This window comes from Necator americanus, chromosome I, assembly GCF_031761385.1.
Source record: "Necator americanus strain Aroian chromosome I, whole genome shotgun sequence".
Lineage (NCBI taxonomy): Eukaryota > Metazoa > Nematoda > Chromadorea > Rhabditida > Ancylostomatidae > Necator > Necator americanus.
This window is the reverse complement of record NC_087371.1, coordinates 17,159,788-17,428,445: the sequence shown is the minus strand read 5'-3', so window position 1 is coordinate 17,428,445 and position 268,658 is coordinate 17,159,788. Positions and strand designations below refer to the sequence as shown.

Sequence of the window (268,658 nt, the reverse complement as noted above, 5' to 3'; positions counted from 1 at the left end):
AAAGAAGTGGTAGAGGATGAAGGAATGATCGATGATCCCTCGCAGACAGCATGAAGGCCAAGAGATTCGTATGGTATCATGTTTGAAGAACACCAACCATCTATAAATAGAACATGCCGGTCATATGTACGTCTATCAATTGATCAACGTGAAAATAAGGAGGAGGAAAGATGAGAGGAAAGTCCCCATCGTTAATGAATAGCATGAATCAGTTGTGTGAAAATCTGAATAGAAATAGGTTAAGGAGAAAAAACCTTCCTTTCGTCTGTCGCGAAGCTTTAACTAGAATTTCGGGGAGGTTCAGTGAAAATTCGAGATTCGTGGAAATACAAGAAAAGAATAAAGAGGTCTCATTAGACCAGCTAAATGAAAAAAATAATATGGAACGAATAATACGAGCTCTATCAGTGATAAGAATTGAATGATAATTTAAAAGTGATAACTATGAGTGTCTCTGCAAATCAGTGAAAGAAAAGACAAATTTTTCTAATGGTTAAGAAAAATGTCAACAACGAAACGTCAGGAAAACAATTCCACTTTGTAAAGAAAAGTTGCAAGAAATACTGGGGACAATCAGATATTGTAGGTGTGCACAAAATCAGTTAGCGATCGTAACGGTGTCGTTCCAGGATGATGAAAAATATCAGCCCTCAAAGAAGAGTTTTGAATGAGTGAGAGTAATGAGACAAAGAAGACAGCGTAGAAGGATAGAGACAACGAGACTACCGTTTTATCGTTCACAAACGAATAGTCAGGATAAGATGTCTGAAATGTGATTGTGTTCGAAGATCAGCTCTGATGTGAGCGGGCCGCAGAGCAGCCAGCATCAACGCGTGGGTCTCTCCATGTATACAGAATCCAGTAGGGTTATTTGTGAACACATATATGTAGAATCAGTGGAATGACTACCTGTGAAGATATGTACAAGGAGAAAATAACAGGAAAAGGAAGCAGAACTTTCTGGAAATGAGAAAACCCAATGGAAAGAGTGTCGGAGAAATGAAGGAGGTTAAAATCTGATATTGAACTGAAATGTTGAGTCTGAGCATTTTCTACACTTTGGAGCTGACCTACAGTTCGAAAGAGTTGGCTTCAGAGATAGTTCCTAAATCGGCTAATTAGTCCTTCTGACATCGCACATATCATGGACGACCGGTGGACCTCCACACGGCAGCAGCTGTTAATTCTAACGTGCTCATATCTGGAAACTCTCAAGTTTGATGGGATTCGAAAATTCCTGAACAATTAAGTGAATACTATATTCATATATCAGGTCACTGCCAAGTGGAATTCTTCCAGCACCAGTAAAGAACAATGGAGGCCGTTTTAAAAACCATTCCAGCTGAGGTCTCTCTAATGCATGTGGTCGATGGGCAAATATAGGGTTTTTGAAAATTCAGTGCCTTGGATTTGATCGCAGCAGGCTCTTGACTTCCGCAAGAGATCCGGAAATCCCTGCGTATATCCCCAAGTAACATCATAAATACGTGGCGACCCTATGGAGAGTTTGTTTTGACGACATCCGATTCAGCGCCAGGCTGCAGTCGAATAAATGTCAGAGTCGAATAAAGGTCGCACAGTTTGGTTCCTCAACCTTAAATACGAATCCTTAAATACGTGAAACCCTTGGAAGAACTTAAAGGGCACCAAGGTTTCTAGAGCAGAGTGGGAGTTTACGAGAATGTGAACGTGCAGAATTTCGAAACTTCTTCGTCCCCAAACCGCAACCAAACCCGCGTACAAAACCACAAGGTAGAATCTTTGCTTGAGTACAGGGCACATAAGTCTCGTCGCTTCCATGCAAGCTCACCTTGGGTTATGGGCCCGGAACAGAGTCAATAGGTCGTTACGGAGTGCAGGATCGTTGCATAGCTGTATCGCCTGTGGGCTCAGTACCTACAGTAGAGCAAAACCCTGTTACTGTACAGGGTGCAACGGTCATTGAGGAGGAGGCGCTCAGTGTCGACACTAACGCTTTTTTATACGCATAGAAAAGATATACGAACATAATTCGTTGCGGACTACATATAGGCTATAAATGCACATAAGTGGACCCGTTAAGAGCTTGGGGAGTGCAGAGAGAAGAAAATAAAGCGATTTTCTGGAGCGTTCTGGTGCAGGGACCAACTGATAGCCGCTAAGAAGCGAAGACAACATGTTTATGAACTGGAAAGCGCAACAAAACCCGGATGACGGAGAACTGGGCCACATTCCTACAAGAAGTGACGTTATCATAGACCTTTAGCAACGTCAACAACATGCAACAGGATCTGAACAATGGCCGTACAATGAAAACGGGGTGTGGACAGGGGCGACTAGCCGAGGCCTGTGCGTGGGCGGGGCCAAATGTCAGAGAGACGGGCAGGTTAGCCGCCGCAACGCAGCGACGACGTCGGATCGAGCGCTGTGCGCACAGATAAAATCAAGCGGATAATGTTCTGATCGAAAATCGATAAAACCGAAGGGGAAACACTTGTAAGTGGAAGGAAAAGGGAACGATGCAAGGATACTGTAGCTGCACATCATATAATATCACAATTTCTTAGAGACACCGCTAATGACTTATTAATTTTTCCGAACCACCTGGCTACGAGACGCGCATAAATTAATGTTGCACGGAAATCCTTCAAATAAATTTCTAAATGCTAAACGTTAGATCTTTTCTGGAAATAAATCGAATTAAGACAAAAGAAGAAGTTACAGCTACACCGTTTCACGACATTTTAATTGTCGTTTAAATGCTTCTTTTGTTTATTTTTTTTTATATTTTATTTGCGACATTTTAATTGTCGTTTGTGTAGTGTAATATAGATCAGAACCTTCTTCACAAAGCAGCGCCTGCCAAACTACTGAACACAGTATTGAACTATTGAACAGCCATTTATTGTTTCTTAAAGGCAGCACTCCACGAATCTGAGGTGGTACGAATATCAGGTGGAGTATTCTTATAAAGGATAGTAGATCATACAGAAGAGGGTGATTCCGTCCATTTCTTCCTAATTGTCGTGAAAAACGGCCCGGAAGGTACGGCTTCAGGTGTTCTGGCGCACTATTTTCTATAACGAGTTTGATTGGAGCGCGCCAGCCTTGTAGACGCGCCTCATCTTCCGGGCCGCTTTTTACGTCAATTAGGAAGAATTAGACGGAATCACCCTCCTCTTCATAATCTATCATCCCTTATAAGAATACTCCACCTGAAATCTGCACCACCTCAGATTCGTGGGGTGATGCCTTTGAGAGTAAACTCCGACGTGGCTCATTGACTCTGCTTCCTCCGTCCCCTTCCTTTCTCAAGCTCTTTCGTAGACCTTTCTAAGGCTTCGAGCAGAATCGTTCTGTCTTATTGTTTTACTGTCATGGTAGATGCGATGGGCTTGACTGAAAACTGATTTGGACTCACTGTACCGCTACCGCCGCGCCTCTGTTTCATAATTATCAAGCCAGTACACAAATTCTCACAAGTGTGCCATAAACAACATCTTCAACTGAACGAGGCATCAATCTCCGGCAAACCATCCGTGTATTCGCCGAACCGTTCGCCGATATGTTCAACCAGATGATCGATCGTTTCTTATGAAACGAATTCGAATAAGGCGCGAAAAACTAGTTTCAAATCGTTCCGTCTATTGTCGTCTACATGCCCTTTAAGCCCTATCTTCTCCACAGGCGCATGGACGTTTCCAATGAGCCGTAAATTGTTGACGCATCAATTTGTGTGGACGTTCGCCGAGAAACGGTGGGATCCCGTGAACTGATCGACAGGGAAACGGGTTGAAAGTTGGAAGATTAATGGAGGAACAGTGCTTGTTGAGCAGCTTTTTGTGAAAGACATTTTTCGCGCAGCGACTTGTCGCTGGAAAGGTGCCATTGTCATGTTCCCCGTTTCTTTCGCTCCTCATCTCTAACCAGCTACATTTCTAGTCCTCTGCTGCGTCAGTGCAACCACCTCGTAGTCTCCTGTGGTTCCTTAAACTTCTTAGACATCACACTGCTAGTTCCCCAGCATGTCGTACTTACATTAAATTAGTCTGCAATTATACTTTCCGAAAGCTTCGATTTCTGTAGGAACCTACTCTGCCGAAGTGAATGGAAGAGAGCATGATGACCAGCGCAAAATATTACCTAGTATTAAATAATTATATACATTACAAAATATTGAATTAAGTCCCATGCTAAGGACACTAACAAAAGAGGAACGAAACTTGGAAATTCTTCCAAAAGATAAAGAATTCAATCATAAGTTGTTCTCAGCAGTTAAAAAATGGATTCAGTGGAAATTAATGACCGAAAAACCTTAGATTCTGTGCAAATTGTTAGGTCTGAAAGATCGCGAATAACTTCGTGATCAAGGGACCTGGGGAGATTTTTTTGTAGAGGAAGGTTAGCACTATCTTTTTGAAGTGATTCCAAGTTTCTAACTCTTTTGCAAGAATTTGACTCAGCGGGGTGTCGAACCTGCATCGTCCCATTTCACACTGCCGAAACACTGCCAATTGTTTCGTTTTTTTTTTCATTGTTCTTCTGTAATTCGACCAGCGCACCTGACTATTCTCTTTTCTTTGACGCATAACGTGCTTTAATCAGTACTGAAATATATCCATGTGGTTTAGAATAAAAATTAAAATACTTCATTACCAATATTTCAGCAATTTTTCAGAAAATTTACTTCTACTACTACTATGTGCTTCTTCTCCTCTGTCAGCTACTGAATTCCAAATTCGCCGTTAGTTCCTCGGCTAATTTTCGATTTTGGTTCTTCAAAACACACGTAATTTCCAGTGTATTGATTTGGCAGCTACGGAGAGCTGCTGCAGCAACATTGGAGAGAGAAGAAGAAGAAGGGGATTCGAGGGGGGTCGTATCCCATCACCACGCTTGATCCCGATTATTATCTGCAATTCTCTTTTTCTCTTATGATTTTTCTGCATGAAAGCAAAATTTTAGATCAATTTTCGTTGACGGATATTTTGCGTTATAAAAACTACTGATCAATTAAGGCTAAGTCCACCTGAAGAGGGAACCTAGAAGTCCAAAAAACCGCAATATTGTGCTCTCGAGTCTTGTCGAAATTCGAATTCCACAACACGCGATCGAGATGTGAAATCCTTCAAAATGTCCTTTGTGTAAAATAAGAGAGATAAATGCACGAAGAGAGCAGTGAGGGTGCTGTGAGAGAAACTAGTACACGTATCGTCCTAAGAAACGGTCTTTTGAGACAGATTTTCACGATATTGAACCCATTACGCTGAAGGTACAGGATGTTCCAAAATTTCAAATAGAAATGTAAGGAAGTGTCTAGAGAGAGGTAGCAACCATCCATTTGCTTCCTAGATGTAACTACTTTTTCAAGTTCCTTCCTTGACACCTGCAAAATATCGATGCATTTTCGAAGAAATTTTGGAATTGTGGATTCTCTTAGCAGGTTTAAAAATTACACAATGCTAAGAGGCTCCCACGATACAGACACGGTCGATGACTCAATACCGCTAAAAGTCAACCAATTCTTCTTGTGGCGTTGTTGAATTGAAACCTGGCTTTCTTGAGCGGATAAAAGCAAGAACTTCATGAATCGGCTGTGTCACTGTGTAGGTGCGCGTACGCGTTGTAGACCAGACCTCTATGACTCGGAATTGAAGTCGAACGTTCTGGCGCATCCAAAGAGGATTGTCCAATGCCGAACACTTCTTCGATCATCTGTTTTCTTCAGTAACGGTTCGACTTAGATTAAACCTGACATTCATTCATCTTGACATTCCAGTTCTACATACCGTACTACTCACCAAAAACACCAGAGGATGAAATAAAGAGAAGCTTTCAGAAAACCAAAAAAAAAGAGAAAGCAAAAGAAACGCGAATAATGAACGAGTATTCCTAACTTTACTGAGATGCGTGATAGCTTCTTTCCTGTGGAACCTTCTGTCTATCACTTCGTATGTAAATATAAAACACATATTCGACGTCATTACTATGTAATGCGCACTTATGTTTCCAAAAAAATAAACTGAAGGCCGATATATCTCATTATCAGCTCTTTTTCTGCCTTCTTCCAAACCCCATGGTCTCTCGGTTCCGCTTCAGAAATCGCTAATCCTTTAGAAAATTTTCGGAGAAAAATCAGAGGTATGTTGATGTGACGGCGTTGCGCCTGTCTCGGGCGCTTTTTCCGAGCGCCTTACTGGCTGCTTAGCCAGCGGCAAACGAGGCCCAAACTCAAACAGCGTTGCCCATAAAAAGTTGAAATTTGGAGCGAACCATCGTGCTGTTTAGGTCCCTCAGCGTCTCAGAGCTCGAAATTCCTAATTAGGTGCTAGATGCTTAGCAAGATTTTTGGAGAAATCAAATTTGTTCTCAGTACTGGTGATTTCTCACGGAATTCACTAGGTAGTGCAATTCAGTTCACATCAAACAAATAAGGTGGACTCTGAATGTTTTTGAAAGGAATACAGCGGCATAAATTCATAATACTCTGCAGTTCGATAGCAATGGCCAAATAATTTCCGTAAATACGGTACGGTCAACTAAAAGGCTCGAATACTAGCTAGGATTCATTAGAGAAGTGTGTAGAAAGGCAAAATAAAAACTTTCTCCAGAAATTCCGACAAAACTCCCATCGTAATAAGATGAATAAGAATGCAGCAGAATACGGTAAGCGGAAACAACCACTGTGAATGTGGCAACCAGGAATGATAACACCAGTCATTCTTTTCCCTCACGCGAACAAATTACGTTAATTACTTACGTTACACTGATTGATGCAACGTAATCCGTCGGTGCTTTTTGTTAAGCTAAAAACTAAAAACTGGAGTAAGTGAGTGTGACGTTTCATTCGCCTTTAAAGGCAGCATACCACGAATCTGGGGTGGTAGGGATTTCAGGTGGAGTATCCGTATACGGGGTCGTAGATTACGGAGACCGGGGTGGCTCCGCTCATCTCTCCCTGAATCACTGCGAGCAGCCGGCCCCTGAATGCTGTTTTGCGCGATACCTTCTATTGCAGCGTGCCACCCTTGCACGCGTAGCGTCCCTTACTGCCTATCAGGGCAGTTCGAATTGATTTTCGACGAATCGCAGGGCGGAGGCGGCGCAGGGGTGGAGCGTTGCAATAGATGGTGCCGTACAAAACAGCATTTTTGAGGCGGCTGTTTGCAGTAATGCAGGGAGAGATGAGCGGAACTACCCCGTCTCCATAACCTACGATCCCGTATGCGGATACTCCACCTGAAATCCACACCACCTCAGATTCGTGGTATGCTGCCTTTAAAGGTACGTCTCCTGCCTGTCAGAATTCCTTCATCTATCTGTCATTACAGAAAATCTCGGGGAATATTCAGCACTTGTGTACAACTTCTGAAGTTATGTTTACTTTCATGCTAACAATCAAACGAGAAAGTTATCTTTTTGCTGGAAATTTCAGCATGAAACTCACACAATTTGATTTACGTAAATACAAATATCGCAGTTACAAATATGAGTTAAGTTATAAGTTGTAGAAAAAATATGTTGAGACATCTACGAGTGTCATATGTCAGAGCATAATGACTACAAAAAAAAATATTAAATTCATACGCTACAAAAAAGTGGGAGTAAAACGATATAGCAATTTGCGTTAACCGATCGCTTTCGGTTGCGACGACGCGTTTGACTCCACTATGGAATCGTTAAGACCCAATAAAGTGGTGGCAAAACGGTTTTGCAGCTCATTTGAAGACAAAAAGAGGTGAGCAACTCAAACTTGTCTTGTACGTTTACCTAATCTCGGAAATGTTATGGGTTCGAGTGAATGTACTGTCTCGGAAAATACTACGAACGGTATTCCCATCGAATATGAATTATAAATATAAGGAAATCAAAAGTAAATGAGGCTAAAAATCCCAGAAGACCACTGAAGGATCTTGGAAGAATTAGAACCTTGGGTTTCACATCGAATTGTTCCAGTTTCTGTTTGCAATAGGATCGGTGGAAACGCCACTGGATTTGAAGTTAACACCTTGCGTCGTAATTAGTCGCCGATTTCTTGCAATGTCCGTAATTACACCAGACGAAAGATGCCGCATTTGTTTTTTCACACCCAAGGAACGCATATATTTCAGGCAAATTGCTGACGTTCGTTAAGTGCCGGCGATTTGCTGGTGGCCGATCGCTTGCAAGAAATCGACACGGTCACGCCGAGACGCGTTCGTTGGTCACGGTAAGCAAACGCGCTTAAGGACCACCGTCTACGCGCGTAACTTCCACTTTACAAGCGAAAAGTATGCACTTACGGACTAATTACGAGTAATTGAGACGACAGCCAGAATTGTACGAGAATCCCATGCGTTGAAGGGTTTATGGTAAGAAAAAGTGGGTGAGAAACTCACTGATACAGAATCTCCAACTAGTCCAAATTTTTCCAGAGGGAAAAGTGCATGCGATGGAAATTAGTTGACAATAGCTGATAGCTGTTTATACACACTAATTTTATACTGAAAAGACTTGTCGTTTACTCGAGTTGAACATTAGAAGAAAAATCTATGGAAATGAGATTTTGTTGCAAAACAAAAGTCATGTGTTAAGAAAAGTGTGGATTGCTTACGATCACAAGAAGTGAACTTTTCCCGAAGCCTCTTTGCAAAAGTTGTGCAGAAATGGAACTGAAGTAGAGCACTTCATACTCTTCATCAACCGTAAAAGACGGTAGTGGAATATTCTGGAAAATTTGTTTTTTTTTTGTTCTTTTTTTTGTGTTTAGTGACTGATGAACAGTGCATTAAATGAAGTGTCTAGGATTTTGGAAAACGTTTTAAGAAATTAAAAGATTTCAAGAAGGGAATCAACCTTGAGTGGATTCTATAAATTTCTCCCTGTCTGCGATCACTTCGACACCAACAGGAATGCGTGATTCGTACAGTAAAAACTAGCCATGAGAGGGATATTCTGGATTCGCAATGTAATTGAGCTGTATGAGTGTTGTGTATTGCGAACAGCAATCATGGAGAACGATCAGGATAATTCGAGAATGCAGACCAAAACAGCAAAAAATAACAAATTTTTCTTCGTACTCGAAGTACCAGTACACGAAAAATTCTCTCAAGCTCGAAGAAGAGCTCCAAAACCGAGAACACTGATAGCATCCTCAAAAAAACAAACAAACAAATAACGGCTATTGTAACAGGAAACAAACAGAATGAAACAAAAAATGTGTATCCTTCGACGGCATCTCGAAATGCTGGAGAATTTCTCGCATTCTCTGTAGCGCCGGATCCTAGACGGGAACAAATGAATGCGTTGAATGTGACGGTAGAAGATAAAGAACTCTGCCAAAAACTTTTTAGGATTTCTTTAGTGGCTGGATAGATTTTCTATGAAAGGTAACGTGAAACAACAACTAAATATCGGTTTTTTCTGGAAACATAGAAAAAAAAGGGAAAGCGATGAACGGTTGGAAAAAAAATTCTGCGAAAGATTCACTTGTACAAGGAATACAAGATTCACCGAAGAAAAATTTCTGTGACGATCTATTGCAGGAAATTCTAGGTTTTCTTTTTGGAAAAAGTGCCAAATGTGGTGTAAACTATTTTTGAACAGTCAAAAGACGGAAGAAAAACGGCTCAACCATGAGAAACTTCTAGAAGACTAGAAATTGTTAGAGAGAACAACCACTCCAAGAAATTCGCGAAGGAAACACTTAGATTCGCAAGAATGGATTAAATGTATTTCTGTCACAGCTATAGAACCCTGCGTTTGAAAACTCAGAAAGAAATTGAATTCTTGGGTAATCCCTTCGAAAAGCAGATGTGAGGGAAACAGAAGCGAAAAATTCCCAGAGCACAAGATCGCAGGCGCAAAATTGTGGGCATGCGCGGATTACCGTGACGTGACGATTCTCTATGTGCATTGAGCGACTCGCGCGGTCACTACTTTTCCTGGTGGACCTCAAGGCGAGCACCGCAGTCGTTGTGTAGGCACCCACCCCAGACGAACAAACATTCGCGCTCGCGTTCTCCTCTCATCGCACGCCTATTTGATCTAACTCGTTTACAAACAGCTCTATTTATGTTTTACGAAGAGCTTCTCAAAACGTGCAGCGGAGCGCCTCTGACCAGGCCTTTTCGAAGGAGGGGAACTGACGGACGCTTGCCAGACACAGAAATCCCCCAACAGGAACTCGCACAAAAATGTGGAACAATATATTGCACACATATTAGTAGGCAGAAGTGTGCCGGCGGATGAACGATGGGTGGATCACGTGAAAAACTTGTTCGCCACCAACTAAGCGATCACTCACAACTGGACTCGAGTACAAGGAAGGGAAGTTTCAAATGAAAACGTGAAGGAAATGCGGAACAGAAGAAAAGAACTAGTTTCCAGCATTCTCGAAGTTTTTCTCTCGTTGGAGAAATAGCGGTTAAAGGATGAAAGTCAAGCACTCACGGTCGCTGAAAATATTCCTAACTATGCACTTATTTTATGCATTTGAGATTCGGCCTGCAAAAGTTACTGAGTAACGCGGTCGAGAAGAAAATTTCCCTCTTCGCTTGGCGTATGTTAGTCTCAAAATACAAGATTAGTAGTTACATACAGGTCACTCTGAGGTACTCGGAAACAGAAATGTACAGATAATTTGGAGGTCTTAGAAAACATTTTGAAAGAAGAAAACTTGCTTGTTTGATATTGTATGGTTATTTTTTGCATTCTTGCAGTGTCACCTTATTCTTACTTACTTTAAGAATTCTCAGACACAGGATTAATAGGATTTATAGGAACTACTATGTATGCATGTAAAAATCTAACAGCTTGTAAAAAATCAAGAAGAAATCAAATCTTGTTGTGTTTCTATGTGGAGAGGTTCGTAATCGTTGCTTCTGCGTTGCGTTGGTTTTATTATTGTAAATACTGAGCTTCTGCGATCTGTGAAACTTGAAGAAGAGGAGGTGTTTTGGGACACATGCGTGTACGGTACTAGAAAAGTGGTGAGCGAGTTACAGCAACCCAGAAGAACAAAGTTGGAGAACGTGAAAGTGTACTGCACTTCTCCGAACGCCATCGCCAAATCTCACCGTTTTTTATCCTTTTCGTTAAACTTGAGTTTTCTTTCTGTTTTTTCTTTCATCTCTACCCAAGATTTTACCTTCTTCTACCACAAGTTGAGTATGAAACGACTTTTACTTTGAGAACAATAGCATCCCATTCGAGACTAATCAAATTTGGCATTCTTTGAATGGAAAACTGATCATGTACATGGTTTAGAAATACGATTGGTAGCAATAATGTTCGCGTTACATTTTTCTTGTTTTCCTTGTAAATCTGGATTGAAAATGGAAAAATGCTCTTTTCGTCTCGGGACCGCGACGCGCAATTCACCTGCTATACAGCGGCCGAAAGATTTGATTTCGTCTTTCAGGAAAGGGAGATACTTGTGTGAGTTGCGGCAGGCCTGGTTCGTCGATCCTTCGCGATAGTAGCTTGGCAATAAGCAGTGCCGTGCAAAAGTAACTACCCCAGTGCAGTTCCTCTTCTTCAAATGTCCGTATTCGATGAGTTCAGGTTATCCGTGCGGTGTCAGCAGAATCGCACTTGGCGCCGCATTGATGCGCATACGATTCCCTGCCCGAGTGGTTCGGAACTGTGCCACTTTCTACGCAGGTGCTCAATATGCAATATTACGCTACTACGCTAGATCTGGACTTCCACTTGGGTTCGTCACCGTGGTGCCGTTCTCGTGTTTGCACCGCTCAGCTGTGCATGAGATTGCACCCGACAGTGTCGAACCTCCACAAAAGATCTGCCTACCGACACGTAATGCGTCGAGCAAGAATATAGGGAAAATTGAGTGGCCGTTATACGACCGCAACCTGAAAACGCAAGCTTTAGCAACCCAAAGTGATTTTCTGAGATGAACTGCTGGATAACTGATTAGTGACTGCGACAGTAAGATGTTCAGAATGTTTGAATGGCTAACTGTAATGTTACAGGGAAGTATTTACAGTAATGGTCAGAACAATCTTACTGATATTATTATGTGACTGCGACAGTGAGATGTTCAGAATGTTTGAACGGGTAACCCTCCTATGCTTCCTACTCCCGTCCCTTACTGCCTATCGGGGCAGTGCGAATTGATTTCCGACGAATCGCAGGGCGTAGGCGGTGCAAGGGGTGGAGCGTTGCAAAAGATGGCGTCGTACAAAACAGTATTCTGGAGGCGGCTGTTTGCAGTGATTCAGGGAGAGATGAGCGGAACCACCCCCGTCTCCATAATCTACGACCCCGTATATGGATACTCCACTTGAAATCCGCACCATCTCAAATTCGTGGTATGCTGCCTTTAAAGAAGTTACAGTCGAGTCAAAGCGACAAGAAGTTTGGCGCAATTGCGTAGGCGGCTGTGCTCCAAGACTCGCACTGCAGCTAGCAGCTACGGTCGAGGTGGGGCCATCGCGAGCTGCGGCGATAAACGATGCTAGCAAGAGTCCACTCTCGGCCCGGCTCTGTCACAGTGCTTCGAGCGCTGCCGCTTAGAGTCCTTTTGCTCTGATTACAACTATGCGTATCCACTCACCACAGATTTTAGAGCTCGAAAACATAAAAGATACATCAAAAGACTAATTAATGTGAGTGAATCTATGTGCATTTCCCCAAACAGCAACCATTAGAAAAAAGCAAAATAGGTTATGGGAGAGGGAGTAGTAGTATTTTGCTGGTTATCTTACAAAAATTACCAGTAACCTTTATTTCCCGTTGACGTATCGACATCGTAGCTTCTTCAGACGCTGGATAAATCGAAGGAACGTGCATTAAATGAACTTTCTACAGCGTATCAAATAGCTTGAAAAGAGGAGGAAAATGAAGCACATGAACGCTTTCTTTGGCAGCTGTAAATGTACGTGTGATTAATACGTGATGTTACCGTACCCGCAGATGTTAGAGTCACGCTCGTCTTAGGAGTATCAGGCTCTGATATAAAATGCTTCCGATATTTTGCAGGCCGGAGCCGGTCGTTTTTCCATGGGAAAGTCGTGACAGCTATCTTGAATGGAGTCTAATCACGGAATTGAACTCAGTGAACACGTGTAGAGATGAGGAAAAGGAAGAAGGTGGTTTTACGAATATGTCTAGGCGCTCGTTCATCATGTTGGTAGGAGTTTTAAGATAAGGTTTGCTCGTGTACTCATTGCTACATAATTGCCAAATGATCGAATAAATAATCGCTGAAACCACACCCTCATGATCCCTTTCTTATGACTAGCGATGCACTCCATGTTTTACGAGGCCCACCACACGCGAAATTGTAGGAGTAACACTTCTAAGTTTACGAGTGGCACACCAACTATAGTAGGGTCAAGACGACATGAAGCATGGTGCAATTGCGTACGTGGCGTCTGTCGAGGCGGTGCGGAGCGTAGCGGTTAGGAGCGTACTGGAGTTCACGGTACCGGTATCAACTGCTGTCTCCACCGCGCCATTTCGAGCGCGTACGCAAATGCACCTTGCTTCATGTCATTTTGACCTGACTATATAAACTCTTACCGAGTCTCTCAGACCCACCTGTCGCAGGCTTGGTTGCACTGCCTTTCCACTATCATCCGAAACGAAAGAGAAACAGCAGCGAATCCTTGTGGAATCATCCAACCACATGACTTCAGCGCACTGCAGCACGGGCCTGTTTTATAAATGGTGAGTCCTTGTCGACATTGCTTATTGGATTGGGGGATATGTTTGGTCAGATCCAGAAGCATCAGATGATGCGCTGGAACGCGTAACCTCCGTGAGTCTGGCTATGATTCAAAAGATCGCAGGGAAACTCTAGCGGAAATATTTCCGCCTTTATGGTGTCTACCCAGAAAGTATCTCCTAAACCTTAAAATTTAACTGTTTAGCTGCCAAGAAGCAATACTTGACAATGAGAATCCTAATCTTAGGCGAAGGTTGAAGTGATTTCTTTGCTGCAGCTGCAAAAGGTCAACTTTCCCTCTGAAAATCAGTCATGCAACTCTCCTTCTATTCCAGTTTACCACGTTTGTGCGAACTGGAGATACCACTAATCGTATTTTTTCAGTCACTGCAAACATGATCTATCAATATTGCGAGAGATATGGTGAATTGACAAATCGAAGTATGCAGTTCCACAACCTATTGAATTCTAGTTCTTTGTGCATGAGTGTGCACTTCTGCTGATTTTCTCTAATTCTCTCTTGCCTAAGTGACTCGCAAAGTTCCCTCAAGGTTCCTGCAATTCTCATATTTTCAGTTTTTCAGTAGCATCGTATCTGATTCTACTGGAACTGAATCATGAAGTTTTATTAATTGTTGATTTGATATTTTTAGCCAAAAAGCTATTTTGACAATGAAAAAAAGGAATTACATGAACTAAATGGCCATCTCAAGGTGTTTAAGAGTTGGAGGTTAATTGCCCTGAAGTTTGAGGTGAAGGAAGGGGTCTCAGCACTACACCGCAGGAGATGAAGAGCTCTGAGGAAATTTTTTGACGCATTCTTGGCGGCTGCAAGGCTTATATGAGAGCAGAATACCGGAGTTAGAACCCGTAGTATGCATAATGCCATTTATATTACCGTCAACCATATCTTCTCGTCTCATTGCGCGTCACCTGCAGCAGGTCAAAAAGAGAAACGCAAGAGGAACAACTGAACACGGACGAGCTCATACTATTTTTACAGCGGGAACGTTGGAAGAGACGTGGGGATCCATGTTTTTGCTCGTTTTTGCTGTCGCTGCAACACTTTTCCAGTAGTAATATTCGTCAAAACCCCGATATTTCTTCCACGCAATGGCACACCTGTTTCGATATTGCCGCCATTTCGCAAGTGCACTCGGATTTAGTGCTACACGTATGGAACGTCTGCGTAATTATAGTATTGTTAATGGAGTGCAGAACCATCACCATCTGCGTTGTGTTGCACTTTTCTTAAACTTCCTTCCTCCTTTTCTTCAATGAATTTTGGGAGTGGCCCGCAATTAAACTCCCCTATAGAAAACTCCGTGTTGGATAACTTTGTTGGAGGAATGAGGTGAGAAGACGGGGTGCTGTTGAGCGATTCGAGCAGGATTTTGCAAATTGCGTGGGTTTCGAATGGTTTTCCTTGGATATTTGAGAAGAAACGAGCTAAGGGAGGTGAGATCAAAAGGCATGGGTATGAGTGAAATTAATGATGAGAGAGATTGCTAGCAATATTCCCGAATTTGTTCGTGTAACCTACGCTTGAAAACACAAAGAAATGAACTTCCAAAGGGAAATATAATGGTTACAGAAGCGTCAAGCCTATCCTTCAGCAGAATATCGGCCATGAGGATTTCCTGGATCTGTTTCCTGGTTTTAGCAGCAGACTCAAGAAGTCCAGAATGTAATGTTGAAGATATGAACAAAACCCACCAGATTATCGGACATTACTAAAACAATATTTTTTATCTTTACACAGATAAAATATAGCAATTTTGTAAAATTTTTGTGTATGTTATTGGTCCGAAAGGATTGTAAATTACGCCAGAATATTCGTAAGGAAATAAATTGAGTGAAAGAAAACACTAATGAATAGCTGAAGGTGAGAAGGAAATTTTTTGAAGAGTAATTGACTGTCCTTCAGCTGAAGACAGAAGAGGAAATAGATGAACGTACTATTTAAAACTGACGTATTTAAAGCACTCTGTATAGTATGACCTTACCGCAAATGTTTCACGACTCACGAAAGTGCTGCGAAAGCTTTCTATGAGGACCCATCTTTGCAGTTTTCCAGAACCACTCACTCAATTTGAGCCGAAGCTAAAACGTCCTAAGTAGGAAATGCTAGTGTTAGAAAAAACGATGAGTTTTTTGCCCACATTTCATCAATGGGAAAACGAGTTCGAAAGTGAGAGCAGAAGCAGCGGGTTTTCAGGACAATCAGTAAGATAGGTCGCACAACGAAGTATTCAGTGAGCTGTGAGCACATCTGTGAATGGATAGAACTCGGAAAAACGACGATTCCTCCGAAAATACGCAGCTAGCGACGTGAAAGAAGCTAAGCGATGCGGAACTCTGCGCCGCGCAGAAACGTGGGCGGCGCTTCCAAAGAACAACTGATCCCTACCTCTTCAGACGAGTAAACCAGTTCTGAAGAACTGAGTGCTCGATGGTGTTGAATTACTCTCAAGACAAATTGGATTTCTCCCACAAAGCCTACTCCGGAGAAAAAGAAAAAACAGAACGAGAAACTGTCACATTTCACCCCGCCACAAAATATGCCTGGACAAAGCAGGCGTTGAGAATTTATCTGTTGTTGCCAGTGGGTCTCGTGAGAAACTCACCAATGTATAATGTGAGCACAAGCAAAGAAAAATAAGAGAAAAAACAAAGAAAAAATGGGGAATGCGCAGCTCGCAACTACTTCATGATCAAGGTCGAGGAGCCCGCTGCGACCAAGCGCACGAGCATCTATTGACTCTGACATAGGTTACTAGTTTAGCTGGAAGATGTTTGCAAATCTTCGTTTGCTCTCTTTTGTCATCTGCGTTTTGTACTGTCAGCAAATCCGTGCTTCATCATGTCCGTGAGAGAATGAACAGCGAAATTTGGATTAGTGGAGTGGGAAGCAAGTTGGCTGGAAGGATTAGGTTAACGCAGGGTGGACCTGCTTGAGGGGTTTGCTCAAATATCAACTGGGTCCATCTCTGTTCATGACTTTTCGATTTTGCAACTCTGAAGCTCTGATCGCTGCGCGGAATCAGGTTCCCCCAATTATGTCGTAGAGCGTTTACGACGTTTTTATGCTTTGTTCCTCAAAAATTGGTACTATACCTACATTAATCTTTCTGTTGTTTGGTACATGTAACAAAACACTGAAAATGTTAACATTCACCGCCAGTTCTCTTTATCCAAGGACATTTTGAGGATGATAAAAGAGCACACTGAGCTATGGAAGCGGAATGATGAAACTGCTTTCCGTTCTTCGTTCCTACGAGATTACTTGACCTTGGCTTGACCCAGAAAAACTGCTGATCTGCTTCAAAGAATAGAGATATCTCTGTCGACTTTCCTATCCTATCGAATGGTACTTAAAAGTGTTACAAGAGAATTAATACCCAACGTGCTCAGTCTATCGCACCCATCCGAAATTTTGTACCACGAAATCCTAGTCCTACCACCGACAGATCCTGGACCAGCTCCATAGGAATATGAAAGGCTTTATGTTAACTTAATCATGCTTGATTAATTTTCTAGAAAGAAAAACTTCTCAGCCGGTGTTTTTTGTTGGGACCTTGAAAGAAACCACGAATTTCATCTGTGCTATATATGTTCTCTCCTTTTAGCATTCAAAAACCGGTTCATGGTAGCAACAGCAAATAGGAACAACCACGAAGGAGTGTAACGTTCTTGATCACCTAAAATTATTAAAACGTTACTGGATTTCTCTTTTTTGCCGCATATTATATTTTCTTGAAGAAATTTGGAGGCAGTTGAAGAACTTGTTTCAAATTTGTCAAAACTTGGTGAGAAAGAACTATGGAATGTTCCCTAACAAGGTGATGGTATTAATATGTACAAAAGTTTTCCTGATTAATTTGAGAAAGAATCAATAAATGCGCCTTTTTTCACAAACGAGGCCACCGCCAAAAGTGCACTTAATTTGCAGCAATTCAGGAGAAAAAAGTGCTTTGACCGTTATCGGGCGCATCTAGCTCTTCGCAGAATTTTTACAAACTAAGCCTAAAAATGTCCGAGATGTAACTAGAATTGAGAGAGACAAAAAATCGACAGCGATGATGTTACGCGGGTGCCGACGAGGCTGGCCGTGTGGAAGGGGGGAGGGGGATCGACGGCGCCTGACTGGCCGACTTTGCTGACCGCAGCCTTGAACCGAATCTCCCCTATCTGTCCCTCTCCCGCTTCCCTAACTTCATCTTCTGGATGACAAATGCTTCTCATTTGGAAGTCCGTATATGGAAGGGAATCGCTAAGCTTCTTAAAACATCACCATAACTGGCCCGCAGATAAGTCCTCTTCTCTCTCCGTCAATCTTGACCAGTAAAAAAAGGCTAATTAAGGTCGAAGTCATCATCGCCCCATTAATTAAGGTGTGATCGTCCCGAATAGCAATGAATGCATGTTTTTCACGTCTTCGACCTTCTTTCTCTACGTCGAAAGGGAAAACAAGAGAGCAAAACGGCATGTCTGGTGCCGCGCGGCATTGTAAACCACACAGCGATGAACGAATACTCGTGAAAAAATTATGGAACTGTGGAAGACAGCATTTAGTTGATAGAGGATACTGGGCAAACACGTATGACGTACAGAGTTTTAACGGATGGAAACGAAAAGAGAGAAAGATGATGGAAGAACAAGAGGGCAATGAGAAAACCGGTTCCAGAATCCTCGCCTTTTCATTGTTATACACGCTGTTTAATGTCATCTAAGCGGATGTTGACTGGTAGTTTTCTGATAAGATGAGAGAACACATGATTTGACATTCTTTTAGATGAAGACCACTCGTGAATCTCTTACTACACGAAAATTGAATTGGACAGACGGCAGTGCTGCGGAACCGTGAAATCCCAATCCTCTAAATTTCAATTTGTTTTGCGACTGAGATGTGCGAAATGCCTCGAAAAGAAGCTCTAAGCCTTAATAATGTTCACAGCTTGCAGGCACCATTTGGCCATCTTTTTTTTTTTTTTTTAGAAATCGGTGAATGAGATTCTAATCGTCTCTAATTGCAATCTCAACGACAATTGATTTGTGGTTAGTTCGAGGTATCTACTGTAGCGTTGTAGCGGATAAACATACAATTAGTCTCAAAATAACGCTAATAATATTATTTTATAGCTGCGACAGTCAGATGTTAAGGATGTTTGAGGAATTAACCGCGGCTAAGTATCTACCTATTTCTACTTAACCTCTTATCTATCTTTTACATTGGTTTTTCCACTCTATCCGCTGGCCTGAGACTTTTTCAGACGTTAACTTTTGGGTACGTAAGTGCAGTAGTTTCTATCAAGCACCTTTGCAGTGCGAGAAGATACGTCTGCATTGGATGCGAATGCATACATACATGCACCATCTTTGACGTTCGCAATAAGAACTACCTAAGATTGGTTGGCTACATTGGTTCAAAATGACTTCTTTGTGAAAAAGAAAACACTCGCATGATGAAGGTGAGAAAAGTGTGGAAGCATTTCCGAATACAACACCTGCAAGTTAAGGGGTGGAACAGCAGCAACCGACGTGAGAGAACCGATACAATGAAAATCAAGGGACGGTGATAGCCCAGTGGGAATGAGTGGGTTCTACGCTGATTTTACGGCCTTATATAGAAGAAGAATGTGTTTGAGAGCTGCAATCTGTATTCGGACTCACTTTCATTCGAATAGATGAGTCCTCTTGCATGTTCGAGAATTGCTATTTGAAACCAGTTGTAACAATTGCAATTAATCCCTGTTGATTCTGCACGTGACACTCATGTCTTTGCTGGGCAGGCACCAAAATGCTGTCTCACATATCTACTGAGCTGATTCATAGACTAACTTCTCCCGATTTGCAGCTTTTTTCGCTTTGCCATGAGCAGTATGAGGTAGTTAAATGAAAGCATGACCTTAAATGGAAGAATTGAGTGTATTTGTTTATTCGAAAACACTTGTAGTTGTTCCGTAAAGCGAAAACAAGAAAGAACAGAGCTCTCTGATTTCTCCTAAATTTTATACAGCAGAGCTGGCCTTTTTTTGCGCATTCCTCTGGTGGGCCGACAGATCATTCTCCTATTACAGAAGGTGAGAAATCCGCGCTCGAGATTCTTTTCACATGTCCAGAACACTGTAGTCGGACATGTTGCCAAGAGTAGGTAACATCCAGGAAACTTCCCCCCTCAATCGATGGCAAAACACTTCAGGATAAACGATCGGTTAGATCAGCTTATTTGTGCACACATCTTAAGATTCCCGCATGACTGTGTACGCATACGAACTAATTCAATCACGGCTATCAGGATCACTGAGATTTTGACGTAATCAAATGTTAGATGGATATGCAAACCCGCTCAAAGCTAATTAAATGTTGCGGAATCCAAACCAAAGGAACCTACCGTATCCCACTGTAAGAAGTAAGGTTAGCCGAGTGAGAGACTACGATGGCGAAAAAAGAGCTGTCGAAATGAATGATTCTCTGGGGTGAAAACAGCGTTTAGCTGTCTTCAGCGTACGAAAAGAAATACGTGAGACCAGGAACATTACGGATAATGAACTATTGCTGTATGTGTCGATAAAAAAAGGATGAATTATTGACACGCAGCATGCGAAGACGACATGATGCACTTTAGTCCACTTCATTAGGCGACGGGAGAAGGTGATGACTGATCCGGGGACTGGCATTTGACGGACGCATCATTCGAAAGGTAACGTCGAAAACTGCACATCTTCGTCGGGCTAAAGTTTAAAAGGGGAGAAGAGGAACAACGAGTAACTTCTCAGGTTCCGCATCAAATCAAGCGTGAAAGAGATGGTCCGCAGGGAGTGCAGTTAGTCGGGAAATGTCCAGCTGAGGGAAGACGCACAATTTGTTGGGAACTGTGAGATGTTATTGGTTCTTCAAGGGAATTTCCCACCAAACCTGAGGCAAAAGTAAGAAAAATTGCTGAATTGAAGGACATAAACGATAAGGTGAGCGGCGTTAATCAAACCGCTTGGGATGCGCCAGCGTGTTCGACTTTAGATCGGAAATGTTTATGTCTATGGACCCGTGTCTGTTCTACACCGGTGCGACTTCGAACCATCAACCATTCACAGCCGAACTTCTTAGCAACTGCGCTAGACCCACCCTATTGAATTGAGAAGGAAAGAGTAGTTTAATTTCACATCACTACTGAATAAAGTTGAACCAAAAAGACCAAGGTTGAGTAGCTTTTTCTTCAATCATGCAATTACGTAAGAGATAGTGTAATATCATCAGTTTTTTTTTTCTATTCCGCAATTGCACAACGTTTTGTGTTCTTCGATGAATTGCGCAAACAACAACATTAACACTCTACGGACGAAGTTTATTGGTTCTAAAAAGTGATGGTAGAAATAAAGTTAACAATATGGAACCTGTTCGTGGTAACAGCAGAACCACGTCAATCACGAATGGGTACAATCCTGTGGATGGTGTGATATTTCATCTACTTATTCACATATACTCAAAGATGCACCAAAAACCAGAAAATGTCTTTGAAGTCACGAAAAAAAAAACCATCAGCTGGATTGAAAGAGCAAGAGTAACGGCATCCAGTCAGTTCCGACGGTATTCGATCATTTCTTTCATCTACCACAGATGACAAGAACGTCTTTAAGTATTTTTCTCATAGCTTGAGCTGTTTGAGGGTCACCTGTACTGGGGATTGCCTGACAAATTGACTCCAATGAATGTATTCATCAGGGAGCCGTTACGAACTGAAGTAGAGGTCCTATGTAGGCTGAGAAACGGTTCACTAATTTTCATTATCCAGAATCTCTACTGCAATACACTATTTCTTTTGATTTTTCCATTGCAAAAGTGCTGGAAAATTTTCATATAATGACAGTGTCAGTTTTCTACAGCAGGAAGAGTGTATGTACGCTAAAAAGCAGCCGCCGGTAAAAAATGAAAACTATGTTACGTGCGGAAGTTACTCATCTATTTGAGAAGCACTATGCGCGAGAACGAGTACTTTGGTTTCGGCTAAATTGGAGCCGAAAATCAGGTGGAATAGATCTTTGCAACAAGTAATACCTAACTGTGGGACTTAGTTGCAGAGAAGTGATATTTTCTGCAGAGGAGTGCACCGAAAAAGCAACTTATGGAAAAATGGACGTTGAGTATAAGCAGCCTCATAAATCTGAAACTATGTTCGCATAAAGGTAATGTCTTAAAAATTCCAATAGGCAAGCTGTTTTGGAATAAAAATTCTCATGGATAGACATGAACATTAGCGGCGGGAAGGAAGAGGAAAGAGAGAGAAAGAGAAAAAGAGGGAGAAGACGGCTGTAATTAGTAACAATGATTTAACCTCGTAAGGAATCCACCGTGCAAACGCGAATCTCCTTCCATCCATCAGAACCAAAAGTAAGCACCAAATAACAAAAGCGGCGTGTTTTAATGGAGGACCATCCTCTATGACAAAACAGACCTTACAGTTTGGTTTAACTGTAGCCAGGATGTGTACTGATCCCTATTGACAGCTAACGTTCCAGCGTTATCGCATTCGTCAGAGTCGAAAAAAGTCGAAGTCATAAGTGATTCTCAGTCATAAGTCCTCTCAAACGCTCCACCATCTCACAAAAAACATCTAAACGGTTTGCGCACTTAGTGAACAAAATCTCAGCTAATGCTTAGCTCTTGTGATGAAACGGTAACGCTGCAGATAATCTCGTACACACCGCACCTACTGATCAGAAAGCCTCTGCAGGGAATCCTTGATTGATCAAAACTGTAGGCCTATTATCTTCTGAATGTCTTGTGCAAAATGACGAAGCATTCTAGACAATAGGTCCCTTTTTTTTTTGATTTCTTCAGGCTCTGACGAAGGCGATAACGTCGAAAAGTCAGCTGCTAACAAAGACTTCCGACAAATAGGATGAAAGAGTTCTGCCGATTTCGGTCCTCGTGGGATCAATATTAACCTTGGCTACAGCTCAAGAAAACCAATGAAAACTTTGTAAAAGATGCCTAGATTCAAAGACAATCAAGTATTGGTTCATCTGAAATATAGTTTCATATCATTCATTCGGTTACCTCGCTATATGTCGACAACTTCACCACGAATATGAGATGATAACTTAAGATACCTAACGTAAATCCGTTAGCGCTGTTCCGAGTTCTGTCGCGGGAGCAGACTGCTCTAGGCTGTTCTTCGCGCGAGCGTTTTCCTCAGTCTTCAACTGCGATTGCGGCGCACTACCGATATCAGGTTCTTTAGATAGCAGCGCTGATAGCGTACGTTAGTGCAGTGGCGTCCCGAGTCGTGTGTTCACTTCTCCTTTAGAAGCTAGACAAGAAGAAGAAACCAGCATACTTAGACTGCGATGTAAATGTTCATAGACCTACTTCTAGGAACACTAACTCATTACACAACAATAATGGTAAACGTTTAAAAACGGAGAACTGGGACAGTGCGACCGATCAGCCGCTTTGGAAAATACTGCGCGACGATGAATTCGGTCTGCGCCGGGTTAAGGCCATCGCCGCCAACACCGGCAGCAGTAGCATCAGCAAATTACATGCGTTCGCTTGGCCCTGACTTGCCGAAACTCTATTGATTAACACTTCTGTAAGGATGTAAAGGCGCTATCAGCACGCGAAAACATACGGACACACAATGGAACTGGTTGCCAACAGGCTGTCGAACGATCAGTGAGGCTACGGCATCGCGTTCGCGAGCAGTAGCGATGTCGAATTGGATTCAATTCTCGGGAAATGCATCATGAGATGTTTAACTTGAATAAAAGTGAAAATTCTTCTCCAATTTCAAAAGATTTGAGACTACTTGAAAGTGAATTCACCTGGAACAGTTAGTCTACGGCTAAGACACAGCTAGTGAATGAACCTAATGAATTAACATAGGAATTTTATAGATCAAATGATCGCACAAAGTGTACTGTAAGAGAGAAATTTTGGCCAATTTCAGCACTTAGAGGTGAGCGCAGTCTTCTGGTTACGCTAGGATACCGACTCCTACCGTGCAACGTATTTCCATCGCTGTAATATGTAGGAGCTAGCTCCACTCGATTCTTACAAAAAACGCCTGTATTTTCAAGGATTAATCCGTCGCGATAAAAAGCATTAAAGTAAGATAGCGTGAGGTAAATGAGGTTGTCCAGAATAGAATGCAAACCATCTCCTTGCGTTAGAAGTTGCACCGTTTCTGTAGATGAATGAAATGATTAAGAACAGGTCCTGTTTAGTCCTAGTGTATAGGGATTACAGTTTTAGGATTTCCGAAAGTTCGTTGATTAGGAAGGTACGACTCTGGCATTTATGCGCTTGCCGCACAACATCCGCTGTCCGCTTCTTTTTATGTGTTAGGAATGGAGACCACACCCAACTTTGGGCAGAGTGAAACAGAAAAAGAAATTCCAAAACATACGCAAGCGAAAGCCGTTCTGGAGGCTGGGACGAACAGAATTTCAGCTGCACTTTTTTACATTCTCGCGACATGTTACGCTTTGAATCTAGTAAATTACAGCTGCCCTTGTACGTGGCAATAGGACTCCAAAATGATAAAACCTTGTGGAGTTGCGGTAAAAATGACTGAATGGAAACGGTAGTTTTCTGGAAAAAGTGTACACTTTTCAAATTTTAGCAACTTTTTTCGCAGTTTCGAGAAAGACACTAATTTTTGTGGTCCGGATACCTCCATTCACACCTCTCATGTGTTGAACTATGCGCTTCAGTTCGCGTTTTTCTTTTTCGGCTGCCTTTTCCTTTAAAGCAAAAAAAAAAACTCTTTTTGTGTGTGTAGAAGGGGAACTCGTGAATGTTCTGTGGGAACACGTCCGCGATATCAGTTGCCTTTTGAATGTTCCACCACTCTTCTAATTTTTCGTTCCTTTAAAACGCATTTATTTCGATTTGTCAGATGTTCATGTTTGTTGTTTCCGTGCTGTATTCGACTGGCTATGCAGATAGTACTTTGCAGTGTTTTCATTTCTGATGATGTTCCAGTTTAACGACTAGCAATAAGTCATTTTAATTTTGCCGTACTCTGAGAGAAATTTCTATCGCTGCAACGCAAAAACCGCCATTTTTCTCTCCAGCGGAACTAAGCATGGCATAAAATGTACCCCATTAGGAAATGCAGAAATTCCCCCCCCCCCCCCGCCCCCTACGAAGCTGACAAAAAGTTCATAGCCGTTCGCTTTGTCAATACTCTTGATTGCGGACGGTGCAAAAATGTTATTAGTCATGGGAAACCAGTCGTCGGAAAAGGACAAACAGTAAAATGTTAAATGAGGGCTATCAGGCACATATTGGATAGGACCCTTCCACGGGGACGAGTTTGTAGGAAACCAAAAAGGAGGAGGACTGTCAACATTAGTTGCAGTGGTTTGCACTATCCAGACTTGAAGATAGAAGAGAAGCTCAGAATTCCAAAGTTAAGCAGAGACCTTCAATTGCTTTTTTTCTTTCAGTTGCACTCTTTCACGTCTTTTTCTTTATTTCCCTGCATTTTAGTTATTCATTTGGCACAAATTATTCCATTTATTAGGGCTAAACTAAGAAAGACTAATGATCGTGCGAACTTTAGATTGTGGAGGACTCAAGCCGCTTGAACGTAATCTGGGGTTATAAGGATTTGACATGATTAGTCTCTTGTGTTATGTGTGGAAAAAATCCGTAAAATTCACTGATGTCGCTTTCATCATCGTGCAGAGTATTCAATGAATCAGATTTAACATTGTTATGAGATCTGAAGCGGATTTCTGCTGTGGTTGTTTCACTTCGAAATAAAGCTCTTTTGTGTATGTAGGGGGAAAAGCTTTCAAATCTGCGAATTGTCGAAAATCTTGTTTCTGGAGCAAAAACCTAACGTAATTTCTTTTGCGAAGGAGGCGATGTTGGTGGTCAGCGACGAGCGACAAACTGCAGACATCACAGTCACATCCTCGCCTAGAATAAAGTCCACTAATATGCTGGAAGTTAACACATGTGTACTGTATATTGCACACAACAAGTTCACAATGTACCAAAATATCCCTAAATTCTCTGAATATCGTTCATAGCCGCTATATATGCGTCAGCACATCCATTTTCATTCTCATTGTGTTAGTGAATCTCGTTTAAGGAGTGAAGAATTGACAGCGCTAATGGATTTCAATGAGTTATGCGGAGTAGAACCAGATCCACGTAAATGTAGCCAGCTAATCCCGCTTTATCCATCACAGAGCACGAGACGTTGTGTCGCTCCTTCCCTATCTTTTTTTTCAATGAAATATAGATCTAAATAGAATTATATGTAAGGTCTATGCTTAGGTTATTCATTTCCTCATCATTTGCAACCTTGCTCATAAATTGAAAGTAAAGTTATTGGCGTATCAATCCAGTTCGGATGCGCCAACGCGTTTTACTGAAATTCGTAATCGTTGAGGTTTTGGAAGGCGTTTTGGTCTGCACAACGACTTGCCGGGCTAGCCGATGCATCAGGTCGGCGCTTTTATCCTTCCAGACCAGTCTAGTACCAATTTATCGATCCTTGAAGGGACGGAGGCTTGGTTGACACCAGAGCGATTTCAAACCACCGACAGTGTGGCTACGACGGACCTCTAACTGAATGCACCACTCCTCCACCACCTCCCCCACGTTCATAACTTACAATAGTAAAGTTCTCTTCAAAAAACCTGAAAATAAACAAAAACAGTCATACCTTAGTTTTGTTTTCTGAAGATATTTTCCAAATATACGCTCCATTTTTTTCAATCACATCACGTCAACATCATCTTGCGTCTGCATTCATTTTTGTGTATATTTATTATTTTGTGCATTTTTATTATTATTTTACGCATATTTATTATTATTTTTCCGTCTGTTCCAAGTATAGGCATAAAGGAAAATCCTGCAAAATGTCAGTTGGAACTTAAAAAATTCAGTTTTTCCAGCTTGGTAAGTCTTTCATAATACAATCAATTCAGATAATGAAAATGCATCGGGCAGCACTGGCAGTTTCGTTGACAGCAGCGCTGGTCATGCTAGGATCGCTAGCCTCTATAGCGTTTATACTAAACGACATCGACAAGTTCGCAATCAGCAGCAATGATACATTGAACGAAATTCAGGTGACGTCTACTTCCGGATTTCAATTCTTGATGTTAACTGGGTTTTTTTCCAGACTTTAGTTTTTTGCAAGAGCTGCTCGAAAAGATATGATGGTCGAGCGATTGTTTCGCTGGAAAACTGGAAAGGTGGGCAGGCTTATGTTTCTAGCCATTAAAGTAATTCTGCTATTTAACCATGTGTATTGCCTTCACCATTGCGACGCTCTTAAGAGTTTTCATTATTTTCGCCCTTTTTGCTAACTGAAGGTACTCAGCAGCATTATTTTTTAAGATTTATCTGAAGAAAATCAAAAGAAACACAACAACTAGGAGAAGAATAAAGATGGAGGCAGGCGCAAGAGCGCTCAAAACAGGTAAGTTTATAATATTCCCATGACCTCGGGAATTTATTGCGTTCTAGTAGAAGTACACTGAACGGTGTGGGTTGTTGGGCAAACAAGTAGGCGGCCAAATACTCGAAAAAAGTTGTAATAACAATGACAAGTGAAGTCGAAAAAATCTTCTACGACATAACAAACCGCTTCGAAAGCAGGAAACATGTGATTCGAGCGCAAAATTTTGTTGTGAGTTTTGCACAAGTAATCTGCTAAATTAGTAAGGTATTATTTTCTTATTACTCCATTCATTTGGCATTAGAATCATGAACGCATATTTTTAAGATAGTAAAATGTATTAGAGCTAAAGCAGTGGAAGTATTTTAGATGTTAAGTCGGATTTTACGGATCTACTAGATTTTAACCAATTTTAGCATAACTAATCTACCATTCACTCCTTTCATTGTTTCATAAGTATAATATTACACATAAAACTACTAAAGGATAAGGGATAGAGTCATTGGCCTATCAATCCACTTGGGATGCACCAACGTGTTTTACTGGAATTCGTAATCGCTGAGGTTTTGGAACGCGTGTTGACCTATACAATGACTTGCGGGGGACAGCCAATGATCAAGTCAGTGTTTCTAGCCTCCCAGATTAGTTTGGTACCAATTTGTCGACCCCGGAGGAATGAAAGGCTTGGTTTGCACTAGAGCGGTCTCGAACCCTCGACCGTGCAGCTACAGCGGACCCCTAACAGACTGCGCCACACCCGCCCCACATAAACTATTATTATCGACAATTAAACAGCTCGTTATGAAATCTGGAAAACATATAAAAGAAAACGCGTATTCCTATGCCTTTTTCCGTGACTACGACAGCCTCTGTGGAAGATCGCACAAGGATATACAGTCGGGTCAAAACGACACGAAGCACGGTGTAGTTGCGAAAGCGGTTCCGCTCGAGGCGACGAGGTGGAGATAGTATTTTTAATCGAAGTGAGACCATCGCGAACTGCAGCAATCAACGGTGGTAGAAGGGGTCCTCACAGTCCAAACCTCTTGCTGCCCCACCGCTTCAAGCGCAACTGCACCATGCTCCATGTCGTTTTGACTCTACTAAAAGATAGCATGACAAGAGCTAGTCGTAATTGATATAGGGACCGCTGAGGTTTCTTGCAATGCTTCCGTTGTAGGATATGACGACAACGTAGACGGCGAGTATTATCTAATGGCCGCAAGCATGAATGTGGAAGAATATAGCTTTTGTGGTAAGGCAATCCTCGAAAACAAAAGTCCCAAATCGCATTAAAAGTTGCTGCGCTCATGCAGAATCCGTTCAAACCTCGTGTTCTCGGCCACCTACGTGTCCAGCTGGAGCGCCAGGGCCTCCAGGAAAAGACGGGGTTCCCGGAGAAGATGGTCCACGAGGAGTAAACGGTAGGCGAGGAGAGGACTGGAGGTTGGAAGAGAATGATGTGGTCGTCGTGGTAAGTTCTTATAAGTTTGTTCTTCGAATATGTATAGACTCTAGAATATCCATCTTGGAAGAGTTAATTATAGTCGAGTCAAAACGACATGAAGCACGGTTCCTTGCGTATGCGCTCAGGCTGCCCGCAGAGTTCACAGCCGCGCGGGCAGCCTTACTCTCGAAGCGGCACGGTTGAGAAAGCGGTTGGAATCGAAGTGGGACCATTGCGTATCGGGCTGAGACCATATCATCTTCCCAAGCTCTACGCTCCAGCGCACCACTTCGAGCGCAGCCGCTTACGCAATTGCACCGCGTTTCATGTCGTTTTTACCCTACTGTATGTACTAATTGTAGCTTGGCTGTATCAAGTGTCCCATGGGTCCACCAGGAGCAGAGGGTGAACCTGGACCTGCTGGAAGCAAAGGTAAACAGCAAACTCATCCCATTAGTAGTCGTTCGTAGAGCCATACGGAGATAGACCAATTAGCAGGCGCCCCCGGTAAAGACGGTGAAGATGGACTGGATGGACTCCCTGGTTATCCCGGACCGCCTGGTCTCCCTGGACCTCCAGGATACGATGGTCGAGATGGAGATCCTGGCGTTCCAGGTGAATATGGGTCACCAGCCATAATGTAAGTAAGAATTCTTCTGACTGATTGAGTGAATGAACGATGGACCCGTAATTTAGAGAGATACATCCTCCAGGACCACCAGGCCCGCCGGGCAACAATGGCCCACAGGGATATCCTGGAGAAGATGGGGGTGTAGGTGCGCTAGGTTTTCCTGGAGTGCCAGGCAGCCCCGGAACAAATGGAAAGCATGGCGTGCCTGGGCCACCAGGTGAACCTGGGCTGGTTTGTTTATTACAAATCTTTGATGTCATTGAACTTGGTGCACTGCATGTAAGAGCCCACATTGCAAGTGTTTTTCCTAACAATTACCGCTGATTTGCAGCCAGGAGATCCTGGCGCTGATGGCCAGCTGTTTCCTAAAGGGTTTCATCGCTGTGAGTGTCTCGACCCGGAACGTCGTAAGACAGAGTATCAGCAGCAGCCACCAGAGTTAGTCAGTCGCCTTTCGTTGTGGTATTGAGTTATCTATTATCTTGAAAATAGCGTCACGAAATTGATGCAGTACAGAAATTCCGAGGAAAACGTGGTGTTCGGGGCATAGATCACGGCAACAAGCTTATCCCGCTCATCTTCCCCCAACGGTCGTGAAAAACGGCGGTGAAGAAGACGTCCTTTCCTTTGAAATCCGTTGCAACCCAGCACGCTTATGCGCACGCCGTGTTCACGATTCACGATCAGATGATCGAAGATCAAGGACTATTCAAGTAAAACCAATAAATTTACTGATCAGGGGACCGGAACGTGTAAAAGGGTGCATGTTCTAAGTATGTATCTCGTAAAGAACTAAAGCTCGGCTTCCACGGCGTTTTTTAGGACAACTAGGAGGAACTGAGCGGAGCCACTTTTCCGTAACCAACATACCAATCTCCACACTTCTGGGTTTCCATACCGCGCCAATTTCGTGAACGTTGCCTTTGAAGGCATCACCCCACGAATCTGAGGTGGTACGGATTTCAGGTGGAGTATTCGTATATGGGATCGTAGATTATGGAGAGAAGAGTGGTTCCGTAAATTTCTTCTTAATTGCCGTAAAAAACAAACTGTAAGAGGGTTTCGACGCGCTACTTTCTACAGCGAGTTCGATGGGAGCGCGCTAGTCTTGTGCACGCGGCGCATCTTCCGGGACGTTTTTTTACGGCAATTAGGAAGAAATAGACGGAATCGCCCACCCCCTTCCATAATCTACTATGCCGTATACGAATACTCCACCTAGAATCCGTACCATCTCAGATTCCTGAAGTGATGCCTTTAATCCAATCATTAAAGCACTACATCTTGGCCTTGGCATGGTCATGCATTGGGATTATTTTGCGTTCAGATCCCATCTAAACTTGAATAATAGAAATAATAGAATTTTTCAATGAATCTGAGAATCTTAGTGTAATTCTGTTCATTTCGCTCGACGTTTTTATTCATTTAATTTTTCGAAACCATTACGAAGTGTGTAGGGCAGCTTAAGTAATTTTTTGTTGTTTTCTGTACATGACCTGACTGCACTCTTTCATATACAGTAAGATTAAAAGAGAGCTTTTTTTTTGCCATTTTGCGACCCTGGTTTTTGGCACAGCCATTTTAAGACGTTTTATGTCGCAACCGTTTTCAGACATATTTTGACTCGCATTTTAAATTTTTTGCTATTATCTTATAGGAGAGTAAAAGAAACTAGAATCGCGTATTAGCCTCCTGTAAATTTCTCAGATTTTCACTTCCATAAGTACAGACACTACTTACGCCCGGCATCTGACCAGACAGGAGTACAACATCACCTTAGCAACGATGAAGGCGGCCAAACGATAGTCCCGCTCTCTCACGCAGACGCTCCTCCTTCCTACACGACTGAATCCGCTTCTTTTCAAAAGAAACTAGGTTCGCTATATGTAGTTTGATGAAGGGCGTCGCAATAACCGAATAGGTACCGCTTTAAGAAGTTTTAGATACTGTCCCATTCGATCATGAAAGGCCAAAATTCGAGAAGATACATCGCGATGTTTCAAGCAAGGGAGGATCTAAACAGGTGGTAAACGAGCAGAGCTTCGATAGTGATCAGTCAGCGCAGGATCCCCGTGAGGAGGAGGAATATGTCGATTTTGACTAGGCAGAATATTACTTTCGCCACTCTGAGAATCATTAGCTCATATTTTCTAACTTTTATTTATTCGTCCTGCCCAGTTCCAAAATAAATTCCATTAAACTGATACCAGTGTAGGGTTGGGTTATGGCCAATAAAGTTTTCTTGTGGTTTGGCTCCTTTGAATATGTCAATGTTTCTACTACTTAGTACTGTTCCGCTCCGAGTCCATGCTTCGTAACACGGTTTCGTAGTTCTTGTCCTTCCAAGTTGTGTTACTCACAGTCATCTGCCTACGCGGATAGACAGAAGAGATGTCTGGTGTTGGTCAGCCGTTGACATTTTCTTACTATGTAATTTAGCTTAGTTTTCCCGCGGCGCTACGGATGAATTGGAACTCATCAATAGAATTTTTCAAGACTTAGAAGAGTGGAGCTAGAATAGTGCTCTGATTACTGTCCCGACTTGAACGAAAAGATTGTATAGTACAGTAATTATATAGTGTATAATATTTGTGGATTCTCAGAATGCAGTCGGTAGCATTGGAGAGAATTAATATCGATTGAAAACGACGCATCGCCGTTAGATATCTTGATTGCATAGATCACTGACTGAATAACTAGCGATCTGCCCACTATGTGGTTATCAAGGCTTTTTCTTTGATTCGACTACGCAGGAGGACATCAGGTCTAGGGACTTTAGCAGTACAACACATAACAACACAAACAACCCAACAAGGCGAGTTTTTTTTTCAGCAAATAACCAGCGTGAAACTGGTCTATTAGGGTTGACTATTACCATGTAATCAAATATAAATTTCCTTCTCATCCTTTTTGTTTGTGTTTTTCTTTGTGTTCTTCCTTCTTTTTCCTTCTTTTTCTTCTGCAGATTTAAATGCATGATTTTTCGTGTCGTGTATGCTGTCTTTGGCATACAGTGGTACACAAAGTGTTGGTCTTCAAAGTAGAAATGCACCTAACCATTTTTGTAAGCTAGTTAGGAAACTGTGAGTGATCTACTCCTTACTTCTAATTTTTCTTTCTTTCTGGCTTCTCTTTATCACTTATGTTTGATTTTGAGGGTGAGATAAGAAGTGGATTTGAGACAAAACTAGCAAACAGTTTCTAGTTTCTCTTAAGTTGAAATTTTAACAAGGAACTCTTCCATATGTTTTGCTTGTTTTCTAAACGAGGAGATTTTTCTCCTTCTCATTTTCTCTTTTTTTGTGTCATCAGAAAGAGAGAGGGGTTGGCATCACAGACAAACACTAGAGGCCCTCAGTGGTTGAATACTGAGTACTTGTGTGTAAATACGTAAAGCATGTTTTTTGTTGTAATAATTGGTCTTTTAAAATGTCTTCCAGAGGTATGACCGGTTTTATTTCAGAAAAAGTGCACAACAGTATGCGGTGAGTGATGCTGGAGAAGAAACCACCATCAACATGGAGAGGGCAGGTAGGTAACTACACTTGAAATGGCTTCCAATTTCGCCTAGAATGAGAAATCTGAAAGAATGCGAAGCAGAGCAGATTTGAATAAATATGGCAGATTTATGAACGCGGTCTATAGAATGACCTCAGTGAGGTCAGTCGCCATAACTAGGTCTATTGCAATCCGTGTGTAATAAAACGAAACTCACAGAAATAACTCCTCTTTTACTCGTTTTCGGAAACGAAGATTGGCGTCGGTGTAATTCAAGTAGTACACGGAATCCTGATTTAGCGCAAAAAAAGCCAACCACCAACCAAATGTCGACATAGGAGCAGATATTAGGAAAGCCATGCACACTTGCGACGAAATGAAGAAGTCTTCCAACTCACTATAGCGTGACAGATGGGCAGCCCATAAATAATATTATAATCTAATAATATAGACAAATAAAAGCATCGATATTGAAGGCTATTGAAAAATTTTGACGATTGGCTTAATATTACGAATGAAAAATCAGAAAGTCGCACATCGTTGTTTACAACATAGGTGAAACACAATTGAAATCAACAATCACAATTTCTTCTTTAAACGATTTTCCCCGTTTTTTGCGTGTTCTAAGAAAAAAGCTGATACATATGGGTAACAAACGTTACCGTAACGGTGCAATACATTGTCGCGAAAGCGATGCCGTTCCCACGCATGCTGCTCCCAAAACTTGGACTCATTTTTGGCAGTGTTATAGCTCTACTATATATTTTGTCTACTACTTTGCTGCTTTCAGAAGTCATTACTCCAACTCAACATTCTGTATTTTAGCGATCGAAAAAAAAAATCAAATAAATGGACATTATTAGGTTAATGCGGCGAACGGGAAGGAGGTTTCAATTCTCCAGGACCCACAGCAGGTGTGCCCAGGACCAGCACCATAAATCGCTTCCACGAAATATGATCGCCTTATGCTGTAGAACCTCTCGTAGATCCATGCTCAGGTGCTGTGACGAAGTTAGAGTATTTCTGAAAGCCTTTTTCCACGCTTCAGGGCTAATGCATTAGTTTTTCGTCACGTCTTTGCAAGCATTTCAAGAATGCTCTGGAGGTCAGAGGTGTGCACTATTCCCATCCACCACTCAAGGATAACGCTCGAGCAGCTTGTGGATTCGCTACTCCCAGGAGTGGGAGAGCGAGGACTTCAAACACTCAATACTTCAAAGTAGTCCTAAAAAAACGGCGTGTGAAACGGAGTTCGTCCTTACAAAGTCAGAGCGCGTCCTTCTACATGGTCCGATTTTCTCAGCAACCTATTCATTGGTTTTACTTGGATAAGCTGCTGAGAAGACCTAACTGATTCGAGACTGCTCCTGGACGCGGTGCGCGCATGAGTATGTTGCGTTCTTATGTACCTCGTGGGAACAAACGCCATTTTTCAGGACGGTTGGGTAATTGATGATTCTCACACTAGCTATCTACACTCCGAACTCTATATTTGCCCACAGAGGAACCAACATCGTCAGTTTCGTGACACTCCGCCTTTAAGAAATCGTCTAGTGTGGAAACATGTGGGCGGGAACTTGAAGATGAACTGATGAAATGAATTGCTGACGCTTTCAGCTTAAATCCTACTCACTTTACCATCTTTACTGCTGTTGTTCCTATACAATTGCTCAGCCAATTTCTTCATGAATTTCTTGCTATCTCCAAAAATCACGTATTCCGTAAGATTCTGGAAAATAAACTCTCTCTCTTTGGAAAATTTAAAAAATCTTTGAAAGCGTCAAGAAAACAATGAATTGTTGTTCTTACATGATCCTTAGCGATTTGAAGAGTTGCTACAGAAGTATACATTAGGTTTGACTCAGCTCGAAATCGAAGAAAGTCTGTTCTTCGTGTGTGTACACACATGGCGCCATTGTTTCGTCTCAAAATGACTGTTTTACCTTTGCCAGCAATCCATAAAACAACTCAAATTGGCAGAAATCAAAAAATCTGCAAAACTTAACAACGTTTTGAGAGATTATGTATGCTTATGCCATTATGCTTCCCTTTTTTTGAAAACTGAACTAAGCAAGGTTAAAAGCACACAGTTTCACAAAATTGTCGATGTTAGGATCTCTCTACGAAAAGATAGTGAATGGAAGGAGTGTAGTTCGCGGGGCCCACCTAGATCTATTACTTGTGGCTGCGGGAGCGGTCGCGTCGCGGCGCCCTTGCTCGCTGCCAGCTCTGTCATATCTGCAGTTATTCGTAGGTGTGAGGGCCTGTATTGTTAGCAGGCAGTCGCGGCTATTTGACCTGATCCTAATGGATCCATTTGTTCCATTCCAGTTTCCGCCTGCCTACCCCACAGAAAAATCTGTTACGATGTCTATTCACTAGAGTCACCTTCTAATCGTCTACAAACACAGGTAAGTCATCACTACAATTGTATCCTATGTCATTGTGAGTGCTTTTCGCATTTGAATGATCTTCATTTCTCGACATATGCTAGCTAAATGTATTTGCGAGGAATTTAATTTTCATTCCTTGCTCAAGCAACGCACAGCAGGCACAGTCTACCAGAAAATGTATTTTTATACTCCTCTTCTCGTTTTTGCTAAGCTATATGTCACCTCGTATTTCTAGCACATCTCTTCTTCGTTTTTTCTTTTTCTTTCTTTTTTTCTTTCTGTTGCATTACTGATGATGAATATTCTTCTACTGACTATTCGCTGCACTCACTACATCGCCAATAATGAGTTTTCACTACTATTTGAGGTACTCTGCTACAACTGCAAATCCATTCTTCCCAATTCTTACAGAAGTACCTGCCATAACTATTCACTGTACGTCAATTTTTTCCTTTTTTGGAGATAGACAAGCTTCTGCCTGATTTTAACCCGCAACAGATAGTCACTGATGAGGCTCTGTGCTTCTACAACCGATTTCGAGCAGTCTTTCCGACGGATTAAGATGCACTACTGCAGACGACACATTGAACAAACACTCAAAGGGACCGTTACCAGATTAGTCGAGGTTAAAAAACCAAAGTCATTTCACCTAGCTTTGTGCTCATAAATTTTCAGGCTCGTATTCGCGGACAAGTAAAGAAAGATCTCGGCGAATTCATTCTTATTGCTAACCTTACTTGAGTCATGCTTTAAACAAGTACTTGCCTTTCTTGAAACAGGAGTCCAAACTGCAATGACTAATTATCTTAAGGAGAACTATTTAGGCAAGTATAGGACAGTTTTAGCTTTTTTCCGAAAAGCTTTGCAGGAAGGACAGCCCGTTGGACATCATTTGCAAACAATGGTGCTGTCATGGACACGACGACGATTAGTGAAGTGGCTGAATGGTGACATCTGCTCCTAAAAAAGAATTTCCTTCAGGGAAATGCCAACTCAAGAGTAGGCTTTCTTCAACTCGCAGTATCCTCTTTTCGTGTTCAGCAGCCCACTGAATGTCATAGTTGGGCGTTAAACCATTACGAGAGCAGGCCTTGGAAGGTGAAGCGAACGGCAGAAAAGAAATGGGATGTTCGGGGAAAGGATGTGACGGAAAATTACCAAATGGCATTTGGGTGGATGTGCTTGCAGTGTATCCTTGAGTGAAAACTTTCACTGCCCACTCTGCGGTGTCTGCCCCTCCTCTTCGCGCTGCAGCTTTTTGGACAATAGAGCCAAAATCAATTACCTTCATAGACATGCGGCAAAATTGTGTAGAGGACGCATTGTAGAAGAGCATCCATCTACTTCACAAGCCCATGAAGGAGGCGATACACAGCTAATCTAGACGCTGTATGAAGTCGAGCAGGTACCGTCCACTCTTGATTTGGTCACAGGAACTCAGGAGCGCAAGCAAGAAAAAAGACAAATAAGGAGTAACATTGAAGGTATAAATGCTCCATCGTCAATTGTCTCCAACCTTTCTAAGTTATCAAATATCAGATGTTAATTATCAAATTTCATAACCAATCAAATTTTCTCAAAAGTATGCAGTTTTGAGTGCAAATGTAAATATACTCGTAAGCACTGGCACAGAAGAAGTGACGGAAACGCTCAAGAAAATTTGTGATCTTGTTGATCAATCATGAAAATTGAAAGTCGGTCAGCCCTCTACAGAAGGGGTATGGCTGCTAGGCCAGAGCTCACGAAACCTGGAGCAAAAGCTCAGCTCGCTGAGGCTGAGCTTCGAACACCAAGTTTTCTATGTCATTTAGAACATACATGTTTGTAATTTCTAACGTAGCACTGCAGCGCTCTCAATATCGAAGTAAAAAGAAGAAAGAAAAGAGTAAAGAGGGCAATTAATGCAGAAAAAGGATGGCATAAAAGTCACAGCTATGCTTAATACATGTACAATACGTGTATACTAAGTACCTACGTGTTCCGTATATATGTACGAGTATTACGTACTATTTTTGCATATAAAATACAGAATACAACTACATAAACACAACACCTTATTCTTGTTTTATGATATGTAGGATGCAAAAAGAAATGAACAGACAACAGAACTAAAATTTCTAGTGGTAGATTGCACCAGCTGCTTCAGCAAGGCATCAAATTTGATTTCCTCACAAATACAACTACTAGGTAGCACATATCAAAAAGCAAAAACCAATTTAGAAAAGCAGTCACAGCATAGATTACGCATTTAGAAGTAACTTACGGGGAGCGCTCAGGTGGTACCCAGAGCACTTGGGTGCAGCCGATGTGCGTGGCTGCAGCAGAGATCGCTGGGACGCCTGCTAGGCGCACTGTCCATACTTTCGCTCCGCCACCTCTTCCGCCGAAGGCTCGCATGATGCTACTACTTTGATGAGAACATAAAGTGAACTCATAAGGAAATGAAATATCAAAACATGAACTCTATATTGAGAAACTCTGAAAAGAAAACTTTGTAAATAAAAATTGCTCGGGTAAAATGAGCGGGAAAGGTGTATACTTCTAAGAATGACAGGAAAATGGCAAGATAAAACAAAGCGGAAGCAAAGCCAACTAATTAATTGTGAAGGCGACGAAGTCCAATGTTTGCTATGGTTTCCGTTGACACTGTGAAAAGTTACACGCACTATATAACACTATATAATGTGAGATACTCACACTGCGGCTTTCAAAGTTCAAAGTGTCGCAAATAAAGTTAATAAAGGTGAGCATAAGCCGCAGGTGAATTTTAACGCACAAACAACTTGACGTATTTCAAAGTTTGCTTGTATAACCAGGCCGAGTGAGTATTCTTACAAAATTCGAAGATGTCTTTCAACGACTGCGTTCTCAGTTTGCAATGGGAACAATATAACAACAACAACAGCAGCCAACAACTTCGCAAGTAGGAATTCCTTTTCCAATTAAGTGTGAATTAAAATAAAATCGATGAATAAATTGAAACAAAATGAAATAAAATGGAATTGATTATAAAAAATGTGGGTTTTTCAAGTACCGATCTCCAGCTTCAACTCGAGATTCATACAACAAGCAGCTTTATCAACAGAACCTTCGATGTTCCGTGGCGAAAGATGAGTAAGTCAAAAAGGTGTAGATTCTGTACTTGTAAAGGACATTTCATAGTCGAGCAGAAGTTAATTCTTCCTATACCAGAAGAAGACAAGCCTCGAAGACATCTTCGTCTACAGGTGTTGTGTATGCAAGCACCAAAACAAAAAAGTCTACATTTGTACATATGTGTGATATCGTTAAAGTTACGGAAATTCATTTCGACTAAATAAATCATTGTAGGTGTCCGAAGAGTTCTTTCACAAGGATCCTTGCCGATTACAACATAGTTGCATACTGAATACTAGATCTGCATACTAGATCTAGATGGCGACAAGGTTAACCGCATAGCTCACAAGGTGAGCTGGTCATTCCGAGTTTCGTTCGTACACTGATTTTATCACATTTACGGAGATACCAAGCACTGCGAACGGACAAGATCGCCAGCAGAGTTATGCCTAACAAGCGCTTCGCCACTTTAACGGATTCGAATTTGGACTTAGATTGGGGAGGTATGTTTTGAAATGAATACTTACTGCTTTCTTGTAAAAATTACAATCATAAATTTATCCCATCGCACGAAGAAAGGCAGGAGGTGCTGCGTAAGTTCGTTGGCGAAGTGTACCACGTTGGAAGAATGTAATTTTTCAGATAGTCACCCATGCGAGTCATCGCTACATATTACCCTTTTTTCAGAGCTATACATGCAGAAAAGAGTTGGGTTGGACTACATTCCCGAGGGTCTCGTTCGTCTCCCGGGAGAAAAGAGCTTCATCAAAGTGGAAAGTCACGACTGACACGTATACTATCCACTAGAATTGATGGAGTTGTGTTATATATAGAATTGATGGAGGTGTTATATCTTGCTGTAATATTTGGCTACTAGTTACTTAATGCAATTCATTCAGATTTTGTGCTGCAATGGCCTGTACGCCATCATGGTGACGGTATTCACAAGCTGAATCCTTCCATGAACTGAGCTGAGCCATTCCTAATCGAATGGATAAGGGACAGTTTTACATCATCCAACAGCAGTTAGTGGAGGAATAGAGCTGTTCTTTGCTCCCAAAGTTCGTTGTAGCTCAATCTTCAGTACTTTCAGGTCCCTACTCTGTATGCGATTACGCGAAAAACTTGCAAACTTACAGGAGAACTTTTGAGCGCTACCACAGAATTAGGATAATTTTAGATTTTAAAAAGGTGATTATTCCTGATTCTCATGTAAATATCAATTTTTCTACACCAAACACCAATACTTTTTAGGCAGCCATCCGAGCAGCTAGGGAATCATTTTCGGACGCCGCGTCAAAGGATGCGCTTTTCACCTTCCACAAGCTTGGAATCGGATGGTAAAAGAATTAGGCTTGACTCGTTTCATTTTTCGGGAGGGAACCGATAATATTCATATTGTTGTATCAGTATCAATGTGATTACTAATTATTCGTTTAGTAAGTTGCGGAAACTGTTGTCTAGGCGCACAAACCCACTGTTTGAAGAATCACTGGAGTGCCTTAGGCAGCTGTACACCTGGCGCTAGGAACAATTATACGAGTGAAGGAGGTAAAGAAATTCATCACTATTATATCAAAAATCGTAAAGAGTTGCCATACTATTATATACAATTTTTGTGCTCCAGAATTCCGACAAAGGATTAATGAAACAATCGATTATTTCAAAGAAGAATTAAAATTTAGTAATTATTTCACTACCAGTGTGAATGTCTGGCTAAAGCCGGACTTCAGACTTTCGGTGATTTTAGCTTCGCTCTCCTTCACTGATCAATGAAAATTAATAGCAGTGGTGTTTTCTGTAAATTAGATGTGTTTTTTAAACAACGCTTTCCTTCTCTTCTTTATATTATAAATTAAGGCGAAAGTTTTCCTTCTAAACGCGTCAATTCTAAATTTGGAGAATATTCGACCATCAGCTGCAAACACTCCTTCGAAGCCAGAATAATATAGATACAATTTGAAAGCATTACTCGAAGTATGGGTATTCCTCCTGATTTCTCCCAATAGTTATCACAGAATGATGTTTTAACATTAAATGACGTGAAAGACATTATCCTACTGATAAAGATAACGTTCCACGTCAGATCACATAAACATCTTGCTAGTATTTAAGCAGCCATTTGCATGCATGTTTCCACTTTCTGAGAACGGCATCCTACAAACTTGAGGCGAAAGAAGAAGGAAATAGGCACGCAGAGGAGTCATAAAGGTGAAGAGCAAAGCGCCAAGTGGTTACGGCTATGAAACGGCTGCAACCATTTACCTTTTGCGTCATGCACACTAAGTTATTGCGCACCAATGACCGGGTCCACCGACGCCGGTGGATCCGTCGCACCCCATATTATAGCAATCTGGCGCCGTTACACCCGTCGCACCCTCTTCTATAGGTATCTGGCGCCGGTGGACCCGTCGCACCCCCTTCTATAGGTATCTGGCGCCGGTGTACCCGTCGCACCACCTTCTATAGGTATCTGGCGCCGGTGTACCCGTCGCACCACCTTCTACAGGTATCTGGCGCCGGCGCGCTAGTGTAACGCCGGTGGACCCGTCCCACCCCCTTCTATAGGTATCTCGTGCCGGTGGACCCGTCGCACCCCCTCCTATAGGTATCTGGCGCCGGTGTACCCGTCGCACCACCTTCTACAGGTATCTGGCGCCGGCGCACTAGTGTAACACCGGTGGACCCGTCCCACCCCCTTCTATAGGTATCTCGTGCCGGTGGACCCGTCGCACCCCCTCCTATAGGTATCTGGTGCCGATGGACCCGTCCCACCCCCTTCTATAGGTATCTGGTGCCGGTGGACCCGTCGCACCCCCTCCTATAGGTATCTGGTGCCGGTGGACCCGTCCCACCCCCTTCTATAGGTATCTGGCGCCAGCGCACCAATCTGGCGCCGGTGGACCTGTCACATCCCCTTCTACAGGTATCTGGCGCCGGCGCACCAATCCGACGCCGGTGGGCCCGTCGCAACCCCTTCTATAGGTATCTGGCGCCGGCGCGCTAGTGCAACGCCGGTGGACCCGTCCCACCCCCTCCTATATGTATCTGACGCCGGTGGACCCGTCGCACATCTTTCCATAGGTATCTGGCGCCGGCGCGCCAATCCGACACCGCGGGACCCGTCGCAACCAAGTTTATAGCTATCTGAACCCAGCGCACCAATCCGACGCCGGGTGGACCCGTCGCACCCCCATTTTCGAATTTCGTGTCACACAGACAAACACACATACACACACACACGGACTAAGGTCGTTATTATATATCATGAACGCTAAAGCCGACTTCAGACTTTCTGTGAAGTTTGCTTCCTCGCCTTACTGATGAACGAAAATTAATATTAGTGCCGTTTTTAGAAATTGGACTTGTGCATCTCCAACAATTTTTTCCTTTTTTATATTATAACTAAGGGCGAAACATTTCATAGAATCTTCTAAACGCGTCAGTTTACATTTTGAGAAATTCGAACTTCAGCTTAAACATCTTATCAATATATTATAGACAAAATTTAAAAGTATCACGCGAAATATGGATTTTTCTTGTTTATAAAGTTATAAAGAATGACGTTTGGGATAAAATTACGTGAAAGACATCATCCTACTGATAAAGATAAGTTCCACGTCAGATCACATAAACATCTTGCCACTATTTAAGACCCGTTTGATGCGGGTTTACTTTTGAGAGGGCATGCAAACTTGAGGCGAACGAAGAAGGAGATGGACACGGGAGAGTATATAGTGTAAAGAAAGCGATAAGACGCTATGAAATGGTGCAACCATCTATATTTTGCGTCATGACACGAAGTTATTGGCACTATTTCGACGCCAGGTGGACCTGTCGCACCCTTTATAGGGATCTGACACCGTGGACCCGTCGCACCCCTTTATAGAATTGCCGGGACCCGGACCCTATTGGTATTGGCGCCGGTGACCCGGCACCGCTTTATAGGTATGGCCTACCCGGATTTAGGTATTGACGCGTGGACCGTCGACTTTTTGGACATCTGGCGCCGGCGAGCAATCGACGCCGGTGGACCCGTCGCACCCTTCTATGGAATCTGCGCCGGTACCGTGCACCTTTATTATTGCGCCGGTGGACCCGTGCACCTGCTTTATAGGTATTGGCCGGTGGACCCGTGCACCCTTCTATAGGTATCTGACGCCGGTGGACCCGTCGCACTTTTTTGGACATCTGGCGCCGGCGCAGCAACGACGCCGGTGGACCCGTCGCACCCTTTTTGGACATCTGACGCCGGCGCAGAATTGACGCCGGGACCCGTGACCTTTATAGTATTGGCCGGTGGACCCGTGACCCCTTCTATAGGTATCTGACGCCGGTGACCCGTGCATTTTTGAATCTGGCCGGCGAGCATCGACGCCGGTGGACCCGTCGCACCCTTATAGATCTGCGCCGGTGGACCCGTGCACCCTTCTATATTGGGCCGTGGACCCGTGACCTGCTTTATAGGTATTGTGCCGGTGGACCCGTCGACCTTTATAGGTATCTGAGCCGGTGGACCCGTCGCACTCTTTTCTGACATCTGGCGCCGGCGCAGCAATCTGACGCCGGTGGACCCGTCGCACCCCCTTCTATAGGAATCTGCGCCGGTGGACCCGTCGCACCCTTATTGGTATCTGGCGCCGGGGACCCGTCGCACCTGCTTCTATAGGTATCTGCGCCGGTGGACCCGTCGCACCCTTTATAGTATGAGGTAGGATTTAATGAATAGCCGTGACCCGGCACTTTTTGACATCTGACGCCGCGATCGGGACCCTGATTTATAGTATTGTAGGATTTAGTATTAGCCGTACCGTGATTAAGAGAGACGCCGGTGGACCCGTGCACCTTCTATAGGAATCTGCGCCGGTGGACCCGTCGCACCCTTTATTGGTATCTGGCGCCGGTGGACCCGTCGCACCTTCTATAGTATCTGTCGCCGGTGGACCCGTCGCACCTTCTATAGGTATCTGACGCCGGTGGACCCGTCGCACCCTTTTTCTGACATCTGGCGCCGGCGCAGAATTGACGCCGGTGGACCCGTCGCACTCCTTTTCTGACATCTGACGCCGGCGGCAATCCGACGCCGGTGGACCCGTCGCCCTCCCCTTCTATACGTATCTGTCGCCGGTGGACCCGTCGCACCCACTTCTATAGGTATCCGGCGCCGGTGGACCCGTCGCACACCTTTTCTGGCATCTGGCGCCGGCGCAGAATCTGACGCCGGTGGACCCGTCGCACCCTTTTTCTGGACATCTGGCGCCGGCGATCTGACGCCGGTGGACCCGTCGCACCTTTTTCTACATCTACGCCGGGACTGCGCCGGTGGACCCGTCCTTCTTAGGTATCTGTCGCCGGTGGACCCGTCGCACCCCTTCTATAGGTATCTGGCGCCGGTGGACCCGTCGCACCCCTTTTCTGGACATCTGGCGCCGGCGCATATCTGACGCCGGTGGACCCGTCGCACCCCCTTTTAGGTATCTGACATTGGACCCGTCGCACCCCTTCTATAGGTATCTGACGCCGGTGGACCCGTCGCACCCCTTCTATAGGTATCTGCGCCGGTGGACCCGTCGCACCCCTTCTATAGGCTATCTGGCGCCGGTGGACCCGTCGCACCCCTTCTATGGTATCCGACGCCGTGGGACCCGTCGCACCCCTTCTATAGGTATCCGACGCCGGTGGACCCTCGCACTCATTTTATAGCTTCCGGCCGAGGCATTAACCGACGCCGGTGGACCCGTCGCACCCCCATTTTAATTTCGAAAAACACAAACACACACAAAAAAACAACACACACACACACACACACACACACACACACACCACAAGTCAATAAATGATACCACTATCAGCAGGTACTGCCGTGAACTATCCCGTTTTGTTTGACTTCAATTTTTATTCTGGTAAATCGGTCCATACATTTCCATGTTTAAGAAATTGATATGGTTAAAAACAGTGGTAAACCGAAGACAACACAGCATATCACTCGTAAGGTATGCCTACAAGGACATTGTGTACCTGCAAGACAGTTTTCGCACTTTTCAGGACGATTGATAACATCTACAATCAGTCGAACACCAATAAAACAATGTAACGCAAACAAAAACAAATAGACTAAAACAAACCATATTTAGAAGGGTGCGTGAATAGTATATATCACTAGAAAAATAAGTTGAATAAGAAAAGAAAAAAAACAAGAAACAACATCAAAAACAAAAAATCTAGCTCTAAGCTTCTCAAGTTCTGAATCCGATAAGAAGTATGCTAGTAGGAGCTTGAATTTTACACAACACTCTATGCCCATGTTCACAATCTACGTGAATTGCAATGGATGATGATCGCAATTTGGAGTTCTTAGCACACTGGTCCGCTGCCTAGACTATGCTCAGTAGATTGGTGAGGCATCATGCAAACAGAACGGTCTGCTGTCGCTACCGGCCGCATCGAAACGCAACTATCGACGCGCGCAACTGATTCTGACAGCCGTTTCGAAATAAAATAAAATAGTGTAAAATAGTAAAAAAAAAAGATTGTGACTCACCCTTTTATGGCGAGGCGAGGGTAGAAACTATCGCATAGATCCGCTGGGAGAAGGTCAAATAGCCGCGGGTGGCTGCTAGCAGTACAGGCTCTCACGCCTGCGAAGCGCTGCTGATGTGGCAGTGCTGGCAGCGAGCCAGCCCGCTGCAACGCAGCTGCCCGCGCAGTAGTCTAAGTAGATTTAGATAGCACCTATTTCACAAGTACGACCGTAATCACGCCTAATTCTTCTCAGTAATCAAAAAGGACGTTTATCGCCGCGTTGTGACTCACCAACTTATTACGGGATCAAACGCGTACAACTTCCTCATCGTCTTCTGCAATCCAATTGATCTATAACAAATAAACAGCAGAAGGTTCTCATCTTCCACAATCGCAGGTGCGGGTAGCTATCGTTCTGCTCGTCGCAGGAAGTTGCATTGTGGCAGAAATGGGATCAGATGAGGCTGCTTCACACGCCTTTTCCTGGATATCAAGGGGAGTTGGGAGTGATTACGCTCACTACTGTGAGCTATCTCAATCTATTCGTAGATGTCCCAACATCGTTCATTTTGCGATACGCAGCCTTTAATCTTGGAATGATGTCTTTAGCGATACGCAGCCTTTAATCTTGGAATGTAATCAAGATCATCGAACTTTTGAAGATAAATAACACTCAAGTGTTTTTTTAGCTCCAACATGAACGCCTATTGTGTAATGTAACGACAGCAGTAAACATAAAGCACTGTTTGTAACATTCACGTTTGTAACACGTTATCGTGAGAAAAATAAACAAAAGAAAACTCTTACATTCCCATATCTTTGACCTGTTTCATGCCAATCCTTGCCGCTTTTTCGCCAAAGGTGAACATTTCGTGTATATCCGACATAACATCCTCAAAATATCGTGGATTTTGCAGATGGGGCGTGTCCAGTATCAGATACTTTGCAGGATGTTTCGCATAGCTAAAAAATTTCGATTTGCGCTCTTATGAAAGATTTGTTAAAAATTACAGGCGAATTTATTAGAGGAACGTCGAAGTAAAATCGCAACCGTACAACAAATATATGCGTATACGATAAGAGGTTCAAATAAAATGAATTGTTAAAGTAATTAATTAAACAATTTGCTATCTTGCTGTGAAAAAAGTTGAGAATTTAGAAGAATATTTCGCTAGAAAGGGTTCTGGAAAACTCAAAAAAAAAACTGATCAAAGCGACAAGCATGATTCGGGTATCTGATTTACTAAAATCCGAAGAAAGTCGGATAATGCAACTTTCAAATTGGAATGTCCCTCTAGTCCCATAGAAGAGTCTTCTTTAATATTGAGAGACGAACTTGAGAGGATCTTCATAGGTGCAACATGTTTGTCTGTTAAGCTCGTCTTCTGCAAATGGTACCTTCGCAATTTCGGTTCTCTGTAAAATAAAATTAAAATAATTAAGGATTATTTGACTCAACCCTGAGTATTTAAAAAATATCAACAGAGGCTGAAAGATTTCTGAGCAAAAAAATTATTCATGAGAATTCTTCAACTTTCGTTCGCCAATATCACCTGCACACCCGTTGCTCCATGATTTGCTCGAGCAGGAACTAGAGATATAAATTTCTATTTTTTCCGAAACACGTGCCAGAGTTATCTTTTTCAAGGGGAACTGATGCCCCTTTTTTCTTTTTTGTAAAAAGACCGACCATTGAGGTTTTCCTGTTGTTGCGTTCTCAATCTTGTCGAAGCCAGCGGCTCTTGCACAACGATTGTACTTGGAATATAGAATATGGAATATGTTCCCTGTCTTTGTTATTGTTCTCTTGGCACGCGCAGATGCCGCGTCTCTGACTTCGGTCGCTAATGTCCGATGTTATAATGGATTCACCCTTCAGTTACACAAAATGGATCATCTCACACTGCCTCTTCGGTAGAACTTTTAATGGCGATGTCAGCATTTTCCTCCTGCTTGCGAATCGTCCATGTTTTTTAAATTGTAAATCAAAGCAGGAGGAAGGATCGCCTTGATCACCTTGACTCCCGTTGATCTTCGAACTGGTCGAGCGGGCGCCAGTAATTCTTCCATTTGTCCCGATCGAGTGCCAGAGTAGCCCAGTGGTTCCTCCTTTCGCGTGGGACACGAAGAGCATCATATTTTTGTCTGAAGGACTTCGTGAAGAAATCTGACCATCGGGTCGGCGGTCTTCCCGTAGTGCGCTTAATATCGCGGGGAACCCAGTCCTCACGGCTCTGGTCCAACGGTTGTCATTAAGGCGCATCACGTGTCCGGCCCACCTTATTTTACTTTCCTTGGCAAACGCGGCGGCGTCGATCGTTGACGTAGGAGAGAACTTCGAATCCTGTCCCTCACTTCCGTGAAACGGGATACTCCTAGCATCAGTCCCTCAATTGCGCGTTCAATGACGCTCACTGCGTTTTCTTCCTGCTTGCGAAATGCCCAGGTTTCCGAAGCATAGGTCAAAGCAGGAAGTACGGTGGTGTTGAAGAGGTGAGCACGGAGCCGGGTGTTCCTGCTCTTCTTCACTACATCCTCGATGTTCTTGTACGCTCTCCATGCCGCTCGTCTCCTCCTCCCCCCCTCGCGGGTGGTTTTCATGTTCAGTTCCCGACCCAGATAAACGTAGCTGGTGCATTTGGATATGTTCGTTCCGTTGAGCGTGAATGGGGCATCCGTCCCGACCCATCCGTCCCGCAGACCCATCCGTCCCGCATGAACATCGTCTTTTGTAGATTCAGCTGAAGACCGATGCATCCACATGTTTCGTCGAATTCGGTCCGCTTCCGCTTCCGTTTGGCTGATGCTAGGTGTTATCAGTACGATGTCATCAGCAAAGCGCAAATGGTGTAGCTGCCGACCATCAACCTTCACTCCCATGTCGTCCCATTCCAACTTTCGCATTCTCGAGGGTGGCTGCGAATATTTTGGGTGAAATCATATCGCCCTGTCAGACCCCCCCCCCCCCCTCCCTCTTCACGTCAATGATGATCTTCTTGTAGAATGGCGAAAATCCGGTCGTGAAGTTATTGTACAACTCTCAAAGTACCTTTATGTACTGAGTAGGAACGCCTTGGTTGTGCAAGGCTTCCACGACCGCTTCCGTCTCAACTGAGTCGAAGATCTTCTTTAAGTCAATGAAGGTGAGACAGAGCGGCATCTTGTACTCTCGTGATACCTCGATGAGTTTCGAAACAGTGTGAATGTGGTCAATCGTGCTGAATCCTTTTCGAAACCCTGCTTGCTCGCATGGCTGTCTTTCATCCAAGACTTTTTCAGTCCTATTAAGGATTACTCTTGTATGAAGCTTGTAGATGGCGGACAGTAAGCAGACTGTACTATAGTTGCCGATGTCATGTGGATCTCCCTTTTTGTACAACAACACGGTCTTGCTGGTCTTCCACTGTTTAGGAACCTTGCATTCCGACAGATAACGTGTAAAGAGCCTCGCCAGGGTGTTGATGAGTACTGGCGGAAGGCTCTTTAGGTGTTCTGGTCTTATTCTGTCGGGACCGTGTGCCGTACGATTTCTTACCGACATGATAGCATGTCGTATTTTGGATGGGAGAACCTCTGGAATGACTTGTCCATCTTCCCTCAGGTAGTGAGGAGGCAAGTGGACATGGCTGTCGAAGAGATCAGAGTAGAAGTCGTAAATGATTTTCTCCATCCCCCCTTCTCGATGCAATGGCTGTTCCCTTTGGGTTCCGGAGAGCAGTCATCTTCGTCTTGCGACTGGCGAAGTCTCGACGGGCATAGCGGACGCTTTTCCCCGCCTCTGTAGCTTCAGCCAGCACTTCTGCTCTTCTCTCTTTAAGGTCTACCTTTATCGCCTCTCTGCAAAGCCTTGCGAGTTCGGACGTGAGTGCTTGGTTCCCTGCGGCTCGTGCTGCTCCACGCTGGCGTAACAGTTCAAGAGTTCCAGAAGACAGGCGCCTATTGTTGGTTTTAAAACTCTCAGCCTTCTTCGCGCAGTCGTGAAGGTGTTCAACAAACCGGTCGTATTCCTCGTCGATGTTGTCCATTATGGAATCTTCCCAAAAGCCGACTCGTGGAGCGAAGAGATCCCAGTTGATGGTAGTCCTGGCATTTCTCTCTCTGAACTTGGCGGCTTTCTCTGCTCTCCTTGTGAAGGAAAATTTTCCTCGAAGAAGGCGATGGTCCGATCCCGTATAGAAATTTGGTACAACAGCGACGTCGTCAGGCAGAACCTTTTATTGACGATGATGTGGTCTATTTCATTACGGTACCCTCCACCGGGTGACTCCCAGGTTCAGCGTAGAGAGGAAGGCTTCTGGAATTGCGAGTTCCCATGGATGGTCTTAATCGTCATGATGAACTCGGAGAGCCTCTCCCCCTGGTCATTCCAATGTAGGCCGTGGGTTCCGATGTGAAGTTCCTCCGGCGTTCTTCTTGGAAGGTGATGGTAGATTTTAGGTCCATATAAGATTTTCTTCTCGGTAGTTGAACTCTCGTAAGTTGTTTGAAAGAGTATTTTTTCCTTTTCTTTTTGAGCACCAACACCTCTACTGTCGCATGTTCCTAAGAACAGTTCTTCTCCAGTCTCATATACGGCTTTGAGAGGGTGACGTCGTCTCGTCTCGGTCAGTCCGATGACGTCGTACTTGATCTTCTTCGCTTGCATCATCAGATCTTCGATGGCCGCTTCCGATGCAAGCGTACGTGCGTTATAAGTACAGATCGCCATCCTAGTCCTTTTCCATTTCGGTAGCCTACATGACTCCTGCAACCCCGTCCCACCTGGCGCTACGGTACCAAGCTTTCCTCCGGAATCAGGAGACTCTTTTCTATTACTGTGTTTTGCGTAAAATTTTAAAACCCATGGGCAGGTTGCAAGCCTCTAGTCCCATGAGTTTCTGGGAGAACTTCCGTTCTCCCGGAGTGGACATGTGGAGCTTATTTGTTGGAGGCGACCCCAAACCGCCTCCCTTGCCCCTCCCAGTCACTTGATTGCAGGCTTTTGGCCGGACCGATGTGAGGGATACAAAGATGTCATGAGTCAGTCCTGGCTCAGCAGAAACAGGGAGTCCATTCCCTGAATCCACCTGTGTCTCTGGGCAAGCACAAGGTCGCTTTTGGTCCGCGATTAGCCCCCTATCCACCACCCGGGGACACGCCACGTAGCCTCGCGACTAACCCTCTAGTGAGGGAGATCCGTGGAGGAGGAAAGATAATGGTATTAAGTAACTGGATCCTCTTCACATACGTCCTCGATACTGAATACACCCTTCGAGTCTTTCGCTTTCTCCTGCTAGGGTCGGAGGCGAGGTCATTCAATCATTCTATTCATTATTTGAGTCAGATCTAATTAATTTGAACTCTCGGATGTATTCGTTGCGCTACGCCTGAGTAAAGCTCTGGAATCGATTAATTTTTCATGAACATCATCGTTTCTATTCTAAACGCATATTTGTAATCCACACCCATTTTAACTAATCTTGCACACTACGTCGATTTTGTGATATGGAGCCTTTTAGCTGACGACTTCATTAAAATTGTAGTGATTTGTACGTTGAAAGAAAGGGTCTCTGGAGCTTTACTAGAAGAGTCACGGTGTTGCTAGCGGAGTGCCGTGCGGTAGAATTGTTCCACTAGTTTTTTCGTATTCCTTCAGGGGACGATAACAAAAATGGACATGGTCCATTTTCTCGAGAGAGATAACGGTAGATCTTGGTGAATGATCTTCTCCTTCCTATTTCTCGGCACTGAGTTTGGTAATGATGCTCTTCTTCACTTGAGATCCTTTTTTTTGTTCTTCTCTTAGGACTTTATTAAAACTTTTCAAAAAAAAAGTCTAAAAAGGACTTTATACTTCCTCAGATTTTTTAAAAATAAAATATCGTTAGGAAAGTAAAGAGAACATAAACAATATAAATGGTACCAACCGATTTTATCAACTTATATCCTTGTATTGTTCGTGGAAATGTGTATTCAATACGCTTCAAAATTTCATGCACCCCCTTTGAACCTCCATACTCTGCACTCAGATTGAAATACAGTGTTCTACCAAGCCGCTTTGCAATACCATATCCAGATGCAATCCGAAACATCTATCAATGATGGAGAAGAAAATGTTAGGAAATGAACAGGATGCTGTAATCTTCTGTTGAATTGCAAACCTGATTTCCAATTCTATATGGGTTGAAGCGGAATGTGACGAATCGTTGATGTTGTTCTGAGTAGCTTATTATTCTGTTGCAGTAGTACAAGAGTATAACGGTGGACATCACAGCAGCAGCAATGTAGGTCCTTAGAGTAGACATCGTTGCGTTAGTCCCAGTGTTGCATTGTACTTTATAACACTTCTGTAAACGAAAAAACCAAAACTGAATCAGGATCGGTGTTCTAAATCTTGTGACTTCAACACCAGAGGTTATCGTGGTTTTTGGTTTTGCTGCATTCTTTCCGGTAACCTAGTCAAAATACATAGGCGTGAACACTTATTCAATAACGATTAGCTTAGATATAATTTTGGCCAAAACATCCAACAGCGCGAGTGTAGCGCAGTCGGTAAGAAGTTAGGTTATTACACCACGGTGGGCAGTTTAAGACCACTCTAAGGCCCACCAGGCTCTTCATGTTCATCTTTTCTGGGTTGGTGTGTATGCTAAACACGCATTCATACTGCTGCAGTATACTTTTTGAAGACAGCGCGTCAGCATATGTTTATGTGTTCCGGAAAGCACAGCGAAAGTTCAGAGTTCGGGTTGTAGGTTATGGAAAAGGGTGTCGTTCTGCTCATCTTCCCCTAATCGTCGTAAAGCACGGCGTGGAAATCGCCGCCAGTCTGCTGATAGGACCCAAGCGTATACAAGGTTCTAACGTTCTTTGTAGGAATGGTTCCTACGCCATTTGTGGGAAGATTTTTTTTCAGCAGCTTCGTTTTCACAAAAGGTCTGAAAATGGTTCGAGGTCTTTGATGATATATATACATCTTTCATCAATCCTCTTCCCAGCCATGCTAAGTACACTACACAAGAACTCCAGAAGTAAACAAAATGCCCAGTCTTACGGACTAGCACGGTCGGTCATATTGCGAACAATTGCCTTCTTCACAACAAAAAGATGAGTATCAAGTGAGAGTTGATTGGTAATAGACACTACGATAGGCAATGTGTATCGGTGTGTTGCGTTGTTTGTTCATTCGGTAAAACTGGAGATCGCACGAGGGTTGGAGTAATCTACCAGATGGAATGTTGACATGCAATCCCATCTTTTTTGGAGAAACTGGAAGGATGCCAAGCATTCGTATCGATGAACATTTAGCTGGCAAAAGGACTGAAACACGATGACACCATTTGGACGCCAAAAGAATGAGAAACATGATGGAGATGGGTTTGAAGGAAAGTGCACGATATTAGCCCATGATAAAGAAATATCTGTCAGGAAGGCATTGTAAGCACTCTGGATTTCCGTCAAGAACTCATCGATGAATATAAGAAATGAGTGCTTATCAACCACTAATGACTTCATGCCGTTCGTAACACTCTGTGAACTGAAAGATCGTCCCACAAGTAGTTTGTTTATATCATTGTTTCTTTTTGGAGCGTAATATTCTCAGACAGACGTCAAAGCTTGGTGTGGAGAGGAGGAGCTTGATGAAATATGTATAGCATCAGAGATCTCGAACCATTTTCAGGCCTTGATAAAGATCAAGTTGTAGAAACGTCAGCGCAATAATAAAGTAAATAAATAATAAAGTTTCACCAAAACCTCGTTCTCATGACAGGAAAACATAAATGCAGTTCCTAGAGCCGAGGTTTCAAGAAGAGAAGACTTGGAGAATGTTGAACAACAATACATGTCCTTGTCCTACAGCGTGAAAGGTTAAGGAATAAGTCGAAAAAAAAGAACCGGGACAAGTGCTTACTTACTTGACTTATGGCGGGCTGATGTCGCGCTACGCAATTACCCGCATCTTCGCCGAGGTGCGCCGTCCTTGAACACAGCTCTGCCCAACCTTCTCGATCTTCTGCAAGGGTTTGCACAGAATCAATCCATTCGTCGCTATTCCATATTTTGCGAGACCTTACGTCTCGCCTGAACCGCTTATCCACGCCGAGTGTTCTCAGGCTCTCTTTCACCACCTCAGTCCAGAACTTCCGTTTTCGGCCAGGTGACTTCTTACAGTTTGAACCCCACCAACTCCTCAGATCTCGTTGAACAAAGCGATCTGCCGGTCTCCTTAATAAATGACCAAAGAAGCGGAGACGATTTACTTTAGCCACTTTCAATGGCTGTGCAAGATGTTGATATCTTCCACGTGTCATCCGTCGGTACAATTCACATCAATTTCTGCGTAAAGATCTTGATTGTGGCGTACCCTAGGCCAAAAGTGGCCAAGTAGCCTTCATATTAGCCCAGATTTCGTTCCGTGCAATCAAGCCACCACCGTAGATAGTGCTGCCTAAGTCTCTGATGCGTACATCATGATGGGACGAAGTGCGAATAGGTAGACTCGCAGCTTGAATTTGTTGGTGATGGCCGTCGACCACAGGCTTTTCGTTGAGGAGTTAAGTGCAGAAGTGGCCTTAGCATCTTTGCTTAATATCTTTCTCGTAGCTGCCTTGTTCTTCAGCGTACAGCCCAATTAACAGAACTCATCGACGAGCACTATCGGTTGTCTGTCCATCTTAATTCCCGTTCGAGGTCTCGAAGAGATCCACATCTGCTTGCATTTATCATGGCGTAGACGTAGTAAATAGGCTGCAGCCAGCTTCGAAACAAGATTGACGATGTTGAAATTTGCTTTGCTACTTTCCGCGAATATAGCAACATCGTCAGCATACTACAGATCGGTCAAGGAGCGTCTTGATGGTGCTAAAAAGATATCGGCAGGACACTGATCTACTGTACTTCGCATAATGTCGTCGATGGCAAAATTGAACAGGAAGAATCCTGATACCGCCCCTTGTCTTACTCTTACTTCAATCGATGTTGTACATCCGACCCGTGTTCGAAGTGGAACAGTTGTTCGTTGATTCATGTCATCCAGCAAGCAAACGAACTCTCCTGGTTTCACGTCTGAGCGGAGCGTTGAAAAGACGACCTCGGTGAGGAGAGTCGAAAACGGCTTCAAAGTCCAGAAACGCTAATTGTATTGGCTTCGAATTGCCAGATTTGGACCACTCCCCTCGCCGCGCGTTGTTTCTTCGCGATATTTAATGAGTGGATCCAGGATAATCCGCCCCAACACCTTATGCGTGACATGCAGCAAAGAGATTCCTCGTTAATTCCTAGGGTCCAAGACGGATAACTTCTTGTGGAGGAGAATTGTGATAGCGTGTCTCCACGAGTCAGGTATCCTTTCGTCTATCCATATTGAACAGATGATCCTTGTCATCTCACGATTCCCAGACGGAGGAAGATGTTTCACCATTTCTGCGCTAATCCAGTCGTCTCCACCACATTTTCCATTCATTTTTTGAATACAGACTAGAACCTCTGACTCGGTCGGTGGTTCCTCGTTAACCGCATATTTCGGCCTATGAACGTGCTGGAGTTTAGGAGCTCACAATGCTTGCCGGTTCAACAAGGTCTTGAAGCGATTCTTTCAAATTGGAAGGGTTGCTTCACCGACAACTGTTCCATTGGTGGCCAAGAGCAGGAGAACATCTTTTCATTTGGCCGCTGTTTTTTAGTAAAGCATAGGCTTTCCACGGGTTCTTGTCCTCCCACATCTTTTCAAACTACATCGCTCTTGACGTCCACTTGTTATCGCGGTCTTGTTGCAGTTCCCGACGCAACTTCCTTCTAAAACGTTTTCTTGGTTGAAGTCACTAGTGCTGCGCGCGACACATACAATTGTGTGTGTGTGTGTGTGTGTGTGTGTGTGTGTGTGTGTGTGTGTGTGTGTGTGTGTGTGTGTGTGTGTGTGTGTGTGTGTGTGTGTGTGTGTGTGTGTGTGTGCGAGCAGAAGATGAGGACTCTTACAATTGTACGTGGATTTTGTTTCCGCAGATGCAAAGGCGATATTCCGCGGCAATAGAACAGGGAGCGTTTCCCTTGCGGCATTCTGGATGCATTTTGTGGAGGAATCCGCATCGCTAAGCTTCTTCCTGGTCCGTACTCCAACATGAATAGACACACGTTGGCGGAATTTCGTTCTGCATTCTTTGTCTTTCAAGCCTGCCTTGCGGATTTTCTATTGAAGAGGAACTCATGGGTTTCTCTTCTAGAACCGTATCTTGAAGCTGATAAGAACTGGACAGTGGTCAGAGTTGAATGCGACGTCCCAAACAGCTCTAGATTTTCGGATATCTAACTGAGGAATGTTCTTCGCCAGAACGTATTCGAGCTGAAGTTTAAGAGTCCTCATCTTCCGTTCGCGCTGCTCTTTAGGCGTTAAAAGGGTCGACCCTGCCACGTTAGCTGATGGCGTCGATGAATCCTCTTAAACGTGGAAGCTATGATAAGGCCCGCCTGTTCGCATAAGTCAACGCATAAGTCTGTTGTCCGACGTGCGCTCCGCTGGATAATACCGTTTTCATAGCACTTCGGATTGCTGCTCGAGTCCCATCTTCGCATTTGCGTCGATTCCAACAATGATCACTTGCTGGCTTGGTATTTTAGACATCAACGCATTGAATTCATCACAGAAAGCGTCCTTACAGTTGTCCTCAGCGGTTTCCGTAAATGCGTGAGCACTTACGACCCAGAGTTTACGTCCTCTGCGATCCCGCAGTCATATCAAGGCGCATCTAGACGACATTGAGCCAAATTCCTCCACCAGGTTGCTGTAATCGTTCCTCACAGCTATCGCGCAGCCACCTACTGTGTTCTCATCAGCATCGCAGTATATGGTGTAATCTTCGATGCTGATGACGGGCCGATCTCTCATGCGTGTTTCCTGCAGTGCAGCAAAAGGCACATAGAGATATCGCAGAAGTCTGAATAGAGCGGCTTGTTGGAGTTCACTCGATAGTGTTCGGCAGTTCAGCGTGACGAAACGAATGGTTGTTGCCAAAGATTCCATGCTCCCTTCAGGCAGTTGACCTTTCAGGTTATGGGCTTTGGCGATGTGCTGGACGACAGCACCTTTTTGCAATGTATGGGAATCTTTTGCCATATATCAGCGCAGGTTATATAGCTCGTACGTTCCCAATGCGTACGCTCGAACGTTACGGTTACGTTTACTTAAAGCAGGGCCACCACATGCAAGTAGCAATCAGACTCGTATACGCGCCCCGAGATAGGTATTCACCATTTTGTACTGATTCTGTATCACCAAATTTTATTTCTTCTCGTAATCATTTTTATGTAAAAATAATCTCAATATATCAGAATTTGACCAAGAACTCATGGTATCCTTTCATGCTTCCGACGGAAAAGCGAAGATCCTACTATACATTCGTAGAGTGGGATCTTCGCTCAAAGTCGGACTTTTGCTCTCGACCTCTTCGCCTTTTCGTTGGGTGCTGACGTGACGAATACCGCTGGGTGCTATTAGTTCAGCAAACCGACTTATAGTAGGGTCAAAACAACATGAAACACGGTGCAGTTGCCTGATTAGCTGCACTCGAAGAAGCGGTGCGGCGGAGCGTAGCGGTATAGTTCTTGAGGAACCCTTTGTAGCGCCATTCATCGCTGCAATGGTCCCACATCGACTATCCAACCACCATCTCCACTGCACGGCTTCGAGCGCAGTCGCTTAAGCGACTGCGATGTCGTTTTGATCCCACTACAAATCGGCACGGTGAGTACTGGGCTGCGTCGTTGTCGAGAGACGCCAACAACGATTTTAAACAACGTGCATTTTAACTTTTTAGTATCTCGAATTTGCTTCCAAACAAGATTAGGAAGAGGAAACAAGATCTAGCAACGTCCTGTGATTCTCATCGTATGTCGTAATTGGCGCATTAAATGATGGTCAACGATGATTTTTGTCTTAATCGACGCTCTTAATTTATGTTTCCCTCTTTAACGCGCGTTTTTTGAGCACATTCAGGCATCAATTTTCACTGCTTCCGATATTTTTTCTTCTTTTGTGCAAACACATACACAAGAAATCGCATACCACCCAATCTTATATCGCGATGCCTTCAACTTCACGTTGTCATTGTAATTCATTCCGCAATAGACTATAGAAATATTCTTTACTGTTCTTTGAAAGCTCTTAATGCAATCTATCCATCCTGGTTTTTTCATCAAAAGATCCGCTATGCATTCTTCTCATGCTATTAATAAAGCAGTTGTAAATTTATGGTAGATGGCACAACCCAACAAAAATATTCTAATTCGTCTTTTTTTTTTGAACTTACAAAAATCCAAACGGATTGACTGTTATGAAACAAACGGATAGACAAACGCCGATAAAGTGGACTCAGATAACCGCGTATATTTAGAACCATAGGGGGTAAATCTAAAAACATGGTTAGTGGTTTTATTCTAACAATCACAGCATTCAAGAAAACCGACATCATCAATTTGAAAGGACTGAGCAGAGAAAAAAGGCAATGAAAAGACAAAAAGAAGCGCTAAGGTCTTCTAGAACAAAATACACAAATAGAAGTTCCCAGTGTTTAGTCAATCCTCTATGTTTCCAGCGTCCTGTACGGATTTTCATCGATAGGATTAAGTTAAGATTAAATCACGAGTATGACGCTACCACGCTCAAAATCCCCTAATTGTCGCATGTGCGTGCATGTATTTTGAAATTTTCGTTTAGATGGAGGAGAAAATCGATGGAAGAAGAGACTACCTTTAAAATTGAACATCTACACAGGAAACGGGGAATTTTGGATATAGTAGTGGCAGTACTGAGGACTTGAGAGACAAGTGTGAGCGGCATCCTTCAGTACACAGCTCTTTACTATATGGTCGGGTTCGACTGTGGGTCGTTTAAAGTGTGAAGTGCGACTGCTGCTAATTCCACCTCATTTTTTGATGCCTGTCCTTGTCCTCCCGTTATAGATGTGAAGTTGGTGTTACTCTGAAGGAACCCGGAAAGCGGCGAAGCACTTAACTGCAAGAAGCCTCAACTACAAGAAGCCCCCAACGATCGGCGAGGAAACGCGCAACCTCAATGAACCAAGCCGAAGAAACGTCCGCGTGTGAAGATTCGGTATGTAGAAGTTATGTGAAAGTTGAGCCGCTGAACAGCACTCACACTATCACTGTTTTTGTAGAATGAATTCAGCGATTACAGCAGATAGCGCTTCAACTCCTCAGCTGCCATTACTACACTTAAAGTTCCCCGTTTCCCTGAGCCGCCCTGCACTGATCAGCCACAACTCCGCTAACATTGAATGGATAACAAAAGGATGGAATTTTTGGGTATCAATCCACTTGCGATGCGATCGTAATCTTGTGGAACGCGAGTTGGCCTGCACAACTAATTGCGGGGGCCCGCTGATGATCAAGTCAGTGTTTTTGTCCTCCCAGACAAGTTCGCTACCAATTTACCTACTCTTGAGGGATGAAAGGCTTGGTTTGCACTAGGGCGGTTTAGAACCATCGAGCGAGTGGCTACAACCAACTTCTAACTGACTGCGCCACACTCGCCAGAACGTTTAATGAGAAACTAATATTACGAAATGGATGCGCTTGATTCCATGAATTTTGCTTACAACCACATTATTACTCTAATTACTTTCTCCTACTTTTTTGCCCGATCTCTAGTAGGATAACATATTCAAAGATTAGTTAAAATATTTTGCTGAATTCCGTTTGAATGAAGATACTCTCAGGAGGAGTGTGATTCTCATTCTCTTCATTTATTGCTTATTAGGGGTTTTGAGTTACTAGAAATTACGGTGAATTAAGAAGAGAAATTGGCAGAATCGGTAGCAGAAAGATAGACATAATCGAACTAAAGATCTGGGGGAGTCACTCAAAATTGTTTTCATATCGTTGCACCACATCTCGAAATTTCTATTTTATTTTCATCCCTTCCTTGTTCGCTCCAACACCTGATTCCGATAGGAATCCTATGTTCTTGACCTATTTGAAAAAACTTTACGAAAGATTGAGTTTGATTGAGATAATCTGGACAGTTTCTTTTGCAACTTGCTTCATCCTGAAAAGATACAAATATCACGTTCGCTACTTTACTTTAAATTGTGTGGTCTCTGCGATTTGGAATTACAACGTCCCTTTCGAATACCCACCCCCTCCCCCCCCCCCTTCTTCTTCTCTTCCAACGTTCCTGCGGCAGTTCTCGATTGCTGCTGATTCAATGTATCGGAAATTCCATGTGTTTAGAAAAATCAAAAATTAGCCGAGGAACAAATCGCTAATGTGAAAATCGGTAGGTGACAGAAGCGAAGAAACACCATTTACTAGAAGACACAAATTTGTTGGATGCTGTTGAAATACTAGTATTGAAATATTTTTATTTTTATCCGATTCCATTTCTACTCTAAAATCACAGTTAAGTCAAATCACAGAGGGACGAAGAAAAAAACGAGAGTGATCAACATTTTGTCCTTGCAATATGACAATGTGTCATCTCAGGTTTCACTCCAGGCTGAGGCGAATTTTTGCAGAAGAAATGGAAATTCCGAACAACTAAAAAATGAAGAATTCAATTTTACGCAGTTTATAACAGTTTAAAAGTAAATTTAACAAGATTTAAGGAGCAAAAATGCTCAGACTCTGTACACAATGTTAGGTCTGGGAGATCGCCAATAACTTCGAATTCACAACTGGCCACAGCACACTCCTCTACGACCCCCTTCCCTTGCAACCCCCTTCCTTTACGACCTCCGATAGGAAAATCCCATCACACACTTAACCCTACTGTTGCTAGAAGGAACTCGCTCTTGAGAGCTTGCGGTAAAGTTCAGTTCTCTGTGTGCTGCCTGTCTTTGCAATAGAAAGCAAATGTGCGGAGTTTTTTTTTGCGGAGGAATTATTGTCGTAATGAATACCTGCGAAGAATGCGCAACCATTTTCTGGGTAATATTCTCCCCTTTATAATATGCATAGGTAACTCACGTTTTTTAAAGGCACAGATGATGAAATTGATGACGTTGAGTTCTCACCAGAAAAGTTAAGGCTATCGCTGTGGATTGGAAGTATGAGCGTGACTGCGCTCAATTCCCCTCTGATTGTCCTGAGAAACGACGTGAGAAACGATCCTACCGAGCGTTCATTCCTACGAGGCACATTGGACCCTTGCACTGGCGCCGCATCTGCGGACGAGCGAGCTACAATTGATGGAGTTTCTCTGGCAGCTTATTCTAGTAAAATCATCGGCCACTGAATGAACAATCGTGTATACAGAAATGTGTAATAAGGTGCCTCACAGGGAATCTCGTACCTAAGGTCGTTTTCCACTCGGTCTTTTAGGACGATAAGAGGTAAGCGTACCCACGTTCATATTCGACGCAATCCACACTCGTGACCCTATTTCGCCGTGTGCAGATGCGAATACCGTCATTTTGGTGGCATCCTTTTCCTGTACTGTATTATAAAGTACCTTTCGTAAAACCGAAAGCATCTGTGGACTATCTCCTCGAATGATGTAAGACAAACCTGCACGTGGAGACAATACTCATCCTGTCTTCACACGGACTGTTAACAGTGCATTTAAATCTAATAAGTTTTTTCATTACAGTAAGGCTAGGGATAAGGCAATATTACTGCACTTCAATATGGTATTTCACTAAAAACTAGGGATTTTGCTCCAGAATAACTCACAATGATAATAAGAATAACGAAAGACAACAGATCATACGGTAAAGGCGGGAACTATAAAGAACAAAAATTCAGAACATGCGATTAAAGCATAAGATAAGTCCTTTCAGCAATCAGTGGATCTTGCTGGAGTCTTGCTCTTGTCTTGCTCTTGCTTGAGAGATTTGCTTCATTTCACTGGACACTTCAAAATCGACAGCAATGGTTCAAAATCACCACGAATCTGACGTGGTGAGGAAATCCGCTAGAAAAGTTAGAGATGGAATTGTAGATTGCGGGATTAGGAGTGATTCCGCTCATCTTTTCCTATTCGTAGTAAAAGAACGGTGTGAAAGACTCCGTTTTTTTTTACGACGATTTCAGTTGCAACGCCCCACTTTTGTACACTCGCCGCATCCAGTTGCGCAGCGGTCGAAAACCAGTGAGTACTCGACGCCTATTCAAAGGAAAAGTGGATCCCTTCACTACGTCAGATTCGGTCCTTTAATGGCGACTTTTTCAGCAATAAATGGTGGCGCTGATGCTGTAAGAATTGTAATTATTTCGCTATTTTGTTGGCAAGATACTGTTTGTTTAATAGAAAATGTATTTTATAGAAATAAGCAACGTTTTCTCCACTTTCCTTTGACTTACTTTGACCTAATCGGAGGCCTGGTATTATGGCCTGACGCTGTTGCCTTCTTCCACGCCGAAGCGTGTCGCCGTTGAACACAGCTCCGTTCAAAGGCATCACCCCACAAATCTGGAGTGGCACGGGTTCCAGGTGGGTTATGCCTATACGGGGTCGTAGATTGCGTGGAAGAGAGTGATTCCGTCCGTTTCTCCATGCATCAGTGGAAACGGACGATCCCGGAATGGTGTTTCTCATGACGGCTTATGTCGCAATGCGTAACGTTTGCGCTCCGTCCAACCCCGTCCCGTCTGCAATTCGTCGAAAACCCATTCAGACGAATTCCAGGGGGCGGCGCAAGGGTGGCGCGCTGCAATTGAGGACGTCATAAGAAACAGCGTTCCGGGTTTGTCCGTTTACACTGAGACAGGGAGAAATGGACGGAATCACCTCCCTCTCCATAATCCACGACTCCGTATACGAATACTCCACCTCAAATCCGTACCACCTCAGATTCATGGGGTGATGCCTTTAAACCTTCTGATCTACACCTTGCCACAGAATAAGTCCATCCATTCGCCATTGTTCCATGTTCTGCGCGACTTGGCGCCTCGCGTGAACTTCTTGTAGACGCCAAGTGACCCGAGTACCTGAGATCTGCAGTCTCCTGCTGTTATGTTGGACAACAGCAGGGGACTGCAGATCTCAGGTACTCTTTTGCAATTTTGTGTAACTTCCCCTTTATACTGTGCAAAGTAAATAACTCGCTTGTGTTCAGAGCGCTTGTGACTCAGATACCTGATTGCATTTAGAACAAGTAGGGCCACCGAAAAGTTAGCAGCCAGAGTCGGATACGAGGCCTCATTGTCGGCATTTCTTTCAAAAAGATTCACACCCAACAACTCAAATTCATTTTCAACTGTCAATCGATTTACTCTTATTATTAGTTGTCAAATTTTGTAAATAATTCTCCTTGGTGTGAATACCAACAAAACGTTATCCGCACCTAGGCAAGAACTGGAATTGTTGTGTCCATTCCATAGATTCATGTTCGAATTAGTTAATTAAATAATCACTTGATTTATTTATAAAAAAGAGCATGCTAAGGTTTCTTTCATTCTATGCGTACTGTTTGACATTCACTTCTGGTCCTGACGCGATCGACGGCTGCGAAGACCGAAGATCGGCGACTGCCTAAGCTGGGCGACACCGTCTGTTAGCAATATCTGCGCAAATTATATCTATATATAATTTGCGCAGATATCTAAGCAAGTTTTGTAGCTCGTGCCTGCCCAAAGCGAATACTCAAATGTCGTAGTATGCGCAGGGCCACAGCGAGCAGCTAGAATCAGACTCGTATACACGTATACGAATTTCCTTGTGCGGAACTGCAATTCGACTAAAATCTGCATACTTGGATTCCTAAGGAACCATTGGATTATTTGAAATGCTTTATGTATTGTTCAGTGCAAAAAAGACCTGATCAAAGGAATTCAGAGAATTCGTGATTTTGCTAAAAATCAGATCAGTATTCTCCCAATTTTACTTCATTTTTGGGACAATTTTACATTCGAAAAAAATATCTTCACTCAGGAACTTGTTATTAACTATTCAGAATGATTAGAAGTCGTCCGCATAGCTTTCTTTTAGGGCTTTTTCACATATGTTTGTTCGCGCTTTACTAAGTAACAACATATTAATTCCTTTATTCCCTTACCTAATACCTACAAACAATAGAGTTCACAAACAATTTGAGTTGTTGATCATACAATAATAGAAGGCTGGTAATTGATTTGATTGTAATAAAAAAATAGGTTCTACTACTATTCACAAAGGGTAACCTATTCATCTTGCGTAGTCTTAAGTGTAATTGGCCCTTGTGATCCCTTCTGGGTGACTTGTGGGGCATTCTTGGTGCCTTCTGTGAACTTTCCTTTCTCAAATATTTCGCTGTCAAGTTTTTCCAAGGAAGATGCCGTCAACTGTATGGGAAGAGTGCGCGCGATGCTACGCTGTAACCTACTCCCGTATTATTTCGGCTATTCTTCTCTGTAAAAGTCACTTTCACAAACGATTCTTACCGCCGCTCTCCCCTCATAGGGCGCAAAAAAAGACTTCATTGATTCACTGTAGTCCTCCAACCTATATGTTTTTGCCTGAAAATGAAGGAATTGCTCCTTGCTTTTTGCAGCGCATTTGCCATATAGAATTCGTATTTTTGATTTTTCGTATCTGCCTAAGCAGGTGTACTTTTTGTGGATCTCATAAGCTTGAATTGAAAATTATACCTTTATACTGAACTGAAGAAATGTAAATAATATTGCTTACAACGGATCGTGCACGGACAGGTTCCCCAGAACCTCGACCTTCTGTGGTTTTGCACGTTGTTTGAGGAGATCCATCGGGCGCATATTCAGTACTGCTCTGAAACATAGTCAGAAAATATAAAAATTAGAGTAAAAACTTGTTTAGGATGTTGAGGAAATCAAGGACTGTGTATATTACTCTATTGCTCTATGAAAAAAGGTTAGTATCAGTCTTCATTTTTCCAATGAGATGGAATTTGAGGAATTTTAATTCTCTATCACATCATATTTGAAATTCGGCCATTGCAATCCCCACAAGAAAAGTCAAAAGTACAGAAAGTCATAGCAAAAAGGTAATATTCTGGCTAATGTTCCTAAGTTTGTTGTTGTTCCTTTTCTCCTCACACAGAGCTCTTGTGGTATATTTCAAAAAGTACTAAAGGAATCGAGTAAATGGAAAAAAGTGAATGATGGAAACGTATGAAAGCTGTCAGTTAACTTAAGTTTTTTTAATGGTGGATTCAAGTGAATTTTTCAAGTTAAGCAATAAAGCACCAGCTAAATCTATTCATAATGCTATATCAAAGCGATACTTTGAATTAGACATCAGTAGAATGAATAGATTTATTTGAAATATTCCCCTCTCTTGATGTCGCTATTACCTCTTATATGCAAGGTTTATTTTCCATGTGTCATGTAAATACGTAGGAACTCCAGCCAACCTTAGGTCGCGTGTCTTCTTTGGATTTCCGACGACCATCTGTTTCATGAGATAACGACAGCACTTGTCGACCATCGGTTTCACGCGATAATGATTGTACTAGTTTTCTCTGTGTATAAGACAGTGATATCAGATATAGTTCTCTCTTCTACCTTGCCTACGGTATTTCCGCTTTTTTCTGAAGCTATACGAGACCATGCCTACTACGATTTACATTTTAAACCTACTTCATTTGCTTGCTGTTGTTTGCCGTTTGAATGCTCTCATTGCTCAACTCCCTTCGTTTTTTTTTCTTCTTACTGTTTACCTCTTCCCAAACAACATGCTTACATGAAATTATATCACAAACTCATAGATAATGGATTTCTCTCGAGTACTGGAGAGAAGAAGACGTTTGCAAGTATTGCGTAGAAAACGCAGATATCCCCTAGATGTCCAGAATCAAATAGGCCAGAACATATATATAGAACATAATATAGAACACTAGACTGGTCATCTTCTCCTTCCGAAGCAACTCTTTACACCCGCACGGATGATAAAATGAAAGCGCCTACAGTGGATTCCGTCATATTTACGTACGTATACGTACGTCATATCTAGAGGGTTATATCGACGAATAAACTGATCAATGTGGTGTTCTTGATCCATATGATTCTGGATTTGCAAAATATATGTATATCAAGTATATGTAAATCAAGGAACAAATAATCAAGGATAAACTATTGTATAAGTTAAAGAAGTTTCATCTGATTCATACTCAACAACATGGGTTTATCGCGGAGTCTCGACATCTACTAACCCTGTTGATACCGTTTTTGACTGTCCTCTTGCTCTAAACCAAGGTAACTCGACAAATATAATGCATGACGATTTGTCAAAAGCCTTCGATAAAGTAAATTGCTTTCAATTAGTTGCGGAATTTCTGTACCTTAGAATACGGGGCCATATTTTAAATTAGATGATTTCGTCTCTTAAGATAGGAAGTATGACAGCCAAGGTTGACCACAAACATTTAGCGAACTCCTCTTGGAAAAGTGGAGTTGCAGCAGGGAAATCCTGTCTCTTCTTTTATTTGTTATCTACGGCGTCTCACTGGGCTTCCAAATGGGATCTGCGTACTGACTACGACAAGTGACTGTGTATGTAGGTAGAAGGGATGTGGCGAATGATAGTATGAATGAAGTTACTCTTAAATTTTGTACATCCGCGAGAGGCTTAGGAATATTTTTCGATGATAATTTAACTTCTCTGGACATATTGATAATATTGTACGAAAAGCCTACTCATCCCTTTTTTGGCTATTCCGGATGGTTTGCCCACACCACTAACCCAACTATTCTCACTTGTTTATACAAATTGTTCCCCTTACCTCATCTTGAATATAGTTATCATGTTTTCCTTCCGGAATAAGCACACAACAAATCTTGAAAAGTGCAGGAGACTTTTATCCTTCTGTCATTCAAAAAAATGTCAGCAGAACTAACGGTGATTATCTACAATAACTTCAAAAAGGTAGGTATCTGCAGCTTGAGGAAGAGACGTATACACTCCGACTTGATCATTGGCTTTCGAGTTCTCAGAAACGAAACCAAGTCAACGCTCCAAGAATTGGTACTTCTAGACTATTAACGAAAGAACTGGTAGTTTCAACTTACATTACCATAAATCAACCTAGAAACGTTGCTCTGATGTTTTACCAATTCCTTCTATAGAACTATAGTTGGACTTCTAATATTTGGAGAACATGCAGAACGCTCACCGAACTCTATTTACTACTGGAAAGAATTCAACTTCGAAAATTTGAAAAAAAAAATTGCTTCGGTTTTTTTTGACGAAGACATGTTAAAAACGTAACTCGCACATTCGGATAAATACCTTATCTCATGCAGACATACTTTACCCTAGTTGTTTCGATACCAAGCCATGGTTGAACAAGATAACTGAATGAGAACAACTCTTACCTCTCTCTGTTCTCCACTGTTAGACGTCTTTTCGTCATGTTTGTACTTTTTCCGCTGAAATTTCTTTTTTATTTGTTTTTTAAGTTGAAAAAAAGGAAATAAAGACAGACAACTGTGTATAGTCTTGAAAACGCCAGTTTACTCAGTGGTGCTTTTACTAAATTTAGCATTGGTCTGCGATAATCCATTTCACAACTTTTGCATCTTTGAATAGTCGAATACACTTTGAATAACGGCTGTGTACACACTCATTTACCCGACTTGAGTTCACTATTCACATTTCAGGTAGATTTTCACCCATTTCATCCTACTTGTGTCCATCTGCATCTACCTAATGGATCATTAATGGAAAAACATTGAGCACTGAAGTGAAAAACCAGAACTCATAGGTCTGGAAATGAATTCGCTGTCAGTCACTTTGCCTAAAGGCAGGTTGAATTCTGACTATAATTTCTACGAAAAAGCAGAGCAATGGAAAATGTACGAGATGTAGAGATTCATCAAATCCATCGATGAACTCCATGGTGAGCAGAGTACGCTCTCGTTTTTATATATTTTATGTATTGTATCCCATACAATATATACAATATATAAATAATAACAATATATTCGGTTCTTTTTTGAAATAACCTGCAGCTGCCGCCGATTTAAGTAATTATGAGCAACTGCAAGCAACAATAAGGATAGCCGCTAGTACTGCCACATCCAAAGGAACAAAGAGACCCATATTTCCGAGAAGACAAGAGACCTGTATGAAATCCGACATCGACATTTACATCAACAGTGTGCCAAAATCAGCGGGAGATTTTCAATCGTCAGTGAAGCACTGCAACCCTCCTTGAAAACAGACATCGAACAGAAACATCTGATGCAATTACACCAAGCTAGGACCTCTAGAACTGTTAGCCTTTGAAGAACCTTACAAAATAACCAAATCTTTACGAAGAAAATTGACACAACTAAGGAGACAAGACCGCTCAATCGCTCGATCTGCTAACTTCGCGAAAGTAGTAGAAGAATTCTGTAACAGATTATTGTCTTCAGCAAAATTAGCTGCATCAATACCATCGTACCAAGTTGGCGATGGGCCACCAATCCTAGCTGATGCCAGAAGTAAGCCGTGCCGTAAAATAATGAAGCAAAGAAATGTGCCAGGTACAGATTCGATCTCTGTCGAAATGCTGATAACTGCATATGATGCGATCAAAGATCCTTTGACCAAACTTTTTAATGGTTGTCTTCAGAGAGAAGAGCTTCAGGCTACAATTTCCGATTCTTCAATACTGTTATTGTTCTAAAAGGGGAACAACTTGATATAAACAACTAAAGCCCTACTGCACTGTTGTTCGTCATATATAAGGCATTTATTTCCGTTCTACAAAGATTCCCTAGAAATCAACCAACCCTTTGAACAAGCTGGCTTTCGATGCAACTTTTCCACGCTAAATCACAAGCAACAAGTCTTTCTCACAACGATTCCTTACCTTTTTGACATTTTGTTCTGCAGCGATTCTCTTCATGATGCGTATTTTCTCTTTTCTTTTTGTTCTTTCTGTTTTCATACCGAAACATATGGCCAATAGTACGAGAAAAACGAAAATACATAATATCCCAACCAGAAAAAGAACGAAATAATCGTGAAACACAACAGAGCCCCTCACTGCTTCAGTTGATGTAGTTAATCTGAAAGGGGAAACTAGAAGGATGGATTCCATGCTTCGTATTCAAGTAGAAATGGTTAAACGAAATGTTACTCACTGGGAACTACTCCTTGTTTCATCTTCAGAGAAAAAGTGAAAGGAATCAGTCTGTGGAAACATGTCCACCATGAAGCAACCGCTACTTATGCATAACATTAATGCTATGATGCAACCTTCTCTTCCGATTACCACTTTTTTATAACGATACGGCTTTGTTGTTTGGTCTATTTTAAGTTATTTACCCTCCCTCCACATTTCCAAGGACAGTGTCCTTTAAAATAAGCTACACTTATACTAATGCTTTCAAGATATTTTCTTTATACCTATGTATGTTTTTTATATTTTTTGAAAACACAGAACATGATAGCTGAGTTGTGATTTTTTTCAAGAAAGAGATAAAGTTGCAGGAGTTTCGAAGAAAAAACAACTATATTAATCTTATTGTCATACATGCACCAAAATAATATTACTTCTTCAGTTTGTGCTTCTCCTTTATCTGCAATTCTTTTAGGAAGGAGTTGTTACTACTGTCTTGTTCCAATTTTTCAGAAGTGCTCGATGAACACCTTTTCTGATAACACGAAGAATTATTTTGACTATATACACAACACCGCTACTAACTTGTGTCCCAAAATCCGTCGCAAACCGTCGGAATTCTTGGAATTGGTCAAAATTAGATTTTGAAAGTACCATTCGAAAGTAAATGAGCTGCTGATTTCAAATATACTTCATGAATTTACTTTTGACAAATGTGTGGCCTAAAAACGGGCAAAGTTTCCTCAAGCTCCGTTAATTACTTTCACACCTCCGCAATCCTGCCATTGGTATATCCCGCAGATACATCTCCGTGGAAGAAAGGGGTGTTCATAGGATTTCCGCTTATTTTTCGAAATTGGACAAAATGTTCATCACATCCGTAATCGGGGTTATTTGAGCATTTTGGTACCCCATCATTGTTGGTCCGAAATTTCCATTCTCTTCAGAAATTCACGAAAGTGCTCCATCGAAGATTAATAAAACGCCATGCTTTTCAGCTGGGAAAATTCTCCTCGAAATTTATCAGCAAACAACGTGTACTTGACATAGTTCATATTGTAGCTTTAGCTTTGAAAATGTCTAGTTTTGCCAGTTTCAAACCTACAACATTACTCTATTTCGTTATTTGGTCCAATTTTTGAACGCTGTCAACAGCTTAGAATGAACGCTTAAGTCTCGCGATTCGGTACTTGTCTAGAACTCTCCTTCCTTTCGACAAGTGAATTAGGCGCACGCATCGGATGACAGCTGGTCATGGTTTTCGAGTAACCAAATTGGAGAAAATTTCGTCTGTTTTCACAAAACAGAAATTTTTGGCCTCTATGATTTTTTCAGTACCTGAAATACCCAGTTCTTCTCACAAAAAGACGCTCTTTCGAATGATGTAGAATTCGAATTTATTTACAAACTTCAAAATTTCAACACTGACTCCGCCCTCTTATAGGGCAGGCGATATTCTATAGCTGGAATGGTTATCGCGGCCCAGGCACGGTCTGCCAGGCATCTCACACCTTCGATAGGTGACTCCTCTGGCGATTCTTCGTCACAGAGAGACAGTAATGTTTGAACATAAATGAACGGTGACGAGAATTCTAAAGAGTTCTCATTTGTAAAAACAGCAGTGATAATTTGAAACGGCTAGGAAGGAAAATGACTGACGAAATTAAACCAAGAAACAAAAAGAAAAGGAGAGGGAAGAAAAGGAAGAAGTGAATATTATTCGAATTGAACTGCAGTACACGAAAAATTCAAAAATCTAAAAAGTTTCGATTTTTTCCTCCATAAAACGTCTCAATTTGTTACATGTCTGCCTTTTTCAGGGGGTTTGTTTCGTTTGTTTGTATTTCTTTCCGAAAGCTTGTGAAATTGAAGCTGTATAGTTCTGATGACTGAGAACTCTTTAGAATTCTCGTCACCGTTCATTTATGCTCAAACATTACTGTCTCTCTGTGACGAAGAATCGCCAGAGGAGTCACCTATCGAAGGTGTGAGATGCCTGGCAGACCGTGCCTGGGCCGCGATAACCATTCCAGCTATAGAATATCGCCTGCTCTATAAGAGGGCGGAGTCAGTGTTGAAATTTTGAAGTTTGTAAATAAATTCGAATTCTACATCATTCGAAAGAGCGTCTTTTTGTGAGAAGAACTGGGTATTTCAGGTACTGAAAAAATTCATAGAGGCTGCAAAAATTTCTGTTTTGTGAAAACAGACGAAATTTTCTCCAATTTGGTTACTCGAAAACCATGACCAGCTGTCATCCGATGTGTGCGCCTAATTCACTTGTCGTAAAGGAAGGAGAGTTCTAGACAAGTACCGAATCGCGAGACTTAAGCGTTCATTCTAAGCTGTTGACAGCTGTTCAAAAATTGGACCAAATAACGAAATAGAGTAATGTTGTAGGTTTGAAACTGGCAAAACTAGACATTTTCAAAGCTAGAAGCTTACAATATGAACTATTGTCAAGTACACGTTGTTTGCTGATAAATTTCCGAGGAGAATTTTCCCAGCTTGAAAAGCATGGCGTTTTATTAATCTTCGATGGAGCACTTTCGTGAATTTCTGAAGAGAATGGAAATTTCGGACCAACATATGATGTGGGGTACCAAAATGCTCTAAATAACCTCCTGATTACGGATGTGATGAACATTTTGTCCAATTTCGAAAAATAAGCGGAAATCCTATGAACACCCCTTTCTTCCATGGAGATGTATCTGCGGGATATACCAATGGCAGGATTGCGGAGGTGTGAAATTAATTAACGGAGCTTGAGGAAACTTTGCCCGTTTTCAGGCCACACATTTGTCAAAAGTAAATTCATGAAGTATATTTGAAATCAGCAGCTCATTTACTTTCGAATGGTACTTTCAAAATCTAATTTTGACCACTTCCAAGAATTCCGACGGTTTGCGACGGATTAATCCGTCGGCGACGGATTTTGGGACACAAGTTAGTAGCGGTGTTGTATGTACCGGCACATCTCTCTGTTTCATGGGACTTAGTAAGAAAAAGCTGCCAATACTTCTGAGGCTTGTAGAGTAAGGTTATATTTTAAACCACCACAGATCCACTGGGGTAGATCCATCGATTGATACTTCATGACCAGAAATGGCGGGCTTACCGGCATATCAATTAACCTCTTCAACAACCATTCTAGCTAATCAAAATTGGAAATTTCCTTTTTCTAGCTGATTAAAAGAGCGAATTAGTAGTTAATAAAAAATCTGGTCGAGATGTTGGCGAAAGCGCTAGAGTGAAAGAAGCTTAGAAAGCGATCTGTCTTGGGAGCTGGTTCAACTGATCATTTGTGACCAAAAAATAGGGCTTCATTACGCATTGGCACCACCGGCAGGTTAAGCAGTCGTGTTAATTGTTGTTAATAAAACTGGGTGGAAGACCTTTCTTTTCCGGTTTTCTTCCGCTGTTACCATTTTTGCTTTCCCTTCCAATTTGATTGTGCGCATTGTGATCCAGTAACTAATAGGTTATATTTCTTCGATCCCTCAATTTTTTTAACGATTAACGATTAATTAATTTTAACGATTGGGATGATCTAAAATATGAACGAAATATTTAACGAACACATCGCTCACATATGTGAGGATTTCCTTACTCTGTTTCTGTTTTTATTTTCCTTTTGAAAGTTCCGACCGCGAAACGTGATGGTGCCCTTTTAGTTGCTGGTGCTTTAAAGGGCAAAAACGTATTTGATCGGCATAAATCAGTCAGTTATTATTATCATATTAGTATTATTTCAGCTTGCTCTCGATCGTCTCGACTTACTTCAAGAGTCACAAGCGAAAATCACTTGTGGAAGCGCCTCATCTTCCATCCCAGCATATTCCAGTAAGTTTCATCCTTTTTCTTTTAGCACATTAGCTGAGGAGAAGGACCGCGGTACTATAAGAAGTAAATTTTCTCGTGGATTGCGATCATTTGCTCTCGATAGCAAACCTGAGCACACTCTCTTCATAAACATCCAAACATGTATCGTACCATTCGCAAATCCTGTTTGCAAAGCAGGTGCAATCGATAGGCACCAAAATCCTTCTGATCGCAATGTTTGTTTCCTTGACTTAAAGGCAGGGTATTACGATTTCTTGGCGGAATCCACGGCGAAAGTGTAGAGTTCGCATAGTAGACTGCAGATGCCGCTGCCATGATGCTGTAGTTCTGCTCATCTTTGTTAATCGTTGTAATCTTTTTACGACAATTAGGAAAGCTGCGCGACATCCAAGTGCGAGCGGTCGAAGATCAATTATGTCTTCTCAGCAGCCTATTCAAGTGAAACCAATAAATAGACTGCTGAGGGGACGTGTATACAGAGGGGCGTTCTATTTATACACGTCGTCTATGTACATATGTACTTCCTAGGGACTAAAGCGGTTTCCACGCCGTTCTTCACGGCGATTAGGGAAAACTGAGCGGAATCTACAATCTACAACCCAAACTCTTTCGCAGTAGGTTCCACACTACGTCAATATCATGACGCGCTGCTTTTAAGACGGACACGAAGTTTTTATCTCTTATTCCATGCCAGTGTTTCGGCGAGTTCGCCTTCTTGTCTGAAAGGGTGAAGTCGAAAGTGATTTGTCTGGTCCTCTCCCAAACGAAGAAAATCCTCAGTATGCTTCTGGATCTCATAGCTATGTACGAATGCAAATGAAAATCTACCTATTGATCTATGCAGTGTTCTGTTGATCTGCTTGTCAGTGAACCGCGGTTTTGACAAATTTTGAGACCGTCACCGTATCCTCGCGGTAACCTTTCTATTGACAACGCGGTTACTGTGTGTCCAACAAATTCATTCCCCTATTTCTGAAGTCCACGGATCTCCCTCACTAGAGGGATCACAGCCGGTTAGTCGCGAGGCTACGTGGCGCGTCCCCGGGTGGCGAATAGGGGGCTAATCGCGGACCAAAAGAGACCTTGTGCTTGCCCAGAGACGCAGGTGGATTCAGGGGATGGATTCCCTGTTTCTGCTGAGCCAGGACTGACTCATGACATCTTTGTATCCTTCACGTCGGTCCAGCCAAAACCCTGCAATCAAGTGACTGGGAGGTGCAAGGGAGGCGGTTTGGAGTCGCCTCCAACAAATAAGCTCCACATGTCCACTCCGGGAGAACGGAAGTTCTCCCAGAAACTCATGGGACTAGAGGCTTGCAATCTGCCCATGGGTTTTAAAATTTTACGCAAAACACAGTAATAGAAAAGAGTCTCCTGATTCCGGAGGAAAGCCTGGTACCGTAGCGCCAGGTGGGACGGGGTTACAGGAGTCATGTAGGCTACCGAAATGGAAAAGGACTAGGATGGCGATCTGTACTTATAACGCACGTACGCTTGCATAGGAAGCGGTCATCGAAGATCTGATGATGCAAGCCAAGAAGATCAAGTACGACGTCATCGGACTGACCGAGACCAGACGACGTCACCCTCTCAACGCCGTATATGAGACTGGAGAAGAACTGTTCTTAGGAACATGCGACAGTAGAGGTGTTGGTGGAGTTGGCGTCCTCGTCAACACGAGAACGGCAAAGAACATCGACTCTTTCGAACAACTTACGACCCAAATCGGACGTCTGTGGAAGAGAAGATGGGGTCCAACACCAGCTTTGACTATCTTCGTCGCTTACGCTCCAACATCAAGCTACGAAGAAGAAGAAGTCGAAGCTTTCTATATGGACCTAGAGAAGTTCTACCGAGAAGATCATGCCTTCCAAGAAGAACGCCGGAGGAACTTCACATCGGGACCCACGGCCTACATTGGAATGACCAGAGGGAGAGGCTCTTCGAGTTCATCATGACGACTAAGACCATCCATGGGAACTCGCAATTCCAGAAGCCTTCCTCTCTACGCTGGACCTGGGGGTCACCCGGTGGAGGGTACCGTAATGAAATAGACCACATCATCGTCAATAAAAGGTTCTGCCTGACAGACGTCGCTGTTGTACCAAAGTTCTATACGGGACCGGACCATCGACTTCTCCGAGGAAAATTTTCCTTCACAAGGAGAGCAGAGAAAGCCGCCAAGTTCAGAGAGAGAAATCCCAGTACTACCATCAACTCAATCTCTTCGCTCCACTAGCCGGTTTTTGGGAAGATTCCACAATGGACAACATCGACGAGGAATATGACCGGCTTGTTGAACACCTTCACGACTGCGCGAAGAAGGCTGAGAGTTTTAAAACCACCAAGAGGCGCCTGTATCTTGGAACTCTTGTACTGATACGCCAGCGTGGAGCAACACGAGCTGCAGGGAACCAAGAACTCACGTCCGAGCTCGCAAGGCTTTGCAGAGAGGCGATAAAGGTAGACCTTAAAGAGAGAAAAGCAGAAGTGCTGGCTGAAGCTGCAGAGGCGAGGAAAAGCGTCCGCTATGCCCGTCGAGACTTCGCCAGTCACAAGACGAGGATGACTGCTCTCCGGAACCCAAAGGGAACAGCCATTGCATCGAGAAGGGGGATGGAGAAAATCATCTACGACTTCGACTCTGATCTCTTCGACAGCCATGTCCACTTGCCTCCTCACCACCTAAGGGAAGATGGACAAGTCATTCCAGAGGTTCTCCCGTCCGAAATACGACATGCTATCATGTCGGTAAGAAATCGTACCGCACTCGGTCCCGACAGAATAAGACCAGAACACCTGAAGAGCCTTCCGCCAGTACTCATCAACACCCTGGCGAGGCTCTTTACACGTTATCTGTCGGAATGCAAGGTTCCTAAACAGTGGAAGACCAGCAAGACCGTGTTGTTGTATAAAAAGGGAGATCCACATGACATCGGCAACTATAGTACAGTCTGCTTACTGTTCGCCATCTACAAGCTTCTTACAGGAGTAATCCTTAATAGGATTGAAAAAGTCTTGGATGAAGGACAGCCATGCGAGCAAGCAGGGTTTCGAAAAGGATTCACCACGGTTGATCACGTTCACACTGTTTCGAAACTCATCGAGGTATCACGAGAGTACAAGATGCCGCTCTGTCTCACCTTTATTGACTTAAAGAAGGCCTTCGACTCAGTTGAGACGGAAGCGGTCGTGGAAGCCTTGCACAACCAAGGCGTTCCTACTCAGTACATAAAGGTACTTTGAGAGTTGTACAATAACTTCACGACCGGAATTTCGCCATTCTACAAGAAAATCATCATTGACATGAAGAGGGGGGCTCCGACAGGGCGATACGATTTCACCCAAAATATTCGCAGCCACCCTCGAGAATGCGAAAGTTGGAATGGGACGACATGGGAGTGAAAGTTGATGGTCGGCAGCTACACCATTTGCGCTTTGCTGATGACATCGTACTGATAACACCTAGTATCAGCCAAGCGGAAGCGGAAGCGGACCGAATTCGACGAAACATGTGGATGCATCGGTCTTCAGCTGAATCTACAAAAGACGATGTTCATGCGGAACGGATGGGTCTCGGATGCCCCATTCACGCTCAACGGAACGAATATATCCGAATGCAGCAGCTACGTTTATTTGGGTCGGGAACTGAACATGATGAACGACCTGACCCGCGAGCTGGGCAGGAGGAGACGAGCGGCTTGGGGAGCGTACAAGAGCATCGAGGATGTAGTGAAGAAGAGCAAGAACACCCGGCTCCGTGCTCACCTCTTCAACACCACCGTACTTCCTGCTTTGACCTATGCTTCGGAAACCTGGACATTTCGCAAGCAGGAAGAAAACGCAGTGAGCGTCATTGAACGCGCAATTGAGGGACTGATGCTAGGAGTATCCCGTTTCACGGAAGTGAGGGACAGGATTCAAAGTTCTCTCCTACGCCAACGATCGACGCCGCCGCGTTTGCCAAGGAAAGTAAAATAAGGTGGGCCGGACACGTGATGCGCTTTAATGACAACCGTTGGACCAGAGCCGTGAGCGACTGGGTTCCCTGCGATATTAAGCGCACTACAAGAGGACCGCCGACCCGATGGTCAGATTTCTTCACGAAGTCCTTCAAAGAAAAATATGATGCTCTTCGTGTCTCACGCGAAAGGATTAACCACTGGACTACTCTGGCACGCGATCGGGACAAATGGAAGAATTACTGGCGCCCGCTCGACCAGTTCGAAGATCAACGGGAGTCAAGGTGATCAAGGTGATTTCTGAAGTAATTACAATGAAAATTTGATTACTGGAATTTTATTTGGTACGATAGTGCTCAATTATCATCCATTATCCAAGGTTCACTTCTACATGCTTCTGTAAATCGTCAGATTCAACTAATCAGTTTTTTTCAGGATGTTTTAGCAACAAAAGGAACTGTCTGGAGATATCCTGCTTGTAACGTGTAACATTTATGAGCTCTCAAATGTTCAGGTGTTCATAAGCCCCAAGCTAATGGTGAACATGAACATCCTATAACGTTGCGCTTGCAGCCAGCAGTTTGCTCGGTGGAGTTCACAGTCTCAGAAGATTTCGCCCCTGAACAAGGTTCGCTCGCTATTCTTGAAGGGCCTTCGAGCTTGCCAAGGTGAGCACCCACCCATCACTATTGCAGTTATTTTCACTCTATGAATCCTTATTGACGAGAGCATATTCATGCACTAGGTGAGATAAGGTGGATAAAGAGATTAAAGCAGGGAGTTGATCAATTTGTTTGGGATGCAAAAACGCATTGACTTCAATTCATGATAGTATTTTGAGTGCAACAAGCAAACTTCAAGGGAAATACTGTGACGCGTTTTTTCCGTTTCCTTTCACAAAACAGAATTATCATTGTGGGGTTGTTGGGACTAATGGTCGATTTAATAGGTGCATAGCTAGGACGTGCAAAGCGGGAACAAACAAAACGTTTGCAATTGATGGCGCTAAACACCGTCAGGAAGAGACTATCCACTAGACTAGGTCAAGGCTTTTTTATTTTCTATTTTCTACTTTCACTCTTGCACTCTAGACAATCTCGTAACAAACTGAAAAAATGTGGTATTGAGGATTTTCAATTGTTCGGTATCGTATTTTAGAAAAGCAATTTTAGAAAAAAAGGCATTTCTGGGCTCATAATTGCGCAAAAGTGAAATCTCTCCAAACCTTGAAGTCCCAATGGCATTAACTCGAAATCTGCTACAGTGTCCCAGTAGTTGATAAACGTGGAAATTACCAAGCAGCATATATGCAACTCGAATTGTTCGTCAGAACTTCAGTAAGTCTCTAAACAGTGAATTCAGGTTTATGAGGATGTTACTGCAGTCGTTTTACGTCGTTAGTAGTTAAATGGAGACCTCTACATCTTACTTAAGATACCGAAAGATGGCAAATGGAAGAATTCACCCACGGTAAGCGGTGCGTTTTAATTCAATTATTTCTGCTCATTGAGTGGAATGGGAGAAAACCTGAGGTTAGGAAACTTAGAAAGAAAAAAGGTAAGAGTGAGGGAGAGGGAAACTCAGTCTTGTTCTCATGATCTTTCCCACTCTCATTCACTCTCTCTTTTTCACTCCACAGCAAACAGCAACGAGAGTGTCAGTGTTTCCTCTCCAAGCACTTTGAGTTCATTAGATTGTTCAGGAATTAATGCCGTTTTAACAAAAAAATTGCTATGGAAACAAAATTATGGCAACTTAAATTGTCTGGTTCTCTTAATTTTCCACCCTGATCTTTCCGCCGCAGAGATCGAATGCCTTCCTTGAAAAACTCTGCTCGTAGCGTCTCTAAGAAGTTGCCTACTTGAATTACCAGCGCTTCAAGATCCTCGTGTTTTTCCAAGGTCATTGACCAGTAAACAACATTGGGTAGTGGAATCGCGGATAAAATAAAATATGAGTAACACAACTGATTATAAATTATTCATAAGGATACATGGAAGATACTACGTGGGAAATTGTTTGATTTTTGCAACATGACGAGGTATTTGAGTTCGACGGGTCACTATCGGCAACTGGTGGTGCGTGGTCATTCCTCCTTGCAAAATTCACCACTCGACTCCTCAGAATCAACTCGACAACTGCTGTTTATTTCTGTACAGTCACGTTCACTACGAGCAGTTAAGATCTCTCGAATGCGTCTTGTCCGAAGATCTTTCTGTGCTCCGCACAGCACGCATTATATTATATTTGACATCTAAACACTGGTGGTTACAGTGAGACAAGATGACAAAGTGCCCTCAATTTCGTCTCCTGTTTCTGCGCAGGTCTAGCTCGTCTATCGGAGTGTCGACTACAGGTTCTTCATCTGCTACCTTCCCAGGTATGATTTGTTGAGAACCAGAAGTTGCCTTTACCATGATTTGCCGAAAGAAAAACGAGGAAGTCCTCGAAGCCATTCCCTTTTTCGGAATCAAAAAATGAGGAATTAAACGGTGTCTCGTCCAGTCCTACAAGTGAAATGACGTGCTAAATTCTTTCTCTGAACTTTTTCGAGGACAGCACTTGTATACGTCTCTATTCGGAACTATAGGAGGTCAAGTTTAGCTGACCCTTAAAGGAGAAAATACCAAAACCAAATTTGTGGCGCTAAAAAACTAATGGAAGTGATTCGTGTGTGCACAGCAAAGAAGATCCTAACTACGCTTCCGACTCTCATGACTATATACGAGTGAAAGTGTATGTTTATTTATTCGTAAGTTCGGATCTGCCCTAGTATCGACCAAGCCTTTCGAATCACTGAGAGGATAAAAACACTGACTTGCCTCATCGACTAGCCCTTGCAAGTGACAGTATGGGTTAGTCACACATTGGTTAACCTCAAGCGATCCTGATTTGAAGTGAACGTAGTGGCGCATAACAAGCGTTATTGATTAACGTCAGGTAATTTAACTTTATCCTTTATGACAAAGAAAACTGATCATGCTGAAGGAGAGCATCTCGTAGAACGGTGGAATAAAAGTGTTTACCAGTGTTAGTTGCATTCAGGATGTCCATACAAAAAAGGTCGGGCACGCCAGTATATAGTATGCAGTCTTTTACCGTACCTTCAGTAAAAGGGTTTAACCATCTTTAGTGTTACCTATTACTGCGTATTGAAAAACTACACTGCTAGTTTTCACTTCCTCCAGTTTTCGTGGATAGAGCAATGAGGACAAGATATTGTGGCTTGCTGCTAAAATATTTTTCCTTCTCGGATTTTGTTTGGTACCATCCCGTAAGCAGTGCGGTATTCCATACTCTATATGCTATATACTTTTTTCTAAATACTATTTACTTTTTCAAAATAAAGATAGCAGAAATTCACGTGACATTGTTGACAGCACCAGGCGATGGTGCGATTGTTTTTTTTTTATTTCACGAACGCCTTGAATTGGTCTGTACGAGGTACGAAGGTAGAAATATGAATGTTCGGAATACTCACAGATGACAATCGCGCGGCAACATGGTTGGCTATAACGTAGCACTGGCTACTGGTTCCGGAGAGCACCGCTGCTTATTGATGCAAGCGTGGATCAATCCTCTAGGGGAGTGTCATCATTTTCAAGAGTGGTTAAGAACAGTACCGAGCAGTGGACGCATGTGTGGCCCACGAAGCTAGTGTTTTTATTCTCTAATCAGACAAATCAGGCACCAGTTTATCGTGTTTATCGACCACGGAGAGGTGGAAAGTTTGGAATACGTTGTGAGGAAACGAAATTTGACCAATCTCCTATTCACGACAACTTGCGGTGTTTTATGTTCTGATTCGGTAGTCACCATCAATCTGTATCAAATCATCAAATCACAATCGGCAGCGATGCAAGGTGGGTCCGCCTACATCCAAATTTGATGGGGCAATATCTATAATACGTGTAATCTGTGATCCGTTTGCCGTAACTTGCGTAGCTTTTCTGCATGAACTTTCATCTACCATTGATTTTGGTTCTTGTATCGTACACCTCAAGCATGTAACACGGTCGCCTCTTAAGAATGCTGCAGTCCCTGCCACTGTGGTTTCTTCTGCTGTCTCTCAATTGTCAATGTGTTCTCGCAACAAATTCCACACATTTCCATTGATTCCATGGATCAAATTGTGTACGAGGTATCACAAGGCGCCAGACCATGCATCATGAGCCCTTCCTCTTTCGTGCACTTCGTATACTATCAGAAATGGACCCGCACGCCATCTCATGTGGGAACATTTGTTCTGAATGGTCATTCTTTTTTGTTTTGTGCTTTTTGTTTTGTTCTCGCGAGTCCTTACTCCTGTTTCGTCACGATCTGCAATGCTGCCGGGAGAGCGCTTTGTTTCCTTTGTGACAACTGCGAAATCCGCATTTCTGTTTCGCGATTCTGCGTTCGACAATGCTATTAAATTCAAGTACAGTTCAATTAAGACAACTCAAATATATGCCGTCACTTGCTGTTAAGCGACGAGAATTACAAACTTCGACAAAAATGTTTGCAGTAAGCTGTAGTTTGTATATTTAAAGAAAGTTTGAAGAGTATTTAAAGAGAGTGTTTCCAAATATGCATAATAGGACACCCTGAACCCAACTACACTGAGGAACTCTGCAATAAGGGGTTTATACTCCTTTGTCCAAAAAAACCCCTGCTATATTTTTGTCATAACAGTCGGTCAAATTTCCAGAAGCAGGTTCTCTTTTTGGTGAGTTTACACATCTAGGAATAGCTCCGTAGCAACTCGTACTCTCACTAATAAAAATTCTTGTAATGTAATGAGCGCTGCATTTTAGTTCCACTGATGATTAGATGAGACTCTAACACCTTTTAATTCTACTTTTACGAAGTTGAAACCAGAAAGGATGTTGCTATGAGGAACCTCCAATTTTTTTTCTGGCTAGGTCTTGGTGAAGCATTATATATTTCCATGCGATGAAGTAATTCAATACATTGATTTTTGCATTGATAATGTGGTACAATGCTTGCAAACGAGATGTAACTGCGAGAAAAGTAAAGGAAGTAGTAGGTAGCCTCTTGAAGGCGGTTCGCTTTCTCTCATATGCAAGATGAACCCGTTTTCTTTCCTAGATTTGAATCACGATGAAAAATACTACACTACTGTAACAAGGCTCACACGGAACTTTTCGAAAAATTGATTAGGTATTAATAAAACAGAAAAATATGCCATTCATAATTATGGACACTATTTATTATTTATTTATTTATGGAGTGGACAGTAAACAACAAAATGATAAATTACAGGTTTTTCACCAGAAGAGAATAAAAGGAAAACACAACATGGAACAACTGAAACGAGAGTTGACACTCTTTCTAACTGTGGAGGGAGAGAGGAGAGAGAGGAACGGATTTGGGAGAGAATGCGAGAGAGGGAAAGCGGCGACATGTGAGTAGCAGCTAAACGCACCACTCTTTTCACTTTTGCCTCTATTTGAACTCATCCTCTTCTCCTCACATCTCTCTCATACTCTTTCTGACTCTCCCTTTTCCTCTACACCTCTCGCACCCGATTCCCCTTCTTCCTCACATGTTTTCTTCTCCTTTCATTTCAATCTTCTCTTACTCACACACCTCCATTTATCCTTTTACTTCTCCTCTTTCTCCCTCACTCTCTCCTTCTTCTTTACTTCCCACACTCACCCATTCCCCACACCTCACTTTCCCTCCCTTCTTTCTCCCCCTCTCTGACAGTTTTTCTACTCCACTCCACCCTTCTCTCTCTCACACTCTTTCATTCCTCTCCCGTTTTTTTTTTCTCACGTGCTCTCCGTCTACCTCTCCTGCTGCCCACCTTCCCACTTTTTTATTTCCGGTAAAATTAACCAACATTTAACTTCATCTCCCTTAGATCTACCTGAATACTATCCGAGTGTCGGCCATAAAATAATCGAAATTCAATCAACGAGATCAACAGCTGAGCGGATAACTGATCGAATCACTTGCACTTCACTTGCAACACGTACATCGTGATCGTTGCTGAAGTAATCGAATAATAAACTATTCAAACAAGTTAGATAACCAGTTGCTAAGAAAAAAGAAATCCGTGAATATCTGTTTCATCTTTGTAAATCCGTTTACTACGAATTAAACAGTAAAATCTCTACATACTGCTAAAATTAAAGGAATAGTTCTGGAAGAAGCAAACATAACCAGTTGTTCTCATAATCAAACTATTTCTGAAGTACGACAACGGTCACGTTATTCCAGTTGTACATTCAGAGAATATGTGAAGGAATGTCCATGCTTCTTGGGAAATACTGAGGATAGAATTTGTGTTTTATCAGAAAATCTGGATATTCAAATCAATGGAATATTAAAAATAGAAAGCGGGACCTTTAACCACTTAAAATGTTCGAGATTAAATCTCCAGCTAAGCAAACCTCACGATTACAATCACTAGAGGTAAGTGAATCACTGCACTACTTTGTCTGAGGAAAACCAAGATAGTTATTCACCTTTATTCTGGCTAACGTTTCGATGTCATCGCCTTCTTCAGAGCCTGGAAAATCAAAGACATGTAATTTGTCCCCTCAAACGCTTTGTCTCACCACAACTTCGACTTAGCAGAAGACAACGTTAGAGATACAGACCACAGTAGCGCTCATCTTGAAGCCGTGAAGCCGTGAAGCCGTGATATTAACGGACCACTGGCTGTTTGAGTCGCGGTGCGAAAAGTAACTATAATAATAACGAAGCTCTTTGCATCTGACCCCGTAGGTCAAAACTCGCATATGTCTTAATACGACGTCATCTCGTTGGTCACAGCGATGCATTCTTCTTTACGATTCATGGCTAGACTTTTCGCTGCCATGTAGAACGCTTCCAATACTTTCCGCTCCAGAACGTCGAATTCGCGTGCCAAGAACGTGACTGCTATGTTGAAATGGGTGTTTTCATGGCCCCGTCTGTGATGGGCACCTAAAGGGGTCGACGATCTTGATTTTATGAGCCCATCTAGGTGATCTTTGACCCAAGTACATAGTGCTCTTCCTGTTCCGCCAATGTACTCAGCCCCCCATAGTTGACAGGTGATCGCAGTACACTTGCCATCCCGATACCACGCAGTCTCTTTGCCTTCCATTCGGACATACGACGCAGCTCGGCATCTCGCAAAGTCCGTCATAGGCATGGTTGCAGACTAGCTGCCTCTTCAAGTTCACAGGTGGTATGTCCATTACTCAGACCGAGTCTTGTAGACCCACCTGTCGTAAGCTCGCTCGCACTGCGTCACTAGATTGAATCACTAGAGGGTTAAATTACGGTGAAATTTCACCATCTCACATTCCGAGAAAAACGTGTTAGTTGGAGAAACGGATTTTGTCGAAGCACGAGGACCAAAGTGAAGCTGTTGGTGGCGACTCTGTAGGAGCACTGTTAACGGAAACTGGAATTCATTCGACGAATGATAGTGCCCAATTTACTTCCATCTTGCAACAACTGAAATCTCATAATTAGTTCCTTGTATATCCGGTTCATCTCTGATTATTTGTAAATGCTTAGGATTTCTCCATTCGGAGTGGTTAATCTGCGTCCTCATTTCTGCAACATTTTTCTTGTTAAAAAAAGATCTTACTCCATGTGATGTCTTCACCCGAAGCTGTTTTATCGTCATCTGCTCGAAAAATCCTTTTCAATGGTTCTATGCACTCAAGTATCCATAAAAGCAGAATTTATGAGACGTAGATACGAGTGGTCGCAACGGAGATAGCTTTTTATGTCACGTAGTGCAGAGAAAACAACCGACAAAAAAGGTTTTTTTGGCATGGGTATTAGTTTTCACTGCAGAGGAGAAGGAAGCATGGCGTATCAATCGGAACTCTTTTCGCAACGATGAACTATTCCAGCATACCGTGTAAATTCATGTAATTGTCCATCATGCGTAGCGCCTAGTCGAACGGCTATTCCATATTCTGCGAAACTTTACGCCTCGCCTGAGCTGCCTATCCACACCGAGTCACCTCAAGTCCTCTTTCACCACCTCAATCCAGAACTTCCGTTTTCGGCCAGGTGGCTTCTTCCAGCTCGAACCCGACGAACTCCTCAGAACTCGTTGAACAAGGCGATCCGCCGGTCTCCTTAATATATGACCAAAGAAGCGATGACGATTTACTTTAGCCACTTTCGATGGTGGTGCAAGATGTTGATGTCTTCCACTTGTCATCCGCCGGTATACCACATCAATTTCTGTGTAAAGATCTTTATTGTGGCATACCCTAGACCAAAAGTAGCCAAGTAGCCGTCTAAACAGCTTTCGATCCGCGCAGTCAAACCTCTCCATAACCGTTGATGGTGCTGCCCAAGTCTCCGATCCGTACATCATGATGGGGCAAATTGCTGATAGGTAGACTCTCAGCTTGACTTCGTTGGTGATGGGGGTCGACCACAATCATTTCGTTAAAGACTTAAATGCAGAAGTGGCCTTAGCGGTTCTTTGCTGAACATCTCTCTCGTAGCTGCCGTGGTTCTTTAGCGTACAGCCCAAGTAACAGAACTCATCGACGAGTCCTATCGGTTGTCCGTCCACCCTGATTCTCGTTCTCGAGATCTCGAAGAGATCCACATCTGCTTGCATTTATCAGGACGTAGACGTAGTCCATAGGCTGCAACCAGCTTTGATACAAGGTTGACAACATGTTGAAGTTTCGTACTGCTTTCCGCGAATATAACAACATCGTCGGCGTTCTCGAGGTCAGTCAAGGGGCATCCTGGTGGTGCTAAGACAATGTCGGTAGGACACTGGTCGACTGTTCTTCGCATAATGTCGTCGATGGCGAAATTGAACAGTAAGGGTCCTGCCACAGCCCCTTGTCTTACTCCAGTTACCACTTCAAACGGTGTTGTACATCCGGCTGGTGTTCGAACTGCAGCAGTTGTTCGTTGATTCATGTCATCAAGCAAGCGAACAAACTTTCCTGGTACTCCATCGGCACGAGTGGGGTTAAGTCGCGTAATTGTATTGTTGAAGACGGGATTTATCTCTCCGACGATGAACACCTGGTCAATCATAGATCGGAAAAAAATTTAAAAAAGCAGCAAAGAGATTCCTCGATAATTCCTTGGGTTTGTGACGGATAACTTCTTGTGGAGGGGAATTATGATAGCGTATCTCCACGAATCAGGTATTCTTTCGCCTATCCATATTGATCGGATGATCTTTGTCATCTCACGAATCCCAGACGGGGGAAGATATTTTAGCATTTCTGCGCTAATCCCGTCGTCTCCACCAGATTTTCCATTCTTCATTTTCTGAATACAAACTAGAACCTCCGCCTCGGTTGGTGGTTCCTCGTTAACCGCGTATGTCGGCCTATGGACGTGCTTGAGTTCAGGAGCTGACGGTGTTAGCCGGTTCAGCAAGGTCTTGAAGTGTTTCCGCAAAATGGGAAGCGTTGCTTCATCGACATTTACTTCATTGGCAGTGTTGAGGACAGGAGAACATCTTTTCATTTTGCCGCTATACTGTTTTAGTAGAGCATAGGCTTTCCGTGGGTTTCTGTCCTCCCACACCTTCTCAGACTCCATTGCTCTTGACGTCCCCTCGTTATCGCGGTTTTGTTGCAGTTGCTGACTCAACTTCCTTCTAAGAAGTTTTTCTTGGTTGAAGTCACCAGCGCTGTGCGCGACGCACACACAGAATTGTACGTGGATTTTGTTTCCGCAGATGAAAAGGCAAACTTCTTCCGCAGCAATAGAACCGGGAGCGTTTCCCTTGCAGCGTCCTGGATGCACTTTGTGAAGGAATCCGCATCGCTAAGCTTCTTCCTGGTCCGTACTCCAACATGAATAGACACACGTTGGCGGAATTTCGTTCTGCATTCATCGTCTTTCAGACGTGCCATGTCGATTTTCGGTTGGAGAGGAACTCCTCGGTTTCTCTTGTGGAACCGTATTTTGAATCTGAGAAGAACTGGACGGTAGTTAGAGTCGTACGCGACGTTCCAAACAGCTCCAGATTTTCGGATATCTGACTGAGGAATGTTCCTCGCCAGAACGTAGTCGAGCTGAAGCTTAAGTCCTCATCTTCCGCTTGCGCTGCTCTTCAGGCGTTAAAAGGAACCCCTGCCGTGTGAACTGATGGCGTCGATGATTCCTCTTAAACGTGGAAGCGATGATGAAGCCCGTCTGCTCGCACAAGTCGACCAGACGGTCACCGTTGTCCGACGTGCGCTCCGCTGGATTATACCATTTTTCTAGCACATCTCATTGCTGTTCGAGTCCCATCTTCGCATTTCCGTCAATTTCGACAATGATCACCTGCTAGCTTAGTATTTTAGACATCAACGCATTGAGTTAGTTCATCATAGAAGGCATCCTTATTGTTATCCTCAGCGGTTTCCGTAGGTGCGTGAGCACTAACGATCCAGAGTTTACGTCCTCTGCGATCCCGCAGTCGTAAAAAGGCGCATCTAGACGACGTTGAGCCAAATTCTTCTACCAGGTTCTTGTAATCGTTCCTCACAGCTATCGCGCAGACAGCTACTTTGTTCTCATCAGCATCGCCGCAATATATGGTGTAATTTTCGATGCTGATGACGGGCTGATCTCTCATGCGTGTTTCCTGCAGTGCAGCAAAAGGCACGCAAAGATATCGCAGAAGTCTGGATAGAGAGGCTTGTTGGAGTTCACTCGATAGTGTTCGGTAGTTCAGCGTGACGAAACGAATGGTTTTTGCCAAAGATTCCATGCTCCCTTCAGGCAGTTGACCTTTCAGGTTAACTGCCTGAAGGGAGCATGGAATCTTTGGCGGTGTGCTGGACGACAGCACCTTTTTGCAATGTATGGGAAGCTTTCGCCATATAACAGTGCAGGTTATATAGCTCGTACGTTCCCAATGCGTACACTCGAACGCCTGATTGCGTTTAGTTAAAGCAGGGCCACCACGTGCAGGTACCAATCAGACTCGTATACGTGGCCCCAGTACCGTCAATATTTAGATAACGAAAGTTGTGAAAGAAAGAAATGAAATTAGAACTAATGAGGTAGCAGGGATGTTCGATCACTCGATAGTGTTCGGCAGTTCAGCGTGACGAAACGAATGGTTGTTGCCAAAGATTCCATGCTCCCTTCATACAGTTGACCTTTCAGGTTGTTGTGGCGAGATTCCACAAGAAGAGAAATATGCCATTTTCGCGCTATTGTTTTCCATTCACCAGTGGATTTCACGGACATGTTCGCGATTTTTGTAACTCAGTGTTCAGTACATAGAAGCATATTTTTCTCATGCGTTGATATAAATTCGTAGAATATTTTGTTTCGTTGAGTCTTTCGCGAGTGTGAGCAGTCAATTCAATGCCCGAGCAGTGGACTAGTAGCAAAGTATTTTCGCAAATACACAAGATTTTGGCTACAACTCATAACGTCCAAAAAATTAAAGGTTCCCTGGGACAGGAATTTGAGAGCGAATCTATCACTCCCCTATTCTTCTCTTTTCTCAAACGACTCCTAATCTTGTCTTAAACGAGAATTGTTTCAGGAATTTAAAAATTTGGAGAGAAGAGGATTTCGTAGGAATCTCACAAAAGAGTGAAGTTTATACTCTTTTTTTTCTTCGGAATAATATAAAGATGAAGAAACGGCCACTCAAAACTGCTCCCTGCTTCATCTTCAAAGGAAAACTGAGGAGGATCAGTGCGCGAAAGCGCGTTCTTCACGAACCAGCTGCTTTCTATGCATAGCTTTAACGCTATGATCCAGTTTTGTTTGCTACACTAACTTTGTTTTTCCACTGATAACAATTTCTCATTTTGTGTATTTGAGGCCATTTACTCTTCCGGATGTCATAGGAGCCAGTTCTCTCGAGTAAGCTAAGCTTATTCCTGTTGCTTCTACGAGATATTATCTCTGAAATTAGGTTGAAAAAATATCTATCGATGCCAATTCCTAAGCTAAAGACTAAGCTCATCATCAGTGACGTTAATACAACTCAGAAAGGTATGATCTGGACAAATCTCCTTGTCGTCCGTCTTTCTATTACTTTGTTTATTTGTTGAAAAAAAAACGAAGTTTAATTATTGCTGCAATTCTTTCATATTTCTAAATTTGTAGAAAGTTGTTCGCGCTTTCACTAGTATTCTTGGAAACAACAACTATATCTATGAAAAGAAGTCAACATCAAAAATTCCCCAAACGCATTGTCATTCATTTTGAGAATGGCATTGAAAATAGAAAATGGGAGAGATGAAGTATCTTGACTATCTTGGCATTCTAAAATCTTCAAAAGGCATCTGTTTACAAACTAACATTTTAGAGTACGACTCAATCCAACACCTTATTTTTTTAAGTGACCTCTAAAAAATTATTCGGATTCGTCTGTTTGGGTGAGTAATGTTGAGAGCCAATCTTCATCTTTGCGATCTACACCTCACTCCTCAAACGAATGATTAAATAACTCCTCCGCGTTTATCAAAACAACAGATAACTGAAGAAAAAAGAGAGTTAAACAGATGACGCCTCTAACAGTTCTGTCTTCTTTTTCCTGTCAGGTGTCTGGGATGCGACTTCAGAAGCAGTGTTAGGCGTCACTGATCCAGAAATAGAAGAAGACAGGTAATTTCCCTCATATCCTGCTATATCACCGTCCAAACGTTGCTAGTTCTCAAAATGAGTGTCTGACAAGGGGTGGGCCGAGAATTGTTGGACTTGTGACCGAAAAGAAACAAAATAGTTTCTTTACCCTTATATGGATTCAAAAAAAAATAACCAGATGAGTGGAGAAAGGTAGTACAGAAAAATAAATCCGACATAAAAGAATGTGCGGTCATCTTTCGATCGGGGCCATTAGCCTTAAGAAAGCATCAGTCAGTTTATTTTTTGAAGCTAGAGGGACACCAGACGTCCATCTTCGATCCGCTAAAGTTTGGAATTATTACTGATACTCTCAATCGTCTCCTAGTTCAAGTTGTTTTATTCTTTATGAGATTCCAAAGGGGACTTCTAGTGTAAAGAGCTAAAGTTCTAAAGAGGTAGCGTCAGTCCAAGAACTATCAGTTCAAATTTATGTCGTATCGATTTCGATAAGCTGCACAGGAGGTTGTTAAATAAGTTTATTGGCTAACGTTTCGGCAATATCGCCTTCTTCAAAGCCTGAAATGGCGATTCAGTCTACAATTTAAACGACCAATCTCTCCACAACTAAACTGATACACTCCATGCCTACTTTTCAATCACCAACTTAACGACTACACAGGATGCTTACCTTAGATCGGAGACACCTGGCATGGACCGCTGACTAATCGATCTTGAGGGCGAATGGTTCGAATGTCTCATTCGGATCGGAAGAACCACTCGAGATATGGCGCGAGTTCCCGCGTTATCGACAGACAATCGCCCTTACGGTTCACCTTAGGGTTTTTGGCTTGGATCTAAAATGCCTCCAGCGATTCTCGAGCCAACGTTTTAGATTGGTGCGCTAAGATTTGGACCGTAATTTCAAAATCGGTTTCGTCATGTTTTTGTGTTCTATGGGCACCTAAAGAATAGGTTACGGGAATGGACACCAAGGTGTCCATTCTTGTAACCTATTCTTGCCTTTTGTACTCTGCCTTTTGTACTCTGCCTGTACTCTGCCTGCCTTGTAACCTATTCTTGCCTTTTGTACTCGGTCCTGCCGTTTCACCAACATACTCGTCGCCACAGTTCGCGCAAGAAATCAGGTAGATTAGTCCGGATCTCAAGCAGTCTCCTGGTCTACCTGTGGGACAAATAATACAGTTCGGTGTTGTACAGATGGTATCGTACAAACGATTCCGAACTAGCTGACGTTTCAAACAAAGTGTTCGGTGGTATTTCAACGACCGAAACGGAGCTATCCAAGTCTGCTCTCCTCAGACACCGCCTAATGGCAATGCTCATTTCATCGGAGATATAAGAAAAGCAGAGAGGTATCTTATCTGTGGTGAGGTTTCCAATTGCCGTGCTCGTTCACTTCCGTATCGTCTCGTTTGAGACGTTCGGATTTCATAACCATTACAAACAGATATTTCGTGAGCCAAAGTTAACGATTCCTTTCCCTCCTCAGGTCCACTACAAACGGTTCTTGCCGTGCGGAACATGTTGTTGATCACAGCTTTCTTCAGTTCAATTTTACTCCGTTGAAATATCCAGGCTCATCTACAAGTTGGGGTGAAAATTCCTGGTTTGAAAAATAGCTAGCTTTCAAATTTCGAATACTGCTAAACAATCTAAGAATGATCTAATCAACGTAGTAGCTCGTTGGTAGATTTTTAAAGTTCAATCCTAATGAATGTTTCAGGGAGTCTAATTCACGAAAAACACTCAATTCTACTTCAATAATTATATTCGTCTGCTTTGGACTGCTTCTAGCGCTAATCATCATTGGTGTCGTATCGGTTTTAATAGTGCAAAAAAGACAGTATAAAAGGAAATTAGAGTTAGCAGAGGAGATGCGAAAAGAGGAAGAAGAAGAAAGGAAAAGGAAAAAAAAGAAAAGAAGACGTCACAAGAAGGTAGACGTTATGATTTTATATTGAGACGAATCCAGCTGATTTCTCACATATTTCAGCGAAAAAAACGCAGAAAAGAACGAGAAAAACTTTCGAAGAAACAGGAGGATGCGAAACAGTGTTTTGATGTTGGTGTTTGGTTCGACTGTTTCCAAATAATTCCTCAGTTTTTCTCCACATGCAGTTCCGAGGAAATTTTGCAAATCACACCTAATCCTGCTGACTAATCTTACCGCAACTACTTCAGGTGAAAACAGCACTAGTGGATTACCTTGAGAATCAGACGTATAGCCGAATAACACCATTAGATGAACAGCAAAGCGCAAAAAGGGAAGGATCCGGGCTGCTAGAAGATCAACCAAATAAAAATGATGAGCAGATTGTGCAGACTCCCAAGGATGACCTTTCACCTAAAAACGAAGGACCAGAGTTGGGAGAGGAAAACAAAGATGGTTTACCAAACTTGAATAAAACGCAAGAAAACGAAGGGGGAACAGATGAGGTACTTCGGAAGTCGAACGAATTCAATCTCCAACTTCAGAATGTGAAAAACGACAACGATTCAGATAGAGACAAGAAAAAGTCCGCATATGAGCTCTAAAGATAATTAATCGAAAAATACCGTACTCTTTATCGCATTTAAAGAAGTTTTCCGTTCGTGTTAAACTGATACAGCTGCTACATAAACATTTTCCGTTGTTTTTTCTTTGTTAAGGAATTCAACAAATTTGCTTCTTTCGTTTCGTTTTAGAGCGGTTCTTCTACTTCGAGTCCACTGTTTTTATTCGTTTTCAAAAATGGAAACTACGAATAACCGTTCTTTACAGGTCGTTAGGTGTTGCTTTCAATTCACGTCCCCTCAGGCATTGAATGTTCAAGTGTCCACACAAAGAATTTATTTTCGAAGACAAGAGAACATGCGAAGGCCGCTTTTAAATGTTCGATTTGTCCAGAAGTCTAAATGGTGGATGTAATAATGTAAATAATTGACAAAGCAAAATTACTTGCAGTTATTTTGAGAAGAAAAATTAGAGATTGTGTGGAAGAGTTCACCATTACTCGTTCTTGGGTACCACATAAATAATGTGAATTTGAACTATGAAACAATCTGAATGTTTCGTGAAGTGGTAGCAACACAGAGTCCTATGCTGTGAAAATTACCTGAAGCCTAGTGAAAATGCGTAGGTGGTTGCGCTCAAAGTAATGCGGTGAGACCTGCTACCTATCTCTGAAGTTCGACTGGGTCGAAATCGAGGTGCAGCAGGTTGGTGTTCGAAGTATCTTAGCGTAAATAGGAATTGATACCACCAAGCAACTTTAAAAAGCATTAGTTAGCGTGCTACTACTCGAGATAGGTCGTATACTTGGCAAAAGTCTACGTGGCGCAGTGAATACACCACAAAGGTTTGTCCGTTGCCTATTTTCCATTGTAGACTGAAAAATCTTCTGATGAAAATTCCACTATTAACCTCCGCTGCGTCTACAAATGGCAAAGAAAAGTCCGGAAAATCCGTGTATTGTTCTCACGTTTATTTTTTGAAGCGGAGAAGTCTTTACTTTACACAAAGAATTTGATCATGATTTTCAAGATTTGGAAGAAGACAGTTTTTTTTCGTTATTTATTATCAACCGCTAGCTAAGATTACAAACCACATGTGTTGGAATGGAACGGGACAAATCATGAAATTTGTAGCAGAAAGGCAGAAGCAATGTCATGCAGAATTCAAGAGCTGCTTCCTGAAATTTCTTGTTTTCCCTGCGAATCTGTCTAATGCACAGTTTTCTTTCTCCCAAACCTTACAATCATGAAATGTTGAAAAGTTCGACCTTCAATGAACCTCGGCATAGTTGGATGTCGTATCGATAACCATTCGTCCTCGTGATCGACCAGTCAGCGCTCCATACTAGGCGTCTACGATCTAAGGTGAGCATTCAATGTAGTCGCTAAACTGGTGATTGAAAAGTTGACGTGGAGTTTCTCAGTTTAGTTGTTGAAGAGGTTGGTCGTTCGAATTGTGGGTTGAATCGCCGATGTCAGGCTCTGAAGAAGGCGATATTGCCGAAACGTCGGCCAATAAATTTATTTAACAACCTCGTGTACAGCTTATAAAAATCGATACGACAATCATGAAATGGTTCAAGAAGAAAATGACCGATTGCTTATTTGAAATCCGAATTTGGGGATTATCCGAATCTTGAGCTAATGGGTAGCGCAATCTCATACCAGTCTTGCCTGAAAGGGTAAAACACTGACCTGATATGCTGGCTAGCCCCTTCCAGTCATTGTCTAGGTACGCATGCGTTCATAATTCTCAAACGATTATGAATTGAAGTCGAACGCACATTCGCATCCCACAAGAATTGATCAACGCCGCGCACTCTTCTTTATCTTTCTTCAGTATTCCGGGAACGCGTGACGCATTCGCTGCAACGCACACTTCTCTGCTTCAAGCACAAACTTGCTGCCTTCTTTTTGCCCTGCTACAGTCGCAGACAAACACCGCCTGCCACTTGAACATTTTAGATGCAAACTATGTTTAAAAGTTTTTTATCTTTGCTATCCTGAGTTTAAACATTTTCCGATTCCTCTAGTTACCATTGAATAGACGTTCGGACCGAAGCATACGAAAAACCGCTTCTTTTTTTTCGTTTATTATTAGGCGGCTTAGTTCAGACGCCCCATAAATGCCCTACTATTTCTAGTTTCGTTTCACAGTTCTCTACGGTCTTTAACCGAATTACCTAGGCAACTTTGCAATGCTATGCTTTAGGAGTTTTTTCTCTTCATTTTCAGCTACATAAATGACAACACCTCCATCAACGAGGTTGGTGAACACTAATTACGTGATGAGTAGCTCATTTTCTAAATCTCTCCTATCAACTTCGACCGTACGATCAGGAGTTAGTGGAGGAAAAATTGTAGCGAACATAACGTATCATTTTTCCAACTTTTCACAACAATTCTTTCATTAGCCAAATCTTATAGGGAAACAAAAACGACGGATACCGGATCAAACGTAATGAAACCGCTGATTTACGGTACGGCGGCCGCTGCTGTACTTTTCATAGGAGTTGTCATAGTTATGTGGATGATAAAAGAGCGTAGAAAACGTATTAAAAAGTTAGAACTTTTGGAATCATTAGAAAAAGAAAAGACAGGGAAAAAACGAAAACGAAAGAGGAGACATAGAGTTAGTGTTGAGATTTGATTTATTAATCATATTAGTATTGACTTTTCTACATTAAGAGAACAAGAGGACCGAAGCCAGTAATAAAAGTTAAGCAAAGCGAAAAGGTGAGATTTCTACTATGTATGTGATTAAATATGCACTCTCATGGGATGATCGGATAGGTGTATATTCTACGAGTTGGTTAGAGACTGAGGAGCATGCCGTAATCGAAGACGAAACGACTTCTTTGCTTTGAATTAGCTAGCAGTGGTGAATAATATAGAAATTAATTCCCCAGAATTTTGATTACAGAACAAAACTATACTGGCTGATTGCTCTCAAATCTACAATTCTGCTTCAATTCTGCTACAATTTTGATGCAATTTTTCTCTCTCAACTAGCAAATAAACGAGTCCCGCTCTTCTGAGAGACTCGAACCTATCTTTTACGACGAGACACACCAGACACACCTAGACATGCGCAAGCTGCTCACTACTCTTCTTATCCCAGAAATTTTGCAAATATTTGTAAGCATTTGTGGTGCTTCAAGTTAATTTCTTGCATCGACGAAAAAAAACTTCTGAAGTTTTCCAACCTTCATGTAGTTACGAAATTACTGTAATTACAGAACAGTTAAAAGCATCACCCAACGAATCTGGGGTTGTATGGGTTTCAAGCGGGTAATGCCTATACTGGGTCGTAGATCGGGGAATGGGAATGGATGGACGATTCTGTTCATCTCTCCCTGTAACAGTGGAGACGGACGACCTCGGAACGCTGTTTCTCACGACGGCTTCTGTTGCAACGCGCAACCGTTGCGCCCCGCCCCTCCTGCGATTCGTCCGAATGGGTTTTCGACGAATGGCAAGCTGGAGGACGCAGGGTTGCGCTGCGATAGAGGGCGTCGTAAAGCGTTCCGCGGTCGTGCGTTTACACTGATACACGGAGAGATGAACGGAATCACCCTCTTCCCCACAATCTACCACCTTGTATAGGCATTAGCCGCCTGAAACCCGTACCACCACAGATTCGTGCGGTGATGCCTTTAAGCCTAGTTAACATCCGAACCTAGTTAACAACAACCTAGTCCGAATCAACATCATTACGCGAATATCAATGTAAGACCGTGTAGTGCAGCCGATACGAGCTTCGGTTGTGTGTGTACGATCGATAATTTGAATCACCCCAGTCTGACTACCTTTTTTGATCTCTTTTTTATTTACAAATATGTAACGATAATGTAATTGTAGTCGCAAAATTAATTATTCACGTTAACAGCTGACTGTAAGGATGTTTTGACAGGATTGGTTCATTGGTTCCGCTGTCTCCTATTTCCAGCTGAAAAAGGCACTCGCCGATTACCTCGAAATGCACACGCAGACTATTGGATCGGTAAGGGAAGAAGAAAATGGATCAAAGAATAGCGTCAATAGAAATGAAAACAGAGAAGGAGCTGGTGGTAGTGATCCCTGTTCAATCGATAGTCAGACACAAGAAGATCACCGAAGAACCAAAAGCAATAGTGAAAAGGATTCAATGTAGCAAAATCTCATGATTTTCTCGCAATACGATCCAGTGTTGATTTGTAATTTTAAGTTTCAAATGACAAATTAATTCTTCTTTCACAGTTTAGAGAGACCTTTTGTACTTACATTTCTTCGAAAATAAACAAGTCAACTGACGAGTTTTTCTTGATTTCTTCTTAAATGGATTCGCTGCAGATACTCGGTCTGACAGCAGCAAAACATCAAAACTAATCCCCAGATATTCTGGCCAGGTTTCCCATCACTAGGACGAAATTGTACAATTTGGGCAATTGCCAGGAACCACAGAAACCCTCAGACCTGATGAAGTAACGTATTTGGCAGCAAGTGTAATTCTATTGCGGTATCCTTCCCACGAAGAGAAGTTATGCATTTATTTGTCAAAATAATACGCAATGTATACGATGAGATAACAATGGCTAGAAAAAGGCTTACAACTTCAAAAAAGTATAAGTAGTTTCTTGTCTAAAAAAAAAGGACCGAAAAGAAGAAAAAAGAAAAAAAACCACTGGAGAAGTGGGAGTTAAAACGTAATGACAGAAAAGAACAAATATAACAAGTGGTTTCAAGCAATCTGGTTATGCATTGCTTCTTCGTTTTCCTTTTTTTTCATGTTCGGATCAATTCGACGTGAAGCACTTTTTGAACGATATAATCGCAATTCTGATTAAAATTTTATTATTTCGTCTATTCATTGCCATTACTACAATTAGAATTAGAAAAAAGTACTATCACTTTTGAAAAATTCAAGAGTCATAAGGAGCCTACAGCCGATACACTGATGTTCTCGGTAGGTTCGTTGTCTTGAGTGATTACACTTGCAACAGTTTCCAATTCCGTCTAAAAGAAGAATCGTTCAGAAAATTATTAGCAGACTCCAACCAGGTCACAAAGTCTCAGAAAATTTGAATTTTCATCCACTATCAAACGAAAAATAAATTTTCAAGTTCGAGAAGATGACTAGTAGTTCACTAAGCTTCCCTAACGAGATAGGATACAATCTAGAACTGAAGGGATCCGATTCCAGAAATAATGAATCCTGTAACTACAAACAATTCAAAACATCCATTATTCGAGAAAGCTATGAGAAAAACCCCAAACTTTGCGAAAATGCGTTCGCTTTGTTATGCAAAAAATTTTCAACGAAATTGTCAAATACTTTCTTTAAAGTGGTCAAATGCTTGCAAAATAAACACTATTCACAACGAAAACACTTACAAGAACAACTCTTTGGTGATTCGTTTGCGGAAAAGTATATGAGCGTTGGTGTCGTTCATATAATATACGGAATCCTGATTTGGCGCAAAAAACGCCAACCACCAACCAAATGTCGAGACAGGAGCGGAAATTAGGAAAGCTTTGCATACTTGTGAAGAAATGAAGAAGTCTTCCAGTTCACTGTGCCGCGATATGTGGACGATCTGCGTCAAGAAGTATTTTCTTTTTTAAATTGCTTCATTTCAAACATAGTAGGAAATGTACTGACATAAATGCGATCTTATTTCGGTTTTACCAAAAAAAATCAGTTCTTTGAGAAAAAGCACATTTTATCGTATCTCATTTGAAATGTTACTAATCGAAAAAAACTTATGCTGTCACTGTACTAATTAATAGTTAAGGTCAAGCGTGCGTTGAGAATTTCTCAACAGGGGTCGTAAGAGGGGTGTCAGAGCAGGTGGGAGTCGTAAGGCTTGACAGAAGAGGAGAAAAAATGGAGAGAGCAAGGAGAAAAAGACGATGGGATAGAAGTCGATTTTAAATACACATATATTAAGGGATGCGAAATGTTTTAAAAATGGATGGCGTGAAGTATTTTTTAAAGATTTCGCTGGTATAATTTCACACCTCATGGTCCGGGCCCAAAATACTAAACAAAGAAGGACATTGAAATTAGGATAAATACGAGGGATATTGGGTGCGAAGACAAGAAAAAGAGTGTAAATTATACAATGCGTTCTTAAGAAACCCTTGTGATCTTGCTTTGAAGTGAGTTGGTCGAGAAAATTTCGCCAAAAAATGAAAAATATTGAGTATGAGAAGGGGAATCAAAACGAGTGATTGTCTGATTTACACAGTCAGTTGTCAATTTGAGGACAAACCATCGAATAAAAAAAAATTAAATATAAAGCGCATTATAAATAATATAATAGAAGTTGTGAAAGTAATTAAATAGAAAGCAAAGTGTTTTAATTGCACGTGGCTAAATAAAAATGTCAAGAATTTAACATGGTGTCATTACTATCAGATCTAAGCCTTACAAATTAATGTGTTATTATTTTATTTTCAAGAAATAGAACTAGCCAACGGTAACCTTGTACTGGATGCTAAGAGGCAGTAGGAGACAAACTTCATTTCTTGCACTGCTCGATTATTGTTTCGAAACTCCATTACAACCAATAAAATGTACTACGTACTCCACGGAAAAGCAAGATTCAGCATCAGTATTTGAAGGCGCAGTGTGATGTGCAAATGCTTCTGCTTTTGCAGCGGTCAGAGATCGATCCCCGACAAAAGTGGGAATTTTGCATTTAGTGTACGAGAGCTAAAAGAGTACATTTCTCATCCGACAGTGACGAATTTCTTACTTTCAGTCGAGAAAGCAATTGGGATGTTGTGACTGAGCAAAAAAAGACATCTATAGATAGGCGCAATCAGGGTTAAAATTAGAAAAGATAAAAAGAGAAAAGAAAAAATTAAAAGTGAATTTCATGCAATAATGCTGGCTGTGATCTGTAGAGAGAGATTTCTTCTATATTTCTACAAAGTGTGATGCCTCTAGCTTTCCTAGTCTTTTTGAAACTAAGTTGAGAAAAATCATAAATTTTGCCTCAAATTTTCGAGTTTTTCTCAAGGGGAAAAAATCTCGGATTTTCGGCAACGCATCAAAATCTGTATGACCAAACAAATTCTCATAATTCAGCTCATAGTTTATGTAAACGAATTTGGCTCAAAGTATTTTGTAGAGAAAGATTTTTGCTATCACATGCTGCTTTCACTTTTTTACAGGTAGTTTTCATCTTTAAAAAAGCTAGTTGGGAAAAAGTTGAGAAAAATGCTAAATTTCTCAAAGTTTTCTCAACTAGGTTTCAAAAAAACCAGAGGGTCCCTGGAAAAGATTTCCCAACCGTTTTATAGCGCAAATCTTCCTCTATAGAACGCAGCCACCTTTATCTTCCTCGGTCTCTTCTGTAGTCCGTTATTCATATTTATTTCAAACTACTAAAACCGACCAGCGCAGCAGTAATTTCCAATCAGGGGCTAGTTCTAATCGCTAAAATGACCTCTAAATAACACCTATATGTGGTGAACAATGCTTTAAACACAATTTCAAGAAAATTGCTGGTGAAATATTCTTCTCAGTAATTTTTTTTTGGTTCTGCAAAAATCAAGATTTCTGCGGGTATCGAACTGTTCATTGTCTGTAATCACTGTTAATGAGTAAAACTGTGTGTAGGAAGTAGAAAATAGTGGAAAAATGCTTTAAGAATGCTGCCTCTGTGTTAATTGCTTTCCATTTTGAAAAAATGGAAAAATCCCGGCGGTTCGAACTCTCAACCGTTCTTTCTCATTGTCGATGAGTAAAATTGTGAGGAGATAGTAGGAAATGGTGTGAAAATGATTTTACAATGTTTTATCTGTTGCCCTCACTCTCTCGCAGTACTTTATATTAATATCCATTATAGTAGTATTTAATAGTATTTACTATATTATATTATTTTTTATTCATTATTAAGCGCCCAATCCGCTTCTTTAATTCTGTTTATTTCAACTAACTTTTTTCATTGCTATGAGCGGCTATACTAAAAAGAACGAGATAAGGGGGTCGCTTTCTGGAGAGTCTTATATTGGGGGGGATCGTTTTCAGGACGGTTTTTCCTAACTACACGCTTGACCCTGCTTATAGTTGCGGCGATGAAGAGCAAAAGGAGAAGTGACTATTAAACTAGAAAAGTTTATTAATACTACTATTATTAATACTTTATTGACCGAATAGATCTTATATCCAAGCTTCTGTAAGAGAAGAACAACCTGTTTACGCGAAAAATACTTTGCCAACGCCAAAAACTAGGGCGGGTTTATTGACTCGGACAAAACATAGTTTCCTTTCATGGTCTGACGCGATTGCTCGCATCTTCGCCTAGGGGTGTCCTCCTCGAACACAGTTCTGCCCAACCGTCTCAACAGCGAGAGTTCGCAGAGAATCCGTCCATTCGTCAGTATCCTGCCTGAACTGCTATCGGCACCGAGAACCTCAGGTCGACAATGACCAGCAGTTCAGCGCAACTAAACAAAGGTTTGTCCCCAAAGATTCTACGCTTAATCCAAGTATTTGACCTATTTAGATTGGGGTGTGCTGGACAACCTTTTCACAATGTCTGGATGACCTCCGCCATATGTATGTAGATGTGCAAGTTATATGGCTAGTACGTGCCCAGAGTGGGCACTCAAATGCCTGGTTGCATTTGCTACGACCAGGATCACTGCAAGCAGATAGCGATCAGACTCGTAGACACAGCCCCATACGGTGTATGTGAACAAATAAGTAGATAAATAAACACTTATGCGTTGTTTCTAGGAAATTCACTGGCTGGGATTTTTAAGGAGGACCAAGTGGGTTTTGAAGTACTTTTTTTAGATCAGTAAAGACGATTTATAGGAAAAAGTTTGCGTGAAATTTAAGCTGACCTAGTGCTTTATTTTTACCTCGAAGATAACGCACCTCATCATTTGTGCTTCCATTTTTCCGTAGTTCCTTAGCTAATTTTCCCATGAAATCCTGGTCGTCTCCGAAGATCACGTATTCTGTTAGATTCTGCAAAATCTGCAACTATGTAGTAAAAATATACTCTAAAGGTAACTAATTAAAGTAGTGGTAAAACAATAAAAATTCGATCATAAAAGTGTTTACCGCATACATTTTAAGGTAGGTAGTATAAAACTTAAAAATGCAGTTAAGAGACATCCTCACATTTTCTTTTGCAATTCGTTGAGTTGCAGAAAGAGTAAGCACCAGGTCCGAAGCAGCTCCAAACCGCTTGAAATCCGTTCTTCGTGTATGCACGCAAATCGCATAATTGTTCCTCCTCAAAGTAAGTATTTTACTTCCATAGGTTTTCTGCCAATTATTAGAAGCAAATAATTACTAGTCGTTATTATAAAGCAGAACTCAGGAGAAAATTGTTGGCTTGGCTTATTCTTGACGAGAGGCACTTCTATGGCACCACACTTCGTTTTGCATTTGAAGGCTACGTATAACGCGTCCCACGCAGTCGAATTAGAGCGCCGAGGTGAAGTAGTGTCGCGGAATAATAATTGGGTTTATCAAAAAGTGAACGAGACGTTGCGAACCTTTCTATGGTCGTGACAACTGCATGTTGCGTTTCACCCCTGTGTGCTCCCTCGCATCTCTATTCCTCTGCAATTTGCCTCATTAGGTTGGTCAAAACTTACCTTCAGAAATTGGAAACGCGCATGGGAGCGACTGCTTAAATTGTAGGCTGCTAACAATTTACGTGATCTGGCGTAGAATCGTAATATATGCATATACTGCTAAAGGGGGAAAAATTCAAAGAACTCACATTTTCATTTTCCGAACTTTCTTCATCCCGGCTTCTATTGCACATTCACCGAAGTTGAACATTTCACGTATATCTGGCATAACGTCTTGAAAATATAGTGGATTTTGCACTAATGCGGTATTCAATTCCAGAAACTTCGCGGAGTTATTAATGTATCTGAGAAAAAAGTACCGTTTAGAAGAACGAGAAGATGGCAGCTTGAGCAATATGAGAAGTAGTAAAACGTATGAAGTACAAAATATTAGATTGGCGTTGTATTTTGTTCTCTTGTAGGATAGCCGTGTACGCATTTCTTGATAGAGTAGAACCAGTTTCGAGTCATTTTTTGAACCCACAAACTCCTTTCCTACGGATTTTTGTTCACCACATATTAAGTTATTTTTCAGCAAATTTTACTATTCTCTTAGCCAATCATGGTTGAGGACATCGAAAAGAAAAGTGTCCAGAGGTGTTCGAGTTTATTTCTCTTCTTTCAGCAAAACATTCAGCAGAGATCGGTAACAAAAAATCACAAATTATTTTCTTGCCATAATAATTCTTCCTTTCCATTTGATCGTTGACATCGTTTTCCACCGTAACATCAATGAATCATAGGAATATAGCACGTTTTCTTGAAGTATTATACCACTCTGTTCCATGATAATTTTTCTTGCTATTAGCCTTTTTCCTGCATACCTTTCTTAATACAAGGGCAATTTGGCAAAAAATCTCTACAGAATCGTTCAAATTCTTGAGCAGGGTAGCGGGTCAAACAGCTGACTGATATTGAATTTCTCCGAAGAATTCCGGATTGTGAGATAGTCTCACGATCTTTACAATTAATGTATATATTTTTTCCAAAAACTTACCTAAGAGGATCTTCATACTTGCAACATGTTTCTCTTCCCTGTTCATCATCAGCAAATGGTACCGTTTCAAAAATTACTTCCTATAACAAACAGGCTATTTTGTTGAGAAGTGCTAATATCCGAAAGCTTCTCATAAAAATAAAACGTTTTTCTTACTGAACGCACAGCGAAAAATAATCGCTAACGAATAACGAGAAATTCAGAATAAATAGAAAACTTGAAAGGTTTCTCGAAAGCGTCTATCAGAGAAAAACTAAGATTTACAAAATATGAAGTGAAAAAGGAAACTAACCGATTTTATCAACTTGAACGCTTCGATCGATCGTGGGAATATGTCCTGGATATGTTCCAACATTTTATGTACCTTTCCTGATTGCTCGTATTTTGCACTTGTATTGAAGTATAAGGTTCTGCCGAGTCGTTTTGCAATACCATATCCGGATGCAATGCGAAACATCTATTAGAAAAATAAGTAGGAGTAATTATATCAAAAAAAGAAAGTTAGCCCAAAGAACTCGGTGAATTCGACGGCTTCTGCTGCCCCTACTACACACCTGGTTCCCAATTCTATATGGAACGAAGTGAAGTGTAACATGTCGCCGATTCTGTGCCAACGAGCCACCTATTTTTCCAGTGTAAGTATATAAAAGCATCCTAATCGATATAGATATGACGAAAATGAAGTTGCATGGAATATTCACGGATGTAACACTCCGCATTTCTCTCCACGCTCCAAGATTTACTTCTGTTGTTGAAACATTCAATCTACTACGTTAATTAATTAACGTTTCAAATCCAACGGCGATAAAAAAAAATCCAACAGGCTTATAAACGGCGAATAATAAACTTGATAGTATCGATACCATGAATATAATTATTTAACGCTCATATCACAATGAGTCATTACTCGTCTTTTCATAATATGGAACTTTCAGGAAGACCACTATTTTCAGAGCATTTTCAAATGTTTCTTCTCCATGTCTTCGATATCAAATTACTCTTCGCCTCTCCTCCATAAAGACGTGTGATGCCCTTAGAGTAACCACGTTGAAGGCTAAATTGTAATCTGCTCCTTTTTGGCGTGTTACGAAAAATTCTACTCAATTCATCTGCTGAATTACTTGTGAATATAAACGAGCGAAATCGAGAGAAAAGAGGAGCATTAGAGGAAGAAGAATACGAGAAGAATAATGGATACTTACAGAACTATTTTACTCTGCATATTAATTACAATTTTATGGGGGAAAATTTCCGACGTTGAAATTGAAATAACCCTAGAACGTTTGTCCTTGAACGCCCGTGCTCTCAACAACCCTTCTAGCGTGGAACCAACTGAGACAAGAGAAGACGAACTTCTTCGAGTAAGAACTAACATGTCATTCCACAGCCAGAAACTCACAACCACGTTTATACTGAACTTTTTAGGACGTCTGGACAGGAGAAGTCCAGAGTCTGCAGGGTAACCCAAAAAGGAAGGCATCAACAGAAAAGAGAATGATGACATAACACAAATCTCCCAAAAGATCAGTTCCGTTGTTGAGACAATGATCAAAATTTGACTTCGGCCTGATTTTTCAACCTACATTCGTTGCTTGAATTCTTCTCAGATTTCTTTTTTTATTTAAAATACGCTAGATCCAATCACCAGCGTTCCAACCTATGTTAAGGATATCTTTATCCAATTGTTCTACGGTAGATGATTTATTACTTCGTTGACTGACACAGTTCACGCCTGAGGGATCCAAGAAAAGATATTCTCGTTCCTTTCTTTGCTTCTTTTTATATTAATTTTTTTTAAAAAAAAGAAGTAACATCATGCAAGAATAACGATAACATCGACAATTAGATCGCCCGTTCTAATTCAATGAAGATTTTTTTTAAAGAAATGAGCTTAAAAAGAGAGAAAAACATGATACAACTCAAATCTTCGAAAAGATGTTACGTTAGCTGTTGAGGGGATTGAAATTTTAGTTTGATTCCGAACTCGTCATCACGCGTGCAAATTACTCACATTCATTTGCAGTTGTATCAACAATTTTTTCAGATACACATAATAGCAGTACATATTGTTACAGGACTTCAATGCATCTGTGCCATAATTCTGCCAACCATTATCCATTACAATAATGTGGTATCGAACTTATGTATTCAAGAAGAAGTATCTGACTCTGTAGTTGAAAAAATCTTCTGAACGCGTGCAATGCTGCGAATATCATAATAACACAGTGGACGAGTTTTCCTCACGGCGGAAATGCTTTCCACGAGCGCCTGGAAGACAGAAGCACTAAGATACGGAAATCATACGGATGATTTTTTTTCTCCCTTTTAGTGACTCCTTTTGAGTAACACACTCTGAGCTACCTAGAATCGGCGCCGAAAGTGTTCGTACGAATTGACGCAGCGCGTTGCAGTTGACGCGCAGCGTCCATCCGGTTGAACACATTCGAGGGACCGACTATGCTAAAAACTACCTCGAAATGACAGTTCTAACACTATTCTTTTGAATTTATTGTCGAACATATATGTTAGATAATCTTTTTACAAATGATATTCTCACAGGAAAGTTTCATCTGTAGCTTTTTTGCTCATAAGCGGTCGAGTGTCGTTGATGTAGTATACTGCTTCCTGGTTCGATGTAAAAAATGCCAACCACCATCCGAATGTCGATGTGGGAGCAGTGATAATGAACGCAGCGCATGCACGGGACGCTACGTAGAATTCGTCAAATTCATCGTAATCCGATATTTGTGCTATCTGAATTGAACCATTCCACGGCTGCCTCGATATCTATTATCCATATCAGCTAAAGTATCTTATAGCGCCTACATTGCTGTTTCCTTCTTAAATGCAGCATACCACGAAATTGACGATATTCGTATCTCTCCAGGAAAAGAGAGTTAGGGGTGCAGAATCCGAAGAATGAGCGATATGACCATCTGATCGTCCTGAGATTAGCATGTGCTGCCCTGTACGAATTTTCTTATGAGACACCTCACAACATACCACCTGCGAGCGAGCGAACCATAATCAAAAGGGTTTCTCCAGCGGATTATTCAAGTAAATCCGAACGATAGGCTGCTGAGGGCACCGACACGTATACAAAGATGGCATTACAAGGTGCCTTGAAGGAAGATTCGTACAGGGCGTTCCCCACGCCATTTTTCAGGACGCTGAGAGGGAAATGAGCGCGAATCCACTCATACTCGCAATCTACACCCCGAACTGCACAATCTCCTATACACCGAAACTACATATCTTATGAACACGAAAGAAAGTTTGAGCTAGTACAATACTTTCCTTCTTCTTACTTTTTAGAAAGCTTTTTCTTCTTTTGTCTACGTGCGGAGACCGATTGACATGTAACTTTACTATCACTTCAAAATTTCCATTGGAACCACTTACGACTTCGTCACCACCGTTGTCATACTTCATCAGATTTCCGGCCAAATCGTTCATAAAAACTTTGTCGTCACCAAACAAGAGATATCGGTTAATTCTCTGCAGAATGCCTTCAAATTTATCATAACCACGTATAAATTTATCTATCTACAACATAAAACAATATAGAAGAACCTTTCTTACGTACATGCTCACTTCCAATTTGAAGCGCTGCTTCTAGAGTTTTGTTAAAATCCGAGGATGCATTGAATAACAAGAAATCGGTCCTACGAATATGTATACATATAGCCCCACTAACATTTCTGAAAGCAACAAATTGCACAGCTCTTACTACCCTCTACATCACCATCTCAAACCCATACTTACATATGTAAGAAATATCTAGCAGATTTATTGCTATACCATCAGTTCGAAAATTATAGAAAGTAATCGGAAATCAATTTTAATCCCACATAGTTATAGAGTTAGACGAAAATTGAATTTAAAAAAACACTGCTGAAGAAGAGAGACGGTTGAGCCAACAAAGTGGGTTGGAGATCATGATCTTGACAAACAATGGCCAACAAAGATAGTAAAGCCCTACGATGGTAAACTTCAATTTCTTACCAAAACAAATTATCGTAGTGGAACCGACACTATGATGATTTGCTTGCGCTGCAGAAAAGAAAAATTTCAGCTTAAAGGCATCACCCCACGAATCTGAGGTGGTAGGGGTTTCAGGCAGATAATGCCTATACGGAGTCGTAGATTGTGGGGAAGAGGGTGATTCCGTTCATCTCTTCCTGTTTCAGTGTAAACGGACGACCGGAACGCTGTTTCCTACGACGGCTTCTGTTGCAACGTGCAACCTTTGCGCCCCGCCCTCGCTTGCGATTCGTCCGAATTGGTTTTCGACGAATAACGGCGAGAATCCATCGCATGGAACAGCGTTCCGTTGTCGTCGGTTTATACTAATACAGAGGGAGATGAACGAAATCACCCTCTTCCCCATAATCTACGACCCAGTATAGGCATTACTGAAACGCGCAGTTTGGCGGCTCTGCAGTTTCGGTGGTTATTGAGCGCACTGTTTTGAATAGTCAATAACCACCAAAACCGCAGAGCCGCCAAACCGCGCGCCCGCGCGGCTCTGAACTCTGCGGGCAGTCTAACATTTGCTCAAAACGGACGTCGGGACAAATCCATTAGAGAATCATTTGAACGGTCGCGCAAAGACGTTCCAAAAACGCTGTACAAAGTTTCTTCAAAAGCAGCATACCACGAATCTGAAGTGATGAGAGAATCCGCGGGAAAAGCTAAAGATGGGACGTTAGATTGCGAGATCCGGGATGGTTCTCTTCCTAATGGTGGTAAAAATGGCGTGAGAACCGCTTTACTTCCTGCGAGATACATTAGAACGCTCTTCTTTGTACAAGCTCCGGTCTCTCTGTAGAATCTACATGTACAAGGGTGGAGCCGTGCAACAGAAATCGCAGTAAAAATGGCGTCTTAAACGCCGGTTTTTATTAAAGGAATTAAGGAGGGCAGAGCGGAACCAACCCGGATCCCAAAATCTAGAACCTTAACTCTAGCTTTTCCGCGGATTTCGTCAAGTAGTCAGATTCGTGCAGTGACCTTTTTGACGTAATCGGCGAGCTGATGTCATCTCCCGACGCGATGTCTCACCCGCATCTTCGCCGAGGTCTGCCGTCCCTAACACAGCTCTCTCCAGACTTCGCGATCCTCTGCGAGAGCTTGCACGGAATCCATTCGTCGTAAGGATCTTCATGGTGGCATACCCTAGTGCAAAAGTAGCCAAGCAGCCGTCTAAGCAGCTTCCTTTCCGTGCAGTCAAGAATCTCCATTATCGTAGACGGTGCTGCCCAAGTCTCCGATCCATAAATCATGATGTGGCGAACTGCGGATAGGTAGATTCCAAGCTTGACTTCGTTGGTGATGGGTCTACAACCATTTTATTAAGTAGTTAAATGCAGAAATGGCCTTAGCGCATCTTTGCTAAATATCATTTTCGTAGCTGCCGTTGTTTTCTGCATACAACCCAGGTAACAGAACTCATCGACGAGTTCAATTAGTTGTCATCAAGAGTCCTGCCACTGCCATTTGTCTTACTCCAGTTACTACTTCAAACGGTGTTGTACATCCGGCCCGTGTTCGAACTGCAGAAGTTGATTCGTGTCATCAAGCAAGCGAACAAACTTTCCTGGTACTCCATCACTGCGTTGAAAAAATTAGTTGGAAAGGCGCCCTCAATGAGAAGAGCCGAAAATGGCTTCAAAGTCCAGAGAGGCTAATTGCATTGGCTTCGAGTAATGCTGCAATGTTTTCCAGTGCTTAATAAGTCGGTACAGGATAATCCGCTCCAATACCTTGTGCATAACACGCAGCAAAAGGATTCTTCGCTAGTTGCTAGGCTCCGTGACGTATAACTTCTTTGTCATCTCACGAATTCCAGACGGAGGAAGATATTTCAGCATTTCTGCGCTAATCCCGTCCTCTCCACCACATTTTCCACTCTTCATTTTTTGATTACAGACTAGAACGCCCGCCTCGGTTGGTGGCTCCTCGTTAACCGCATATGTCGGCCTATGAACGTGCTTGAGTTCAGGAGCTGACGGTGCTGGCCGGTTCAGCAAGGTCTTGAAGTGTTCCCCGAAAATGAGAAGGGTTGCTTCATCGACAGCTATTTCATTGGCAGTGTTGAGGACAGGAGAACATCTCTTCATTTTGCCTGAACTGTTTTAGTAAAGCATAGGCTTTCCGGGGGTTCTTGCCTTCCCACGACTTTTCAAGCTCCATCGCTCTTGAAGTCCACTCGTTATCGCGGTCTTGCTGCAGTTGACGACGCAACTTCCTACTCAGACGCCTTTTCTAGTTGAAATCACCAGTACTGAAATCACCGCGTACAATTCTGCATGCGGGCGACGCATACAGAATTGTACGCGGATCTTATCTCCGCAGATGCAAAACTAAACTTTTTCGGCGGGATTTGAACTGGAAGGATTTTCCTTGCAGCGCCCTGGATGCATCTGAAGAAATGTGGGTCGCAAAGCTTCTTTCTTGTCCGTACTCCAACATGAATAGACACACGTTTAACACAGAAATTTGTCCTACATTCTTCGTTTTTCAGATTTTTTTTCGGTTTTTTTTTCATGTCGACTTTCGGTTGAGAAGGAACTCCACCTATAAAACCGTACACGTTCCAGAATCGTACGGAATTGTATCTTGATGCTGAGAGGAACTGGACGATGGTCAGAGTCGAATGCAACGTCACAAACAGCTCTGGATTTTCGGATATCTGACTCAGGGATGTTCCTCGTCAGAACGTAGACGAGCTGAGATTTGAGAGTCCTCATCTTCCGTTTGTGCTGCTCTTCAGGCGTTAAAAGTGTTGACCCCTATCACGTGAGCTTATTGCTTCAATGATTCCTCCTGAACGTGGAAGCGATGATGAGGCTCGTCTGTCCGCAGAAGCCGACCAAATGGTCACCGTTGTTCGACGTGCGCTCCGTTGAATAATACCATTTTCCTGCCACATATGTAGGATTGTTGTTCGAGTCCCATATTTCAATTCGGACAACAACCACTTGCTGGCTAGGTATTTTAGACATCAACGCAATGAGTTCATCATAGACCTTACTGTTGTCCTTAGCGATTTCCGTAGGTGCTTGGGCTTACGACCGCTGCTCGTTTACTTACGATTACTGCGGGATCGCAGAGGGCGTCTCATGAGTGCTTCCTTAACCGCAGCAAAGGACACACAGAGATATCGCAGAAGCATAGAAAGGGCGGTTTGTTGGAGTTCACTCGACAGTTTTCTGCAGAATAAAACGAAACGAACGGTTGTTGCCAAAAGTTCAATGCTCCCCTCAGGCAGTTGACCTTTCAGGTTGTGGGCTTTGGCGATGTGCTGGAAGACAGCAAATTTTTGCAATGTATGGGAAATCTTTCATCATATAACAGTGCAGGTTATACAGCTCGTACGTTCCCAATGCGTACACTCGAACGCCTGTTTGAGTTTAGTTAAAGCAGCGCCACCACGAGCAGACAGCAATCAGACTTTTAAACGCGGCCTCAGGTTCGTGGTATGCTCCCTCCAAAGTGTTCCTGGTGTTTTTTTTATCCTCACGTTCGAGTTTCCATAATAAATTTCGTGGATTTTCCTTCTGCTTTCGTTTTTGAGCACTGCGCTTAACTCCGGGTCTTTTTTTTCCTCACTGTAAATAGTGGGAAATTAAATGAATACGGCAAAAATTCCACTCAAAGATAATATAAGAACATAAAACCGGCTGTAACCCACTAAAATTTACTATATCGAAGATATGAACGCTCGGCCATACTCATTTCTGAATCAAGGGCGAAAATAAGCCACTTTCTTGGATCTACTCAGAACTTTCACTGTGCAACTAAATTTGTTTGAAACATAAAACAAAAATCTTACATTTTCATGCAGTTAACAATGTTGTCTCCTCTCTCTTTAGCCTCGTCACCGAACGTGAACATTTCGCGTATTTCCGACAAGTTCTCTTCAAAATACCTGACATTTTGTCCGTATTCCGTGTCCAATACGAGAAATTTTGAATTATAGCTACTATATCTGAAAACAAAATGCTTCCAGAAAATGCGTTTCAAAGTCGTTCTCATGAGGATGATTCATTCCAAAACACAAGGAAGCGTTGGTCGAACTGCACAACTCGCTAAGCCAATCGATTAGATCGATTAACAAAATGCGAAAATAAAGACAGCCGGAAAGGTAGTTGTGGGAGGGAGAGGGATTGAACGCTAAAGACTGCTCTAGTCGAACTGATAAAGAGCGCTAAGCTTGTTCTTCACCGTGAAATCGCATTTCGGAGAAGCCATCTCTCAGCCCACTTTCCGCTTCAGTAGAAGCAAGAATTAAATGATAAACTTCGCTATTCACTTCCAGCAAGCCTCCTTGGAGGTTTTTTTGTAAAGTTAGAGCATCAGTTAGGCTAGTTAGTTAGTTAGACTTTAGCTCTATCCTTCTCTTTTCGAACAAAAAACGCAAAAGCAAAAAGGCGAATAAACGTCTGAGCGAGAACAACGTTGCGAGTACTTGTGTGTAGTGGAAACTCATCAAGAAGCACCTCATCCCTACTATCAGAAAACTGATGTGTTGCATCGAGAAAGGGTCTGATTATCGAAAATCTGGCCACGTCATTGGACACTTCAGGACTTTTATGGTACAGAAACGATCTTTGCACTCTAAGTGCAGTTGAATCAGAGCAGTCCTAAGCGGAACTTACCCCTCCATTCCCCCTCAACTACCTTGCCGATAATTAAGTAGATAACAGCAGGAGAAGAAGCAAGATAGCAGGCGCAGATATAGTCTTATCAAAACGACTTGAAATTTGGTGCGGTTGGAAGCGGTGTAATGGTGAAAGGAGCAGAGCGAGCGCTTGGGATTGAGATGGGACCCTCACTAGCTTCACTCATCGCTGCAGCCCGAGTGAAGCCAACGATGGTCCGCCACTTCGATGAAAACCGCTCGCTCCACCGCGCCGCTTCGAAGACAGCCAATTATGCAACCGCACCGGCTTTCAGCTCGCTTTCACCCGACTATATGTGGAAAAGAGTGCCGCTTTTATACTTATTCGCTGAAGTTTTCGTGCGAGATCGAAAACTAGTGATCTCTGTGCTGCATTTCTTCTTTTGTTAGGAGCCGATCTACAGCAGAAATATGCGCAGCGAGGCAGTTATTTAACACCGTCCTGGGGCTCAATTAATTGAGAGCCTGGCGTCTGGAGGAATCACGGAGTCATTCTCGACACCTTTTGAAAAGTTGGTTGAGAATATAGGCGGGTCAAAAGGACATGAAGCACGGACAGTTGCGTAAGCGACTGTGCTCGAAGCGGTGTGGTGGAGAAATCGAGATGGGACCATGGCGAAGTGCAGTTCCCTCAACTATATATATATAGTTACATCCTTTTTTTTCAACTGGAAATGTTTTGATATATTATATATAAATATATAATATATCAAAACATTTCCAGTATTAGTTGCAAAAAAAGGATGTAACATTCGCCCTTCTGTCGATTATTATTGGTATAACGTAATGATACTGGAGAGAGAATGAAAATATAGGAGTCACCTCATTGGATCAGCAAAGACGCAACATGTTCGTCTTCCCACAGAATCATAAACAAACGGTACCACTGTCGACTCAATGCATGGCTGTAACGAAAGTTTGCTGGAAATTTCCAACGCACTTTATGAACAATCAACTTCTACCTTGTTGAGAAAGTGTCTTTCTTTAAAGAAAACAATGCCTCTTTTTTGCAATGTTCATTACATTGCTGAAAACTCGAATTTCTCAGTTTTCCCGAATTTAAACATATGCTTTCACTTCGAGTTTCAAACTTCTATCATCTAGCTTTTTGAGACATGACATATGTCATCATTAGGGGGCAGCTGATAGCTGAGGCAAAAATCAATCCTAGATTGTGTTCGAAATAGTATTTGGATAGCTCAACATTCGCCGAAATATGAATTAACGAAGTATAAGCTTACTCTAAGAGAACAAAATTGTGCAAACTAATCATCCAAAACAGCAAAAAAAACCCAAGAATTTACAATACATGTTCTACTGCTAATGATCAAAACACAAAGAAAACAATAGCAGTCGAGATTATTAAAGGCATCACCCCGCGAATCTGAGGTGGCACGGATTTCAGGTGGAGTATTCGTATACGGGATCGTAGACTATAAAGAGAAGGGTGATTCCATCCATTTTTCCTAATTGCCGTAAAAAACGGCTCGGAAGATACGGCTTCGGGCGTCCTGGCACACTATTTTCTACAAGGAGTTCGATTAGAGCGCGCCAGCCTTGTGCGCAGGCCGTATCTTCCGGGCCGTCTTCTACGGCAATTAGGAAGAAATGGACGGAATCATCCACCTCTCCACAATCTACGGTCCCGTATACGAATGCTCCACCTGAAATCCGTACCACCTCAGATTCGTGGGGTGATGCCTTTAAACATCAAAATCTTCCCTTTTTATAGAAGTCAATGCTTACAGAGAACAGAGTGTAGGCTTGAAAAGTCCGTGGAAATGTCGCCGTTATCCGCGCCAATATCACTCGCACCCTAGCTTGATCACCGCCACCGTTCAACGAAAAAAATAATTTCCGTCCCAGATGCTTCGCAATGCTGTATCCAGAAATTAGCCGGAACATCTGCAAAAGATCACGTGCTCCTGGAAAAAAGACAGGGTTACGGGTAAAAAAACGTTTAGGAACAGTGAAGGGAAACGAAAATCAAACGCAAAAAAAGAAAATTTGAAGAGGGAGACTAGGCGGAAACTACCTGATTTCCAATTCGTCCACCGTTGAATAGGAAAGAAAGATATTTTCCATCATATTTTTCACGACGATTAATTTTAATTCCTCTCGTACACAAAAATGTTAGTAATAGTACAACAATACTAACGAAAATTATTGTCCGCAATCTAAGAACCGTCGAAGAGAAATAGCTGATTTTATCCATTAAAAATAAAAGTGAAAATTACTGCCAAGATGAGTAGGTCAATAATGAATACAACCCACTCTTCACAACACTGTAAAAAAGAAAATTAAATGTAAGTTCAAAAAAAGCATAGACGATCTGCTTCATGAAAAATGGAAAAAATTTCTTGATGAAGAATTTCGTTTGAATTCAAATTTGAGAATTAAGGGTTTTCCAACTTGTTAGATTTGTGGTCTTGAGTTCACAAGGGAAATGCAAGTCCGAATCGGAATCTCACTCGCAAATCTCTAATAAGATAAATCTAGAAGCTCTGGAATTTGCGAAGGATCCGAAACTGAAAAGAAACCAACTAAGGATTCTTCTAAAATGTTCGTCTCAAAACGAGTAGTCTAGCGATGCAACGAAACGCAGTCTCTTCCAGAAAATCGAGAAGGACACTAGGAGATCTTCCCTGCATAGTGTATTTCTATATGCACTCACTTCATTTTGAAAACAAGCTCACTTTTGTGCACTTTCTTGGTAAGCAGATGTGCTTCCCAGATTTTCACATACGTCTATTTTCACATATGATGTTCCCTTTTTGTTTACCACTTCGAAAATAACGCGCATTTTCATTCTTCAGCTCACGTGGAACCGGCGCAGTTTTACCGGAAACAGTGGACCTTCCAGAACCAATTGATATATCTTCTCGTTCATGTATCGTACCATATAATACAGACAAGCAAGTAAAAAAGGCGATTTTTTTAGAGAGTTTTGAGAAAAGGTGAAAAAAAAAACTGATTTCTAGTCCGAGCGGTGCTTGACGTCTTTTCGATCGATATTAAGTCATCCTAACCTGTTGTGAACGTTCATTTTAACCTTTCTTTCAAATGCATTAGGTCTACGCGTTTTGTCTCTTGAGAATTCCAAACTATCGAATCTTAATTTTCTGACTTGACTGCATCTCAAGAGATCAAAGGCAGCGTCATCACGATTTTAACGTGGTGCGGAAACCACAGCGAAAACCTAGCGTTTGGGGTACAGACTACGGAAACCAACGCGGTCCGCTCAACTCTTCTTAGTCGTCACAAAAAAAACGGCGTGGGAAAGCTTTAGTTCCTACAACGTGCTACCTTGTACACGGTTCCGGTCCTCTCAGCAGCCTATTCATCGGTTTTACTTGGTTAGGCTAGTAAGGAAAAAATGAGAAAAAAAGGAAGGATGAGCACAACCACACTGTTTTCCGCGAGCTACAAACCAAACTCTAGGACTTCGTTGTGAATCGTGATGTGCTCTCCTTAGTGGAAAGAATGTTGACCCCATAGATTCTAGTTTAAAAAATTTTAAAAACAGAAAACAAAAGCTCGATGGGTCATGCAGTCAGCAATGTGCATATGCTCGACTGTATTACCCGGTCTATACTTTCGAAGTCCTAGATTTGGATTACCAAAGGAATGATGTTTTAGAAATCCTTGCTTTGATTCTCTTTTTTTATAATGGTGACACAAAAATGGGTAGAATACCAAGTAGTAATGTGAGTGCTGGTGGAAACTAACAGGAATAAATCAGCAATTTCATGATATTTGCTACTGGATGTTGTCGACTACTACTGAAGTCCTTTCGAGAAATTTATGGTGCACGTGAATCTTGGAAAGTTGGAGAAATGACGAAAAGTAGTTGGACAGCGGGAAAGTTGGAATAAAAGCAGAAAAGAAAGTGATGATTTCAAGAAATCACCCACAGAAAATGTAGAGAAGAAGAAGTATACGGAGAAAAGGGCCAGCAAAAAAAGCTCACTTCATCTCCGCAGATCTAGCGATTAAAAAAGGAAAAGGTCATCTTAGGCGATTGAACAAACCAAGCAAAAAAGTACACGAAAAAAACCGAACTGATAACTAATGGGTTGGTAGGAACTGAGATCAGATCCCGGATCAATGGAAAAACGAATGCAGTTTTCTAAGCAACATGATAGTCACTGTTGTGATTTATGGATTTGTTCATGATCTTAGGTCATAAGTAACGTCCAGAAAGTTATCTTCTGTGCAATTGCTATTGCTATTCGCAAGCGATTCCATCACTCCTTTCTTCTTTTTTTCATCCGGATCTTACATGTCACCTTCAGATGAGAATAATTTTACTTTCGAAAATTTGAAAATTTCAAGCGAAAAAGTTCTCACAAGAGGGGAAGAATAATTATATAAAAGTAAGAAATTCATGAAAGAAAATATGTCCTTTCCACAAGAGATCAAATCCAGAAAAAAAAACCTTTGACTGACCTCAGAACTTAAAACAAACCAAACGAAACTATCCAATATATGATTTGACAAGTTTTGATTTTTTTTTTTGTATTCCTTTTAACCAAAGATCCCCGTTGAACGATAACCGATCTAGAAAGACCTTTAAAAATCCACGAAAAACGGTAGTGAGCAGCACGATGGCGAGACAAGAAATATGTACTCTTAGGCGGTCTACCGAGTCGCTACTAATAAGAAAAACGTGGCAGATTAAGATAGAACTCTTGAAATTGCGTGCTCTAGCGAAAGGTACGTAGCATACGTAAGATAATAAGATACGTAAATATATGTAGCAGAAACGCTAGTTACTGACAAGAATTGGATGGTGAACTACTAGGTAAAAAGCAAGGCAGGTCACATTTCGCAAAGCTCTATCAATTGCGAAAAAGCAGAACAAAATTATTGGCAGTGTTTACTAACAGTGTGAGTCTAACATCCAAAAGAAACAATCCATCATTCCATCAATCACGAGGGAACGGAGGAATTAAAATGACTGAAACGGCCGTACTGAACTAAAAGCGTGAAAATCGTTGTAGTAGCTAGGAAAACGCCACCAGCAACCTGAAATTTTATCGGTTTACTCTCATGAGCTTCTAACCAAAATTAGTTATGGAGACAACAGTACGGTGAAAAGTCTGAAGAAAATAGTGGCTGACTGAAGGAGTAAATATGACATGGGAGAGGGAAGTAAGGAGAAAACGAAATTATACATATATCAAATGAAACAAGAGTCGGAAAAATCTCGGGACATGAGGAAAATGCGAAAAATAATGCTTAAGGTGGAATACTGATCATTATTATTGTGTTTATTGCAAATAAAACGGTTTTGGGGAAAGCTTGCATTTTTCTAAGGTTGACCATCTATTTTACATTCTACCCATGTTTCACAGAAACGAGTGATTACCGATTGGCATAAAGCACAGCAATTATGGGGGCCGCTCAAGCCGATAAAAATTAGTATAAATAGTACTGATTATAAGTAATGCGAGATTATAATTAAATAATAAAAATATAGCAGCATATTCGGAGAGGAATTTTTCGGCTGGGTCACCCGTTTGAAGAAATTCCCCGCACCCTTTGAATGTTCCGAATCGAAGACGCAGCGCTGTCAACTGGTTGAAAATACTCGGCACCGACCACGTTCGTTCAGCGCACACAAGTTTGAGCCTCCAGTATTCTTTTCCGATTTTATTGAAACTATGGCATTTTCATAGGGTACGCAAAAATGGCCACCGATAACGGGTTTGTTTTCCGGAAAAGGAGCTTCTATGCTTGATGAAGTTCTCCTCTAATTCATGTAAATTACAACGTTTCCACCCAGCCGCACATCATTGATCCACACATGATTCCCCAGAGAAGCGTGTAAACCGTCCCTATTATACGCTGTTGTATGTTCAGCACAGCGAAATTCACCTTGTTTCGAACGTCGATTATATCGATTTCAGCTCGCCGTTACGATCATTGCATCTGTGAAGGATCCAGTCGTTCCATCGGTTGATCCCGTAAACGATGTCGACTGACTTTATCGATCAGCCTAGTGATCAACTATCGGTTACGTCGTCTGTCATGGTCTTCAGTGATGTGTACACAGAAAATGAGCTTTTAGACATACATACACTGCACGTGTGGGCAGTTCCTGTTCTGCTACCGATTTTCGATTGATTTCACATTTTTATGCCATAATGCTCTTTCGATGGATTACATTCTTATTATGTGACGTAAATATGGGGTTGTCCCAGAAGTTTCCCACCACAGTGATCAGTTTTCTCAACTCAAAGCCGCACAAGTTCTCCGCAAAGTAAGCAACAATCTACTCGATCGATAAATGAAGGTCGTAGAACACTCGGGTGACGCCATAGTTAGTAGAAATATAATTGTTCTTCAGTAGAAAGTAAAAATGTCAAAACGATAGAAGGGAATTGAAGGGACAATCCAATAAATAGTTTGCTGTACTTTTATCGTCTTTTACCGCCTTCCTTTTGGCAGCTTGCTGCGCAACTCTCAAAATAACGCTATCACTTTGCCATAGAACAGACTTTGGTGGTTTTACTGTAATTCCAATTTCCGGAGGACATAAAGATACATGTACTCGTCACCTCATTGCCAAAGTAAAATAATTGCGCTGTGCTTCTTCCAAGAATTTTTCAATGAAATTCATCTGCAGCTATTGAATATATTTTTCCTCTCCAGTGTCCGCAACTTAAAAGATATCTCATTGGAAGGTGTGTATGAAAAAAGACTTAGAAAGCCATAAAAACCAAAGCCGTATCTAAGCACAACTCTCTGCGAACAACAAAGGCTTTTCCCGTGTTCAACAAGAGTGTCGCCTTCAAATTCGTGGGTATAATTCCCCTTTTTGCTACTGTTTGCGGCAAACAACGACTCGTCATAGACACCTGTTTTTCTTTGTTTTCTCAATCGGCTATCGTACCGGTGTATGTTTATACAGCACCTGATCAACATTATCGCAGCAGCATGAGTTATCAAGATCCCTCAGAGGAAAAACTTCTAGATTTACCACACAGCCGTCACATTTTTTTACTCATCTTTAGGTGTAAAAATCAAATTTTTGTGGCGTGGTTTTTGAGTGCCATTTCCCAAAAATTTAGGTGTCAAACGAGCAAGTCCACCGATACAGAGTGAATCAGCAAAACGAAGAGAATCTCACTATGCTAAGCATCCTGTCATAGAATCCATTTCTGCACTCTTTTGAACGCTTGAAAATTGTATGAAAATTTTTCGAACAGGTGTCGAAAATTTTTCATTAGTTTTCGTTTGGGATCGAAGCTTCAAATTCGCTTCCTATTGCTATACTTCTGGTTCCTAACAATTTTTTTTCTGCTGAGCCGTTTTTATGGGATTGGTCCATTCTTGTGCAACGCAGTCTGTTTGCTGTATAGAACCGGTTTCAATCCTTGGCTAGTAAAAACAAAAGGAGAGAGACACTTGAAATAAAATAGAAATGCTGAGCGATGGTTCTTCCTTAAGGTAGATTTAGACAAAGCTGCGACCTCCGCTTTTCGGTAGAAAACTCCTTTATTTTGAAAGACACTCTCTATTTTCATCGCTTTGTCAATATTGCCACTACTTTTAACGAGGTTCCAAAAAATGCATCTAATTACCAGGGTTTTCCACTATTTTTCGTGAATGTTTCTTAACTTTTCCATTTTCTCGATCAACATCTCAATCAATTCCATATTCTTTGAATAAAAGCGGAAAAATCAAAATATACTGACGACAAGATGGTTATCTCTTTTCTTCTGAACTTCTATATTATCGCTTCTGTGTATTTGTGTTCTTTATTGTGCATATTCCAATTATTTGACATTTCAAGCCTTCCTCGTGTTTTTCTGAAATAGATGTTTACTCACGTTCCAATGAGTTCATACTCTACCACGCAAAACATTATTATTCAATCAGATACCATACGAGAGGTCAGCTCACTGTTCGCCTCAGTCGAAAGCGTCGGTTTTTTTGTTTTCCATTCTTGGAAATTAAGACATGTGACTCATAATCTTCCTTCTTCTATTTTGTTGTCCATAGAACTGGGCCTCCTCAATCTTCTGCGCTCTAAAGAATCCTATCCCAACGTTGTTGTCCTCATCCGTTGGTCTTTATCTCTTGTTGTCATCACCATCACCAATCCATCCTTTCATGGTCAGCTCATTGATCCGCGTCAGACCAGATACAGTGACCACTACGTAAAATTTGTACTTGCATTAGCAAATCCCTCTGCAGAGTTTATTTTCTATCGTTACTAAAATGAAGTTTCTTTTTGAATGATAGTAGTAATTTATCAAGTTGAGTTTTCCTCGCTAGGATTCCTCCAATTTTGTATCCCCCCTCAAAAAAAGATGCTCACATGTACTTCTTCTCAAACCTTTTTTCTCTGCAATTCTTCACGTTCATTTACTGCATCAGGAAAAGTCATTGCAGAGTCCTAAGGAAAAAATCACTGCTGTTCAATTTTTGAGCGCCCATATATGTAAATGAAGTGTGTGACTCATATTGAGCTTACGATTATTTCAAATTCGGCGAACGATATGACTATCTGTTTTCATGCGTGTTTTTGCAGAAAAGCCTTATTCATACAGAAAATATACAGGAAAAAACTTTCCAAAACACCGCCTAATTTCCGCACGTTTTCGCTTCTTCTCTTCATAATTTGATTTACTTATCAGTTTGAGACATTCTTCTTACGTCATATATCTTTGTGTTATGTTTCGTTTGTCGTTCGCTTGGTTTTGCTTGTTTGCTTTTATGTTTTGTTCCTTTTTCTTCCTTTTATTTTTGTTTCTTATGTCTCTCTGCCCAGTATCTCATAATTCAATTCTTGGGTAAAAAAGGATTTGTTATTATCTTCCTTCTATCCTTATCTCCATCTCTCTAATCTTCTTTCATCTCTCTATTTCAATATATGTCCAGCTTTACACTATTTGGACTTGCTTGTCGAATATGTTTTACGTGATGAAGCAGCTTTTTTGTTACCATTTCACTTGTCATTTCTTTCATTCTGTTGATTTCTTAAATTATTTTGCCATTTAATCTTATTTTCTTACTTATTTGCTAGCCTTCCTTGTCTCGGTGCGATTTGAAACTGATACTGAATTGTTCTCTGTCACTGCAGAAATTGCGATCACTGGTCTTCTTGTTTCGCTTTAATTATATGCTTTCCATTTGTAACCTAAATGGGAAGTTCTTTTGATAAATGTTTTCTATATTGGCGTTGCCAATCTTCCTCTATATGGAAAACTTAACAATTATTTTCATCTTCTCCATCACGGAGCAACTCTCTCTGGAAGAATTCTCTTTTTTGCGTTGGGAATTGTTCAAAGGTGAGTTTTACGTTGTTCGTTTACATTTTTCGTTCCTGTTGTCGTTCTACAACACCGTTACTAACTTGTGTCCCAAAGTTCGTTGCAAACCGTCGGAATTCTTGGAAGTGGGCAAAATTAAATTTTGAAAATACCATTCGAAAGTAAATGAGCTGCTGATTTCAAATATACTTCGAGAATTTACTTTTGACAAATGCGTGGCCTGAAAACGGGCAAAGTTTCCTCAAGCCCCGTTAATTACTTTCACACCTCCGCAATCCTGCCATTGGCATATACATCTCCATGGAATACATCCCGTGGATACATCTCCATGGAAGGAAGGGGTGCTCATAGGATTTCTGCTTATTTCTCGAAATTGGACAAAATGCTAATTGCATCCGTGATCAGGAGGTTATTTAGAGCATTTTGGTACCCCACATCATATGTTGTTCCGAAATTTCCATTCTCTGCAGAAATTCACGAAAGTGCTCCATCGAAGATTAATAAAAAGCCATACTTTCCAAGCTGTGAAAAATCTCCTCGGAAGTTTTTCAGCAAACAACTTGTACTTATCTCTGCTGTTTTAACAAATAAGAACTCTCTAGAATTCTCGTCACCGTTCATTTATGTTCAAACATTATTGTCTCTCTGTGACGCCGAATCGCCAGAGGAGTCACCTATCGAAGGCGTGAGCTGCCTGGCAGACAATGCCTGGGCCGCGATAACCATTCCAGCTATAGGATATCGCCTGCTCTATAAGCGGGCGGAGTCAGTGTTGAAATTTTGAAGTTTGTAAATAAAAGTGTATTTAACATCGTTCGAAAGAGCGTCTTTTTGTGAGAAGAACTGGCTATTTGAGGTACTGAAAAAATTCATAGAGGCTGCAAAAATTTCTGTTTTGTGAAAACAGACGAAATTTTCTCCAATTTGGTCACTCGAAAACCATGACCAGCTGTCATCCGATGCGTGTGCCTAATTCACTTGTCGTAAAGGAAGGAGAGTTCTAGACAAGTACCGAATCGCGAGACTTAAGCGTTCATTCTAAGCTGTTGACAGCTGTTCAAAAATTGGACCAAATAACGAAATAGAGTAATGTTGTAGGTTTGACACTGGAAAAACTAGACATTTTCAAAGCTAGAAACTTACTGATATAAACTATTGTCGAGTACAAGTTGTTAACTGAAAATTTTCCAAGGAGATTTCTCGCAGCTTGGAAAGTATGGCTTTTTATTAATCTTCGATGGAGCACTTTCGTCAATTTCTGAAGAGAATGGAAATTTCGAACCAACATATGGTGTGGGGTACCAAAATGCTCTAAATAACCTCGTGATTACGGATGTAATTAACATTTTGTCCAATTTCGAGAAATAAGCAGAAATCCTATGAACACCCCTTCCTTCCATGGAGATGTATCCGCGGGATATGTCAATGGCGGGATTGCAGAGGTGTGAAAGCAATTAACGGGGCTTGAGGAAACTACGCCCTTTTTCAGGTCACATACTTGTCAACAGTAAATTCTCGAAATATATTTGAAATCATCAGCTCATTTACTTTCGAACGTTATTTTCAAAATTTAATTTTGCCCACTTCCAAGAATTCCAAGGTTTGCAACGGACTTTGGGACACAAGTTAGTAACGGTGTTGTAGGAGTTCTAAAACTCGCTTCTCCACCTCTTCTCGGTTAGAGTATCTCAATATCGCATACAGATAGCTTGGAAACTCCAAATGGCAGGTTTGGAATCACATCTTATTGAATTGTTCCTCGTAAAATATGTACCTCTACATTGTACTGCTAGTCACATAGAAGTCAGGGCTCAGCCATATCGATCCTAAACAACTGGCCAAAAATTTTATTGAGCGCAATCTTTTCGCTTGTATCAGCTGAAGTACTAGTTGCACGCCGGTTCCACTGCTCTTATTCGGTAGATCAAATCCAGTTAGAAGCGCACAGGCTGTCCCATTTGACCCACACTCGTCGATCGACGGGTGACCACGCGTATGCTAGTCACATGATCACCTGACGATTGATGCAATTTTATATTTCATGTTTTCTGAGCATATCCCCTCGATTTAGCTGCATTTTCACTTACTATTTACTGGAATACGCCGTAAAGTACACAAATTCCTCACATTTTATGACTCTTGAGTGATTTTAGACACGAGAAACACCAAAACAATTAGTCAACAATGTGTCGTTTTGCTGTCTAACCAAAATAATCATCCCATGACTGTTTATTATCCATAGAAATTCCTGCACGTTCCTGAGGATTTTTCCCATGTTTATTTGAATTGCTGTTCGCTTAAATTGAGAATTGCTTTATATTTACTGCATTCATCACGTGACAAAAGCTTTGAGTCACTGTTCACGTTGTCGTGAAGCGTTCGCTTCAGCATGGCACTGCAGTTGTCGCAGAATTACTTTGGAAAAGGACTATCACTACTTGTACCCCTTAAAAACTATAAGTCTTCTGTATTTTTTGCCTCATTTTGTTTCAGTTATTATTTCATTAGAAATCGTCTGTTTGTTCTCCGCAACGTCTATTCTCCCGCAGATCTTCGCTTCGCTGTCGCTGCAACGCGGCTATGCTCACTTTTTACCATTTGTTTTCTTTGCGCTGACTCCAACTTTGCGCGACACCAGTGACTATGAACCTCCTGTTGAGTTTTATATATATACCATCCTGTTCATTCTTTGTTCATATTTTAGCTCGACATTGTCAGCACACTGCTAACAGTTTGGTTGAGTGCATTATGTGGTATTTCCCCTACATTTGCATTGGAAGCTGCAATGATTTTATTTTTTCCCTTTTTTCTCTCCTGCAGCTTGTACAACAGGAGAAAGAACTGTCAGACCTGCTTACACAGAGGTTATCGTTCAACAGTTTCTCGCGTCACGACCACTGCAACGCGATGGCACTGGTTGATGCGAGCACATCACAGCGACAAAGCGCATGAATAGAGCAGAGCGCTAGCGCAACTGCGTGCTTATGTCCCAGTGCAGTAATCAGCGCGACGAAAGTAGTGGCATACGACTCCTAACTCTCCAGCATAATTATTTCTGCATTTTCTTTCAATTTCCACTTTCCTTTCATCTAAAGCTAGCTATTTAAAGTAGATATTTGAGATGAATAACATTCACCATGAAGTTGTCATCTTTTTCAGCTACGTCCACGCTATTATGTAGGTGTCTGTAAGCCATCATAATCCGGAACAATCCCCTTTACTATTGTAGGTGATTGTTTCGAAGTTGTCCCAGCGTTGCAGTCCTTCCATGAAAAAAGCTGGCAAGACAAGGATGAAAATTTCTGCAGGCGATTTCTACTAGCATCAAAAATGAGCACTTGCATATGCATTTTTAAGAAATAAAAAAGGAAAACTGAATGATGGCTCTCTCACCACTTCAAGTTAGGGAGCATTCAACAAATATGACTTTTACTAAAAGGAGTTTGTGTAGCACTATTTCAAGTTTCGAAGAAAATACGTTTGAATTCAAAACATTCAGAAATTCTAGATGGAATTCATTTGTTATACAGTAAGATCATAAATTTTCTTCAAGTAGATGCATGATGTATGTACACCATGCATCATGCATGCATGTATTAGAAGGGGCAGGGCGAAGAAAATGTGCAGTTTTCAGGGGAAAGAACCAATTTCTATAATGAGAAGCACTTCTAAATAAATGTCAATCAATATAATAAGATATTGAGGATACAGTCGAGTTGAGTATTTAAGATGTTTGGTGCTCTGAAGTCAACAGGGTCGACTCGGCCTCTGCAAGCATAGGAAAGAATTTATTGTCGAATTAAAAAAAAAGAAGACATGGTCTCTCCACCAGAAATTATGATTATTATTATTTATTTTTCACGAAAACACTTTATAAGGTCAACGCTGTTTTGGGATTTGTGTGCATTAAGATATAGTGTTGCTGAAGAAAATCACTAAGCGAAGAATTTCATTTTTACAAAGAAAAAAGAAAAAAGCGAGGAAGACGTGTGTGTTTCAGTGGTAGGGTGAAGTATAGAATTCACTACCGCTAGAAATTTCATGAACTGTGCTCTGTTCTTGCTGTTATCTAGAATCTACGCTGTTTAATGAGGAAATGATGAGTTGTCTCAGTTTTCAGCGTTACCACTAGTTTTGAAAATGTTCAGAGAAAAAAATCCACCTAGAGCAATTTTAGATGAGTAGTTACAAAACCGTGCAATCCGAATTTTCCTCAGGACACAATCGGTATTAATTCCCCAATCTTTCCCCGGAAAACCGAGCTTTTGATAAAAATTCATTGCATAAATTGCGCAAACCGTCACGAAGGCCAAGTACTCCTGCAGCACCTATGTACTTGCGATTTAAACGAAAGGTTAAAATCCGATTTTGAATTTCCTCCTCAGCCATCTTTTTGTGTGGAACTTTTGGGTAGAACGGACAACCAATCAAGATTCTGACGCTGTCCTTCACGCTCGCTGGCAGACAGCCTGTCTGCACTCGTATACGTGTAACGTTCTCAGGTCCCTCGTAGGAAGAGTCGATCGACAGAGCCGTTCCCACATCGCTTTTCATGGCGATTAGAGGGAATTGAATATGGTCGCGCTCATGCTCGTGCTACTTCCCTAACCCTTTTCGTGGACATCCAAACTTAGTCTGTTTCGTGATCTGCTGCTTTCAAAAACATGCACAAGAACAACGGAAATGATGCCATTTCGGGCAACTATGGAAAGTCTTAATGTTTGCTTTTGTCATACACAATATCTGATTGATTAGTCAAAATATTGGCTGGTGTCGGAAAAAAGAAGAAAACATTTGAGAAATTTCTGCAAGAAAAACCTCACAAAATCAGTTCACTTCTCCAATGAGACCGTTCTTTCCAAACGGTTTTGTTGCACTGTTATTACTCGCAAACTTCAGGTCTTCCTTTTAGCATGCATTGATGCTGGAGTTCCTTCCTTCATTCTTCATCTAATGGTATAGCATTTCCTTAAATTCCTCGTTTTGCAAACATTTCACTAAATGGAAATTGCCTTCTTACAGACGGAAACACCCATTAATGCTTATCAAACATTCGACTGGTCCTCGATGTGAGCGAATATGTCTTCGAAAGTACACATTTAGATTGCACCGGACGTTACACCCATTTCGAATGGGCTGATTGCTGTTTTTAATTCCCATAAACGTTTGTTTTGTTCACCTTTCACTGATATTGCCCAAATAGGAGATAACCTTTTCAAAACTGTTCATTGTGTTCATTGTAGTTGTCCAGTTTCTCACGTGGGTCGTTATTACTGTCCTCAAATCAGGCAAGCTATTTCTGCTTCCAATTTCTACCCTCCCCTCTCACTTCCTTCTAGAAATTTATCAGCCACTTTCACAAATTTTGTAAAATATTGCTATTTTGGAGACAAGAAAGTAGTCCATTCCTTATCTCTTTCGCAAGTCCTTGTCGTAATAACCTCTATACTCTACTAGTACAACTAGTATACTTCTAGACTTGACTCTATCTTCAGACTTGTTACGAAGATTTTTTTTTGGATAACTATGGCTCCTTTCAGTGCCCCTAGCAGTAATTTCCCCTCTCCTTTAAAGGCATCACCCCACGAATCTGAGATGGTGCAGATTTCAGGTGGAGTATTCGTATACGGGATGGGAGACTACGGAGAGGGAGGTGATTCCGTCCATTTCTTCCTAATTGCCGTAAAAACGGCCCAGAAGATGCGGCGCCGCACAAAGCTGGCGCGCTCCAGTCGAACTTCCTGTAGAAAATAGTGCGCCACAACGCCTGAAGCCGTACCTTCCGGGCCGTTTTTTACGGCAATTAGGAAGAAATGGACGGAATCACCCCCCTCTCCATAGTCTCCCATCCCATATACGAATACTCCACCTGAAATACGTACCACCTCAGATTCGTGGAGTGATGCCTTTAACTTCCCTGATAACATGGATACATATGTGAATAACTAATCTTACTTTGCACCTACATATCACTGCGCTTCTTCATGTCTCAGGGTTTGTAATTGACTATACTTGAAGAAGCATGACATCTGCATTGAATATTTAAATTTCTTGCCGTTCCTGCACTTAATGGCTTTTATTTAATAGCAACCCACTCTATAACTGAAATGTAGTTTTAATAAAAGAAGGACTTAAGCGTTGCACGTAAGTAAAGTACCTATGTATTACTTACTTAGATGTAGTACTGGCTGAAGTGACTTCGCTCACGCCATCTCTCAAATCAACTTTGGCGCAATTTGCGCACTGATTCACTTCTAACGGTTACATTACCTTGCGGTCCACTGAAAGAGGAGTATGGAGTACTGTCGTTGATTTTTATTAATTTTTCGGAGTACGTATGGGTTTACCACCATTTTTTTCGCATAATACCACACAAAATCTCCTCACTTTGGGCAAACTTATTTGACACATTGAGAACGGCGCAGTTTCTAAATTATCTATGGGTCTTAAGCTCAATCTTTTGCATATGTTCAGCTGTGGGTTGTACTGACTCCAGTGGTGTTATTTCTGTACCAGCTCTTTTATCCCTGTTTTTGCTAGTTTTTCATCCTCTGCTCCGTACAGTACTGCATGGATAGGATTATACACGTAATTATGCACTGTCCTAAACACAGAAATGAACACGACCCACTTCTGAATCGTATTGTCGCCAACAGGTTAAAGACAGCATACCACGAATCTGAGGTGGTGCGGATTTCAGGTGGAGTATTCGTATACGGGATAGTAGACTATGGAGAGGGGTGTGGTTCCGTCCATTTCTTCCTAATTGCCGTAAAAAACGCCGGAAGGCCCGGAAGATGCGGCGCCGCACAGGGCTGGCGCGCTCCACTCGAACTCCTTGTAGAAAATGGTGCGCCGGAACGCTCGAAGCCGTATCTTCCGGCCCGTTTTCTACGGCAATTAGGAAGAACTGAACGGAATCACCCTCCTCCCCATAATCTACGACCCCGTATACGAATACTCCACCGGAAATCCGTACCACTCTAGATTCGTGAGGTGATGCCTTTAACAAATACATGTCTTGCTAACTCATTTTACAAGTTTGCACCGTTGCTCAGGTGAAATGCCACGTGTAGGAGCATTCCCTGAAAACCAAACTGTGGTCCGGTCAAAAATTCGACGTGTCGTGTCATTTTGTACTTTAAGCGGACCTACCGAAGATGTCCGCGCTGTTGGACCGTCTTCTCCATTCAGACTGAAACCCAGTCACTAGCTGCGCTGCAATAATATGCTCGCACCTATCTGCATAACTGTGTTTTTACTATGAAATCAGTTGCAAGTGAAACTAATGAGTAGGCTTCTCAGGGGACCGAAGCGTGTACGAGGGTGCGCTTTCTAGCGTATTTCGAAGGAAGTAGAGCGGCTGCCCCGCCGTTTGTAGGACCACTACGAGGAAGTGAGAAGGGGTCAAGCTTGTTTCCGTAATCTACAATCCGTACTGTACGTTTTTCATGTTTTCGTACTACGTCAGTTTGGTGGTATGCTGCCTTTAATCTAATTTCGAATTCACAGGAACCTGAAGTGTTTTTTACTGTGGATTGTTTAAAACAGCATACCACGAATCTGACGCGGTGAGGGAGTCCCAGCGAAAAGCTAGAGATGCGGTTGTAGATTGCGAGATCCGAGATGGTTCCACTCATCTCTCCTTAATCGCCGTAAAAAAAGGCGTGGAACATTCTTTCAGTTCCAACGATTTCAGTTCCAACGCGCCACACTTGCACACGCGCCGCATCCATGTGGTCGCAGTGGCGGTCGGTCGCAGCGGTCGCAAAGCAGTGATGTCGTCTCAACAGCCTATTCAAGTGAAACCAATGAATAGGCTGCTGAGGGGACCGACCAGATAATTATATAGAGACGCGCTCTAATGCACCTCGCAGGTACTAAAGAGGTTCCCATGCCGTTTTTTTACGACGATTAGGGAGCGTTGAGCGGAACCACCCCGGGTCCTGGAATTTACATCCCGTCTCTAGCTTTTACCGGAGATTTCTTCACAACGTGAGATTCGTGGTATGTTGCCTTTAAGCGGTAATCTTCGCAAAATAGGAACGCGTCAGTAAACAGGCCCAATACTACTGTCTTTTTTATGGCAATCTGTTTTCGTCGACGCATAGATTACCGCAGTACCAATATGATCAGACACCACGGACCACATATTGATTCAGTCCGTGGTGTAGTTTTTCTATCAATATTTTTGCTTCGACCAAACGCATCTCTGTTTTCTAACCTATTAATCATTCAATCCACGCAGATATCGACCCACTAATGAGTTTGATCGAGATATTTTAAAGTTCTATTACTTTCTTTTACTTGGCAAATCCGGGTTTCTTCAAAGGCAATATTCCTAAAGAGGACTGTGCTCCAAAAAATGTTCTTGTAACTGACGTTGTCTCTAGAAAAAGTCAAATTTGACTTGAACCTGAAAACTGAAAACAACAGTGAAATTGACCTCTAGTAAAAAAAATTCTGGTTTCTTCAGAACCAAGTTAAAACAGCTTTTCTTTTTTGTTACCTTCTATGTGTTAAAGCATCATTTTACTGTACTAGTGTGCAAAAACACCAACTTAGTTTCCGCTTATGTGGGCCACATTATTGAAATTGAGGCACAGAGTGTTCATTGTTGCCCACTTTCAAGTTGCTTCATGCTATTACAAACAAACAGACAATGAGAGGTCTTCGACGATTATTTCGACCAATTTGAAAATAAATTTCGTCCTCACCCTAATTCTGAATGATATGTGCATAATCACGATTGAAAAGGCAACAGAAGGAAAATGCATAGGGATCTCAATCTTCGCTGCGCTTTCTCACTTTCTACATATTAGAAAAAAAATCCAACTATTATCAACTCAGGAAGATCTTCTTCCAAGAGCAAAGCAATGGAAAGCAAATCCGACCTTATTTTTTGTGCTTTCGTGGTACATGGGCCTGCATATTTCTATTATCTATATGTATATTTTCGGAGAGGTTGCAATTATGCATGTTCCTCTTTAGTGTTCCTCTTGACACATTTTCCAATATTTCTACTTTATAGAAAATCTACGTTTCCTGTGCAGTTAAAGATGTTGTGTTGATGTTCTATTAAATTACAACTATTTATCTCCATATCTCCATCATCAACTGCTGCATGTTTCTTTTTCTGGAGGGCAAACTTTAACCGCAGTGACCACATTTCACTGCATACATAGCAAGAGAGTAAATCTTGATTCGACGAATACCAAAAATATCAGCAGCTCTTCGCATGAATTATTGTTCAATAGTTTTTTGGGACATTTTTTAAACACATGTCATATGACTTGAAAATTACGAGGTCACACCACTGGAAGTTCCTCTCATTCAGAACTCTCCACCCAGATCACCTCTCTCGCACAGTTATTCTAATACGAGCAAAAACTTCGCTATAGCTGCCAATATAAATACCCTAATAAAGTCCGAAAGGCCATAAATTCTTCTCTATTCTATTAATTGGAAAGTGAATTCTGAGTGCAGTTTTCTGTATGAAAACGCTTACCCACGATTAATTAGCTACGACAGGTGCTGGTTATGGAATTTTTGTGATATAAAGATGTAAAAATCTTGATGAAATCCTTAATCTTCTTCGGATTGTTGACCACGTAGGAGATAGCTACATCTCCAAGACAACGTCTATACACTTTTTATTGTAAGAATTTGTTTTGTCTGGTTTCTAAGTAGATCAATCATGCAAAGCACAGTCTTCCAACCAGTTTAGTCAGTTTACCTACTCTCGGACTTTTATTGAACAATTTATAAGATCCATAGAACTGTAGGTTCCCAGAGCTTTGTAAGATTAAGTGAACTTACAGCGCTTGTCTGTCTTTCTCTGCGCATATAAGTCGATTTCATGACAATGCTAGCTGATGCGCTTTTTCCCTGCTCACTGTTGCTGTCGCTGTCTCTCATTACTTCCCATTTTTTTGTCCTCTTATCTACCTTACCATTATAACTCTTCCTTTTTCTTTTGGCTCTCTTCTGTTGAAATACGCCTTGTACTGTTGATAGTATTTTTTCCACCTACTTCTTTCATTGGTTTCATCTTTTGGAATGCTTTCTTCACTCTTCCTTCACCTTCTCTTTCTCTCTTTCCTTCTTTCTACGTTCATTTGCCTGTTTCAGTTTCCCGTGTCGTCTCTTTCTTATCTGCTTAATTCATTTCATTCATTGCTGTCCTAGATGCTTCTCTTCTAATTCAGTTTCTTGCACTCTGCCTTTGTTTTTCTGTTGTACATGTGCATTCATTCATTCCATTAATTCATTCGTTTATTCACTCATTCACTCAACCATTTGTCCATTCCTTCATTCACTCATTCATTCTCTCTTTCGTTCATTCACCAGTCCAAGTATTTGGTAATACCTCACCCTTTTCATCTCTTTCTCTGCCTCACCACTTTTTACTTTTCAAACATGTGGAAATTGAAATAAATAATAATTTCGAGTTCGAACTTTGCTTTAATAGAATTAACGTTTAGGTTAGACGCACGGCGCTGCTGTTATGTAGTGAAATTTATGAAAAAAGTCGCCTTTAAATACTACTTTCCAGAGACAGCTTTAGTCGGGTCTAAACGACATGAAGCTTGGTGCAGCTACGTAAGCGGTTGCGCTTGAAACGACGCGATGGCGATAGCGGTTAGAATCGCGGTTGAACAATCGCGAATTATAGCAACGAGCGGTGATAGAAGGGTCCCTCACTCGATCCTAACAGCCGCGCTCAAACGCAGCGCTTTGAGCGCAATCGCTTACGCAACTGCACCGTGCTTCATGTCGTTTTGACTCTAGTATACGTCTTTCTTGTGCAAGATTACAAAATTAAAAGACGTGTTTTTTTGTTACTATCAATCCGTGTTTTTATTCGTCAATAAAATCTGTTCAATGTTGCTGAGCTTTCCTCTTACCTCGGTGTTGTTGATCTTTCGAAATTTCTTGTAAGAAGACAACGAGTACCTAGCACATTAGAACCGTATTTGTGTCACACAGTTTGTCCTCATTCTATCCGCAGTTCCCTCTATTTTTGTGCAATTGCAGAACCTACCGACTCATGACAGTACTTCGCCGAGTCACTCGATGGGTGACATCACGCGTCGTACTCCTTATGCTCATCAAGCAAGCGATAGCTGTTAACTCGACTACCGAATCGACTACCGTAATCACTACCAGAGAACTAGCTGCTGACCACGTCTTAGAGCAATCTGTACAACTCAAACATGTGGAAGCGTCCGGCAGCGATGACGTCATCACAGGTGACATCACGTCGTTGGCCGTCCTTTCGCATATGGAACCACTAAAGACTAACATAAGGAAGAGAGCTGCTGATTACGTAAGTAGGTCATACGGTACTAGCCAGCAAGTAATTAATTAAAGAGGTTCTTCCAGTATAATGGTGTCGTTGGAGCGCAGTTCTATGCACCGTTCAATATTAGTAGCCCAAGATTTCCACCGGGTGCTGTGATCGGTTTAAGTCGTCCTCTTCAACGTGGAAATAGTCCACCTCATGTGGAATTTGTAGCGCAGTGGTAGGTTTTTCCCTTGTTGCAATGCTACCTATAATCATTGAAAGAGAATGTTCGACATGAGAGACACAAGGATGTTATCTGCCTCTCTCATAATATCATTTGTTATATTTCCCTTTTTTATTTTCCCATAGTTGCGTGTGTTCTACTGCATAGAAGATATGTGGAATTTCTATGAAGGGGAATTTCATTTAATTTCATCCTTCTTCCCTTTAATATCGTTACTTTTCTATGTTCCCAAAAGGTGGAGGACAACCTCACTGGGGAAGCGTCTACTTCGACCAACATGTCCAGGTTGAAGGCAGCTTTATCCAGGTTGTGTTTTGTTGTGTGTACCAATTTTTTTCTTGACCTCTGATAAATTTCCACATGCGCATGTTTGACATTTACAAAAATTTTATACTTGATTTTTCAACAATCTCTCTTGTACTCCTAAAGTAGGCACAACAGCTCGCTAATATGTATGTAAGCAATTTTTTTAGTCTGCTCGCTTATGTTAATCCGTTTACTAAATCATTGTTTGTTCACCTTTTCACTATCTCTTTTTGCCTCATTCACTTTTTTTCGTCTTTCAAATGATTCACTTTTATCTTCAGAATGGTAGGATTATGAATCTAACGCAACAGTCCATGCTCCACGAACGAATACGGTTGCTTCAATACGTGGGGACACCAGAAAGTAATAATTTCAAGTACGTTTCGCCTAATTACACTGCGAAACGTGAAGAAAACAAGATGCAAATGCAACGACCACGGCAGGATTCGAACCTGTAATCTTCTGCTCCGTAGGCAGACGCGTTATCCATTGCGCCACGCCGCCGGCTTGAACAGACCTCCTTGGGGATAACAGAAGCGCGCCCACGGGTCGCAAACGTTGTGCCTTGATCTTTCAGATTTGTATGGGTGATCGCCAAAAATCTCGACGTTTCTACAGCAATTTCTATAAGAGAACAGGGGAATCTGTGTAGTCCACGGTTAGCTCCAGCCGTTTTTCAGGTACGTTTATAAGGACTTTGACTCTGAATCCTCCTTGCAACCATTGTACTTGTACGTTTCGGACGAATTACAGGACGAGGGCTACGAATTCCTCGGTGAAGCGGACATCGATAATCGGACAATGCAATACGTGTTTCAAGGACATGTTCACGTCGTAGACAAGGTATGTCCTGGTTTGATTCCTTTGTTGGTTATCAGATCAAACTGACAGGAGACAGAGTTATGTACAAACCATACGTAGCAAATTGTCTGCAGTTACAACGATAATTCTGGCACCTCGATGGACAACGCCGAACATGAAGAGTACCCTCAATAAAATAAACATGGATCAACATGAGACTCAAAGCTAGCTAGTTAGGTCAAGTTAAAAAGTCCTAGAACTCTTAGTCTCGAAGAAAGTTTCTTTTGCAAATGATAAAAAGCAGTCGTGCGAAAGTGGATTTGAAAGCTAACTTTCGGTTCTTCTGTTTCTTGAGGTCCTTCAGGCTCAAGTGGAGGGAGCAATCAATCCCATGGAAACAATATGTTCACAATTCTCTGTTCCATTCTAATGATGCACAACAACTCTCATCCACTTAGTTGCGCCGCCTCGAATCTTATGATATACAATTATCAAACATCTGCCGTCGCGCAATTTTCATTATTAAATACATTATTGTGGAGGAGTAATTCTGGTGCTATGAAATGGATTCTACAAATCTAATTCAAATCTGCTACCCTCTCTTATTTTGTTGAGGTTATTCTCATTTTTGCATCTGCAAACCAGCAATTATATCATATATATATATATATATATATATATATATATATATATATATATATATATATATATGCATTTCCCATACCTGTATTTTTATATCCGGATCCTGCATATTGTATGGGCGGGTGTAGTGTAACGGTTAGAGATTCCGCTTCCTGCACGATCGATCGGAGATTCGAATCCGCCCTGGTGCTCACCAAGCTGTTCATCCCTCCGGGGTTGATAAATTGGTACCGGACTTGTCTGGGAGGATAAAAACACTGACTTGACACATCGCTAGCCACCGCAAGTCATTGTATGGGCCAGTTACACGTTCGTAAACCTCAAACGATCCTGAATTGAAGCAAACGTGGGGACGCATCCCAAGCGGATTGATTAGCGCCAGAAACTTTAAGCTTTAACTTTATCGTGCATATTATGTAAAATTGTGGGGACAATTATGCACGGCGTGTCCATTTGTCACCCGTGTCCTTATCAGCAGGTGATCACAGTTGTGGTCGCTTGCTAAGAAACAGTAAGAAGGATATTCTTGGTGGAGCTAGACTGATATTTTCGAGCTATTTTACATGGCCGGCACTGAAAAATACGCACAGAATTTCAAAAATGCATGCAGTTCGTAACAACTCTCGTATAAAAACGCCCATCATTATTGTGGCTTTTTTTGTGCTAAACCAAGTCAAGGTTTCTGGCTTCTTTTCTTGGCTCTCCGAATTATATTTCTGATTTCTCAATATTTCACTGATTATTTTCATACACAGCATTGTAATGACGATAATTTTCTGTCAAGAATACTCGGAAATCTGCACCATAGTCAATCTGTGTTCTCCATGAAGACTTGAATTTTTTCAGAGCCAGTTTCTCGCAAAAGTCTTCGTGCTAACCAAACAACGATGTAGTTGTTCGTGCGCAGGTGCTAACGTACAAAGCTAACCCCGTCTTCGTCTCCGATGACGCCATTGACGTTTTCAGAGGGTACAATAGCGGCTACTCAAATGCCCATCGTAGGATCAGTTTCTTCGTCTCTTACCACTATTCTCCTCGTTTTCATACAGTTGCTCTGCTGTATTTTCTATCAAAGTACCAAAGCTCTTGTACACTTTTCCATATTAACGGGTTCTATTTGTTTAGGTCGCCTTCTTCTACGGTAGCTATCTAGTATCTTTTTTTTCAAGCAGCTCATCGTTCCACTCTAAGATTAATATAGATCATTTTAACGCTATTCTTATGATTGAGTAGTACTGTGTGTTATACTCCCGCCGTTAACATGTCTTGTCAGCACCTAGTGTCTTTGTGCTCTTAACCTGTTTTTGACTTCACTTCTTAATCAAACACTCGACGACGATTCACATTCCCGACGGCTTTATGTGGACTTTCGGACGAAGCCTTAATGATATTTAAGTATTTCTTAGCGATAGGATCTTATTAGGGAGTTTATTAGAACAATGTTCTAGAGATTTCTTTCTAGACTATGTGAATAATTCGCTGTTACAGTTGTGATAACTTTCATACTTGTGATTACTTTCATCTTCACTTCACTGTGATCCCTGTGTTACCTTTTTTACTACGTGTATATAGAATAAAATTATTATAAACGATACAAGTGTAACTATTAGGGGACAGGTAACATAAATAAACGTTTGCGTCCATTTATGTTGTGAACATAGATTATAAAGAATGAAATGTCAAACATTTAATAATCTCTCGTTGAATCTCCGTACACCGCCCAAATAACCAAGAGTTGCAGGAGAGTAGTCTACAAAAAGAAATGGTATCATTTTAAACTCCTGCGTACTCCGAAACATTAGGAATTACGAAATGCTCCTGCCTCTAGAAATAGAATGCATCGTTGTAAAATGTATATCCAAAATGTACACATTTCAGCAACTAACAAGTCATTTTTTTTGTTACGCACATTCAACAGATTTTAAGTGAATGCTGAAACCAAGTTTAGTTTACCTTCGAAAATGGAAACTTACCACGAAGTGCACCTAGTAATATGAAATGTAATGTGAACGAAGCGAAACTACAAAAAGAAAGGAAGGAAATACTCGCCGAACTAACTTGGAGGCTAGAACTACAACTTAAGCTACAAGTCCTGCTATAACTAAAGATGTAAAGGCGACTTTTATGGCAAAAGCATCCATAAAAAGCTTTGGAATTCGACGCACGCTAAGAAGTCTTACAGCAGAAGATATGACAATCAAAGCTACCAAAGTTCAAGAGAATCTTTCAGAAAAGAATAATGTTCATCAAGATTCGATATGCGAAGGGAATTTTTGGCATCAGTATGTCCTCTATCAGTTGAGTGATTAGTTCAAATCTATGTCAAACCTCACGTGCCGTAAAGATATAGAGCACCGGTACAAACTTGGTTTGGTTCGGAGAGATGAGCGTTTCCTTTCCGTATGCTTTTTTTGCACATGTTGCCTAAACATAAGCGAATAATTGTTCTTATCCTTGGACTCACAGTGGATATTTCACGTCTAATTACAATGCCTACTCCCACTTATTTTTCCTATCAAACCATATTGGGCAGCTGTTATCAGCACTTCATGAATATTCATCAAAATGAAAACTAATGAAACACTCACCAAATGCTCGCATCTCCAAGAGCTTGGGTTTCGACGTACGGATGAACTTGACCAACGACGCACATTTCAAGGTCAGATCTCGAAGATTCTCAACTTCTACAAAAAAATGAATCAACTCACGAACCCCATATCTCATAGACGAATAATACTCCCTTGTGTTCTATTTCCTACCTTTTATTCACGTGCCAGATATTGAGAGTCCAACTACAAATAAGAGATCGCCTTCAGCGAAGCATACAATTGATTGATCCGCAAATGGAGACATCCGGTTACGTAGCGTGCCCTGATGAGAACATAACCATAACAACTAGCACTGTACTAATAGATAATGTAGACTTCTTGTAATCCGCTGAAGTAAACACAGTAAGACACGAAATTTACACTACATCCCCGCAAAACCGTGGTAAATTAAAGAGCAGTCGCCGATTGGCAACAATTTGATATTGGCAATAAAAGCAAAAGCACAAAGTGATGCAAAAAAATAGAAAATACAAACTCAAAAAATGGAAGTTAAAAAAATACAGTATTGATTTTTAACTAGCTGTAAACGAGGTTATTAAACGATTTTATGGGCTAATGTTTCGGCAAAACCGCCTTCTTCAGAGCCTGAAACAGCCGGTTCAATTCACAATTTAAGCGACCAAATCTCTTCACAACTAAACTGATAAACTCCATGCCTACTTTTTCAACCACCAAGCAACTACAATGAATGCTCACCTTGGATCGGAGACGCCTATCATGAACTGTGGACTGCTTGATCACGAGAGCGGATGTTCCGAGTTTCTCATTCAGATCAGAAGAGTCATTCCAAATATATAAATATCGAGAGACTTTCCCCTTTGCGGTTCATGTTAGGGTGTTTGGCTTGAATCCAAAATGCCTCCACCGATTTTAGACCAAACGTTTTAGATTCGTGCGCTAAGATTTGGACCCTGATTTCAAAATCGGTTGGTCGTGGTTTTCTGCTAAGTGGGCATCTAGAGGTGTCCATTATCGTAGCCTATTCTTTCCATTCACGTGTTCTATGCACATATCGGTTGCGCGGTCTCACCAACATATTCGTTGCCACAGCTCCTTCAGGAAATCAGGTAGGCTACACAACATCTCAAGAAGTTTCCTAGTCTACCTGGGGAAAAAACACAATTTGGTGGTATACAAATGGTATCGTACAAGCGATTCGGAACCACCTGACGTTTTAAATTGTTCGGTGCTATTCCCACAACCGAAACGGAGCTATCTAAGTCTGATCTCCTCTGACACCGCCTAATGGCACTGCTTATTTTATCGGGTATGTAGGGAGAGCAGAAAGGAATCTTATCTGTGGTGGGAGTTTCCAACTGCCGTGCCCGTAAACAACGTCTTGTTTCAGACGTTAAGTTGTTATAATCATTAGAAACAGCAATTTCGCCACCCAAGGTTAACGATTCCTTTCTCTTCTCCACTAAAAACTGTTTTTACTGGTCGGAACAAGTTGTTTATCACAGCTCTCTTCATTTGAAATAGTTGAGCAGAGAGAAAATGAACCTAGATTTTCTTGTTACTAGGCTTACGAATATTTCACATTGAATCCTCATTTCGATTACATCTACAATTATCTCACATCTAAGAACAATTCATTTATTCATGAACTCATTTAGCTGTCTACCATGTATGAACCCCATTCTTTCAGAATATCCAATTTACAGATAAAACTTTTACTTTAAACTTTATGTTTCTACCAATTTGAAAACCCTACAGATAATTTACGACATAAACACGCATTTAATAATAATCATATTTTAATTAAGATCCCACATTACACTACTAGACTTGACAACCATAATTTATCCAAAATGCTTCATAATAAATCCATCATTAACATAATTCGATATAATAGTAACAAAGAGATCCTCCCAATTAGATTAATATACGAATATCACGAATCTATATCCACTAAGATATACAATTACAATAAGTTTCTCAAAAATATTCAAGGTTAAGATATAACGACTATCCCTTGTGCTTGTAGTAACTTTAAAAACTTTATTGAACTCACCATAAACACGTTATAACAGGAGATGTTATTATATTTAAAAATTACAAAATTTCCAACATACCAAACAAAGGTACAAAATTCAGACCACCTACGAATTTTACGAATATACATATTCAAATATATATATATATATATATTATAATGGAATTGAAATTGAATTAAGGGATAATGTCATAAAAACTGTAACATCCAAAATTTAAAACGGATATAATTTAACTGACTGCCATACTCATACCATTTCCAACTTCTATAGGAACTATCTATTCATTATGTACTTACCGTTCTATTCTTTACAGCAGTACTAAAAACATTGAGTTGTCCACATATGTACTACACAGGACTATGTCAGATACAAGAATACTTGATTATATTCCCTTTATATAAAGTTAGTTCTAATTACGGCATTGTCTACATAAAGTATTACCTTGTTTCTATCCTTAAAGAGATGGGTTTACTTTACAATTCCTCCAACATTTACTATAAAATAATACAAGATAATCCTTTAGATATAGCTGATGAGCTGAGACACACCCGATATATAATAAGTCAAGGCCTCACCAGTATTAACGATCCTACTCTTCCAATCATTTATGCTATCCCAAAATTACATAAAACACCTATTAACTTCAGATTCATCACTCGTGCCTATAATAGCAGTGTCAAACCTGTATCATTAGAATTAATGAATATTCTCTCCTTCTTCGAAACACATTTTCGTAATTACACCAGAACTGTCTATAACAACAAAAACTGCTTAAACACGTATTGGTCCGTTGATAATATAAATATAACTCATGATATATATATATATATATATATATATATATATATATATATATATATATATATATATAATCCATAAGAGGACATGGGCTTAAATTATTCTCTGCAGATTTTACCAACATGTTTACTAACATTTCTCATACAGTCATTATCAGAAACATAATAGAAATTATCAAAATATGTTTTAAAACTGCTCGTAAATCGTTTGTTACAATTTACAAACACAAAATATTCTACTCCGATGTATCTTTAAATAAACCTAACTATAGAAATTATAACATATGTGACCTTATAACTTTACTCGAATATATTCTAGACAATAGTTTTAGAGAATAGTTCAATAGGACAAATGTAGGAAACAGATTATTTAAACAAATCTTAGGGGTCCCACAAAGTAGCAATACCAGTCCAGTTTTTGCAGTTCTCGCGCACTTTACCCTCTCGCATTATGAGTACGTTTACGCCTCTAATATTTATAAACCCAAATTTAATTTTTAACCATTTATATGTATGGATGACCTACTAATCATACACAATACTGAAGAAGAAATTCTTACAAATATTCAAGAATTAACTTACCATGTTTTGACGCTGGAAAGAAAATAGTACAAATTACGAATGTTATTTTTATACCTACACATTTGTTGTTCTAACGACCATTTCTACACTAAACAATATAAAAAAACAGACTTTGTCGATAAAATCGACCCAAAAATGGAACGATATTTTAGTGATCTATTTTGATCCGATGTGCTTTATGTATTGTACTTTGATCGTTTCTTGAGCACAGAAATGTGAGAAATGTGATTTACTGATTTCTACAGTTATTCGCTTGTTATCTCTCGCGTACATCTGTGGAAATGTTATCTGTCAAAGGCATATAAGAGAACACGCGTCTAGCTCATGCATCGCGTTGTTTTCTCTCATTTTCGCTTTGAATCATTTTTTTCTCACTTAGTTTATTTCATTGAATTAGTTCACTCATTTCATTTAATCTCGCGTTATTTATCGTTAATATATGGAAAAAATATAAAGGTTTAATTACCCAAGTTTGAGGTAACACCCACGTGGCGCTAGAAAGTGCTAGTCGAGGGCGAGCTACCCACTCGAGTTCAAACCCCGACATCGCGTTATGGTGCACCCAGCCATCGACGGATTCAGGTCAATTCCGTGAGCATTTTTTCGAGTATTGAAGATTTGCGTGCTTTGAGATTTGCTGTGCTCTCTATTGTGTTCCTCAGCGACCGACATTTTGAGTTCCACATCAAAAATTCACTCCAAGGTCGCGTTCTCCTCACTTCATCAGTCACATCTTCTTGATCGCTGATATTTTCGAGTTCGTGCTTGGAAACTTACTTCATAATGTCCGCACAACTTTCTTCACATAAACGCTTACTGACTCATTTCACGAGAAAACTTGAGACAGTTCTTACGCGTTTTAAAGAGGAAAATCTTGAATCTCTGACCGCTAGCGAAGATGCTCATCGCTCGCGTACAATAAAGACTGCCGCAGACGTCTAGAAGAAGCGATAGGCGCGATCGAAGCCTGCACTTCTAGAATTACGCAACTTTTGAGAGAATACGCTTCCATGCTAGATTCTCTAAAGAACCCGTCCAAAAAAGACTATGACGATTATAACGAGTATGCTACAAGAGTAGAAGAGGTTCTTTCATCTGCACTTGATTATCTCGTTCTAATAGAAGCTCGTTCGCGTTCCTTTTTGTCCTGTAGTATTGGAAACGCACGCAGGCCCGCAAATAGTTCATTCGAGTCCGCGTCAGACGCCGAGTTAAGGACAAGAAAGCTCGAGCTCCCCACTTTACCAGTACCCACGTTCAGCGGTAACATATGGGAGTGGGATAATTTTTGGTCTCTCTTCGATGCCAACATTCATTCTCAGCCTCTGCTTGAGTTGTTCAAGTTCAACTACTTGTTAAATGCGCTTAAAGGGGATGCGCACGCTGCAGTTAACAAGTTTCAAGTAAGCCCAGAAAACTATGAAAAGGCGCTCAAATTTTTAAAAGCCAAATGTGGAAATTCTGAAGAGCTTGTCAACCGACTTATCGACAGAATCGATCGAATAAGTTTGCGTTCGACTTCGCTTAGAGATCAGAGATCCCTTTTCGAGGAATTGCAAGTGATTGTATACCAGTTGCGTCAAAAAGGTGAAATGTCGACAGTCAGTGGCTCCAGAAGCAAGTACTGTCAAAGTTCCCAGAGCAACTTCAACGCAAAGTTTTGGAGAAAAAACATCTCCAGATGCTTCCTTCTCAATGGACACACTTCTGAAATTTTTGGAAGTGAGTCATTTCGAGTGAGGAAATGGTAGCACTTTACACGCGTAAAAAAGAGGAGCAAAGCCAAACATCTCCACGAGTAGAGAAAAAGCAAAAGTTGCAATTCTTCAGTGGGTGCATGTACTGCAACGAATCTCATAAGTCATCCGCGTGCACGAAGTATAAGACTCCGCAGCAACGTTCCCAACATCTCCGAGAACATAAGCTTTGCCTTATCTGTGACAGTGTTCACAGCTGAACGTGACGAAACGGAGAGTTGTATTGAACATCCATGCTCCTTCTGTGGATTTGGCCATCCAGTATTTTGGTATCTTCCGCCATATGACCGTGCCAGTCGTACTGTTAATAAGTACACATTGAACATGCTCATGCGTCTGATTGCGTTTGGCACGAAAACGATCTCGAGCTGGTACAAAGCACGCGCAGTGTAAAAATAGTTTTCAGCTGTGGATGTAGCCTCAAACTTGGACTAAACGACTAGAGGATGAAAGAGAACAGTCGCACAATAAGCGCACATGGCTTTGTAAACGGCTTTATAAAAGTGAGATTCTCTCTTCTTGTGCATTTTTTATGTCTACGGAAGGGAATATCGCATTCACTTTAAATAAATTAATGCGCCTCACATAAAGAAGATATCAGCTGCTATTAAAAATGTGCATAAATTTCTCTGCCATGCGTGGCCTGGAATCACTTCAGCTGCTCGATGCTGCCTTCGAATTGAAAATTGTTGAAACTGTAAAAAAAAGACCTCTTTTCTCATCATCTTGCAAGAACAACAGGAAATCGTGGAATTGGGATCACGTATATCAATTTTGGATAGCCAAGATAAGATCAATAGAGTAATTTGTTCATTGTGAGCGCATTTATGTCGTAGCTCGTCCATAAAGGGTGTCGCTACCTGATCAGCTCGTGATTCTACTCGAAACTTCCAGACCCAAAAGCTGTTTCCATAGATACTAAGATGCGTAACAGAAGATCACTGTACTACCAGTGTGCGTTTTAAAAATCGGCCTAACATCGGCGAAAGAAAGGGATTGTGACAGCCAGCAAAAAATACTGGACACTTTTTTTTCAAAAGTTGTCGTCTGTACGCAGTTGCACTGAAGCCTTCTGCGAGTAAAAGTATTTTTCCTGTGAAATAATGATTTGTCTTTGTCTCAGCGCTCAACATTGTATGTTTCCCTATCATCGTCCAGAACAAAATTTTGAACTTTGAAGATTTCCTATGGCAGGTTTCGATCTAAGTCTTCGTCAACTTCTTTATTCATCTAAAGTGAACGTGCTATCCAGAGCCTTATCCTGGTTTAAAAAACAATCTAAAAAACACCTTCTTTTTTAGCATTTTTGACTATCGCACGTCTTTACGCCTTTACGCTTACGATTTTGATTTTTTCTTGAACTCGGAAACTTTTGCATCTCCGTATAGCAATTCTGCGAATAAAATTAAGCAACCAACGCTTCAACGAAGCATTCCTGAGTAGGAGGAGCAGGAGTATTGCTGCTGATTCGACAAACTATAGCGGAGATTTTTCTTTTTTTTTGGGAAAAAAAGAGCGAAAATAAGAAATGCACCAAGAATTTCTATCTTTCCCACTTCAACTAATGATTTTCATCTCACTTTTTTTTCATCTCCACAGCATGCAACGTCTCTTTGTAAGAAAAGGATGTGTTTCGCGTGTAACGGTGCTCATCACCCATCATGTTGCTTCAAAACGTCGCAGGATGAGCAATCTTTTGCTAAGCAGGGACCAACTTCAACTTCCCCAGCAAAGAAAATCAAAATAGCGCGTCAAAAGATCTACAGAAGGTCAAAGCTACCACCAAGATCAACCATCTTAGCGCTCCTCAAGACGACCAGGATACTACGATTTGTGAACTTCATTCTGCACAGAAAGGTCAAGACAACGTGGGAACAACGTTTCCTACCGACGGGAGAGTTGACCGTAATGGATCCCAAGTCTAAGAAACTTAGGAAGGTTGCGGTTTTACTTGACACAGGAGCAGAGCTCTCCTTTATAGATAATTCACTCGCGGAAGAGCTAGGTCTGCCCACGTTAGAGGAGACTACATTGCGGTTACACACCTTCGGCTCAGAGCAAATTCAAGAAGAGCTCTGCCGAAAGGTACCGCTGGAAACATGGGACGAAGAAGGGAATCCGATTTCTCTTCAATTGCTTACGCATAGAATATTGACGAAATCGTTGGTACCTCCACCAGTACTGAAGGGAGACTTGGAATACATCAGGAGGATGAATCTTCCTATAAGACTCAATGAACGTCAACTGTGCGTTAAGCCTTTGATATTATTAGGCTGCGATCAACTTTGGTCTCTGATTCGCGTAGACCAATCTCAGTTGACTTTACCATCAGGTCTCCATTTACTTCCTACGCGTTTGAGACATTTACTCACTGGCCATTTACAATCGGCACTCAATACTGTCCAGGTTTGTCACCAAAACAGGAACGTACAGGGATGGACTGAATGTTGGTCGCTAGACGCACGAGTAAATGTTATATCCACGGATGCTTCCTCCGACATTGTGGACGAAAAAGAGTTGTGGGCACGATATTGGTCACTAGAAGCAGCTGGAACAGAAAAGTACACTGAATCTGAGAATAGTGTGCAATCGGTGATAGACAAACGCGTATGGGGCAATTTCAGACAAACTGTGGAGAGAAGAGACGATGGATATTACGTCCGTCTTTCGTGGAAGGACGTTATCAACCCCTTCACCGGATAACAAGGCTATCGCGTATAGGAGACTAGTCAGCGTGTGGAACTCTCTTCAAAAAGATGAAAACCTGCTAGAACAATTTATTTATTTATTTATTTTTTTTAAAAATAAAATTAAAAGGGGTAGAACAATACAATAGAGTATTCCAGGAGCAGTTACATCAGAATATCGTTGAAGAAGTCGAGGATGAAGGGAAAACCCTTGGTGACCACATCCACTACATTCCACACCAGGCAGTTCTTACTCCTCACTAAACAACAACAAAGTTAAGAATTGTTCTCAACGCGTCAGCTCACTACAGAGATTGCCCCTCTTTGAACGACGCTCTTCATAGGGGTCCAGTAATCCTGCCACAGTTGTATGGTCTAACGTTACGCTTCAGAATCGGGAAAGTTGCCATCATATCGGATGTCGAAAAAGCCTTCCTGCAAATCCGGCTCCAGGAAGGAGACCGAGATGTAACTCGCTGTCTTTGGCTTCGGGATCACAAGTCTCCACCTGATCAAGAAAACATTCTCGTTCTTGGATTTACTCGAGTAACGTTTGGGCTGCTTTCTTCACTTTTTCTTCTGGCAGCGGCAACGCACTGCCACCTTGACCAATACGAGAACGACAGCATCCTAGTCAAAGAAATCAAAGAAAACCTCTATGTCGATAACATTCTTCTAACAGCCGACATGGTAGAAGATGCCGTCAAAGTGTATTCGCGTACTAAAGAGATGTTTAACGCTCTCAACATGGACATTCGAGAGTTCGTCTCAAATCAACAGGACCTCATGTCTGCAATAGCGAGTCACTATAAGTCAGCTGAATTAACACCGAAAGTTCTAGGGATTAAATGGGATTCTACAGGTGACGAAATACAGGTTTCGTGTGTAATCTCTGCTCAGGAACAGGTGACGAAGAGGAAAGTCGCGAGTTCAATTGCGTCGATATACGATTCCATGGGGTGGATGCTCCCCCTTCTGCATAGAGCAAAGCTATTCCTTCAATCATTATGGAAAGCTCAGTTCGAGTGGGACGACCGGTTACCGGAGCCCCAACAGATAGAGTAGGAAAAAATCTGCGCTGACATAAATGGGTTCAAAAAATCCACCGAGATTCCTTGCACGAAAGTTCTCCACAGCGATGCTGATCACTTTTGCGGAGGCTAGCTCTGGAGCAATGGCAGCGTGTGTATACCTGCGCTCGGACGACGCTGTGAACTTGCTGATGGCTAAAGGAAAACTGCCTCCGCTAGATTCAAAGGTGACGGTGCCGAAGCTTGAGCTCAACGCGATGACGTTATGTATGCGTCTGACTAAGTCATATCACAGCTCTCTTCGACTGTGACGATACCTCGCGTACTGATTCTGTCGGATTCCGAAATCGCGTTAAACTGGATCAAGTCTACCACACGACATGACGTCGGACCCTTTGTGAAAAATCGAGTCACGGAAGTTAGGAAAATCATGACTTCTCTCAAGAAGTCAGGATACCAAGTACAATTCGGTCATTTTTCGTCAGAATGGAACCCTGCTGACTGTACAACTAGAGGACTCGACAAGCAATCATTGTCAAACCATTTCTGGTGGAATGTACCATCTTTCCTACAAAACTCATCAGAAACCTGGGACAAGACATACAAGGCGGTTACTATTGAAAAAGCGATAGGAGATTATTTGGATCCCATCACTATAAGTACCTCCTCCGTTAGCAACGCCACTTCACTTGCTCCTAGTTGGGACAAGGATTTATTCCATAGGAGGCCGATCAGAAACATGTCAGTAGTGAGAAGAATCGCTTTGTCGCTTCATTCGAGTTCTTGCCCAACGTGTGAATGCCACAAGAATCTCTCGTATGAAGCTCTCACGATTGTTGCGCATTGATTGCAACATCGACTCCAACTAAATTAATAGTACTGAGATGGCCATTGCGAGTAAGGTACTGATAAAACAGCATCAACTCTCATGTCTCAATCCGCAAATTATGAAGTCGCTTCATCACCTCAATCTTCGCGAAGATAATGATGGTATTCTGCGCTGCTATGGACGAATGAGATATAGTGCCTTGCAACCTTCAGTGATATGCCCGATGTTCGTCCTACAGAAGTCCTGGTTATCCCAGCTGATCATTGAGGACTGCCATACCAAGGGACATCCAAGTACGAGTCACACCATGGCCAATATACGACAGTATTATTGGATTCCAAAACTACGATCACAAGTAACGAGTGTGATTCGTCGTTGTGTAGCATGTCAGAAATTCAACAAACTTCCTTTCAAGTATGGACGTGATCGCTGTACTCGACGCGAAGGCAGGTCCGGAACAACTGGACCTGCCTTCGCGTCGAGTACAGCGATCACTTCCATTTGCTCATGTAGGTCTCGATTATTTTGGACCATTCAACATCAGCCTTACAACCTTACAAAGCCTTACCTCAACATCAGCCTTCGAATACAACAGGAAAATGTTATGGCTGCATCATTACCTGCATGGTCACAAGACTTATTCACTTGGACATCGATACGGATCTTTCTACGACAGCACGTTTTACGTCGATTCTTTGCACGAGGAGGTGTACCGGTATCCATAACCAGCGACAACTCTCCAACATTTACGCTAGGTGAAACTGTATTGGAAGACTGCAGAAGAAAAATACGCAGTGATCCAACGATTTCAAGAATGATCAGCGAAAGAGAAATCGAGTGGAGGTACATTAACCCCTATGCTCCATGGCAGGGAGGAGTGTACGAACGTCTCATAAGATCCGTAAAGTTAGCACTTTATAAGACGCTTGGAAAGAAAACACCTTCCTATGAAGAACTATCTACTGCAGTGATCGAAATAGAAGCAGTGCTGAATACGAGACCGCTTCTCTACGTGGACTCTGGACCAAATGCGGAACAAATACTACGTCCAATGGATTTCTTGCAGAACGAGTTCGAAATTCCGTTTCCACTAAACTCAGCAGAAGGAGACGGTGAAGATTCCACGTACCTTCCAGCTGATGAACGCGTCGCTTTTCAATCAAAAATACACGTTATCCGTGCATTGAAAACTTCGTGTGAAATACCAGAGAAGTTGTGGAATATTTGGCAGACCCAGTATCTAACATCTCTGCGTGAAAAACACCAACGTGAGGTCGGAAAACAGCGAGGAAGCAGCTACCATCCCGAAAAAGGAAAGCTGGTGCTGATATGCGACAACCTTCAACCGCGGCAGTCTTAGAAGATGGGTCGGATTGTCGAGTTAAAGGAAACTACGGACGGCACAGTTAGAGAGGCAGTAGTTATACTGCCCTCCCATCGCAAGATACGACGACCTATAAATCTACTCGTTCCCCCGGAACTTGAAGACGATCATACAGAAGAACACAAGGAAGATGATTCCAGCTCTGCGAACTGCGATGGTGAAACAACACCAAACCAGGTCGATAAGCAGCTGTCAGACAACACCACAACAAATGAAGGTAGGACTATGAAAGAACCTGAAGGAACGTCTTCTTCACGGTATAGCCTTCGTCCGAGACAACGAGTGACCTACAGCGAACATCACGTGGGAAGAGTTAAGAATGTTCCACTAATGCTTTATACACTGTTGGCAATGTTCGTTTTATCTTCGAGCTCGCTGGCATTACCAGCTCAGTTTGACCACTCAAGTAAGCAGCAAATTCGCTGCATCACAGGAGGAGTTGAATTGGTCTCACCCACAAAGGTTACCATACCAAATATGCGCCGAAGACTTCTGTAAGACCGTGGAAAAACCGAGTATCAATTATACCATTCGCTTTCCTCCACAAATCGTTCTTCACGAACATGTGGTCCAATGGAAGTTTGAAGAGAACGGCTCAATAAGGACAATAAAGAAAATATGCCCTCCGGCACCTTTTTTCGATAACATCGACTGCACAATGTGTGCTGCGGTGGTATTCAATCCGGAATGCTGGCCTGTAGGAGCAATAATGATCACCGCAATCATCATCGATTTCGTCCTAACAAGTTGCTATGTGTTCCTGTACATCCCGCTCGTAATCGGAAAACCATTTCGTGTGCTCTCGAGTTTCTTCTATCGCGTCATCAGATTTGTTATCCACACGATGTTACAGAAATGTCGTCGAAATAGGCGAAGACGGGCGAATGTCGCGGATCTGACAGAACTGCTGGCAGTAGCTATGATGGCAGCGGCTGCTGTAGTAACCGGATGTCAACAAGTAAACATATTTACTCATCGTTCTACCGTATGTTCCAACGAAAAGACGGTCTGCAAAGTACAACTATCTGAGGTCCTGAAAATAAACCCCTTCAAACAGGAGGCGTGTTTCAAACTGAGGAACAACAGGACTGCCATCCACGAAATTCGAGCTACATGGAATTCGCTCTTGCTCACTTGTGAACCGGAGAGCATTTCTTTCACCATATCACTTATCATATCCTCGACAGCAAGCGATGCCCCCACACAGGATCATGCATTGGATCGAAATGCGCTGCTATCAACAGTTCGAGTATGATTCCAGAACTAGAATTGGGGAATCGCTATCCAGAAGTCACGGCATGTGTTGAATCATGTGGAGGACCTGGATGCGACTGTTTCTACTGGAGTTCAGGATGCCTTTTTTATCGCATCTATTTGACGCCGAACGCTCCAGAAATATATGAAGTGTTTCGCTGCAGCAGTTGGGCTGAAGCTGCAAAAGTAAAATTCACTCATACGGACGCGTTACGAGGTACAACAGAATCATTGGTAGCTCTGATGCAACCAAATGTACCAGTAAGAAGGAATTCATTCGCGTTCACTCTAAGTTCCTTAATGATACCACCTATACCTTTGCTTAACACTCCTTTCATCACAGATGGGGTGAACACCGCACTATGGGAGCCTAATTTCACTCCTGCGCTACATTGTCCTACTGCGAAAGCAGCAGAAGAACTTCAGTGCGATGTATTTGAGGACTGCACATGTTATCCTGTAGAGACAAAGGCTAATTGCAAATGCAAGAGCTTGGATATCACAGCAAGGTTCCAAAATCTACAATACCGACTACCTGTGGTAACGCCTTCACTATCATTTCGTCGGAAGTTCGAGTTCATATCAGGTGTTCTGTTTCGTGTGGTACATTGCTAACGAATTTTGAGCTCGGTGGTGTTTTGAAATTCACCCATACCGTCTACGCAATGTTACCTACCTGGCTCACAGGACATGATAACACCATTTCCGAAATCCAATGGCCAGATTTCTTTCTAGCAGATGTGTTCGTACATTGGTATAAGACACTAATTGTTACGGTGTTAACTCTTTTATTCATATTAGGAGTTACCTACATGACCATCGCTACCTGTGGGTTAAGGGTCATCTGATTCGCTTTTCGACAAATACTGCGATTTTTTCGGCAGTTATTTCAACTATTTTTTCGCTACCCCTTTCGATTTGCAAGTCTGCTTGCGAGCAAAATCAGCGAAAACTTTCATTAGATACTGTCTTTCGAGTAAATTCCACCATCCGCTCGTTCCGACCAACAGAGAAAATACTCACGCTATCAAAACTAAACTATTATTTATGAGAAGTTACGAGTTACTTAGATCCAAACGCGTTCCAATTTATTTCAGAATGAACGCTGACGAGATTTATGGCGACACCACTCATCTGGCCGAGTTAATCCGCGTACGAGCTCCTACTTCGAGTCAGTTGGAAGCTGAACTGCGACTTGTGCTTGATGTCATTCACCAACAAGTGCGGATAGCGTCGACGCTCGCATTGCAATGGGATCATATCAAAAACGTTAACGGCTCCATCAGGAGAGCAAATCCTCATTACGAGTAGATGTCTTCGTACAGCGGAAGTGACAAAGGAAAGAGTCCTACGCTTAGGCACGCGTTACATTCTGACGGATCTCGTCTATGAGAACCACTCGTTCACGGGGTGAATATCGCGGTTCGACCGACAAGACTGGCTCATAGAGGACCACAAATTGGACGTGAGAAGTGACATAGTTCTGGAGCTGATTAACAGGCACAAGAGGCTCTTGGAAGCGGAGATCAGAGAAATGGAAGCTTTCCTCGGCCGACAGGAGAAAGCACTAAACGAAACGTTTCCACGGTCCTGAAAAGAGAGTTCGAGTTACTGCCCGATCAGTTAGATGGACGATCCAACGAACAGGTGGAAGTGCTCATAGACATGCTGACCGCTCAAAAGGAAGGAGCTCAAACACACGATACAAAGAATGGAAGAATCCAGCAATGTTGAGACGGCAGCGCCAGATGATGAGATCACCGTCAAAGTAAACGCAAGCCGAACGCAAAGATCGCTCAGAGGAGAGAAGGTGCACTTGGCCGCAGACGATCACTTGCGAGACGAAGAGGATGAGGATTACTGGTCCAGAATGGTCAACGAAGTCGCGGACCCGTCAAACGATGACGAACCAGCTGCCAAAGCGAGACGAGTGCATGACGACTCACCACGCGTTCCGAGCGTCTTCGATCGAGTTAGCCAGTTAGAAGACGAAAACACTCAGATGGAAAGGGATCTGGAGTATTTTCCGTTCAGAGATCCCGGCGATCGCTGTGCAGGTCTTCAAACAACGATGAGATGCGCATTCTGTGATGCCGAGGGAGAACATTTTCGGACGCGTGCCTCGTGTTTCGGAATGGCGATGAACGCTTCGACATCATACGCGCCAAAGGATGGTGTACGTTTTGCATCGGAGATTGCCCGAGGAACGTCCCGTGTCGCTTACGAGAACGGCAATGCTGGTATTGCGCTGGCGTCAAGGACACCATTTTCGCTGACTTGAGACCGAGAGATAGTGGTCACCATCGGTCGCTGTACAACGTTCCTGACAAAAGGCACCTCGCGCGTGAACGCCTTGTCAACGCGAAGGAGGAGCTGAGACGACTGCGAAGAAAGTGCGAGGGACCGTCGACATCGCGTGAATGAGTCATCAGGAGAGGCCGGAGTGTCGATAAAATCGACCCAAAAATGGAACGATATTTTAGTGATCTATTTTGATCCGATGTGCTTTATGTATTGTACTTTGATCGTTTCTTGAGCACAGAAATGTGAGAAATGTGATTTACTGATTTCTACAGTTATTCGCTTGTTATCTCTCGCGTACATCTGTGGAAATGTTGTCTGTCGAAGGCATATAAGAGAACACGCGTCTAGCTCATGCATCGCGTTGTTTTCTCTCATTTTCGCTTTGAATCATTTTTTCTCACTTAGTTTATTTCACCAAATTAGTTCACTCATTTCATTTAATCTCGCGTTATTTATCGTTAATATATGGAAAAAAATATAAAGGTTTAATTACCCAAGTTTGAGGTAACACCCGTGTGGCGCTAGCAAGTGCTAGTCAAGGGCGAGCTACCCATTCGAGCTCAAACCCCGACATCGCGTTAGACTTATTCAAATTTACTTACTTAGATACTTAGATGGCCCGTCTTCACTGGACGTGCTGGCCCCTGCATTTCTTCCACTCGTTTCGTTCCCTCGCCATTGTCATCCAAGATGTTCTCAAGTTTCGTGAGTGACGTTGACGAGGTCCTTGAGCCATTTCCAGCTGAGCTCTCAACTGGTCCATCCGTGTAGCGAACACTTCACCCCATCTCGCTGGCGGTCTCCCTCGAGGGCGTTTAGCATGACTTGGGATCCACTCTAGCGTTCTCTTAGTCCATCTATAGTCGATTCTTCTCATGATGTGACCGGCCCATCTATGTTTTGTTTTCGATACATATTACGCTGGGTCACGAAGACGGGACATTCCTCTTAAGTCGGAGCTGTGAAGATAGGCCGTAGCTTCCCTGACGACTGCGAATGCTGCCCATGCTGCTCTCATTCTTCTATTCAGTTCTCCCTTCAAGTCGTTTTCCATGTTCATAGAACGTCCAAGGTATACGTATGACGAAGTTTCCACGATTTTTGAGCCATCAAGTTGTACTCCTCCGTCCTCGCAGTAAGCGCTCTTCATGAACTGTGTCTTCTTTCTGTTTATTCGCAGTCCTATTCTCTTCCCTGCTTCGTTCAATTCGTTGAGCATCGTTTCTGCTTCACTGGTAGTGCTCGAAAAAAGAACGATGTCGTCCGCGAAACGAAGGTTCGAGAAAAATCTTCTATCAACACGTATGCCCCTTCCTTCCGAGGAAAGTGATGTCATTATCCATTTTCCAATGCAGCGTGAGCAGCTTCGGCATATAGTATCGCCTTGTCGTACCCTCTATCCAATGGATATGGTGAAGGGGCGCTGGAAAAGCTGTATCTTAGTGATGCATCGATTGGCGATTGGCTAATGTCCTCAAGTACGATGCGTGCACACCTTGTTTGATCAGCGCCGACAGTATTGCATTCGTTTCTATGCTGTCGAAGGCTTTCTCATGGTCAACGAAGGTTAGAGCAATGGCAGATGGTATTCCCGGTAAACATCTACAACGGTTTGGATGTGGTTCATGCAGCTAAATCTCTGACGGGATATACTTCTCCTCTTTTTTCTTGAGGCTGGGCTTCATACAGCGTCCTAGATATGAGCGAAAGAATGATCTTGGTGAGCACTTCGTACAAGACGTTCAGCAAACATCTCGAAGTCTGCTGATATAAAATCAGGTCCGGGGGCTCTGACATATTGCATGCTGTTGATAGCGACTCGTACTTCTGAAGGGAGAATCTGTGGTAGAACTTCACTAGTGGAAATTATAGGGGTTGACACGGGAGTTGACGAACGGAAAATGTTATTTCGATATTACAGTCATCAATTTCAATCCAACTACATCCTGAGGATTTGGGTACTTTGGACTCAGAAGTCTGGGTGGGACCCATTGCCGCCCTAAACGCAATCATTGTTTGTATCACATTTTTAATCCCAGTGTTACTGTTAGGATCCCGAGAAATACTTGCGACCTAGTCAATTTCATCTCGAAAAGGAATAAACAAAGAAGAAAACAAGCTCTCGAAAAGTTGGAGAATGACGTACAGCTTCAAATGAAATATTGCATATCTTAATACGTAATATCCTTCATCATTTAAAACTAGGATAGTTGCGGCCGTCATAGAATAACCTAAAATCGTTGGAGTTTCGAGAAGCGAATGTTGCTACTCGGAACTCCAACAATTTTAGGTTATTCTATGTCGTACTTCAAATCTTCGCCCAGAGACAGCACTACCGTGCACCATCAAAACATTTAGTTCTTGCCACTTTTCCGACTTTTATCAATTCTAAAATTGTATTGAGTTCAGACATGTCTCACAGATTTTTGAGCGAAGAATTCCACTGTAAGACACCAGATGTTTCGATGCTGATGCTTTTTTTAAAAGCATCACTTCATAGTGACTTCTGAAGTATATCCAACAATTGTTTGGAAGTGGATGTTGAACGCTGTTTAATTTGTTTTCTATGGATCAGCTTCAAACTAAAACCTTCTTCCATGAAGCAATGAGGTAGAATTTTCTCAAAAGAAAGAGATCACCAGGAGAGTGACGTTGCTGACGTGTATAGAAAAGCAAGGATTCTGATCCAAAGAACGATGAATATGGGAAAAGTACATGAAATCACCGTCCATCAGTTCCTTGAAACGAAACATCGTATACTTGTTTCCAAATTTTGCAATTACAATACCTAGATGAGGTTCTATATCAAGTATGAGAATAACCCTTCCAGCCGTTTTCTGCAAATTCTGCCTCACTCACTTGTAAGAATCAAAACAAACCAACCCGTCACTTGTAGGGTTTCTACATCCGCAGCTGGGGCTTTGTTCTGGCAGAGTACTTTCAATTCAGCAACAGGAGCTAGTATAAGATCGCCAATCGGAATGGGAGCAACGGAAACACACGGCTCGTTCCGTGAAGTTCATAAGTATCAGCTGAGACAGACACATTTGAATTTCAGAACTTCTTGCAGTGTCCTTCCGTTAGTACTAATTTGTAAGCACGAATGCACTGGACCTCAAAGCAGTGAACAACTATGAAGGATAAAGGAGGAAGTGCCGTTCATCAATCCGCCGGGAATGCGCCAACGCGTTCACTTCATTTCAGAATCGCTTAAGGCTTATGAATACGTATCTAGCCTCTACAACAACTTGCGGGGGTTAGTGATATTTCAGGTCAGTGTTTTTATTTCCTCAGACAAGTCTACTGCTATGTTTTCGACCTCGGAAGAATTAAAAGCTTGGGTGGCACGCGGAACCTCATACCAACTGCGTTACAGCCACCCCAATGAACAACTATGAAACCGCGCCTACTCAGCCGGTCTTTTTAGACGTTCCCTCTCGCTAAAAGCAGAAGCATAGGTCAAAATGGCCTGAAGCCAGGCGCAGGTGTCTGCGCTCGAAGTCGGACGCTAGAGCCAGCGGTTCACACTGAAGTTCGACCCCTTCCAGCTCCACTCATCTCCGCAGCTTGAGTGTAGCTGGCTGGTGCACGCAGCCCCTCACGCAACTGCACAAGGCTTCAGGTGGTCTTGAATCGACCATACCATCTCTGGGAAAAACCCTTTGGTGGTGTATAGTATAACGATATGAAGCACCGTGCAGTTGTATAAGCATTCAAAGCTGTGGCGCGAAGCCTGGCGGTTACAGTCTAGGGGACTCTTGCAGACACCATTCCTCCCTGTTGTTCGCGATGGTCCCACCCCGATTCCAACTGCTATCTCCACCGCAGCTTACGCAATTGCACCGTTCATCGCGTCGTTGTGATCCTACTATACAGAACATGTTGGACAGGAAAAATCGATAAGAGATACATGCCTCGTTACCAAGTTCCAAATGTCAAATTATTTCACTTCTTCTAGGATGTAAAATAAAATAAAAAGGATGTGAAATATGTGAAGAACAAGTGCTGCAGGCAATGAGGTTCAAAACAAGCAATTTCCATTAGTGGCGAAAAATTAATGAAAGGAGCCAAGGGATAGGGTTGCTTTGCACAAGCTGCAAAATTTACATCCGCGACTCACCTGAATCTATCACGAGAATATTCTAAAGTGCCACTTGTTGTTAGTGGTGTTTTGTACAGTGTAATGCAAGAAGAGATCAAAAGAAACAAACAGTAAACTCAAGACATGAAAAAATATGGCCTGGTCTGGTTGCAGATACATGAACCCGTGTCCAGCTACTGCTTGCGTAAAAGCAATCCTTTTCCCTCACAGTTGCGAGCGCTCCTCGTGCTAAGTTTCACCATTTCAACCCTTCGACTCACGATAACGAAAAGTATACAAAACTATTCCTTGGAAAACAATTACATGGAACGAACCTTTTTATGGCACAGAAGATAACAAGAACAATAATGAACAACTTCAACAAATTTACAGAAAGTAAAAGCAACGTCTTGCAGACCGCATCCGATACGCACGAAGTGGATAAGCAAAACAGCTTAGAACTCTGTATATTTCAAATATACCTAATCCATCCAAATAAACAATATCAAATATAGTACAGTGAGGATAACGATTAAATGAACTTGTAGTTCAAGAAACTGCCAAATAAAATGAACGACATCTAAAATAGCATAGAAAAAGTCATAAACAACAGTGACAGTGTATAAACAGTAAAAAAAATTCTTAGCAAATATTCACAAGGTGGGCTGTGGACCTGATTAAAAAAATCCAACTCACTTCCTCCGTCTAGTCGGTGGCTCTTTCGGAGTAAACTAAACACCAAAATCAGATGAACCTTATGCAGAAAACGTTTAAAAAATATTACTTTCGAGCACTTAATTTCTCCGGGAGTTCTCTTCGCAGGAGGCGTATCGTGGCTGTCCTATACGAAATTGATAAGATTTCAACAATTACATGATGATCATGTAGGAAACCTACATTAGCGTATTTTCTGCTACTTGGCGTGGTTGTGGTAGTTTCTATCTGAGGAGCAGCCTGAAGTAAATGCATTTTGCATTCTTAAACTATCTCTTTAGTGTAGGAGAAACATACGGAAACAAGAATGGGACTTTTCGCTCGCTCTGCAATAGGTTTCCCAGGTTGTACTTTCGCCGCAGCGTTACGACCACGTCTAGGCCGCTTAGGGGGCGCATCTTCTGGGGATGTATCCGATTCATTCATATGTATGGTTGAGCCTCGCACTTCAACCAGACCTGGACAAAAAGAGAAAACCAGTTAACTATTGGAAAATGGCGCCTTTTTTATTCAGTAGGGAGAAAGCACAGGTGAGCGAGATGATAGAAACAATAATGACGAAACCTACTCGTCCTGGAAGAGTTACTCGAATCTGACTGATCGCTACGAAGGATAGTTCTTGGCCCGTCTGGAGCCAAAACTTCTTCACTACGAGGAATCTCGACTACGTTTATCTTGAAACGAACATATTAACGAAAGAAGATTCCGAAGTTGTTTGATCATGCGAAAAAATACAGGTAAGTCAGAACTGTTGTGGGACATGCACCAAATATGCACTCTTTATGTTCAGAAACAAATTCGTATTGCATTTAAAGAGAGAAAGAGAGGAGAGAGAAAGAGAGACCTGCTGTGCAATTCCATCGCTAATGCGCTCCATTGTGTCGTCGATTGAGGAACGGTTGTCTTCGTCACCAGCTCCATGTTCTTCGCCAAGAGACTCGTTCAGAGAATCATCCAAACTGGTTATCTTCATTGTTTCTTTCAGCCTCAATCCTACTGCATACGCATCATCGATGAAAATGCTTTGCACTACCACGGAAGCTCTAAACGTACAAAAAAAATACAAACAAACAAAAACAACATACAAAAAACATTGTAGGTATTGCATTTATCTTAGGAGTGAGAGACTACGCTCAATTTTTTCATACAAATTTAGTCCTCTGTCGCTCAAGAGTACTAATGCTCATTGGAAAGTTGTAAGAAGTAATCAGAACAAAGTTACAAACCCATGATGTTTAGTCTGCAGAGATCCTATCTCAACTTCTTGCGCTTCCGATCTCAGCACTGGATCTTCCGGTGAACGATAGAAACCTGGGGCCTGATAACCTCGTGGAGCTCCTTAAGGGTTAAATATGAAAAATAGCGTAATTGGAAAGAAAACAAAATTCCAAACAGATATTATACTAACGATCAGTGTAAGTTATACGCAGTGTCCCGGAAACTCCGCTAGGAAGAGGGCTTAGTGTGCCCCTGCACAATGTTCTGATCATGACCAGAAGTTCAGTGACTTGTTTCTTCAAGTACTTCATTCCTCTAAACCGAAGCGATGCCATAACAGTGCCATCAGCTCTGAATCAAATATTGATTATAACGACGACTTGTAACTATGAGGGTTTGTCGCACATACTGTCTTAGTTCAGCTTCAGGATTTCCATCGGTGTCATATCGTAATCGCCATGTGTACATTTCAATCGCATCTTTTTCGTCCTCCTCCGTAGCGCTAACAACAAGCATCAGTTCCCGGAGATAGCGAAGTTCTACAGCGTGGTTGATCCCCTTGAATTTCTGAACAAGTCGTGCCCCCAAAACATCCGACGTGTCCATGACACAGGCCTTCAAGTCACCTTTAAGACGTTCATATTTCTTAAACATCTTGAACCACAGATTTTAACTGCTGTGAAAACCGTCAATATTTACCGTCTATAACTCTTGTCTTAAACACATTTTTTGGAAGTAGACGGCGACTAGCAAGTATATGACTGAATGTGATGTACATACATCTTGTTATGAATATAGTCGAATCGTGCAGACGGCTCACTTCCTCAGGGAATGTACCAGCCCACTGGAAACCATAATTGACAATACCATACATGATGCAATGAAATGAATGAGCAGCACAATGCTTGCTCATTCACAACACAACACTTCACTCAAACCCTCTTAGAAACATCAGGCTTTTCCTCAACACATTTTGGCGATAGTAACAAGGCCATTCTCAGTTGTTGTCACAGAAAAAAAGTGTAATGAAAAAAATAGGACTTCCCTTCTTGAGACTGATGGACATCTCTATACTGATGGACTACTTATGGCCATACTACATTATAAATAAACACTCTCCCCATTGAACTTATATTTTACACAGTAATACACTCGTGCAAAAAGGAAAAACTACTGCAAAATATAAACTGATTCTCCATGAACGACTCTCGATAAGCTTCAGCATTTTGATGTTTCAGTAAATGATTTCTTTAATTGAGCCGAACACGACATTGTTACTATCCTTTATTCATGGCTAACGTTTTGGCAATATCGCCTTCTTCGAAGGCTGAAAAGGTGAAATCGAACGTGATTAATGCGATCAAACGCCTTATCCGCCCAACAAAGAAAGTTCTACGTTTACTGTTGAGCCTCACAGCTACCAGTAGAAGAGAAAATCGTACCTTAGGATCAGCTGACTATCCTGTCACTGCTAGATACCTGTTGTGAGGTGACTAGCGCAATCAAATATCAGCCTTAAATAGTACGCGAGTTCCCGCGTAATGCGGATATGGCATTCCTCTTTGCGATTCATCTTCGTGCTCTTCGAGTGGATCCAAAAAGATTCCAGAGCCTTGCGCGCCACAATACTAGGTTCGCGCGCCAAAATCGTGATCTTAAAGGCATCGCTCCACGAATCTGAGTTGGTACGGATTTCAGGTGGAGTATTCTCATACGGGATAGTAGATTTTGGAGAGGTGGGGTGATTCCGTCTATCTCTTCCTAATTGCGGCCCGCACGATACGGCTTCGAGCTACCTGGCGCGCTATTTTCTACTAATTCGATTGGAGCGCGCCAGCTTTATGCACGCGCCGCATCTTCCGGCCCGTTTTTTACGGCAATTGGGAAGAAATGGACGAAATCACTCCCCTCTCCCGTTATTACCCCGCACCCTATGACCACCTAATGCAGTGGAGTCACATGATTTCCTTTTGCGTCCAGGTTTTCTTTGATTCGAATACATACTCGTCTAGCTGTGTACCGTTTATTTCCAATGAGGTTAGCGCTGCCATCCAGCGGTGTCTGAGGAAAACTAAACTTGAAGAATCTGTTGCCATCGCTTGAACGTCCGGATAAAACCGGACTTCAAGCTTATTTTGGTGTTCGATTCGCTCGTCCTCACCGATCAATAAGAAATAACAGTAGCGATATTTTTTGTGCGCTTTCTTCAATTTTGTTTTTACGAAAATTTAAGCATAGATGTAAGGTTTTGATTTTTCCTTAAACGCTCAGTTATATATTTGGAGAACAATTCAGCCTAATTTTACATATATGTTTCTCTCAAATCTCCACAATTTGGAAACATTATTCGAAGTATGAGTTTCCTCCGCTCTCAACTATTAACAACGAATGATGTGCTAACACGAAATGATGTGAATATCACTATCGCACTGATAAAAAAATAACTTTCTACTATCGCCTAAACAGTTGGCATACTATGTATTGTATTCAAGCCGCCGTTCGCACGTCTTTTTCCTCCTCTTGAAAAAAGGATGTTAGCAGCAGCAGGGAGATATGCTAGGATATAGATATGCGCAGTAACCATAAAAACCCGTTCTACCGCGTTGGGGCTCACGCGCACCAATCCGACGCAGTGGAACCCGTCTCTCCCCACTCTATAGGTTTCTGGCACCGGCGCACCATTCCGACCTTGTGGGACCCGTCCCATCCCATTTTACAGCTATCTGATCCCGGGGCACGAATTCGACGCCGTAGGACTCGTCTCATCCAATTTTACCACGTTGGAGCTTCAGCGCACCAAACCGACAAATGGTATCCGTCTCTCTTATTTTGAAATTTCTTGACTGAGACACACACATACACAGACTCACACATATGGCAGAATAACCCCGCTATTATATAGCATGATAAATCGGTTGCCATCGTGGAGCTCCGCCTAGTGACCTTGGGCAAAGGTTCATTCGCAATCGCCTATATGATCGTATTTGCACTACACGGGAGTGCAAAATATGTCCGGATAACAATGAGGGTGATTGCATGAGTTCATGTGTTGTTTATATGATCTCCTGTGTGCAGTGTGGTGACGAATACATAGGAGAAACAGCTAAACCACTATGTGTTCGAATCAAAGAACACCTGGACGGCAAAAGGAAATCATGTGACTCCACTGCATTAGGTGGTCATATGGTGCGGCGTCATAACTGAGAAGATTTTGAAGTTAAAGGCAGCATACCACGAATCTGACGTGGTGCAGATTTCAGGTGGAGTATTCGTATACAGTATGGGATACTACGGAGAGGGGGGTGATTCCGTCCATTTCTTCCTAATTGCCGTAAAAAACGGCCCGGAAGATACGGCTTCATTCGTTTTGGCGCACCATTTTGTACAAGAGGTTCGATTGGAGCGCGCCAGTCTTGTGCGGCGCCGCATCTTCCGGGCCGTTTTTCACGGCAATTAGCAAGGAATGGCCGGAATCACCTCCCTCTCCGTAGTCTCCCATACTGTATACGAATACTCCACCTGAAATCTGCACCACCTCAGTTTCGTTGGGTGATGCCTTTAAGATCACGATTTGGCGCGCGAACTTAGTATTACGGCGCGCAAGGCTCTGGAGGCTTTTTGGATCCACTTCAAGGACCCAAAGATGAATCGCAAAGAGGAATGCCAAATCCGCATTACGCGGGAACTCGTGTACTATTTAAAGCTGATATTTGGTTGCGCTAGTCACCTCACAACAGGTATCTCTACCAGTAACAGGATAGTCAGCTGATCCTAAGGCACGATTTTCTCTTCTACTGTTAGCTATGAGGCCCAATAGTAAACTATCTTGGTTGGGCGGATAAGGCGTTTGATCGGATTAATCACGTTCGATTTTACCTTTTCAGCCTTCGAAGAAGGCGATATTGCCGAAACGTTAGTCATGAATAAAGGATAGTAACAATGTCGCGTCCGGGCCAATTAAAGAAATCAGTTACTATAAACTGATTATCAGTAACTTTTTTGGACATTAAATTTCTTTTCAACCACTTTTAAACTGGCGAACGGTACTTATAATTAAGTGCGAAAGTTCGACTCTTCTTGAATCTTGGCATAGAGATTGCAACTTGTTGATAGTCGAATTTAAGCAACAGCCAAGATTGTTAACAAAATTTATTACGGCTAACGTTTCGGCGTTGTCGCTTTCGTCAGAGCCTCAGTAGCCGCGTTGCCGTGATGTTAGCGGATATCCGCGTGGCGCCATCGCTCCGCCCCACTTTGAAACTGGCGAACGGTACTTATAATTAAATTCTTCATCTTTGAGAAGTGGTTTCAAGTTTCCAACTCCTATGCAAAAATTTGACTCAGCGGGGTGTCGAACCTGCGTCGTCCCATTGCTATACTGTAGGAACAGATTGTTGATTTCGTCCTACAATATAACAATGGTTTTTTTTTTACGTTCCTCTGTAATTCGAGCTATGCACCTGACTCTTCTCTTTTTTTCGCCGTATTACGTTATGTAACTAGTATTTAGAGATATTTCATAAATTTTCATAGATTTCAGAATAGAATAAAATTGAAAATATTTCAATACCAATATTTCAACAACATTTCAGCAAATTTGCTTATTCTGTTACTTACTGCTTCTTCGCTCCTGCCAGCTACCGATTTTCTCACTTGCCATTTGTTTCTCGGCTATTTGTGGCTAATTTCCGATTTTTCTTTTTCGAAACACACGAAATTTCCAAGATATTGAAATTGGAGCAATCAAGAACTGCCGCAGGAACATTGGAGAAGAAGAAGAAAGGAGTGGTGGTCGTATTTGAAAAAGCGGTTCCTAATCACCACGCTCTACCCTTTTCTGGGCTATCTATCTTGCTTTTTCTCTTGGTAACTTTAACATACATGTCATAGATCCTCTAAGACTAATGTTAAGATCTTAGGGTCCCGACTGACTTAGTCATTTATTTCAGAAGAAAGTAAGATAGAGCGTCCAGAAATAAGGACGCCACTGAGCGCTCTCCACCCTAAGGTTGCCCACAGATTTCACACCCGCGCAGGCTGTGCCGCATGCGCGAGTCTTTAATTTGATGGTTATTGAGCGTTCGCAACCATGCGCTCAATAAACCCAACCCAAAGCGCAGAGCACGGCTGTGAACTGTGCGGGCAGTCTAAGCATTAATCTAAGGGGATCCACGGCATGGAGGCTAAAACTACTAAGAGAAAAGAGGAAGATAACAGTGGAACTATACTAAAGTTCTATATACTAAAGTTTTAACTTCATCTCCAAACAGGCTTGCCGAAAGTAAGTGGGTAACTCGCATCATGTAGTACTTCCAACGAAACCGAAAATGATCTGAGTTGTGGCTTCTCCACAATCCTCATCTGAGTGTTAAAAACTATCTTTGCGCTCCATGGACGTTTTTGTGTTCTATGTGCAGGTCGAGTACTGTTCAATAAAAGCATGGTATGAAGAGTGCAAGTATGAAGGAAGATCACATGTAGGAAAATAAACCCTTGAAAACTTGAAGTACATCAAAACAAGACGAGGAGACAGCTGTGTTTTGGCACTAAAATACTAAACCAGTACTGCATATGATGTAACAAGTTCAACAATAACTTACGGTTCTTTTGCGAACGTCCCTACTGTTTTGATTTGTCGCAAGTGAAGTCATCACGATGCCTTAAATGGTTAAGAATGTTTGAATACCACGGAATGTTTGGAGTGACAGAATAAATGAGTGGATTTGGATGTAAACTATCAAACTATCAAAATCCCGCCCAAGAAGAAACATTGGTATAAATCAACGACGCTAGCTCTAATCATCTGCAAAGGAAATGAAATTCGATATTTCACCTTCAAAATACCTATGAGCATAACGAAAATAGACTCTATTTAGTACATTCTCTCATCTAATAATAAAGATCCGCGAAAATCGAACAAGTAAAAACCCATTGAAAATGTAGCTGCGATAAGGGGGCACCCATGGCGCCGTTATTTCTGGACGCTCCATCTTGCTTTTCTCTCTTAGTAACTTTGGCTTATATGTCATAAATTGTCTAAGCCTACTGCTTCGATTTTAGTACCCAATAAATTTAGTTATTTATTTCCAGAAATAAGGGCGCCACTGAGTACTCGCCTCCTCCCTACAGCTACATTTTACCCAAAATCTGTCGACAACTATGCCAGCACTGTAACAACTCCCCCTAATCTCAGAGAAGAAACTGTCTACTGCACTGCAATCGTGATCTTCATTTGATTCACGCTGATTCTCGAACCTCTTCGAAGGGAAACTTCGCATTGTCCAGAACAATAATTGAAATCAAGCCCCTCAACCAAATAAATACATATTACAAATGCGTGGTACTTCTGAAAGGAATTTTATCACTGCAGGAGAACATAAGTGAAAATCCATCCTTCATCGTGTTTCATGATTTCAATCAAAATGTAATGCAAATGAGATCTAATCACTGGACTATTGCTTCGCCTTCAGAGGCAATTCCCAACCACTCCCCACCTCATTTTCAGGAATCTACTTCATTTCAGCAGTACTATCAAATCCTACAACGATCCTAACGGAAGTAATCGACTAAAAAGCTCATTCTCCCGCACAGTATCCCGTATACCTAGATGGAATCATTTGTTATGAACAAAAACCAAAATAAAAACATCCACGGCACAAGTCGTACGCGACAAAACCCAATGACGCCGGTAGATCGATTCTGAATAGGCCAGACTGCCTATCACCCTTTAAGCTTGCCAACGGGTGCTACGAAGTGCATATTACAGGCGCGAAATTCAAATTATTAACTTTTAGACTGCAGCCTACGACAATTAGTGCAAAGCGGTGCGTGGGATGCTTGCAGAGTTCGCAGAAGCGATGAAGTCTCTTCACCAATAAGTGGTTATCGACCGACCTTATCGACACAGCGAAGTGCGGTTGGCAACCACCCGCTGGTGGTGGCGCTGTCGCTTCTGCAAGGCCTATGGACCTCTTTAAACATTGTCAGTACCATAGGTTACAGGTTTTGGTGCCATCAGTACATGAAACTACCAACAAGAGAAGTATTACCTGTAATTTCCATGTAGATTCCCGTAACACCTGTAAACCATAATTTCCCCGACCTACAGTGTAGGTGTTGAATGCAGATACTGATACGTGGTACACATCCTTCCAACTATTTACTGTCAGAACGAAAGTCAGTAGGAAATCAAGAGTTTGTAGGGAGTGGTAGATGCGGATTTATGTGTCGCTCCCATATGTATGAGGACCCGAATCCCTGATCACAGCAGCTGTTGTGATACACAATGACTACTATGGTCAGGGACCCGTCAAATAGGTCCTGAGAGAAAATGAAGGGAAAACTAGCACTTGTCCAAAGAGTTGGACATAACAGAAGAGCCGAGTGAAGATAAAAAGGGCGACAATTTCCTTGGGGAACCAATGGAAATCCGCTAAAATCCATTTCTGTTACTCTATCTGTAGGAAATAACGCCTAAGACAAAGGTTTTTGCTCTGAATTCAATAGGAGCTTCGGGTGAGAAGTAGGAGTCCTATACAATAGTGGGACAGGAATTCATAGAAAGACTAAACATATCGAACAGCATGTTTTTAGACATGGCCGATTGGTTTCTAGTTGAGGAGGTCCAATTTTACAGTTTCCCTAACTATTGATCGTCCTCATAAAAGTGGCGAAGAAACTAGGATCCTGCAGCAATTGGTGGAATGTGTGCTTCTTTCGACAAAAACACACAAGTGTACATTGATGAAATTGACTTCCATGGCCTTCCAAAACTTCTCTATATTGTACACAAGAGACATAGGGAGTCTTTCCCTCCTAAGTCGATCGTTTTTTGGTCCGATCGTACGGTCGTAACGGTATCTTCATCCTGTCATCACAAATGTAGGTTATAATTTGCCTTTCGAAAAATCTAGCCAGAATTCACCTTCGACACTTTCCTTAACAGCTCATTCATTCTTAGAACCATAAATAAACTGCTTTGTCAAAGTACCGGTAAAAAGGCTTTCTAAACGGTTTTTTTTTGTGGTTGTACATTTTTACGGCCGAATGTGTACATCTGGGTGACCGTAAACTATGATGTTACTATGGCAAAAGAACTGTGCGTCGCGGCAGATGTATCGCTTGTACCGTCGAAGACACTCGATGCCAAGAATATAGCCTACCATTTTGTATAATGGTCGACTATGTATAATACATGTACAATACAGGTATGATGTGAACAGCTCAAGTGATCTTTATTGCGACAATTCCAAAGTAGTACTCGAGTATTCAAGGTGTTTATGGCTGTGAAACTATTGTAAGAGAACTAAAGCGAATGGACAATAGACATTCATTGTTAGTGTTGGACGACTCTCCGCTGTTAGATGACTTTAAGACGTTGATGTTAGGATATTTTGAGTAAGAATGTTAGAAACACTGTTATTCCAAAAGAGCGTTAAGTCGTGCTATTATAGCATACCAGTAGTTTCGCAAAGAATAGAGCATGGTCTCAGTTGTTGCGGAGACAAAGACTGGCAATCTCTAACATCGGGCAGAACTGGGGGCTGTGTGCCGCGCTGCCCGTAGCGCCACAGTGGGAGCATGTCGTAAACCAAAGATGTGGGCAACTGAAAAGAAAGGAGTATCCAATGTGCAGTCAACAAAAGGAAAAGGATTCATTTCTAAATCATATGTAATTTGTTTAGTAGTGCGATGAAAAGAATGTCATTGTTACTTTTCTCAGTGACTATAACATGACATGAATGCATAACTCTTCTCTAGTTCTCACTTCTTCACATTAATCTACATTTTAGGGTAGTGGTCAGAGGTTGCGCTTCCTGCACGATCGATCGGAGTTCGAATCCGCCCTAGTGCTCACCAAGCCTTTCATCCCTCCGAGGTCGATAGATTGGTACCAGAGTTGTCTGGGAGAATAAAAACACTGACTTGACATCTCGGCTAGCCACCGCAAGTCATTGTATAGGCCAATTACACGTTCGTAAGCCTCAAACGATTCTAAATTAAAGTGAACGTGGGGACGGGTCCTAATTCATTCGGTCCTTCATCCTTTATCTTCATGAAATATTTCCGGAACAATTATACTCTTTTCGGCACTATAGAAAAAAAGCACCAGTAGCTTTTTTGAGCATTCAAGCAATGCTAACTGAGTAGTTGTATAGGTTGAGATGCACTGTCTCAGTACATCGTTTCCCCGAAAGTGAACACCGCGTTTTAGTTCGTCTCACACACATAGTACGAGCAGAAGTTTGAAAAATACCAAAGAATGCTTGAAAATCCCAAATATTCTTTCTTGGCTTCACAGAAGACAGGCAACTTCTTTAATGACCATGTTCCCGTTTAACTGCTTTCATTAAGTAAACGTAAGCGCATCGTTTGAGTATTGGTGAATACTGACTATCGGCTAACGCATGAAAACCAAAACATTCATTTTGTCAGAAATGGTTTTAGAAGCAATACATATTGGATATCTCTAGATAACTCTAAGTTTCTGGACCATATTTCAATCAGGACGCATCATTTCAGAATTATCCGCTGCTATTTCAACTCGTTCCTCCTGTGGTCGAGCCAAAAGAAACGAGGATCGATGCAGCTAGGTAAGCTGCCGTGTTTGAAGCGGTACGGAGAAGCCAGCGGTTGTGACCGAGTTGGGACACTCTTTAACTCCACTCATTCTTGCAGTCCGACTCGCTCACAACCACCGGCTGGACCATCCATAAAAGTAAATGTGTGGACATTCTTTCTCATCGTTCTGAACAAGGTATGGCACACTTGCTGTCCTTAGTAGTAATTGTGGGAGAATATTCATATGTAACTCACGTTGTAACCCTGTTCGCATCCCTCATGCAGTGACCGCGCCACAGTCCATGGCTGAAGATACTAGGTGGGGGTTTTCCCTGAGCCATGCACATCGCCTTGTATGTTTCATAACAGTACCAGCAATAACGATACTGATTAGGAGATGAACATGAAAGGGCCTAAAATTTATATAAATCTAACACATAACAGGGATTATTAATTAACATTTCTTACCGTGTAGGATGGAGAATTTGCAGGCCCATGTGAAGGATCGTGAGGAGGACTCTGTACGTAGGAAACATCTACCAAACTGTTACAAATTGATTCGCAAAATAAGACCTTCCTAATCTGTAGCAACAGATAACTTAACCAGTGCCATAAAATCTTTCGCGAAGACGTTCACTGCGCAGCTACCACGTTGTGAACTGTAGTCAGATCAAAACGACATGAAATTCGGCGCAGTTATATAAGCAGCTGCGCTCAAAGCGGTGCGGTAGTGTGGCGGTTAAGATCAAGGGAACTCTTGGTAGTGCCAGTCTTGGCAGTTGGTGATGGTCTCAACTTGATCCCAACCGCTACCTCCACCGCGCCGATTCGAGCGCAGCCGCTTACGCACCGAGCTTCATGTCGTTTTGACCCGACTGCACTCACGTCTACATCACTTTCACCATCGACTTCGTAAATTGGATTGTCTGAACCAATAAGAAGATCCGACAACGTCGATTCAGCTCGCTGCAAATACTATTTTTGTAAACAACAAGAAAAATATTGGGTGAATCTGGATTTTCTTTTCTAAAAAGCAAGAACTACCAACCTCGTGTTCATCATAGTGTGAACTATTACTGGATTCGCTAGAACCTGTGCTACCACCCGAACGTTTCCCACAATACACTAGAAGTTCCTTGCTCTCTTTATTTCCACGCACAGCAGGTGAAACATCGCCACCGGCATATCCGTTCTGGAAAGGTTTACGAATATTTCCAACACTTTTGTGAGTCCTTAACTACACTGCACTACCGTGTAATAAAACTCGATCCTTTACCTCTATGTTTTGTGGACTCATATTTGGAAAAAAAAACTTGGACCTTTTTCATGGTCCTAAAGACACCGATGTTGTAAGTGCAAAACCGATGCCTCATGCTGTAATCGAACTAGCGACCTTCTGTTCACTAGACAGACGCTCTGCTCCAACGAGACTAGCACTGTGCTCCAGTGCCACCTTCTTGATTGTTAGAGCATGACTGTGCTAACCGGTGGTTCCCACCTCATGCACAGAGTAGATGCAGTTGCTGTCACATTCATTTTAATCTTCACACTCACAAGAACCATGATTATCTTATTACGTTGAGACTACACACGACGGACCCTAACCCAAGCTCAGGCCCCGCCCGCTGCCAACCGTCCCTCCAACTAAACTAGTGACAAGCGACGTGTGAAAGGGGATCCTTGAAGGCAGCATAACATTCCGGGATTGGTTTCGCCAATCTCTTCCTAGTCGTAGCAAAGACACTCCGTACGAACTGCTTTAGTACCTAAGAGATACGTTAGAACCCGCCTTTATTCACTTATTTACCTTTATTTTTCTCCAGAACCGCAGAATTTGTTCGATACAAAGTCTGCAGTCGTTCCGTCTATGATCTATATGAAACTCCTTAAAGGCATCACTCCACGAATCTGGGTGGTGCGGGTTTCAGGTGGGATAGGCCTATACGGGGTCGTAGATTATGGAGAGGAGGGTGATTCGCCCATTTCTTCCTAATTGCCGTAAAAAAACCTTCCTGAAGGCACGACTTCGAGCGTTCCGGCGCGCCATTTTCTACGAAGAGTTCGATTGGAGCGCGCCAGTCCTGCGCATGCGTCACATCCTCCGGGCCGTTTTTTACAGCAATTAGGAAAAAATGGACGGAATCACTCCCCTCTCCATAGTCTACTACCCCGTATACGAATACTCCACCTGAAATCCGCACCACCCCAGATTCGTGGGGCGATTCCTTTAATACTCACCCATGAATCCGCAAACATGAGATTGACGTCCTTGTCACGAGGTGCTTTCTTCAGTTCGAGCTCAATTTTTCCCTTCTGAAACGCGGAACGGATCATATTTGGATCTTTTCCTGATAAAATATACTTACCCTTGGAACTTTTGCTTCAACGGAACTTCTTCTATTATCCGACCTTTCCTTTAACTCCAAATCCACTTTGGACAGCATCTTGGGACGATTGTGTCGAGAAAGAATGCCATTTTATTGACAAAAGATGGTCTAAACCAAACGACCGCCTAATTTTCTCACGATAATTTCACACGTTTGAACAGAATGACCGTTGGTGATTGGCCACTTTCTTACGCCCGCCTACTTTTCTCACACTGTAGTATGGGAGAATACGCTGTCCGCCTGCGCACTCCACTTTCTGCACGTGGTTTAGCTCGTTGTAAGCAGAGGCGATGACGTCATTGTTTGCAAGTCTTGTTTGTTACTTCTTGTTCATTGCTTTCTTCCTAGTCACGGAAATTACTACCATAGGGTTCATGGAATATCAAGAGAAATCACATAGAGATGAACAGTCGAGTCAAGCATTCCTTCAGTGACTTTTTGCAGAAAAAAACGTCGAGTCATCTAAGGACATTTGTTTTTCACTGGATGAAGAACTGTTTAAAATGTCCAGCTTCTACATCAGTAGCTTCAAATGCTTTTTCACGCGCAAGTACATTTTGGAAGAGAAAAGGACAAACACGTTTATTTGAAATGCGATATGTATCGTTTCGTAATGTTGACATATATACGCGCTTATGAATTTCGAAACTTTTGGGACCAGAAGTGGGTAGAAAAAAGTGAATAATTGAGGAAGATGTGCCGTTCAGGTGTGGTGTAGAGCAGCCCAAAGGAGCGTCCAAAACGGGTTCGTAAGATTATCACAGGCTCTCACATCTGAACTAAGTCTGGAGAACTGTCGATTACGCGTCGCTCGGACTCTATCAGAAGCAAAAAAAAAAGATATTTGGGAATAAATCCAACTGTCCAGTTTTCAGCAGTAGATTTAGATTGTAAATTCTTCCCAGTAACTGAATTTAATCTCGGCGAGCCCATAGATTTTTCTATTGAGTCTAAAGTTCACATTAGCATGCTACTGCCTTCCCTTCACCATAACTCTCTGCTCCTAAAGCTATGTTGTTACTCATTCAGGTAATTTTTGAAAATCTCCAACTGGGCATTCAGGCAGATAACGTTGAAATGAAACTCAGGGTATCACTGAATGATATCAGTGATTGCAACTGCTTTATAAGGAATGAAAAAGCGGTTGTATGCCTATTTTTACTAACTTCTAACGTGCCGCAGGGGTGAGCGGGTATGTTGCTCGAACTGCTGCAGGTCATCGCTGTTCTGCTTACAATCATCACATTTTCACCTGCATGTGGAGGAAAGAAGAAAGCGTAACATGTCTAAATCTACTTTGGAAAGAATGTATATTACTATGCTGCTTTAGGAAACCGAAGACGGCACCTTCTCTAATGAGCAAGCCAGCGCCACCTGGCGCTCCGGGAGCGGCTCCTGCAGGAGCGCCAGCTGCTGGTGCTCCTGGTGGTGCAGCTGCTGGTGGCAAGGAGGAGAAGAAGGTTACGCCATCAGAACAAGAACTTATTTCCTTTCACCTATGAATAAGCTTCTTGGAAATCAATTTTTATAGGAAGGCGAGGCCAAGCCAGATGACAAGAAATCTGGCGAAGCGGAGAAGAAGGAGGAGAAGAAGGAGGAGAAGAAGGAGGAAAAGAAGGAAGAAGAGAAGAAGGAAGAGAAGAAAGAGGAAAAGAAAGAAGAGAAGAAAGAAGAGAAGAAAGAGGAGAAGAAAGAGGAAGAAAAGAAAGATGAGAAGAAAGAAGAAGAAAAGAAAGAGGAGAAGAAAGAAGAAAAGAAAGAAGAAGAAAAGAAAGAGGAGAAGAAGGACGTTGGTTTTTAATATGATTTTGCGTTGTAGATTTCTGGTCTGAGAGCTCTCGAGACAAGTAGTCCAGACGATGGGTTTGATTAGTTGGGGAAACAAGAATGCTAGCGGCGGTCTAGAAATTTCCGGATTTTTCAGGACGACCTCCTATAATAATTAGATTTTTGTACCTGACCGTATAACCAGACGTAAATAGTGTAGTAGGAACGATACCAATGAAATGAATAAGCTATATTGAAGTCGGCTCTTATCAGTTAACAGTTACCACTTATTTTATTCCGTAGACGTCGCTCATTTCCACTTCAAAACAAACGCAAGTCGGCGATGCTAAGGTGCAGCTGTATTCACTTCGTGTTTGCTGGCGATACCTCGCACTAAGAGCTAGTCGATCATCTTCAACGTCAGTCATCCGTGGATGGCGATGTCGATTTCATTCTTTAAATACTTATCGATTATGGCCTGACCACTGCGAGGCCTCCCCTCCAATGCGCATTTCTCGAAAGTGAGATCGTTATCCATTAATAGTGAAGAAAAACAGCTATTGAACAGATATTGAACAACTCATATTTACTTTATCCTTCCCTAATTTTTGATAAAATTTAGGAAGAGAAAAAGGAAGGTTCGAAGGCAGGCGAAGCACCTGCCGAGAAGAAGGAAGGCTCCAAGGCTGAAGGTCCAAAAGTGAGGTTTTGAAAATTTACGCCAGTAAGCTAAGTACGATTGCATGTCTATACAAAATGAAAATATTCTTTTTTTTCAGGAAGAAAAGAAAGAGGAGGAAAAGAAGGTACGATAGCGAAACTTTATGAATGCATTGAAACATTTACATTTCTAGGATGAAGGATCTGATGCCAAAGACAAGAAGGAAGAAGAAAAGAAGGAGTAGTCAGACATTTCCGGCTAACTTGTACGGAATAATACTGATAAAGATCAACGCTACGACACATATTGTTGTAACCGATGTGCCGTCATTGATCCAACGCATAAATGATTTAAAGATTAAGTACAAGGATGTGCTTCCTGGGAACACTTTATTACACTTTCTGTTTTCTGAAGAAGAAAAAAAAACAATTTCTCGACAGATGAGAAAAGAGCAAGGTTGCTATGTACAAATCACGAAAACCGCTACCATACAATATATGTACACATGGAGCTTCCAGACAATCCTGTCGACGATAAACTACAAACATTAAGGGATGGTCTATATGTTAACAGAGATTAAAAAGTGCTTGTAATTCTTACGCATGGGTACCACTAGTTACGTCATTCCCACGTCGGGGAAAATGTGGGTGGGGCGGACTGCACTCAGTGACAGGCGCCCTTCTCGACGCTCTAACTTACTTTTTTCACTTAGTAACGTTAGCTTACATGTCATAGATCCTCTAGGACTAATGCTTATTTATTATTTAAACTGATTAAATTATTAAATTATAAGGGCGCCACTGAGTGACTCCCAACCACATTTTACCCTCCACTTGTCCTCGACTGCCTCCTTCCAAGGAATTGAGGGAGCTGAAGCCATGCAAAGGAAGTGAGTGTGTAGTTGACTGTACATACAATCAACATCACTTTAAAGGCATCACCCCACGAATCTGGTGTGGTACTGATTTCAGGTGGGTTATGGCTATACGGGGTCGTAGGTTGTGGGGAAGAGGGTGATTCTGTTTATTTCTTCCTAATCGCCGTGAAAAAAGCGTGGAAGATGAGGCTTCGAGCGTTCCGGGGCGCTATTGTCCACGAAGAGTTGAATTGGAGCGCGATAGTCTTGTGCACGCGCCGCATCTTCTGGGCCGTTTTTTTACGGCTATTAGGAAGAGATGAGCGGAATCACTGTGCTGTCTGCTCATCTCAGGAGAGTGCTCTATTCACATTGATTGAGGTCTTTGTAATTAGGAATCTCACATTTTGCATATTATTAAGTATTAAGGGAAGAACGAATCAAGGGAATCACGTGTGTTTGGCATTATTCAGCGGACACATCGCTGCACACAAAAAAATTCAAAGTACGAGAAAGTCGCCAGCAGATAATTACTCTACATCTGCAGATTGTGCTTCTTCTGTTGCTTCATTACATGTACCGAAATCGTTTTCAGCAACATCAGCAATTGAGTTACATTAAGTTCTGTTGAATATAAGGAGAGGAACATAAATAATCAAACAAAATTGTTCGTTTACTTACATATTCATTAGACACCGAAGGAGATGGTGCGTTTAATTAATTGTCCTGTTCAGATAAAAACCTTGACGAGATCGTTAGACACGAATCACTGCGTCCTGATAACGGGTTGTGTCCGGCGTTTGATCAATAACATTTTGATTTTGTTCGATCTCTTGAAATCGTAAACATCATCTTTAAGAACTTACTCTATGTGAATTACCTTATATTGTGTGACCACTTCGTTCCCCAAACATGACTTAGTGATGATAGATTGCTTTCCACGTGCAACAATTAACTCTAGTCGAAAGTGATGTACTTGCTGTTCTGCCTTAGCTGTTCGCCCTTTGATTCATGTTATTGATTATTCTCCTATTGATTCTGCATTGATTGATCTATAGTTTTAAATTCACACTCCACCATATCTGTTCCATACTATCTCTTCTAATTAATGCGAAGAAAGTGCGGAGTCGTTGCGGTCACTGCAAAGATTCCTTTCAGATGCACATGTTACAAAAGTTAGTTCACCACTCACTAAATTAGCCTCCTTTTAAAAAAGACTACCTTGCAATTCCTCAAAGGTACGGCTTCCAAAATTTCTGTTTCAAAATTTGTTTTTCTTTGGTTCCTACATCGTTCCGTTGGCGATAGTAATAGTCTCCTGCCAATTCCCAACAATATCCCCTACACTGTCAGGACGGAGGGTGAGATTGCAACGGCTAAATGAACGAAAATTTCGACGATAATTACGGGCACAGTATGGGCCCAATCATGATTTATTACTTATTTTTGATGTTCACGATTCTATGAAATTTGACTCTTCTTCCCTCACGGATTCTAACGGTTATGAGTGCGCATGAATGGTGGTGAATTCTGATGAGTGGGTGTTTATGTTTCAGATATGCCCTGTGCGTTCACACATCATAATGATCGCGATGAATTGCGGCAGATACAACAATCTTTCTCTGCAAGTCCAAAATTCCTCTACTTTTATCTTTCCATCAAGATTGAACTGGATCGACTTTATCCGGGTGCAGAACTTGACCTATATTCCTGCTGCTCAGGAAATGGAACCTACTGGTTTATGTCAAAGCGTTTTGAATACGTTGAGCTGTAAGTTGGTTACCTAAATGCAAAGAAAAATTATTGGAAAACGTGCACTAATGAAGTTTTGGAGATTGAGAAAACTTGAAAATATGCTGCCGGCATCCTACCCTATTTTTAAGAGTGTTCACTCCGCAGTGTTCAGGAATGAAGTCGGCTTGGCATACGAAGGTGAATTTGATGCAGAACAATTCACTAAAGCATTCGCTATGTTTCTGGATGTTAGCAACATATTTCCCAGTCCAATTGTATTTGTTGGCGAAAAGATGCTCGTGGATGAAGTAATAACATTAGTTTCACCAAAAGTAATGCATATCACCTCTATAAAATGATGAGATTATAGATGGAGAAGTTCCTACAAAACCGTTCGCACAATTTTTCGGGAAGTGCACATCCCACACTTGTTTTCTACATGACAGAAGCTCAAATGGAAGCCGTCAAAAATGTTGAGCTACCTCAGTTACCGGATGGGTATGAAATAGGTGAGTTTCATACTGGACTCGATTCAAATTAAATCGAGAATCAGAGAAAAAAGTGGAAATAAAGCTATCAAAAGAGTAGGTTAATATGTTTTTTTTTAAAGTTCCTAAAAAAAAAACGTTTTGACGGGTAAAATGTAGCTGATAGGTAGCGTGGGTGCTCAATACTGCTCTAATGGAATTGCACCCGAAATGCACTTGGAGCGCAAAAAAATTGTTGCTGGAGCACAAAGCTCGTTCTTAACACATTGACAAATAAGCGGATTTTTGCGCATCTGCCGCATGTGACCACGCATATTTCTACTGCACGCCGAACGTCCGACCAAACCGTCGGATAATGTCACAGAAAAGGAATTTCTTTGCTTGCGATTGTGGTGAAGTGAATATGAGTTTCGATGAGTTTGTGATTGGAAATAATGAAGAAAAACCTTTTGTAGATGTCGAAGCTGCTGTCCAAAACTTGATTGTGCTCCTGCAATCAGACTCATCGGAGAAACGTGAGCTGAAAATGCCGTCATCCAAGGCAGTTTTACTTTCACCATGGAATGCGGCCCTCATATAGATGTCCAAGTCTGTGAGACTCCCATCGACTACTTTCGCCTCTTCGTGAGTGACCAGTTACAAACTCCATAATGATAGAGAGGAACAAATGTGGACAGAAGATGATGAAGAACAACAAAGACAGGACAGAGAGTACCGTCGATAAACTCAGACACTTCCCAGACATCTGTCTGTATATGTGGATTGTCCGGTTCCCAAAGCTTCGCAACTGGTAGTGCACTGATCTCATTCCTGTTACTGTTGTGTTAAAAAATTATGGTCAGAAACCGGAGAGATACCTTCATGTTCTCTGCGAAGCACGACGGTTGCCGCTGCCCTAACAGACCCACAGAATATAGAAGACCGCAACAAAACGAAAGCATTCGTAGATCTCAGTGATCAGATGGCTGCGTGTACTCCTGTCAGATAAAGTGCGTAACTTGGAATGCGCCACCACGTTCTCTTCAATTCGGAATCGTTGGAGGTTTACGAACGTGTTACTGGGTCATACAGTGACTTACGAAGACTAGTCGATGTGTCAAGTCAGTGTTTTTATCCCCCCCAGACAAACGCGGTACCGATTATCGACTCCGGAGGGATGAAAGGTGTGATGAGCGCTAAGGCGAACCTCCAATCGATCGTTCAGACAAAGGAACCTCCTACCTACTGCGCTATCCGTCTGTCAGGTAGACCGCCCAATGGTATACGGGACTGCTTTTCCATTATTTGACGCAGAGTGCTCTGGTCAGAGTGGATTCTTTACTGTCAGACTAGCAGAATGCAAGTGAATGATTTCAAGGTTTTTCTTATCTATCTTTCCTTTGTCTCTTTAGCTTATATTCCATAGGTCTTCGAAGACTAATGCGTAGGTCGTAGGACTCCGAGTGACTCAGTCATTTATTTCCTGTGATGACCTGATGAAATATCACTTTCTCAAATGCTTCTCAAAAGGGGAAGCCAGTTGTCACTTAAGAACCGTTTTTGTGCAATATGGACGTACTTGCGCTCAAAAGTACCGTTCAATTAGAATCCTGTTGAATGCCTCCTTTCCCATCAAGATGTTCCCCGATTTTGGCAGTGGTCTCGAGAACTAAGTCGCTTGCAACTTCATAAATCCGAAAGATAAAAGTTGTGTTTCAAGGCACTGATAACTAGTATAGAATTTTCCTAACCACATCTACCACAAAATTTAAGAAGTACTGACAGGCAACCCAGAAAGGCATGAAGAAAACTTCACCTAGTTTTTCTTGCAGGGTCAGCGGATCCGCTCAAAGATAGCGAAACTATCACTTCTCATTGGCGACACGCTAAAAAAGGTGACATAGAAGAGACACGGTAAAGGCTTTCTAAACGTGAATGTAAATCTACTTAAAGATACACAAAACCTCCTACCAGGGGGAAAATACTATTACAGGACGAAATTAACCTGTCTACCGTCCAGTTGCATTCGATACCAGGGAAAACCCGTCGCTTTCGAGATGATGTCTCAATCAGGATCGCTCAATCATCTCTTTGTGGTTGAGGAGCATCGACGAAAAGGTTTAGGACAAATTGTGGAGCTTGATCTAAGCCAAAAAGCAATAAGGTGAAATCTTATTGGTAAATTACAAATCACTGCATCCTCGCACACAATTTATTGTACAATGAACTCTAGCAAGGCGTAAATAGATATAAGAATGGGCGTCCTCATCCTTAGAAGAAGCACAGCTGAAGCAAAAAGAAGAGGAAGGGCCTGCAAATAAAATACATTTTGATCTACGCTCACGTTCACTTTGAACCTGCTGTCGCTTCTCCTTTGCCAACCGGACGCAGCGCGTCCGCACTGCTTTTAAAAAGCGGATCTTCAAGCCGATTCGAGCACAGGAGGATTAATCCGCGTTCTGAGATGAGTTCTTTTACAGATTTGGTTTGAAAGTGTGCAAATACGTCGAGCCGTTCAACAAATCGCTCATTGATTCCACAACTAGATCACCATATTGGACAAGAGCCAAGCACGATAACGGTGACGACCTTATAAATGTCTACTACGTTCTGAGATTTGAATAAATTCGTTTCCCTGTTGGGCTGCTTTCTTTCAAATGTTTCAATGAGTAGTGACTCACTTTCTACAAACTGTATAATGAGGTCTTTGCAAACTGGGTTCATTTCCTGTCATTTCTACTGGGCATAGCTATGAAAACAATAATCAAAAGCACGAACTCGGAAGTTGGGGTCTCTGCTGGCGGTATTGATCATATATTGGCGTGTAGATTACGAGTATGACCACACTCGCATTCGTCCTGGAGAGAGTGTGGGAAATGACGTTTGTTCCTACCAAGTACGTCAGGACGCGCCCTTGCGCACGCTCCGGTTCTGTCAGCAGCCTATTCATTGGTTTTATTGGAATAGTCTTCTGAGGAGCCGTTGTTTTCGACCGCCGTGGACGCGGCGAGTGCATGAGGGTAACAAGTTTTGGCGTACTTGGTTGGAACGAACACCTACCCCTATGACGTTTCCACGGCGATTACGGGGAACTGAGCGGAGCTACGTTCAAACTCGTGATCTACAAACCCTGTACTTGTCCATAGAAACCCCAACAACGTCAGTTTTGATAAGCTTCCTTTAAATAGTAAATAAATAGCTACATGCATCGTATTCCTGTAATAATGGGAGATAAAATTAGCATCAAAGATTCGCAAGGACTATTCCTGAACCTGACCAGAAATTCGATCCACTGTAGAAAAAAGAGCGAACCCGCGTCTAGCGTTCTTGCAAATTGTGCTGAAATTTCGCCTGCTTATAGTAAAGCAAGCAGTCCTCACTTCCTTTTCTTAACTCAAAACCACTAGAAGAATGTATAATGCATAGTTGAAGGTGCGCTCTAAAGTCTAGTCCGGTGAGAAATTCGTGACCGGCGCGCAGCGTCCCGCGGCGAAGTGTCTGCGTAACCACGCGGACTCGTTATCTGCCATGAATGCTAGTGATGAAGACCGTTTCACACTTCCACTATCGCGAAAAATAGCGAAAAACAACGAAAAGCACGAGTAGAGCATTGGACCTTAATCGTTTACGTCATATTACACTACATCTCAGAACAGTTTCACTATAGTCGGGTTAAAACGACGCGAAACACAGACAGTTGCAACCGCTACGCTGCAGTTCGCCATGACCACGGCTCGATTCCAACCGCTGTCTCCACCGCACCGCTTCGAGCGCAGCCGCTTACGCAGCTGTCCGTGCTTCATGTCGTTTTGACCCGACTGTAGACCACAAGCTCATGAGTGGAGAACTAAGCACGAATGAATCAAGTGCGAAAAAGGAAACCAGCTATATAGGAAGCAGAGAGCAGAACGCGATACACATATTTGAAAAGCGGGAAAGGCACATGAACAAAGTGAACGTAAAAAACACATGGATTATCACCGAATTAGCTTCATTTATTCAGAATAGGAAACATTACGACAAAAAATGCGAATTAAAAAATGTTGACGACCGAGAGTTGATAATGAAAAGCTTAAGTTGCTGAGAAGAAGACCCACCTGTCATCCCGACACAAATACACTAGGAGCCGAAGTTTGAATGGATGAACTAATCTAATCAAGGTTCGACTGTCTGTGTGTGAACTCCAGTACAAGGAGTTCGATTGTTAAAGGCATCACATTGTTAAAGGCCCACGAATCTGAGGTGGTGCAGATTTCAAGTAGAGTATTCGTATAGGGGATGGGAGACTACGGAGAGAGGGGTGATTCCGTCCATTTCTTCCTAACTGCCGTAAAAAACGGCCCGGAAGATGCGGCGCCGCACAAGGCTTACGCGCTCCAGTCGAACTCCCTGTAGAAAATAGTGCGCCAAAACGTCTGAAGCCGTATCTTCCGGGCCGTTTTTTACGGCAATTAGGAAGAAATGGACGGAATCACTCCCCTCTCCGTAGTTTCCCATCCCGCATACGAATACTCCACCTGAAATCAGCACCACCTCAGATTCGTGTGGTAATGCCTTTAAGCAGAAACGCAAAAAATAAAGCCAGTAATAATACTAAGATTACAAAAATAGAGATAGTAATGGAATCATGGTAATAAATAATGAACTGATAGTAAAGAGATGAATCAAGAGCGTTGAAATGATCTCTGCACGCTGCAATACACACATTGTTCTTTATTTTCACATTTTTGGAAGAAGTAAAATTTTAAAAAAAATGTACGATGAATAAACAAATAAATAAAGATAAATGTACGATTACAATACAAGTTCGTCACAGAAACAAAATAACACTCTAAAAAAAAAAAGAACTTTGAAAAAGTTTTACTAAAAGGATGAAATCCTCAAACTTGTAATCGTGGATAATTTCCCGAAGCAGAGGGTCATTCTTGCAGTCATGTTGTTTGTATGTTGTTTCATTCTGTATCAATGTTGCTGTATTGCAAATTATTGAATTTTCGCACGTCTCTTTATAATGTTAGAGTTCGGATAAAGATTAAGTCTAGATTTTGACTTTCTAGGAAGAAGACCATGGATTCCAAAATAAAGAATTTTTCTTAGGGCGGTATGTTTTGTGCAGAACTTACTGTTATTTTATTTAGAATTTTATTTATTTTATTTTAGATTTCTAAAGGAACACTCACAGGAACACTATTTTACTTATCTTTTTATCATCAACAGTATGTGGAGTTTCTCTCAATTCCTGGCTCCGTATCTTTATGATTCTCTTTCGATTACTCTTACAGAGTTGACTTTGTTATCACAGGTATTTACAACCAGTGGATTGAAGTCGCCTGACTTCGATTGTAGTGCCGGAGTCATCCTTTATTTATTTGATTAACCTCGAATTTCCTAACTATCTGTTGTTAAGTGCTTAATATGCAGGATAAAGTCAAAGTTTAAAGTTTCTGTCGTTAATCAATCCCCCTAGGACGCGCCACCAAGTTCTCTTCAATTTGGAATCGTTGGAGGTTTACGAACGTGTTACTGGGTCATACAGTGACTTACGGAGACTAGTCGATGTGTCAAGTCAGTGTTTTTATCCCTCCAGACAAACGCGGTACCAATTTATCGACTCCGGAGGGATGAAAGCCTTGGCGAGCACTAGGGCGGATTCAGATCGATTGTGCAGGGAGCAAAACCTCTAACCGCCTGCGCTACACCCGCCCCGACGTCGGTATAAGATCATGTAATATTTCTATCTAAAAAAAAGTGAGGAAAAGTTAGTTGTAGAACGAAACACGAAAGCATTCAAAACAAAAGTGATGTGAACTTGCTAGGAAATTCACAAAAAAATATCGCATCTTTTGTCTAACATAAATTTGGAAAAATGCCAAAGAAGTGAAGTGTAACAAGATCACAAATTTGCAAAATCTAAATTAGTATTAAAAAGACATGGAAAGAATACATATCATAACTAGCATCCTGAAACGAAGTTCACATAAAATAACAGTGGGCCTAATATTGCATGAAATTAAGGAGAGGAGGATGTTTTTGTCGAATGATTTAGCAAGGAAGAAGGCAATGAAAAAAGACGTCAGACTGTTTCTGTAGCCGCTGAGAGAATATGACATCTTCTGGTATGTGCTTCCCATCGATAGTGGCACACTGCCTTAAAAAAGCAAGCAGCAAAGTGAGCACGGTTTTGGTCTTTCATTTGGTCCGTAGTACTCCCGCGGGGGAACGAAGGCACCCACGCTGCTTTAATCCAATGAAGAGTACAGCATAAAGTGATTGGAACTAGTAAATAGTATTTCCTGCAGCGAAATAGATGAATACTGTGAGGGAATTTGAGAATCTAGAACAAGAATGGCAGCTTTCTAACCATAGAAGTGCAGATGGAAGCAGTTCTTATGCTTTGGGTGATATCACTACGAGATAAGATGTTCTCAAAGTCGCCGAAAGTTCAGAACTAATGAGTTCAAACAAAACATGCCTTCATCAATGAATAATCCTAGAAACATAGGATAGTATTTGAAGTACTAAATGTTACGTGCTTCTGTGGATCATTAGCTATTCACGAAAAGATAAAACACCCACGCTTTAATGCGTTAGTTAGAGCTCTGCTGAATCACCTCTTTTCAGTTAATGAATCTGCTGTTCAACTTTTTGAATTTTTGAGATTAAAAAAGGTAAAACCTCTTGGAGTAGTTTTCCCACAAAAGGGGAAAAGCGGGCATAAAGTTTGGGCATAAGGATTTTTGAATCCTCGACGACTTACATGAGGTGACGCGGCAGCACAGAACAGGTGTGTCGTTATGCTTCTACAGCTTCCTATTGGATGTTTGAAGAAAAAACGATGTCGCCGGAAAATGTGATTATGAGCTGCCGGCATATGAAGTCCCATAAATCGATAGACATCCTATCCGTGAGTAAAAAAAAAGTTAAACTTATAACTTCTCTATAATATCTCAAATAATCAGTGACGAAAAGATCATTCTAGATGCTTGTTGTCATTTTTGTTCACTTCATTTTAGTTCGATTTTTTTCGACTGCGCTATCTCTGTAGTAGCAGGTAATCTTAAAGGCATCACCCCAAGAATCTGGGTGGTACGGGTTTCAGGTGGGATAGGTCTATACGGGGTCGTAGATTGTAGAGGAGAGGGTGATACCGTCCATTTCTCCCTGTATCAGTGTAAATGGACGACCCTGGAATACTTCTTCTTATGACGGCTTCTGTTGCAATGCGCAACGTTTGCGCTCCGCACACTCCGCCCTGCCTGCGATTCGTCCGAATGGGTTCTAAGACGAGACGAGGTAAGAAACAGCGTTCCGGGGTCGTCCGTTTACACTGATATAAGGAGAGATGAAGGGAATCACCCTCTTCCCCACAATCTGCGACCCCGTATAGGCATAACCCACCTGAAGCCCGTACAACCACAGATTCGTAGGGTGATGCCTTTAAGCACACAAAGAGAGTAATAGGGGCGTCGAAACTTTCCTGTGATTGGCTGAAGTGGAAACAGTGGCTATTATTGAGCGGTTCCGCCGTATAGAAATCAATACTGAGCACTGATCATTTAAATTTCATGACTTCAACGAGACACTTAATATAATACATTTCGACTTCCGATTCCCAGTCACCTTCAATTCATTCCTCGTCAAACGAATTATTCACCATCACTTAGATCTGTTGCAACTGCCACGTTGTAATCTGCAATGACGCCTGGTTTATGGGCGAATGTTGACAAGTGTGTCGAGTGACCGATCAAAATATTCCTCCTGTTCAGAGGTGTAATGTCACGACAACATATATCTGAAGCAACCATGTAACTACACGTGACTTTCAACGAAGCCCTGTGCTCCTCTTTGAGCGGAACTTAACCGGTACAGCACGTTTGTTCCACCGCTACAACCGCTCGAATTTTTCGTCCTTGAAAACTCTTCGAGGTTCAAGTGAGGAAATAATCTCGATATTCCAGTGCAAAAAAATGTTTGCTTTCCAGCATTTAATCCGGTTTGTACAAACTGTCTTAGTTGTCAGTTTTGGGGCGTTTTAGGCACTTATTTAATGGATTCGAAGTGGATTCAAAGGAAAAAGCTAAGATCTAAATTTGCAAGTATAAACAACAAACAGCCAATCTAAAAACTTAACATCATCGCGGATGTTATGAACAACCATCGCATATTAATGTGCAAAAAAGACCAACTTTGCTCCAGATATTTTATAAAAATTCTAGCAAACTCTGGTATTTCTTGTTTTTGTTTACGGCACTTATGAGTATTTTCAAATAAATGAGAAAACATTTTGAACCGTAGTAGATCCGCAGCCTCTTCGAGTAAAAAAATCTAAGAAACACCAGAACATTTACAATGCTCTAGGAATAAATACAAACCTCGATGAGCAAGTATCCATGGTTGTTTTCATTTCTAGCTGGTGTTGGTGTTCCTGCTCAACCCTTCTACTGTATATCTTTTCTTTGCTTTTTTTCTTGAATTAGGTTTTTTAACGTAAAAAAGCAGCCCTCATTTAATCAAAACTATCGTTATTAGTCTACATACTTGCGCACTCATTTAATTTGTTTAACATCTTTTGTTTCCCTAAATTCTTTTGAATTCTATAATTTTACATGCACTGTTTCTTTAAACTACAAATAATTGTGATACTTCATTATTTCTATGCAATTTTTTCACATTTTTTTTTTACAATTTATACAATTCTTCCTTTTTTTCGCACACCACCAGTGATTGAACAGTGTTTTTATCGGTACCAAGCTGTCCACACTTTTCAGCCTGATAGCTCTTATCAATGTGATTGCCTAACTAAGCAGTCTAAGTTCCTTTCACAGTTTTGCGCTTACCTACATATGAGTGATTTCGCTGCCTTTTCTTTTCTCTGGACTTACTTTCTCTAAAGTAGTAAGATAAAAAACGAAATTCCACAGGCTTTCCACAGATTTTCAAGATCTCTTCCCTTTTTCCGGCTTTTTTCCCTTATTCTCTTCTCCTTCCTCTCTGATATCTCTGATCTCTTTCATCTATGTACGTTCCAGATCCAACTACTAATCCTAAGCTAATCGGTTTGTTTGTTTTTTTTTTGCATTGGGAGAGGTGTTGAACTACCAGATACGTCTGCCGGATTCTTCTGAACTGCGAGAGGAATCCCTGTGGATTAGCTTATACCACTTCTTATTTAACATTTCCTCACATCGCACTGTCAAGGCGTTAGGCGTCGTTTAAAGATGGACGGCGTGTTGACCATGTAGATAGCTATCTTGCGGGCAAGATGCAGGTTAGATGCGTCGCAAATGACAACCGTCATAAGAACGAACCTCTGTAGATGAGCGACGATAAGCGTGTACAAGTTAGATACGCTTTGGTGTGACAAAAACAAATACTGCTGGGCAAAGAAACTGTTTTCCGTGAGAAAGTGATTGGAAAAAACATTAAAAGATGAATACAACAACAATGTGATAATCATTAACTGGATATCTAGTTAATCTTACCAAACTTATCTTTCTCGGTGATACTCTGTCGTGAAACCCAAGAAGCTACGCAAAATCCTTCCCATTTGAAAGCCACCATCTAACGTTACGAACCGATCCAAACCAAAACTTCCGCCCACGGGTCACGCCCACCTGGTAATCGGTAGCCATCTGCCGGTGTAGTACTCATCTATCGCGCTGCACTTTTAAGTCTAGTTTCTTTTTTACACCATCTCGAGGTAGCTACTCTCCACCTGCACAGTATTGATTAATATCGATCCACGTTTCAGATATGATCGCTTCTGTGCCAAATCCCAGAGAAGTGTTTCGAAGCGATGAATTTCTTGTACAACTAGCACAACCATCGACCGTTCGATTTTCACCATTCGAACATGCACCTGTTGAAGAACGACGTGAAAGGTTTCGTGAAGCGATAGCTCAGCGAAAACTCGCACTGGTTGGTTTTTTTCTGGACAAGTTTTCCAGTTCCATGACAGAAAATAGATACTGGCCAATGCAATCCTTGCAGACTTTCGTTGAAACTGGAGTCAATCTGTCCCTGGAAATCTCAGCTTCCACAACTTCCGGCACAAAGGCATGCTTCTTTTTAAAGGATAAAAGATAAAGTTTCTGGCGTTAATCAATCCGCTTGGGATGCGCCCCCACGTTCACTTCAATTCAGAATCGTTTGAGGTTTACGAACGTGTATCTGGCCCATACAATGACTTGCGGTGGCTAGCCGATGTGTCAAGTCAGTGCTTTTATCCCCCCAGACAAGTCTGGTACCAATTTATCGACCCAGAGGGATGAAAGGCTTGGTGAGCACTAGGGCGGATTCGAACCTCCGATCGATTGTGCAGTAAGCGGAACCTCTAACCGCTACACCACACCCACCCCTGCTTCTTAGTTCTACAAAATTATTGGTTATCGGGTAACAGAGTCAATGTAGAACCAATATATGGCAAAATTAGAAATAAAGACGTGATAAAGTGTGATCTTAATACATCCGGAAAATGCCGAAAAATGTAGCTCTTCAGAAATAAAAATCGATTAAAATCCATGTAGCGATGTTAACGGTTCAATAAAAATTTGATATTCAATCCATTTGAATTTTTCTTTGCTAAAAATCTGCAAAATACATACCTGTGGACTGATCTGCCTTTGTGGCAGAAAAATTGATAATCGACTACTTCCAGGTAGACTTCGAGTCGTTTCCGTTTCTGTTCAACGGCGTTCTCTGTACTGCTCGAGGCCATATGGATTCAAATTTACTGACTGGTCGAGTGCAATTTCGACTTAGTGAAGGTTGGCGGAGTGTACACAGTTCAGAAGAGAAGCGCAAACATTTTATCGACTTTACACGTTTCAGAAACAAATACAGCACGTGATGGGAACGAAACTTGGTCGCCTGAGCAAATTAATAATCTACGAACTATGGGTTTACCTTTGTGAGAATGTGAAAAGCGAGGAATAGATAGCAGCTGAAGTGTGCGGGAAAATCCATTCATCGGCATCAGTTGCACATGGAAGCAAAACAATACTATCATAACAGAAGGAAGACGTGAGAGGATGTCCTATTAACGGCGATTATTCGGTAGATCACTTTGGGATAGTAATTTCTTTCGAGATAATTACTTTCACGTAACCTTACCAACTTATCTCTAAAAAATATTCTTTCATTTATTTCATCAATTCATTACTTTACTTGTAAACAATTATCCCCAAATGATCCAGTGTAAATTAAGATAGAGTGGCATAAAGAATCTACTCGACAGTCTAACAACAACCTTAACTCTAAGAATTTTAGTAATAGATTTGTCTTGTTTTCCGGGTTCTATATTTCTTCACCTAACGGTCTTTCGTTATTCACTTTTTATTTTTTACTGTGATCTCCCTGTAATGTGCTATTGATTCATTAAAGGCATTAAAAAAATGCGGAGATGTTCTACATTAACGGTAATGGACAGCATCTACATGAGAGTTCACATGTGGATCACTTGTCGAAGGAAACCATTAATTAATCAATTGTTAACAGTAATTATCACCACCATGGTGTATAGTAGGGTTAAAACGACATGAAGCACGTAAGCAATTGCGTACGCGGCTTCTCTCGAGATGCGGTGAGGAGAGTCGAAGGGCTTCAAAGTCCAGAAACGCTAATTGCATTGGATTCGAATACCGCTGCCAAATTTCGATCACTCTTCTGACGATGAACACCTGATCAATCGGAGATCGGCCAGGACGAAAGCCAGCTTGCTCGTCGCGCGTTGTTTCTTAGCGATGTTTAATGAGTCGGTCCAGGCTAATGCGCTCCAATACCTTGTTCATAACACGAAGCAAGGAGATTCCTCGATAATTTGGACGAATAACTTCTTGTGAAGGGGAATTATGATAGCGTGTCTCCACGAATCAGGTATCCTTTCGTCTATCCATATTGAACGGATGATCTTTGTCATCTCACGAATCCCAGACAGAGGAAGATATTTCTGCGCTAATCCCGTCGTCTCCACCAGATTTTCCATCCTTCATTTCTTGATTACAGACTAGAACCTACGCCTCGGTTGCTGGCTCCTCGTTAACCGCATATGAAGTGTTCCCTTAAAATTGGAAGGGTTGCTTCACCGACAGCTACTTCATTGGCAGTGTTGAGGACAGAACATCTTTTCATTTTGCCGCTATACTGTTTTAGTAAAGCATAGGCTCAAGGGTCGACCCCTACCACGTGAGCTAATGGCGTCGATGATTCCTCTTAGACATGGAAGCGATGATGAGGCCCGCCTGTTCGCACAAGTCGAACAGACGGTCACCGTTGTCTGACGTGCGCTCCGCTGGATAATAAAATTTTCTTAGCACGTCTCATTGCTGTTCCCATCTTCGCATTTGCGTCGATTCCGACAATGACCACCGGCTGGCTTGGTATTTTAGACATCAACGCAGTGAGTTCATCATAGAAAGCGTCCTTAGTGTTGTCCTCAGTGGTTTCTATAGGTCGCGAGCACTTACGATCTAGAGTTTACGTCCTCTGCGATCCCGCAGTCGCACAGTTGGACCAGTTCCACCACATTTTGTAGCTTTCTTGCACCGTCGCATCAATTCGACGCCGTGAGATCCGCCTCACCCGCATTCGTAGCTTTTGTGCCTCGGCACCAATCAGGCGCCGCTGCAGTCGTCTCTCTCCCTTTTTGGAATTTCGTAACACACGAAGAAACGCATAGACAAAAACATACACATACACACAAACCAAGCGGGTTATTATATACCAGTTTAAACGTCCGGCTAAACCCGGACATCAGATTTCTGTCATTTCCCCTTCGATCGCCATCAGTGATCAACGAAAATTAATAGTAGCGACTTTTTCTGCAGAATTAAAATCGTATTTTTCTGACAACGCCTTGCCCTTTTTTTAAATAAATTTATCCGAAAATTTTCATAGTTTTCTTTCTATTTGCGTCATTTCTACATTTGAAGAACATTCAAACGTCAGACACTCTTTCGATACCAACATTGTATAGACACGAATTGAAAACATTTCTCGAGGTATAGGTTTTCAGGGGCCGCGTATACAAGTCTGATTGCTACCTGCACGTGGTGGCCCTGCTTTAACTAAACGCAATCAGTCGTTCGAGTGTTCGCATTGGGAACTTACGAGCTATATAACCCGCACTGTTGTCACAAGATAAGATTCCCATACATTGCAAAAAAGGTGGTGTCCTCCATCACATGGCCCATAACCTGAAAGGTCAACTGCCTGAATGGAACATGAAATCTTTGGCAACAACCATTCGTTTCGTCACGCTGAACTGCCGAATATTATCGAGTGAACTCCAACAAGCCGCTCTATCCAGACTTCAGCGATATCTCTGTGTGCCTTTTGCTGCACTGCAGGAAACACGCATGAGAGATCGGCCCGCCATCAGCATCGAAAATTACATCATATACTGCGGCGATGCTGGTGAGAACAAAGCAGGTGACTGCGTGATAGCTGTGAGGAACGATTACAAGAATCAGGTGGAGGAATTTGGCTCAACGTCGTCTAGATGCGCCTTTCTACGACTGCGGGATCGCAGAGGACGTAAACTCTAGATCGTAAGTGCTCACGACCTATGGAAACCACTGAGGACAACAGTAGGGACGCTTTCTATGATGAACTCAATGCGCTGATGTCTAAAATACCAAGCCAGCAGGTAATCATTGTCGAAATCGACACAAATGCGAAGATGGGACTCAAACAGCAATGAGATGTGCTAGAAAAATGGTACTATGCAGCGGAGTGCACGTCGGACAACGGTGACCGTCTGGTCGACTTGTGCGAACAGACGGGCGTTTAAGAGGAATAGCTGACACCATGAGCTCACGTGGCAGGGGTCGACCCTTTTAACGTCTGACGAACAGTGCGAGCGGAAGGTGAGGACTCTTAAACTTCAGGTCAACTACGTTCTGGCGAGGAACATTCCTCAGTCAGATATCCGAAAATCTAGAGCTGTTTGGAACGTAGCGTTCGATTCTGACCACCGTCTAGTTCTCCTCAGCTCAAGATAAGGTTCCGCAAGAGAAACCGATTAGTTCCTCTCCAATCGAAAATCGACATGGCAGGTCTGAAAGATGAAGAATGCAGAACGAAATTCCATTCCAATGTGTCTATTCATGTTGGAGTACGGACCAGGAAGAAGCTTAGCGATGCGGATTCATTCACAAAGTGCATACAGGACGCTGCAAGGGAAACGCTCCTGGTTCTACTGCGGCAGAAGAAGAGTGCTTTTGCATCTGCGAAAACAAAATCCACGTACAATTCTGTATGTGCCCTGGTGGCTTCAACCAAGAAAAGCGTCTTAGAAGGAAGTTGCGTCGTCAACTGAAACAAGACCGCGACAACGAGTGGATGTCAAGAGCGGTGGAGCTTGAGAAGGCGTGGGAAAGCCTATGCTCTACTAAAACAGTATAGCGGCAAAATAAAAAGATGTTCCCATGTCCTTAACACTGCTAATGGGGTAGCTGTCGGTGAAGCAACCCTTCCAATTTGGAAGGAACACTTCAAGACCTTGCTGAACCGGTTAGCACCGTCAGCTCCTGAACTCGAACACGGTCATAGAACGACATATGCGGTTAACGAGGAGCCACCGACCGAGTCGGAGGTCCTGCTCTGTATTCAGAAAATGAAGAATGGAAAAGAATGAAAGAAAGAATGGAGGCACGCTATCATAATTCCCCTCCACAAGAAGTTATCCGTCACAGACCCAAGGAATTATCGAGGAATCTCTTTGCTGCGTGTTATGTACAAGGTACTGGAGCGCATTATCCTGGACCGACTCATTAAACATCGCGAACAACCAACGCGCGACGAGCAAGCTGGCTTTCGTCCTGGCCGATCTACGATAGATCAGGTGTTCATCGTCAGGAGAGTGATCGAAATCTGGCAGCGGTATTCGAAGCCTATGCAACTAGCGTTTCTGGACTTTGAAGCCGCGTTCAACTCTCCTCACCGATTCCGCCATCGACGAAATTATGCGAAGAACAGTCGACCAGTGTCCTGCCGACATTGTCTTAGCACCATAAGGATGCCCTTGACTGACCTCGAGTACGCCGACGATGTTGTTATATTCGCAGAAAGCAGTACGAAACTTCAACATGTTGTCACGCTTGTATCGAAGCTGGCTGCAGCCTACCGACTAGGCCTATGCCTTGATAAATGCAAGCAGATATGAATCTCTTCGAGACCTCGAACGGGAATCAAGGTGGACGGACAACCGATAGAACTCGTCGATGAGTTCTGTTACCTGGGCTGTATGCTGAAGAACAACGGCAGCTACGAGAGAGATGTTCAGCAAAGATGCGCTAAGGCCACTTCTGCATTTAACTCCTTAACGAAATGCCTGTGGTCGACCCCATCACCAACGAAGTCAAGCTGCGAGTCTACCTATCCGCAATTCGTCCCATCATGATGTACGGATCGGAGACTTGGGCAGCACCATAAACAGTTATGGAGAGGCTTGAGTGCACGGAACGAAAGCTGCTTAGACGGCTACTTGGGTACTTTTGGCTTAGGGTATGCCACAATGAAGATCTTTACGCAGAAATTGATGTGGTTTACCGGAGCATGACACGTGGAAAATATCAACACCTTGCACCGCCTTCGCAAGCGGCTAAAGTAAATCGTCTTCGCTTCTTTGGCCATATATTAAGGAGACCGGCAGATCGCCTTGTCTTACGAGTTCTGAAGAGTTCGTCGGGTTCGAGCTGGAGGAAGCCACCTGGCCGAAAACGGAAGTTCTGGATTGAGGTGGTAAAAAAGGACCTGAGGACGCTCGGCGCGGATAGGCAGTTCAGGCGAGACGTAAGGTTTCGCAGAACATGGAATAGCGACGAATGGATTGATTCTGTGCAAGCTCTCGCAGAAGATCGAGAAGGTTGGGCAGAGCTGTGTTTAAGGACGGCACACCTCGGCGAAGATGCGAGTAATCGCGTCAGGCGATGACATCAGCCCGCCGATTAAAGGCATCACCCCACGAATCTGAGGTGGTGCAGATTTCGGGTGGAGTACTCGTATACAGGATGGGAGACTACGGAGAGCGGGATGATTCCGTCAATTTCTTCCTAATTGCCGTAAAAAACGGCTCGGAAGATACGGCTTCATTCGTTTTGGCGCACCATTTTGTACATGAGGTTCGATTGGAGCGCGCCAGTCTTGTGCGGCGCCGCATCTTCCGGGCCGTTTTTTACGGCAATTAGCAAGAAATGGACGGAATCACCCCCCTCTCCGTAGTCTCCCATCCCGTATACGAATACTCCACCTGAAATCTGCACCACCTCAGATTCGTGGAGTGATGCCTTTAAGTCAAGTAGGTCATATATATATATATATATATATATATATATATATATATATATATATATATATATATATATATATATATATATATATATATATATATATATATATATATATATATATATATATATATATATATATATATGTTTGGAGCGAATAAAAGAAATCGGTTAGACAGCACAATTTTACAGCATCGATCTTCTTCGCTTTCACTGGTCTTGTTGGCCGAAGTGCGCGTAATTTTATGTCTGATTTGTTTCCTTTGTATTCATATTTTAATCAAATTCTGTACATCGCTTATTCTGGCCTAGTTACAGTTCCCTCAGATCACTCACGATAGTGCTAGCTCAATCGCTTCGAAGCAATCATTCACGTAACTGCATCAGTTTTTCCTAAGACTGCGTTGCTGACCTTATAAGTGCAGTTTTGACTCCTGCCTTCGATTTGTAATTATTTAGTGTATATAAACGTTAGTTACCCAGGTTCGAGGGCTCTTCATGTCTGTCAAACGGCGTAGCAAACATTTTGGTTTGGGCGAGCAGCCTAACGCGCAGAAGAGTTGCTGTCAATCTGAGTAAGGTGATGGTTCAATCGCGATCCCAACCACTCGCTGTACTCCGCCGTTTTGTGCTCAGCCGCTCACGCAACTGCACCAAGCTTCAGGTCTTTCGGATCCCACTACATTCGTTCGTATGTTTGCACGAACAACCGCGAATTCAAGTCACTTGTGCGGGGCAGATTGAATACGAAGTGTTTGTTAACCAGAGAAAGTGTTTGTGTTGCGGTATACGAGTCGCGAGAATCGAAGCAAAGATAATTGGCGGTGACTATAAACGAACTGATCCTGGAGGTATAAAAGGTAACAATAATGGCAGGTGGATCAGCTAAGGTATTTGCCAAATTTTGACAAAATGTGGAACGCACAGACAGAAGTCATTCGTGTCACGGATAATTTTGGACGAAAACAACCCGAAGAACCTACGTTTCTAAGAACGAAGAGAGGCACTAAAAGCGAACGTGAATCCCATATAAATGTCTACTTCATGTCACCACAAGCATTCTTGACGCGACATTATTCCTTACAGTCATATCAACGATGCGTCTTCGAATTGCATTTCGTTTTCAAACGCTTACGGTGTCTTCGTAACAGGAATCTATAGTAGGATCAAAATGACATGAAGCACGTACGCAACTGCGTACGCGGCTTCTCTCGAGGCGCTTCGGTGGAGCGTAGCGGCTAGGAGTGTGGCAAAACCCTTGCTGGCACCACCTATCGCCGCAGTTTGTGACGGTCCCAACTCGATCCCAGCTGTTGCCTCCACCGCGCCGTTTCTAGCGCGTACGCAAATGCACCACAACTACACTCATGATTCATGTTGTTTTGACCCGACTATAACTTGATGTTGAAAGATGCCACCATCAACAAAGCATCTATTAACGAAGTCTTCGCGAGCGATCGACAACGGAACATAATTAATGGAGGATCCATTAAGGATTTCTGATGCGGATGCACATGGTGTAAAAACACTGTCATAAGTTTATGTTTGAACCCAGAAATCGCTAGCAAGTTCATGTCCAAAAATCCTTAAACAAAGAAAGTGAACATACAGAAAAGTCAAAACAACGTGAAGCACGGCGCAAGTTGCGTAAGCGGCTGTTCTCGAAGCGGCACGGTGTAGCATAGCGGTTAGGATCGAATGGGGACCTACGCTAGCACTTTTCATCGCTGCAGTTTGTGATGGCCCCATGTCCATTCCACCGCCATCTCAACCGCGCCAGCGCCCTTACCAGCGCAGTCGTTTATGCAATTGGACTGCGCTTCATGTCGTTCTGATACAAGTATATTACCATCAGCCACCCCGTAATTCTGTTTCGTTCGTGCGATGATTCGTTCGCGCAATTTGAATCGCTTCATTACAGATCGTGTGCTGAGTCCAGTTTCCTGGTAAGGAAGGCTTAGCGCATGTCCTCACAATTCTAGCGGCATTCTCGACGGTGTCGTATCAGCACGCTCTAACCATTCCGTCCTAAAAGAAGATCGAAAGTCAGCTAGTATCTCTGCCCAAGAGACCGCAATGCGTCTACGTGTACAATCACACTGCAGTGCAAATATTCGCTATTACTAGTTAATATTAGTGTTCTGGTCGTTGTCGTCTGTTCCAGCGTATCACGGACTTTGGCACAACATTCTGCCCGGCGCCTATATATTTCTCAATAATCCCCCACTTCCTTTGCTTCTCCTCCATTTTCAGCCATTGTCCTCTCCTATGTGAAGCCGATTGAGTGTAGAATCCCACTGAACTTATCATAAAACCTAAGTTGGGTCAAAACGAAATTACTTGTGGTGGGACTGCGTAAGCAACCCGTGATGGGACATAAACAATTTTCTAGTGCATCTGCTTACGCATTTGCACAACAAGAAAAGCTGTTTTGACCCGAACGGGAATCCTAATCAACATCTATCCTTCAACAGTTATTCGCTACTTTGTCCGCATTTACAAGTATAATCAACTGTTAAATTCAGCTGTAGGGTCGTTCGTTGTCGTTTTGACCCGACTATAATCATAGTTATCACAGCCGTCGACAATAATCGACAAGGTTTTCGTTCATTATGTGGTTATTCTACAGCTTCTTACTACAAAATTATTTGAAAGACAAAAGTATTCCAATCAAACAATGTCGTAGCAAGCAACAATGAATACTACATCACAATAGAGTGCGTACTGCGGAAGTAACACTAAGTTTTTGAAAAGGCGCGGTGTGCATGTTCGAAAAGAAATACTGGGTAATGCATGGGTGCTGGAAATGACAGAGGCATGCTGTGAATGATGGAGACACAATAGATCGAACACAGAGATCATAGAATGTGGGATCCATTTGAATTTTGAAAAGATCTCGACAAACTATGTAACATGAAGTCCTTCCAATGGTGCTGAAGAGAAGAAGAGGACTGGCCGTTCCGTCATCGCTCCTCTGTGACCACGAAAAGTCGCGATTCTTAGTCTGTATCCACACCGGTGATTTTCTCTAAGTTTACCTAATGTACTTTAAAGGAGACAGTACAAATTGATTAAAAAAAAAAAGAAAATGATGATGAAAGGAAAGACAATGAGTGTAGGAAAGATTTGACATCAATCAATCCGCTCTGAAGTCGGCAGTGTGCTCTACTTCAATTCAAAATCGCATGAGGCCTATGGAAGCCAACGACTTATGAAAGTACAAAAAAAAAACCTGCAGAGGCTAGCAGATGTTGTGTTTTTATCGCTCTAAACAAGTCTGGAACCAATTTATCGATACCGAAAAGGTGAAAGGTTTGGTTGGCTCTAGGATGTTTGGAAAAAGCATTATGAAACGAATAAAATAAAAACCTAGGAAAAGAAAGTGATCCATAGTAGTATCTCCAAGTATCTACTTGTACTTCTTTTCAGCATGAGAGGGGGAAAAATGCCTTGGCACAAAGCACTTTAAATCCGAGAAATGATGTTAGTCGTCAAACTGCCTCATTACTAAATCCATCGCGTTCGTCTCTCGTGCTTATGGCAACGCATTCTTGGCACAGGTCTCATTCAGAAGGACCAACAAAAAGATGCGAGATCCAGAACTTACTATGTATTCCACATTTCTATAAATGCTGCACATATAGGAGTACTTGCATCACTTTACTCTTGAATTTTCTGGTCTATCGAAACCCCCTTTAGAATCCAATGCTTCAGCGACTAACAGTATGACTTCAATTTTTTAGAAACCTTTATTTTCACAATAAACTCTGCAGTAAATTGATCTGAGTCATAAATGCCAAAATTATCGACAAGTTTCAGATGTAGTTTCATTTGAAATAAACAGAAACAGTAAAACGCGGCCTCATACGTAAATCCCTCCCCTCAGTGTCGCAGAAATGTCGGAGTGGTCAACGCCACTACATGACACAACAAACTGAAGTTTCCATGTGGAACTATTTGGGCCTACATGGCAACTTATAGAGCATCTATAACTATACTATAATCCCAATAGCTTTTAAGTACAAACACATAAGTGCTCGATCACAGTACCCCTCGAAAGTTTGAATCCACTCATTTCATAGTTCATAATCAAAATATTTTAATAGTAATGGTAGACTAAAATATGTTTTCCGTACTGGAGTACCCAATTAGAACTAGAACAAACAACAAAAACACACAAAAACCAAAACAGTTCTGCATTTAGACGTTACAACAGCAGACATAGCAACAAATATAATACTTTCACGCAAATATATGAAAGAAACAAAGTATTAACATAAGGCCACCTAAAAAGAGCTCAGTGCATGATTTTTTTTGCTACCATGGGGAAAAGTGAAAACGAAAGAAACAAGGAAATTGAATGACAAGAGGAATGAAAGCTTCCTTTGCCCTGTACTATACCCAGAAATATGATTGGAAAAAAGCAATTACCAACTGGCAACTTCAGTTCAATTTCCGTTCTATTATTCCGGCGGCTATGGTTTGACCTCCAGCCCGGATTGTAATGCGTCCAAGTGCTTTACAGTTTGTGTAAGCTTCAACTGCAACTTCCCGCTCCGTCTCTATCTCCACCAACCCACTCATTTGTTTCGACAAGCACCTGCAACGCGATTAGTTTAGATAATTTCACATCAGATTGAATTTTTATCTTAAAACGAGAAGGTAGAAAAGCGAAAACATATCTGCTCAAGATAATAATCGATGCATACCCGAAGTCGAGTATGTACGAGCGAGCGTGACGCATCTGCAGCAGCACTTTTTCACTGCTTAACACACAATCCCTCTCCCTAACACCAGTCGAGGACGCATCGCGCTCAACTGGTCGAACATATTCGCCGCTGACTGTACTTAAGAAGGTAAACGGGAATTAACCCGAAAAGTGGCGCTTAGAATTGACAGCGAGCTCGCTTCGTTTCCTTTGTCTTCCGCCAACCTCGAAAAACCTCAGTAGCAACTTCATCTTGTTCTTTCCCTTAGACACCATAAAACATTACTGTCATACATGTACATTACCGAGTAACGTTCTTGATGACGAACTACCATCTGGCACAATATATTTCACCCAAATAAATCTCATAAATACTAGGCACTGCAACAGCTTTGAGTGACACTAGAGGTCTAAAAGATCGGACTTCGAATAGAGCATCGGAGTTTTCACGCTCTGTTCGGGAATTCAAATGATGGAAAGTCGAAGTCACAACACGAAACATGGAATCCTTAAGGTTTGAAAAAAAAACAGCAAAGAGTTCATTTCAAGGACAACTACGGAGAGGACCATGCTCCTGTCGGAAATTCTTAGACTCTAAACCATTTCACTTGTCAGTGTTTTCTTTTCAAAAGAAAGTAGAATAAGAGCAAGGTCAGGTTAGGTTTTTCTCTTCAAAATTGATCGCAGAAGTAACACTTCTACACTAAAATTTCCTAATTAAAAAACCGCACAACCAAAAGAATGAAAACAGAGCTAATACTTAAATTAGCGGCTATTCCTGTTCAAATTTCACTGGAACTAATTATGGTTTTTCTAAACATTACTCGGTGATGTATCCCAACTTAGGTTACCATTGAGGAACAGTAAAGGAACAGCAAACATTTATCCTTAATGAACTTTAAGGGGCTCAGTGCCACAACAGAGGCTCGACTCAATTCAGGACCGTTTGAGGTTTATGAACGCGTTTGGATACGTCTACATGACTTAATTATTGTAGATCTTCCCTCCATGTTCACACGCTTTTAGGAGAGAATGAAGGAAACAAGTAAAATACCTCGGCCTCTCTTTTATGACATGTCCATTGGCTTTATTGATCGATGATATTAGTTTCACTATTGTGCATGGTTCGCATAGCGAATGGCAATACAACTCAGCCTTCGTTCCTTTCATGATAGGAACTACCACGTCAAACACCACAATCCTGGCTACAAATCTGCGACAGGGCATTAAGGCATCCTAAGAAAAGCATAGCGTCTCAGTCTTTAGCTCAAAAAAAAAGAAAAGAAACTCTTACCGGTCCTCCTCGCACAATGACATGTCCAGCATGGATCGTATCCGGTTCAAAAGTGCCACTCAGTGTCAACAGAGTATGGTCACCGGCAACACAGCTATCTATTGCACCTCCATCATCGTTAGAGCACGCTAAAAGATGAGTGCAACATCTTTTAATAACTACAATGTAATTGAAACTTAAAACTCCACTTAAACGCACCCTTAACAACTGCAGCATCCGCATTCGGCATTATGAACACCTTATCCCCCGTCTCAACTTCACCAGACTCAATTTTACCACTTAAGCTCAACTGGGTGGTGGTAGCCTTAATTACTATTGCTAAAGAAGTTATATAAAGCGTAAGAAATCAATTTAAAAGATGTTCACTGACAGAAAATCTTATTAACGATACCTTAAAAACGTCGTTAATAACTATCCGCAGAGGGCCTTCGCTTGCACGAGAAGGCGCAGAGAAAGTATCTGAGAAAGGAAAATAAACCAAATGAATTTTGAAATTCGAAACAGTGAGTGAGTTTCATGTCGTACTCACTGTTTCAAAATGTCGATGGGGAAAATGAAGCATGTTTCCACAATATCTCTCAAAATCACCTATGTATTCCAATAAGCATCCTTCAGAATACCATTTCCGAAGTGGATGGTCGTCAGAAACCCTCTCGGAGAGATTGTCACCATTCAGTCCAGAAACTGGTACAAAACGAACCTTACTGAAGCCAGCCTGTAGAGAAAGGCTTAAAGGTTAGGGCGGAAAGTGAAGGATATGACAAATCGTGTAAGATAGTGACGAAGCATGGACAACCACCTGTTTCGTCAGGAACGACTTCATCGCTGCTTCAACTTCGTTGAATCGTTCCTGTGACCAGTCCACCGTATCAAGTTTGTTGACAGCCACTACCAATTGTCCGACACCTTGGAAAAAAAGTCAAATTTCTCTCAAGCCGAGAATGACGCGAAAACTTCGACCTTTACCAAGTGATCGCAACAGCATTGCATGTTCTCTTGTCTGTCCACCGTTATCGAATCCAGTTTCAAACTCACCTTGGGTAGAGTTCACCACAAGGATTGCTGCGTCTGCTTGTGAAGCACCTAAAATACTGAAGCTACAGGTTCTGAACATATATACGATAGTCGGAGCCCGTGCTCTGACCACCTTCACTTTTGAACGGTTGGGAAAGGGACCTGCTTCACTTTTAAACGGTTGGCGAAATTACCCTCTTCACTTTTGGACGGTTGGCGAAACAACCCCCTTCACTTGAGCTGCACCCCATGAGCTAAACCCCTTTCAGCTGAGGAGAGTCCGACTTCTCCCTATTGCACTTATGGTCCTGAATTAGACGAACACAACAAAAAAAACCAGAATAATGCAAAAAAAGTATCAATGTTGTCAAAAAAAAAACACTAAGCACCAGCACCCATAAGAAGAGAAACTTTCACTAATTCTTAATATAGACTATCCCAAAGAATCGATCTTTCAATCTCACATAATTTCGGAATGCTACTACATTTAGAACAATAGAGTAATTACCAGTGATCATGTTCGGGATGAAATCCTTATGTCCGGGGGCATCCAACAACAAAACACGTTTCGAGTCTGTTTCAAAGGTAGTCTTCGCAATGTCCATCGTTACACCGCGAGCTCTACAGAAAAAAATGTTCTAAAAAAGGAAGAAGGAGGATAAGAAGAACCACTTAAAGTGAACAGAAATAAAAACGGCTTCTAATCAGACGAAAAAAATTTAGTTTAACAGAGAAGTTAGAAGAGGACTAAACAAAGGTGGAGCGCTCATAATACTTCTTTGTAGTGAACACTTGAGATTTTCGAAATTTTTGAAAAACCAGTACTTCTAAACATTACCGAAATCTAGATTAAACACAAATTAGAATATGACATTAAGCCGTAGACTCAAAACCAGAAAACTATAAAACAAAAAAGGACCCATAAAACTCACCGTTCCTCTTCAGTCTCATCTAGAACCCACGCAAAAGCAAATGAAGCCTTTCCAGACCGTGCTGACTCTTGCTTGTACTTATGAATTGTGCGCTGATCGACACATCCCAACTGAATCCAAAAATATTAAACCATTTCTTTTTGTTCTTCTTAACTCATCATTGATCCTTTCAAAAACAAATTTCTAAATCGAATTAACAATCGATATAGAGTCGAAAGTCGAAATTGATCATACCCGATAAAGTAAATGCCCCATCAGCGTACTCTTTCCAGCGTCTACGTGCCCCACCACCACTAAATTTATCAGCTGCTTGCCCTCTTCGCGTCGCCGAGTTCTTCTGGGCGTCGATGGAGCAGACGTAATAGCTGCTAACTGATTCAGCCTGCAACAAAGCATAGAAATAAGACGTGGAAAGAGCTATAGAGTTGACGTCCAACGGGAACAATTTTGTCACCTGTGGCTACTAGAGTTAGCCGGTAAAGTCGCAAGTGAGGAATTTGCAACTGACTTCTTTCTCGATGGTGACTTCGATCCGCTGCGACTGGGCTCGGAAACGCGCAGATTGGTGATGTTAGGGATAACAGGCTAAATGAAAAGGAAAATAGACGTTTTTATTTCTAAAGTTCCCTACCAATAAAACAACAATAATCGACAAAATCGGCCAGCTTCTTGGCTCAAATTAGAAAGCTCTAGGTGCCATAGCGTCTAAAAAACAGTGGACATGATCAGTGGGATTAATTCCTAAGCGACAATCACTTCATCCTTTATTTGATGTTTACATTTGATCAATACCACCATGTTACAAAGAAGTGATAAGAAAAGAAAATTTACAGTAGCAATTGCAAAAAAAATAGAGACACAGCTTCACGCTCACCTTTTCCTCTTCGTGCCCCGCAATAGATCCTAAAGATATCACAATCGGCTTAGAAGGTCGACTGGGTTCGTCAAATTCTAGTCCAGGACGGGGACCGGGATCCACAAAAAGTGATGTTGTGGATGTGGAAGGCTTAGTTTCTTTGCCTGTGAAGAATTTAGTAGTATTTCGCCTTTAGAGGGGTAAGAACAAATAACAGACGAAACAAAATCCAACCATCATCCACATCCATGTCAAACATTTGTTCATTCCCGTAGTCGGCCTGTTCGGGGTAGTGACGTTCTTCTGGTATGAATTCACTCAATTTAGTTCCAAGTGTGAATTCTGGTGCCGTCCGCTGTCGCTGGTACATGTATCCGGCTAGAAAAATAATTTTGAATGCAAAAATGGGCTTAAAAACAAGAAAACCACGAAAGTGGGGAAAATTGAAGTTACTGTCGGATCAAAACGAAATGAAGCGTTTTGATCCGACTGTAACTTCAATTTTCCCCATGAAGTGTAACGAGTGTAGTTACATGAGCGGTCGGACTGGAGCAACGTAGCTTTTATCCGCCTTTAAAGGCATCACTCCACGAATCTGAGGTAGTACGGATTTCAGGTGGAGTATTCGTATACGGGATGGGAGACTATGGAGAGGTGGGTGATTCCGTCCATTTCTTGCTAATTGGCGTAAAAAACAGCCCGGAAGATGCTGCGCTCTGCAAGGCTGGCGCGCACCAGTCGAACTCCCTGTAGAAAATAGTGCGCCAAAACGCCTGAAGCCGTGTCATCCGGGCTGTTTTTTACGGCAATTAGGAAGAAATGGACGGAATCAGCCCCCTCTCCATAGTCTCCCATCCCGTATACGAATACTCCATCTGAAATCCGCACCACCTCAGGTTCGTGGGGTGATGCCTTTAACTCGCAGCATCTTGAGAGCGGCAATTTACCAAGGAGACGTGAAATGACGTCATCCGGATCGATATCGTGCGATTTTTTTGATTATTTTCACTCATAACAAAATACGAAAGAAGAAACTTAAAAGACGATCAGAAAGAAAAGAGAAAAAATGAGAACAAACGAAAAATTGCGGCCAACATCGATCCGAGTGACGTAACTTCAAGTCATTTTGGCAACTTGAAAAGCAGACCGCTCGCAGCGTCCTGCGACACTCGTGCTTTATTTTGTTTTGACCCTACCATACGTGGGGAACATATGTCCTAACTTGTGTTGAAAATTAACCACCACTCGAAACTCTTTGCTTCTGAAGATCACTAGAAATAGATGGTTTGCTGCATATTTCGCATAGATTCCTCACACCGTTCGCTCGTCGTAAGCCATTTTAGAATTTTCAAATATTTTCATGCAAGCTCTTGCTAGACCCTTAAGAGGGTATGGGAAGCCATATTAGGAGAACAAAGAGGTATTCAACGAAATTTGGCAATAAATATGTCTAAGTGAAATAAATCATTGCTGAAAATCGAATGATCCATTTTGTAATAGTTTTCTGAACACAATTTTGCTCATGCAAAGGTTATCAGAAGAAGCTTCACTCACTGACGCTTGGAGACATTGCTACTTCTTCTTCGTATGAGCGGCCATAATAGTCGTCGTCATCGTCCAAGTCTCAAAAAGAACATCAGTCATTGCACAGGCTATTCATGGTTTAAAAAAACACTAGCAAAATCAGTAGTTCGTGAGGAACTGGAATAACAAAATTTTCTAGTACAAAAAAAAACGTAGAAGCATAACTGAATTTCATTGACGTATTTCGAAGAGTCCAAAACGGTAATATATTATTAGAAACAAATCTAGAGACATCACAAACCCACCATCAGAATAGCTAATTTTCTGTACTCGTCGCCGTGATGACATATGCCTGTAAATAAAATATGTTATTGATAGAATACAAAGAGTGATGCGTCTAGAAATCTTGATGGCAGTCGCTGAAATGCGAGAAATGTAGGGATATAGAGTAGCAACATCAAGGGTGTATGAAATGGTCGGAGCCAGAAATGAGGAAACTTCTCAAATGCACAGATGTGCTGTGAAACAGCAAAGCACTAACGAACAAATAGAATCACCATGACGCAACAACTTCGAAATGAACTGCGCGGAACGAACCTAGCGATACTGCATCCAGAGGACGTAAAAATGCGTCAGGCCAATCATGAGTTGCGGCAAACTCTTCAAGATTGACGACTGGTCCGATAGGACTAATTTGAAGCTAAAAACACTTTCTCAGTTTTCACCAATTTTTGTCTTATGGCGCTGGGAGAGAAACTTATGATGCCTGTGGATGAATGGGTGCATAACTGTGTATGGAGATGGCATAGACTGATGTTTTGCCACGTAAATGCCTACGGTATGCCCTGGAGGATGCGGACATGCGACGTCGGAGCAAGTACGAAAATCGTACGTATTCAGGCGGATTGCATCTGGTGCTTGTTGGAAATGTAAGAGCAGCATTTCACTTGCTCGAATGCGCGTTCGACCGGACAGAGGATTATGGGGGAGGGGGCGGGGCACGCGTCAAACAAAGGAACCGTGTTGTTTCTGATGCGTCGCGAACACGGCCGAGGAGAAGTACGGGCAACTGAAATGCAACGCATGTAAGTATAAACCTATGAACTGGCATAATCATTCTTCTATACGTTAACGGCCTTATTCTGTCACGTGTGTGCATGTGTGGTGTGTATAACGAAATTCCGAAAGCAATGAGGCGGGTTCAACGACGTCGTATTCGTGCGCCGGCGCCAGAAAGCGGAAAAAAATTAGTTAATTAATCAATTAAATTAAATTGGGGTGGGACAAGTCCCATGTCGAATAAATGTCGCGCAATAACTCGAAGTGAATTTGTCAAGCACGAAACGTTGTTGACCATTTAATGGTAGTGAGAGTTAATGCGTTGTGTTCCATCAATATGTACTTCATCGCATCTCCTTTCCGCCGCAATTTTGCGTTTTCAGGTTGGTAACACCCATTCTTCAGAATTTGGAAACACGAATGCAAACGGCTGCTCGAATTGTAGCTTACATGATCTGGTGCGGAGCCTTATCTTTATCAGTAAGCTGATGACGTTCACGTCAGTTTTCAAACTGCTAGGGTATCGAAAGAATATATGTAATTATAAAATCAAGTTTGAGTAGTCTTCAAATGTAGTACTGATGCCTTTAAGAAGAAAACCATAAAATCATCACTTCATTTCATCATCATTTCATGAATGTTTGAACTTCGAGGGAAAACGAACGAAAAAAAAGCCGTCGTTATAGAATATACAAATTTAGTTTTACGGAGAGTTTACTACATTTAATTCCTATTGAGAAGCTGATGCAGATGAAGCGTGCAACACGAGAAGTCTAATGTCCAGCATTAGCCGGACGTTCGGACTGGCTTCCATATAAACGTATGTTTTGATCGCCTAAATCATTGCTCCTACGGTTGTTTGTTCGTCTCTCAGAAAGGCAATCAAAGAACTGAAGTACAGTGAACATAAACACTGTGTTCTAACACAATTTATTGAGGAACTGATAACCGTTGTTTGATTCGTTATCAAGATTGCCCGACGATGTTGTCAGCAGAAAATTAGAAATTGATCGCGAAAACAATACGTAATTATCTTTTTCCCTTCTTTCGGATAGTTGGTCTAAAACTGAGATGTCGCATGAATAGATATAGAGGTGTCATCACTAGTCTCGGAAATGGAGAATAAACAAATAATAGCACGTTGAAATAAGAAGAGGTCTTTTTCAACTATTTATTCCACGGTACAGTAAAACTTGACCTGATAGGCTGAACAACTTTCACCTTCACGAAACGATCAGTTTAACGACGAAAAAGGGGGAAATATAAAAGTTCTTCTTTCAGTATGAATCCATATTCTAGAAACGGGTTCTCAAAAAGAAAAAGAACTTTTACGGCATACAGGAGGATGATTCTACGCATTCCTCATCTATTTTTACGATGGGTAATTTGCACTTGTGTAGTTTCTTTCCTGTGATTTCTGAGCTGAGCTAGGAGGTTATCGGAGAACAATCAATTCAGATTCAAGCTCTTGAATGAACCTTACAGTTTCGTCCATTAAAAGAGCCTCGCCGTTATGTTCGAGAATAGTTGGCCGGATCCATTTCATAATCCTCTAGGGGTGCGTATCGTTAGGTACCCGCAGCCGATTATCTGCAGCCGGATAAGTGTATGCAGAAGGGGCTGTCGGTAGGCCAGAGCAGGTATATCTTGGGCTACCTGTGATCACTAAGCCACGCCCATCCATCACCACATCCCTGAGGTCATGAGCAATGCTTGTATTGCAATTACGTGATAGAGTTGCCTTCTACGAAGGTTCAAAGAACAAAAAGGCAACAACGTAGCAACGTAGAAAGTGGAAGAAAACGTAGAAAATTTGTAAGGTTTTTTTTTGAAAATTTGTTTTTGTTTTTGTTTGTGTAAAGCAAATGCAAGCATAGCTAGCTGAAAATTGAAAACGTTCCAAAATAAAAGTGAAAAGGTGTAGAACCTAGAACTTGGTTTTTGAAGGATGTAGATGTGTGACTGAAAAAACTGTATAGAAGATATGGATGTAGATTTGTATTTATACAGACTATTAAATCCTTGTAAGATACTGCATTAGTTTGTGAAATTTCGACTTTTTTTTTGCTTTACGCAAATAAAACGTACAATTATTTCTTGTTTCTGGTATCTCGTGTGCAGTCCTTTGATATATCTTTATACGTAAACGATCGATACTCCGTACGGAGGCAATAGCAGAGATAGCGTGCACCTGCGAGGCATGTTTCGCACCTCATTAGACGATGAGAGTCGCTGATGAGGGATGTGATGGGCGGAGCATGAGGCAAACGCAGCGCAGTGCTCTGCTGACACTGCGCAGCGCAATTAACGATTGCCGTTACCAGTCGTTTTCCCTAATTATCAGCTGTCGCGGCGGCTGCGAGTACCTAACGACCGCCCTCCATCCTCTAGATGAGAATATACGTGGGATAAAACGTCTGCTGACAGAGTTTTTGCCATTTACTTTCACCGTAGTCCACGGAATACTGCTGAGAACTCCAAAAACACCAAACCGTAAAACAGCATGCTTACATATACAGTTCTCAGATCGGTGATGTTTAAAGCGCAAGAAATCAAGATGAAACCACGTCCTCTAAAGGCAGCATACCACAGATCTGACGTAGTGAAGGATAATGTTAGAGGGATAAAGTTGAAGGGATCTGCCGTTAATCAATTCGCTGAAGATGCACACCCACTTCCACTTCAATTTAGAATCGTTCGAGGTTTACGTACGTGTAACTGGCCTACACAATGACTTGCGATGGCTAACCGATGTGTCACGTCAGTGTTTTCATCCTCCCGGGACAACTTTGGTACCAATTTATGGATCCCAGAGGGATGAAAGGCTTGGTGAGCACTAGGCTGCATTCGAACCTCCGATCGATTGTGCAGGAAGCGGAACCTCTAACCACTACACCACACCCGCCCTGGTGAAGGAATCCGCGGGAAAATCTAGAGTTATGGTTGGAGATTGCGGGGTCACGCGTGGTTTCGCCCATCTCTCCCTAACCGCCCTAAAAAAAACGGCGTTGAAGATGACGTTTTTTAAGACGACTTTAGTTGCAACGCGCTGCTCTTGTGCCGCGTCCAAGTGCGATCATTCGTAGATCACTGAGTGTCCCCTCATCAGCCTACTCGAGTAAATCAAATTATACGCTGCGAAGGGGACTGGAACGTGTGGAAAGAGGAGCGTTCTAACGTACCTCGTAATAACCAAAGTAGTTTCCACGCCGTTTCTTACGACGATCGGGAAGAGATGACCGGAACCACCACTGGTACAGCAATCTAGAAACCCGTCTCTAGCTTTTCCTGCGGATTTCCTCATTCCACAGATTCGTGGTACGCTGCCTTTAAGGAAGCCAATATCGTAAACTTCGCAGGTTGATCTATGGCGCTTTTCGCTTTCAGTCATTCAGAGTGGCACAATGAGCGTGCAAACAGCACGCGGCTCTTAATCCAGAGTGCCTCCTGTTTCCGCCCCACATTCCACCGTTCGGCTCTTGTCGGCTTTTCGCCCACGTTGTTGTCACTCCGCTCCTTTGATCTTTCGATAACTAAACATTAGTAACAACATGAAATTCAGCAATTCTCGATCCCTCCTATAGCAGAGTGTTTTAAGGATTATAAAGTGGAATTGTCCCTGATGTCTTAGAATGAAGATAACAGCACCACTGATCTAGCAATTATAGCTTATACTGCACGTTTCCGATAACATCCATGGGGACTAACATCGGTAAAGCATGAGAACGTTCAAAATCCTATCAGTATCATATGCCAGTCGTTCAAACTACAGCATGATATGACTCGATGGATCAAATCGATCGATTGACTTGAGCAATTAAAACCTTCGAAATGTTTTGTTCCAGCTCCCAGTATGGGTACATTGCTTTTTAAATTAAGCTGATGACCTCAGTTTAGGAAAAAAAGTTAAGATTTCCACTTAGAGCTGGGTATATCTTGAGATTCCTTCGTCCCCACCCCCACAAATTCAGAAGTCATGCGCTGAAGTAATTAGATTTCATATATGTGCCGCAAAGCGCCATATAGCCTTTACTCAACAATCGAAAACCATGCAAACTACCCACATAGAGCATAGTTCGTTTAGTTATCCATTAGAGAATTTCTATAAAAAAAAACAATTATCGTGGGTTTTTTTTACTAGGGTTTAGTGAGAGTAGTAATACAGAGACTTGAGTGCGTTAATTTTTTTTTGCATCCTCTACCAAAATAGCTAAGGACGAAGACATTAATTCTACAGATCTTCTCAGCGAAAATTTGTCTTTAAAGTCACCAAAACTGATTGACTTTAGCGTTTCCCTGTTCACTTTACAAAGATTTCACATTCAGATTTCTAAGCACTGTTGGTGTCTTCCACATAAGTAAGGAATTTTGTTAACCTACTGGAATAAATATTGGATAACGTCATGTATGGTTCTGTCCACGTTCTCGTAACCAACCATAAGCAGTAGAGTGCGTTACATCCAACGATCGTTGCAATTTAACTTTCTTTTAGTGCCCTTCAACTCACCCTACATAGTGTCGGAAGTAGATCTAGACTCAGTTATATTCGGGTCAGAACCGACTATAACTGAATTTGGATAGACTTTCGACCTTGAGCCTGGTGCAGTTATGTTCGACCTCAAACCTCAACAATGTTCGAGATCGAACATAAAGTTCATTGAAACCCGTTGTACGAGGCGCGCCGGACAAGTATTGCTGTTTTCCCACTAAAGAATTTCGCTGCTAACTCCAAACTGTCCAAATATACAAAAAAAAATTCCAGAACGTTCAAGTACAGAAGTCCCTGATAAGCATTCATTTCTCATTGGAAAAAAAAACTAAATAAACAGACTTTCTACTGCAGTTACTCAAGCAATAAAATGGTGATTATCTATCTACGCTACCTGTGTCTCTATCAACGCCTGTTATGTGAAATTATAGAAGAAAACAATTTTGCATACTTCTAAGTACATATATGTAAAGACCATTTGAGCTTGCTACAAAAAAAACTGAACATAACCTTCACATCGTCTGATTCTCATCTCTTCGTCTACAAAGTTTAGATGGCACATGAAACATTTATTTTCAGGATGTTCCACGCCCTTGTCATTCTTACACGAATAGCAATACTCTCAGCGGTTCCCGTTTTCGTCGATCACGGTGACATTCCCGAGGTTGAGACGTCTTATCCAGTAGTGAATTTGGACCTGTTACGGTATCTCAGTGATACACTCCGCAGCTTCTTTGAACCCGAAGAACGACGGACAACACCTGATCCTCGCGGTATGGACTTCGCTCAGTTCGTCGCTACAAACCGATGCTCTGGTCAAGCAGCGTGGAACTGCTTCAATGAAATCGATACAAACAGTAAGCGTGGATATTTTTATGAGATCTTCAAGAAGGAAAATGTGAGATTCAAGTATTTGATTTCCAGACGATAGCTTTATTTCATCGGAAGAACTAGCCAAATACGACAAATCATCAATAAGTAGGGTAGAAGGGATGTACGATGATTTTTTGGAAACAAGTTTCATCGTGAGTTCCAGGATTTTCTGCAAATGCGTACGTTTCATGAAATTCAGCGGATCTCTTGTAGACAAATTCTCAGACATTGTATCCCTGCATATATAGTCGGGTCAAAACGACACGAATCAGGAGTGTGGTTGCGGTGCATTTGCATGCGCGCTCGAAACGGTGCAGTGAAGGCGGCAGTTGGAACCGAGCTCCACCGAAGCGCCCCGAGAGAAGCCGCGTATGCAATTGCGTACGTGCTTCGTGTCGCTTTGACCATACTATAGAAAGTATGGAATGTGATTTAATAACCAAGTAAGACTGAGCATTTTTCAAATGCATGTACATTGGTTTCAATTTGTGCAAAATTTGCTGCAATCCTTCAAGAAAAAAAAACAGATTTGTTGGCAAAAACAGATTTGTCTGAAGCAAACTGCAAGTACAGCATTATTATTCTGATGCACCGGCTATTGAGATGAACTATTTCAGGAAGCAGACAACGATGATGACGGTTATGTAGCCTACAAAGAAGGGGTGGATTACGCTGAAAATGTGCTAAAAGTGCGCGCTGATGATAACTGGCGGCAACTTTTCCAAGCGAAGGATTTCGACGGCGATGGTCAACTGAACAAAAAGGGTATGTTCTACACCATTAAAACTGCACACATTTGGAGATCTAGATATTATAAGCATTTCGGCAGGCAGTTTTCACTGATAATTCACGAAAACGTTGTTATTTGAAAGTATAGGAGCAGTTAGTCTCCGGATGATCTTCCTTGGTATGCCATTCATCTGACTGGCTTTAACTCAACCACATATAAAAACTCCGCAAATGCACACAATGCCGCTGTCGGCTCCCATGTCAACTCTAAAATGATCTTCTATTGACAGAACTATGACTCATATCGCCTGCGAATTCCAGTACGGCTGCTAAATAAACTGAGTGAAGTATCCAGGGCGCGGTTCTTCGTTATAAATAGCAGCTGTTCACGTCACTTTACGGATCAATTTGATGATCAATAGATCATCACTTCCAATCTTCTTCGTTGAGTACTTTTGTGTCGGTCGACAGATAAGGAAAAGTATACTATTGCAGCGGAGTAGAATACTGCGAACGAGACTGTCAGAATCTAAAGACAATTCTTACGACCTAATTCACTTATTTTCCAATCGTTTTGATACCGCTCCTCAGCGCATTTCTATTCTTTTATTTATTTATTTTTCATTTTTCTCGCTATCCTCACCTTTTGCACCACCCACCAATACGGAAATGTTCTACTCACGCCTCCTAATATTCTGATTCCAGTTGTCAGCGCTGCGCAACCGAAAAAATGCGTGGCCCACACACTTTTCGGCGTCGGCATACGAGCAATACTATACTGCATTCGTTCCACTGCGCAAAACTTTTTTTCGCAATACACGTAAACATGAGCACAAATAACCACGATATATATAAAAGTGAAGTGATAAAAGTGAAGTATAAAAGTATATATAAAACTGTGTGAAAATTACGATTTCGGCTCGAGGATCGTAGGTTCAAATAGGGCCTAAGAAATGTTGGTTTTTAAACACTGGCGTCAGCCACATTGAGTGAACGCACCATACACCTAGCGTTTTCAACTTGTTCATGCAGACATACAGAAGCTTGATTATTATGTATAGCTCGCTATCGTATGAATTTAAAATATGACATCCAAGAAGCGACTCCATCATAAGATCTTTTGATAGCTGTTTGTCAGCAGATTATCAGCAGATTATGATATTTGAAAAAGGACTAATGGGATTATTTTAGTAATTTCACAAGCTCTCCATATGAATCAAAAACTTGTTTCTGGTTTGTTTAAAACTCTCGAACCTATGGTTATTCTGAAGCATTCAATACGTACTTCACAAACTTTATATCTAATTTTATTCATTGATTCTAAAAAATAATCACTTAAGTTATTTACAGAAGAAATCGATACAACTAAAAGCCAGGAATTCCAAATAGAAATTTAGTCCGACGAGGTTTTATTGAATGATTTTTAGAATTCATGAGCCTTGTGTCATCGTGGTACCGAGGTGACTACAATCTCAAATTCAACGACTACACACTGACATCGCCAATGACCCCGAGGCCAAATGTCACGAACGCGTGAAAATCTAAAGGTGGTCACGGTGTGTTGTATATTTATGTACAGTTTATATATGGTCGATATGAATAAATAGTTCTATGGGTATCTTAACCCGAACACCACTTCCACACCTCTTTTCTTTGAACTTCTTTGTGGAAAAAACCTAGACAGCGTCGTATTTCTTCACGAAAAACTGATATTGGAAAGTTGCAAAGGCCGCACTTGCCTTCACGTGTCGCCTTTATTTTTTTTCTGTGATAGGCTCTAGACTATTGCAGAATGGGCAGCAGTTCTCTGTAAATGATTTAATTCTTTTAGTGGATAACATGAGAAAATCGAAAACTTTTCTATTGTGTCCTTAATTACGGACTTGCAGCGCGCATACAGTTAGATGCAGTGACAAAAAAGGACGTTTGTCTACTTGTTGTTTCTATTAATAGTTAGTTTGCTGTTATACGTATGTGAAACCATTGGGTAGCAGCTGTGAGAAGTAACTAGGAGGAGAATTTTACAAGTGATTGTTTAGATGCCAACCGATAACGATAATAGAACGTCTAAGAATGTTTATAACGAAATAATTACCCGGAAATTTTTTTTCACTCAGGCACTATTCCGCATGGACGAGTTTCCATGGCAACTCGTCCCCACGAATGGAATTTGTGGGGACCTCCATGAGATCAGAAAATGAAACTGCGAGTATTCTCTAGTTTCCACAAACTCTCGTCTGAGAAACCACTGCTCTGTCCTTACCGTCTTTTTTTTCGACTCGATTACATAGTATTTTGATAGTTAACATTCATCTGTAGTACTCACTAATTTCAGCAATAAATAATTGTGCATAAGAGTTGCTTCAACGTTCCTGCTACATTAACTCCCTCTAACTATTCTAAAGAACGGCTTGCGAAACTTTCGCCTCGATCTCAACTGCTACGCTTTTCCCCTTCTTTTCTAGCGCAGCCGCGTATGTAAATGCACCGAGAATAGGATCGTGTTGACCATACTATACCACCCGTAGGAACTTACAAAAGAAAAGAACTTCTAGGAATAAAAAACACAGTAGTATACTACATCTGTAGGTCCTGGCAAATGAATACAACAGGAACCTTTCTACTCATGTTAGGGACAGGGTATCACGAAATTGACGTGACACGGAAAACGATAGAGTTTCGCTTGTAGATTACGAAAACGAGCGTGACTGCGTAAAAATGAAAAAAAATCTCTCGTACTTGCAACGTGCTGCCCTTGTGCATGCACGGCATCCACGTGCGAGTGGTCTTCTCACCAGTCTATTCAAGTGAAACCAAAGATTAGGCTGATAAGAGTACCAAAGCATGTGCAGGGATGCGTGTTCTAAAAAGTATCTCTTAGGAAATAAAGCGGTTCCCACGCCGTTTTATAAGATAACGAGGAGGAAATAGAGCGGGAGTACAGCCATGCTCGCTTCGGGAATCTACAATCCCAACCCTAAGTTTTCTACGGTATATCTGTAGCACGTCAATTTCGTAATACACTGCCTTTAAAGCTGCAGCTTTCCATAACAAAACTAATCCGAGGAAACGTCACGAAGATTTCCCAGTGAATATATCAATCTTGGTGGACTGCATAAGTGGTGAATTCTACCAAGTAAGTTGAACACTGGAACATGGAATTAATTCTAATACAGAGTAGTGCCACTAAAGAGCACCTCTTATGTACAGTTCCAAAAATAAATACCACAGAGATCTCGCCAGACTTTTAGTACAGATGCCTGTTAGCCTCGGATTAGCCGTACACACCAATGCGTCATCCACGAGATTAACCTCTCAACGCAACAACTACAGATAGATCAAATGCTAATCATCTTAATTGGTTTTCTATTAATAGAACTTGAAGTGGGAAACATCCAAGCATTTTCGTCATAAGATCATCACAGCGTCAGCGAATAGCACCACCTTGGGGGTAAGTGAAGTCATGTTAACAGATTGGTTTATCCGAGACACCTTTATAAGCCAGGTTGAGTCCGATGTTGAAGCAGAAGTCCAGCCCTATCACCTTATTATCGTTGTCATTAGTCATTGAAATTGCATGAGAACCTTTAACTTCGTTCTTTAATTCGGAAACTGTTTGGTATCTTTTTTTGTTACTTGAGCATCATTACAGGCACAAACAATCGCATCTGGTCCCGTGAGGAAAAAAAAGCAAAAATAGAATAGAAACTTTTGAATGTGACTATTCATTTGACACGCTACTCTTACTTTATTGACTGAAGCGTCAATACCGGATCAAAATGACCTGAAACCTGGCGTAGGCGTAGACGACAGTGGTCAGAGTGGCACCACAGGACCTTGACACGCGTCTGCAATCTTATGGATGCTGAGGCGATTCCCACCTTGATTGGGATCGTTTATGCAATCTCACTGGGCTTCAAGGGTCTTTTTTTTATTGTACTGTCGAGTCGCAGATATTCAGGACTCTGAACAGTAGACTAAAAATTTTTGATTTGAAAGTACAACGTGGGTTTATAAACGCTGCAGCTTCATTTCTTGGGTGAGCTCAACACATGCGCATTCTCTTCCTCATATCTCAATAGAATCCCCATCGTGGTCGTCCAAGTTAGCATACAGTAGAGTCAAAACGATATGAGAGAAAGGTGCAGCTGCGTAAGCGTTTGAAGCGGTGCGCCGGAATGCAGCTGCAAGAATCTACAGGGGACCTTTATTGACACCATTCCTCGCTGTAGTTCCCGATGATCCCATCTTTATTCTATCCGCTTCCACAGCCTCATCGTGCTTCATGTCGTTTTGCCCCTACTAGAGGTATACACAGACCGCTTAAACGTACTAAGCCCTCGAACGCTCGAACGTATGCGGACCTTTCGAATCTCTATGCCGTGTACCGTAGTCGCACCTTCATATTAAAAAAAAAAACAGTCTACCATAAGCACTTGTTTCTGAGCAAGGACTGGCACCGGTGGATCTAATTGCATGCTTACGGTGCCACCTAGATCTACTTAGACGGCTGCGCGTGCGGTCGCGCTGCGGCGCGACGGTGCACAGCCACTTCTGAAAAATCGGCGGCACTTCACAAGCGTGAAGGCCTTTAGTGTTAAAAGGTACTCGTAGCCATTCGACTTGAGGTAAATAGGTGAAAGTGACAAATTCTACCTTCTACCTACACCTGCTTCATAGCCTATTCTAGCCTTAACTGTCAGCTAACTAAGGCAAGTTACTTCTAGATATGTATTCTATGTTGTGACTTCTTTCTCACTTGAGTAGTATTTACTTCTTGACATGTGCTAGCGTGGACTGTTTTTGGCATTAACGTTAATGATTCGTGGCTTCTACAATTCCCGCCTGGCACACTCCTCTCTGTTAACACATTCCTTATGTAGTTGAAAATTGGGTTTCTTTTACGAGTTGTTGCCATATGTCCACACATTTCCACTGATCTTCATTTCTCCCCTTTAGAGATTGCACTCCACCTTACTCTCCTTACTCGTTGCTGAAATCTTTCCATCTCTACTCTGAACTGCCCGGTATTACTTTTCAAATAATCGTTTTTAACTATTGACTTGTCGAAGGTACGGTTTTCGGAGAGCATACTGTTTTACTAGGATAATGATCTGCAGTCGTTGGAAGTAAGGATTTCGTGGAACTCATAGTGATTTTTGTATATTATAACCCTTTGTCAACGTCCATCAACGCCCATATTTCTTTTCACTACATCTGCTTTGCCTTGTGCTTTATTTAGGGTATTATAAGGGTGTCCACTTGTTAAATACATGGTTTATCGTTGTTGAAAGTCTCTTTATTTCGGAGTCGTATAATACAAAGTCGTATCTTCGACAAGTCAATAGTTAAAAACGATTATTTGAAAAATAATACTGGGCAGTTCAGAGTAGAGACGGAATGATTTCAGCGACGAGGAAGGAGATTAAGGTGTAATGCAATCTCTAAAAGGGAGAGATAAAGATCAGTGGAAATGTGTGGACATATGGCAACAGCTCGTAGAAGAAAAAAGGACCCAATTTTCAACTACATAAGGATTGCGTTAACAAAGAGGATTGTGCCAGCCGGGAGTTGTAGAAGCCACGAATCATTAACGTTCCTACCAAAAACAACTGCATGCTAGCACATGTCGAGAAGTAAATACTATTCAAGTGAGAAAGAAGTCACAACATAGAATACATATCTAGAAATAACTTACCTTAGCTGACAGTTAAGGCTAGAATAGGCAATGAAGCAGGTGTAGCGATGGTAGAATTTATCACTTTCACCTATTTACCTCAAGCCGAATAGCTACGAGTGCCTTCTAACACTAAAGGCCTTCACGCTTGTGCCTTCACGCACGATTCTACCTTCTAGCTTGTGAAGGGCCGCCGATTTTCCAGAAGTGGCTGTGCACCATCGCGCCGCGGCGCGACCGCACGCGCAGTCATTTAAAGGCATCACCTCACGAATCTGGAGTGGTATGGATTTCCGGTGGAGTATTCGTATACGGGATCGTAGATTACTGAGAGAAGGGTGATTAAGTCCATTTATTCCTAATTGCCGTAGAAAACAGCCCGGAAGATACGGCTTCGAGCGTTCCGGCGCACCATTTTCCACAAGGAGTTCGATTGCAGCCTTGTGCACGCGCGCATCTTCCGGGCCGTTTTTTACGGCAATTAGGAAGAAATGGACGGAATCACAACTCTCTCCGTAATTTAGTATCCCGTGTACAAATACCCCACCTGAAATCCGCAGCACCTCAAATTCGTGGTATGCTGCCTTTAAGCAGATCTAGATGAGACCCATCTCGAGACTCGTTGTAGAAAATAGCGCGCCGGAACGCTCGAAGCCGTATCTTCGGGGCCGTTTTTTACGGCAATTAGGAAGAAATGGACGGAATCGCCCTCCTCTCCTTAATCTACGATCCCGTATATGAATACTCCACCTAGAATCCGTACCACCTCAGATTCCGGATTCTCGTGGGGTGATGACTTTAAAACTAACAACCGAAAAATTGCTGAGATTGGTCCCCACAACGGAAGAGATGAAAGACACCCTAACTAGAGGAATCGCGACATGGTCATGTAATCTCAGACTTTAGCCAGATGACTGTGCACAACCACATATACACAGCTATGTTCACGTCTATAACGTCGCCGTCTGTAGCTACCTGAGATAATCTTTTTTGACTGCTTTTAAATCGAACACAGTCATCCATGAAAACGCATGATGAAGACGGTTGAGGCGCAGTGCTACATGTACATTTCTTTCGTCTCTTGAGGCTTTGCCTTTTTCTTTCAAAGTTGTAGTCGGATGGAAAACCGCCACAGTAATCTGGGAATGCCCCGAACTTCCGAAACAGCAGCAATGTGAAATAATCCTCGTAGGTGCATGCAAATTGCTAATTTCGTTTGAAGCTTATATTTGTTTTGATAGTGTTTCACATAGTATTTTACAGCTGTCAGCCACAAATAGAGCAAAATCAATCGAAGATGTTACCAGACCAATTTTAGGAAAAGAGAGATGAATTCGGGAAATTAGAGCATGCCAAAAAAGGGGACGTTAGGATAAATAATCAGAAGAGTCGACCCAGCTAATGAGCACACAATGGTCGCTAAACTACGCAATCTTCACACATTAAGGATAACACTTAGGCTAAACAAACAAAAAAGAGTGAACAATCAACCGAAGCCTCGATTACCAGAAATTATAATCGAAATGTCAATTAGAACCAACAACACACCAAAGCTCGAATATTTTGGCTGCTGTGTTGACTGCGCAGCCCTTGCACACGATAACCGCCTTTTACCCCGCCCTTCGCGAGGTGGACTTCTGAACGAATTCTGGTGTAGGTTTCGTCGGCTACTTTGCCTAATTGATGTGTTTCTTTTGAAATAACTATTCAAGATAACGACACTGTTTGAGGGACAGAAGTTCCTAGTTAGAGTCTGTAGTTTACTGCGGTGTACCCGTTATTCACGCAATCATTGCGAAATCGGTGCGGTTGCCATTTCCAACCTTTGGCTAGGCTTTGGGAAGTCAGTAAGTTCTTCTGCATATCGCTAACTACGCTTTGACTGCGGAGGTCCCACAGTATATTGGTTCTTTCGTGTTTTTTCTCCGCTATTCGTTCATATTGGTCCGCACACTGATTTTCATTTCGGGACCTCTCGACTTTGTAGAAGATTTCCATCTAGTTTAACCTTGCTCCATCTTCCGTGAAGAATGTCTTGTATTCCGGAAACACGAAATTCTAAGCGTTAGGCCGTACTAACATATTTTTTCTAAATGTTAACATAACTTTATTCATAGTATAGGGTCTGTAATAGTAAATCCTGTGTTCAAGCTGGTCTGCAGAATAACCAGATTATTTGCTGCAGATAGGGCACCAGAACGATTTGTTAGAGTGTGATATTACTTCGCCTTGAAAAACACCAAATCTTACAGTCTGGCCGGAAAATCCTAGTGTCAAACGGTGGAATCATTGATCGCCCAAGGTGTGATGGGCGATCTCTCTCCGACGGATACTAAAGAGGTGTTCGATAGAAGTGAACACAGCAAAGCGTTAGCCTGATTCTGCAAGTGCACCAAACCCTTAAATTTGATGTATAGTTGGTTGATAGTTGCTTACGCATTTGCTCATGCTTCAAGTCGTTTTGAACTGACTGTATTTCTACAATTTTATTGCTATTGGACCCTGTTAATCCGTAGGTGTCGTGAACGGTCGTGAGTGCAGTTTATTCATAGCCTTTCATACTACGGAAAGAGTATCGTTGAAACTTGTAATTGAATAGCGCGCTCCGCACCACTTTCTTTTTGAAGACATTTTCCTCAGTAGCTTTAGTAATAAAGCCATCAATAGCTGCTGAAAAGAATTCTTTCACCCCATAACTTCAGTTTCTTTTTTCTTGAAATGTTAGTCCTCATTTTCGATATGTCACTTGATTCCTAAATGGTTTCGATAGCACTACGGATTTTTTTAATCTCTGATGTTCCTATGGAGAACAAGAAATTTTGCTACTAGGTGCTAGGTCATTTCTAATGTCTGGTATAACTCAATTTTTAATTAATCTAAATGGACTATCGAATTCGTGTCAGTTTTGCTATATTAGTTAACTTGGCGACGGGAAAACTACTTGTTGTTGCTTCGCATGTCTAAAAAATTTGAAGATGATTATTTTATCAAACCTTTCTTTTTCCTTGATGCAGACTAATCGGCATTATATCTGACGCAGAGTTACTGCGTCTCCTCCCTTCATCCCCTGAACAATTTTATTTAACTGAATTGTTTATAGATGTATGCTAATCGAATACCAAAAGTGGAAGTCATTACTCCACAAAGCGTTCCACACGTTGTCGTCGCACCATTACAACAGCAACAACAACAACAAGTACAGGTGAGCAAACTTTGTGGACTTTCTTTAGTCTTAGAAACTTTCGTCCTCACGAAGCAGGATTTTCAAAGTCATAGTCGATACCCGACAGACAGTGAAACTTTGATTTGAGAACACTTTTTTCTTTTCGGAAGCCTTGCTTTCGTCTTCATCGCATTTTTGGTGACTAATACCTCTTCATCAGTGTGTCTTTGCCTCCGTTTTACAGGTTTCCCAGTGGCATTCATGTGATTTCATAATACCATTGCGCTGTGGAGGTTCTGCAAGTGAACACATCGAATTTGTGGACTCTAAGTAAATTTTAGTGGCACATTAGGGGTTCTTAGCCTCTCAACAACCTTTCTTTTAAAGGCAGCATACCACGAATCTGATGTGGTGTGGATTTCAGGTGGTGTATCCATTTACGAGATAGATCATGGAGACGGGGGTGGTTCCGCTCATCTCTCCCTGAATCACTGCAAACAGCCGCCTCCAGAATAGTGTTTTGTACGACGCCATCTATTGCAACGCTCCACCCCTTGTGCCGCCTCCGCCCTGCGATTCGTCGAAAGTAAATTCGGACTGCCTCGATAGGCAGAAAGGGACGCTACGCGTGCAAGGGTGGGGTGCTGCAATAGAAGCCATCGTACAAAACAGCATTCAGGGGCCGGCTGCTTGCAGCGATTCAGGGAGAGATGAGCGGAACCACCCCAGTCTCCATAATCTACGACCCTGTAGATGTAGATCCGGATATTCGACCTGAAATCCGTACCACCCCAAATTCATGGTATGCTGCCTTTACTAATACTATTTCTTATTTTATAGTTCTTATTTCAAATTCTATACCAGTAAGACAACTTGTTGAAGTTGTTCTCACATGCTGTTCCCACTTTTAAAATAAAGATCTAATTTACGTAATTTTCTTCAACCATCTTAATATTAATGTCTTAGCACGCTTAATTCCGCGGCCAGCAGTTCCTTCGGGAAACTTTGTGCGCTTTTGCCCGCCTCGTACATTTTATCCTTGTCAGCAGCACCTCCATGATTGAAATACGCTGCTGATTGTGGCCTGTAGCATCAAGGTGGCAAGATGGAACCGAACGAATAAGTACTTCCTAGGTCTACAGTGGTGAACCTCTGCTTTCTGTGACCTTCCCAGAAATATTTTTAAAGAAGCATGCTATATCTGCTACTTTATTATTCTTCGCAAATCGATGTGATTTGCCAGCAGCAGTGTGTTCGCTATTTTTGGACAATTTCATCTTTTAGTTTCTCTTTTCCCTTCCATCATTGCGTAGATACATTCCTTTATTCCTTGTACTGCTAGTTGCAGATCTGAATATCGTTTAGATCAGGTTTGTAGAATTGCCTGTGATTTGCTTCTCTTCAGCAAACATCTCAGCTTCCAAGTTTCAAAGATGATGAGAAAATGCCATTGTTTCTTATAAAGTTATGGAGTATTGTCGAGGATCCCCAGTATCAGCAGATCGTCCGATGGGATGAAGTGAGTAGTCTATTTCCTTTTGCAAAAACTAGTCGTTTGGCCTACTCCTTCCAAGTGCCCACATTCCTCTTTTTTGGATCACTTTATGTTTTGCTATGAGAATCATTCTTTCATTTTAGTCCGGATATAGCTTCCATATTATCGATCCATACTCGTTTTGCCGGAACGTGCTACCACACTTCTTTAAGCACAATAATTTGAATAGTCTTATTCGTCAACTGAACATGTGTGAGTACCTTTCTTTCCTCCGTTTTGTCAGCTCAAATGGTTTCCGCCTCAACTTCGTTGGTGTTTGCTAGTGTCTTTTTTATTTCTAATCACAGTGGCGCCATTCTTGTTCTTCAATCTTCCAAACAAAAGGGTCAAGACTTTTCATCTTTCAGATGGCTTCCGGAAAATGACCCCAGTCGATCGGGGCTCATTGACGCGAACTGAATCCGATCAGGACCACTTGGAGTTTAGTCATCCATACTTTATTAGAGATCACCCGGAGTTCTTAGTGAATATCAAAAGAAAGGTGATTTCTTTGTCAAACGCCTACTTCCGAGTCACTTTGCAATGCTATTTTACATACGTATTGCTCTTTGGAGTATACGCTTTGAAGGTCTTTGATGCGTAAAGAGGGTGTGTCTATGTCCAGATTGGCGTTCTGTTATTTAATGCGAGAAGGCAAGGCGAAACCGGTTCAACCTTAGATTGTTAGGGAATCGTATGCCCATTAGTCCATAGAGTAAGAGTTTTCGAGGACGATGGAATGGAGTTGGAATTATATTACACATTTAACTTCGAATGGGTGCCAATTTGAAGTTATTAACATCTGTTCCCGCTCTTTTTCTCCGTACAATGTGCCCACGTTCTTGTTAGATATTGATTCATAACGCTGCAATTTCTGCAACTGCTCGCTAACTTCTTGTTTGTCTGTTATTAGTCATTCATGACGTCGACAGACCCATGAGACGGCGAACTGCATGACTGTGAGCAGATGTTCACATTCACATTCCAAAATCAGCAGTGCTATGAATAAGATAGCCATGTTTCGAATGATACGTATATGGTCCTTACATTATTTGTGTTGTATGACCTATGAGTTGGAAGGGGCCCTCAGATAGACGATTTAAATTAAGATACTTTAGAAATGAATTGGAGAACGAAGTGATAAGAACCTTATCACTTTTTCTTATCATTCATCATATCAGTTGATTTTACTGTAGAAATTTTAAAAAAGAGGTCACGCACTTTAAAGTCAGATTATTACGCGTCAGAAAACATGCACTGAATTGCAGTGCATTTCACCGCTGCAGGTCATGCAACGCTAAAATTACAATAAACAGTCACTTTTTAATGCTCTTGTAAATTTCAAGCCTCAAGTTTATTAATATTTTCATCGTTTTTTTTTCTTTTAAGAAGCTACGGTTAACTAAGCAGTTATATCCATTCATTCAATATATTAATTGGATACGAGTTTTTCCTGGACAGTAACTTGAGCGTTTTCAAATTCGCTTCGCTTATTGGTTGCGACATAACTTATTACTTAACACTAAAAGTTTATGGGAATAGCTCCAGAAGTAGAGCCCTAAAGCCTCTCTTCATTTGCTGAAGTCACTTTGAGAATCATACCATGTTATGAAACAGTTCATCAAACGCAAGTGCTCAATTCAAAAGGGTAAATCGAAAATAAACCTTTTTCTGCTTGCGTATATGTACAGTTCATAGATTTAATTTCAAGAGAATTACCGTTAGGCCTGCTATACGGTATTCAGTAGAATTTCTTTGATGTGTTCAGTACAAATTCATATAAAAACTTTCGAGATTGAGCCTCGTTATGCACGCTGCAGATCTCACTTTTTAACGACAAAGTCCTTCATTTATTTTTCAGTCTTTTTACAAGTTAATAAATTCAGCAGTCCTCACGATCCTCCGAAAACTCTGTGAATGGAGTGCAAGCACAGGCGAATATCCAAATGGTTATGGAAGAGTTACGCCAAATGCGTGAGAAACAACGTGCCATGGATAATAAGATGCACGACCTAGTGAAGTAAGTTTTGTTTATGATCTGATGAAAAGTAAAATCTATTCTGGTTTAGGGAAAATGAGCAACTTTGGGAGCAAGTCACGCTTTTGCGTGCTCAACACAATCGACAACAACAAGTTGTTACTAAGGTGCGTGATGCTCAGACCGTGAAGAGCTGCAAGAGAGCCTGTCATCGATCAATTATATGCGTGTGAAGTGAAGGTGGCAAGTTGGAGTGCCACCGTAAAGTTAGGAGACTGAGTGGAAATCAAGTGGACTAACGAAAATTACCGTAAAAGCTTCAGACTAGTTAATGAAAAATTAATGGAGTATTATGGATTAGAACTTCATTACTAGTATGAAAATGCAAAAACCATTCAATTTGCGTGCTGAATCTTTTTGGTAGAATAACTGTTTCTTTTCAACTGCTTGTACTTATCTGTTTATATTCTTTTGAAAAGTACTATTTTTAGCTAGTCCAGTTCCTCGTTGCTATGATGCAACCAAACTCGGCAGCTGCAAAGCGAGTGATGAAAAGAGGTGTTCTTGCCATCGATGAACCTCCTCAGAAACGCATGCGGATGAACCAGAATTCGAATTCAAACAACATTTCTTCCCTAACTGATGTAAGGACTAATTGCCGTTATGGAAGGCCGCGATATTCCACGGAATTAATAACGTTCCCTAGTACAATTGCAGCTAATTCTCTTTTGCAAGAAAGGGAATTGCAGTAGTTTCTTGCGGTAGTTGTTTCGGGGATTTGCATGCTTTGTTTCCGGATTTCTGTTGTTTTACTAGATCCTGGATCGTCTTCAACGAGAAATGCAGGATATTGGCGGAATTCGTGGAGTTGCTGCGGCAGCTAGTCGCGGTGATGGACCAATTATAGCTGATGTTACTGACGAGTGGGTACCAGGAGCGTCGTCTTCGGGAAGTCCGCAAAATCAAATGGGACATAGAAGCAAACAACAATATGGAACTAATGGGTAAGTTGGGCATCATGTGCTAGAAACCTGCACTGGAATATTCTGAAGGATGTATTAATTTCCGTTTTCGAAGGTATAACTTATCGTATCCGTCACCGAGTGCTCAGCACCCATCAACACTATCTTCACATGGAACATCGTCGATTGGAGTAGCATCTCCTAGAAGTCAACAGAATGGCAACGTGACTACTACTTCGATTCCCAATCAGCAACATGTTGGTGGTGTTTTTCCTTTAAATTTATGGTTACGGTTGAGTTTGAAATGCTTAGAATAGGTTTTCGCAGCAGCAACGCTAGTAGCCAAACAATAACTTCCTCAAGAAAAATAGGAAGGTGTACAGAGAAACTCTGAGGAATGTGTTAGTAAAAGTTAAGCGGAAATAATTACTGTCTTTCACGTTTTTTGTTCGAGTTGTCTTTGAGAGGTACCCAAGCAGGTTCCTCTTGGGTATTTTGACGTGTGTTGAGGAAGTTGTTCGGCTACTAGCGACTCCCCCTGTAGATCAAGTGTTATATGTCGAGTAGTAAATGTCTGGTGTCAGTACAGAAATACTAATTCAAGAATTGTTCATTTGAATCTTATCATGCATGTGTGCAGCGATCTGTGATAGGGCCATATTGACATTTGATGTGAATCTTTAGAGACGTTTTTTTCATCTTCGCACTTAGATAGTCAAACGACAATTCCGAGCTTTTCGTCTCAGATGCAATCGAGCGGATGTTTTTGTATTCGAGAAAATCGAATATTCAAGACGTTTCATTTCCTTATTTTAGAGAAGTTGTTGAAGAGTGTTACGAAAAAGTACTGAAAATAGAGAAAACTATGTTTCTTCCTTTACAGTATCAATCCTTTATTCTATCCTAGGTTGTATCACATGTAAGACAATCATTTATGTGCGCAAATGCAGAAAGACAATTTCTGCGACCTATACAAAAACCATGCATGAGGACCAGTTCTCGTACGCTTTGTATGATTTTTTGGTTAGAACGCACTACTGCTTACTAATATGCTCCGGAACCTCCCTTTTTCTTACATTGCCATCCCGAATATTATTCTATCGTTTGTTATAATGACTCAGATCTTGTTTTCTCATTTAATATAACTTTACATAATTTAAATATTATTTATTTTTGAGACATCCGGTCCTTCGTACTCGTCCACGATTACCATGACACCCCAACTAGAAAGGCAATTTTCGCAGGTTGGTTTACCGCAGACGATTGTGGCTTATCCGGGTGGTGGTTAATGTAGTGTTCCCCTAGTAGTGGAGTGTTTTTAGTGCTACGTGGTTTGTCCTTCCTTAAAATGTCAGTGGATATTGAGGAATTGATTTGATTCTCCTTTTGTATTTCACGAGCTGTCAAAGGTGTTGAGTAGTAACGCTAAATAGCATAGGCAAAGTGGTAGTAATTCATCGAACAATGGGTGTACTTGGGTGCTGTCGTAGTGTTTCTTATTTTACTTGTAAATTATATTACAGCATTCTTACATTCATGGATTTGTATTCCTATTATTCTTTCGATAGCAAACACTCTTTGTTCTTGCGGCCTGTCACATTTGTGTTTCTTTTACCATTTTGTGGAAAAAGCGTCGTATGCTCTGGCGGATCACAAGCATTCAAAGTTCAGCATTCAAAAGTACCAAGTTGTGCTTCTGTTCCCTTGAGTTCGTCTCTGTGGAGAGTAGGAGTAGATTAGTCAAATCAAGTTATGTACTGGCTGTGCAACATGCAAGTGGCTAAGTACGAGGTTACTGACAACGTATCATTGTGGCGCAGCTAGTGAACCGCTTTGAACAATGGGCGGAGTCAAGGGACATTTCGACGAGTGAATTTCTAGTGCAAAATACTCTGCGAGACAAAACGGAAGGCGGATATTGAGTCTTTGGTTGGCTGTAGCTGCAGTAGCCGTTTGCAATCGTTATGTCGATGTCGTTTGGTATCGACTGAAAGTGACAGCTTTTCAGACGTCACCCTAATTATGATAGTCGATCGAAAATTTTGTATTATAGTTCAGTTTGAACGGAACGACTATAAAAAGAAATTCCCAAATAAAGCATAGCTGCACCACAAAAATCCCATTAAATATTCTATATTAAATATCTGGAAGCTGCTCCGCATCAGAACGTAACAAAGACCCCAAGGTTCTGGAAAAGTGGTGAATCATGAGATCTTGAGCGTGAATCTTGATCGATGTGATCCATAGAGTAATGCATATGCGGCACCGAAACGAATGCCTTCGATCTTCGCAAATATGACCTTCTTCTATGATTATGTAAGATAGGACTCTGTACAAGCAAAGATTACTTGAAATATTGTTTTGATATACTTATGAAATGGAACATTTGTGCATGCATGTCCTTCCGCTTGCAATCACTCACACCACCATCTCTGAGTTGCTGCTGACTTGTTAAGCGTTTTTTTTTTTTTGCAGGATTTCCAAGATTTTCTGAACGGAATTGATTTGGGGATTGATAACTGTCGCGATATTCTCGGAACTAACTGGGATTTCAATCTATTCGATGTAAGTTTAGAATTGTTGTAGGTGAACAACACTGCAATAAATCTGTATTTTTTTAAAGGATGTAGATACCAGTGAAGAACAGGAGCAAGTCCAAGTCGCAAAACAGCAAGTTGATAACAATGCTACTGGTTCATCGTTTGGCAACTATGGATTGCCTATCAACAGCGGGCATCAGCAACTTACTTATCATCCTGGGCCACAGTTGGCTCTCGAAGGAGGTCCGCTGACAGCTACCAAGAATGCAACATCCTTTCGTAACGGTGATCAGCAAACGGAATTGGTGGACGAGAAGTCCCCTGACGTGAACCCAACTCTGGAATTCCCAGACACACCTCTGATTGCAGACGAAGACCTTTTGTTCCCTAAGACTCCAGTGCTGCTCACGCCATGTACGAGCCCACGGCCGTAGTTCTCTTCTGCAGGTTGTGTTTGATTTGGTAAGTTTTGCAATTGTTGTGCTTTCCTTCCACCCTTCTAATTGACATAAATGATTTTGGTTTTAATCTGCTTAAATATGTTGTACTTAACACTACAGGTACGATATGCTCTTTGTGACTTGGAAGTGTTTGTGTAATTTGTGCGAATTACTAGCAAAACGGTTAAACTGATAGATTCGCATACGAAAACGAACTTGTGCTCATATTTTAATATTGATTCGTTGGTCATCACGATCATCGAAGACGACATCAGCGAAGATTGGAAGCAAAATGTAAGAGCAAGCTGTTCAGCACAATTTCTTGTCATATGTAAATTTCATCAAATTTTAAACGCTACTTTCAAAATACCTCTAGAACTCGGTTACTTGAAAAAACTTCAATTTTTTAATGATTGATGTAGTTGTTTCAAACACCAACGTTTGTTTTGTGTATATGTTTACCCAACTAGAAACCATAGATTTGATCTTTACATAAGAGAGTGGTAGTACAGTGAGATATTCGAAACAGTTTGTACTTCTCAGTCGTAATAAGATTGTTTAATAACTCTTTCTTTTCTTTGTCTTTATAAGATCATTGTTATTCCCTTTTTCGCCCATAAGTCATAGAATGTCTGAGAAAATTTCCAGAACCAATCTAGTTAAACCCTCCCTTACAGAACATCATTCGATGTCATCAGGTCTCCATTGTTTTGTTTTTCGGTTGCTTTTACTCAATCCTGTAGTTTAAGATAGTTGTTCGTTTTGTTTCACTCTGTATGTACCTTTGTTTACAATTTTTTCTACCTTTTTGTATTTGCCGATGGAATAAAGGTTTGTTGAAGTTTTTTTTTTTTTTTTTTTTTTTTTTTTTGAGAAGATATATCATATGTGAATGGTCGACTGAGCTAGACAGACTAAGGAGCACAATGGTTGCTACTACTCCTTGGTAGTAGGGGGAGAGAGAAATTGCATGCGCATCCGAAATATCTTTAACTTCGATTTTTAATTCTGTTGCTGGGAAGAACTGACTGCCATTTTAAGTCTCTTGTTAGAACAGCTTGTCATTCTGTTGCGAATTTTGGCGTTGAAATCAATACAGGATCGGCAATATATGATTATTACTGACATTACTCTAACGGTGAATCATTCTGTGTCGGTCGCCAAGAACTCAGAGCAGGCGATGCTGATTTGTAGGTGTCCTATGAAGGAATTTTATTCCTTCATGTACATTTGTCCTCCCGGTCACCCGAATCACTTCGACGAAGACTGAGTAGAAATGTGAGTTTTTCAACGCGAAAGCGCTGACCCTAGCGAAAGTTAATAATAGCTGAAAAATAAGTTGTATAGGATGAAGACAAAATTTGTAACTGTATCGCCATGCAATGGGACTGCTGAAGAATCAAGTATTTTATACGTGTTCTTTAATATTATTTATGCGCGAAAAAATATTGGTGCAACCTCAAAGAGAGAAAAGCCTCAAGACAAACAACCTTGTATTAATAATGATTTAGTGAGAAATCGAAGACAAAAACGTAAAATGAAACTGAAACGAAAACCGACAGTAATCCTGTTAATATGCTTTTCACATGCAAAACTGCACCACGGCTGTCAGCTAACCCAGCGCCTCTTAAAATTTCGAAGAAAAATCTGTCTTTTTTTTACATTTTTGTTCAATTACATTCACAATCAAGCTACTGCAGCTGGTCAAAAGACCAGAAACAGAAAAATGTGCATGCGTGGTGGCGCTTATTTAACAAGATTTTTTCGGACAGCATTTGTAACCCTATTTTGTTCACATATTATAACATTAACAGACTGACTGGGAGGAGCTCATGAGCCTTAATGTGAAAAATAGTAACGAAGAACTAAGCACGGGTAGTTGTCGCCACTTTTTCGGCGAGTAAGGAGGTAATCCGCACATAATCAGCAGGTTCTGGAGGTTACAGTCACTAGAGTCACTTGTCACCACCATTATTGGCACAATAACAGTACTCTACACAAATAGCTACAACCATGTAGAACATATTTTGCTGAGTTGGCGGTTAGAGCTTCGATTGAGAGCCTCCCTCATCAGGCTGTCGTCGATATGACTCGTTTTGTATTGTAGCAAATCAATTCGACGGTGGCACTATCTCGATAATCTTCTTTTCACGCGGTGGTAATGGTTGTCTGCTCGGCTGAAATCCGGAGAGAATTAAGAATACATGACCAACTGGAGAAACCCAAAACTCTCCTCATAGCAGAATGGGGATTCGTGAACAACCCTATCAAATGCTCAGATTGAATAATCTCTATATTCAACGTGGCTATAAGGTTACAACTATCCTTGAATTCCAGCCCAAAAGATATCAAACTAATATGCATTTAGGTCGATTTCTAGCATTTCACGTTGAGAATGTTAATGCTAAATGATGAAACATCTTCCATATCGCTTAGGTCTATCAATAAGAAGCAACTTTGAAGCAAACAATGACTCAATTGCTAATTCTGGTAAGAGCAAAGGATAACAAAGAAGGGTCGAATGCGAATCCGCATCGTTAAGGACATCACCCCAGGAATCTGGGGTGGTGCAGGTTTCAGGTGGGCAAAGCCTACACGGGGTCGTAGATTATGGGGAGGAGAATGATTCCGTCAATTTCTTCCCAATTGCCGTAAAAAACGGCCCGGAAGATGCAGCGCGTGCAGAATGCTGGCGCGCTCCAATGGAACTCGTTGTAGAAAATAGGGAACAAAAAAAACCCGGAACACTCGAAGCCGCACTTTCCGGGCCGTTTCTTACGGCAATTAGGAAGAAATACATGGAATCACCCTCCTCCCCATCATCTACGATCCCATATAGGCATAACTCACCTGAAATCTGCACCACCCCAGATTCGTGGGGTGATGCAAGTAAAAGTTCAAGTAAAGCAGTTGAATTTCAAGAATTGATATACCAACACAATATGAATTCCATTCCTCAGCAGCATAAAACGACAAATGTATGATAGCTAGCTGAGTGCAGTTTAAAAAATCATGTTTTTCTGGCATTTTCTGCAACAAGCGCTCTCCCTATGTCAATATTTCGGGTATACATATGTCCTCAGTGCTCGATGAACGGTGTGAATCACAACAACAATGACAAGTTTAAGCGGGGACTGGAAATAATGAATGGCTTTCCATTAATATAGGATCATGAAATCTAAACATGCAAATATTTGAATTATGAGCGGTTAAAGGGCACAGTCAAACGCTGAAACAACCAGGTTTCGGAGACAGGTAGCTCGCAAATCAAACTTATTAGGGGTACCCATAAATAACCAATTATTATTAGTGTAGCATATTTGCTTGAGTCCACTTCAAAGCGTGAATGCATAAAGACATGTTTTATATGGCAATACCACAACTCCTGGCCTTGACTTTTGTGACAATTAAGTCCAAATGTTTTCATTACACCGTTGTAAAATGGCGGGCATTCGAAAATGAAACAGCATGCAGTGACGTAAATGTGCTTCAGCTCGTGGGTGCGTATCGTTAGGTATCCGCAGCCTCCGCGACAACCTATCCTTAGGGGAAACGACTGGCAACGGCTATCGTTAATTGCTCTGCGCAGCGGTGAATAGCGTCAGCAGAGCATTGCGCTGCGTTCACCCTATGCCCCACTCATCACATCGTCCATCTTCGGACCTCATTGCCTGATGAGGGCGAAACATGCCTCGCGGGAGCATGTTATCTCTCGTATTGCTTCTGTACGGAGTATCGATCGCTTACGTATAGAGAGATACATCGAACGATTGCAAACGAAATCCCAGAAGTGGAAGATAATGTAATGTAATGATAGTTATCTATGTAAAAGTGTTTTATCTATGTAAAACAAACAAATCGAAACTTTTACAAACTGCTGCAGTCTGCATCTTCCAAAAACCAGGTTCTCGTTTCTACACCTTTTGACTTTCATTTTGGAACTTCATTTTGGAACGTTTTCAATTTTCGGCTTCATTTATGTTTTCTCATGTTGTTTTTTCTTGCACAAATCTTCTACGTTCTTTCTTCATTTTTAGCACTTTCATTTCCTACGCCTTCTTCCACTTGCTAAGTTGATACCTTTTCGTTCTTTGAACCTTCCTAGAAATCAACTCTATCACGTTATTGCAATACAAACACGGCACATGACCTCAGTGACGTGATGATGGATGGGCGTGGCTTAGTGATCAGAACTAGTCCAAGATATGCCTGCTCTGGCTTACCGACAGATTCTTCTGCAGGCATTTATTCGGCTGCGGGTACCTAACGACCGCCCCCATCGGGTGTTAATGGGACGGTTGCGACAAAGAAAATATGTGATCTGTATGCAGACGTATTGAAAACGCTGGTTTAGAAAATTTGTAAGATAGCGTTTGAAGTGGACGTCTTGTTGAGTTTGATAAAAACACTTTAAAGGTATCACCCTACGAATCTGGTGTGGTATGGATTTTCGTTGGACTATACCTATATCGGGTTGTAGATTATGAGTACAGTGGTAGTTCCGTTCATCTCTCCCTGCATCACTGTGAACAGACGGCTGCAGTTCCTTACGACGTTGCACACTATTGCAATGCGCCACCTTTGCGCCCCACCCCGCCTTCGATTCGTCGAATGAAATGAATTGTCTATCAGAGCTCCCGGATGGGTTTTAGGATAATCCCAGTCCTCAGACAGCAGAATTAATCAGGAAAAAATAAGGCAACTAAACTGGGAGGTTTTACCACATCCTCCATATTCCCCAGACTTAGCAGCATCCGATTTCCGTTGTTCCCAATCGATGGAACAATCCCTAAGGTATAAAAGTTTTAAAAATATCGCTGAAGTACAAACTCACCTACAATCATATCTTTCTTCAAAAGAAAAGAAATTTTAAGAGTATGTTATTGAAACTCTACCAGCGAGATGGATCCTGGACAACGACGGAGATTACATAATCGACATAAGGTGAAATTAGATATAAATAAATTCTTTCCTTTTTTCTCGCTGAAATAATTGATTCCTTTTGGGTACCCCTGATATAGATTGTGCATTTTAGTAAGTGACCGGAGGCAGCAATATAAACGTAGATGACTTGCTGTCTAACCTATCATAACCCGATCCGGCATAAAGCCAAAACACAGACAAGAAACTAACTTATTCTTACCTGCTGAGTAGGATCAAAGTACACCACATCAGTCGGCTGACGAGGAATGCTGAAATTGTGCTGTGGTGGTGGAAGTGGTGGGGGTGGCACTGCCATTTGCACTGGTGGTGGTATAATTTCACCACGTTGCTCTGAGTATCTTTTCGGTCCAGTAAATCCACGCGTTGGATACGTATCACCACGCGGAGAATAGCCGCCACGTGGTGACGCTGCGATACCACCCCGTCCGCGACCAGCGTAACCGCCTCGAGGTGCATATCCGCCTCGATTATCGTAATATGCGCCGTTGTCTAAAGCTGTAGATACAAAACAATAATGATCTTGTTCATGAGTACCCCTCGAAATATGTGCACTGCATGGTGTAAGTTACCTCTTGGTGAGTATCCAGCATTTCTCTGTGGGGGGACTTCTTCTCGTTGATAGCCGGATTCTCGGCTATCAGCATGTGACGCTGTGAACGTTCTTGACGGCTGTCCACGCGTGTAGGAACTGGCTGCAACCATATCAGACAATGATTTGTTGACATCTTACACTATGTGAACCATTAAGTTATTTCATATGAATAACATACATCTCATTTAGTCGAATCAAAGCAACTTGAAGCCTAGTGTAGTAGCGCAAGAAGGACGCCCGAATAGGGTAGGTGGAGCCAAAGGCAGCGACCGAGGTTGGGCCACCACGAACTCCACTCGTACTGCACAGCTTCAGAAATGGTCCCACCTCGATCCAACCTCTAACTTCGCATCATTTCGAGCACATTCGCTCCAACAATAGCATCGAGCTTCAGGTCATTCTGATCCTACTGTGCCTAATTCTTTTCGAGGAAGAAAAAACCCATAAAGGCGACTACGCGACGGAAAAATACATACTAAAAATGTTTTAAAAAACTATGTAGTATATCGATGCTAAAAAAATTCCCTCAAACCAAATTGCCAAAAATTTCAAACGGGCACAGCAAAGTGCAGCGATTCGCATCTGGAAGTAATTGCCAGTATTCGAGAATTTGCATATGTTCGCCGCATACACTTCCGTGCCCACTCCGACAAATGCATGGAAAAGTACGCACTTTGAATCAACAGCTATATGAAAACCTGATGAAGTGACAGATGAAAATCCGGAGAAGGTCATTTTTTTCTCCTCTTTTCTTTTTCTCTTTCCTTTCTTTTTCAAATCAACCTTCCAATATAAGGTGTTCGTCAACCCTGGAGTGCTGAAACCACGTCAAAATCCTTTCTCGAGCCTTGGTTTACTTTAAGTACGGGGAAATGTTTTTGTCTTGTAATCATATAAGAGATCATACTTATAATAAGAGCACAGCAACTTTCGCTCGAGAGCAGGGGATATTACTACGATTTCTAGTAGAGTAAACTGTATAAAAGTAAATTTTCATTAACCGAGCGACTTTGCTCTCTTAGAATTCTGCTGGATTGTATTTCACAGTACTGTACGACATCATTCTGTAGGATCTGTTACTAGTAGGAATAAGCTTCTAGAAACAATGTTTCTGCATAGAAAAAGTAGAACTCCACAGTGCTATTAGAATTCGCGCACCTTCGGCAACTCCAAAAAAAAAACGGCAAAAAATCTGTGGGAAGTAAATCAACAAGGAGTGTTTGAAAAAACTTGAAGCTGACATACTTGGAAGCGTCGTTGTGTCATGCCTAGGGTGAAAGTCACAAGATCCACATCACCAAAAAGAAAAGAAAAACGAAACAATTTAGTCCCAAAATATTAAGTTGCATTTGGACGGATTAGAACATTCAAGAAGATCGATTTCCAGTAAATCAAATTTTCAGATCAAAACTCTGATGCGACGTGTCAGTCATGTGAAAGTTTTGTTGCGCTGAATATATAAGACCATTTCTAGGTTATTGTTTCAGCAACAGATCTTTCAAGTAGAAATTTCAAAGATTTTAGGAGCCCTATAGCTCTGGAACCAAAACCTATCATACTCGTGTGGAATATACTGTTGTTTCTTCTTTTCAACGTTTATTTAGAGAATAAAAAACCTTGAATGTTCAAAATGGAAGGAATGAAGGATGAGTGCTATGAAATACATTTCACACCGACAAGTAATAATGATTTTGATGAGAAAATTGACTAATAAAACTGTACCAATATATGCACCATCCTACCAAAGAAAAGAAACGCGAACTTACCTCCTCTAACGCTGCCTCTCATCACGCCACGACGGTGATTCTCATAATGTCTTTCTTCATGTCGTTGTTCTCTCCGATAACCGTTGTCATGGTCCCTGTAGCGGTCTCGATCATAACGATCCCTAGAAAGAAACTCTTCTAATAATATAAAGGAGTCCTTGAAAACTGTCAGCAAGACACTCTCAAACTCTGCATAGTAAATAACTTCACCATTCTCCGTCACTTTCAGAAATGGCCGAATCATCGGAGCACACCATATTGATGCAGAGAGTAAATTGATGGTATTTCACAATATCGTATGTAAAAACATGATGCCACGTTAGTTTGATCAATCGAGTGCAAGCGTAACAAAGGCAAACTTCGCCGTACAATGGGTCACAGATCTTTGTAGTTTCACAAACATACATGCGAAACGTAATAGAAGAAGGAATGATGTAGAACCTACTTCATCGGTGCATGTCTTTCCAATCGATGTCCGCTCAGGCCACCTCTACTTCCACGAACATTGCGCACGACCCGAACATCGGTACGATCGTGGCGGTCGCGACGGTGCTCCGGCCGTACCTGACGTCGCTGGCCAACATGAACATCATCGTCATCATCATCCTCGCGTCGAGCATTTGCAACCCGATCTTCTTGAAAAAATTATTTTAAAACTTAGGTTTTTTGAGTTCTCAATGTCTGCAATCTAGCAGCAAATAGATCATGTTTTTATTTTCAAAAATGTGCAACGCATGACAATCCACTTGCGATGCGGCTACGCGTTTTTACTGCAATTCGTAATAGTTGAGGTTTTGGAACGCGTGTTGGGCTATACAATGACTTGCGGGCCGCCCGATCATCAACTCAGATGTGTTCACCCCGATGGGACGAAAGGCTTGGTTAACCACTAAGGAGGTTTCGAACCATCGACCGTGTAACTACAACGGAACTCTAACCGACTGCGCCACACCCGCCCCGCGTCATGAGAAGGCTGAGTTAAACACTATAATTTAAAAAAAGCAGAATGTCGATCCTCCATAACTTAACACGGAACGGTCAGCAACTATACTCTCACTTCGAGCTGTCAAAGCTTTCCGCAAATTACTTACTTACTAACCACTAACCATAAGGACATCTTCGTAATCTAATAACGTTGTTATCCTAAAAGGCTGGGTAAGTACTAAAACTGAGCAGTACGGGCTAAACAGTCTCTCGTTCTGAAGTGCAACGTACACACTAAAGACTACGATGCAATGGTTACACTGAAGATTCCAGTGTGTATAAGCCCTGCCGACGAGTTTTACACGCATTACCTGTTTTAACCACGAACTTCAATTATATTTTTCCTAATGCAACTGCTTTTAATCGGCTCCCATGGGATTTTGCCGAATTGCAACAACTGCGCATACTTTTTGGAAAAAGCTATACCGATATGTTCAAATACTGTGCCATTCACTGAACAATCGGCAGCGACGGTGACAAAAAAAATCGACAACTGAATCAGGACGATAACATATCTTGCAATATGGCATTTGTGGTGATCTGAACTCGAATGAAAGGGCGAATAAAAACCGCAGAAAAACTGAGACACTGAGATAGATAGAGGCACGAACAAAGACCATGCATGATGTTCCTGCGAAACAGAAACCGTGTCGAGCTCAAATTCGATGGGCTGAGGAAGAGAATGTGACCTTTTGTTAAAAGTATAATCAGATGTGATAAAATGCGCCGGATACTAAACTGGTCGTATAACCACCATTCTGCTACATATAGATGGTGGAAAAGTAATAGAATTATGAAATGCCATTAATATTCCATATAACCGGCAGATGCTCTTTAGATGGTACCAGATGGGAATTAATATCTTTTAAAACTGGACCGTGAAGTTTCGCCTAAGCATATGTGATCACTTCAGTGAGGATCATCAGCTAGCTTCAAAGATGGACCATAAAAATCTATGAAATGTTACCTAACAATCCAATTCTGTAGATCAAATTATGTCCGTGATCAGGTAGCATAGTCATCTACGTGAAATCCGGTTTGAAAAGCTCGTAAAAGTCTTGTTTTTTCAAGTGCAGCTTTTCGTACTGTAGGTAGCTTTGGAACATTCACTGCCCCCATATTCTGTGATATTAACGAATCTCTGCTACAGTGGCGAACAGCTCCCTCACAGATGTTCACTGTCATGACACTACTTGCTCGATTCTATTGATCGATAATCGCTTATTGCTTTGTTACATGGCACAAGATTTATAACACAGCAACGAAAAATGAGCTTTTTTCAGCTGTTTGACGTTATGCTGGTTACGAAATTGCATTACAGCCTATACCACATGCGATCACACGTTGTAGTTCATCAATAACTTAGTGCAACATAAATAAAGGGATAACAAAATTGAGAGTGAAATCTCGAAATCAGACTTCAAAAAGGTGGAAAGGAAAGGAAAAACATAAATGGAAGCACAAAAGAAAATTGAGCATGAAACATCGAAATTTGGCTCCAAAAATATGGAAAAGGAAAAAAGAAATAAAACAGATTACTCAATTAAAGCTTAATTAGGAAGCTTACCCCCTTCTTGCAAAGGTCGCTCATCATTTGACTGCTTCTCTTGTTTCTGAACCCTTTGCGGACGAACTTTCGCTGGTGTATTTTGGGTTTTTTCCACACGTGGCCTCGGTTTGGCTCTAGCTAAAAAGAAAAGGCCAAGAAAAACTGAATCAATTTACAAAAAATGGGAAAATAGCTTTACATATGTACAACATACTCGTTTTCTTCGCCCGTCTCTTCTCCCCCATAAGTTCTGACTCTTCGGTGGTCTCCTTTTTTGCCTGGAAAATGGTGATCAAAAAGATAAATATCAAATATAGTAGCAAGCAAAACAGCTAAGCAGAAGCTGCCATCAACAATAGGAACATTTCACCTTCTCTGCCGTTCGTTTTCGTTGGTTCTCTTCAGCTTCTTCCTGAGTTTCTCCTTCGCGAATATCGAATCCATAACGTGTCATAATTTGTTTCTTGGTCTTTGGACGTTGCCAACGCTCATCGAACCTACATAAATGTGTTGAATTATTCACGAAGACAATAATAAAAATATGGCGAGCGATCAAAGGCAGAGCTAGTCATGTTCTCACCTATCATGTTTCCAAGTTCCATCTGCTCTGCTGGTTTTTTTCTCCTCTTCTACTTCTTCCTCGGCGTCGCGAGAATCGTGCATGTAGTATCTACCTGGAAACAAAAATTTGTAAAAAAAGAAGTTTTGCACTCAAAACTGACAATCCGCGATAATAAAACTGAAGATAATGTGCTACGCAACGGATAGTTTGACGGGAATCAAAGTTAAGAAATGAAAGGAAGTTTTAAGCAGTTCCTACTCATTTGTTAAAAGAAAACAGTTATACTTCTCCAATAGACTGCAGTCGGAAAGTACTCATTATTTGGAAAAAAAAAGTTCAAATAAGAGAAATTTTGGCACTAAGCCCGAGAAAAGTAGAGAGCAATCATACAATCTAGATCTAAAAGGAAACTTCGAAGAAAAAGCATCACCTTTTCGAGGGATATATGCTGGATTGTCCTCGATTTCGTCATCGTCCAGCTTGGCACTACCTGTAAACAAATACGTTTTAATTCCTTAATGGCATTATTTTTTATCTTTTCTTGTGAATAAAGTATTTTAGATTCCCCGTTTTATATCAGCAAAATATTTCGGCAAGAAATGGCATCAATAGTCAGTAACAATGCATTGTTTGTGATTCCCCGGTCAAAACATATGATGTCCTACAAACACCCCCAATTAAATTAAAAGAAATGAGCTCATAAAATTCTTGACGGCAAACTTAACATACCTTCTTTCTGCCCTTCATCTGTCGCTTCCGGTGTGTGGAAGCCGTCATCACCATTCTCTCTCGGCTAAAACAACAGATACTCACCAAAGTTCAATAACTCTTCCTAGGTGCTTACGCAAGAAAATTATTTAGTATAACTGGAAATCTACTATTGTAAACAGCTGAGAAAGTGTGGATTAATATTACTATATCCAAAAACTAACAATAAAAAGAAGTTATATAATAAGGTAAACACTGAATAGTAAGCTCACATCAATTTTGGCATCCTGATCGGTTTCCGAAGGTTGTTCGGCGGTCTCCTCCGTATCTTGTATCTTCATTTCAGCCATTTTCATAGTGGCTTCACCTCCCGCCGATTTCTCCCCATTTTCAGCTATGACGGATGGAGTGGTTGCAGCGCCCTCCGACATAGCTGAAACACCGATAAACATTCGTATACAGGACATTTCTGAACAAATATTATCATCGATTGTTTAAAAAGGAGAAGTTGAGAGTTGGAACAAAAAATAGTCATAAGACTCCTCACAAGAAGAACAAAGTTAAATTAGGAATACAATCCCTCCGAACAAGAAAGGAGAACGTAACTAATTGGGAAAATGAGTTCCAGACGGAAAAGAAACAGGGCTACCATACTTGTAAGTGTATCTTGTTCCAAAACTGATGAAAAATAACGTAATCCATGGAAAACGCGTGATAGACCTTAGAACCCACAACTATTACAAAACGAAGAAAAAAAACCATAGCAAATGGAATACTGCCCTAATGACAATGGTAACTAATAGGCTACACAGAGCGTGTGCACTGGGCCCACAAAAACTTATAAATCAACGTGGATGTAAATAATCAAGAATTTTGAGTGTTTTCGAAAATCTAAACATATTTTATCCATCTGGTGTACTGCAGTTGTAAGATCGGACAAGACTGAGTGCTTAAAAGAAAGCAATCAAAGAAAAAATAAAGTAAGTGCTTTTATAGTCTCACAGGGATGATTCTAGCAGTATTGTATTATTCACAAAAACTCCAACAAGTAGTTTCAACAGAAACACACCAAAGAAATAGAACAACCTTCAAGCAAGTGAGGAACGAGAGCAAAAGGTACGTGATATAATTGGAATACAAAAGGTTAACATGGTCCATAACTAATAACTAACCAATAATTTTTCTTAGCAGACCCTATGGTCACATTCCACCGCTGAACATAGTCGAGTGCGGCGTAAAAGACGAAGAGAAAAGAAAGCAGAGAAACGCTCTCAAGTGCAATCAATTGACTTGAGTCATTAAACAAATCAAAAGAATAGCTGCACAAACAAGCATTTCGAACGACTTGTGTGGGAAAACCGTAGAACTACCAGAGGTGGTTCCTTGGACCAGGGGAAACCAATCCTAGGACTAAACTACCAAAGTCTGGAAGTGAAGCACTGCGAAACCACATCTAGTAAATTGGAAGTGAAGACGCACAAAATGGAGCAAAGTACTAAGTTTCTAGAAATCTAGCCTTTGAAGCCTGCGCAGGCCTAGCAGAACCCTAGTAATCACTAGTTCGTGGGATTTGAAAACTGTCCAAATCATCACAGAAACGTAAAATTGACTCCTCAGTGGGATGAAACACTTTGATCACCGAAAACACCTCCACCGAGGAAAACTAGCAAATTCAACAAATTATTGAAGCTTTCGCAACCAGCTTATTAAAGGAGGTGAGTCGAGGATTCGGTCCCCACACGAACATCCGCCACTGCGCAGAAATGACGAATCGAACGTGTTTTATTTTTCAGCCTAAACTAATGGCTTCATTTTCTTGTTTGTGAAGGACTGAGGATATGCTTTCTTTAGCTTTCGGATAATAAGGTACTGGTAGGTAATTTCTACATCCCTCTGATTGATTGGAGCGTGTCTGTGCCTCCGAAGGGGAGAAGAAAAGCGTCACTCTTCTGTTTTCTAACCTCCGTCTTATTTAAGTGTGTGCACTTTTCGTTCCTACTCCCAGTCTCATGTTATTTATGGTTCATGTGAACGATTGTGTGTTGTTCTGTTTCTCAGTTATATACACAGAATTTTTTGCTGTAATTTGTTTATCTGGGAGAAATGATGATAGAAATCTATTTTGTTTCACGTTAGGCCGAATGAGAATTCCATAAGTCGCAATTTCCTATTGGATAGATGACATTGGTTCACATGTACAGAAACTGAAGGCAGTGTTATCTATTGTTGTTTATCAGCGCACTTTTCAAATTTCTGGGCAATCTTACAGTTTTTAACTTTATTTAGCAATAAAACCGAGAGCAGTTTTTCGCAGCACGTTTCGTATGAGCGCCGATTTAGTTGTAGTGCCATTCTTTCCACATTGTTTGTTTATTACTAAATCAGGTTCTAATTATCTTCTGACGAGAAATCCAGTTTTCCATCAAGATGTTTTCTTTCTTTTTTCATTTTATTTTCATTTCCCTTTCCGATATTTTCGTTAGTATGCCATGGGCTACAAGTATTTAGGGTAGTCGTCCATACTTGAACGAGTTTCTCCTGTGAGAGATGCACCAGAACTAGCCACCGACTTATTGGGTGGACGCTATCGTTTCTAGAAGGTGTGAATAGTTTCTTCTTAACGTCCCCTCCCCTCCCGAATTACATTCCCCCACCCCTTTTTTGTAATGTGTAGATAACTTCCGCCACATAACTGCGCAAGTTACATAGCTTGCACACAGCGTATACTCAAATGCCAGATTCTTAGACTCGGCCCCACTATGTATTTTGTAAATACTTTGTATTTTGAAATAACAAAGAAGAAAAGGAAACAACATAGAACACGTATTAAGAAGAAGTATTCTTTATTGTGGTGGAAAAAGTGGCATGTTTTGCAATAGGACTGCTCTATGGCTATGATGATGCTGAAGCGGATATCTTGCCGCCTTTCTCTGTCGCGATAGCCGCAATCATAGATGTTACTCCTTCAGAAGAAAATCAAGTTGGTTTAGAAAACAACTTGAGCTGCGAAAACCGTCTTTGGATTGGGGAGTTATAAGGGTTGTTGCGATGTCATAGTCGTAGACTCTGTCTTCTGATCTTAGATAGAATTAATAAGAGATAGAATTAATCCTTCATTGATTGTAGGTGAAAGATATATTGGACTCACTTCTTTGGGATTTCTGCGGTATTGGTAGGCTTTCATGATCTTTTTGAAGAATTTTGTCCGCTTATTATTCTATTCTTCTTTCCTGATAAAACTTTTCGCCAATATCTGCGTCATGTTGGCCATTTTTGTTAAATGTCTACATGCTTTTTTTGCAGACGATGGTCTACAAACGTTTGGTACAAATCGGCCGCGTTGTGTTCATTGCTAAGGGAAAGGATGCCGGCAAAATTGCAACAATCGTTGATGTTGTCGATGGCAACCGGGTATGAAATGCTTGTACTATTTTGTTGTTCTTATAATTGTTTGCTATATCCTACTATTAGTTAAGGTTCTCATCGATGGACCCAGCTCTGGTGTTGTCCGTTGCGTACGCAACCTCAAGGATCTTCAACTTACCAAATTCGTCGTAAATGTCCGTGTTGGACAACGAACAAAGGGTGTGAAAGAAGCCTTTGATGCGGCAAAGATCAACGACCAGTTCAAACAAACCACCTGGGCCAAGAAGATTGCACAGAAAGCCATTGTGAGTTTCACTTTCTTGAAATCTCTCAATAATTGATTCTAGAGTTTTTTCCAAGTAATTTCTTATGCTCCTCAACTGCGGCTTGATATTAACTTCATCCATTCTTCTGAATTTAACTACTAGCTTTTTTGTCCAATCGTTCCTCATTTTAGCGAGCTAAACTGACTGACTATGAGCGATTCAAGCTGATGAAGGCCAAGCAAATGCGCAATCGACTGGTCAGGATTGAATTGGCGAAGTTGAAGAAGGCCGCCAAGTAAACTGTTTGCTGTTAATTGTTCCAATAAATCGTTGGATTTTTTTACTTCTTCAGTTTTTTCTTAATAATTGAGCGCACGTGGGACTTATATCAGTTCACCTTCTCCTGTCCTTGCTAGGTAATTTTATTAGTGACCGACATTCTCGTGAATTCTTGAAGAGTAGTATGTAACTACTGAGAAAAGAAGTTTTTTTCTTTCTTTTTGCTTTCACGAACTATCAAGAGGCTCGTAATTAAATTTTCACCCTGGTTAAATTTATCGTTAAGTCAGTTAATCTAGAAGGTATCTACTACATTTTTACTGGAAGTTAGAAGTAGGCGCCTTCGTATTATTAGAAAAACCTTCAGTGACTACAATATCTGGGTCAGGGTACAATATGGCTGTATTTTTATATATTTGGGTAAATGTTCGTAAATGATCAGATATCACAAATTCTACACATTACACTTAACATAAAAACCAAAGAAAAATATTTGAATGAAATGAATAAGCTTCTTGTTGACGCTGTATTTGAGAGATCTTCGATGGAGCAGCATTTATGTTCATGGATTGTGATCCCGAATCGAACCATGGGTGGCTCGGATACGCACTAAAAAAAAACGATTCCTTGATGCACAAGTCACACTCAGCAAGGTCATACTCATCTCACCTGACCAATTCGTCCTTCGCATTCATGTTGGGTAAATGCACAACGCCCTTCCACACTTGTTGGTCCTTCGTTCGATGGGCCGTCTTGGCTGAACTCGTTTCTTGAGATTATCTTTAAACATGCTAATGATGCTGTTGAGCAGTTGCGTTTCTGAAAGTAAGTTTTAGTTGAATGCTCGGATTGGATCTGAGTTTCTTTTGGACTTGCGTTTACCATAATCCTATCTGCAGTTAGTATTTCGTCGGCTCGTATCCGATAGTAGTAGCATTCAAGACTATCTGTTGAGGTGATGAGCATCAGCAGTGAAATGATCAACCCTGATCTCATTATGGACGGGGCTACGAATATGGATTGTTCATGTGTTCTGAAGTTCAGGTGTGTATAAAGTAGTATATAGGATAATATAGGAATGTTACGATTAGCGTATTGCTGAGTCCTGAACCAGAGCGCATGGAAGAAGTGACTTCAGCTTTATGCTACTGACGATCTCTACTATGCTCTTATAATGTAGGAATTATCCTGATATATAATTTGATCAACTCAAATTGAGTCGAACTTCGAGGCATCGACTATTCGAAAAATGTCATAAGCCGACCTATAAAAAAAGGGAATTTGAGAGACAACTCTGAAATCTAATACATTCGAAACGTTGACTATTCGGAAGAAAATCAGAGCAAGCCACGTTTATGGTTAGCCTGTAGATTCCCACAATTTTTCCGACTTTAAGCAGAATGACTCTCAACAATTGTCGAGTGGTCGATTAGAGGTTAATTGAAGGACGAGAAGACTGCGGTTGTGTCAAAGTCGCTGTCAATAAATGCCGAAAATGGGTCCGAAACAGCGACAGAGTTTTGTGACCAACGATTACTTGTTTGGACGTTATGGAGTTATTTGCTACTTCGATTTTTGCTTGGAAATTTCCGCAAAGTGCAAGTTATGCACGCCTTTTCAAGCGAAAATCTTAGGGCACGAAAGAAATGAGTTTTCAATGAAAGCTGTGGAAGCTAAACAGCAAATTATTTTCTCTCTGGCAGAAAAGTACTCTCAAAAGGCAGTGAAAATTGCTGCGGAAATATTTCAAGTCCCCGCTTGAATAAACGAAAAGCAAAGAAGAAGTTATTGATAGAGCACATAAAATCTCTCGAAAATAACAACTGGCATAGAAAAGGGTTAGGGCTTTTTACCTGAAGATACGAATAAAAGTTCAGCGCTCAAGGAAAGGTCTGAAGGAACGGGGGCAAAAATTGCTTAAAAGAAGCTAGATAACACAAACGATTACTCAAAATATGATCTTATAACATGCGTTATGTATGACAGGAAATAAATAATTTGAAATCAGTTCATTTATCTACAAAAATGGAGACGAAAAGTCAAGTCATTCATCCCTTTAGGTTGTATTCTATATCTTCGAATTACCATAGATGGAGTAAGAAAAACATAACCGTGAAAGAATGGTAGGAATGAAGCGCTCCGGGACCCAAGATTCGACTTCAATTCTGAATCGTTTGAGGTTTATGGACGCATGCGCACACCATACAGTAGCTTGAGGGAGCTGGCCGACGTCTCAAGTCAGTGCTTTATCCTCCCAAGCAAGTCTGATGCCAATTTATCGATGCCGAAGGGATGAAAGGCTTGGTGAGCACTGGGGCGGCTTCGAATCACCGACTTCGCAGATGTAGTAACGAGCTCACACCACTGCGCCACCTCCATCTTGACTTCTCAGGCGAGTGATCGATTTGTCACTTCTCACCTATTTCTTTAAATCCAATTCTAACACAATGTTCTCATGTAACTTCCCCATTCTCTTCGAAGTTTCTACCGCGAATCACTTAAAACTAAATTCAATTCAGAAATTAAATTAAATATTAGTTGGATTTTCCGCATTGAATTGTGAATTATGGATAAACAATGTCCTAATATTTGTCGAATTTTTGTTTTTTCGAGCAACTTATCCGAGATACATTGACTTTTTTAATTCGAGAAAATGAATTCTATCAGTGATCGTCACAACGTGAAATCTGCGATGCTAACAGTGCACGACATCGAAATCTTGTACAATTCGCTATAAAAGAGTATAGAAGTTGAGCGACTAACAGATCAAATCACAGACAGATTTTCTTGATCTATCGACATCGATCTGCAGGTGGTGGTAGTCATCATTGTTGGCGAATCGTCTCGAATACAAGCAACTTGACATCACTGATGATTGGCGATAGGTATTCTCGACTGCTTTTTTTTGTCGTTTTTCTTCGAAGATTTTCTTTCCACACTTTTCCCCGATCCAAGTTCCTCTGTAGGAACTTCATCTCCGGCATGGACCTACCGATGCATCCTGGGATGAAGAGAATGAAAAAGTGAAAAGCAGCGGAAAGATGCAGCGAACACATTGGAAGAAATGCAAAACACCTTGAATGCTTACAAAATAAATTTGAGTTTTGCGAGTGAAAAATCTGACATATAAATTGAACCGCGTAACTGCTGCAAGCTTTCAAACACTCGTTTTTTTATCTCAACATTCGATTAACTCCGGATTCATTGATTGCTGAGCCTGTTAGTTCGTAGTTAAGCCGTCCATGATCAGTACGCTTCAATCTACCTCAAGTTTCGAGAAGCGAACCGAGTTCTATACGCTAATACGAAACGAGACTTACAGCCAAGAAAATCGCCGCGTATGCTGAAGATGATAACGACTGCGAATCACTGATTGGCGGCCTTACCACGATAACAGCCCCATATCGAAGAAGCGTGGATCAAGTAACGGGACAGTCAGCAGGAGCAGAATTGCTCACGAGATGTAGCAGTCGCACGATATAGAATAATCCCAACGGCTGTATATGTAGGAGAAGGTTGTCGTTATTACCAGCAGTCAAGGGATCTTGTAGGTCGAGCACCTATGATTAGCTGCACGACAAAACGTGTGGATAAGTATTCATTGAGAATCTGGGAAAGATGAAAGGACGAAGGAGAAACGAATGTGGAAAAGTGTTAGCGACATAGAAGGGGAGACTCTACTTGAATTAATTCGTTATTTTATAAAGAAGGAGAAAGAATCAGAAAAGAGGAGCAGTGGAAGGCGAATGAACTATTACTGAATTCGTCAAAAATCTTAGGAATTTAATTATCAGTGGTTGATTGATATTCATTGTTTAACTCTAGTTTTATTCGAAGATTAGCGAAAAAAAATTCGAGTTTGATCACATGGGAACCAAACCAAATCTAAAAAAAATTAGTTCATCGCAGGCTTCGATGAGCAATAAGCAGCAAAAGCAGAAAAAGGACAAACATGATAGAAAAAGGCAAAAATACACTATTAGTAGGGAAGTTATCCTGGAAATTCGATCTGCTGAATTGGTTTATAGAATTATCATATTGTTGATACAACTAAAAGGATCGGCCAAACTGTTTACGAATTCCTTTAGGAAGTAAGATCTGCATAAATTAATCACTGGAGTTGAAGCAGCTGAAGAAGGGAGAAGGGAGATATAAAGTGTTTACATCTTCTCTTAGAGATTATAAAAATTGTGTGATGGTCACCCAGATGAAGAAATTTGAAAAAAAAAATATTCTTTGAGATCTAGGCTGCCTTCACAAAAAACATTGAAGAAATGAGAGGATCCTTCCAAATTTTGCTATTGTTCAAGAGGAAAAGATTATTGTCTGAATAGGATAAGAGCTGTAAAAAAATGATGCTATAGAAAAATATCGACAGGGAGATTAATACGATTAGTGCACTGTGGGTAAAATGCCAATGGCAGCAGCAGTTTTTTTCGTGCGCATACATCAAGAAAAAAAGTACTCGAGGGAGAAGTGTGTTCTTCGGAAAATCAATAACTTTTCTTTACAATTCAGCCGCACTATTATGAAACGTTGCACCGAAACCAGTATAAAAAATAGAATGATAAAAATTAAGCAGTAAAGTTCAAATCAGATCACTGGACGATTTATTTTGAAAAACCTCCCAATCGTCTTAACTAGCTTTATTTCATTTTTTTTTCAAATTTTAGTTTTCTTCTGCAATGTCCACGAATCTGAATCATCCCAGAAAAAATCCTTATAGAAAAAAAGCATTGTAGGTGTAGCTTCGTTTTCTTCTCCATCTTTTGTTTTGAAACGCTTTTCACATTTTCACTTTAGACCTATTACAGAAATCAATACTAAACTGTTATTGATTCTTAATTACTTCAATAAAAACTGTCTTTCCCAAGAATCTGTCGTTCATCCAAGACTGATTGCTGTTCTACGCCCTTTTTTGACAGTTGTCACTAGCTATGCGAATGACACGCAACTATGACAAATTAGTTTGCTTTTTCCTTCAGTATCTGACATTCCCACTTTTCCCACTCTAATTGTCTAAGTCGAAATAAAGAAAACATGTTCAATCTTTTTTCATGTTTATTGAGGAACTTTTCGTAAAATAACGAGCACAACATTTAAATTTTATGCTTTTTTCGCAGACAGGTACAAAAAAGGATGTAACCACCCTGACGGATGTATACTTAGCTTGCAAAAAATGTGATCGAGGAAAAGTTTGCTAACTCTGTATAGGAAAACAAATCTAGGGAAATCCCTAAATAAGTACATTTTGTTTTTAAAAACCCTCATTATTTGTTTGCGTTTTATGTAATGCTTAATTTGCAGGAATTAACACCACAGAAGAGAATAAACCTAGGAAAAATCGGAGTCAGTGTTTATTTTGAAAAAAGTCATTTTTTGGGTTGAAGATGCTTAAAAAATAGCAAGCTTTTCACAAAGAGGATACAGCACGGAACAACGTTTAAACAATCGTATCAAAACAGAGCACAGTAGAGAAGCTCATCAGCAGGTGTTTGTCGCGAAAGTGGTGTTCTTAGAGAGCTGAATTTTCCTGTCAGCGTCGATTTGGCAGCGTCGTAAGCAGCTTACGGGACGCGTTTGTAGCTATGAGCGGAATTCATTAGCACGGAGTCGCCTAAACATTTTCTGAGCACGCCCATCTTTTTTGAAGATGTGATTAGTGCGCGCTGCGTTGAGACGCTTTAGCCAAAAGCCTGTGCTTAGTTTGAACTCGTGGAAAATCAGGGATGATTAGTTGGGACGAGTTCTCACGATACAACAGACTTGTCAAATACGTCAAGCGACCAAACAATGCCAACCAGCTTGTCCCTAGATGGTGTCACGAGGCCAAAGTTTGAAATGATGAGCTGGAGCAACTGTTTAGTGTTGAGCTGGAGCAACTAGCCAGCTGCCTATAAACGTGCTCGACCAGGCATAGTGTCTGACACACGAATACACGCAATAAGGTGAATTATGTATAGAAATTTAGCGCTTGAGAGGGTGAACATCAGACGTAGGACGGTATCTCGACACGCAATACGTATAGTACGGGCTCGATGATAATGGTGCATCTTTCCTTCACGCAAAACTAAAAGATAAAAAATGAAGATTTTCCTGAGCATAACCTCTCGATCTGAAAAGACATGAACTTTCAGACCAGGAAATAAGGGCTAGATCATAGAAGTGTTCTTCGGTCAATATAATTCAGCAAAATTCAATAACCTTTTGCCAGCTGCGGTGTGTCTGAGAAATTCCTCAGCTATTAAAGTGTGAGTCCGTAATAGAACCCCAATTATCAATTTTTACCTGATATCCGGCCTGATCATTTCGGAAAATTGATAGGTTCAGTAGCATAGATGCTACTGCGCTTACTGTTCACGACAACTCAACTATTTATTTGTGGGACCAAAGTCGATAAATGGAACTTTTTCTGAAATACACATCAAAATCCAAAAAGTTGAAACTTCTTTTCGTCGAATATAACGCAATCCCCTGCAGTCAGTCGCCTGCCGCAGGAAGACATATTGAAATTCGAGTTTCAATAGCTGTTTTCAAACAAATGCGGAGACACCTCTTTCGGAGAGGTTAGCGTAGCCTCCTTTTGGATTTATAACAAGTTAGAAAGACGTTATACAACTATAACTGCTAACTATTACGTTGTCGTCTGCGGCCTCTTCGAAGCACGCGCTTTCTCGCATTTCTAGCCGCAGTCCCCCAATTACAATGAGTGTGACGTTTATCTGTTCATGTTGAACTTGCCTTCAATTTCATTCATTTGATCATTCACGAATTGTGACCTCTTTGTGACAGATCGTGCGCAACACCCGTTCTCCTCTGCCAGAAAAATGTGAGGAAATTTCTGTGAATTTCACTGCTCTATATTATTGGGGGTACTTTAACTTTTGAGGGTCTTTTTTTTGTAACTTTGAAGCTTTATTCACGGAAGCTGGTACAACGTATTTTATTCAAAATACTGTCTATCGTTAGCTATGACTTTTGTTAATCTTTAAAGAGACAAACAAAGTACGAATAGAAAAAATCTCTCATCTTCTGAGGCGACACAAAAATCGAGCCAAATTTTGGCTTTTTCGTAACAAGTGAAGTGCAGCTCAGCTAGGCCATCGACTGGGACAAGTGGTAGTCGAAAGTAGCATTGTCTGGAGAATACTGCGAGTGGGATAGGACATCCCATTGAAGCGACTCCAAAGTATCCTTAACGATTTTAGCAACATATGACCGAGTATTGTCGTGCCGTAAGATCACTTTGTCATATCTTTTGGCATACGGAGGGCATTTGAGCTTTAATGCTCGGCTCAATTGCATGAATTGTTGTTGGTGACGTTAGTCAGTCATAATTTTGTTAGGTTGGAGTAGCTCATGGCAGATCATTCTAACCTGTCCCATCAGATCCACAGCTTTAACTCTTTGTCATGAATATTCGGTTGGCCGTTGAAGTTGGTGCATGATCGGGCTGACCTCGCGATGTCCTGTGCTTTGACTGATCGGTGTGAATCCATTTTTTTGTCGCGCCCCATGATTCAATGCAAAAGCCCTTCCGATTTCCTTTCCGAGCAGTTGTTCGCACATGAAGAAACGGCGTTCGACGTCTCGGCTTGAGTTCGTATGGAACCCAATTTTCTCGTTTTTGCACCACACCCATGGCTTTGAGAAGACTTGAAATCGCTCGTTGGGTCACTTTCAAGGTTTCAGCGAGCTACTCTTGAGTTTTGCATGAATTTTGATCGAATAACGGCTTCACTTCAGCGTCTTCAAACTTTAAAGGCCTCCGTTCGCGTTTTTTTTTGTGTTGCTGGTGTCTAAATCGTCACTTTTAATATCCCAGAATCACAGTTCACATGTTTTTATTGATAGGGCATGTTCTCTATATTCTCCATACAGCAATCGATGTCCTTCAGCTGCATTTTCTTCAAATTAAAACAAAAAACAGCGCTTCCCGCAAATTGTTGGCACAAAGGTTGAAATAGTTAGAGTACAAACAAAGCAGATTGTTCGCACTTCAGCAAAATGACATATGCTGATTTTTAGAGAGAAATAATGACGCCTTGATATGAATGTAGTTACAAGCTGGTCCGATGCGATTTACTGTTAGTTACGCCATCTTTTGTAAATCCTTCAAATATACTTGTACCACCAATAATACCAAGTGATTGGACATACCGTATAGATTTGTGTATTCAGGTCATGTACTCCGGCAGTGTGCTGAATACAGCACCTTTTTCATGTATGGAAAGCGTCCACCAAATATCAGCGCAGGTTATTTAGTCAGTACCCCCTGAGGCGAATACCAGAATGGCTCGCGTCGCCTAATACCCCGATTATTTGTGGATCAAACATCCAAGATCTCTCTATGGACAACGAATCAATAGCACATGTTATTGATCATCTCGTATAATTTACACCATAATCAATCAATAACTCTGCAATGTAATTATCAATAAAACTAATTTTTGAATACAAACACGAAAAGAAAAGATAAGACACTGAGACGCACACCCTTCATTGGCGGGTGAGTGGGGGTAATTAGAGAAGCAAGGGATACAAATTGGGTAGGGCGGCCTAGAAGTGAATTATCGACGGGTTTGTATTGTTCACAACTCTCTTCTGCTGGGACGATCAATGCTGTCACCGACACGAAATCGATACGAGACCATCGATCGCACAACTTTTAGGAACTTTAACATACATGTACAACAAAGTGAAAATGGACGCAATTACATAAGCAGCAGTGAGAGGAGGAATTGAAAGGTTAGTTGAAAAATCAATAAATCAATAATAACACAGCTTTCATTTTTGGCGTATGATAACGTACGTACTTACACGTGCCGGAGTGAATGCAACTTAAATGCATAGAAAAACATACGAAGGAGCCGGTGTAGGGCGATCGATTATCGATCGACGGGAGGATCAACAGTAGAAATATCGATAATATCAGTGAGCAACAGTGTCTAACTGCATGTATTAGAGCGGACCAAAACGCAACGCAAAACTACCTCAAAGCTTTCTTTTTCATAGATGGGCTGGGCTTACTCCGCACCTGGTAAGTTGTGAGCCACACCCACTTCCGCAAAAATGAAACATTCACTGAGGAGAATTTTACTCACCATACTAGGACCTACAGCAAAAACTCAAGAAGAGATAGGCAGCTCAACACATAAACCCAGTTGGGGAAAATCGATAAATCAAAAAATGTATACATTTCTCGCACAAATTCACAACCGTAATAACAATATAGGAAGCTGTCTAAACAAATATAAAACTCTAACCAATTGACCTCAGAAATCAATCAATAAATCGATAAATACCTCAAGGTTCCAGAGGACAATCTCCTCCTGACTAGAGGATGAGACGACGAGAATATATCGAAATGGAGAGAAGCAGACATGCAGACAAACCGCGTGCATCATCACAGATTTGCAAAGGGACGGAGGGGCGAATCGGATTCCAAGTGAAAGGGTGATAAAAGGGCAAAATGCAAAAATAGAGTAGGCGGGGTGAAGGATCGAACTGTGACAGTTGACCGACCGGCGAATTCAGCAAATCACGCAACAGCATGGTTTTTTGTCACGTCGTGAAGCGTCGCCGTTCGGCCGTAGATCTTGCATTTCGGATGGACCTTTACCTACAAGATGATAGTTTGCCTGGTTCACACTTCAGCTCATGCCATTATCAGAGCCTCACATTATAAAATATCGAAAAGAAAGAAAGGAGCAAAAACTCGAAACGTTCATGACTTCTCTGCAACAAGGGAAAGGCTAATTCGTCTGTCACGTCATAAATTTTGCGACTAGCTGATAAGCACGTTTTATCGAGAACTGAGAAATATTTCTTAAATGTGGTATGGTTCTTAAATGGTTAAGGAATCAGCAACCAATTTTCGCGAGAAGAATTTGCTGAGGATCGCCTTTATTCTTTACGAAATGTGTTAAGAGGTCCCAGTCAGAAAGTTACTCCGGAGTCCACTATCTAGCTTCTTAAACATATATTGTTCACTATCGATTGATCCAGCGACAAATATGTCAAAGATGTTTACCTGCCTAACCCTCTCGGCAATTTAGTTAGTTATCAAGCAAAACGCCGTTCTAGGTTGAATTTAGTTGTTAAACGTTCTTTGCAGAAGAAACCAGTATTTTGTGATGAATTCAAATTCAAAATGTAATCCTAGAGAAAAACAACTATGCCAGCTAAAAACGTATGGTCCAACACCTTGGGACAACGAACTCAGGTTAGATACACGTTATCCCACCTAACACTTCATTATCCCATTTCTAGGGCACTGCGGCACTTCCGCCTACCCATTTGCTCGTCTAAATATGTTAACCGCAATACCTCACCTTTACCCTTCTTCGGTCGTCTTCGTTGGCTGCCACCGCGTCGCGGCGCACCATCATCGTCATCGTCGCCACCGGTCTCCAGTTTACGCAGCCATTCATCTGGGCTCATCGGTTTCGGCTTATTGCTTTGCTGGAATGGAAATCAATAAATCAATGATCATGGATAGCATTCAGTTACCGACGACTTACTTTAAGTACCCGCTTGTTTGGTGAGTCACGGCTGCCGTGCAACGGCTGGGGCATTGCATTCACTTCGGAGTTCAAGTCCTCCTTTGACCACGATCTAAAGAGCGATCGATAATTGGTTTTATAAGTTGTTAACGAAACCGTTACGATTCTCAGCGAGAAGTCTAAGAAGGGCAAAACAAAGTTAAAAGAAACGGAATAATCAATTTTAAAAAATGAAGATGTATTACCGTATGATTTCAGCGCCTTCTTTCTGCGCTTCGATTCTCGCTGGCGCCAAACCGCTGCGATCGCGCAGCGACAAACGTCGTATGGCGCCTCGTGCTGAGAATGGATTGTCGCCGCCAGTAGCAACCTGCTGCGGCGATTCGAACTTCTTCCGCCTAAGGTACATGTTCTCAATACCTGTTAACCAATAATATGTCGGCTAGCGACCGATGGTGTACCTTCGGCTTTGTCGACGGCTGTCGCGAACTCCAAACGCCATGCGCTTTTTTCGCGCCTCCTGTTGTTGCATAGTGGCAATTACCGCTCTTGTCGTGTCATCTTCGCATAGATCTACAACTCTTCACTAATTGTATTATTATTATTCAGGATTTGTTCACTATTTGTTACTTTCTTGTCGTTATTAATTGTCTTCCACTACGGAACGGGTCCACTTCGTTGATGCAGCGCGTCCGCGCGAAAACGCCCATTCTGGAGAACTAGCACATCCATGGAGCAATTAACTCCGAACTCATAGGATTCTCGCAATGCCAGAGATCGCCTTCGCGTGTGCACGCTCTGCATCAGTTCTGTTGAACACATTACTACATTGTATCCAACTCTCTCTCTCTCTCTATATATATATATATATATATATATATATATATATATATATATATAAACACCTTCACAACGGTTTACCGCCTCATAGTGGCGTGGATGTGACTCTGGGCGTCGAACTGCAATGCACAGCGGAGGTTCGTCCTCCGGCAGGGTCTCCCAAGCTGAGAAGGAGTTCGACACATCCGACATTCTGACTTTCCGGAATCGGAAGCCTAGCTAAGAGTAAACCACTGCTAAGATTCACCACCGTCTTTGCAAAATGTCGCAGAGTGGCTCCCTGATCCATATAGGTTGGGCGACGACCTGTGGTGAAAGCTAAGCTCGCCGTGGCATGGCTGCTTAGTTTGAAGGAAAGTCTTTTCACCACTCCAGCATATGCACTGCCTCAGTACCCTGCACACTGGGCCCCGCCGTCTCAGACGTCGGACGGTATGGCGACCGGTGGGAGGCGATCAAATCTCAGGTTGCTCACGACGTCATTGATTCTGGACCAAGACGACACACGCACGACTCGCCATGGAGACTGTCTCAGACTGTGTACTTACAACGCGAGAACAGTGTCCACAGACGCTGCATGCCCTTCTCGGAGCTGCAGAGCGTATCAACTTTCACGTGATTGCTCTGCAGGAGACCAAGTGTAGAAGGAGCGACCTACGATTGATGAATGACGGTACACTCGTCTTTCGTGGAGAGAAGGTTCCGTCGCGAAATGTAGGCGGTGTTGGTTCTGTTGTGCACCCATCTGTCGTTGATCTTGTCGATTCTCACGAAATCCTGTCACCTCGTCAGGCCATTCTTCGCCACCGCCCTCGGCGCCAAAAATCTATCAGTATCATCAACTGCTACTCAGCAATATCAGCAGCTGATGGTTCAGAAATGGACGCGTTTTACGAGGAGCTGGAGGGAGTAATCCGCAACGAGAAGCGCTTCTACAGATTCGTTGTCGGAGACTTCAACGCAAAACTAGGAAATGCCACAGAAGAGGAATACAGGATTGGAAGATTTGGACCAGGGGACCGGAATGAAAATGGCAATCGTCTCGCTAGCCTGTTGTCCGCCGCTCGCCTCTTTCATGGGAACTCTCTTTTCATGAGAAAAGATCATCGTCGGTGGACATGGGAATCGCCCAATGGCGCGACTCGTGCGGAGATCGACCACATACTCACCAACCGGAGGTGGTCTACTTGACGTCTCAGTAGTGCCATCCTTTTGTAGTGGTTCTGATCACCGTCTTCTTCGAGCGAAAATACGACTCAGCCACACGATGGAAAAGAACATCTGCTATCGGCAACGAAGGAGAAAAGAAGTCGTTTACGACGATTGCTTACTCGAAAACTCCTTGTCCCAAGGTGACTGGCCTCGAGGCCGCGCACGACAAACTTGGATCGAATTTCGAAGACCACCAAGAAATTGTTGGAAAGAAGAAGGGCTCTGAGGGTTGATCCAAATGCATCGCACATTGAGCGGTTAGTAGCGAACACTAACTGCAGAAAAGCGTTGCAGGAGGATCTTTTGAAATACAGGCAGAAGAGGATTCTGGAAGCAAAACAAAGAAGAACGAGTCTAAAGAAGTGCCGCAGGGATCTCCGCGAATATTCCGCTAGCAGCCTTGCTAAGCGAAGACGGGACTCGCACATCTTCTCGTCGTGAAATGGAAATCATTACGGAGAGGTTCTACTCGGACCTTTTCCGTTCATCAACTCCTGTGTCAAGTCCAATCATCCACACTGCTGAACCTCCACCACGGATTCTCACTTCGGAAGTACGAGTCGCTATCAAGAGCATGAAACCTGGCACAGCCCCCAGACCTGATTTTATATCAGCAGACTTTCTTCGGGCTGGTGGCCATCCAATTCATGTAATCTTAGCAGCGCACATGACATCCTACCTTCAGAAAGAAGCGATCCCAGACCAGTGGAAGACCTCGCGAACCGTTCTTATCCATAAGAAAGGTGACCAAGAGGACCTTCGCAACTACCGTCCGATAAGCTTGCTGAGCGTGTTATATAAAGTATCCAGCAAGATCATCTTCACACGCATATCTAGGACGCTGGATGAAGCCCAGCCTCAAGAACAAGCTGGATTCCGCCAGGGGTTCAGCTGCTTGGACCACATCCAGACCGTGTCGAGGGTCATAGAGGTTTGCCGGGAATACCGCCTGCGCCCTGTTCTAACCTTCATCGGCTATGAGAAAGCCTTCAACAGCGTAAAAACGAATGCAACACTGTCAGCGCTGGTCGATCAAGGTGTGGACGCTTCGTATGTGAGGACATTCACCAATTGCTACAATCGGTGCACTACGAAGATACAACTTTTCCACCGCTTCCTCACCATACTCATTGGAAAGGGGGGTACGGCAAGGCGATACTATATCGCCGAAGCTGTTCGCGGCTGCATTGCAATGGATAATGAAATCACAAATGAAATATGGGAAGAAAGGGGCATACGTGTTGATGGAAGATTTCTCTCGAAGCTTCGTTTCGCGGACGACATCGTTCTCTTTTCGAGCAGTACCAATGAAGCAGAAACAATGCTCAACGAATTGAACGAAGCAGGTAGGAGAATAGGACTGCGAATAAACAGGAAGAAGACACAGTTCATGAAGAACGCGTACTGCGATGATGGAGGAGTACAACTTGAAGGCTCCCAAATCGTGGAAACTTCGTCATACGTGTACCTCGGACGTTCTATGAACATGGAAAACGACTTGAAGGAAGAACCGAATAGAAGAATGAGAGCAGCATGGGCAGCATTCGCAGCCGTCAGGGAAGCTACGGACCAACTGACGGACCAAGATCTTCGTGCCCATCTGTTCGACTCGACAGTTCTTCCAGCGCTCTGTTACGCAGCGGAGATGTGGGCAGACACCGCTGCCACGTCTAGGAAGCTACTTACTACCCACAGAACCCTTGAGAGATATCTTCTGAAGTTTAACCAGCGCACACAACACCTAACCTAGACATTCCTCTTAAGTCGGAGCTTCACAGCTCCGACTTAAGAGGAATGTCCCGTCTTTGCGACCCAGCGGAATATGTATCGAAAGCAAAACATAGATGGGCCGGTCGCATGATCAGAAGAATCGACGATAGATGGACTAAAAGAACACTAGAGTGGATCCCAAGAGGTGCGAAACGCCCCCGATGGAGACCGCCAGCGAGATGGGGTGACGTGTTCGCTACACGGATGGACCAGCTGAGAGCTCAGCTGGATACGGCTCAAGGACCTCGTTAACGTCATTCTCGAAAATTGAGAACATCTTAGATGACAATGGCGAGTGGAAGAGTGGAAGAGATGCTGGGGCCCGCACGTCCAGTGAAGACGGGCCATCTAAGTACCTAAGTATATATAAACAGAAAGAACACACCTAGCGGTGCTTCGCCACTGCTTGTTTTAGCGTTGATATCGCCACCGTATTCACAGATCAACTCGACTAAGTCTGGTTGAGCCCAACATGCAGCAGCGTGGACAGGTTGCCATAGGTCATTATCCCTGGAATGGAACATTTGACAATAAAATGACACCACGATGACGAATAGATGCATAATTTCTGAGAACATTGTGGATAAGGAAATTTCTGAAAATAAATCGTCCGCGCGCACCATTCGACCGCCAGCATACGAAATTACTGGGGATTGAGCGAATAAATCCGTATATAGGACAGATTAGACTGATGATTACGTCACTGGATCTGATTAGGCCTGCTTTCAAAAAAATTACCTCAGCATCTACAGGAAAAAATTAAACAAATTGAACAGATTAAATTAGCGCCGCAAAATTAAACAGCAAAAGAAACTAACCGTGAAGTAGCAGGCACACCGCATCGCAATAAAAAGGCAGCTACGTCGTAGTATCCATTAGCGGCAGCTATATGAAGCTGAAAATAGAAAACATACTAAGCATACCGATCCTAGAAAGACTAGCCGACTAGGGCTTATTGAATTTCAAAAAGAAATCCGGCGGACTAAAGAAAAAAAGAGGAATGTTTCGAAAACTATGGAGCAGTCAATCAGTATTGGAGCTTTGAGATTATCAGATCTATTTACACTATCTTCTTTTGGAAAAAAAAAATTGATAGCAAAACTAACGTAGGTAGATCCATCAGGTTGGCGTGCGTCAAGAGGATAACCTTGTTGATGCAAGCTTTTCATATCGTCCAGCATCGCTTTCTCCGGAGCACCACGTTGATCATCAATATATGCCTGAAAATCGACGGCACAGTAGTCGATTGACAATTAATCTCCAAGTCCTCTCTTCTTGAAACCTCGGCATTTGACAGTGTATTTATGTTTTCTTGTTATTCCAACGAGGTTTAGGTGAAACTTTTTTATTGGCCTGACGTTTCGACAAACTCGTCTTTTTCAAAGGCCTGAAAATGGTTCGAGGTCTTTGATACCATGCATATCCCATCAAACTCCTCCTCTCTCCTCGCAACCTCCGATATTGTTCCAAGTACACCACGCAAAACCTTAAAAGGAAAACAACTGACCAGTTCCACCGACTAGCGCGGTTGGTAGACCACCGCGTTCTTAAAGATTGTCACCAAGGCGAACGAGATCTACGCACTGTGCAGTATCCTTAAGTACTGGTGTCTGGATAACGTTAAGGAACTGCATTTGGGGCAATCTTATAGCTCACAAAGTGTTACGAACGGCAAGAAGTCATTGGTTATTGATAAGCACTTATTTTTGTTAATCATTTACGGATTCCTGACGGAAATCCAGAATGTTTCCAATGCCTTCCTAGCAGATATTTCTTTCTCGTGCGCTAATATCCTACATTTTATTTCAAACTCATTTCCATCATGCTTATCGTTTTGTGGCGATTTAACGGTGTCATCAAACTTCCTCGCCTTTTACCAGCCAAATATTCCTTGATCCGCACGCTCAGCATTCTTCCAGCTTCTCCAATATAAATGGCGTTGCACGTTAAGCATTCTATTTGGTAAATAACTCCGATGTTCGTGCAATCACCGGTCTTACCGAATGGACAAACCACGCAACATTCCGACACGCATTGCCTATCGTATAATCTATTGCGAACTAACTGTCGCTTGATGCTGTCGTTTGGGATATTCACCAACACAACATGATCTTGCAGCTGTTCTCGCAAGAGTCCGGTGTATAGCAGCAGTTAAGGAGTCAGAGACGAAGAGGATGCACAAAGGAATTCTACCTTCACGTGGGATCCTCACTGTGTTCTTCGTAGTTCGAGATTGGGTGTTAGATTTCAATCTCGAGTAACCGTTTGAACTAGCTGTGCTTGTGGCTAGTTTTAGTGATTCCTCCCGTTCTCTATCCCCTCTGCACATTGCTGTTGCTGTTTTGACCATATTTCGGATAATTGCCTTTTTCATGCCATTAGGATGGGCTGACTTTGCGTTTATCAGTATGTTTTTCGAGCTTTCCTTGCGATACCATTTCACACTTGCAATGTCATTGTGTAGTTTTATTTGAGCATTCAAATAAGGCAGCCAACCTTCTTTTGGTTGTTCTCGGATGAGTTTTATGTACTGCGATCGTTCATTCAGAATTCTAAAGCATTCGTCCATTTCGGATTGCGTTGATGTTATAATGAAGCAATCATTGATATAACGGCAGTACATCTGTGGAAGACGTTCTATCACTGGTTGTTCTATTCTGCTCATGAAGCAAACGGCAAGAACTGGAGCAAGCTTTTGGCCCATAGTAAGTCCTCTTATTTGAGAAAAATATTTTCCTGACTATTTAAAAATATTGCACTGGAGGCATTCGTTGATCAGGATCATTATGCGTTGCTTGCTTAGACCAAAGATGTTTCTAATGCCTCCAGTGGCTACGGCCGTGTTTATCTAGCATTTCAGATAACGCTTGTAATACCTGTTTGTTTTGAATGTTTGTGTACAAAGTGGTCACGTCAAATGACTCCTGACACAATTTTGTTCGAATCTGGCATTTTTAAGACGTTCAAGGAACTGTGAACTGCTTGATAGATGAGAAGACACTTTTGGTAGTAGTTGACTCACAATTCTATTTAAAAACCAAGAGATACGGTCTGTTGGTCCTCCTACACAACTTATTATTGGCCTTATTTTATATGTCTCCGCTGACATTGAGCGTAGGTCGTTACTTGAAAGCTTATGCATTTTAATCAGGCTGTAAAAAAAGGGCTGTAAAACAAGAAAACATAGATTGACAATTATTCTGCCAAGGACCGTCGATTGATTCCACGATCTCGATGGCACTCACCTGAGTAATACCACGTGCAGCCATTTCACTTTCTATAGCATCCAGGGTAGTTTCGTCGTCGCAAATATCATATGGCATGTTGCCGTCCGCGTTCACGGCCAATAAATTGGCGCCGCTGTAAAATCAATAGATCAATAAGCGTTCCATCGTGAATGCGAGCGTGTGCACCTGCCGTATGCTCAGATTTAAATTCTGAAGAGGGTTTTCCTCACAATTCAAACATATTCAAAATTCAAACACTACAAAACAGTTTTTGCAGCGAAACCTACAGTGTAGGTAGCTACTACTGAATTAAAAATTAATTATTTCATCAAGAGTACTAGTTAATAAGGTTAATGGGCTGAAAACGTGAAAGTGGATATCATAGGTGCGATAGGGAGGAGACAGACCCTCTCGCAAATCCTTCAAAAGTGAAGGGGGCTTTTCCCAACTGTCCAAAAGTGAAGGGGGTCACTCCTTCAACCGTCCAAAAGTAAAGAGGGTCCTTTCGCCAACCGTACAAGAGTGAAGGGGGTCGAAGAACCGGGTCCGACTATCGCTTCTGTGGTGGATATAAATAGAAAATACAACAAGAAGTTGCGAATCAGCCACACCTCCAAACAATCCCTAGACGCAATGTCTTCGCTATTTTAGTAAATATGCAAAATAAGAAAAAGATGTTCTGGTTCTCTACGCGAAGGACAAAAATCACTATGAAAGATTTTGTTTAATGAAAGTCAACGAAATCGATAAGTCCATATCCATACTTACTGTGCAATGAGGATCTTCACAACATTGATATGAGCACAACACGCGGCTGCATGCAACGGTGTCCATTGCTCTGTGTCTTGAGCATTAACATCAGCGCCATGACTCAGCAGCAACAACATGATCTGAAATCGATTCATCCGCAGTTCAACAAAATCAATAGGCTAGGATTGTGCAATAAGCTGGTGTGCTTTCACAACTTCAACATATAGCAAATGTTTCGAAACCAGCGTAACACGAAACCGACATATTGTGGAAACCTGAGCATAATCTTTGAACTCTATGTTCCCGACAAGGTTTCCACACTCCGTCCATTTCGTGATAGGCTGCCTTTAAGTTAAAAAGGAACCAATTAGCAAATTACTCTAAATAACGTTTATGTCCAGAACTTTCTGATGGCTTGCATCGATTTTTGGACAGGAATGACGACGTCACTCACCTGCTGATTGTCATCGATCGCACATTGATGTAGCGGCGTCAAGCCGTCCTCATTGTGCGAATTTGGATTTGCACCTTCTCGCAATAATCGTTCCACTAAATAAAAAACTATAGCGTGATAACTTGTACGAAACCACAAAACCCCGCCCAGTTTACCTTCGGCTGCATCTGCACGGCCTGTGGCTTCGAGCAGCGCCACCTCGGGCGAAAATCGTAATCGCTGTCGCCGCGGTCGCGGTGGAGGCAGCGATCGTTCTCGTTCTTCGCATTTGCGTAGCTGATCGCGACGCCGGTCTCTAGAATAGCGACCGGATTCTTCCTTTCAAAAACGAAAAAATACACCAACTGTTCCACTATTAACTATTTAATTGTACCATATGAAACATGAAATTATGCAGTTTCGTTTCGATTCTCTGGAATTCCCCAACAAAACAAAGATATTTAACAGGAACAAAGTAAAAAAAGAACATGCTTCCGATTATTTAGCGAGTCAATGATATTCCATAGGTACGTTTGGATATCTCAGAGTAATTTTCGATAGGAGGCACCTTTAGGATCTTATAAACAAAGCTGCGCACTACGATGATGGCGAATTTTTCACAAATGCTAATCCGAAGAAAATAGGAGAGATCGATAGTCTTCACAAAATCTTGCTGCAGCCGATTTTCCTCTCATTTCATTTATTCCTTCATTTCTTTTAATTCCAAGAACCACGTCTCTTCTTTTTATTAACAACATCTTACTGCATAGACACTGTACATCGGATGTCACGTGTTGATACTGATCAATATCATGATCATGATCATGATTCATGATCTTTGTTGGGGATGCCCTTGCAGGTGTTTGCGCTTCATTCATCCATAACTCCGAGTCTGTTGCTATATCACGTACCTTAATATGACGTTTTCCCTCAAATATTTAACATGGAAAGTTCCTAAAAATTATTCTATCACGTTTTCTTTGCACTAATCGTTTGGTTTGGTGTTTTTTTTTCGCTTCTTGATTCACGCATTTTGTAATACGCTCTATAGACAGACTTATTTCAGCAGACTTAATAGTGCCTGTAATGCGGGTGGATGTGGCACGGGTTTGGGAAGATGCGGATTATGTGAAAGTTCGTAACATGTGTGACAGCACCCAAGGATGGCGTGAGGCGAGTTTTTGTAACACTACTATGAGGGTACGTATCTAGAAACCCAGTTAACACTGCCCGAAGAGCTCACAGAAACAATGGGGTGTCGTGTATACTCTAGTATATAATAACGAGCTTAGTCCGTGTGTGTGTGTGTGTGTGTGTGTGTGTGTGTGTGTGTGTGTGTGTGTGTGTGTGTGTGTGTGTGTGTGTGTGTGTGTGTGTGTGTGTGTGTGTGTGTGTGGGTGTGTGTGTGTGTGTGTGTGTGTGTGTGTGTGTGTGTGTGTGTGTGTGTGTGTGTGTGTGTGTGTGTGTGTGTGTGTGTGTGTGTGTGTGTGTGTGTGTGTGTGTGTGTGTGTGTGTGTCACGAAATTCAAAAAGGGGGGTGCGACGGGTCCACCGGCGTCGAGTTGGTGCCTCGACGCTAGTAAGCTATAAAATGGGGTGCGATGGGTCCACCGGCGCCAGATACGTATAGGAGGGAGTGCGACGGGTCCACTGGCGCCATATACCTACAGAAGCAGGTGCGACGGGTCCACGGGCTAGATACTTATAGAAGGGGTTGCGACGGATCCACCGGCATCAGGCTGGCGCGCCGGCACCAAATAGCTATAATATGGAGTGCGACAATATGGGTAATACGGGTCTCGCGGCGTCGGATTGCTGCACAATAACTTCGTGCGCATGTCGCAAAAGGTAAATGGTTGCAGCCGTTTCACAGCCGTGGGCACTGCGCGCTTTGCTTTTCACCTTTATGATTCCTCCGCGTGCCTATTTCCTTCCTCGTTCGCTTCAAGTTTGCAGCATGCCGTTCTCAGAAAGTGGAAACACGCATGCAAAAGGATGCTTAAATAGTAGCAAGATGTTTATGTGATCTGACGTGGAACGTTATCTTTATCAATAGGATGCTGTCTTTCCAGTCATTTTATGCCATAACATCATTCTTTGATAATTGTGGAGGGAAAACAGGAGGAAAACCCATATTTCGAGTGTTCTTTTAAATTTTGTCTATAATATATTGGAAAGGAGTGTTTGAAGCTGAAGTTCGAATGTTCTCCAAACGTAGAACTGACGCGTTTAGATAGAAGACTATGAAATCTTTCGCTTTTAGTTATAATATAAAAAGGAAAAAAGATTGTTGGAGATAAAGAAGTCCAATTTCATAGAACTAATAACACTAATATAAATTTTCGCTGATCAGTGAAGGCAAGCGAAGCAAACACCACAGAGAGTCTGAAGTCCGGCTTTAGCCGGACGCTCAGACTGGTATATAATAACGGGCTTATTCTCGCGAGACGGGTCCCGCGGCGTCGGGTTGGTGCGCCGGCGCCAGATAGCTACAGTTACAGCTACTGTGTTGTGGTGTAAAAGTATCGCGCAGTAACTTCGTGCGCATGTCGCAAAAGGTAAATGGGACGTTGCAAACGCTTCATAGTCGTATCCACTTTCCGCGTTGCTTTTCACCTCTACGACTCCTCCGTTCTTCAGAAAATGGAAACATGAGTGCCAACTGCTGCTTATTTAGTAGCCAACTGTTTACATGATCTGATGTGGAACGCTATCTTTATCAGTACGATGATGTCGTTCACTTCATTTCATGTGAAACATCATTCTGTGATAACTGTTAGGGGAAACAGGAGGAAAACCTATACTTCGAGTAGTACTTTCAGACCGTTTCTATATTACATTGGTATGGATATGAAGAGAGGGGTGACCCCGTCCATTTTTTCCTAATTGCCGTAAAAAGCGGCCTTAAAGATACGGCTTCGGGCATTCCGGCGCGCTATCTTCTACAAAGAGTTCATTTGGAGCGCGCCAACCTTGTGCACGCGCCGCATCTTCCGGGTTGTTTTTACGGCAATTAGGAAGAAATGCGGAATCACCCTCCTCTCCATAATCTACTATCTCGTATACGAATACTCCACCTGAAATCCGTACCACCTCAGATTCGTGGGGTGATGCCTTTAATGGTGAAGTTTGAATGTTCTCCAAATGTAGAACTGACGCGTTTACAAAAATTAGTATGAAATCTTTAGCCTTTAAGAAAAAGAAGAAAACGTTAGAAAAACACAATTGTAATCTTACAGAAAATGTCAGTCTTATTAATTTATTTTCATTAATCAGTGACAGGTTTCATGTATACGCGTACACCACCCACTTCACGAGAACACAGTAGGAGAACAGTAGTGATTTTTATCTTCACACGTCAGCAGACTTAAGGGTATCACCCCATGAACATGGTGTGGTACGGGTTTCAGGCGGGTTATGCCTATAAGAGGTCGTGGATTGCGGGAAAGAGGGTGATTCTCTCCTTGTATCAGCGTAAACGGACAACCCCGGAACGCTGTTTCTTACGACGGCTGTTGCAATGCGTAACCATTGCGTCCCGCTCCTCCTATGATTTGTCGAATGAAATGAATTGCCTATTGGAGCACCCCAATTGATTTTAGGATAATCCCAGGCCGCACACAGCAAAATTAACCCGGGAAAAAATAAGGCAGCCAAGTTAATACAGGGAGAGATGGACGGAATCACCCTCTAACCCACAATCTACGACCCCGGCATTACTCGCCTGAAACTCGTACCACCCCAGATTCGTGGGGCGATGCATTTAACCGTTGTTAGTAACTATCTGCGCTATTAGCGGTTGGGAAAGCAGTTGTTGAACGGATAAGCAAGCGACTACGAAGCAAAATGTAGGGTCAATGCAGTGCTCAAGAAGAGAGGAAATAGGACAAAGAGGGAAAAGCCGGAAGAGAACTCCTGAAAAAAAAGTTAGCAGAAGGAAATAAAGCTGAAACAACGAAAATCTAGCTTTAAAAGACAACGTAAAAAAATACAATCAAATGATGCGGAAAATTTCAATCTAGGAATATCTTCGAAGATTTTTTCGGAAGAAGAAAACGATTTCAGAGTACTGCTTGATGAAAAGGCAGATAATTAGGCGATAAAAAAAATAATGGAACAAAAATATGTAAGGGGAAAGAGAGGAACGTTAAAAACAAGGAGGCAGTCATTATGTGTTGTAATAAGTATAAGTTATATAAGTAGAAAAAGAGAGGGAGAGAAAAAAGGATAAAAGAACATGTGAGGAGAAATTGTAAGATGGAAAAGAGGAAGAAATTAAGATGAAGATGAAAACTAGTACAAGCTTTCTGTTAGAATTGTTGGAGTCTTCCTGTCGAAATCCACAATTCGAAGCTACATATTTAGTAGTTACGAGTGTAGCGTGACTACATCGCCAAAATTTGCGCAAGAAACTGAGAACGATGAAGAATTCTGTTCTATGACAATAAATGTAAACCCTTAATGTCACATTACAGAAAGTATGCGTTTTGTGCGAGCAGATCCAAAATTAATCAAAACTCGTCTGCAAGCGCTGTGCGGTTTTTCTAAATCGCATCGACTCCACCTCAAGATCGGCGAAAAAGGAAATTGATGGGAAATTCGCAATCAAATGAAACCTCCTGAACCTATCTTTAACACCATAAAATCTCGCTAAGTCCCCGTTCCTTTCGCATTAGTCATCGCTGTTGAGCAACAAAAAGGCTTCCTTTAAATTCAAAATATTTGCATGAGACATGTATAAGAGTCACAATAGGACCAAACTCGCAGTAATTATACAGTTATAGTCGATGAAAGCTTCCATTTTTAATCAACAGGGCAGAACTGAATAATAAGGAAATCTCTATTTTGTTGCTATCTAAAGAGAAAACTATCAAATCACTGATGCATCTACACAATCGCCCGAAAAAAAAAATCAATTAATCGATTACGTCAGCTTTAGTCTGACAGTGGGGCTAGAGCGCCGTCCTGACGAGACGAAAATAAGCTCTCATGAAGAGATAGCATGCACAAAAAAAAAGATCGAGAGAAAGTCAATGAAAAAAACTTATTATATATCATAATATCGTATGTCATATCACTTATTATCATAATATTATTCAGTAGTACCACTAGCACTGTTTTTACTACCTGTCATGCCAGTCAATATTTTTCTGAATCAAGTAAGGAATCGAAATGTTCACAATGTTTAAAACTAGCAGGTCCATTCAATACAATGTGAATGTATTTGGATAAATGATCAACCCTTGAAAAATGAAGGTAATGTCAAATAAAAAGGAGCTAATGAATGATTAGACGACTCAAAGATAGAGTGGAATGAACGTGTTGCTTGCCATGCAGTAAACAACATCGTGTTTCGCAAAAAGTATAATGGAAGTCGATTTCTATGAGAGCTCTGTTTTGTGGTGAAAAAGACATGAAAAAATGATGAAACTCTCTTACAGCATCTCAATTACTAAAAAAAATTGTCATACAATTAAGAGAACTTTCATTTCTGAATTGTGACAACTTCTCAGAATCCATTTCCTATCGCAAAAACCAGATCCATCAAGAGAAAAAGAACTCGAAAAAATTCCAAAAGTTTTTTTATATTGCCTGTAGCACTGAAAGCAAATCCCAGCGTAAAACTTTGCGCTCTTCTGTGCACATGCAAAGAAGCACGCCGTAAAAGCTGAGACACTTATCTGACTAGATGCCTCTTTTTACGTCTTTGATGAACATCCGAGTGAACTTCCACAACTGGATATTTATGAATTATTCAAAAAAAAATCTCACATTCCGAAACAACTCGAGAAAAAATCACTGGTCGCAGAAGAATACCAATTTTTCTGGGAGGAAAAAAGGGTAAAGTTGACAGAACGAAGAATAAATATGAGGTAAAGGGCGATGAAGCATAAGGAAGTAAGAAAAACAAAAGCAGGAGATACTGAAATGTTAGGCTTGAAGTCTGTAGAATTTAAAAAAGGAACAAATTAAAGGTGAGGAGGAGCAGAGAAGTGCTAATGTGACGGAAGCATAAGAACGAAAGAGTTCAAAGAAACAAGCTTCAAAAACTGGAGAAAAATATGAAAAATATGGTTGTTTCATCGGTTACTGTCTGTTAGGAATGAAGTAAAAAAGAGAAAAGAGAATAAAAACACCCCAGGTAAGAACATTAGTTGATGAGCAGTTAGAGGGAAAAAAAGCTAAGAAGAAATTTCAGAGAAAACCAAAGAAAAACAAATTAAGAACTCATTTTGTTCAATTTTATAACATATAATCGGCCGAATAACAACAAAAAAGGTTTTTGAAACTAAGAAAAAAACATGAAATTAAATAAGGAATGATCACAAAAAATAATTGCAGTTTAAGTGTCGACATCGACTGGTAATTCATGTTGAGGTTTATGCTCATGTTTCATCTGTTGAAGCAAAAGTAAAGCTACACTTCTGAGCGAATTTGTGAGCGGCGGGAACTGATTCTCATGAATTTAACGTCGTGGAAAAACGTCGAAAATTTCAACACCGTTGTTTAAAATCGGCGAAATCGTGGAATACATTGCGTTTTGAGAAGTCACGACGTTTTGTGGTCTACAGATCTCTAGTGTGATGGTCAGACCACCTTTAACGTGCGTAATCGGATACGGTATTTGGTGTTTGGGATCCGATGACGAGAACATGACACACTGGTCGTGACAGCCAGGTGTTAGTTGGTAATCCTACCTGCACAATGAGCAAACGATACCACGGCTTAAAAAATCAATAAAAGCGACGGACTGGGCTTACTTTGCGAGCGCTATGCGCTCTTGAGCGGTCATCTTTTCGATCTCAGGCATTTCTGCCATTAGCTGGCTGTGATCCATGACTGTGACGAGTGCGGTGATCACCGTAGCACTATGGAAACGAAGAGCAAATGCAGAAGTACGGTAAAGATACGGTAGTGCTTAGGAATGCAATGGTAGAAATAATCGCTCAGTAGTGAATAGTAGCGAATAGGCACACATGCGCGGGGCCGCGATCTCCTCTCACTTGGATGGCATCGTAAAAATCGCCTGAAATAGATACAGTATTGATTGCTGATTTATCGAAAACCGATACAAACAGATCATTTAGACTGGCGACGGAATGTGATGCGAAAATAATTGAATGATTGATCTGATCACGAATTAAACGACCAGGGCCACACGTAGCAGGACACAGAGCAGAGACGAACATACTGCATCTATAAACAGTCATTTCTAATTAGATGGATGAGCTGTAGTGACGTACACAACAACGAGATCTCGAAACGGGCTGCAGAACACGAGGATTTCAGAAGCACCAATTTCTGCTCGGGAAATCTTGTGAAATGGAATATAAAGTCAAAAAAACTGGCGAAGGTACAAGCGGAAAAATCCAGAATTCGGTCAATAAATCGATTAGTGACTGAAAAGCGTAATCAACACCTCAGGCTCCGAAAGTGGCATGCCGACCGAAGTGGGTGGGGCCAGTGATAAGAGACGCACAGCGTTGGAGATAAATCAATGATTAGACGGTCATCAAAAGAAGAGATGATGAACAAAGAAGAGGCAATAGCAAGCGGTGAGAGAGCAGGCGGAAGTCGGAGAGCGCACAGAGTCCAAGAAAGTGCCAACGGTAGTGAACAGTGTCCGCTACAGGTGAGGCACATAAAATGAACAGAGGGGTATGAGCTATAGCGTATGGGGGGAAACGAGGCCAGGTCAAAACGGGGTGCATTGGATGAGAGAACAAAAAGAATCAGAGAGAGAGAAAACGAGGAGAACATCGCGAACAACAGGGTCGGAAGGGAAAAGAAGAGAAAACCTGTAGAGAAGGGATCAAAAAACGGATTCCCTTCAGTAAAAAAGTGGGGGTGGGGGAAGGTGGTGAACAAGAGGAAGGGAGAGTAAAGAAGAGAGAGAGAAAGCACAAACGAAATGTGAACACAAAAAGAAAAAAAATGATGAAACAATGAAGACATAGGTAAAGGGGACATCTCAGAGACAAGCAAGGACTGAAGGGGAGGGAGGGAAAAAGAAGAGAAGAAAGGAAAGAAAAAACTGTGAGTCATTTACCGATAGTGAATCATGACAAACGCAGAACGTTTTCTCTCCCGTCGCTCAGAGTAGTTGAAGATGTCGATCAATAACCATTCCGTGCACAGAATAGAACATTCGAGAAAAGCATGAAGAAAATTTAACAGAAATTCAACGAACTTATTGCTGATATAAAGCAGTCAAAATTCCGTAAAAATCGATAAAATCAATCGATCGGCAGCAAGACACGCGAAACTGACTGTGCATCTCCAACTACCGTAGCGAAAACGTTCATCAGCGATTCGAGACGATGCTAGCAAGTGAGGGCGAAATAGCCGAGAGAACTAGTCACAGCGCCCTTGCAGCAACTTCGCAAAAATCCGATAATTTTCATCCTAGAACACACTATGTGAAGTTCAAAACTGATTGGCCCTGATTGGCACTGATTTTAGAGTTGTGATAAGCAGTATTTAAGGAAGAAAAAACACTGACTACTGAAGACATGGGAAAAAAGGCGAACGGAAAAGTGAAGTTGCACAAAAGCGGAAAGGAACCAAAGAAAAGATTGAAAGTTCATGCACAATGATCAATTTTTCCCTTGGAGTAGCATCAGATGCAAGGATGTGTATCCTGACAAAGGTTAAAGGATGTAGTGCGAGTAAAATAAAAGTGATGTGTAAACGAACGTAAAAGTAACATTGTAGCTCAGTAACATTGTAGCTCAGAAAAAGAAAGCAGTTTTGAGAGGAGTGACTAATACATGATTCAGGTCGCAATGAATAAGAGAAAATCAGCAAAAGAAAAGAAAGAAAGAGGCAGTGTAAGGAAGAGAGAGAACATATGCGAGGAGCTAAGAAAAGAGAAGAAAAACTATTCTAATCTGGGTTTTGAAAATAAATAAAAATAGACAACGGAGCAGAAGAGGAGAGTATTGAATGAGCGGTTTTGAAGAAAAAAGCTACATCGAGAGAAAAAGAGACGTATAAAATATGCGCTAACAACAAACTGGGAATTTTCTCATCACATGCATAAATTCATAAAAACTATTGAAACGCCATCTCATTCATGAAGATAAATGTTTTCTTTTGACGGACAGCGAACAATTAGCACGATAAAGAAGAAAAGAATAAGAATAAGTGAAGACAAAGAAAACACCAGTAATAATGTAGAAATAAGAAGAAGCAAATTAGCAAACAAATAATAGGAAAAGAGAAAAAAATAGAGGGGATAGATAAGAAAAAAGTAGAGGGAAAATAGAAGAGAGGAGTACAGGAAAGAAACTGAAAGATATCCACTGGAACCACGTAAAGTTCGGGGATATCCTGCAAAGTTGAGTGCACTTAGGGTTCAACTCAAGAACACCACGGAAAAATATGCGAAGCACATTATGATCCCGATTGAGCAGAGGGCAGCAAGAAGTGAGCCAAAAGAAGCAAAAAAGAATCGCATTTTCAGTCTTTTTTCCAGAACAAATCTTTAACTACAACACTTTTTGCTGCTTGAAAAATAGTTAAATACATATGTTCAGCAGGGAAGACACCAAGTTTTCTCCTCCAGTGATTACTCTTTTGCTCGCGATTAGGCACTTTAGCTCGATGGTGATATGAGGTTACCCCGAGCTACAAACAAATGAAATGTAGGTAATATATTAGTATTTCACTAACAGACATATGTATGTTTTGAGCAGTACTGCTAGTAAGAGTGGAAACGCATACGATGGTTGAAGCAGTGCTAACAATGAAGAACAGCACAGCACACACAACACACAGCATACCCCGTCACCCACACCTCTGCAAGGAGTGGCTGAGGGCGTATCAACTTTTTTGGAGTTTTTGTCAACAAAACACAATACATTCATAGGCACAAAAATTCCGAATTAAACAAAAATTGATCAAGAAATTCAATTCGATAAATGCCAAATTGGAACTAAAAACACGAGGAAAACGAAAAAAAATCTGAACTAGAACAAAAAAGTTTCTTCGGAGAGAGCATTATCTCAATTTCACAGAACTATTTATCAAATAAAGATGTGAAAATGGAAGCAAGAAAGCTGTGAGAAATTTAAAGGAAAATTAGTTAGTAATTAGTAACTTGTTAGTAAAAAAAACTAGTTAGGAAATTAGTTCGAAAAGTTGTCATGGGAAATCCATTAAGTTGTTCGGTGAGTAGAAAATTGTTATTTAGAAATTATGATTCATATGCATTGTACAATTATAGAACATATCTAAAAGGCTTGAAAACTTCCCGGCTTCAAAATTCATCCGAAAATCCGGAGAAATTGGAACTTGTGGACTGATCGGATTTCAACGCAACGACCACTTATTTCGAGATACCAGTTAAAAAGGAAGGGCCATATAAATCGGCAACGAAAGAGAAGAGAGGAACGGATGGTCGAAACACAAATAAAATCTATAACAAACGAAGATTAACATCGGAAACTGATTCAGAAGCGAAAACTAAGAAGGAGAAGTTGAAATCAAAAGAGAAAGGAATTGAAGCACAATATAAAATTTTAAAAAACTGTATAATGAAAGGAAGTAAAATGCAAAAAAAAAATGTACAAAGATATGTCTTCTTGAAATTATCAAAATTACGATGAAGTTTCTGTGAGAAATTACTTCTACAACTCCGCATACCCATCTTCTCACATAAAAATATTTGTTTCGAGAAAAAATGTAGTGATATTTTATTCCGTGCAACATTCACATAAAATTATGAGATCGAAATAATTTCGGAATGAAATGTCGCATTTAGTGGGATTCCATGCAGCACAAACTCTTTCTCGTTCGGAATCAATATCGATCGATAGTTGAATCATCGTCGTTCGTTTGAGTGAATGTGAACATGTCAGCTCGAGAGCTCTGCAAACACATACCACGTTCATTGCAGCGCATTTCGAGTGAGTGACTTCGGAAAATTGGCAAATCCTCGGATAAACGGAAGTGATTGTTCGAAAGGGAATATTCAGGCGCTTTTGAAAAATGTAACTTTTTGGGAAAAAAATCTTCAATTCATTCCTAAGCAGATAAGGAAGATGGAGTAAAGAAGAGAAATCGTTTAAATCAACCGCTAAAGTAATATCACTTCAAGAAATCAAACAAACATATTTCGGATTGGATTTTATCAGTGCAGTCACTACTATAAAAACTCAAGAAAAAGTTATGAGTACCTAAGATAAACGATCGGTTACTATTTAGTTTGCGAATTCTAAGCAGTCTTCACGAGATACCCCAAATATTTTTCCTTGAAAATACATTTTATTCATCCTACGGACGGAACACTTGTAACGATCCTATTTTCAAATTCAACTCCAAACTTGTACGTCCACTCGCAGTTATGGGAAACTCACACTCTTCTCTTAATACCTGAACAGCTGCGGAGCAATGCGTGCCATGTTAAAAATACACTAGCTCATTCTTTTCAGTGAATCACAGCGTTTATGTGAGATCCATGACAACGAATGCCATTTTTCACAAAATGGCAATTTAACCACATTTCATAGAATAATATCTGCACATACTCCAAAGAACGCATACACGCACTGTAGTCGCTGGCAGCGACGGCAAAGTACTTTCCGTGTGATTCTTCGCGCTCAGTGTTCATATGTGAAATACAATGTAAGATAAAAATAACGCAAATAGCATCATGATTGTTCGTTACAATAATTGGGAAGCGTTTGTAAAAGAGAATAGAATTTTGCGGCATCTGCGTCGGTTCCTAATTTTTCACCGTTTTCATTCTAAGATGCTTCCTTCTTCTTCTTCTCTTTTTTTTGACGGAACTGTAGGTGAAGCCTCCTCCATAAAAATCGATTCGACAAGCAAA

General features: G+C 41.7%; 62 protein-coding genes across 93 annotated transcripts in view; 33 read left to right on the top strand and 29 right to left on the bottom strand.

Moving 5' to 3' along the window:
* Positions 1-11,513: 11,513 nt before the first annotated feature.
* RB195_005944 (uncharacterized protein) lies at positions 11,514-11,876 on the top strand (the record flags this gene model as incomplete). Its single annotated transcript, XM_064178764.1, has 1 exon — positions 11,514-11,876. One exon carries the CDS (start codon positions 11,514-11,516, stop codon positions 11,874-11,876), a length of 363 nt encoding a protein of 120 aa, XP_064035777.1.
* Positions 11,877-26,601: 14,725 nt separating this feature from the next.
* RB195_005943 (uncharacterized protein) lies at positions 26,602-31,256 on the top strand (the record flags this gene model as incomplete). 2 transcript variants are annotated; one of them, XM_064178761.1, is made up of 11 exons in its annotated part: positions 26,602-26,742; positions 26,803-26,868; positions 27,014-27,095; positions 28,255-28,329; positions 28,391-28,548; positions 28,884-28,953; positions 29,020-29,161; positions 29,218-29,383; positions 29,484-29,590; positions 30,882-31,027; positions 31,096-31,256. In XM_064178761.1, the coding sequence occupies 11 exons, from the start codon at positions 26,602-26,604 to the stop codon at positions 31,254-31,256; spliced, it is 1,314 nt and encodes a 437-aa protein (XP_064035775.1). The 2 variants fall into 2 exon arrangements, with proteins under 2 accessions (XP_064035775.1, XP_064035776.1); XM_064178760.1 differs by having other exon boundaries at positions 28,219-28,329.
* Positions 31,257-32,691: 1,435 nt separating this feature from the next.
* Positions 32,692-34,501, bottom strand: RB195_005942 (uncharacterized protein; the record flags this gene model as incomplete). Its single annotated transcript, XM_064178759.1, has 4 exons — positions 32,692-32,719; positions 32,868-32,941; positions 34,284-34,379; positions 34,460-34,501. 4 exons carry the CDS (start codon positions 34,499-34,501, stop codon positions 32,692-32,694), a joined length of 240 nt encoding a protein of 79 aa, XP_064035774.1.
* Positions 34,502-34,756: 255 nt separating this feature from the next.
* RB195_005941 (uncharacterized protein) lies at positions 34,757-35,545 on the top strand (the record flags this gene model as incomplete). The annotated part of the gene is made up of 4 exons (XM_064178758.1): positions 34,757-34,904; positions 34,982-35,061; positions 35,411-35,478; positions 35,542-35,545. 4 exons carry the CDS (start codon positions 34,757-34,759, stop codon positions 35,543-35,545), a joined length of 300 nt encoding a protein of 99 aa, XP_064035773.1.
* A 426-nt stretch (positions 35,546-35,971) lies between these two features.
* RB195_005940 (uncharacterized protein) lies at positions 35,972-36,340 on the bottom strand (the record flags this gene model as incomplete). Its single annotated transcript, XM_064178757.1, has 1 exon — positions 35,972-36,340. One exon carries the CDS (start codon positions 36,338-36,340, stop codon positions 35,972-35,974), a length of 369 nt encoding a protein of 122 aa, XP_064035772.1.
* A 423-nt stretch (positions 36,341-36,763) lies between these two features.
* Positions 36,764-39,915, top strand: RB195_005938 (uncharacterized protein; the record flags this gene model as incomplete). Of its 2 annotated transcripts, XM_064178754.1 has the most annotated exons (5): positions 36,764-36,863; positions 38,088-38,157; positions 39,394-39,479; positions 39,580-39,690; positions 39,767-39,915. In XM_064178754.1, 5 exons carry the CDS (start codon positions 36,764-36,766, stop codon positions 39,913-39,915), a joined length of 516 nt encoding a protein of 171 aa, XP_064035769.1. The 2 variants fall into 2 exon arrangements, with proteins under 2 accessions (XP_064035769.1, XP_064035771.1); XM_064178755.1 differs by lacking the exons at positions 36,764-36,863; positions 39,394-39,479; positions 39,580-39,690; positions 39,767-39,915 and adding exons at positions 37,890-37,966; positions 38,236-38,301; positions 38,374-38,420 and having other exon boundaries at positions 38,075-38,157.
* Positions 39,052-39,667, top strand: RB195_005939 (uncharacterized protein; the record flags this gene model as incomplete). The annotated part of the gene is made up of 5 exons (XM_064178756.1): positions 39,052-39,071; positions 39,139-39,164; positions 39,233-39,330; positions 39,394-39,479; positions 39,580-39,667. 5 exons carry the CDS (start codon positions 39,052-39,054, stop codon positions 39,665-39,667), a joined length of 318 nt encoding a protein of 105 aa, XP_064035770.1.
* Positions 39,916-44,593: 4,678 nt separating the features above from the next.
* On the bottom strand, positions 44,594-46,731 carry RB195_005937 (uncharacterized protein; the record flags this gene model as incomplete). Of its 2 annotated transcripts, XM_064178753.1 has the most annotated exons (5): positions 44,594-44,615; positions 44,681-44,850; positions 45,486-45,624; positions 45,998-46,077; positions 46,678-46,731. In XM_064178753.1, the coding sequence occupies 5 exons, from the start codon at positions 46,729-46,731 to the stop codon at positions 44,594-44,596; spliced, it is 465 nt and encodes a 154-aa protein (XP_064035767.1). The 2 variants fall into 2 exon arrangements, with proteins under 2 accessions (XP_064035767.1, XP_064035768.1); XM_064178752.1 differs by lacking the exons at positions 44,594-44,615; positions 44,681-44,850 and having other exon boundaries at positions 45,465-45,624.
* Positions 46,732-46,941: 210 nt separating this feature from the next.
* On the bottom strand, positions 46,942-47,565 carry RB195_005936 (uncharacterized protein; the record flags this gene model as incomplete). The annotated part of the gene is made up of 1 exon (XM_064178751.1): positions 46,942-47,565. The coding sequence occupies one exon, from the start codon at positions 47,563-47,565 to the stop codon at positions 46,942-46,944; it is 624 nt and encodes a 207-aa protein (XP_064035766.1).
* A 136-nt stretch (positions 47,566-47,701) lies between these two features.
* On the bottom strand, positions 47,702-48,331 carry RB195_005935 (uncharacterized protein; the record flags this gene model as incomplete). Of its 2 annotated transcripts, none has more annotated exons than XM_064178749.1 (1): positions 47,702-48,331. In XM_064178749.1, the coding sequence occupies one exon, from the start codon at positions 48,329-48,331 to the stop codon at positions 47,702-47,704; it is 630 nt and encodes a 209-aa protein (XP_064035764.1). The 2 variants fall into 2 exon arrangements, with proteins under 2 accessions (XP_064035764.1, XP_064035765.1); XM_064178750.1 differs by having other exon boundaries at positions 47,702-48,202.
* RB195_005932 (uncharacterized protein) lies at positions 48,300-57,032 on the bottom strand (the record flags this gene model as incomplete). The annotated part of the gene is made up of 5 exons (XM_064178745.1): positions 48,300-48,872; positions 49,184-49,394; positions 50,659-50,732; positions 50,802-50,987; positions 56,943-57,032. The coding sequence occupies 5 exons, from the start codon at positions 57,030-57,032 to the stop codon at positions 48,300-48,302; spliced, it is 1,134 nt and encodes a 377-aa protein (XP_064035761.1).
* Positions 48,935-49,369, bottom strand: RB195_005934 (uncharacterized protein; the record flags this gene model as incomplete). Its single annotated transcript, XM_064178748.1, has 1 exon — positions 48,935-49,369. One exon carries the CDS (start codon positions 49,367-49,369, stop codon positions 48,935-48,937), a length of 435 nt encoding a protein of 144 aa, XP_064035763.1.
* RB195_005933 (uncharacterized protein) lies at positions 55,367-55,750 on the bottom strand (the record flags this gene model as incomplete). The annotated part of the gene is made up of 1 exon (XM_064178746.1): positions 55,367-55,750. One exon carries the CDS (start codon positions 55,748-55,750, stop codon positions 55,367-55,369), a length of 384 nt encoding a protein of 127 aa, XP_064035762.1.
* Positions 57,033-62,772: 5,740 nt separating the features above from the next.
* RB195_005931 (uncharacterized protein) lies at positions 62,773-67,775 on the bottom strand (the record flags this gene model as incomplete). Of its 2 annotated transcripts, none has more annotated exons than XM_064178743.1 (7): positions 62,773-62,943; positions 63,013-63,087; positions 63,260-63,355; positions 63,960-64,067; positions 65,920-65,973; positions 67,404-67,602; positions 67,678-67,775. In XM_064178743.1, 7 exons carry the CDS (start codon positions 67,773-67,775, stop codon positions 62,773-62,775), a joined length of 801 nt encoding a protein of 266 aa, XP_064035759.1. The 2 variants fall into 2 exon arrangements, with proteins under 2 accessions (XP_064035759.1, XP_064035760.1); XM_064178744.1 differs by having other exon boundaries at positions 67,678-67,739.
* Positions 67,776-69,123: 1,348 nt separating this feature from the next.
* RB195_005930 (uncharacterized protein) lies at positions 69,124-71,779 on the top strand (the record flags this gene model as incomplete). Its single annotated transcript, XM_064178742.1, has 3 exons — positions 69,124-69,175; positions 69,560-69,722; positions 71,524-71,779. 3 exons carry the CDS (start codon positions 69,124-69,126, stop codon positions 71,777-71,779), a joined length of 471 nt encoding a protein of 156 aa, XP_064035758.1.
* A 1,242-nt stretch (positions 71,780-73,021) lies between these two features.
* On the top strand, positions 73,022-73,456 carry RB195_005929 (uncharacterized protein; the record flags this gene model as incomplete). The annotated part of the gene is made up of 1 exon (XM_064178741.1): positions 73,022-73,456. The coding sequence occupies one exon, from the start codon at positions 73,022-73,024 to the stop codon at positions 73,454-73,456; it is 435 nt and encodes a 144-aa protein (XP_064035757.1).
* A 304-nt stretch (positions 73,457-73,760) lies between these two features.
* Positions 73,761-74,744, top strand: RB195_005928 (uncharacterized protein; the record flags this gene model as incomplete). The annotated part of the gene is made up of 1 exon (XM_064178740.1): positions 73,761-74,744. One exon carries the CDS (start codon positions 73,761-73,763, stop codon positions 74,742-74,744), a length of 984 nt encoding a protein of 327 aa, XP_064035756.1.
* A 125-nt stretch (positions 74,745-74,869) lies between these two features.
* RB195_005927 (uncharacterized protein) lies at positions 74,870-75,358 on the top strand (the record flags this gene model as incomplete). Its single annotated transcript, XM_064178739.1, has 1 exon — positions 74,870-75,358. The coding sequence occupies one exon, from the start codon at positions 74,870-74,872 to the stop codon at positions 75,356-75,358; it is 489 nt and encodes a 162-aa protein (XP_064035755.1).
* A 265-nt stretch (positions 75,359-75,623) lies between these two features.
* RB195_005926 (uncharacterized protein) lies at positions 75,624-81,339 on the top strand (the record flags this gene model as incomplete). Its single annotated transcript, XM_064178738.1, has 5 exons — positions 75,624-75,753; positions 75,975-76,128; positions 79,148-79,323; positions 80,726-80,867; positions 81,330-81,339. The coding sequence occupies 5 exons, from the start codon at positions 75,624-75,626 to the stop codon at positions 81,337-81,339; spliced, it is 612 nt and encodes a 203-aa protein (XP_064035754.1).
* Positions 81,340-82,217: 878 nt separating this feature from the next.
* On the bottom strand, positions 82,218-82,610 carry RB195_005925 (uncharacterized protein; the record flags this gene model as incomplete). The annotated part of the gene is made up of 1 exon (XM_064178737.1): positions 82,218-82,610. The coding sequence occupies one exon, from the start codon at positions 82,608-82,610 to the stop codon at positions 82,218-82,220; it is 393 nt and encodes a 130-aa protein (XP_064035753.1).
* An 825-nt stretch (positions 82,611-83,435) lies between these two features.
* RB195_005924 (uncharacterized protein) lies at positions 83,436-83,801 on the bottom strand (the record flags this gene model as incomplete). Its single annotated transcript, XM_064178736.1, has 1 exon — positions 83,436-83,801. The coding sequence occupies one exon, from the start codon at positions 83,799-83,801 to the stop codon at positions 83,436-83,438; it is 366 nt and encodes a 121-aa protein (XP_064035752.1).
* Positions 83,802-83,986: 185 nt separating this feature from the next.
* Positions 83,987-84,487, bottom strand: RB195_005923 (uncharacterized protein; the record flags this gene model as incomplete). Its single annotated transcript, XM_064178735.1, has 1 exon — positions 83,987-84,487. One exon carries the CDS (start codon positions 84,485-84,487, stop codon positions 83,987-83,989), a length of 501 nt encoding a protein of 166 aa, XP_064035751.1.
* A 15-nt stretch (positions 84,488-84,502) lies between these two features.
* RB195_005922 (uncharacterized protein) lies at positions 84,503-85,003 on the bottom strand (the record flags this gene model as incomplete). Its single annotated transcript, XM_064178734.1, has 1 exon — positions 84,503-85,003. The coding sequence occupies one exon, from the start codon at positions 85,001-85,003 to the stop codon at positions 84,503-84,505; it is 501 nt and encodes a 166-aa protein (XP_064035750.1).
* Positions 85,004-85,751: 748 nt separating this feature from the next.
* On the bottom strand, positions 85,752-86,165 carry RB195_005921 (uncharacterized protein; the record flags this gene model as incomplete). The annotated part of the gene is made up of 1 exon (XM_064178733.1): positions 85,752-86,165. The coding sequence occupies one exon, from the start codon at positions 86,163-86,165 to the stop codon at positions 85,752-85,754; it is 414 nt and encodes a 137-aa protein (XP_064035749.1).
* Positions 86,166-87,166: 1,001 nt separating this feature from the next.
* Positions 87,167-94,655, top strand: RB195_005920 (uncharacterized protein; the record flags this gene model as incomplete). 6 transcript variants are annotated; one of them, XM_064178730.1, is made up of 12 exons in its annotated part: positions 87,167-87,174; positions 87,239-87,280; positions 87,333-87,412; positions 87,964-88,027; positions 89,733-89,946; positions 90,003-90,071; positions 90,191-90,372; positions 91,279-91,347; positions 92,930-93,134; positions 93,191-93,238; positions 94,452-94,505; positions 94,559-94,576. In XM_064178730.1, 12 exons carry the CDS (start codon positions 87,167-87,169, stop codon positions 94,574-94,576), a joined length of 1,053 nt encoding a protein of 350 aa, XP_064035744.1. The 6 variants fall into 6 exon arrangements, with proteins under 6 accessions (XP_064035744.1, XP_064035745.1, XP_064035747.1 ...); XM_064178731.1 differs by lacking the exon at positions 92,930-93,134 and having other exon boundaries at positions 90,191-90,445; XM_064178732.1 differs by lacking the exons at positions 91,279-91,347; positions 92,930-93,134; positions 93,191-93,238; positions 94,452-94,505; positions 94,559-94,576 and having other exon boundaries at positions 90,191-90,544.
* Positions 94,656-95,469: 814 nt separating this feature from the next.
* Positions 95,470-103,203, bottom strand: RB195_005919 (uncharacterized protein; the record flags this gene model as incomplete). 2 transcript variants are annotated; one of them, XM_064178725.1, is made up of 8 exons in its annotated part: positions 95,470-95,497; positions 95,876-96,078; positions 99,378-99,470; positions 99,627-99,741; positions 100,237-100,392; positions 101,085-101,164; positions 101,377-101,541; positions 103,096-103,203. In XM_064178725.1, the coding sequence occupies 8 exons, from the start codon at positions 103,201-103,203 to the stop codon at positions 95,470-95,472; spliced, it is 948 nt and encodes a 315-aa protein (XP_064035741.1). The 2 variants fall into 2 exon arrangements, with proteins under 2 accessions (XP_064035741.1, XP_064035742.1); XM_064178726.1 differs by lacking the exon at positions 103,096-103,203 and having other exon boundaries at positions 99,378-99,479.
* A 121-nt stretch (positions 103,204-103,324) lies between these two features.
* On the bottom strand, positions 103,325-111,675 carry RB195_005918 (uncharacterized protein; the record flags this gene model as incomplete). 2 transcript variants are annotated; one of them, XM_064178724.1, is made up of 7 exons in its annotated part: positions 103,325-103,352; positions 103,642-103,838; positions 104,487-104,582; positions 104,671-104,785; positions 108,922-109,077; positions 110,593-110,675; positions 111,517-111,675. In XM_064178724.1, the coding sequence occupies 7 exons, from the start codon at positions 111,673-111,675 to the stop codon at positions 103,325-103,327; spliced, it is 834 nt and encodes a 277-aa protein (XP_064035739.1). The 2 variants fall into 2 exon arrangements, with proteins under 2 accessions (XP_064035739.1, XP_064035740.1); XM_064178723.1 differs by having other exon boundaries at positions 104,671-104,749.
* Positions 111,676-124,055: 12,380 nt separating this feature from the next.
* Positions 124,056-130,583, top strand: RB195_005917 (uncharacterized protein; the record flags this gene model as incomplete). 2 transcript variants are annotated; one of them, XM_064178722.1, is made up of 4 exons in its annotated part: positions 124,056-124,123; positions 124,298-124,342; positions 130,092-130,383; positions 130,440-130,583. In XM_064178722.1, 4 exons carry the CDS (start codon positions 124,056-124,058, stop codon positions 130,581-130,583), a joined length of 549 nt encoding a protein of 182 aa, XP_064035737.1. The 2 variants fall into 2 exon arrangements, with proteins under 2 accessions (XP_064035737.1, XP_064035738.1); XM_064178721.1 differs by lacking the exons at positions 124,056-124,123; positions 124,298-124,342 and having other exon boundaries at positions 130,105-130,383.
* A 224-nt stretch (positions 130,584-130,807) lies between these two features.
* On the top strand, positions 130,808-133,567 carry RB195_005916 (uncharacterized protein; the record flags this gene model as incomplete). Of its 2 annotated transcripts, XM_064178720.1 has the most annotated exons (7): positions 130,808-130,891; positions 131,173-131,267; positions 131,469-131,571; positions 131,645-131,734; positions 133,181-133,241; positions 133,301-133,332; positions 133,460-133,567. In XM_064178720.1, 7 exons carry the CDS (start codon positions 130,808-130,810, stop codon positions 133,565-133,567), a joined length of 573 nt encoding a protein of 190 aa, XP_064035735.1. The 2 variants fall into 2 exon arrangements, with proteins under 2 accessions (XP_064035735.1, XP_064035736.1); XM_064178719.1 differs by lacking the exons at positions 133,301-133,332; positions 133,460-133,567 and having other exon boundaries at positions 133,181-133,261.
* A 1,096-nt stretch (positions 133,568-134,663) lies between these two features.
* RB195_005915 (uncharacterized protein) lies at positions 134,664-136,026 on the bottom strand (the record flags this gene model as incomplete). Its single annotated transcript, XM_064178718.1, has 2 exons — positions 134,664-134,758; positions 134,923-135,058. The coding sequence occupies 2 exons, from the start codon at positions 135,056-135,058 to the stop codon at positions 134,664-134,666; spliced, it is 231 nt and encodes a 76-aa protein (XP_064035734.1).
* Positions 136,027-140,180: 4,154 nt separating this feature from the next.
* RB195_005914 (uncharacterized protein) lies at positions 140,181-140,408 on the bottom strand (the record flags this gene model as incomplete). The annotated part of the gene is made up of 1 exon (XM_064178717.1): positions 140,181-140,408. One exon carries the CDS (start codon positions 140,406-140,408, stop codon positions 140,181-140,183), a length of 228 nt encoding a protein of 75 aa, XP_064035733.1.
* Positions 140,409-141,702: 1,294 nt separating this feature from the next.
* RB195_005913 (uncharacterized protein) lies at positions 141,703-142,779 on the top strand (the record flags this gene model as incomplete). The annotated part of the gene is made up of 1 exon (XM_064178714.1): positions 141,703-142,779. One exon carries the CDS (start codon positions 141,703-141,705, stop codon positions 142,777-142,779), a length of 1,077 nt encoding a protein of 358 aa, XP_064035732.1.
* A 671-nt stretch (positions 142,780-143,450) lies between these two features.
* RB195_005912 (uncharacterized protein) lies at positions 143,451-143,828 on the top strand (the record flags this gene model as incomplete). Its single annotated transcript, XM_064178713.1, has 1 exon — positions 143,451-143,828. One exon carries the CDS (start codon positions 143,451-143,453, stop codon positions 143,826-143,828), a length of 378 nt encoding a protein of 125 aa, XP_064035731.1.
* Positions 143,829-143,901: 73 nt separating this feature from the next.
* On the top strand, positions 143,902-144,641 carry RB195_005911 (uncharacterized protein; the record flags this gene model as incomplete). Of its 2 annotated transcripts, XM_064178711.1 has the most annotated exons (2): positions 143,902-144,021; positions 144,090-144,641. In XM_064178711.1, the coding sequence occupies 2 exons, from the start codon at positions 143,902-143,904 to the stop codon at positions 144,639-144,641; spliced, it is 672 nt and encodes a 223-aa protein (XP_064035729.1). The 2 variants fall into 2 exon arrangements, with proteins under 2 accessions (XP_064035729.1, XP_064035730.1); XM_064178712.1 differs by having other exon boundaries at positions 143,902-144,105.
* A 37-nt stretch (positions 144,642-144,678) lies between these two features.
* RB195_005910 (uncharacterized protein) lies at positions 144,679-146,505 on the top strand (the record flags this gene model as incomplete). Of its 2 annotated transcripts, XM_064178710.1 has the most annotated exons (2): positions 144,679-145,944; positions 146,011-146,505. In XM_064178710.1, 2 exons carry the CDS (start codon positions 144,679-144,681, stop codon positions 146,503-146,505), a joined length of 1,761 nt encoding a protein of 586 aa, XP_064035728.1. The 2 variants fall into 2 exon arrangements, with proteins under 2 accessions (XP_064035728.1, XP_013295913.2); XM_013440459.2 differs by lacking the exon at positions 146,011-146,505 and having other exon boundaries at positions 144,679-145,983.
* A 160-nt stretch (positions 146,506-146,665) lies between these two features.
* On the top strand, positions 146,666-147,262 carry RB195_005909 (uncharacterized protein; the record flags this gene model as incomplete). The annotated part of the gene is made up of 1 exon (XM_013440460.2): positions 146,666-147,262. One exon carries the CDS (start codon positions 146,666-146,668, stop codon positions 147,260-147,262), a length of 597 nt encoding a protein of 198 aa, XP_013295914.2.
* RB195_005908 (uncharacterized protein) lies at positions 147,259-147,876 on the top strand (the record flags this gene model as incomplete). 2 transcript variants are annotated; one of them, XM_064178709.1, is made up of 1 exon in its annotated part: positions 147,259-147,876. In XM_064178709.1, the coding sequence occupies one exon, from the start codon at positions 147,259-147,261 to the stop codon at positions 147,874-147,876; it is 618 nt and encodes a 205-aa protein (XP_064035726.1). The 2 variants fall into 2 exon arrangements, with proteins under 2 accessions (XP_064035726.1, XP_064035727.1); XM_064178708.1 differs by having other exon boundaries at positions 147,505-147,876.
* A 483-nt stretch (positions 147,877-148,359) lies between these two features.
* Positions 148,360-148,572, top strand: RB195_005907 (uncharacterized protein; the record flags this gene model as incomplete). Its single annotated transcript, XM_013440461.2, has 1 exon — positions 148,360-148,572. One exon carries the CDS (start codon positions 148,360-148,362, stop codon positions 148,570-148,572), a length of 213 nt encoding a protein of 70 aa, XP_013295915.2.
* A 400-nt stretch (positions 148,573-148,972) lies between these two features.
* On the top strand, positions 148,973-149,542 carry RB195_005906 (uncharacterized protein; the record flags this gene model as incomplete). Its single annotated transcript, XM_064178707.1, has 1 exon — positions 148,973-149,542. One exon carries the CDS (start codon positions 148,973-148,975, stop codon positions 149,540-149,542), a length of 570 nt encoding a protein of 189 aa, XP_064035725.1.
* Positions 149,543-150,190: 648 nt separating this feature from the next.
* Positions 150,191-150,442, bottom strand: RB195_005905 (uncharacterized protein; the record flags this gene model as incomplete). Its single annotated transcript, XM_064178706.1, has 1 exon — positions 150,191-150,442. One exon carries the CDS (start codon positions 150,440-150,442, stop codon positions 150,191-150,193), a length of 252 nt encoding a protein of 83 aa, XP_064035724.1.
* Positions 150,443-150,481: 39 nt separating this feature from the next.
* RB195_005904 (uncharacterized protein) lies at positions 150,482-150,784 on the bottom strand (the record flags this gene model as incomplete). Its single annotated transcript, XM_064178705.1, has 1 exon — positions 150,482-150,784. One exon carries the CDS (start codon positions 150,782-150,784, stop codon positions 150,482-150,484), a length of 303 nt encoding a protein of 100 aa, XP_064035723.1.
* Positions 150,785-150,900: 116 nt separating this feature from the next.
* Positions 150,901-161,229, bottom strand: RB195_005903 (uncharacterized protein; the record flags this gene model as incomplete). Of its 2 annotated transcripts, XM_064178702.1 has the most annotated exons (13): positions 150,901-150,988; positions 151,048-151,167; positions 154,343-154,377; positions 154,431-154,487; positions 154,544-154,600; positions 154,658-154,818; positions 154,929-155,034; positions 155,205-155,403; positions 155,587-155,698; positions 155,769-155,929; positions 155,988-156,204; positions 156,278-156,422; positions 161,179-161,229. In XM_064178702.1, 13 exons carry the CDS (start codon positions 161,227-161,229, stop codon positions 150,901-150,903), a joined length of 1,509 nt encoding a protein of 502 aa, XP_064035721.1. The 2 variants fall into 2 exon arrangements, with proteins under 2 accessions (XP_064035721.1, XP_064035722.1); XM_064178701.1 differs by lacking the exons at positions 150,901-150,988; positions 151,048-151,167 and having other exon boundaries at positions 154,339-154,377.
* Positions 161,230-164,066: 2,837 nt separating this feature from the next.
* RB195_005902 (uncharacterized protein) lies at positions 164,067-167,583 on the bottom strand (the record flags this gene model as incomplete). 2 transcript variants are annotated; one of them, XM_064178699.1, is made up of 7 exons in its annotated part: positions 164,067-164,184; positions 165,395-165,552; positions 165,608-165,721; positions 166,025-166,105; positions 166,188-166,331; positions 167,378-167,452; positions 167,506-167,583. In XM_064178699.1, the coding sequence occupies 7 exons, from the start codon at positions 167,581-167,583 to the stop codon at positions 164,067-164,069; spliced, it is 768 nt and encodes a 255-aa protein (XP_064035719.1). The 2 variants fall into 2 exon arrangements, with proteins under 2 accessions (XP_064035719.1, XP_064035720.1); XM_064178700.1 differs by having other exon boundaries at positions 165,608-165,658.
* A 1,137-nt stretch (positions 167,584-168,720) lies between these two features.
* On the top strand, positions 168,721-170,198 carry RB195_005901 (uncharacterized protein; the record flags this gene model as incomplete). The annotated part of the gene is made up of 6 exons (XM_064178698.1): positions 168,721-168,803; positions 168,857-168,986; positions 169,058-169,315; positions 169,916-169,993; positions 170,073-170,099; positions 170,148-170,198. 6 exons carry the CDS (start codon positions 168,721-168,723, stop codon positions 170,196-170,198), a joined length of 627 nt encoding a protein of 208 aa, XP_064035718.1.
* Positions 170,199-172,368: 2,170 nt separating this feature from the next.
* Positions 172,369-175,636, top strand: RB195_005900 (uncharacterized protein; the record flags this gene model as incomplete). 2 transcript variants are annotated; one of them, XM_064178696.1, is made up of 6 exons in its annotated part: positions 172,369-172,580; positions 172,717-172,852; positions 172,915-173,053; positions 174,844-174,925; positions 175,032-175,175; positions 175,492-175,636. In XM_064178696.1, 6 exons carry the CDS (start codon positions 172,369-172,371, stop codon positions 175,634-175,636), a joined length of 858 nt encoding a protein of 285 aa, XP_064035716.1. The 2 variants fall into 2 exon arrangements, with proteins under 2 accessions (XP_064035716.1, XP_064035717.1); XM_064178697.1 differs by having other exon boundaries at positions 175,005-175,175.
* Positions 175,637-180,186: 4,550 nt separating this feature from the next.
* Positions 180,187-183,924, top strand: RB195_005899 (uncharacterized protein; the record flags this gene model as incomplete). Of its 2 annotated transcripts, XM_064178695.1 has the most annotated exons (4): positions 180,187-180,304; positions 182,763-182,929; positions 183,669-183,777; positions 183,842-183,924. In XM_064178695.1, the coding sequence occupies 4 exons, from the start codon at positions 180,187-180,189 to the stop codon at positions 183,922-183,924; spliced, it is 477 nt and encodes a 158-aa protein (XP_064035715.1). The 2 variants fall into 2 exon arrangements, with proteins under 2 accessions (XP_064035715.1, XP_013295920.2); XM_013440466.2 differs by lacking the exon at positions 180,187-180,304 and having other exon boundaries at positions 182,765-182,929.
* A 2,268-nt stretch (positions 183,925-186,192) lies between these two features.
* Positions 186,193-186,555, top strand: RB195_005898 (uncharacterized protein; the record flags this gene model as incomplete). The annotated part of the gene is made up of 1 exon (XM_064178694.1): positions 186,193-186,555. One exon carries the CDS (start codon positions 186,193-186,195, stop codon positions 186,553-186,555), a length of 363 nt encoding a protein of 120 aa, XP_064035714.1.
* A 712-nt stretch (positions 186,556-187,267) lies between these two features.
* RB195_005897 (uncharacterized protein) lies at positions 187,268-187,646 on the top strand (the record flags this gene model as incomplete). Its single annotated transcript, XM_064178693.1, has 2 exons — positions 187,268-187,408; positions 187,509-187,646. 2 exons carry the CDS (start codon positions 187,268-187,270, stop codon positions 187,644-187,646), a joined length of 279 nt encoding a protein of 92 aa, XP_064035713.1.
* Positions 187,647-187,742: 96 nt separating this feature from the next.
* On the top strand, positions 187,743-188,174 carry RB195_005896 (uncharacterized protein; the record flags this gene model as incomplete). The annotated part of the gene is made up of 1 exon (XM_064178692.1): positions 187,743-188,174. One exon carries the CDS (start codon positions 187,743-187,745, stop codon positions 188,172-188,174), a length of 432 nt encoding a protein of 143 aa, XP_064035712.1.
* A 275-nt stretch (positions 188,175-188,449) lies between these two features.
* Positions 188,450-188,944, top strand: RB195_005895 (uncharacterized protein; the record flags this gene model as incomplete). Its single annotated transcript, XM_064178691.1, has 1 exon — positions 188,450-188,944. One exon carries the CDS (start codon positions 188,450-188,452, stop codon positions 188,942-188,944), a length of 495 nt encoding a protein of 164 aa, XP_064035711.1.
* A 4,796-nt stretch (positions 188,945-193,740) lies between these two features.
* Positions 193,741-202,230, bottom strand: RB195_005894 (uncharacterized protein; the record flags this gene model as incomplete). Of its 2 annotated transcripts, XM_064178689.1 has the most annotated exons (18): positions 193,741-193,897; positions 195,060-195,241; positions 195,300-195,427; positions 195,498-195,603; positions 195,691-195,758; positions 195,888-196,014; positions 196,099-196,205; positions 196,266-196,382; positions 196,822-196,934; positions 197,246-197,355; positions 197,480-197,627; positions 197,700-197,830; positions 198,120-198,265; positions 198,336-198,479; positions 199,656-199,724; positions 199,931-200,044; positions 200,223-200,325; positions 202,168-202,230. In XM_064178689.1, 18 exons carry the CDS (start codon positions 202,228-202,230, stop codon positions 193,741-193,743), a joined length of 2,133 nt encoding a protein of 710 aa, XP_064035709.1. The 2 variants fall into 2 exon arrangements, with proteins under 2 accessions (XP_064035709.1, XP_064035710.1); XM_064178690.1 differs by lacking the exons at positions 200,223-200,325; positions 202,168-202,230 and having other exon boundaries at positions 199,931-199,973.
* A 3,523-nt stretch (positions 202,231-205,753) lies between these two features.
* On the top strand, positions 205,754-208,312 carry RB195_005893 (uncharacterized protein; the record flags this gene model as incomplete). 2 transcript variants are annotated; one of them, XM_064178687.1, is made up of 4 exons in its annotated part: positions 205,754-206,030; positions 206,098-206,198; positions 206,664-206,811; positions 208,203-208,312. In XM_064178687.1, 4 exons carry the CDS (start codon positions 205,754-205,756, stop codon positions 208,310-208,312), a joined length of 636 nt encoding a protein of 211 aa, XP_064035707.1. The 2 variants fall into 2 exon arrangements, with proteins under 2 accessions (XP_064035707.1, XP_064035708.1); XM_064178686.1 differs by lacking the exon at positions 208,203-208,312 and adding an exon at positions 206,924-206,970.
* RB195_005892 (uncharacterized protein) lies at positions 208,296-223,063 on the top strand (the record flags this gene model as incomplete). Of its 2 annotated transcripts, XM_064178684.1 has the most annotated exons (13): positions 208,296-208,331; positions 215,553-215,654; positions 217,021-217,134; positions 217,254-217,362; positions 217,518-217,651; positions 219,036-219,169; positions 219,219-219,294; positions 219,619-219,771; positions 219,944-220,131; positions 220,205-220,346; positions 221,268-221,333; positions 222,565-222,654; positions 222,713-223,063. In XM_064178684.1, 13 exons carry the CDS (start codon positions 208,296-208,298, stop codon positions 223,061-223,063), a joined length of 1,695 nt encoding a protein of 564 aa, XP_064035705.1. The 2 variants fall into 2 exon arrangements, with proteins under 2 accessions (XP_064035705.1, XP_064035706.1); XM_064178685.1 differs by lacking the exon at positions 208,296-208,331.
* A 2,117-nt stretch (positions 223,064-225,180) lies between these two features.
* Positions 225,181-234,605, bottom strand: RB195_005891 (uncharacterized protein; the record flags this gene model as incomplete). 2 transcript variants are annotated; one of them, XM_013440470.2, is made up of 12 exons in its annotated part: positions 225,181-225,246; positions 228,213-228,508; positions 228,583-228,705; positions 230,372-230,493; positions 230,817-231,006; positions 232,923-233,042; positions 233,119-233,182; positions 233,275-233,401; positions 233,485-233,578; positions 233,897-233,956; positions 234,196-234,259; positions 234,447-234,605. In XM_013440470.2, 12 exons carry the CDS (start codon positions 234,603-234,605, stop codon positions 225,181-225,183), a joined length of 1,485 nt encoding a protein of 494 aa, XP_013295924.2. The 2 variants fall into 2 exon arrangements, with proteins under 2 accessions (XP_013295924.2, XP_064035704.1); XM_064178683.1 differs by having other exon boundaries at positions 228,213-228,502.
* Positions 234,606-236,658: 2,053 nt separating this feature from the next.
* On the top strand, positions 236,659-238,105 carry RB195_005890 (uncharacterized protein; the record flags this gene model as incomplete). Of its 2 annotated transcripts, XM_064178682.1 has the most annotated exons (5): positions 236,659-236,674; positions 237,006-237,154; positions 237,478-237,585; positions 237,651-237,845; positions 237,998-238,105. In XM_064178682.1, 5 exons carry the CDS (start codon positions 236,659-236,661, stop codon positions 238,103-238,105), a joined length of 576 nt encoding a protein of 191 aa, XP_064035703.1. The 2 variants fall into 2 exon arrangements, with proteins under 2 accessions (XP_064035703.1, XP_013295925.2); XM_013440471.2 differs by lacking the exons at positions 236,659-236,674; positions 237,006-237,154 and having other exon boundaries at positions 237,481-237,585.
* Positions 238,106-238,523: 418 nt separating this feature from the next.
* Positions 238,524-239,081, bottom strand: RB195_005889 (uncharacterized protein; the record flags this gene model as incomplete). Of its 2 annotated transcripts, none has more annotated exons than XM_064178680.1 (3): positions 238,524-238,694; positions 238,755-238,904; positions 238,968-239,081. In XM_064178680.1, 3 exons carry the CDS (start codon positions 239,079-239,081, stop codon positions 238,524-238,526), a joined length of 435 nt encoding a protein of 144 aa, XP_064035701.1. The 2 variants fall into 2 exon arrangements, with proteins under 2 accessions (XP_064035701.1, XP_064035702.1); XM_064178681.1 differs by having other exon boundaries at positions 238,968-239,051.
* An 8,537-nt stretch (positions 239,082-247,618) lies between these two features.
* Positions 247,619-249,622, bottom strand: RB195_005888 (uncharacterized protein; the record flags this gene model as incomplete). Of its 2 annotated transcripts, none has more annotated exons than XM_064178678.1 (6): positions 247,619-247,707; positions 248,420-248,549; positions 248,609-248,702; positions 248,836-248,988; positions 249,052-249,163; positions 249,496-249,622. In XM_064178678.1, the coding sequence occupies 6 exons, from the start codon at positions 249,620-249,622 to the stop codon at positions 247,619-247,621; spliced, it is 705 nt and encodes a 234-aa protein (XP_064035699.1). The 2 variants fall into 2 exon arrangements, with proteins under 2 accessions (XP_064035699.1, XP_064035700.1); XM_064178679.1 differs by having other exon boundaries at positions 248,426-248,549.
* A 327-nt stretch (positions 249,623-249,949) lies between these two features.
* Positions 249,950-252,392, top strand: RB195_005887 (uncharacterized protein; the record flags this gene model as incomplete). Of its 2 annotated transcripts, XM_064178677.1 has the most annotated exons (3): positions 249,950-250,574; positions 250,649-250,870; positions 251,014-252,392. In XM_064178677.1, 3 exons carry the CDS (start codon positions 249,950-249,952, stop codon positions 252,390-252,392), a joined length of 2,226 nt encoding a protein of 741 aa, XP_064035696.1. The 2 variants fall into 2 exon arrangements, with proteins under 2 accessions (XP_064035696.1, XP_064035698.1); XM_064178676.1 differs by lacking the exons at positions 250,649-250,870; positions 251,014-252,392 and having other exon boundaries at positions 249,950-250,621.
* On the top strand, positions 251,085-252,392 carry RB195_005886 (uncharacterized protein; the record flags this gene model as incomplete). Its single annotated transcript, XM_064178675.1, has 1 exon — positions 251,085-252,392. One exon carries the CDS (start codon positions 251,085-251,087, stop codon positions 252,390-252,392), a length of 1,308 nt encoding a protein of 435 aa, XP_064035697.1.
* A 22-nt stretch (positions 252,393-252,414) lies between these two features.
* On the bottom strand, positions 252,415-263,660 carry RB195_005885 (uncharacterized protein; the record flags this gene model as incomplete). Of its 2 annotated transcripts, none has more annotated exons than XM_013440472.2 (9): positions 252,415-252,527; positions 252,798-252,922; positions 253,231-253,307; positions 253,519-253,632; positions 255,658-255,772; positions 256,408-256,529; positions 256,844-256,938; positions 256,999-257,138; positions 263,584-263,660. In XM_013440472.2, 9 exons carry the CDS (start codon positions 263,658-263,660, stop codon positions 252,415-252,417), a joined length of 978 nt encoding a protein of 325 aa, XP_013295926.2. The 2 variants fall into 2 exon arrangements, with proteins under 2 accessions (XP_013295926.2, XP_064035695.1); XM_064178674.1 differs by lacking the exon at positions 252,415-252,527 and adding an exon at positions 252,609-252,727.
* A 3,859-nt stretch (positions 263,661-267,519) lies between these two features.
* Positions 267,520-268,658, bottom strand: part of RB195_005884 (uncharacterized protein) — a gene marked incomplete at both ends in the record, with an annotated part of 1,451 nt that continues 312 nt past the window's right edge. Inside the window, one exon of the mRNA XM_064178673.1 lies at positions 267,520-267,694. Coding sequence (XP_064035694.1) covers positions 267,520-267,694 — 175 coding nt within the window. The remainder of the gene's footprint in view (positions 267,695-268,658) is intronic.
* The window catches only part of RB195_005883 (uncharacterized protein), a gene marked incomplete at both ends in the record, with an annotated part of 6,197 nt that continues 5,164 nt past the window's right edge, over positions 267,626-268,658 (bottom strand). For both annotated transcript variants that reach the window (XM_064178671.1, XM_064178670.1), the window contains one exon: positions 267,626-267,694. In XM_064178671.1, coding sequence (XP_064035691.1) covers positions 267,626-267,694 — 69 coding nt within the window. The remainder of the gene's footprint in view (positions 267,695-268,658) is intronic.